Raw genomic sequence first — 288,358 nt, 5'->3', positions numbered from 1 at the left:
CTTATTTTATGCTTTTCTTTTCTCAATTTATTTTTATATTTATTACATGTCAACAAATAATTATATACTTATAGGTTTATTTTGAAATAAACGTTGTAATTTTCATGACAAGTTTCAGCAAAAATAAAATTTTGAACTATTAATTTATAGTAAATGTGTTATAACATGAAAAATTTCTTTTTCTAACAATCAATTAATAAAGCCCGACTATCTGCGATCTCATATGCCTGTTATCACAACCCAAGCTCACCATCTTTTGATCCGAAGAAACGCTCCGCCCGAAAGACCTCCTAGGAAAAATTCTGATTGTGATCGAATCCGAGCTTGAACCCTTTTGTAAAATAAAATGAAATAATATTCTTTCTTGTGAGAATTAAACTGAGAATATGAATATTAACTTTTGTGTGCACGGAATTCCCGATGTCATTTTCTCGTGTGGTCTGGTACACTTTTATGGTAATTGGATACGTTAGCGACACCCACCGTTTCTTCTGTAAGCCAGGTGCCGTCTTTCAACTGGTTGTGGGCCCCTCCATTCTTGAGTTAAGTGGAAGGTCAACTTGCGTTACTCAACCCCCCATTTCTATCTTTGTGTTGTTTTTAGTTTAATCATCTACCCTCCATGTGTACACCTTTCTGTTATATTCACTTCCATATAAAAACTATTCCTACTTTTTAAAATTACTAAAATTTTATACAACAATTGAATGCTTAAATTTTTTATTTTTATTTTTTTAAACGGCAACTTTCGTTAAACAAGTCAAACTAGCATGAGGCTAAGACCAACAATACAACACAACAAATTGTATACGTGTTAAATTTGTAAACCTTTTATCATTTTAATACAATAAATAATTAACAATCTGAGTGGAAAATTAAACAGTTCAAGCTATTCAAACAGAACAATTGTCTGTTGTTTTTCGATGCCATAGTTAACAAACTTCTATATTGATATATATATGTATGTATATATGTGTGTGCCTATATGTATATTTATATGTTGGGATATATGCCAAACCTCACCAACAAGGGATGTCCAGGCATGTTACATGTCTCTCTGGTTTCCATATTCATGTGTGTCCAAACTACCTTAGGTTAAAGTGTTAAAGGAACAAAGCATTTGGTAGATAGTTTGGTTTTTCCCTATGCTTTTATTTTATTTTATTAATGGTTTCTAGATAAAAAATAATTGTTCTCATTTTCAGTGGACCATGATTCTTGATTCTCTGTCATAATCATTGGAACCCCATACCAGACGCATGGAATTGTGGAATATAAATAAAGTAAAGATAACATTAAGATAATTTAAAGCAGGTTTAACAATATTTATTTAATTACTTTATAATTAATTATTGTTTGTTTCATTATGACTTTACATTCTAATCTAACCTAACTATTAAAAGCATGAAAATTAAGTTATTGCTACAATGACTTAGGCCACTGCAAGATACCATTTTTGATTTTTGATGCATGAGTCACAAGTGATTATAACTAACAAGCATGCATGCATGCATGATGAAACAAACATCTAAGAGAATTACAAAGTTGTCCATTGTTGTTACAGGAGAAAGTACCAATTGAAGAGGTGTTTCAACAGTTGAAATGTAACCGAGAAGGTTTAACCTCAGATGAAGGAGCCACAAGGCTGCAAATCTTTGGACCTAACAAATTGGAGGAGAAAAAGGTGTGATCAAATTGGAGGACCTAACGGTTTATGTTTTCTTTAAAATGTTTAATGATTTTTAATTGTTTTAATGAGAACAGGAAAGCAAAATACTCAAGTTTCTTGGGTTCATGTGGAATCCTCTGTCATGGGTGATGGAGGCTGCAGCCATTATGGCAATTGCATTGGCTAATGGAGGTGGAAAGCCACCAGATTGGCAGGACTTTGTTGGTATTGTTTGTCTTCTTGTTATCAACTCAACCATCAGTTTTATTGAAGAAAACAATGCTGGAAATGCTGCTGCTGCACTTATGGCTGGTCTTGCCCCTAAAACCAAGGTATTTCATAACTCAAATGACCAATATATAAAGGGAAAATCATGAAAATAGACATGTTGACCCAAATTTTTACCAAAATAAACATTGACTTTTAACCCTTTCAAAAGTATAGTGGGGTCCACAAAACTAACAAATCAAGTTAATACACGTGTAAGGTGTCGGCTGAATCAGTTCAGCTGCCACATAGACGTGCTATGCCATTATTGGCTTATTTTGTAGACCCTATTGTACTTTTCAAAGATTTTTTGTACCTGCTATATTCAAGCCTTCATAGTCGGCTCTGATTATGTGGCGTTCTTAATTGGTTGCTTTTGATATGTTTATTTTAAAAGGGTAAAAAGTTAATGGTAAATGTGATCAACATGTCTATTTTCATGATCTTCTCATATATAAACACCTCTCTGACTGTAAAGATTGACAAATCTAACCATTTTGCAGGTTCTGAGGGACGGTCGTTGGAGTGAGCAAGAAGCTTCCATCTTAGTTCCAGGAGACATAATCAGCATCAAACTTGGAGACATTGTTCCAGCTGATGCTCGTCTTCTAGAAGGTGACCCGTTAAAAATTGACCAATCTGCCCTTACCGGTGAATCTCTTCCAGTTAACAAGAACCCATATGATGAAGTATTCTCCGGTTCAACTTGCAAGCAAGGTGAAATCGAAGCAGTTGTCATTGCAACCGGTGTACACACCTTCTTTGGAAAAGCTGCACATCTTGTTGACAGCACAAACCAAGTTGGTCACTTCCAACAAGTTCTAACTGCAATTGGAAACTTCTGCATTTGTTCCATTGCTGTTGGAATGTTGGTTGAGATCATTGTCATGTACCCGATTCAGCGCAGGGAGTACAGAAGTGGGATTGACAATCTTTTGGTGTTGCTTATTGGTGGGATTCCAATTGCTATGCCTACTGTGCTATCAGTCACTATGGCTATTGGATCACATAGGCTTTCACAGCAGGGTGCTATTACTAAGAGAATGACTGCAATTGAGGAGATGGCCGGAATGGATGTGCTTTGCAGTGATAAGACGGGAACACTGACACTTAATAAGCTTTCGGTTGATAAGAATTTGATTGAGGTGTTTGCAAAAGGTGTGGATAAGGAGCAGGTGTTGCTTTTTGCTGCTAGAGCTTCTAGGACTGAGAACCAGGATGCCATTGATGCTGCCATTGTTGGAACCCTTGCTGATCCTAAAGAGGTATCTTTCTCTCCCTATGTTTCAGTTCCAGGTGGAAATTTTGATCCGTTTACTTTTGAACGGGTCAATTCAGGTATATTTGATCTCTAACAAGTCAAACGGATAACCTTAAAAAATGCTTTAAAGAAAATGAGTCATACGGGTTCAACTAGTTGAAACCTAATGTAATTTTTAAGTCATATTTGACACACATATAGATTGCAAATAATAATAATAGTTAATAAATAAAAAATAAATATTATAATAATAATAACGGCCCGGCACGTACACAAGAATTACCAGTGTTACTGAAATCGAAGTCTCTAAGTTCAGTGGTTACCTCAATTGATAAACTTAAAATGCTTTTCTTTTTAAATCTGGTTTCATACTCGTGTGTGACATATATGACTTTGCAGGCACGAGCTGGAATTAGAGAGGTCCATTTCTTTCCATTTAACCCTGTTGACAAGAGGACAGCTTTGACTTACATTGATGAACGAGGAAACTGGCATAGAACAAGCAAAGGTGCTCCAGAACAGGTAATTTCTAACTTTATTTACTTATCCATGTTATGATCCTCTTGAATCAGTTGGTTACTGAATCCAAACCTTTTTTTTTGTAACAATTGTATCAGATTTTGACTCTCTGTGGCTGCAAAGAAGATATGAAAAAGAAAGTTCACGCAATGATTGATAAATTTGCTGAACGTGGGCTACGTTCTTTGGCTGTTGCAAAACAGGTCTTCATTTTACATAAATTTTATGCACATACATCTATGTTTGATCATGATTACTTACTCTCTTCATTGTCATTATATTATAGGAAGTGCCTGAAAAGACAAAAGAAAGCCCAGGTGGCCCTTGGCAATTTGTTGGCTTGTTGTCTCTATTTGACCCGCCAAGGCATGACAGTGCTGAGACCATTCGCCGAGCTCTCAATCTTGGTGTAAATGTCAAAATGATTACTGGTAATTAATCATATTAACTAATTAGTTAAAAAACTACTTTCATCTTTAATTCTGGTTAATCTAAATATGCCTTATAGTGTAGGCGATCAACTTGCGATTGCTAAGGAGACTGGTAGACGGCTCGGTATGGGAACAAATATGTACCCGTCTTCTTCTTTGCTTGGTGGCCACAGGGATTCATCCATTGCAGCACTCCCAATTGAAGAGTTGATCGAGAAAGCCGATGGATTTGCAGGAGTTTTCCCAGGTGGGTATTCCTTTTATTAATGTTATGTGTAGGGGCGTGAATCATGTCGGGTTGGTGGGTTGAGTCGTTCAACCCGAACACGGCCCATATTGTCTTTAACCCATTTCAACCTAGCCTGCACATACTTAAAATCTTGTAACCCAAACACGATTGGTTTAACCCATTTCATGTCAAATGGGTTGGCGGGTGTTAACCAAGTCGTAAACGTGTTAATCTAGTTGATGGGTTGTAAAAAATGGGTTAATGGGTTATATTCGGGATTGTGGGCTGACCTATTTAACTAAGCAAGTTAAACATGTCAACCCAAACACGATCCGTTTTTTTAAACGGATTAGATATGCCAACCCAAAACTTGATTATATATATGTGATTTATTTTTAATAACTGAATCTTTTGATTTAAATATACAGAACACAAGTATGAGATTGTGAAGAAGTTACAAGAAAGAAAGCACATATGTGGGATGACTGGAGATGGTGTGAATGACGCACCCGCTTTGAAGAAAGCTGATATTGGTATTGCTGTTGCTGATGCCACAGATGCTGCAAGGAGTGCTTCTGATATTGTGCTTACCGAGCCCGGGCTTAGTGTTATTATCAGTGCAGTGCTTACCAGTCGCGCTATTTTCCAAAGAATGAAGAATTATACTGTTAGTTCCTCTTTCCATTCTTATTATTGCTATAGCTATTCCATCAAAACACTTTAAAGGTGTTAACATCTTTTATATTTGCAGATCTATGCTGTCTCTATCACCATCCGTATTGTGGTAAGTTTTATGTGACATTTGAATAATTTGGATCGGCCCATTAGATGTTTTGAGTTCCAAGTTTATTGCCTAACTTATTTACACCTTTTTTAGTTTGGATTCATGCTCATTGCTTTGATATGGAAGTTTGACTTCTCTCCCTTTATGGTTTTGATTATTGCAATCCTAAATGATGGTAAGTTTTCACTTATGTCACACCCGATATGACCATTTTTCGTGACTGCAATGTTACTAATTTTTTTACATTTTGTGTACTTGAAAGGCACCATCATGACCATATCAAAGGATAGAGTGAAACCGTCTCCATTACCTGACAGTTGGAAGTTAAAAGAGATCTTTGCCACTGGAGTTGTGCTTGGAGGATATTTAGCATTGATGACTGTCATATTCTTCTGGATCATGAAAGACACCGACTTCTTCTCAGTAAGTGAAGAATCAATTGTTCAATAACCAAATGTCAAAATGTCACCAGTTTACATCAAACTCACTTGTTTTTATGCTTGTGTCACACAGGACAAATTTGGTGTTAGATCTTTGAGAAACAGTGAAGTTGAGATGATGGCTGCTTTATATCTCCAAGTCAGCATAGTCAGCCAGGCTTTGATTTTCGTGACCCGTTCACGCAGCTGGTCTTTTATAGAACGCCCGGGTCTCTTATTATTGGGTGCTTTCTTAGCAGCACAACTGGTAAACAAACTGACCCATTTTTCGACACTAACTGAGTTCTGTTTTCTTACACATTTACATACTAACAACTGTTGCTGACATGTCAAACCACAGGTTGCGACTCTAATAGCAGTTTACGCAGAGTGGGGTTTTGCAAGAATCAAAGGTGTCGGGTGGGGATGGGCTGGTGTCATCTGGCTCTACAGCATCGTATTTTACTTCCCTCTCGATGTTATAAAATTCGCGATCCGATATATCCTTAGCGGGAAAGCCTGGCGCAACCTGCTTGAAAACAAGGTATTTTTTTAAATTATTATTATTATTTGAGAAATTGTTTTTCAGGTAGACTAATGTATGAACTTAACCGCGTGTTATGAAACAGACTGCTTTTACTACCAAGAAGGATTATGGAAGAGAAGAGAGAGAGGCCCAATGGGCTCTTGCACAGAGGACCTTGCATGGGCTGCAACAACCCGAAACCTCAAATATATTTAATGAAAAGAGTAGTTACAGAGAACTGTCTGAAATAGCAGAACAGGCTAAAAGGCGTGCTGAAGTTGCAAGGTATGTTATGTTTTTTTATCTTTAGTAGGTTAAACAGGTGTTTCGGATCAACCTGGCCCGTTAAGTTCAATTCACATGTTTATGATAAATTTGGTGGTGTATACAGGCTTCGGGAGGTACTTACACTTAAGGGGCATGTGGAGTCGGTGGTGAAGCTAAAGGGGTTGGATATTGATACGATCCAACAGCATTATACGGTGTGAGAGACAATGCGGGAAACGGGTCTCTTTTTTTAAGAAGTTAATTATGAGACTAGTAGAAGGTGATAATTTGAGTGGGGAAAGGTTATGCTGGGATTTAGCCCCATGAAACTGTTTACTTGTCCTGTTTTGTTACCGTCTCGTTTTTGAGTAATACTGCGCATGGTTGCCGCTTCTTATATGATGCTTTGTGTATGTTTAAGAAAGAATGAAAGGCATCTAAAACATTTCTCATAACGTAGTTTCATTCTCCTTGACCTTGGTTGTTGGTTGTGTTGTGAACTTGAGATTCATATGGATCGATGACATATTGACATGCATGCATAATTGGTTGAGCATTTCATCTTCTATTTATCAAATTGATAGTCGATACATGTTACATGGCGCACCTGAATACTAACTTATTATGCTAACATGATTTAGAATATAATTTTAACACTCAAGAATCATGTCTTGTAACTATGTGCTTGTGGTTTCGGTTTGTTTCCGTCATAGCTCCAAGCCATATGACAAATTCCAAACTTGATTTACATGTACAAAGGTTAGAATAGGCTCAGCATCTCTCTTTAACTTGTACTATTGATGAGAGGCCTATTGCTGTTAATGCACAGCTAGTGAATAGTAATAACCGCCTAGTTCTAGTTGATAGCATAAGTTATTTTTGATTATAGAACTGCCTTAAGACAAGTTACTACTGATGACATATACTACCTACAACATATTTGTGATTATCATATATAGTTGCTACTCATGGATTATAGTGATCATGAGTTATTAGATCAGACGCAAACTTTTACGGCTTTCAACATGGTAATTGAATTTTGGCTTGCCGGTGGCGCAACTTGCTGAACCTATCGTGGGACCCGCCTCTTGAATCCTGAGTTCTTTGGTGTCAAAATCAGAAGTCAAAAACAACAAACTTGCACTCCACACCTCCTAATTTTTACCATTGTTTACTTGGGTTAACCATTTGATATTTCAGTGAACCTCAACTAGCTTAAATGGCATAATGCACTAAAATCATCAACATTTAATATATAACATGCATACTACACGCTGTTAATAAATTGAGGTTTATTAAAACAGATGAACCATAACTACTAATTCAAAAACAATTGCTAGTACTCAAAACACTACTTAAGAACATAATGATATCAAACAGATGAAGATGGAGATAATAACATCATAACAACTAATTAAAAAACTATCGTTAGAACTCTACAAAATCCTAGTATCAAACTCAAAAACCTCAGCAACCACAACTGCAAACATCATCAAATCACCGACGATCAACAAGGGCTCCTCTAACCAAGCCAGTTCCAAAGCCAAACCCCATACTAGAATTTCCAAACCCAAACCCCATGCTAGAGCATCTGCTAGGTGGAACCACCGGCCGCGGCCGTCGTGGATAATAATAAACGCACTCCTGGTGTTGCATCTGGTAACCATAGCCAGCCGGTTGCTCCCCCATCCCACGAGGAATCGTCGTAAACTTCTCCCCAAACTCATACTTGAAACTTAAAACCCCATTCGGTTACCGGACGGCTTTCTAAGTACTTCATAACTAACAGTCTGAGCCGCATTCCCGTTACCCTTAAAACCTTCAAGAAGCTCCTTAACTGGAACATGAACCTCTCCTAAATTCTTCCCACCGAACATCCCCTCCGCCTTTATCTTAACAACCAGCGTCGAAACCGAGACTTCTTCATCAATAACAAACTTCATGGGAACGTTCCATGTCGGGTTGGAATCACCTTGCTTGTCCGTGCTGCTTCTTTGCTTCTGATCTTTGTCTCCGGAGATGAAAACCACCACGTAGACGTGCATGCTGCCTGTGAATCTTGATTTCTTGAGGTCGTTTGCCAAGACGAGAGTCAGGTTTAACTTTCGGTCCTCCATGTTGTTAACATCAGGATATCACGAACACAATATTAAAACAGTTTAACAAAGAAAGATAAGTAAACCACCTATTTATATTAAATAAATGCTTTGCATGCAAGCAACCTATCCTAATACGAATTATCTAAGAATTAATTTGAACTACTTTCAAATACAAACTCATTATATTATATTTGTTATATATTATATATATAAACTCATTATATTATATTTATTATATATTTTATATATAAGATAAAAACCAAAATGTCATTGTCAAATTCTCTCGATACTACTTATCAGTTTAAAAGAAGCAATAACAAAAAGCCCAACAAATCTAATACATTGCTCTGATGGTTTAATTTAGGTTGTTAAACACTTGCCATGCTCTTCTCCTCAAGTTCGAATCATGTTCTTGGTTTTTTTTTTCATCCATTTGTTTTGATGTTATATATATATTAGTGGACCTATGAACTAGCTCTCTGTTTTGATGTTATATATATATATAGGGAAGGATATTTTGAGTTGTAAGAACTTTTAGAACTCAATTTTGGACCACACATTTAATTAAATGAGTTAGAATATGTGGCTGGAAATAAATTTGATTAAAAAATAAATCAGGAGGGAGAATAAATATTTTTGTTGATTACACAAGTTTAAACTTTAGTTACACATGTGTAAAAAGTCGATTCGGTGTGTAAAAAATTACGATAATTTTTTGTACATTACTTACACTTACGTATTACACATGTGTAAAAAAAATTCAAAAAAAAAGTGTTACGTTGAGTTCTTTCGAGTTCTTAAAACTCAAAGCGGTTCTCAAAAGAAATCAATCATATATATATATATAAGGGTTTAAATAAAAATTAGTTATTTTCTAAGAATAGTAAGAACCAACAGAAAATTGACATTTGACATTATCTATAGTTTACATGAAAGGGTAGATAAGTAATTTTAACTTTGCAATTAATTAAATTAAAAATCAATTAAAACAATATAGCTTCTAAAATAAAGGGATTAACACCTGGGGTAGTTTGGAAACTGATTCATCTCTTTCAAGATAATTACAAAACAACAATGAATTCCATAATCTGCAACAGTAAATCATTTGATTTATTCCCCAACACATTTTAATGTGTTTTTAAGGAATTTTAATTTCAACGACATACAGCGTTAATGTAATCTCTTTTTAAGTATATTAAGTTGTTTTCGTTTTTTTCTAATGTTTTAGTTCATCCAAAATATCATACATAGTTTAGAAGATATTTGTCATGAATTTATGATTGAAAGTGTTTTTAGTTATTCATTTACGTTCTGTAATAGAAAATTGGTAAAACACTAAAATAATTAAATGATATCATTCAATGGGTTAATTTAATGGATTACAGTTTTCTCGTCGAATTATGTAAAACCAAAATTAAAAACCAATGGGTTAATTTAATGGATTATTGAACTATGCTTTTCTTTCCGGTCGATGACCTGAAAAGATTTAAAAAGTTAATTTTATGTGATTGATGACTTAAAGAGGTTTAAAAAGCCTACATAATAGCCAGGCGGTTCAATGTTATTGTAAGCTAAATAGACATAACTGCCCCTGATAACCTATACAGGAATGATAATCTTAAAAAACACCATGGTTTTTTCTTAACTTCTAATCTCAACCATTAGATTAGTTGATCTAATGGCCTATCTTTATTCCTATCATTCTCACAAAACAATGTGTTTTTACTATAACCTTACCCTATATATATATATATACTATATTAAAATACATATAGGATGGTTAAAAAGTAATTTAACAAAAACTGTTAAAAATAAGAGTTTTACAATTTTGAAAGCCTAAAGTACAACTCTTAAAGCACCTTAATGAAATCCTGCTCATTTCAGGTTGACTGGAACAACTTTACACACTTTCAAAATTTGAATTTCCTCTCTCTTTTCGTACACCATGAACACCATCCAGCAAAAGAAAATGGAGAGTTAACTCTAATGGCATCGTTTGAAAGAAGAAAACGAAAATCTCAATTCACACTGTCTCGTAAACCCTAGCACCTCCTCCACCTTTTCTCCGGTAAGAACAACATTGTCTCCGTTGAAGTTATCTAATCCAACATATATTCTTACTAAACCATCTATGCTGTCTGGCTAAACAGGTGACGACGGTTCCGGCAAAGGATTTTACAAAAAATTTGATATCGGTTTGCTTTTTTTGGGGTTTCGACTTTGTAGACCGGTATTTTGAGTTTACTTGGTTTATTAGTAATGAGTACATATGTTTTTTTTCTTCTTTTGTAGGTGGGAATGGCATATTTGTGTATCTGCATATGTAGACTGAAATGTTTGGTGGTGCTCATCTACTGCTCTATGAAATGCTTCAACCAAAATAGTTGATAAACTCGTTTAAAGGTAATTTCAGTTTTTTAACCAAAATGGTTTTGACTTTGTAAAGTAAAAAGTATAATTTGGGTGGATTAAACATAAACTTAAAGTGAATTGGTTGCTCAGTCTAAATTGTGATTTTGCCTAAGTATGATCTTAAATTTGAATCTGTTTGTATTAATTGATCTATGGAATCTGTAATTTTAGAATCTGGTTTTGTTTTAACTTTATTTTCTATGAGTTCTATTTTTGTTTATAGTCATCAAGTCAGAAAGTTAATCCTCAGATTGCAAAGGTACACACTTTTTATTATGTAATTCCTTGAATTTTAACATATTATATTCTAAGTTTTGCACTTCTATGAACAATCTACCAGAAAATAAATGATTTTAAAGATCTTTGTTGTCGAAATTTCGTTTTAAAGGTGGTAATGTCTTTTGGTGAAAGGCTGGTTGTAGAGGTAGGGTACCAAAAAGACCCAAATACCCTTAAGTACCACCCACGGGCCACAGAGAATCCTCTTATAAACCACTCGCGGGGCACATGGACCACCCGCATATCACGAATGAGGAGGAACGTCCTCACAATACGCGCGGAAGCATCCTGGCATCCTCAAAAGTCGTCCGCAGGACGAGATGTCTGTTCGCCTAAACATCCGGAAGACAATGCCAGCGGGACAGCTGTCATCACTCAAATACTCTCTAGAAGAAGGTTCATGATTCTTACTTGGGGAATACGTGACTGAGTGGCCAATAAGTAAAGGACACCTGGCCAGTTCGTTATAACCGTGCACATGGCTAGAGTGCAACCTATCCTATCATTAGGCGACGCGTGTCCAGGTTGTTATACCCATGCACATGGGACGTATAGCTCAACCTATCACAAGAAGACACGCGTCCAGGCAGTTATCAAAGATCTTCTAGAAGAGGACAGCTGGCCCAATCATCTTCCTACATCCTTCGGCTATAAATACCTTGTCAAACGGTATGAGGTATTCATTCACTCATCTACATTCTGACTACACTTAGTCTATTTACTTCAGTACTTTCTTCTTTACGAACGATACTGATTCTCACGCCGGAGGGTGGTTACAGGAAGACCCCCCCTCTTGTCCTTCCTGTAACGAGATTCACGGTGTTTGTTTTGCAGGTTCCGGTCATTGGACTTTGGGAAGTCATACTCATATCTTTGTTGTAATTATCGTACTTTACCCTGTAGACTCATTGGATCCAGGACTCATATCCGGGGATGGGATCCGTGTTTCTTCATTGGCGCCATCCGTTTTTGGTGTTAGAACAACAATAATTTCAGTTGGTTTTTTGGTTCGTTTGATATGAGTAACCTTCCTGAAGGGCCGACGGGAACCCCTGCACCAGATTCACGTGTAATTATCACAGAAGCACCTCCGGGTCTCAGTGTTTTTGCACGGATTACGACTCCAAGTGGCCGTACTCTTGAACGTGTCACAGCTCCGGGGTCACGAATCACCAATGTAACACCTGGGGAGTTTACTCTAGAAAATGTTACAGCACCGACCGGCCTTGCTCCCGCAGACATGGGACGTGCCTCGGCACCGGAAGGTTCCAATTTGGGTAACCTCAGACAAATTGCAGAGGAGACTCGCCGAAACCGGTCGATATTTGATCCGGAAAACAAATCGGGCGACTCAGATAGGGCGAGATCACAACAACGTAACTCTAGACCTAAAGGAACATTAACTCCTGAAGAGTGGCTTCACGCACAACAACAAAGTTTGGTGGTTGAGTCTGAACGCAGGAAACGTAATGAAAGGTTTCACATTCGTACTTTGGATTATGAGGAATCTCCCCGGAGATCTCTTTCTCCTCCACCAACAGTGAGAGGAAGTCAGATCCGTTACAGTCAGCAGGAGGAGCCAGAGTTTGGTGAAATACCAAGGTTACGCCCTCGTCCTCACATGGACATGCGGATGCCATCCTACTTGGAGGAATTTTATAGCTATGATTCAACTTATCAACCGGGTGAATACAGTACGTATACTGGAGATAGTAGGATGAGCTCCAGAGCAAGGAGTAGTCGTCCGCATGACGTAGTCCGCCACACCGAATACCACAGCAATGCTGAACGAGATTTCACTAAACCATACCGCCCCGCGACTTTCGCGGAAAAGTCAAAGTTCATAGCAAGTATTGCTACAACACCCTTTCCTGTTAATGCTAAGATACCTACATAGGTAGGTAAGTACAATGGTATGACTGATCCAAGTGATCATCTCCAAAACTTTGTGGCGATAGGCGGTGTTAGTGGTCGGACGCTTCCCTATTGGTGTCACATGTTCGCGTTGACACTAACAGGGGCAACAAGAGAATGTTTCGAAAAGTTACCTGACGGTGAAATTTCTAGCTGGGACGATTTGGTGAAGAAATTCTCTCAACAGTTCAGTCAACAGAAGAAACATACTCGAGACCAATCAGAAATTTTAGACGTCGTTCGTCGTGATAACGAGTCTATAGAAGATTTTATCACCAGGTTCGATGACGAGAGCCTGAACATCGGTGGAATAAGCAAAGACATGCATCGGGGTGCCTTCCGCAAAAACGTCAGATGTGATGATTTAGTCCGCACACTTACGGGCAGAGATGGAATGCCAAAAGAGTGGGACGATCTCATGACTGCAGCAAAAGTGTATGCGAACACCGAGAAAACGTTAAGAAGTGGTAACTCAAAACAAAAACTTAAAGTCGAGTTTCAAACCTCGAGACCAAATAGACAGGCGAAAGGCCCTATCTGGTCAAGACTTCAGCCAAGTACGGAAGCACCAAAACCATTTGATGCACGATCCCTTATAGGCAATAAAAACAAAACGGGACCCTCTAACCGAGGCCCCAATAGTTGGACTCCTCTTTCAAAAACTCCCACCGAAATTCTCACCACGGAGAATGTGAATTTTAAAAAGCCACAACCATTGACGAGAAGATCATTCCTTGACCCGAAAAAATGTGGTTCGTACCATGATGACATCGGTCATAATACGAATGAATGCAGAACATTAAAAAATGAAATTGAAGCACCTGTAAAGTCTGGAAAACTTGGACACTTAGTAAAAGGTGGAAAATCTGACAATGGTAAAGCTCCCGCACGGGATATCCAGGGTCCGAGTAAAAAGCAAGTCAGGGATTTAAACGTCCATATGATACAAGGCGGGTATGATACAAGAAAAAAGAGGAAGGAGTCTGATGATGAGGAATGGAAGAATGATCCAGTGATTTTTCCTCGAATTAAAGGGGTCCCGGATAACAAAAACCCCTTGATCATCACTGCGCAATTCGGACATTACCGTTCCCAATACGTCTTCTTCGACACCGGTAGTACTTCATACATTATGTATGAACAATGTTTTGAATAGCTGGACGAGGAAGATAAGGAAAGATTAAAACCCATCCACGCTCCAGTATCGGGATTCGGAGGGGAAATAATGCATCCGCGAGGGGTAATATCATTTCCAGTCACTTTAAATGATGGAATTCTTCTAGAACAGAAGAGGCCGAATTTCTGGTTTTACCAGCAACATCAAAGCATGACATTATTCTTGGATGAGAAGTGATTGGTGAATTCAATGCTCACCCGTCCACAGCACACGGTGCAGTAGGAGTCCCAACTCACACCGGCATAGCAATAATTTATGTTAATCGACAATGCTTTGCAACAGAAAGCTCAAAACCTAGCAAGATTCCAAAACAAACTATGAGGACGGAACCAGAGAAATGGGTTTTGAACAAACAATTTCCGGATCAAACTGTAACAATAGGGCCCGCTATTTCCGAGATAGTACGGACTTTCTTGAAACAGCTATTGTCGATAAATGTTGATGTTTTCTCATGGCAACCCGCGGATATGACCGGTGTTGTCACACCCGGCCCTGAGTGGCGGAAACAGCCGGGCGCGCGCGAGTGGGGATTGATAATTAAGCACGGGCCATTGCAAACATTTATAGTAAGATTTTCATTGCGCATGAAATGTTTAATACAAATACATTACATTGTTTAAAAATTACATAAAAACATCAAAGTATAAAACTGTTGAAGATTTCCACGCCCTATCCCCTTGCGCGGCGGGAACAACCACGCGCATCGAAGGGATAGAACTAAAATCTTCCAAAAAGCTAGTTTTAGATGTTCAGCGTGAGGTGCTCTAAGTGTGACTCCATGCGCTACCTAGTTATCTCCTGAAAGACACGTAAAAACATTTGAATCAGTATAAACTGAGTGAGTTCACAAGTTTTAGTAACTTTATAAATCGCATTGCATCATAATCTTGATAAAAATCATATTGAAACACATTTCTGATTTCATGTCTAAACATATACTTGATAATCCGTATGAAAACATAGATCTGACACATACTTCTGATAAAAGTCGTTCAGCGGCTACGCGCGATCATTACTGGAAGTGTGCTCGTCCATGCAAAGTGGCGCTGCCACTACGAGCTAAATAATATAATGCCGTCCCGCGGTTTACGCGTGGACATTTCTGAAAAACCGTGCTCGTCTATGCAAAGAGGCGCTGCCCCTACGAGCTAATCAATAATTCCGTCCCGCGGGTTACGCGCGGACGTTGTGCCGGAAAACAAGGCGCTCGTCCATGCAAAGAGGCGCGACCCCTACGAGCGGGCTCAAACCCATAGTACTGCCCCATGACCATACTAGGCACTCGTCCATGCAAAGAGGTGCGACCCCTACGAGTGGGTGGATCAAACCAGCAGTCCCTACCCTTAGAGTTCCAATGGTAAAGTGATCACTTACTCGAGTTCTAGCGCACATACATCGAAAACCTTAGATAACCGTTCGCATTGCTCATCATGAAATATAATTTAAACACATAATCGCTTGCATAGCTTGTAAGTATACCATGATAAAACATTATTTAAGTACGTGTCCCTCGCCCCGAAAACAGTTTAAAAACAGTGAAAACAGCGAGAATAGGGGCTGTGAGACTCACCTGTGGTTCTTGTTAAGGGATTAATCGAGATTCGGGTTTTCTTGGTGTTGGCCTCGGAATTGAAGGTCTAGAATGCGATTAAATAACAAGAAGTATATATATTAAGATCAAGAATTAGGAGAATATAAGGGTTGGAAAGCAGATCTCAAGGTTATATTCTTGGCTTACCTGGTAACAGGATCGGAAACGAAAACAACGGATGCTTGGGAGATGATTAGTGCAAGTTGCAGTTCTTAAGAGAGAAGTTTGAAGTGTGTTTTGGGTGATAATTTAGGTTACATATTTGTAGGCAAACTCAAGGGAACACAATCCCTTGCTTTAGGGGATTGTAATCTCTTCATATCTAGGTGTAATGATGATAAAGTATGGAAATTATTATTATTTATTTAAGAGTGGAGTAGTGGATAAAAGATTTTGATTTGATTTGGACAGGACATGCAGGTCTGTGGTTGGTGGGAGTAGGGTGGCTGACAGTTGACTTTTCATGTTACAGTGTGCTTTTTCAGGTACTTTGTCAGTGTACAGTAAAAAGTGGAAAATCTCTGAAACACGCTACCGTTTCTTTTTGGGCGGGAGTAATCTCCTTACAACTGGAGAATAGACTAAGTGTTCTGCGCGTATTACTTTGTGCGCATAGCTTTCTGCGTGAAGGACATTTCCTTGCTGCGGGTAGGTGCGTGACCTTCTCGCAGTCAGGGACATTGAGTTTCATTTGTAGATTCTCCAGGTGGTCTTGGTATTTCAACATAGTGATCAGTCATGTTGAAGTCAATTCCATCTTGGAGCTTCAGACAAACTAGTTCTCCATGTTCCCGCCATGCGGGAAGGTTAGTTCCCCTTCCGCACGCGCATAAACGATTTGGGATGCACCCGCCTTAGCATCATGCGAGACGGTCAACCCATTAGACAACATTAAGTTATAGAAACATAAAACCAATACACTCGCGCATGGCGCATATAACATATGCCCACGCAGGTTCTTAACATGGTGCGCTCGCGCAGGGTGCTCATAACAAATACCCGCGCCGATTCTAACATAGCGCGCTCGCGCAGGGCGCACATAACATGCCCGCGCTGACTAATATGGCGCGCTCGCGCAGGGCGCACATAACGTGCCCGCGCTGATTCTATCATAGCGCGCTTAATATTTACAACCACCTAATTATTAGGTTGATTACTTAGTTTATAGGTTTGAGAAATTTACCGGGTGTCACATTCTCCCCCTGTTAAGCGAATTTCGTCCCGAAATTTAGGAGACGTTGCTGGCAGAAGCCATGTTCTGAAAGAGGTGTGGGTATTTCTGGCGCATTTGATCTTCTCTTTCCCAAGTGAATTCAGGCCCACGCCTTGAGTTCCATTGAACCTTTACTAACTTGATTCGACTTCTGCGCAACTTTTGTTCTTTCCAATCGGTTACGGCTATAGGCTCTTCTACGAAGTGCAGTTGTTTGTCGATGTGAATCTCTTCCAACGGTAAAATCAACGTTTCATCAGATAAACACTTTTTGAGGTTGGACACATGAAACGTATCATGAACTCCACTGAGTTCGGCGGGTAAACGGAGTTTATAAGCAACCGGACCGATCCTTTCCAGGATCTCAAATGGTCCGATGTAGCGCGGATTCAACTTTCCTCGCTTGCCGAAACGGGGGACTCCTTTCCATGGAGAGACTTTCAAAAGTACTTTATCCCCTACTCGAAATTCCAATGGTTTCCTTCGCACATCTGCGTAGCTCTTCTGTCTATCGCGCGCTGTCTTAAGGCGATCCCTTATCTGAAAAATCTTGTCTGTTGTTTCTTGGATCAATTCTGGACCAGTCATTTGCTTGTCACCCACTTCAGCCCAGCACAGTGGGGATCTACACTTGCGCCCGTACAAAGCTTCGAACGGCGCAGCCTTGATGCTTGTGTGATAACTGTTGTTGTAAGAAAATTCAACCAATGGGAGATGAGTATCCCAGCTACCACCGAAATCGATTGCGCACGCGCGCAGCATATCTTCCAATGTCTGGATTGTTCGCTCGCTTTGCCCATCCGTTTGGGGATGATATGCCGTACTCATGTCAAGACGAGTACCTAAAGCCCCTTGTAACGATCTCCAAAACCTTGATGTGAACCGACTATCTCTATCAGAAATGATGGACACTGGGACTCCATGTTTTGAAACTACTTCTCGAATATACAATCTGGCTAACTTTTCCATCTTATCGGTTTCCTTGATCGGCAGGAAGTGCGCTGACTTAGTTAGCCGATCTACAATAACCCAGATCGTGTCATAACCCCCAGGTGTCCTTGGCAGTTTGGTGATGAAGTCCATAGAGATTTGTTCCCACTTCCACATGGGAATTTCTGGCTGCTGAAGTAACCCCGACGGCTTCTGATATTCAGCCTTTACTTTTGAACACGTCAGGCACTTACTGACATACGTCGCGATGGCGCCTTTAAGATTGGGCCACCAATACAGCGCTTTAACATCTTGGTACATCTTGTCTGCGCCAGGATGTACGGAATACCGCGTCTTGTGAGCCTCGTTTAATACTCGCTCACGCAATCCTCCCTTGAGAGGGACCCATATGCGGTTAGCGAAATATAGATTGCCGTTCTTAAGTTCCAAATTCTTAATCATACCCCCAAGGGATTCGTTTTTAGCAAACTCTGGTTTCAAAGCTTCTTGCTGAGCGTCTCGGATGCTGGTAAAGAGATCTGCGCGAATGGTCAGCCTTAGAGCCTTGACTCGTAGTGTTTTTATTCGCTCCTTCCTGCTTAGCGCGTCTGCCACCACATTCGCCTTTCCAGGGTGATACTTTATTTCACAATCATAATCGTTCAACAATTCAACCCATCTTCGTTGCCTCATGTTTAAATCCTTTTGATCAAATATATGTTGAAGGCTCTTGTGATCCGTAAAGATTATACACTTTGTACCATAGAGGTAATGGCGCCAAATCTTTAGCGCGAAGACAACCGCTCCAAGTTCCAGATCATGCGTTGTGTAGTTCTTTTCATTGGTCTTGAGTTGGCGCGAGGCATACGCTATGACTTTGTCTCGCTGCATAAGGACACATCCGAGTCCCTGATGTGAAGCGTCGCAGTAAACGACGATGTCGTCCGTCCCCTCGGGCAGAGACAAAATTGGCGCACTACATAACTTCTGTTTCAACATTTGAAACGCTGCTTCCTGGTTTTCGCCCCAAACAAACTTCTTGTCTTTCTGAGTTAGCGCGGTCAGAGGTAGAGCTATCTTGGAGAAGTTCTCAATGAAGCGTCGATAGTAGCCAGCTAGTCCTAGGAATTGCCTCACCTCAGTTGGGGTTTTTGGCGCTTCCCAGTTTTCGATGGCCTTGACTTTGGAAGGATCAACGTGTATTCCTTTCTCGTTTACAACGTGACCGAGAAAGTGAACTTCTCTAAGCCAAAACTCGCACTTGGAAAACTTCGCATACAACTTTTCTTTCCTCAACAATTCCAAAATCAATCTCAGGTGTTGCTGATGCTCGGCCTTGGTCCGAGAATAAATCAGAATATCATCTATAAATATAATCACAAACTTGTCCAAGTATGGTTTGCACAAGCGGTTCATCAGATCCATGAATACAGCCGGCGCATTAGTTAGCCCGAAAGGCATCACTAAGAACTCATAATGGCCGTATCTAGTTCGGAAGGCTGTTTTCGGCACATCTTCCTCATGGACCCTAAGTTGGTGGTATCCGGACCGTAGATCTATCTTCGAATAGTAACTGGATCCTTGCAACTGGTCAAATAAGTCGTCAATCCTCGGTAAGGGGTACCGATTTTTGACTGTCAGCTTATTCAGCTCCCTGTAGTCAATACACATTCTGAACGAACCATCCTTCTTCTTAACAAACAGTACTGGAGCTCCCCAAGGTGAAAAGCTTGGGCGTATGAAACCCTTATCCAATAGTTCCTGTAACTGATTGGATAGCTCTTGCATCTCAGATGGAGCTAGTCGATAAGGCGCTCGAGCTACTGGCGCAGCTCCTGGGACCAAATCAATACGAAACTCGACTTGTCGCGGCGGCGGTAATCCGGGCAAATCTTCAGGAAAAACTTCTGGAAATTCGCGCACTACTGGTAAGTTTTCAATTCTTCGCTCATCTCCTTTCTTCTCTACTACATGCGCCAGGAAGGCGTAGCACCCTTTCCTTAGGCACTTGCGCGCTTTTAGGCACGAAATTAGTTTCGTCGCAACTCCCCTTCTTTCCCCTTGAATCACCAAGGTTTCTCCGTTCAACAGTGGGACCCGAACCTGCTTCTCATGGCAAATAACTTCCGCGTGGTTCTCGACTAACCAATCCATACCTATCACAATGTCAAAACTTCCCAAGTCTATTGGCAACAAGTTAATATTGAACCCGTGACCTCCCATGACTATTACACATTGTTCAGTTCTTTCGTTTGCGCATAACTGCCTACCATTGGCTAGTTCTATAGTATAAGGTGTGTCTAGCCTACTGGTTGCTAGGCCTAGGGAGTCTTTAAACTCAGCGGATATAAAACTTAGGTCAGCGCCAGTATCAAATAAGACAGATGCAAAATGTCCGTTAAGCAAAAACGTACCGGTTACCACATTCGGCTCTTCTTTAGCTTCGCCTGCGCCGATCACAAAAGCTCTCCCGCGAGCTTGGTTTCCCTTTTGCGGGCAATCCCGACTAAAATGCCCTGGCTTCCCGCATGCGTAGCAGTTGTCGCTCGCTCCAGCTTCTCTGACACGACAATTCATCGTCTTGTGCCCTGGTCTGCCACATTTGGCACATTCGATTCTTGCGCATTCACCCTCGTGGTGATACTTGCATTTGTTGCACCATGGGCGAGGCCCGCTGTATCCTTTCCTTGATGGCTCCGCGGCTTGGATCGCGTAAGCCCTTGCGCTCTCCCGCTTCTTGAACGGTGGCTGCTTGGAGTCGGACCCTCGGTGGTGAGAGTTCCACTTCCTCTTGGGATCAGAGGTTCGCTGCTCGATTCCGCGCGTAGTTAACATACCCGCACGGACCGTATCCCTTGTAAGGGTGATGGCCCGCGCTACCGCCTCATCAAAGGTTGGAGGCGCTGCGGCGTTGAGCGGAACCCTAACAACAGGAGGTAACCCAAAGATATACCTCTCGATCTTCTTTTCCTCCGTGTTTGCCATGTCTGGCACCAACTGGCAAAGCTCGTTGAACCGGTTGTTGTAGGCGTCGATATCCGTTCCTACCATTGAGTGGTTCCAGAATTCCTGTTGTAGGTTCTGAATTTCTGCGCGAGAGCAGAACTTTCTCATCAACATTTCCTTCAGTTCCTCCCAGGTTTTGTGAAGAGCAACTTCTCGCCCCAAGGTTTTCACTTGAAGCTTCCACCAAGACGAAGCTGCTTCTTGGAACATGCAGGTCGCGTAAAGGACCTTCTGGTTCTCACTACATCCGCTAATGGAGAGAACTGTCTCCATCTTGTCAATCCAGTTGTAGAGCCCAATGGCCCCTTCGATACCCTTGAATGGCCAAGGCTTACAGGCCATGAATGTCTTGTAGGAGCATCCTTTGTCCAAGGCTCCTGATTCGGGTTCTGGGGTCTCATTCTGACGACCCTGACTTGATTCGGCCTTGCTGGCCTCATGTGTTGCGATTGCTTGCGCGATTATTTCCGCGAGTTCCTCGGGTGTCATGGTAATTCCCTTGGCTTTAGTTGGAGGCATTCTCGCTTTAAAAGAGTGAAAACATATCAACCTTAGCGCATGTATTCCGAGCACATAATATTATCATTATTTACTAGACACTGTGTGACCCGTGTTCCTAAGTGTGTGTATAGTTTCTTTTGAAAATATTTCATGCGATTTCCCCCAACGGTTATAGTCTAGGTTAAAACTTCTTTTCCTAGTTCGCTATAACCAGTGCTCTGATACCAATCTGTCACACCCGGCCCTGAGTGGCGGAAACAGCCGGGCGCGCGCGAGTGGGGATTGATAATTAAGCACGGGCCATTGCAAACATTTATAGTAAGATTTTCATTGCGCATGAAATGTTTAATACAAATACATTACATTGTTTAAAAATTACATAAAAACATCAAAGTATAAAACTGTTGAAGATTTCCACGCCCTATCCCCTTGCGCGGCGGGAACAACCACGCGCATCGAAGGGATAGAACTAAAATCTTCCAAAAAGCTAGTTTTAGATGTTCAGCGTGAGGTGCTCTAAGTGTGACTCCATGCGCTACCTAGTTATCTCCTGAAAGACACGTAAAAACATTTGAATCAGTATAAACTGAGTGAGTTCACAAGTTTTAGTAACTTTATAAATCGCATTGCATCATAATCTTGATAAAAATCATATTGAAACACATTTCTGATTTCATGTCTAAACATATACTTGATAATCCGTATGAAAACATAGATCTGACACATACTTCTGATAAAAGTCGTTCAGCGGCTACGCGCGATCATTACTGGAAGTGTGCTCGTCCATGCAAAGTGGCGCTGCCACTACGAGCTAAATAATATAATGCCGTCCCGCGGTTTACGCGTGGACATTTCTGAAAAACCGTGCTCGTCTATGCAAAGAGGCGCTGCCCCTACGAGCTAATCAATAATTCCGTCCCGCGGGTTACGCGCGGACGTTGTGCCGGAAAACAAGGCGCTCGTCCATGCAAAGAGGCGCGACCCCTACGAGCGGGCTCAAACCCATAGTACTGCCCCATGACCATACTAGGCACTCGTCCATGCAAAGAGGTGCGACCCCTACGAGTGGGTGGATCAAACCAGCAGTCCCTACCCTTAGAGTTCCAATGGTAAAGTGATCACTTACTCGAGTTCTAGCGCACATACATCGAAAACCTTAGATAACCGTTCGCATTGCTCATCATGAAATATAATTTAAACACATAATCGCTTGCATAGCTTGTAAGTATACCATGATAAAACATTATTTAAGTACGTGTCCCTCGCCCCGAAAACAGTTTAAAAACAGTGAAAACAGCGAGAATAGGGGCTGTGAGACTCACCTGTGGTTCTTGTTAAGGGATTAATCGAGATTCGGGTTTTCTTGGTGTTGGCCTCGGAATTGAAGGTCTAGAATGCGATTAAATAACAAGAAGTATATATATTAAGATCAAGAATTAGGAGAATATAAGGGTTGGAAAGCAGATCTCAAGGTTATATTCTTGGCTTACCTGGTAACAGGATCGGAAACGAAAACAACGGATGCTTGGGAGATGATTAGTGCAAGTTGCAGTTCTTAAGAGAGAAGTTTGAAGTGTGTTTTGGGTGATAATTTAGGTTACATATTTATAGGCAAACTCAAGGGAACACAATCCCTTGCTTTAGGGGATTGTAATCTCTTCATATCTAGGTGTAATGATGATAAAGTATGGAAATTATTATTATTTATTTAAGAGTGGAGTAGTGGATAAAAGATTTTGATTTGATTTGGACAGGACATGCAGGTCTGTGGTTGGTGGGAGTAGGGTGGCTGACAGTTGACTTTTCATGTTACAGTGTGCTTTTTCAGGTACTTTGTCAGTGTACAGTAAAAAGTGGAAAATCTCTGAAACACGCTACCGTTTCTTTTTGGGCGGGAGTAATCTCCTTACAACTGGAGAATAGACTAAGTGTTCTGCGCGTATTACTTTGTGCGCATAGCTTTCTGCGTGAAGGACATTTCCTTGCTGCGGGTAGGTGCGTGACCTTCTCGCAGTCAGGGACATTGAGTTTCATTTGTAGATTCTCCAGGTGGTCTTGGTATTTCAACATAGTGATCAGTCATGTTGAAGTCAATTCCATCTTGGAGCTTCAGACAAACTAGTTCTCCATGTTCCGCCATGCGGGAAGGTTAGTTCCCCTTCCGCACGCGCATAAACGATTTGGGATGCACCCGCCTTAGCATCATGCGAGACGATCAACCCATTAGACAACATTAAGTTATAGAAACATAAAACCAATACACTCGCGCATGGCGCATATAACATATGCCCACGCAGGTTCTTAACATGGTGCGCTCGCGCAGGGTGCTCATAACAAATACCCGCGCCGATTCTAACATAGCGCGCTCGCGCAGGGCGCACATAACATGCCCGCGCTGACTAATATGGCGCGCTCGCGCAGGGCGCACATAACGTGCCCGCGCTGATTCTATCATAGCGCGCTTAATATTTACAACCACCTAATTATTAGGTTGATTACTTAGTTTATAGGTTTGAGAAATTTACCGGGTGTCACAGGTGTCCTGAGGAATATTGCGGAACACAAGTTAAGGGTAAACCCGTTGTTTACGCCAATTGTTCAGAAACAACGTAAGATGGGTCCGGAACAAACAAAAGCAATGAACGACCAAGTCCAGGACCTCTTACAAGCTGGAATCATCCGCCCAATTCGTTATCAGACCTGGGTTGCCAATCCAGTTATTGTCCCCAAAAGCAATGGGTCATGGCGGATGTGTATCGATTTCAAAGATCTAAATGAAGCATGCCCCAAAGATTGTTATCCCTTACCCGAAATAGATCTCAAGGTTGATGCGGTGGCACCATTCAAATTCAAATGCTTCCTGGACGCCTACAAGGGCTACCATTAGATCCGCATGGCAGCAGGCGATGAGGACAAAACAACATTTCGCACTGACCATGGCACGTTTTGCTACAAAATGATGCCTTTCGGTCTAAAGAATGCGGGAGCCACATATCAACGATTAATGGACATAGCGTTCAAAGATCAAATTGGTCGAAATTTAGAAGTGTACATGGATGACCTTGTAATAAAAAGTGTTGAGGAAGACCAGATGTTGAGGGATATCGAAGAAACTTCCAAAACTCTGAGGAGCATCAACATGAAGTTGAATCCGGCCAAGTGTTCATTTGTAATGGAAGAGGAAAAGTTTCTGGGAGTAATTGTCACGGATGCGGGCTTCAAAGCTAATCCAGATAAAGTTCAAGCTATAGCCCGCATGCCTTCTCCATCTTCCCTCAAAGAAGTCCAGACATTAAATGGTCGACTGGTTGCTTTAAATCGTTTTCTGGCAAATCATGCAGCTAAGTCCCATCCTTTCATTTCAACTTTAAGAAATTGTCTCAAAAAAGCACAATTTAAGTGGACCGCAGAGGCCGAAAAAGCTTTTTTGGAGGTTAAAAAATGTTTGATGGAACTTCCCACGTTAACAGCACCCCACGCGGGAGAACCTTTAACGTTATACTTGTCAGGTTCAGACATTGCCATTGGGGCCGTCCTTCTGACCGATCGCAAGAATGTTCAAACACCGATCTACTATGTCAGCAGAACATTATCGGACCCAGAAACAAGATATTCCATGCTAGAAAAACTTGTTTTGGCACTAGTCTATGCTGCTCGACGCCTCCGCAGATACTTTCAGGGATACCCCATCAATGTCTTGACTGGGTACAAGCTCAAAAACGTTCTTAGCAAGCCTGAATTGTCTGGACGACTGGCCAAGTGGGCCATAAAGCTAGGTGAACACGCAATAGAGTACAAACCTAGGCCAGCAATCAAAGGGCAGGTATTGGCGGACTTCGTGACATAGGTCCCGCATCACAAAGAAAAAGAATGTTTGATTGAGCAACAACCCAAAGCACCCCCAGAATTAGGACAGATTTGGTCCTTATTTACAGACGGGGCTTCAAGCAGTGAGGGATGTGGCGCAGGCCTCAGGCTAGTCAATTCCGAAGGCCATGAGTTTACATATGCCATAAAGTTGGACTTCAAAAGTACCAACAATGAGGCAGAATATGAAGCTTTCTTGGCAGGCTTGAGGATAGCTAAAAAGCTTGGGGTTAAGTATTTGGAAGCCAGAGTGGATTCCATGTTGATTGCGGGACATATCAACGGCACATATGAAGCGAAAAATGATATCATGGCTTCACATGTGTCACAGGCGAAAGATCTGATGCTCCAATTCTCTTCTTGCAAAGTCATTCATATAAAGAGAAGTGAGAACAGATCAGCGGATGCCCTCAGTAAATTGGCTTCAACAAACTTCGAACACTTTGCCAAAGACATCCGCATCCAAATATTAGACCGCCCGTCTGTCCCGCAACATCAGGTCTTAGTGATTCAAACGGGAGTAGAATCCTGGATGACACCGATTACAGCATACCTGTCGTCCGAAGCACTTCCGGAAGGAAAAACAGCGGCCCGGAAGATAAAGCACAAAGCCTTGAACTATCAAATACTTGACGGTATCTTGTATCGACGTTCCTTCCTCGGACCACTACTACGATGTGTGGATGCTGAGGAAGCGAATTACCTAATCAGAGAGGTTCATGAAGGCATTTGTGGTCTTCACGCTGGCCTGCGAATGGTCGTGGCGAAGTTAATGAACGCCGTATATTATTGGCCGGGGATGCACTTGGATGTTGTAAATGAAATCATGTTGGTGCATAATGTCAGTAGTTCATAGTCTAGTGTCTGTAATCCAGTCTGTAATGTTAATTGTGTTTTGTTTATGTTTAAGCGAAGTTACTGACAAGTTCGCTTATCAGGCGAACTTGTTAGTCAAGCGAAGTTAGCAACAACTTCGCCTGAACATATCAGGCGAAGTTGTCGTGTATTTATACGCTAGGTCACGGCTTGTTTAGAGTTTTTTGAAGGTAATCGTATACAGACGTGTGTGAGTCGAGAGACGTGAGAACCAGAGAGTATTGAGTCTGTATTCAGTGATTATATCACGTGTTTCGGTTATAATATAACGTGTGTTCGTTTATTCGTATCGTGTGTTTGTTTGATTCGTGTTCTACGCTCGTAACAACCTATGCAGGGATTCCGCACCTGTGTAGATCGAGATATCCCGTGCAGATCCATCCAGGGAACCTACAATTGGTATCAGAGCCAGGTTCGGGAACCTTCATTTGGTATCAGAGCTATTGCTCAATTGTGTGGTTCGGGATATTCACGCGGGTGTAGAAATCGTCCCGTTTCGACTATTCGCGGGACGTGTTTTCTGTGTTTTTGTGTCATTCTTACCTCCTACCATCGTATTCAACCCTTTACACCGTCAAAAACCTCGAAAAACCCAGAAATCAGATCTGTAGAAACTTCGTGTTCATCAGGCGAAGTTGCCGTCACTGTTCGTAGGGTTTCGGCGAAGATATAAGGTTAAGCGAAGTTATCCACAACTTCGCCTACCTTCTCAAGTTCGCCTAACTCAAGCGAAGTTCTCTACAACTCCGCCTACCTCCTAAGTTCGCTTACCTCAAGCGAAGTTAAGAATCAGCGAAGTTCTTCAGCGAAGTTAAGACTTAAGCGAAGTTATCCGTAACTTCGCCTACAGTACTTTTCAGAAGAAATTTTTTTTTTGTTTTTCGGGTTTCTTAGTTTTTGAGAAAGATGTCGTCAATTAACATCTCAGAGTTAGTTAAGATGGAAGTAGAAGCAGGGTCAGCTACTAAGGCCCCAAAGTTGCTTAAAGGAACCGACTTCGTTGCTTGGAAGGATCGGTTCGAACAATATGTCAAGTACCAGGATGCGAAAATGTGGGTATGCATCCAGGATGGTTATATTCCACCAACTATGGAGTACGAAGGTCGTAATCAGATCAAAAAGTACAGCAAAATGGAAGAAGAAGAGAAAAAGATGTATGAGGCCGAGAGCAAGGCTCATGCTGCTATCACTATGGCTCTTCCACAAGAGATCCTTCATACTTTTAGAAAGTACAAGACAGCAAGAGAGCTTTGGGAAGCTCTTGAGAACCGGTTTGAAGGAAATGTGGGAATCCGTGCTTCGAAGATCAAATTGCTCAAAACTCAATTCTCGGTCTTCAAGTATCTGAAAAACGAATCACTTGATGATATCATCACCAGATATTATCATCTGATGACTGAACTCAGCAACTATTCAATTGCATACAAAGAAGATGAGATTGTTGAGAAGCTTCTTGATGCTCTCCCACCAAAATGGGAGATGTATACTGTGTTGACGAGAAGAAGATATTCTATATTCCTGCTTGGAAAGGCGAAGCGAGGAAATATCAGCGAGTAGTCACGGTCTGTGTAAGAGAGGGAGTGCATGCATGAAGATTACAAGACAAGTGCTTAAAGATAAAGATATGAAGCTACTGCCAAGGGGGAGTCTGTTGGTGCATAATGTCAGTAGTTCATAGTCTAGTGTCTGTAATCCAGTCTGTAATGTTAATTGTGTTTTGTTTATGTTTAAGCGAAGTTACTGACAAGTTCGCTTATCAGGCGAACTTGTTAGTCAAGCGAAGTTAGCAATGTCGTGTATTTATACGCTAGGTCACGGCTTGTTTAGAGTTTTTTGAAGGTAATCGTATACAGACGTGTGTGAGTCGAGAGACGTGAGAACCAGAGAGTATTGAGTCTGTATTAAGTGATTATATCACGTGTTTCGGTTATAATATAACGTGTGTTCGTTTATTCGTATCGTGTGTTTGTTTGATTCGTGTTCTACGCTCGTAACAACCTACGCAGGGATTCCGCACCTGTGTAGATCGAGATATCCCGTGCATATCCATCCAGGGAACCTACAAATCAGAAAGTGTGATTCTTGCCAAAGGCATGCCCCTAACACGCTACGACCAAAGAACGAGTTAGTTCCAGTCACTTCAGCCTGGACGTTCCAAAAATGGGCTATTGATATCATGGGACCTTTCCCTGAAGCCCCTGGACGGGTCAAATTCTTAATAGTAGCCATTGACTACTTTACAAAATGGGTGGAGACCAAACCAGTTGCTTCTATAACAGCAGCGAGTGTTAAAAAATTCTTATGGGAATTCATCATATGTCGTTTCGGTCTCCCCATAGAGCTCGTTAGTGACAACGGAACACAATTCGCAGACAGTGGGTTACATGAATGGCTAAAAGAATTACACATCTCTCAAACTTTCACCTCTGTAGCTCACCCGCAAGCGAATGGTCAAGTTGAATGAACTAATCGGACCATTAAAGAAGGAATCAAGGCCAGATTATGAACTAAAAGGACGGGTTGGGTGGACGAACTGCCCCATGTACTATGGGCTTTCCGCACTCAAAGGAATTCCAGTAATTCCGAAACCCCCTTTAGTTTAACTTATGGCACAGAGGCCATGATTCCGGCCGAAATCGGAATCGAAATCGGAGGCCAAACCAGTTGATCCTCCGTGTTAATATTGCTAGGAGGAGTCGAAGGCTTACCCTCCACATTCTTCCCTGGAGAAGGAGATGGTTGTTGTACAGTTTGAGGAGTTGGTGTAGGCAACTTCTCGGAAACATCTTCACTAAAGATCAGTGGGTCTACAAAAACAAAAGCTATCTTTAGTTACACATTTTATGAAGTATAACACTTAAAAGAACGAATATATATCTTCCACCGTGTCAATACGATCGGCAAGACTGTACTGTGGCTTCTTAGGACGTGGGTATTTCGTTTCTTCTTTGAAGATCCCGCCTCAGCATCAGCAGTCTTACCACCCGCTTGTCCTGCTTGGAAAGCCATAAAAGCTCTATTTTTCTCCAATTCTGCCAACAAACGGGAGACAGATGAAGGTTCAGATGTATCGTCATCAGATTCTCTCTCTCTTTGGGAGATCGAGAAATCAGAACTATCGCCATCATCATCACTCGACAATAAAGTGGTGACCGTCCCGTCAGAAGTAATAGAAAAAAGCGGACGAGGGTTCAAAACATACGCACCTGTTTCAAAGGTGGCATTCGAGACAGTCGGCTCAGCCCGCACCTTTTTTGGAAAAAGGAAGCGGGACTTGGTTTTCTCGAGAATAGGCGTGCCACTGGCATCTCGGATGCCATGTCGGACACACCCCCTGTCCTTAAAAAGGGCATCGAACATCGAACCCCGACCTGAGGAAATAAATTTTTTTTTATAGAATACATTACAAAAAAAAAAACAGTAAGAATAACTTACGTTCATATAAGTCAACAAAAATGGGCTCCATAAATTCTGAGGCCCATAAGCGACTCATGCCTGCCCACACCAGGGCTTCTTCTGGCAGCGCTCGCATTGGTGATGGTTCCATCGTAAGTACACGATACCATTCTTGACCTTCATGATTAGCAGTAACGAGGTCCGGAAGGGCAGAATTCACTGGACGGCGAACCATGTTTAACGGCACCACGTCCTCAGAAATCTAAAAGAATTTATTCCGCCAATCTTTAGATACCTTTTCAACCTCATATCCGATGCTTCAGTCAGAAAACCCCTGACACGTATACCAACCATCACGAATGGCTAGATGGTAAAAAGCTAGAAATCGATCAACATGTGGACCATGTCACGTGCTATATATACGAATTCATAATGACGAATTCGCATCATAGCACGAGGATGCAATTGAGATAAATGGATTCCGTAGGCAGTTAACACCTTCTGAAGGAATCTCGTTATGGGTAAACAGAAGTTCCCATGAACGAAATAATCGGCATATAAACCCATTTTCCTAGGCGGTGGGAAACTGGCTATAGAACCGATAGAAGGAAACTCCAGTTCCCACTCGGGGGGAATACCATACGTCTTCAGTAATTTCTCATATTCTGAGTAGTCCCCATGCAATCTCTATCTCGTCAACCTCTGTTTGAACGTTCGACATCTTAGGAAGATTCAAGGAGGACATATAAGAAAGTTTGATACTTTATCAGAGAAAAAAGCAAAAAGATGGCTAAAGAATAAAGACGATAAAACTTCAAATAGAAGATAACTCCCACTATTTATACCAATCGCAATTAATGCGATGGGATATGAACAGTGGAGAGAGAAAAACATCACCCAACCAGTGACTGCCACGTCACGCGGGAAATTCGAAAAAGAGAAAAAGTTGTACAGTCGGGTACAGTGGCAGCCGTAAAAAACGTCCCATCACCTGTTCACGCGCCTGCGAGTGGTCAACTTGTCTTTTTTCATGATTATCCATACCATCAGAAGATACAATAAAAATCCCCAAAACGCATTAAGTCCAGAATTTCACCCGCATAAAGATTTCACGTGGACTAAAACACTGGACTGGGGGGACTTGTAGAGGTAGGGTACCAAAAAGACCCAAATACCCTTAAGTACCACCCGCGGGCCACAGAGAATCCTCTTATAAACCACCCGCGGGGCACATGGACCACTCGCATATCACGAATGAGGAGGAACGTCCTCACAATTCGCGTAGAAGCATCCTGGCATCCTCAAAAGTCGTCCGCAGGACGGGATGTCTGTTCGCCTAAACATCCGGAAGACAATGCCAGCGGAACAGCTGTCATCACTCAAATACTCTCTAGAAGATGGTTCATGATTCTTACTTGGGGAATACGTGACTGAGTAGCCAATAAGTAAAGGACACCTGGCCAGTTCGTTATAACCGTGCACATGGCCAGAGTGCAACCTCTCCTATCATTAGGCGACGAGTGTCAAGGTTGTTATACCCATGCACATGGGACGTATAGCTCAACCTATCACAAGAAGACACACGTCCAGGAAGTTATCAAAGATCTTCTAGAAGAGGACAGTTGGCCCAATCATTTTCCTACATCCTTCGGCTATAAATACCTTGTTAAACGGTATGAGGTATTCATTCACTCATCTACATTCTGACTACACTTAGTCTATTTACTTCAGTACTTTCTTCTTTACAAACGATACTGATTCTCACGCCGGAGGGTGGTTACAGGAAGACCCCCCTCTTGTACTTCCTGTAACGAGACTCACGGTGTTTGTTTTGCAGGTTCCGGTCATTGGACTTTGGGAAGTCATACTCATATCTTTGTTGTAATTATCGTACTTTACCCTGTAGACTCATTGGATCCAGGACCCATACCTGGTGATTGGATCCGTGTTTCTTCACTTGTTAACATTTTTTTGTTTGGTTAATCAATTAGTTAAAAGATTTTTTTTACATTTTATAAAGAATAAATTACAATTAGGAACCCCATTATCTTCAAGGCTTTTGTCAAACTGTTACGCTTAAAGGTTATGAGGTTTATGATTATAGTATTATAGGGGTGTAAACGAGCTCAGTTGCTCAAGCCTAAAAATAATAGGTTCGCTAAAAGCTACTTGAAATTCATAATTAAAGTGTATAAAAAAATTAAATATAAATGTATTATAATTATTTATTATTAGGTCATTAATAAATAATAAAATAACCGAGCCCAAGCCAAACTCGAGTTTGAAAACTGGGGTGTAAATGACCCATGCCTGAGCTCGTGCTCGGTTTGTGAGTCATTTAATGAATTATATCACTTTAGAGTAACACAGATTAGAATGGCTAAGTTAGTTATAAAAATATGTCATATTACCTGAAAAATGACTTAAATCTGAATACCAAAAAGAATACTTTCTAAGTCGGCTTTTACACTATTTTTTTAATAAAATTTTTATTTTTTTTTGAAGTTTTTATAGCTGTGAATATAATATATATGTATATAGGGTGATAAAAAAATAAATGAGATTCGAAGTGATGATATGGAAACTGAACAAAACGCTATGGATAGACCCGGATGATTGGTCAACTGCCTTAACTTGAAAGCTTAAGGTTCGAAGTGATGAAAAACTGAATGATATTCAAAGTCAAAATGAAAGCTTGACCCGGATGATTGGTCAACTGCCTTAACTTGATCTTATTTGTAAGTATCTAAATATAGTCATTAAAGATAAGAATTATTTTTTATTTTGATCATTAGTTAAATAATGAAATTTTTGTGTATGTATAGCTGCAGAAGAAATATCAACAACTATTTGTAGTGATATATCCGACTGTTTGGAAATGTCCCCCTTAAAACATGTTAATTGACATTTTATGGTTTGTAAAATATGGTGACATGAATTTGCATATGTGATTCTTTTCTTTTGTCATCATGCTAAAGTGATTGCCAAATATTCAAAGAAGAAATTGATGTGCATAGAAATACACATCTTTTCGGCATCAAATAATCTCTAAAAACTGCAATTTATATCTAATAACATAGCATAAAAGACTACTTATCATAATAAAACATAATTTCAGGTAAAACCAAGCCTCAAACGAAGAAACAAGCAAAAAGGCGAAGAAAAACAGAAGAAAACACAAGAAAACAAAGAAACACGCCCCCATGCTTCTGATACAAGAAAAGACAAAATATGAGAACAAAGGCACGGGGCCGTGGACGGAAATGCAGAAAAGACAAAGAAGAATTTAGCACATGTCACTAAAAACCACGGGGCCGTTGCCACCTCACACAAAAGACAAAACAAATCTGGCACATGTCATAAAAAACACGGGGCCGTGCTCATCTTGCACGGGGCCGTGTCTCATCACCCAGATTGCCTATAAATAGTGGCTCATGTTGCATTCATCAAGTGTGCCTTGAAAAGAATTCTCTCCGGTTTTCACTTATAAAAACACACACTAACACTCACCTTGAAGATCTAGTGAAGAGTTTGAAGGCTTGGAGGTCATCATCAACCATCATTACCATCATTAAGAAGAAGGATTCATCTACATTTAGTTAGATTGTTTTAAGTTTAATCATGTATTTGTTGTTATCAATCATCTTAATGTTTATCACTATGCTCATTATGAGCTAAACTCCTTTTACCATCTAAAATTTATGAAGCTTTGTTTTACTTGATAATTAATCATGACATGTGATGTAGTCTAGTTAAGTACATGGTTATGTTACAATTATCTTTTGATGAGAAATGTTTCACCATCTTAAATCACTAAATCAAAGTTGGTGGTTGTCAATATCATTGGCAATCGTCATGATCTTAGATGGAGTGGATTCTTGATCTTAGATGGTAACCTTCGCATAATTGAACAACCCATTTAGAATCTCTTCTCTTGGTCACCTATATATTATATATAAGTATTTATATTTTATAAAAAGTTTAAAAATTAACCCCAAAAATGATTAAAACTTCCGATTAAAGTTAAGCAACGATTTATTATTAGAAACCTTTGTGTCCACGGATCGATACTTGGTTCTTACCAATACTATTCTACATATGCGATAGGTACACTTGCCTATTTTATATGTGTTTAGTCTTTGTAGAAATCACTTTTATAAATTTAAAACACGATCTTGTGTAAAAGCTAAATATCTAATCCATCATATTTTATAAGACGCGCAAGCACACATCAAAGTTTTTGGCGCCGTTGCCGGGGACACGGTACGTTTCTAAGAACGATCCAAGTTTTAATTTAATCATTGTCTTTAATTGTACAAATTTTTAACTTCTATTTTATTTTACCTTTAATTTTTTTTTACAAAATATTAAAATATATAATTTTACTGCTTGCCTAATTTTTACCTTTATTTAACTTACCTTACTTTAGCTTAATTAACTTAGACCTTAGATAGTTTAGAATAGCTTAGCCTAATTTGTAGTTTAACTTAGACTAACCTTTAGTTTAACTTTAGCCAACTTTTACTTTAGTGTAATTTTGATTTAGCCCCATGTATGTCCTCTACTTCCGAGCGTGAGCTTGTTTTCTCCAATTTCTGAACCGGAACGACTCTTTCGTCGACGAACTCGTAAACGGACCACAGAAACCGTAGAAACAATAAAAGACGAATCAGTAGACGCCACCACATCAGGAGAAAATCAAACCGAAGAAATGATGGCGGCCCAGAACAATGAGCTGAACATGAACCAGTATGCCAAGCCAACTCTCAAAGGCTACGGCAATGGAGTGGCTCCACCCGAAATCATCGAAAATTTCGAAATCAAATCTAGCACCATTCATATGGTGGAAAATTCAGTTCAATTTCATGGTCTCCTCGACGAAGACCCTCTTTCTCACATATCTCGATTCCTACGAATCTGTGGAACCTTTAAAATCCAAAACTGTTCAGAAGATCAAATCAAACTTAAACTCTTTCCTTTCTCTCTAAGGGACCAAGCCCTAGAATGGATAGAATCTCTTTCCTCTGGTTCCATTACCACTTGGGACCAGATGGTTGAACAGTTTCTCCTCAAATATTTTCCGCCCGACAAAACCTACAAATACCGAGCCAGCATTACCGGATTCCGGACCGATGATGATGAATCGTTACACGTAGCATGGGAAAGATACAAAAATCTTCTAATAAGATGCCCACATCATGGACTGAGTGTATGGTTACAAGTACAAACTTTCTTTGACGCACAATCCAGTCAAAACAAACAGGCCATCGATCCAAATCACCTAACGAAGCATTTGAAGTCTTGGAAAATGCTGCAAAGAAGAGTTTCGCTTACAACCCACCAAGATCTACACCTACCCATAAAGGAATACACCGCGTTGATTCCAACACTCTTGTCACAGCCCATCTTGAAGCCCTTTCTTAAAAATTCGAACAACTTCAAGCCGAACTATCAAAAACCAGACTCACCTGTGACACTTGTGGAGGAAATCATAAGACGAGTAACTGTAAACAAGTCATTATGGCCATGGAAGAAGTTGATTTCATCACTCGACAGAACAACGCTTTCAGTAATAACTACAATCCTGGATGGAGAAACCATCCAAACTTCAGTTGGAAAGACGGAGGTAACACTCAACCTTCGTCCGGGTTCGAGAAAAGACCGATGAATCAATCCTTCCAACCAAAACCTCAATACCAAGATCAAAGCTCGAGTAGCCATCAAAACCCAAGCTACTCTAAGATCGAAGAAATGTTAATCCAATTAATGACCAAAACAAATGAAGCCGAGAAGAAAGCCGACTTAAGAGCTGTTGATATCAGCGGAGTATTACTGAAGCACGAAGCCGATCTCAAAAGTCAACAAGCATCACTTCAGAACCTAGAAACCCAAATCGGGCAAATTGCTCGACAATTATCCGAAAGACCACCTGGCACTCTTCCAAGCAATACAATCACCAACCCGAATGCAACAGCTAACGCCGTTACACTCAGGAGTGGTACAACCACTGTTGTCTCACCAACTTTGGAGAAAAAGCCTCCTGATGAAACGCAGGAAGGGCTGACCCCAACAAGCACATCACTACCAAAGGAGCCAGTTCGAACCTATGTTCCACCTATTCCATACCCTGGAATATTGAAGCAGGAGCGATTGGAAGCCCAAAATGGGAAGTTTCTAGAATTCTTTAAACAACTCCATATCAACATCCCTTTTGTGTCGAAGCTATCGCTTAAATGCCGACATACGCCAAGTTTCTCAAAGAAGTACTGACAAACAAAAGGAAGCTGGAGGAGCTCTCGCATGTCACCTTAAGTGATTAATGTTCGTTTGTCCTCCAAAGCAAGCTACCAACAAAAATGACCGATCCAGGGAGCTTTATTATCCCTTGTCTCATAGGAAATTTATCTATTAGCAATGCCCTGGCTGACCTAGGAGCTAGTATTAATTTAATGCCTTATGCGGTTTTGCAAAACTAGGGATATGAGAACCAAAGCCCACCCGCATGAACATTCAGTTAGCTGACCGATCCGTTAAATATCCTAGGGGCATTGTTGAAAACATGCTTATCAAAATTGACAAGTTCGTTTTCCCAGTAGATTTTGTGATTCTAGACATGGAGGAAGACAAAAGTGTACCTCTAATTTTAGGAAGACCCTTTTTAGCCACTGCAAAGGCTATCATTGATGTTTGCACCGGCAAACTCACCCACAGGGTCAATGACGAGGCAATCACTTTTGATATAGGAAAATCTATGCAATATCCGCAACAACACGATGACACTTTATACTGTGTTGACATCTTAGACTCCATCGTAAGTTGCTATATGCAAGATTCCTCCACCAATACTCCCTTAGAAACACAAGTCTTAGACAAAACACTCAACAAACCCATCCTAGAGAATGAAAATTTAAATAACAACTACCACGAAGAATTAGAAACAGCATGCGAAATCATTGAAAACAATGAAAAATCAAAAACATCAATCGAAGAACCACTAGCCATGGAATTAACAGAACTACCAAAACATCTTGAATACGCCTTTCTGGAAAAAAACTCTCAACTCCTAGTAATTATTTCATCTCACCTTTCTAAATAAGAGAAAGACGAACTTCTTAAGGTTCTCAAAAACCATAAGAAGGCTATCGCATGGAAGATCATGGATATCAAGGGCATTAGTCCCTCCTTTTGTACTCACAAAATCCTCATGGAAGAAAAATACAAACCCGTGGTCCAACATCAAAGACGTCTCAATCCCAACATGCAAGATGTGGTAAAGAAGGAAGTAATCAAACTGCTTGATGCCGGATTAATCTACCCAATCTCAGATTCACCTTGGGTAAGTCCCGTTCAAGTAGTGCCCAAGAAGGGAGGAATGACAGCCGTAATGAACGAGAAGGACGAGTTGATACCAATGAGGACCATCGCAGGCTGACGAGTTTGCATTGATTACCGGAAACTTAATGATGCCACAAGAAAAGATCATTTTCCACTTCCTTTCATAGATCAAATGCTCGAACGATTATCTGGAAAAATGTTCTACTGTTTTCTTGATGGATTTTCCGGATACTTTAAGATTCCCATCGCTCCTGAAGATCAGGAGAAAACTACTTTTACATGTCCATACGGAACCTTCGCCTACAGAAGAATGCCATTTGGACTATGTAATGCTCCAGCCACCTTCCAGCGTTGCATGGTGGCCATCTTTCATGAAATGATCGAAAGCTCTATGGAAGTCTTCATGGACGACTTCTCAGTCTTTGGAGACTCCTTCGATCATTGCCTGAAAAATCTAGACAAAATGTTAGCTAGATGTGAAGAAGTAAATCTAGTGCTCAACTGGGAAAAATGCCACTTTATGGTAAAGGAAGGCATTGTACTAGGTCACAAGATTTCGCAAAACGGACTAGAAGTTGATAGGGCCAAGATAGAAACCAGATCCAAACTTCCGTCACCAACTTCAGTCAAAGCCATTAGAAGTTTTCTAGGTCACGCAGGTTTCTACCGACGTTTCATCAAAGACTTCTCAAAAATTTCAAGACCCATGACCAAACTTCTAGAGAAAGACGCACCATTCGTCTTCTCTGAGGAATGTATTGAGTCATTCAATATACTAAAAGACAAACTTGTCAACGCACCAATCATGACCACACCCGATTGGACCCTTCCATTCGAAATCATGTGCGATGCAAGTGACTTTGTAGTTGGAGTCGTACTCGGACAACGCAAAGAAAAACACTTTCACCCAATCTTCTACGCCAGTAAAACTCTTAACGATGCATAGGAAAATTATACCACAGCTGAAAAAGAATTACTAGTTGTAGTATTTGCCTTTGAAAAATTTAGTTCCTACTTAGTTCTTTCCAAAACCGTAGTTTACGATACCTATTCAACAAGCAAGATGCCAAACCTAGACTCATCCGGTGGATCCTACTACTCCAAGAATTTGACATTGAAGTTAAAGACAAAAAGAGAGCAGAAAATGTAGCCGCAGACCACCTCTCACATTTAGAATATCCAACTTCCAAAGAATTTCCCAAGGAAATTATCAATGATAATTTTCCACATGAAGTTCTTATGCACATTCAAGAGGTGATAGAAGAAAAAGACGAAAGTCCTTGGTATGCCGACTTCGATAATTATTTAGCCTGTAGGATCCTTAGGAAAGGGCTTACCCATCAACAGCGGAAGAAATTCTTCTCCGACCTTAAGTTTTACTTCTGGGAAGATCCATATGTGTTTAGGATATGTGCGGATCAAGTCATTCGTAGATGCGTAGCAGGTTAGGAGGCCTTAGACATTCTCAAACACTGCCATGAAGGACCAACAGGTGGACACCACGGTACTGCCACCACGGTCAGGAAAGTGTTTGATGCAGGATTTTTCTGGCCCACTATATACAAAGATACACATGCTTTGATTCAAGCATGCGATGCTTGTCAAAGAGCAGGAAACATCTCATCAAAAAATGAGATGCCTCAAAAAGGCATTCAAATTTGTGAAATCTTTGATGGATGGGGGATAGATTTCATGGGGCCATTTCCTAACTCATTCGGAAACAAATACATCCTTGTAGCAGTCGACTACGTGTCTAAATGGGTAAAAGCACAAGCTCTTCCCACCAACAATGCTCGAGTAGTCTTACGATTTCTGAAAAAGTTATTTTCAAGATTCGGAACGCCAAAAGCCCTCATCAGCGACAGAGGTACTCACTTCTGTAACACCCTGATGGACAAGGTCTTAGCACGATATGGGGTTCACCACCGCCTGACAACACCATATCACCCTCAGACCAGTGGACAGGTGGAAGTCTCGAATCGAGGAATTAAGAGGATTCTGGAGAGAAGTGTGGGGATGAATTACAAAAATTGGGCAGAAAAATTAGATGACGCATTGTGGGCCCTTAGGACGGCCTACAAAACTCCCATAGGAACGACACCCTTCAAGCTCGTTTACGGGAAGGCATGTCATCTACCAGTAGAATTAAAACACAAAGCCTACTGGGCCCTCAGAGCAGTGAATTTTGATCTAACGTCCGCCGGAGCAAACCGGGAAAATCAAATTCGGGAGCTCGAGGAACTGAGGACAATGGCCTATGAAAATTCCTGGTCATACAAAGAAAAGACTAGACGCATACACGACGCCCATATAAAAGGAAAGAAAATATTTAAAATTGGCGATCGTGTACTGTTATACAACGCTCGTTTACGTCTTTTCCCAGGAAAACTGAAATCCCGATGGTCAGGTCCATACATAGTTGAAACAATTTTTTTATTATGGAACCATCGAAATTTCAAATGCGAACGGCCAGAAGTTCAAGGTGAATGGACATCGATTGAAACCATATATCGACGGTCCACTTGAAGAAGTGTTGGAGGTATTAACCCTCAAAACTTCTTGATTAAGAACATAAGGAAACAAAGTCTGGCCAAGACCTTCGCAAAAATAGGCCTTGTAAATATACTTGAAAAAAAAAATCAGAAAAACCACGGGGGCGTGCTCCTTAAAGCACGGTCCCGTGCCTAAAAATGTGGGCCGGCATCTACGCTGTAAAAATCTCAGTCAGACTGGTTTGTAACTGAATTGTCAGACTAAAAACACGGGGGCGTGCTCCCATAAGCACTGTGCCGTGCTCGGTTTCCTGTTTGGTTATAAAAGGCACCTTGTGTCATTGCATTCCTTGCACAAACCAAAACCAAAACCAAAACCAAAAACCTCTGATAATTCAGCATGCCAACTGAAGTGAGTGATGCAATTCCCATTTCCCGACATCCGAGAAACGATGCCCGCCATGTTTCCAAAACCGAGCTTCTCTTGAAACTTCAAGAACTCGTGAGAGAACTCACCGAAATGAATGTCCTTGCGGAGATACGTCTCTTACAACTCACCGAATCAGTGGAAAACATGAAAATGGAACTCCGAGACATCAACGAACAACTCCAGTTTCAAGTTCTCGGTTTCACGTATTTTCCACCACCAGGACCATTCGGAGGAGGAGCGCCTTTCGGAGAGCTCTAGGAAACTAAGTTTTATGCTTTTATGTGTTAAAAAGTGCATTAAGCACAATGTGTTAGGACTTCGGGCTTAACCCGATTATTTTCTTTTCTTAGGAAACCCGGGCTTACCCCGAAATTGTTCTAGGATCTTTATTTAATGGAAGTAATTTTTAGATAATCAAACTTCCAAATGATCACAATAAACATAATTCTAAAAATTTCGGATCATGAATCATGTTGAAAATTAAAAGAAAAAAATCACTGTGACAAAAGCACGGGGCCGTGCTTTCCTAAACACGGTACCGTGGTCACCTTAGAATCTTCAGCATGATACGCACTGACTCCGTACAATTCTCTGACGTAGGAACATTTATTCTTCTAGCAGCACGGGGCCGTGTTTCCTAATACACGGTGCCGTGTTCAACTTTCCAGTCTCTATATAATGCATGCATAATTTCACTATTCCATTCTCACCAAACAAAAATTACCCAAATGGAAGGAAAACGAGTTGAATGGAAGCCAGTGAAAAAGGGGAAGCAACATGAATTTTCCTTTCTCGAGGAACAAGTCATGCGACTCCAATGCATCGTGAGAGATCAACTTGAAAGAAACATGCAAACCGAAGCTCGAGTAGTCGAGCTGATCAACAAAGTCGACCTGCTTAGGTTCGAGAACTTCCATGTTGTGGATGGCCACCACAAGGATGTGACTTCCAAACTTAAGTTTCTCAACCGAGAAATCGTCACGCTCAACAAGAAGCTTGACGAACTTTTGGAAGCCAAGCGAGCACCACCACACATCCAGGACTTGTTCGGGGGTGGTAGCCGTTGAAGTTCCTACCTCGTTTCGTGTTTAAGTTGTTTCCGCTAGTACTATGTGTTAGAAACCGAGAATTGTTGTTGTACTTTTCGTTTCATCTATCTTTAATTATGTTTTTAATTTTATGTTTTAATGAAATTTAGGATTTTTAATTACCATGTTAAAATAACCAGAAAATAAAAACCAGTTAAAAACGAACCAAGCTCGACAAATAAACAAAATAAACAAAACAGTACTGTCTGCACTTAGCAGCACGGTACCGTGCTTCCTACTGCACGGGGCCGTGTTTTTGGTCAAACAGCAGTTACGAGTTTTAACTTAACAAAATAACTTTCTCCAACCACCAACCCTATTTTTCACTGCATTCTGAACCAAAAACCGCCGACCGTCGACCATTTTACGAATTTCTTCATCAAATCTTCGATTCCAGACCTAAAGTATGTTAATTTAACAATTACATTACTCGAATTCATCATTCTAGGTTTAGATTAACCCTAAAATTGTTCAAAACGACCAAATCGGGTCAAACCCCGAAAAGGGTATGGGTTATTATGCTTGATTATGATGAATAAATTGTTGAATGATTGATGGCTAGGGATTAATTGAAAGAAACAATTCGGGTTTTGGGTGTTAGAATAAATACCCGACGAACCATTAAACCCAATTGATATAGCCGGTTATTAATGAGGGTTCGAGTCTAAGTAAGTTAGAAATCGGTATTACAAACACGAGCCGTGCCCAAAAACAACACGATTCGTGGTCAACAAAAAGTCAAACTTGAAAGAAAACTGAACCAGAAGTAGCAGCACGGGGCCGTGCTTCTGAAAGCACGCCGCCGTGCTTTGCTTCCTGTTTCAGCAAAATGTCAATTTTTCGTGAGTTTAGACTAATTTAAGTGTAATTTGCAGATGGCTGAGTATGGGGATGATTTTCATGCGTTCCTAGTCTTCGGAAACCGCAAGAAAAAGGACCAAGCGGCAAACGAAAGATTAACGTATCTTAACAGCGGATATCCAGAAGCTCACTTCCATGCATGTGAAAACACTCTAAGAAACGTAAACCAATGGGACCGATATCAAAGCATCGTGAAGGGACCCTGGAGACGAGTTTTTAACCAGACATGAGATTCAGTTACAGAACTCACAAAAGAATTCCTGGCTTCGTTCAACCTTAAGAAGAAAAAGTTTGACAAGTGGGATACTAAGGCAATCGAGTTTCGTTGTGGGGGTATTTGGCATACAACTTCTGTTACCCAACTGGGAATTGATTTGGGTATTTACACGTCCGAGGAAACTGACACGGACATTTGGTACGATGCTAAAACAACCTTTACAGATGAGGGTGAAGATGATGAAGCTGAAGCAGGTGCCATTAGGGACGAAGCTTGGGAACAGTTGAGTTATGGAACAGCAAGCTATAGGCCGAGCATTTCAAAGAGCACAGCACTGCGTGACCCGCTGATGAGGTACATCCACCGATTGCTGAGTCATACCGTCACAGCTCGAGGACAGAGCGAATGGGTTGTTAACCTAAAGGACCTTTGGGCATTGTATTGCATAAAAAACTAAATACCATGCAATATCACTATGCTATTCTGCAAGCTTTTCATGTCAAATGCCACTGCCTGAGGAAATACCCCGATCTTTGGAGGTCCCTGGATCTACAACCTCTACAGAGCCTATGGTGCAGATACAGAAGGAACCCCGAGCCCAGACTCGATAGCTCTCAACCTTGATTACTGTGAGAGCATGCAGATGGTTCAGCAAATCAGCCCGGGTGTATGGAGATTTTGTGACAAGTACAATCAAATTTGGGACCCTGAAGACCTGTTGGAGATGATGATACAGGATGTGCATGAGAGACGACAGTCACCGCCCAGACAACACCGCCGCCGAACCTACCATCAGACAGGAGGCCCATCTTCATCAGGGGCCGGCCCCAGTTCATCACATGATAGCCGATACTCTTTGGAGGGTATTTATGGACTGATCGATCAATTCTCAACTAACACTATCGCCTCGTTTGACAGGATCAACGAGCAAATGGCTGCCTCCGATGCACAGCGAGCAACCGAGTATGAAGCAACGAGGCGAGAGATTGAGCGATTGGGCTATCGCATGGACAGGCAGTGGGGACCGTTTGACCCGGACACGGGTAACCGATGACTGACTGCACAGGTAGTTGGGCATGGGCATGGGCACGGGCGTGGGTTGGTGTTACTTCATGAACTTATTATTATTTGTGTTTGAACAATTTACTTTCATCGTACTTGTTTATTTGTGTTATGTTGGTTTGGATATTATTATGGCCGTGGGTGCCAAAGACATTATGCTAGGTACTAATTTAGCCCGATAGGGCAAGGGATGGATGATTCCATACCCAATTTTCAGCAGTTTATGCTTGGTTGTTTGCAGTTTTACATTATTACAGGTACAAAAACAGGAAAACGGATGAAAAGTCGTGGCATCCTCAAAAGTCGTCCGCAGGACGGGATGTCTGTTCACCTAAACATCCGGAAGACAATGCCAGCGGGATAGCTGTCATCACTCAAATACTCTCTAGAAGATGGTTCATGATTCTTACTTAGGGAATACGTGACTGAGTAGCCAATAAGTAAAGGACACCTGGCCATTTCGTTATAACCGTGCACATGGCCAGAGTGCAACCTCTCCTATCATTAGGCGACGCGTGTCAAGGTTGTTATACCCATGCACATGGGACGTATAGCTCAACCTATCACAAGAACACACACGTCCAGGAAGTTATCAAAGATCTTCTAAAAGAGGACATCTGGCCCAATCATCTTCCTACATCCTTCGGCTATAAATACCTTGTCAAACGGTATGAGGTATTCATTCACTCATCTACATTCTGACTACACTTAGTCTATTTACTTCAGTACTTTCTTCTTTACGAACGATACTGATTCTCACGCCGGAGGGTGGTTACAGGAAGACCCCCATCTTGTCCTTCCTGTAACGAGACTCACGGTGTTTGTTTTGCAGGTTCCGGTCATTGGACTTTGGGAAGTCATACTCATATCTTTGTTGTAATTATCGTACTTTACCCTGTAGACTCATTGGATCCAGGACCCATACCTGGGGATTGGATCCGTGTTTCTTCACTGGTTAACATTTTTTTGTTTGGTTAATCAATTAGTTAAAAGATTTTTTACATTTTATAAAGAATAAATTACAATTAGGAACCCCATTATCTTCAAGGCTTTGGTCAAACTGTTACGCTTAAAGGTTATGTGGTTTATGATTATAATATTATAGGGGTGTAAACGAGCTCAGTTGCTCAAGCCTAAAAATAATAGGTTCGCTAAATGCTACTTGAAATTCATAATTAAAGTGTATAAAAAAATTAAATATAAATGTATTATAATTATTTATTATTAGGTCATTAATAAATAATAAAATAACCGAGCCCAAGCCAAACTCGAGTTTGAAAACTGGGGTGTAAATGACCCATGCCTGAGCTCGTGCTCGGTTTGTGAGTCATTTAATGAATTATATCACTTTAGAGTAACACAGATTAGAATGGCTAAGTTAGTTATAAAAATATGTCATATTACCTGAAAAATGACTTAAATCTGAATACCTAAAAGAATACTTTGTAAGTCAGCTTTTACACTTTTTTTTTAATAAAGTTTTTATTTTTTTGAAGTTTTTATAGCTGTGAATATAATATATATGTATATAGGGTGATAAAAAAAATAAATGAGATTCGAAGTGATGATATGGAAACTGAACAAAACGCTATGGAGAGACCCGGATGATTGGTCAACTGCCTTAACTTGAAAGCTTAAGGTTCGAAGTGATGAAAAACTGAATGATATTCAAAGTCAAAATGAAAGCTTGACCCGGATGATTGGTCAACTGCCTTAACTTGATCTTATTTGTAAGTATCTAAATATAGTCATTAAAGATAAGCATTATTTTTTATTTTGATCATTAGTTAAATAATGAAATTTTTGTGTATGTATAGCTGCAGAAGAAATATCAACAACTATATGTAGTGATATATCCGACTGTTTGGAAATGTCCTCCTTAAAACATGGTAATTGACATTTTATGGTTTGTAAAATATGGTGACATGAATTTGCATATGTGATTATTTTCTTTTGTCATCATGCTAAAGTGATTGCCAAATATTCAAAGAAGAAATTGATGTGCATAGAAATACACATCTTTTCGGCATCAAATAATCTCTAAAAACTGCAATTTATATCTAATAACATAGCATAAAAGACTACTTATCATAATAAAACATAATTTCAGGTAAAACCAAGCCTCAAACGAAGAAACAAGCAAAAAGGCGAAGAAAAACACAAGAAAACAAAGAAACACGCCCACATGCCTCAAGAAACATGCCCCCATGCTTCTGATACAAGAAAAGACAAAATCTGAGAACAAAGGCACGGGGCCGTGCTCAGCATGCACGGGGCCGTGGACGGAAATGCAGAAAAGACAAAGAAGAATTTAGCACATGTCACTAAAAACCACGGGGCCGTTGCCACCTCACACAAAAGACAAAACAAATCTGGCACATGTCATAAAAATACACGGGGCCGTGCTCATCTTGCACGGGGCCGTGTCTCATCACCCAGATTGCCTATAAATAGTGGCTCATGTTGCATTCATCAAGTGTGCCTTGAAAAGAATTCTCTCCGGTTTTCACTTATAAAAACACACACTAACACTCACCTTAAAGATCTAGTGAAGAGTTTGAAGGCTTGGAGGTCATCATCACTAATCATCATCATCAACCATCATTACCATCATTAAGAAGAAGGATTCATCTACATTTGGTTAGATTGTTCTAAGTTTAATCATGTATTTGTTGTTATCAATCATCTTAATGTTTATCACTATGCTCATTATGAGCTAAACTCCTTTTACCATCTAAAATCTATGAAGAAGCTTTGTTTTACTTGATTATTAATCAAGACATGTGATGTAGTCTAATTAAGTACATGGTTATGTTACAATTATCTTTTGATGAGAAATGTTTCACCATCTTAAATCACTAAATCAAAGTTGGTGGTTGTCAATATCATTGGCAATCGTTCATGATCGATTCATGTTCTTGAAAGATAGAAATACTTTGATACATTATCGAAACATGGATCCTTATATTGTACTTAGAAATGATAAGATATAAGTTATGGTGTATTTTTCTAAACCTTGGCAATCCGAAAATAGCTTTACTTAGGATATCATTAGCTAAAGAAACCATATGTTAACGGAATGTGTAATCATAACTTACTTAAATCAACCAAGGGGAGGTTGTGTGATGAACTACAACCACCCGAAGTTGTTAGAATTGGTATTCGAGAAATTGAAGTCAATCCTAATCTTTCTACTTAACGAAACTACTTGCCAACTTAAATTGACATCATTGAGATGGTATGACATTAGGAAAGGGTGGACTTTAAAATGCGCATATTATCTCCTTAGTGCCAAAGATGCTCACTTTGGGTTAAGGAGTTATCTATCATATATTGCTACGGTAAGTTTATCACATGTATACATATTAATTATCAATGCTAAAATGAAGTGGATTCTTGATCTTAGATGGTAACCTTCGCATAATTGAACAACCCGTTTAGAATCTTTTCTCTTGGTCACCTATATATTATATATAAGTATTTATATTTTATAAAAAGTTTGAAAATTAACCCCAAAAATGATTAAAACTTCCGATTAAAGTTAAGCAACGATTTATTATTAGAAACCTTTGTGTCCACGGATCGATACTTGGTTCTTACCAATATTATTCTACATATGCGATAGGTACACTTGCCTATTTTATGTGTGTTTAGTCTTTGTAGAAATCACTTTTATAAATTTAAAACACGATCTTGTGCAAAAGCTAAATATCTAATCCATCATATGTTATAAGACGCGCAAGCACACATCAGAAATTCATGTTGATTTCTTTAGCTCAAAACATATTTTTTTGGACTATTTTGACTTTTTTTGTAATTCTTTTATGAAGATTCAGTTCTGTTTCTTTTCTGACACGTCATCTTTATGTGTAAGGTAAATGAAATGTTGGTTCGAGATGCATATGAGTTACAAGCACTTCAAGAAGAGATAAAGGTTTGTCGGTTAATGCTATATAGGTTTGTTGTGTTCGTGTTTGTTCATTCAACTTTAACCGAACATGAACATGACCTATTAAACGGAAGATTTTTCCTGTTAAAAGGAAATGAACATGTTTGTGTTCGTTTATGTTTGTCCGTTAACATTCTAAATGGACAGCTCATTTACACAAACAAACATAAACCAACAAATAAAAATGACCATAAACAAGCAAACATAAACGAACAAATAAAAATGAACATAAACTAACATTAACGGGTTAGTGGTGGGTTGTTAACACGTTTAACTTTATTTAAAAATTATGAATTTTTTATAGTTAGTTTGGTTAAACGAACATAAACTGATGGACATAAAGAACGTATATAAACGAACATATATGAAAAACATAAACAAACGTTCACGAATGATGAACGAACATATGAAGTAGCCTGCTAATCAATATAGTGAAAATATTATTATCATAGACCAAATATCACATAATAATGCGAACTGCTACTTTGTTGCCATGTTATGAATAAAAAGTTAACTAATGCACACTGCTACTTTAATGCCATGCTATTAAAAATGAGTTAACTAGGATGGAACCATATGTTTTGTACTTCAAATTTGTTGTTTTTTTAAACACTATTAATGTATTGATTGTTTATAAGGAACTGATCAAAGCAAAAGCATATACAGTGAGCTATTTGAAGCATAAGAACCTGGTGAAGGAAACTCTAATATGATCGATTAGAAGCAGACTATACGACTGAGAGTAGGTGATAGTTACTCCTTTGATTTCTTGAATCAGCTAAAGTTAATTGAAGAAAACGATTGGTGTCATCTGTTTGATTATTATTAGCAGTCCCGTTGGGATAACATTTAGAACCTGGAGTTGCTTTGCTGTCTAAATTTTATTTTTGCTAAAAGTAATCTTCTTTTTCCATGTACATCTTTTCTAATGATTCTTGACATGAAAAAGTTGATTCATGTTTGGTTTATATGTATAGTAACATATGTAGTGGGATATATCAATTTAATCAACTTTAATATGTAGTGGAATATATCAAATTTTACCAACTTTTATCATACAATACAATATATCAATAATATTTGATGTTAATAGCCTAAGTATTGCACTATTGATGCAGTTATGCTCAGCAATTCGGATCATACATTTTACATATAATATTATTTTTATCTAAATGCTAGGTGTTGCTACAAAACATTACAATTCACTTGCTTTCAACCTCTAAAACTTAGGTTGGATTGTTATGGAAACTGTTACAGCTTAAATCTTATTGGTATATAACAAAACCCTAATCAAAATAGCTTCACAATTCAGCAACTATTCAGGATTAAGGCTTTAATAATAAGTGTTTAATTTTGGACTTGGAATTAATTAATAATGGAGATTTGGGAGTATGGTAGGTTGTTGAATTATAGTTAAGTACAGTTACAACATGATAGCCCCTTTATGTGAACATTGTTGGATAACATGATGGAAAACTGGTTCTTTGACTAGGATTTTTGCACCGTTTAGGAGAAACATGTTTTCACCTCTTCACTGTCAGGTGATCACATATTAGTATTGGTCGATGATGATGATAATGGTTTTGCATTTTGACTGATGTCTTTTTGGCTACTCAACTAATCATTCGGATGTGAATGTTGATGCGATAAGTTAAGATTATTTTAGTGTTGAAATATTGAAATTAAGTAAACTAGAATGTTAGAATCGATTTGAAGCTCACGAAAAAGGGTTTATATTATAAGAGGTTGGTCACTTGAGTATGATATAGAGAGCTTTATAGAATCTAGATTTGTTTGATCTTACCTCCAAAAGCATCAATCTTGAACCGAATTTGAACCAAATTGAATTTGTTTGATCTTACCCAATCTATAAAGGTACCAAATTTGAACCGAAATTGAATTACATGCTCTTCATGAGGATTGATAAACTAACAAAAATAAGTACCACGTCGCATATTTTCGTCGCCGCCGCATCGCGCGGGCACCTACTATATATATATATATATATATATATATATATATATATATATATTAGTGGACTTATGAACTAGCTCTTTTCCGATTATGAGTTTCCAAGGATGTTACAAGCATCTTAAGAAAAGTTTCATGTCGACTAGCTGTCGTGACACTTATGTTTTACCAACCCCAAGTTTTACCAGTACAAGCATTTAAGAAAAGTTTCGAGTCCACTCACTGTCGTGACGCTCAGGGTTTACCAACCCCTAGTTTTACCGAACGAATAAACGTTGTTTTAAATATTTTATTTTATTTGTATATTTTAATTTGACGAATTTATTTTTTGAGTTTAATTCGGGTACCATAATGAACGTAACCGACACCCTTTTTTTTTTGTTCGTTGCGAGTTGTGCTGCTAAGTTTATTTTTTTTGTTTAGTTTCGTTGTCATTAACCAGTACTGACGAAATTCATGTTGGTGCATCACCGAAACGCATAGTTTTTTATTAGACCGGCACCTTATAACCAATCATTAGATAAAAATAGTTGGGTGGTGCCTAAAAATGTTTAAGCTACCTTTTATTTCTCATATATATGAAATATGCATGGAACAAAAAGTCAATGGTGTACCTTGGTAAGTTGCCTCTGAAGCTTCCTATAAATTTTATTCTTATTTCTTGGTTTTTCCTGCTCAAGCTCGATCTTTGCTGATAGCTCTATTTTTTTTTTTTTTTTTGGCTTTTTCTGCTCATGCTCGGTCCTTAGCTAATAGCTCTATATATATATTTTTTTTTGTTAAACGAGCTTTTTCACTCCGCCAGACATCAAAGCCAAATGATTTTTTGGAATATTTTATTTGAATTATTTTTGTTTAAAATAAATTTTCTTTCAGTTTTTTTGGTATTAGAAAAATGTGAATTATTTTATGAATTTATTTCTTTTACTTTAGTTCTTATACTATAACGAACTTAACTAATATCAACAAAATTTGCGTCGACTAGGCGTAGGCGTCATAACGCCTGGGTTTAACCGATTTTTGTTTCTTTTGTTTTTTTAAATATGTTCATTTTACGATTTTATGTTTTGAGTTTAATGCTGGTATCATGACATACCTAATCAATACGACGAATTCTCATCAACCTGCCCCAACGCTTGGGTTTTACCATATTTTGTTTTAACTATGCTTTTTTTCTTATTGTTATCCTTTTGTATTATATATATATATACACACACACGCTAGTACGAAGCCTGCGCGATGCAGCGGGATCCGAACTCGACTTGGCGTTCAACAATGTAAGGAAAATATAAATATCCAATGTGTGTATATAAAAGTGTAATCATTTTAAAAAATCAATAGTTATAGTTCGTATTATATAAAACTGCCAACGGTGACCCGCTTCATTATGCATTAATCCTCGGTGTTATAAATTTTCTTGAACCGAAAGACAACCAGCTCAAGTTTTGAAGACTAAGTACGAACATGCTTTATGGTAAAGATCAATGGCTAGTGACATGAACTAACAACCTACAAACTGCATAATAGATAGAAAAGGCTCAACCATCTCAAGAAGGATTGTTGATTATACAATTGGAATAGATAGAAAATGCTCAACTAACATGGAGTTCAATCCTCTAAAACTGCATAATAAAGCAGACTATATTATTTTCTAGATACACATTTATTATTTCATTTCTATTTATAAAACTATTAAAAAATGATTTAAACAAAGAATATATAAACGTTCTGGTACCGGAAGCAACAACAATCTTTTTGTCTCAGAAAGTCAATCAATGGCTCTCATTGTGCTCTCACAACTCCAAAAAGGCCCAACAATTGTAACTCCACCTATTCACTGTAACGAAAAATATATATAAAAAAAAATTAACAGCTTGAATATGAAACCAAAACATGAACACTTTACAACTAAGTAAAAGAGTGAACCAAAAAACAAGGAAATGTTACTCATTTATTGTTATGTAGATGAGATGTTTGAACATACCTTAAATGATGCCATTTTAACCTTCTCAGCTGCTTTGGCAAATCTAGTAGCTTTTGCTCTCAATTTAAATGGTGTTAGTCAACGCAATACTAAGATAAATTAGCCAGCTCTGCTTGTTTGTAAACAACCCGAGCATGAACCCACACTTGACCGACATGTTTACAATCCTAGTTGGGCCAAAAGAGATACGTGCAAAAATAAAACTCTATAAAGTAAAAAAAAATAAAAATAAACATGAGCCGAGCTCGGCTCAAAGTTTAAGCTTATTAAGATAAACGAACTGGCTCAGTTGTGCCCGTATACATTCTTTTAAAAAACAATGGACAAAGATAATCGTATAAGATTAAAAGTTGTGACTAATTCTCTTTCCATATATTTTAGCACAATACGGACTGACACTGTAACAGAGTAACACATATTAAATTTACAACTTTACGGTATATATTCAATCAGCCGTATAAAACCAATCGAACCAAATAATAAACTTAACTTGTTTAAATATTTATCCACCTCTCTATTTTAATTGGATCCTGTTATTTAATATTTGAAAGTTTTTGTTATATATATATATATTTGTATTACATGTATATAACTATTTATTATTATGTTTAAATCGAGTTTAATTTGTCAAATATGTTATGCGTAGCACCTTAATTAATGTTTTAATATACTGGTTTTAATATAGTTAAACTGTACATGTATTTTGGGTATTAATGATTGTGCAGACTATTTTTCGAGTTTGGAATTTAAAAATTAAAACTACAGTATTAAAAAAATCACAAAACTCATATATGTTAATAGCAAATTAATACTAATAAGACCATTTTACCCTTGATTTACTTAGTAATTTCAGGTTTCGGTTTTGTTTGGTTTTGGTTAATACGGCTAACCAAGGGTAAAAAATCGCAACCATAACCAAACTTTCAATTACTTCAATTGCAGTTAACGTAGCCAAGTTTCAGTTAACTCTTTGGTTGCATAAGGTAGGGTGGGTTCAATGCACATCATGAGATCATTAAGATTGGTTTGCTCAATTACAACGTGTTCATTTAAAAGCTTATATGTTTAGTGTGTCGAAACAGGTCATGATTGGTTGAGTTACCCAAAACATTTTGTGTCCAACTTTTTATAAACAATTGATGTCGTTTATAATTAAAAATAAAAGTATTATTTGAATAACTATCATTTTTATAAAGTTATATGGTTTCATTTCTTAAAACAAATCCTTTTGACTAACCTTTAACCAGCTCAAGACATTTCAATTTTTATTAACGCTTTCGATGTAACGCGTTAATGATAAAACATAACCAAATTAGCCCAACTCACATTAAAACATGCCAAAATTGTTACCTCTAATCAAGAACCTTCACTTCCAATTAAATACAATAACTAAAAAGATAATTAGTACCTTGAATTACTTGAACCTGAATTGCTTATAACTTGGATCACCAAGGATAGTTGAAACCATCAGTGAACCGTAAACGGGTTGACTATTGTACATTAATCTTGTAGTAACGTGAGATACTTATCGGCTTACCTTGAGGGACCTTTAGTCAAAAACAAAAAAAAAAGATAAAAAATAGAATAGTTAGCATAAATTAATTATAAAATTTGAAAAAGAAATTAAACTAAATGACTGCATTTGAAAGGCATCACCTGCAATAGCTTCTCTCCATGTGGATCTAAGTCAACCAACTTGAAATATAGAAACATCACCGACATCTGCCAACTCATATAATCCATTTCAGCCTCCTAAAAATATTAACATGATATATATATATATATATAAGTATAAACAATTTGTGTAGAGATGTAAAAAAACTATATTTGAACAAAAAAAAAGCTTAGTACTTGCTTAGCTCATTCTTTAGCTTTCCTTTGTTTTTCCCTAAGTGTTTTCTTTTGTGAAGCGGGTAAATATGTGAATTCATCTTATTCGGTTGTTGACTTTGAAGAATAATCATATCACTTTTTGTAACATCTGTAATTAATAGTTAAACCATCATTTAGAAAGGAATTTTAAAAGAAGAAAAATGCCATAATATAAAATACTCATACTTTAAAACTCCACATACCTGCTGCTCCACTCAAATAGAGGTTATTGCAAACTCAACACACTATAGTGCAACACCACAATTTTGAAAAAAACCTGCTGCAAGATTGATGATCCCGTATGCTAGGAACAGCAAGGAGTACCATCGGTAGCTAGCATTTTTCTACACTAACAAAATTAATGAACATTAGTTACTATAAACATACTCCTTTTCGACAAAATAAACATGTAACAGAAAAGACAATTGATGAGGATACCACATAAACATACCTTAATTGGTTTTCAAATTGAACTACATTTTTAGAAGATTTGAAAAAGCAAAGCAGGTAAAAGAAAATAAGAGGTAACTTTATCTTAAAGGCAAAGTAGATTAAAGCAAATAAGAGGATATTGATGCGCCATTAAACATACAAATGTAAATAAAACAAGAGGAATCCATGGAGTATAGGAAGATGGGGGTTCCTAACATACGATTATGTTAGGAACTATCAAAACAATAATATAAGAAAAATAACTCAAATCAATATGCAAACAAAACCCAAACAAATCAATAATTAAGGGAAAATGTAACCTTACTCAAATAAAATACCTTGGATGATAGGCTGACCATGATTTTTCTTTATGATCTGAGGAACAATTATATAACAATACCGATACCTATGCAGCACCAATTATATAACAATATAATTCATAATAATACAATAAACAAATATAATAGAAAACTATAAATACAATTTATAACTTACTTATGAAGAAATTTGAGACCTCCTACGATTCTAGATTTCAGAACCCAAAAATTTAATTAATCAATCCCATTTCTACAAAAATAAAACAAATAACCAGTTATTCAATTTTTATGACTAATTAGGATAAAAAACATTAAATGTAAGCCTGAAACCTAAAGACCACGCATCTCCTTCTCTTCAAGCTTATTGTGCCCTAAAATATCTGATCTCTTAACAACATCATGTGATGTTAGCACTTCTTTGGTTCATGTAATTCAAATTTGATTTATTTAATCATAAAACAAGACAAGAACAAAAGTATACATGTACAAAATCATTCACAATACTTTACAAAAATAAAGTAACAATGTAGTAAAGATAAAATCCACCATTAACATCATAATTGACTAAGAAACCACTCATAGGTATACACGCACATATGTAGGTTACAATACCTTACCATAGGGGTGTTTCGGTTTCCTTATTTTACTTCCTTATAACTTTTCATAAAGTCTTTTCCTCTCACAACATAATCAATCCCAAACATCTTATTACTTCTCAAAAAGTTTATAAGTTATAAGTTGGTGAAAATAAGCAATCCCAAACACCCCCATATCAACTGTTGGCTTCTTCACATGTTCAATAATATCATCCGTCTCCTGCATTTCACAACAACTGTGAAGACAGTGGTGGCGCAGAGACGGAGAGAGACGGCGACGGAAATAGTATTGGAACCCGATTCATAATCAATGATGAAATAGAGTTCATCATCAAACAGGCTTTTTTTTTCTAATGGTAAAAGACACAAACTCAATGACTCTTCTACAAGGTGGAGAAAGAAAAAAAATGAGATGAGCCAATTAGGGTTTTAAAGTTACCTAAACTCGTGATGGTTGTGGTGTGGCGGGAGAGATGAGCTGCTTAAAGGACGATGTTGATGAAGATGACGAAAAATAACCCCTGGCTTCCAGTGGTGGAATGGTGAACGGCTACCATGTCAGATGAGAGAGAGAATTTGAGCGGAATTCAAAATTTGAAATGTACAAGGAGGATGAGAATTTGAGCGGGATCTTAAAAAACTTATCTTGGTAAGATTTTATGCAACAAATATTTGTACATTAAGCTTTAAAATATTGTACCTCATAATTTTAAGAGTTTTTTTGTTATACTTTTTTGTCCTTTCTATATGTATTATAATATAGTATATATATATATATATATAGGAGATGGTTCAAGAGAAAAATGAAATTATTGCAAGAAATGTGAGAAATTAATATGGACCACTAGTTTTGTTTAAGTTTTAAATGCTTAAAGCTAAATAAAGAAAATATTAATTATTCTCTTTCTTCAATTAATATAACTAATAAACCATAATACTTATCTATTTAATTAATATAACTAATTAAATTATTGTAATTAGAAAATATTAAGAACTCATTTATTTTTATAACTTTTTGTTTTTTGAATTTTTATCCTACACAAGTATAATTTATTCATACATTAAAATTTCTTTCTATCAAAAACTAATTTCTTCCAACTCAATATATTAATATCCACCAACACATACTTACATTATGATGAATAATACCAAAAAACTATTTTACATGTGTTTGCGTTAGATATCAACAAAAAACATGCAACCTACACAAAAACGTATAATCTACACTTATTCTAAGAATAAGACAGCATATAACCTACACACGAAAAAATATTTAACCTACACACAAAATTCATCATTAATAAAATACACACGCACACAAAAACATATAACCCCACACACAAAAAACATATAACCTACACACGAAAATTTTGTCTTACAAAAATACAATTTATTCATACATTAAAATCTTTTCAAAACCAATTTCTTCAGACTCAACATATCAATATCCATCAACACGTAGTTACATTGTGTTGAATAATACAAAAACTATCTTACACATGTTTGCATTAAATGTAAATAAAAAGTATAGAACCTACACAAAACATATAACCTACACTTGTTCTAAGAATAAGAAAACATATAGCTTACATACAAAAAACATATGACCTACACATGTGTAGGGTATGTGTATCTTTGTGAAGTTTATATAATTGTTGATGTCGAGTTACATATGTAAGTTATATGTTTTTTGTATGTTGTACGTTTTTGTTGCTCAAAACAAGTGTGGGTTATATAACTTTGTGTAGGTTGTATATTAATTGTTTACATTTAATGGACACATTTGTATGATATTCTTTTATTATTATTTGTGACAATAATTTTTATAGGCATACCAATTGAAAAAATATATATATTAGGTTTTGATATTTAGTGTTAAAAAATATGTTGATATATACTAATATATTGAGTGGACATTATTTTTTTAATATAGTATTATATGAATAAATTGTATTTATGTTGAACAAAAAAAAGAATGTGTAAATAAAAAATAAAACTAAAGTAGTGTTTTTTATCTTTTTATTATTATAGTTAAATTAGTTAGATATATTAGTTAGAGAGAGATTTATTATGTTTATATTAGTTGTATTAATTGGAGAGAGAGGGTGCATTTATTGTTGTATTTACATCTTTTTTATTTATATTTTAGCATTTAAAACTTAAAACAAAACTAGTGGTCCATATTCATTTCTCACATTTCTTGCAATAATATCATTTATATCTTGAACTTAAACCTATATATATATATATATATATTTATAATTCATATACAGATAAAATATAAAAATAACTAAAAATTATAATAATAACAAACTAAAATGTTTATTTATGTTTATATATTGTTTTTTATATATATTATATTATTTTTGTTTGATCAATAAAAACGTCAATGAAGGTTGGATAGTAGACTCATTGGGTATTTATTAATGCTTATATCTTGGTAATGACCCAAGTTCGAATCCCAACATGCACATTTCCTTTTGGATTTAATGAAAAAATGGGTTTTCACTGATCCGTATTGTGGTAAGTTTTATGTGACATTTTGGAATTCGAATTTCCATTTTTATAATTTTTATAGCTATTCCATCAAAACCCTTTAAAGGTGTTAACATCTTTCACTTTTGCAGATCTATGCTGCCTCTATCACCATCCGTATTATGGTAAGTTTTATGTGACATTTGAATCATTTGGATCAGCCCACTAGATGTTTTGAGTTCCAAGTTTATTGCCCAACTTATTTACACCTTTGTAGTTTGGATTCATGCTCATTGCTTTGATATGGAAGTTTGACTTCTCTCCCTTCATGGTTTTGATTATCGCAATCCTTAATGATGGTAAGTTTTTACTTATGTCACACCCAATATGACCACTTTTCGTGACTGTGACGTTACTAATTCTTTACACTTCGTGTACTTAAAAGGCACCATCATGACCATATCAAAGGATGAAACCGTCTCCATTACCTGACATTTGGATGTTAAAATAGATCTTTACCACTTGAGTTGTGCTTGGAGGATATTTAGCATTGATGATGTTATATTCTCCTGGATCATGAAAGACACTAACTTCTTCTCAGTAAGTGAAGAATCAGTTGTTCAATAATCGAATTGTCAAAATGTCACCAGTTTATATCAAACTCACTTGTTTTTATGCTTGTTACACAGGACAAATTTGGTGTTAGATCATTGATGGGTGAACCGTAGGGAAGCCGTTAAGCGAGCTAAAAGATATAAATGCATATGCTTAAGCCAATTAATTTCATAGAATTAGTTGACTACAGTTACTCATATAATCGCAGGTAGGAGGAGATAGAGGATGAAATCACGAGAATGTGCGCCAAAACGTCGAAGAGAACGGAGTTGAAACGAGAAAAGATATTAAGAAAACAAGAAAATGAGAAAGAGCTCCACTGTAGCCCACGCTGTTGATCATGGGCCACGGTTAAAATGGCACCAAAACGAAAGTATTCACCGTACCGTGGCCATTTTATGCAACGTGGCTGGACCGTAGCCCACGGTCTAGACCGTGGACCACGGTCCGACGCGTAACTGCAGTTTTTATTTTTTTTTAGGTCGTTTTTGGGTTTCTTTTGAGATACTTTTCACTTGGGAACGATTTTTGGCGATTATAGGAGTGCAAAACACTATCTTAGGTGATTGCAATCAATTGTTTAGTCTCTGATTCCTATGATCAATCCAACTGAAGTAATGATGATTAACCAAACCATGAGTGGCTAATTCTATTGGTGATCATCTTTGATGTAAGGTTTAATTGAAACACTTTGTTATGCTTGAATTTCTAGAATAATGACTTTGTGATATTTGTTTGTTTGTTATGGTGTTTGAATAATTGTTTGTAAATTGTTACTTGTGTTTGATCATAATCCAAATCAAATGTTCTTGGGGCCATTGGTAATCGGGATATCATGGGAGGAATTAGGGTTAAATATTAGTTAATTGATCATTGGGTAACAACTATTAATCCAAGTACTTAGTTACCTTTTATCACAAACAAGTAATCAAACATGAACTATGTGTATGCGGTTCTTTCTAGTAAACATGAACATTATGTTGATTTAAACCTGAAATCTAAGATGGTCGCTTGTTCTTAATCAGTTTATCAATCATAATCGTTGTTGCAAGTTATTTATATTCTTTCTAGTAATCAATTCAAATCAATCAAAATCAGAAATTACTTTTTATGCAATTTAGTTTAACCTAATTAGTTGTTTGTTAAAGCTACTAGTAAAAACACATTCCACAAACTCTCTGTGTTCGACACCCACTTACTGCTATCTATTTAGTTGTAATTGGCTAATTTTTTAGCGAGTCTTCGACCTCACGTCAAGTTTTGGCGCTGCTACAGGGGAGTAGTGCGCAACGTGTGCTAACTTTTGTAGTTTTTGTTTGATATTCTCGGGTTTACGATGGTTGTGTTAGTGTGCGTGTACTTACAGGTGTGTGCATACTAGAGGCTCTAACAGGTCATCACCACTAGGTTTAGATCCCAAGATTGAAGGAACTCTTAGACGAAACGGAGTTTTACTTCGAGAGTACAAACATCTTGGTTCACCGACTTCATCGAACATCACAATGGAATCACCAGCTCCCACTTCGGGTCAAACATTGCCAACCACACCTCAACCAAATCCACCTCCACCAATTACTACTAGCATACCTACTTCATCAAGTGAAGTAAAACCAACCTACACAGCCGAGCCTATAAACACTCAATTCAGTTACTCAATATCATCAACATTGCCACCTTGTGCCAATATTTTTCCTACTTTTGATCCATCATCATCCCAACAAAACCAACAACCAATGTTTCAACAACCATAATCAAGTTACCAATATCAACCACCACCATTTATGCAATATTCAAGAACACAAGGTGATGGTTATGGTGATGGGTTTTACGAGGAGTTTTAGGGGTATGAAGTGGAAGGTTACTACACCGGGTGGGTTGATGGAAGTCAAAGGGTAAATCAAGGGAACTTTGCCTATGCTAAAAGGAAACAAACGGAACCGGTGCAAGAATTCAATGAACAACCACCACCGGTTGTTCGACAACAACAAGTTCCACAAAAAGTTCATCCACAAAGGAAACAACAAATGCCCCAACCACAATTTCAACAATTTGCACCTTCAAGGCCCATGTATAGGCAAATGGGTCAACCAAGAGTACCAATGGGGATACCAAGAAGGCATGCAAGAGATATGGTAAGGGAATTGAAGCTCACTTTCGACCATTCATCACTAATAATCCATCTCTGGGGGTTATTCCTCAAAATCAACATGGAAGAACATTTGAGGTGAGAACCAATTCACTCCAAAGTATACCAAAGTATAAGGGTCTAGCAATGGAAGAACCTTACTTTCACTTGGAGGCGTACGGCTTCATTTGCAACATGATTAGGGGTCTAGGGTTTTCATCGGATGAGGTTAAGTTGGTTCTTTTTCAATTCTCTTTGGAAGATAAGGCGAAGAGATGGTTTTACACATTGCCTTCCGCATCCATTTATACTTGGGCCGAGATGCAACAAAGATTTTTAGAAGAATTTTACACAACACAAAAGACCAATGATGCAAGGCGAAGTTTGAGAACTTTCCAACAACAACCGGGTGATATGTTTCACGAAGCATTTGAATAGTTTAACATGATGATTAAGAATTGTCCTCGCCATGGTATTGCTCTTTGGAAATTGTTGAATGCTTTTGATGAGGGGTTGAGCACGGAAAATGAGCGGGATTTGAGGTCGATTACAAATAGTACATTTGGTACTAATTACGAACAAGATGATTGGGCATTTTTGGAGCATATGGCAGTCACATCAAAGAGAAAGGCCCAAACCGAAAGAAGAGCAAGGCCGGCAATTGCAAGACCACAGAGGTGAATTCACTTCAAGGTCAAGGGGGAGGTGGTCAAAACTATAACACGATTTCAAACACTTATCACCCCGGGTTGAGAAATCATCCAAACTTTTTCTTTGAGAATCCGGCTACTCAATCCAATCCGAATTTCCAAGTGAATCAAGGAAATTATGTTCCTCGCCAATAATATAATAATCAAGGTAATTTTCATGGCGGGAACAATCAAGGGTTTCAAGGTCAAGGGGGTGGTGGGCAAAGTGGGTCTTCGGGTCAAAGTTTTTCAAGTTGGAATGAAGTCATGGATATGCTTAGGATGATGCAACAAGACATATAAAGGATAAATCAACTTGATGAAGTGCGCATGCAAATTGATAAAGTCCGTGACAAAGCCATCCAATCGTTGACCACTCAAATGGGTCAACTTGCAACCGATATGACGAAATTGAAGAAAAAAGCTCGAGCTTAAAGAAAGGGAATAACGTGCATATAAACGCGGTAAGTCTTTTACCTAATTTTGGAATTTCTAGTGTTCTAAGTGATCCAACACCATAGTTTGTTGAGAGGGTGGTGGAAGATATTAGTGATGAGATTGAAAATGTGGGTAATTATGAAACAATTTTCAAAATTACTCTGAATTAAACCGAATGAAACATAATTTTGTGAAAATTGTTCTTGTGATAAATGTTTAAATGATAAATTAACCAAAATAAGGGATGAGAAGGTTGATAATAATATTATCCCAAGTAAACTACAAGACCAAGTAGTGCCCCTTTTATCAATCCAAATTGGTGAATTTAAAACTGATCGGGTACTGCTAGATCTTGAAGCTTGTGTTAATATCATGCTCGGTAGTTTATATGATCAGTATGAGTTAACAAAAAGTAAACACCATCGTGGTTTTAGCGGATCAAAACCATACACTTCCCCGAGGCATGATATATAATGTGATGGTACATGTGGAGGATTTCTGTTACCTAGTTGACTTTTTAGTACTTGATTATGCGAAAAATATAAAACTAACACGCAACCCACACTTCACTTCACTTGCCACTTCACTTGCAGTGATTGATTGTGCTAAGGGGACACTGGGAATAAAGTGTGGGGATCGGGATAAACAGTTATTATTATTTGAAAATACTATTGAACCTTTTGTTGACAAGGAAAGCCTGATGGCGGATTTTGTTAACAAGTGTGCATCATTGAGCAAGGATAATATGAAAGTGGAGTGTTTTGTGATTGACAGGTCAGTTGAGGAGAAAAAAGTTGAGCATCAACAGTTTGAGAAGGTGGCAGAAAAAGGTAGCCGACCAAGGAAGAAGAAAGTGAGACATCCACCTAACCTAAATGATCCAGGGTGGAGGATGAGGATGTTCCGCCTGACCTGGATGGCCGGAAGACTGGCAACAGTTGCTTGAAAAGGAGTGTGCTTTATATCAAGAAAGCTGCACGGGAGTGGGCCAGTCACCCACCTTGAATGTCATAAAAGTTTCAAAAAGGTGGTAATTGTACATTTTGTATAGTTTATTTTTTTTTATTTTGCATTATAATTTCTAGTTTGTTTGTTATTAGTGGTATTTTAAGTTAACATCTTAGCAAAAACCAAGTGTGGGGAAATTCTTATGGATTTCTCTTCGACACTGTGTTGGGAACAATACGGGTTTTTCATGGAAGGAAGTGAAGATGGGGAAATTTTCTTTTTTATTTTTTTTAAGAAAACCGGAAAGTGGTAAGATGATGGGGTAAGGTTTTGGTCCCTTTTCATGGTCACAGTTCCCTGATGGACAAGTTGGCCTAATTGTTTTAGAAACGAGGTTGTTTAGTATTCTAGTTAAGGTTAGCATGCTTTCGGTAAAATAACCTACATAACATGTCCGGATACATTTGTATATTGAGAAAGTGAATATTGGTGAGAGATTTGTTATTCCACACTAGAACTTGTGTGATCAATACATTTTGAGACCTTTGCTTGGCATGAGTGAAAAAGTGATAGAGGCAATTAGGTTAAAGCCTCGTCTGGTTGAGTACGAGTGTCGGTTTTGGGGGTTGGGCCTTATACATTACACATATGAGCGTGGTTAATGAGAGGGGCGGGGGGTTGGTTCCCTTAGAAAACATTATTGGACTTATTCTTAATTCAATCAACCCCGATGTTACATTTGCGAGACGATCCGGCTTAGTAGGTATTTCTTGTATCTGTATTTGTTTTAGTGCTAATCAATAGGAAGTATTGAATATTTGCAATGTTAGAAAAAAGTAAAAAAAAAAGAGAAGAGAAAAAAAAGTTGAGATTCACTGTTCAAAGTATTGAGTGACGGAAAGAGAAAAAAAAAAAGAGAAGTTAGTGGTGTATATAGTTGTTTATTTCATTGTTTACTTAGTTTATATATAATAAGGCGGATCGGATCGCCTGAGCTACTTTCAATATTCCCATTCCATACCCTTACACCTTGCCTCATTGTAACCCATTTTAAGTCATCTTGATTTGCATTTGTGTTAAAGCATTTATATGGTGAAGATTTGACGGTAGTACAAGCATATGCGAGGATAATTGGTTACGATTGAATATATGTGAACGATCACTGAAAAGAGCGTTAAATTGTGAAGGTGTGTTATGTGTGGGTAAAAACCGAAATCATGATAGGTTTGACTAGAATTCTATGGTTTATATATAATATCAGGTATACTAGTGCAAACCTATAGTAACGAGGGAATAGGGTATGACTTGGGACCTTGACTAAACCGGAATTGTTTGGTACGTATGGTGGTTGTAATTTAAAAATCAAAAAAAAATTGTTTGAGGTGTTGCTTGGAGGCAAGAAACGGTTAAGTGTGGGAATGTGACGGGTGAATCGTAGGGAAGCCGTTAAGCGAGCTAAAAGATATAAATGCATAGTCTTAAGCCAATTAATTTCATGGAATTAGTTGACTACGGTTACTCGTATAATTGCAGGTAGGAGGAGATAGAGAATGAAATCACGAGAACGTGGGCGAAAACGGCGAAGAGAACGGAGTTGAAACATAAGAAAGATATGAAGAAAACATGAAAATGAGAAAGAGCTCCACCATGGGCCACAGTAAAAATGGCGCCAAAACAACAGTATTCACCGTACCGTGGCCATTCTATGCACAGTGTCTGGACCATGGACCACGGTCCACCGCGTAACTGTAGTTTTTATTCTCCTTTTTAGGTCATTTTTGGATGTCCTTTGAGATACTTTTCACTTGGAAACCATTTTGGGCGATTTTGGGAGTGCAAAACACTATCTTAGGTGATTACAATCAACTGTTTGAGTCTTTGATCCCTATGATCAATCCAATTGAAGCAATGATGATTAACCTAACCATGAGTGACTAATTCCATTGGTGATCATCTTTGATGTAAGGTTTAATTGAAACACTTTGTTATGCTTGAATTTCGACTTTGAAATCGTTGTTTGGTTGTTATGGTGTTTGAATAATTGTTTGTAAATTGTTGCTTGTGTTTAATCATAATCCAAATCATACGTTCTTGGTGCCATTGGTAATCGGGATACCATGGGAGGAATTAAGGTTAAATATTAGTTAATTGATCATTGGGTAACAACCTTGCATTATATTAATCCAAGTACTTAGTTCCCTTTTATTACAACAAGTAATCAAACATGAACTAGTCTATGTGGTTCTTTCTAGTAAGCATGAACATTTTATTGATTTAAACCTGAAATATAAGATGGTCGCTTGTTCTTAATCAGTTTATCAATCCTAATCGTTGTTGCAAGTTATTTAATTTCTTTCTAGTAATTAATTCAAATCAATCAAAATCTGAAATTACTTTTTATGCAATTTAGTTTAATCTAATTAGTTGTTTGTTAAAGCTACTAGTAAACACACATTCCACAACACACCCACTTACTGCTATCTATTTAGTTGTAAATGGTTTATATTTGAGTGAGTCTTCGACCTCACATCAATCATTGAGAAACAGTGAAGTTGAGATGATGGTTGCTTTATATCTCCAAGTCAGCATACTTAGCCAGGCTTTGATTTTCGTGACCCGTTCATGCAGTTGGTGTTTTATAGAACGCCCAGGTTTCTTATTATTGGTGCTTTCTTAGCAGCACAACTGCTAAACAAACCGACCCATTTTTCTACATTAACTGACATTTGTTTTCTAACACACTTAGAGCATCCACAATGGTGGATGAGGAAAAACAAACTGAACACGCCACATCAGATTTCCATGCATTCACTTTCAAACATAAAAAACTTTTATTTTTCCTCCAACACTACATCCACTTTTAAACACCTCTATATTCCACATAATCACCTACTACTATATTTTCTTTTTGTAACTAAAATACTTTTATAAACTAAAATAATTTTATTTAAGTATCTTATTTTTTATTTCATATTATTTAAAAATAAAATAAGTTCTAGTAATTAAATTTATATAAATAATATAAGTCATATAAATACAAATTTAAAATTACATAAACAGTATTTAAAACAACCGCACGCAACATAAACTAAAAAAGTTATATAAACTAATGTTAAAAAACTCTACCTCACTCAAACCAAATATTGTTTAATAGACCATATATGCTCCACTAAATCATTTCGAAGCGCATGATGAGCTTGATTGTTATGTATAGGTGATGGTGTTGATGTAAATGACATTTGAGTGTCGCTAGGGGGTTTGAGTAGGTGTGAATGTTTGAAACTGTTGAAATGGTGGATAAGCGGGTTGTTGTGAATATGGTGGATAACCGGGTTGTTGTGAAAATGGTGGATAACCGGCTTGTTGAAATCCAAGGTTTGGATTCGGGAAGGGTAAGAATCCAAGTTGTTGAAAACCGAAGGTTGAATTTGGCATTGGATTAGTGTTTGGAGTCGGGATTGGGTTGGTATTTGGGGTATGTAGTGGGTTGGCATCGTTAAGCATTCATTGAGAGATATTGTTATCATTCATTTTATGAGAGAAATGTAGATGAAATTTTTGGGGATTGATAGAGTGTTTAGAGTATATATAGAAAGCATCATATATATTTATAGCACTTCTTCAAAAAAAAAATACTGTTGTATAAAGTTGAGAAAATAAAATAATATTATTTTATTAAAATATTACCGTTTGAAGTTTGAAAGTATAGAAAAAAAATATTTGTTAATTTAAAAATAAAGTAAAAGTAAATAGAAAAAAATTATTTTTTAATTTAAAAAGAAAAATAATTAAAGTGATGGTTGAATTGGTTTTAAAATTTAAATGAAAATTAATTACATTTGACCCATTTATCATGTTTAGTTTCATCCAGTTTTGTGAATATGGTCAAAATTGAACATCACCTCCAATGTGCAGTTATCCGGTTCAAAATTATGGACAATGCCACGTCAGAACTGAACACCCCTAGAGATGCTCTTACAAACTAACAACTGTTGCTGACTTGTCAAACCACAAGTTGCAACTCTAATAGCAATATACGCCGAGTGGGGTTTTCAAGAATCAAAGGTGTCTGGTGGGGATGGGATGGTGTCATCTGGCTCTACAGCATCGTATTTTACTTCCCTCTCGATATTATGAAATTCGCGATCCGCTATATCCTTAGTGGGAAAGCCTGACGCAACCTGCTTGAAAACAAGGTATTCTTCTAACTCATATTGTTATTTGAGAAATTGTAATCGGGTATACTAACGCATGCACTTAACCGCGTGTTATGAAACAGATTGCTTTTACTACCAAGAAGGATTATGGAAGAGAAAAGAGAGAGGCCCAATGGGCTCTTGCTCAGAGGACATTGCATGGCTTGCAACAACCCGAAACCTCAAATATATTTAATGAAAAGAGTAGTTACAGAGAACTGTCTGAAATAGCAGAACAGGCTAAAAGGCGTGCTGAAGTTGCAATGTATGTTATGTTTTTTTAACATAAATGGGTTAAACAGGTATTTCGGGTCAACATGGCCCGTTAAGTTCAATTCACATGTTTATGATAAATTTGGTGGTGTATACAGGCTTCGGGAGGTGCTTACACTAAAGGGGCATGTGCAGTCGGTGGTGAAGCCGAAGGGGTTGGATATAGATACGATCCAACAGCATTATACGGTGTGAGAGACAATGCGGGAAACGGGTCTCTTTTTTTAGAAGTTATTATGAGACTAGTAGAAGTTGATAATTTGAGTGGGGAAAGGTTATGCTGGGATTTTGTAACACCCTGCCCGCGCTAGGGCTGACGTGTCACATTTACAGCAGAATAGAATTCAATGCACCATTTTCATTAATGATAAAACATTACATTTTCAAAATAAATACAAAAAATTGTATGCAAACATCATTCAATTCTTCTTTTTATAAAACTCATCCTTAAGTTTTTCCCCTTGAGCCCTCGATCAGATCCTTCCAAATAGCCTTGTTACCTGACGTACATATAAAAGACATACGCACGCCTGAGTAAAAATACTCAGTGGGACAACAACTATAGATGATAATGCAACGTCCTATTAAAATAGCTATCAACCAATATATATATATATAGATGCACATTCAATAATTCACATTCACTTGATCAAACCGTCGCATTCACTTGGTAAAAATAAACAAATTCACTTTGTCAAATAAACACATTCACTTGGTCACTTGGTCACATACATTTTTTCAGCGCGTCACCTTTTGGTGCGTCGCAATCAATTGTTCAATGCGTCAATAATTCAATATATCTACATATACCATTTATATATACAATAAATACACTATGATCACATAAGTAGTTTAAATAACGAATTAAAATTCCCTATTACGAAGTAATGGAAATCACCATAAGTTGTTAAGAGGTCCAAACCTGAATTGACGAATAGCAATAACCAAATAAAGAATCCTTGAGCAAGACTTAGACGCTACGGAACCAGGTATGGAACATAATTAATAGGAATAATTGTCGGATTCCTGTTGATGTAACCAGGATGCTCGTTGGTGTCGAACCGGCCAGAATAGAAGGTGGCGAACAAACTCCGGTAGAGGAACATGCGTCGGACTCAAATGATGACAGTGAACATAGAAAATATGGAAGGAATTGTTTGTTGTGTTTGCCAAACAAAAGTCATCGGTTTATATAGGAAATTGAAACAAAATCATTAATTAAATATATTATATACCTATTTTTTGATTTAAGGCTTGGTGAGGAAATTACGTAATTGTCAAAAACAAAGTTTGTTTCTTCCCAAAAAAAAAACAAGATTTTCTTTTATGAAACAAATTTTGACCAAAACCACCATTAGTTTTGATATAGTAACAATCAATAAGTTTCACACTTATATATATATTAAAAGTAATTATTTTATAAATATGTAACTATTAGGTGTTAAGTCTTTTAAACAAGTAACATTTACTTGGTTTATAGATCTCTTTGTATAACACGTTTATTTATAGACATTACTATTCAATATTGTATTTATTACATAGTAAACTCCGACACATTAAATCGGTCTTTAATATTTTAGGGTTTCGAAAATCGGGATATTACAGATTTAGCCCCATGAAATTGTTTACTTGTCTTGTTTTGTTACCGTCTCGTTTTCGAGCAATACTAAGCAGCTTCTTATATGATTCTTTGTGTATGTTTAAGAAAGAATGAAAGGCATCGAAAACATTTCCCATAACGTAGTTAGTTTCTTTCTCCTTGACTTTGGTTGTTGGTTGTCTTGAGATTCATATGAACGATGACCTATTGACATGCATGCATAATTGGTTGAGTGTTTCATCTTCTATTTATCAAATTTATACTCAGTTTCATGTAACATGGCGCACTCGTAGTAACTTATTATGCTAACCTGATTTAGAATATAATTTTAACACTCCAGACCATGGTTCATGTAGCAAGATTTCAGTGAATCATGTCTTGTAATTATGTGCTTGCGGTTTCGGTTGGTTCCTCATAACTCCAAGCCATGCGACAAATTCCAAACATAATTTACATGTTCAAAGATTAGAACAGGCTCAACATCTCTCTTTTACTTGTATATGAATCACTCTCCAATAGAAGCAACCAACTAAAATTCCAAACATAATTAGTTATTTTTTATTATAAAACTACCTGCAAGACAAGTACTTACTACTGATGACATTTACTTCCCACAACATATTTGTGATGATCATAGTCGCTACTCATGGATTAGTTTATATTTTGATCATGAGTTACTAGCAAAGCTACTAGATCAGACGAAAATTTTTACGGTTTAACCGAACCCAAAGAAAAATCCCGTAGCTCCGCCATGGCAGACAAACGTTATGTCCTTGGTCGTCACCTTTGGTATTTCTTGTTTTGAAGAAAGGTTAATTTTGAGCTTTTAAATGTTTGGAATCTATGCTACGTACATTCATGAACTTAAGAACAAATGATATCACTAATAAAGTCCATAAAACCCATAACTTGTACGTTCGACCAAACATATGAAGATGGAGATAATAACATCATGACAACCCATAACACGCTATTGATATATTGAGATTCATTAAAACAGATCTAGATAATAACATCATGACTATACTAACTGATTCAAAAACAATTGTTAGTACTCAAACACTAGTTAAGAACAAAATAATATCAAATAGATGAAGATGGAGATATTAACATGATAACAATTAATTCAAAATTAACAATTGTAATCAAACACAAAAACCTCCGCATCCGCATCTGCAACCGCAAGACATCATGAAATCACCGATGAACAAAGACATCATGAAATCACCGATGAACAAGTGCTCCTCTAACCAAACCAGTTCCGAAGCCAAACCCCATACTAGAATTTCCAAACCCAAACCCCATGCTAGAGCATCTGCGAGGTGGAACAACCGGCTGCGGCCGTCTTGGATAATAAACGCACTCCGGGTGTTGGTTCACGTAACCATATCCAGCCGGTTGCTCCCCCATCCCACGAGGAGTCGTCGTAAACTTCTCCCCAAACTCATACTTGAAACATAAAACCCCATTCGGTTTACCGGACGGCCTTTTAAGTACTTGATAACTAACAGTATGAGCCGCATTCTCGTTACCCTTAAAACCTTCAAGAAGCTCCTTAACAGGAACATGAACCTCTCCTAAATTCTTCCCACCGAACATACCCTCCGCCTTTATCTTAACCGCCAACGTCGCAACCGAGACTTCTTCATCGATAACAAACTCCATGGGAACGTTCCATGTGGGGTTGGAATCACCGTGCTTGTCCATGCCGCTTCTTTGCTTCTGATCTTTGCCTCCGGAGATGAAAACCACCGCCGCGTAGACATGCATGCTGCAGGTGAATCTTGATTTATTAATGCCGTTTGCCGAGACGAGAGTCAGGTTTAACTTTCAGGTGGATTGGATATCACCAGCACAACCAAACAATCAATCTATCTGTTTGAAGAAACGAAACTAAAACCCTATTTATAATAATAAGATAGAAACCATATTAAATATTTGAATTTTGAATACGAATTATCTAAACTAATCTGAAGGATACTCTAATACAAACTCATTTTAATTAAAATAATTTAAATTTTAGTCCTCCATCTTTATATAACTTTTATGATCCTTTTCTAAACCACCCTTCAATCTATAACTTAGTCGGCTTTAGGGTCGGTGTTGATATGTTATCAAACATGCTTGATATTAGGGGTGTTATTCGGGTTGTACTTTTGGGTTTTGGGTTTCACGGGTTGGGTTCCTCGGGTTTGATAATTTTTTTCGAGTACCCATACCCGACCTTAATCTCCCCCGGGTTAATCGGGTTTCGAGTATTTGACCTAAAAAAACTAACAATATATATATATACCTATATATGTGTGTGTGTGTGTGCGCGCGCGCGCACGCGCTAAGTAAATATATCATCTTCAAGTTTTAACTTACATAAGCAAATAACAAACCACATAATCCAATCGAAAGAGTTTGAAGAGCGCTTCGATAGATGGAATGAATAACCTGTCGATTGATGAAATGAGCCTAAAAAATCGATCAATTGATTGAATAAATAGTCATATATAAATTAACTAATGTTGGGATAATAATCTATAGGTGGGTTTGGAATCACTATGGTATAGGTAACTTAACAAATGAATTGGGTAGGCAGCGATATCCATTGAATAGCATAAGGCATGTGATATTATAATTGAATAGAATATTTAGTCAAACGGGTTATACGGGTTTACCCGAAACCCAACAAAAAGTAATCGGTACTTGACTCGTATTAGTTTGGGTTATATTTGGGTTCGTTATAGATTCAGGTTCGGGTTTCATAAATATAAGTACTTTCGAGTTTCGGCTAATAGATATCCGGGTCATGTTAAAAATGTCAGCCCTATTTGATATTGAGATCTTGATGAATTAAGGTGAGAATTTAAATTTATAAGGAAACATGAACCAACTCTAGGGTATTAATGTATTTTGCATTTATTATAGTTTTGCTAATTCCTTCTACATTTTTGGGAGACAACCTGTAGTTATTTTCAGTTTTGTTTTTAAATTAAAAATTCAAAATTTTAATAATCCTAATCCTTTTTTTTTTCGAAATGTAAACTTTTATAAACAAACGAGAACACCAACAAAACGCTACCTCCACAGAAGGAGCGCAGCCACCAACAAAACAAAACAAGAAACTACATAATCAAAAATTTACACCACATGGACCAATCCATATATCTATTTTTTGGTCTATTTTTTTATCAAAGAAACCCATTTGACTTTATATCTCCAATTGTATCTTCGATCTTCACCTGTTTACCTTCAAACATATAATCATTTCTAGCTTTCCATAATCTCCAACAAGTAATTATAACAATACCATGAAACACCTCCTTCTCACGTTTGCTCAACTTAACCGATTTATGGAGATCTAACAAATCTCTAACCGTAAACCCATAAATAGGGGGAACTTTACACCAACGACTTATATGCTCCCACACAACTGTTGCGATTAAACAACCTGTGGTAATATGGTCTGCGGACTCATCACCTGACTCGCATAAAGGGCACCGAATATTCTCGACCGGGATATTCCTTCTTTCAAGGGCCACTTTCGTTAATAATCCTAATCCTAATCCTAATAAATAAAACATGATTCTCAAATAATTGTATTTTATCGATTTGGGTAAACTGCGTTTTTTGTCCTTGTGGTTTGACTAAATTTATGGTTTTAGTCCAATAGTTTTAAATTTATGATTTTGTCCATGTTGTTTCATTTCACTTTCAACTAAACCCGACCCCACTAACCCCGTTAAGTTTGGTCGTTAAACCCATCAATGTGTCACCGTGCCCCTCACGTAACTGAGGGACAATTTTGTCCTTTTTCTCCCCAAATAAACCCCAGCCCGAATTCAAAAGCCCCCTCACGTGAGGGGCTTGGTGTATTTGGCAGGGGGAAAAGACAAAATTGGCTTTCGAAATTGGGTTAGGGTTTATTGGGGGAGAAAAGGACAAAATTGCCCCTCACGCGAGGGGCACTCGGATGGGTTTAACGACCAGACTTAACGAGTTAGTGGGGTCGGGTTTATTTGCAAGTGAAATAAAACCATATTAACGAAATAGCAAATTTGAAACTATTTGACTAAAACCACAGATTTTGACAAACCACAAAAACAAAAACCGCAGTTCACTCTATCGGTTTTAATCATGCACTTGATACTCTTTTGCATTTTACTACATTAAAATCATTTTAAAGTGATGATATATTCCAGTTACATCTTTATTAAAAATGTAATCAACCTTTAGAAACTAACTAGGGGTTTGCCCTCGCACGCTGCGGCGAGGATGCGTATGGATCGCGTTGTTAACTATGCTCAAGTGTTTGTAACCGTAGCAAATACATTTATATTTTTTCACATACATGTAAAATGTACTATTGGGCAAACTCCATGGAATCGAAGGCTTATCGGTCAAATTTCATAGTAGGAATGGATGCAACCACAGTTGGTTTAAGGCCTACGGCCCTGGTGCTCTTGATGTCATTATGTTTCAAAATGGTTAGGTTAGAAAAAAATCTTAATAACACAAAGACAGTTACAATGGTTGTAACCGCCACAAATAGTCGGAGCCTCCGTAAACACACTTAAAATAGTTGTAACCCATACACAAAAAGTGGGAGAAATAGATGTTTATGAGTGGCCATGAACTTAACAATCAATACAGGACGCTCAATGATCAATAAATTATATAAAATCAGCAGAAAAAAGATTATTGTTGACGAAATCCATCACCTCTTCGACAAACCTAGGCTCATCGTCACCGAGTCATTATGGCTAAGGAGGCTTAGATATGTCCAAAAGTATCATCATAGCCAACATACAAAACTTAAAAAACTTGTAATCATCAACACACACATGGCAGCCACCACCACTGACGGCCAAAGCCGCCGACAGGCAACGGCTGAGTAACACCCAGTCAAATTCTCATCATCATCGGGTCATAGAAAATGGTTTAAGCAAGAAACGGAGAATAGAAGGAGTCTCCTTGTTTCTCTCTCTAGAATCCAATATAGTCTCAGATCCACTGACGCTAGTAATCATCCACGGTGGCCATGGAGTCACCGGAGTAGGAGTGCAAAGAAAACAACAGGTGCCACACATTCGCCGCTGCCACAGACAGCCGGAGCCGCCGGCAACGGTGGGGCCACTCCCGTCTCTTTGTTTCCCTCTCTAAAGCCCGCCCTTCGTCCCTCTTTCTCTTTCTAGATAAACAACCATAGATACGGCATCGTCAATAATTTAAACGACAACTATGGAGTCGTCGAAGAGAAGACACAGCTGCCAGGAATTGAAGATAGAGAGAGATAGGGGTTTAATTTTCACCGCCGCCGTAGACAACCGAGGCCGCCGCCAATGGCGGGGCAACACCCGTCCCTTTGTTTCTTTCTCTAAAACCCACCATTTATCACTCTTACTCTCTCCCTCTATCTCTCTACATAGACGGATATAAAGATTATCCACGACAGTCATGGAGTCGCCGGAAATTAATGAACAAAAGACAAAGAGTTTAGAAAGAGAAAGCTTCAAAATGCAAGTAAGAGAGATAAGAGATTGAATGACTTCACATCACTTGTTCAGTATGTTGTATAGAAGGAAGCTGCCAACATTATTATGCTTTAGATGATTGTAATATATGCATAAAAACCAGTAGAGAAAGAACAGTACTAAAATGTGAAAGGGAGCAACTTCCTAATTAATATATATATATAATGACACCCTAAGGCCCAAACCAACGGATTTTTTACCAAACTAGTTTATTTGGTAAAATTATTTACCAAAATAGGTATTTTTAATGGGATCCACCACCCAGTCACCCACTTCAATCTTCCCACTAAATCTCTAACCACATTTTCTCCCTCTATACACTTTTAGCTCCGATAAGGTTAAGGTGAACGTTGGCGGGATTACTCCGACGAGGTTGTTGTGGCTGAGATTTAAAGTATGGACGGTTTTGAGCTTCGATAATGACGCCGGAATAGTGCCGGCGAGGTGGTTGTTGGTGAGTGATTTGCAACGGGATGAATCCGGTGACGAGTACAGGGTAGAGAAGCCGAGTTAACTTGGTGAGTTGGTGGAGTCCGGTGACGGTGGTTTACGCCAGTGAGGATGTACTTGATATGGTGAAGTGGGTTGAGATCGATGACGTAGAGTGATTCTTGTGATTCGGGAGAGATGGAGAGATGTGTTAGCGGCAGAGGGAGACGCCGTAGGAGGAGGACTAGCGGTAGATGGTGACTAAACGGAGAGTTGACCGAGACCATTGACGAAGTGCGTTGATCGGTGGTGGAGCAAGAAGATGATGATGATGATGATGATGGATTGGGGTTAGGGTTTGTTATTTATTAATCTTTCCACCATGGCATCATGTATTTCCGGCGGAGGTATCGGTGGCTGCCGGATATTGGTAAGAACATTAAAGTTGGGGTGGTGGTCTAGATAGAAAGAGTGTACATTGAGATAAAGGTTGAATACAGTGAAGAAGATGAAGTGGGTCGAAGGGTGTGGGTCCCATTAAAATAACTAATTTGGTAAATAAGTTTATAACTACACTGTATTGATAAATAATTTTACCAAGTACACTAGGTTGGTAAAAAACTCCAAACCAACTACTGGACTGGTGCTTAGTCCGGATCTGCTACTCAACTGATGATTCATCCAGACCTACCATGTAACGAGCGGGTGTCCCGGGCTTACCGTTTGACAGATAACCGATCCTGACATATTGTTTGGGCTCATGTCCAGACACGGCCTGGCCCCTTGAGCCCAATAATACCCAAGACCCTCATGCATATACATACTACCCTATTGCTATGAACCTATGAACTCTCTGTGTATATACTATATATATACATACATGTTTCTCATACGTTGTCAGCTTGATCGTCAGATGGTGGTTCAAAGATCTCGGTCTATGGCCCCTTTTAACCTTTTAATGGGTTTCTTCTTGTAGGCTAGGCTAGGTAACAACCAGGAAAGGTAAGACCCCAGTCGAGTGGAACGGAGCCCGAACCCGACAACCTTCGCTTCAACATAAACATGTCACTTGAAGAACTGCTGACTTAATGGTAAGAGTTAAAAGGAAATATGCTTGAGAAGAATACTAAGTCCTTTCGTCAGTTCTAGATTGGTATACTATTGACTGGAAACTAATATTTGATTTATATAATATTTGTGGAACATTTTTCATATAATAAATCACATCAATCCTTTTATTAAAAAGTAGTAATTATCAATAAATAATAACCAGGTTACAATATATATTCTAGTAAAGCCACTCATACTTTTCTATAACTACAAAACCACGCAATTTATTATTGCTCCACTTGGTGAAACTTTTTATAAAATTTATAATTTTAAAATTAAGATATTTGATCCAGTTTGTTTACGTAATAATCATAACATTCCATTCCAACCACCAAGACAAACAATAAAGGGTATCGAAGAACCAACTTCTCATATAGAAAGCAGATCATCAAAGTACATTGTCATTATTGAAACCGCAAAACAGGTAATCTTTTTGACCAGTTTCACATTTGCATTACAATCAGTAAAATGCAATATTTTTGACAACTTTTCTGTTCAACCAATGTAACCAAAACTTTTACACAAGTCACAGAAGAGCTGGCACGAGCACAGACCTACATTAGATACGAGGTGAACGAGGGTGTCAATGCTCAATTACAAAAAAGATTCAAATATGCAGAATTTTAAAACCGATTGCTAGAAGTCAGAAAGCAGCATACCTGTAAATGGTATTGTAACCACATGAATCAGCTACTCTGGAGAACTTTGCTCGGGTCAAGTTGCCCGCTGCAATAGCTGGAAGAAACAGTCGAGAGTTCTTGCCTTACTTTCCATTCTTCACCAGGTTTCAGTGTAATCGGTTTCTCAATTGCTGCTGCCTCCACACAAAGCATGTGTTTGTACTCATCGTCTCCAAAATCAGCCATAGCTTTTGACTTCTTATCCCATGGATTCCACACCACTAATTAATACAACATTGTTTATTAAATGCTGTCAAGATAATAACGAGAAATATAAAACAGAAATACAAAATCTTACCAGCATCAGGAAGACCGTCTTTGCGGACGACAAATGTGCGTTTCTTTTCATGATCCAGGATTGCAATCTTTGATGGTGTGCTGAGATAAATCTTGTCCACCTAGATAAACATTTAACACAACATAAACCTTAACTGTGACAAAGTAATTAACAAGGTAACGAAATTACCTCGGATTCAAAGGTTATAGCATCTCCTTGTTCTGTATATCTTTCCCGGTTCTTCAAGTTGTCTAGATAATCAAACGTCTCCAATCCTTCAACTCGAACTTCACTGCAGACAAAATAAAAGGTTTAACACGATTTATATTAATAAAATATAAGTAATAAGTTAGTATGTCTTAATATATAAACTGAAAGGTGTAAAACCATTTTACCTGATATCTGAAACAGAAAAATATGTGTGATATGCAAATGTGAATGTGAATGGTTTTCCATCAGTGTTGGTATTTCGGATCCGAGAAGTCAACATTAGGTCTCCTCCGGGTCCCAGAGTAATCCTCAGTCGATACTCAAAGCTACAAATAAGAAATCAAAATAGAACCGATTATTTGTGAGTAATATAATAAGAGATTGTCTAGTATATAAAACCATATAAATTGTATAAGAAATACCTGTGAGGCCATATCTTCAAATCCTCTTCAGTAGGCTTAAGCAGCAAATCAACAAAAACTCCATTGGTGACATTGGGTTGAAGCGGAGGTGGGTCAGTGTCTATGGTCCAAAATCTGTTTCTAGCAAATCCATGTGCTTCAAGAGAGCCTAGGTTTGAGAACTGTATCAAGGAAACATGTATCAATTGACAAGAATAAATCCAAAGGCAGTGAAGTGAACAGCAGGAAGATAGAGACACATACTTGAGGAAAGCATATAGGAATACCACCACGTATTGGCTTAGGGGGCTTAAAGATTGCCTGCAAATACACATTGATTTATGGATGACTGAAGAAGACAAGGTTCAAAGAGTTGTTCAAAGTATAAACTTAAAACCAACAAAAGAATAAACACTCCCCGTCCCTGAATATATGATAAGTGAAATAAAGAAAGAGCAACCATTCTACAAAGAAATAAAATCTACTAGAGGTAAGTAAAAAATATTTACAACAGATTAACTCATTCTTAGAGGAGTGGTTTTGTACAGATATGAATTGATTCAGATATAAGCCGGTAATAGATAACCAAAAATTGGAAATATATAGTTCTGATGATAAATATTATTCAAACAATGTTGGGACTCCAATACTCTGGCATAATGCAGCTCGAACAAAACAAAAGGAAGATTGTACTACGACTTTTTCATGATAAGACTAAGTTCAGAGTATACATGGTCGTCTCCTGTTAACTAGTATATAAGAGGTATTAAAGCATTCATTAAAAAATAATTTACGGATAGTTTGTACCTTACTACTGACAAAAAGCAACTCTTCTCTTTGCTCATTTTTCCAAGACATCACATGAGCTCCATACAGATATACCTGCAAGAATGAAAAGGTCTGAGACCACTACGTATGCAAGATCCTTAGATATAAATGAACTTTAAAGTACATTTCTGGAAGGCAAATAGGCAATAATCCACCTAATTTATAGATGACTCAGCATGCATAATATACACTCAACATATTCATATAGAACTACATGTAGATAGAAGATGTACAGCACAGAGTTACTTGTCCTGTTTTTTCTTTTGTTGGTGTTTTATATTTTTGTTAGGAGCTGACCAACCATTGGAAGTATAGGACCATCCGACCAGAAAGAGTATGATCAGGAGACATCACAAACTGATAGATGTACACAACTAATAATAACACCAGAATAGTGGATACTCTATTTATTCGAAGCAAAGAGCTGGTGAGCTACACTGTGCGTTGAAATCAAAAGGGGAGCAAGTATGAATATTTGAGAAGTGTAGACTAGAAATTAATAATAGCACAACAATTTCAAAAGTAAGCACTTGATTTCATTTATTGGTTGGTATGTCGTATCACATACCAACCCCTATAACTCTTGGGAGGTTATACAAATTATCAAATTCCCATGGCTAGTCAAAACTAAACAGGTTGAAGACCCTATCCTGATAGAATTTTACATTATAGTGAGAATAACCTCATACATTCGGAAAAAGCCTCAAGTACACTATAACTTCCACCTGAATTAATATACCACCTCTATAAACATAATTCTGTTTCTTCAAGAAATTCTATTAATATACTGACTGGGACAGCTATCAATACTCATAGTGAACAGATATTATAACAAAATGCATAATACTGTATTAAACATTAAAAACAGGTCATACATAGTAATCAACAAATCAAAAGCCAAATCATTAGGTGATTGTATTTGTATATAACTAAAGCTTTGGCACTTGAGAATCTACCATATAGGAAAACAGAATTTCAAACAAATGTGCCATGATCGCCAAGATAACTCTGATAGTAAACTTGTAAATTGTAATAGTCCTGATGTTCCATAGACACAGGATAAACAAGGGGCAATAATAGGTATTGCTGTGGTTTCCCATTTGGTTTTGTAAAACTTAATTAAACCGTTGACATAGTTTGCATATTCAAATACTGACTATGAATATAATCCACTAATGAGTTTCCATTAATACACATATTTAAATAAACCGCTTATTCATCCTTGTAAGAAGTCCGTTCCATCTGCAATTCTATGATTTAAAGGCCACTCAACTGCCTAGCTCTGCATATTGGTTTTTGATTCACTGACTCATGTTAAATACGAATAATCGACTGTCAGTTATCGTGGACCTAAATGAAAATTATATTATATTTTGACATCCTCTTCATGGACTCAAGTGACTAAAGAATAGCTAGCCCACTGTAATTTCCAGCTAACAAACAACTACAAGTACGGATGAAGGAAAAATCAAACGAAGTCTTAAAATATATATACCAGATTACTAGTACGATAACAGTGTATATGCTCCTAAATAAGAGATCTGGCATAATCTACATGATCTGAATGTCAGCTACTATAAATCAAATACGCAGAAGCAGAAAACGAGTACTAATCAGTAACTAGGTCAAGGAGATGTTAAAAAATTGGACATAAAGTAATATGTTCACTTCAAGGCTATTCAATCATCCAAAATTGCAGGTCTGGTTCCAGATCACACTTGTATTAACATTTCTACAAATTCAGTATCCACATCAACGATACTTAGACCATAGTCTAAACAATTCCGTAGCCAAATGATATGATGAACATACTCATATCGATAGCAAAGAGCAAGAAACTGTAACCTAACGCAAATTCTAATCTACGTTACGAACAGATCGAATGAAATCCAGAAGCATTTGCAAGATATAATAGAGTACAATTAGGGAATTAGTGAGTGTGGATAGATACCTCGGCACTACTGCCGTGAAGTTGACGGAGAATGAGCTTGTCAAGGCCATTGAGGCCTTTAGTAATCGCAACTGATTTGTTGTTATCGGCTTCTGACATCTCATCAACCAATGGTTCAGTCATCAGCTCCTCTAACAAACTCACTCACTCACTCACTCACTCACTCACTCTGTGTGTAGAGTCTGCCTGGAGATGTGAAGGAAAAAGAAAGTTATTCGCCGCAACCAACGAATTGTGTATGTATGTAACTTCCCAGTACCTTCCTTCTCTGCCCCAATTAAAAAAAAAACTACATATTAATTCAGCCATTCTTTTTAGTTTTTTTAAATTTAATAATAATAACAACAATAATAATTATTCTAATAATACTAAATCGTGTTCTTTTATTTTATATATATTAAAAAACGCTTTTTAAGTTTTTATCCGTTTGTTTATTCACGTTTATATCATTTTTAATGGGCTTTCAGGTTTAATCCTCACAAATAACACTTTGAGGGGGTATAGGTGGCTCAATGAGTAAAGACTGAGATTTTTGTGATCTCTAGTTCAATCATAGCATTCGGGTTTAACCAACAGTGGGCTTTCGGGCAGGGTGAGTATTCCCTGAAACTGGAGATAACTTGGAGGCGCTTAAGTGCTTCGTACGGCTAGGTTGGGTCAGCTGGCGGTGACATTTTGCCATTGGGTCACCCCGTACCGAGTACCCTAGGCAATTCTCTGTTTGTTCATCGTTCAAAAAAAATATTTATTCACGCGCATACCACAATTGGGTAGTTGAAGTTCGTTGTAATTTGTTAGGCTAAGGGTAATGGGGCTTGGTTGAGCCCCAGGTGAGCCAAGCAAAATCTGACACGTAAGCGATGACATGGCTATGGATCAAGCCCCTCAACCAAGCCCCAGAGGGTGTAGTGGTCCAGGTGAGCATGGGCTTGATCCAGTTTTTTATTTATTTAATTATTTTAAATAATAATAGTATAAAACATTACATTAATAATAATAGTATAAAACATTACGTTGATACTAGTCTAATTATTTTAAATAATAATATAAAACATTACATTAATAATAATAGTATAAAACATTACGTTGATACTAGTCTAATACAAGATCATCGGGTCTTCTATCCCACAAATGCTCGACTAACTCATGCCGAACGTTGTCATGTAACTCACGGCTCTTGATGATATTTATGTTGGCGAGTCGTTGTTCATTAATAATAATATAAAACATTACGTTGATACTAGTCTAATACAAGATCATCGGGTCTTCTATCCCACAAATGCTCGACTAACTCATGCCGAACGTTGTCATGTAACTCACGGCTCTTGATGATATTTATGTTGGCGAGACGTTGTTCATTGGTGATCGTCGATTCTTGTCTTGGAATATCACCTTGGTAGTTTTGACAAATAGCTTTACCCTCGTCTTATAGTATCATGTTATGTAGGATTATACACATGATGACGACTTCCGTTATCTTCTCCCTTGTCCAAAATCTTATTGGATTCGCCAACATTGCCCATCTTTTCTTTAGGACTCCAAACGCCCTTTCAATATATTTCATTGCCGATTCTTGTTTCTTCGTGAAGTACTTTCGTTTGTCAGAAACTGGAGCCGCGTAAGCTTGAACAAGTATCCCCATTCGTTGTAAATACCATCAACGAGGTAGTACCCGTACTTGAAATGTTCTCCATTTGCAAAAAAAGCTTGAGGAGGTTCTACCCCGTCGATAAGGTCATCGATTATCGGTGACTGATCGATAACATTGAGGTCATTATTAGACCCGACAACCTCAAAGAACGCATGCCAAATCCAAAGATCCTGTGACGCCGCCGCCTCAAGTACGATAGTAGGGTCGGGGTGATCACCTCGATGGAATTGACCTCGCCAAGCAGTGGGACACATAGCCCAACCAACATGCATACAATCAAGGCTACCGAGCATCCCGAGGAAACCATGCTTTTCACCGTGCACCTCGTATATGCGTTGGATATCATACATTGTTGGTCTACGTAAGTATCTCCGCTTGTATAGCGATATGACCCTAAATATAATTATTAAAGTTATATAAGTTATGTAAATATTTGAAAAATATATAAACAAACGTAAAAAAATTATATACCTCTACAAAAGTGGTTAAGCGCATCGCGTCTGGTCTTTTTAGCCATTTTGTAGATACTCGTCCAACATGTCCGATCCAACACCATACGCTAGTTGTCGAAGAGCGGCGGTAATTTTTTGAGTAGCCGTGAAGCCGGGCTTACCTCTAGCGTCATCCCTTTGTTGAAAATACTCAAAGTGCTCTGGCAAGTCATTTGCTAGACGCATAAATAATCGTCTAGTCATTTGAAAACGGGTTCTAAAACTATCCTCACCATATGTGGGATTGGGACTAAAATAGTGACGTGTCAAAGTTTCGTTAGCGGTCTTTCGATCACGAATACGCGGTTGGCGGAACAATGGGGCTCGGGGGCGATTTTGATCTCTCAAAAAACTTATCGTCATTTGAACCGCTTGATAAATGAGTTCGTCTTCTTCGGTAGAATAGAAAGACGATGACGACGATGCCATTTATAAATATATAAATAGAAGTTTTGATAGAGAGAATGTATGGTTTGAGTTCTTATAGAAAGTGTGGATTTGTATTTATAGGTAAAAAAAATATTTAGACTGGCCAACGGTAAGGTTGACCAGTCAACTCACCTCCAACGACTATATTGCCCCGCGACCACAGCCACGCCGGCTGGCCACGCCCTCGCTCACCGGAGGGGTGTAGCGGTGTTTGCGAGCCACGTAGGCGGCCATGACCATCCCTCACCCCCCCCCCCCCCCCCCCCCGCACTACCCTCAGTCTTAGTAGTTCTTTTTATAACTCGAGTTAACTTCAACTTGAGTACCTAACAACTTGTTGGCTTGAGTTGGTATTGCCAACCAAGTTAAATTTGAAAACTACCCTTGCGTTTAGCTAGCCTCCTACTCATCTTTCTTAGATATTGTTTTTCTTAGTTCTAAGAAATAAATGAGGACCCTAGAGGTGTAAAATAGTAAAATATACTCAGTCACTCACGTGTGAACAATGAGCAATAGACGGAAAATATTGTGCTCAGTTTCATCTGTTGATATATAATTATATGTTTACTTAAGGCGCTCTCTTAGTTAAAATAGACTTACACAACAATTCTCTCAAATCAGACAAATAATTTTCAATGATGAAGAAGAATTTAATATTGTTATTTGTTTAATGTGCGATTATTAAACTTAATTAAAATAAAAAGAATTAAAAGGTTTTTTTTTTTTAAGATTTTATTCATTAATTTATTCACGTTTATGTCACAATTTGGTAGTTGAAGCCGGTTATAACTTGTAAGTACGTTTTTTATTAGCTGAGTTCAAGTCGAGTTAACTTTAACTTAGGTTACTAGCAATATGTGTTTAATTGGCTTGACTTGGTATTGCCAAGCGAATTAAAATTCAAATACTAAGCTTGTGTATAACTCGTTTTCATTGGATATTGTTTCTTTAACCATAAAAACAAGTGAGGGCTCTAGAGGTGCAAAACACGTTTAAAGCACAAAAAGTGACCAATGAATGGAATGTGCTGAGCTCAGTTTGAGCAGCTGAAACTTGAGTTACGTTTTTGTTTAATGTATAGATATTAAACTAAGGGGCCCTGAGGCTCTCTTCGTTGAAAGAGATTCGAAATACACAACAATTATCTTAAATCACACAAATCGTTTTCAACGGCCAAGAGTTTAATATTTTTATTTTGTTTCATTTGCGATTTCAACTACTTGAGTCCTTCGGGGGCAGTATACATTGTGGTAGTTAATGTACTAAAACGTGTGATTTCAATATTGTTATTTGTTTTATTACGTAACCTAAAGCATAAATTTCAAAAAATCAAAAAAATTATAGTAACTAACATTTTAAAATTTGACGGGTTACTCCATTTGAATGTTTAATATTCCATCAAGTGAAGGTTCTTGAATTCCAAAGATAGATGAAATTTGGTAAAATTTCTTATTATTCCTTTTAGTTTCTTCTTTAATCAACAAAACATAGATTTTGAAGTGAAGTTTTTCATTTCAAGTTTCAATTCGGTTAAATTTAACGAGCCAAACCAGGACTCGAAATTTGTTCAATGACGATATGACATGTACCTAAATATGTGTTATCTCTATACTTCACCAATATATTATGTCTAAATGATTATTTGATCTTATGAAGCCCGCTTGAAAGAAGCATCTCTCATGTCTTGAGTTGGCTCTCTTTCACCGTGTTATCAAATCTTGAACCGGGTTTCTTTCAACGCTTACATATTGTTATAAAATCTTGAGTCGGTCTCTTTAATCAATGGCGTTCAACGGTGAATGTAGTAACTATTAGAAGTCCAAAGGTAACTATATCTAAGAAGAATAAAAAGAGAATATGTGATGTAATGTAAAAGTTATGATTAAAATTTACAAATGATAAAAGGTAAATCACCTATTTATACTAACAGCTCCAACAATATAACTAACCAATTCTAACACATACTTTTCTTAAAATGCTATAAAAAAGAAAATTGGATCGAAATAGGTTGTGACTTGTAGGAAAATAATTGAACCATATAATGGAGCACTCTTTTGGTTTATTCTCTTAAAGGTTTCTACTATGGATGTAGCAACAATTCAATCAATGAAAACAACTTTTATCCTTTTGTTACATTTCTTAGGTAAAAGCAATTATTTCCGGATAACATTTTTTATTCTTATTTGTAACTATTTTCCCATCAAAGAAAGAAAAAATTAAAACTATTTATTTGAATGGAAAAATTAAGGTGTATAGCACATATTTGTGTTCAAAGAAAACCAATTTAAATAAAAAGTTAAATAAATGAGTAAGATAAACGTTTTTTTTAACAATTGTATATAGTATTTTATTAATAATTGTAAAATTACGTTTATCATCATGTTAGACTATCCACTATGGTGACCATTTCTCACAACCGGTTACAAGGTGGCACAAAATGACAAAAAACATTTTAATTAAATAATTGTAAATTCATTTTTTCCACAACCGGTTGCAACCTAGGTTGTTCTAGCAACCAAGTTTGCAACCAAACTTTTACATCTAACTTGGTTTTTTCATAAAAATTACAATTTTTAACATTTTTTAAAAAAATGTAACAGCTTGGTTTTATTTATAAAAAAATATTGAACATTTTGATATAAATTTGATAAAAAATGAAGCATATTTTTTTAATAAAATATTGGTTTAGGTTGGGTTGTGATAATGAATGAAATATTGAATTGGGTTGGGTCGTATAGATGGAAGAGAAAGAAATTAGTTTTTTAATAAATGATTGGGTTGGTTTGGGTTGTGATAGTGGATAGTCTTATAGCACACTTATAGCATTTTTGAGCGCTAAAAATGTTTTAAAGTACGCTCAATCAGTAGTCATATCATAAATTATTTATTAACATAAAATTATTAATCATATTATTTAATGTATATTATAATTCTATATAATTTAAATCATATAATTTAATGTTTATTACAATTTTATATAAATTTTAGTGAGTTACTTGATACTTAAGACAAGAAATGAGGAATCTAGGTAGAGTGATTAAGTTAAATGTTTTGGTGTAGAGGTGGACAACAAAACCGGTTCCTGGAACAGGTTCGGTGGAACCGAACCGGTTCCTACCCGTTTTTCGTAGGAACCGGTTCGGTTCCGTTTCAACCCGACGATCCGGGACCGGTTTGACATTTTTGGAGGTGGACCGGGTAGGAACCGGAACCGAACCGGAACCGGTTCTAGCCGTTGGAGTAGTTCTAGCCGTTGGGAAACGGTTTTATGGCCGTTTTTTGACCGTTGGGGTCAAAAATGGCCGTTTTTTGGCTCCCCAAACACCCCACTACTAGTATAAATAGGTATTTGGTGTAATGGGTTCATCACAACACTCAAAACGCAAACCCGAACGCAAAAAAATACAAAAAAACGCTATTACAACGTTCTGAGTTCTCTAATCTCTTGTTTTCTCTTCTTCTATATTCATATTTGTTGTTATGGCTGCCTCACAATCATCGGTTGGTCAAGGTTCCACCGCCGGACCAAGTTTCGTTCGTATTGTACCTCATAATCGTAATCAAGAGATTTGGTGCAATTGGGATTTGGTTGAATTGAGTGACCATTCATTGAAGGCTCGGTGCAAGTTTTGTGGGATTTATTTAAACCCACTTTCGAATTCAAATTTGAAGAAACACATCGAAAGACCGTATTGTAGGGCGTTGAAACAGAACGTCGAGTCGCAACAAACGCAAATGGATAGTGAAGGCGGAATATTTACATACCAAATTGATCGAGTTCAAGATCGTATGGCGAAGTTTGTGATTCAAGAAGCTTTGCCGTTTAGCCACTTCGACAACCCTCGCTTAACCGCCATGATTCGAGATACGCTTCAACCACAATACACTCACGTAAGTCGTCATACTCTTAAACGTTATTGTTTAAAATTGTGGAAGAAGGCCAAAGAGGTACTAATTGCATATTTTGAAAATATAAATACGGGAATAAACTTAACTAGTGATGTTTGGTCGGCTCCACATGGTCTACCCGAATCTTATCTTTGTGTCACCGCTCATTGGGTAGACCCGTCATCGTGGGAAATGATGAAACGCACCATTGCTTTCGAACTCTTTGAGTATCCACATACGGGAGATAATTTGTTTGAAATTTTAGATTATGTTATAAAAACTTATAAACTAGAAAATAAAATATTTTCAATTGCATTTGATAACGCGTCGAATAATACATCGGCGGTTGATAAATTAAAATTAAAATATACGCCGATTTGCAATGGTGTATTTTTTCACTCAAGGTGTGTTGCACATATCATTAATTTAATCGTGCAAGACGGACTTGCTTCGGATGAGGTTACATCGGTTATAAACGATTTTAGAGTAATGCTACATGAAGTTTTTAAGAAAAGTAAAAAAAGACAAATGGATTATAGAAAATTTTGTAAAGATACGGGAAGAAAAGCTTTGGGAGCTAATTGGATGTACCTCATCGATGGAATTCCACTTGCATAATGTTTCAAAGTGCTTTGAAACAAAGAGAAACTTTACAAATGTAATATCGGTGAGAAGAAAAAGACTGAATTCGGAGTCGGTGGAGATGTGCATTTGCTTGAAGGATCACTTGGACTCAATCGATCGTGTTCAACACGTAACCACTCTGGAAGACGAAACACCACTTGATGTTCGAGTGCACGACGAACAAGAAGGCGTTTCTACAAGTAATTCTGATGAATAAGTCGCCACTCAATAATTACGACGAACAAGAAGGCTTTTCTAGAAATAATATGTCACAACTTTATATTTATAAGTTTAATGTTTTGTTAATTTGTTTTTGAATACTTTAAAACATGTAACCTTTTTTTTTTGAACTTCTTAAAGTAAATAAAATGAATTTTATGTTAATTGTTTTTTTTATTTAACATGTTATACAAATACGAATCGTATAACACCGCTCTTGATTATAATTCAGCATTTGACTTGCGTAAGCCAAAAGACTATAATACATAGCAAACTCAACAAATGTAACACGATACAGATTTAAGTTCACCATTACACGATACACGATACAGACTAATCAATTCAAACACGCTGACACTCATAGCATTAAGTTCAATATGTTGTTTACCATTGCTCTGTGGGTGAACAACAAAAGTAGCATGAGCCTCTTCAGAAATCAGAAGAACACAAATAATCACCTACACAAGCAGCGGAAACGAAAAACGAAAAAAAAATAATATTTTACACTGTAACCGGTTGGAACCGGTTACAGTGTAAGAACCGGTTTAGGAACCGGTCAGAACCGGTTCCACCGGTTCCGGGTCCGAGGGTTGGGGAACCGGTTCGGTTCCCTAACCGGTTCGACCATGGAACCGGTTTAAACAGTGATGTTGACTAATGGAACCGGTTCTGAACCGGTTCCGGTTCCTTTGACCAACCCGATTTGATCACCTATATTTTGGTGTTACAAAAGCAAGAATTGCTATTAACAATGGTGACAATAATTTGATGTCACTAAACATGTTTTTTGTTTAGATTGGACTTTGGAGGTGAACTATCGTGGCCGGTATTATTCAAATGACGTTGGTGGTGGGTAGAGGTGCACAAATCGGTTAACCGGTTAACATATAACCGGTTTTTTTGATAACCGGTTTTTTTTTAAGGGTACTAACCGGTTATACCGGTTTTCGGTTAGGTTAATAACCGGTTTTGACCGGCTGGAGAAGCGGTTTTGACCGGTTAACCGGTTTATAACCGGTTTTGAAATCAAATATATAAACCGGTTACTAACCGGCGGTTAGGATCGGTTAGTAACCGGTTAGAGTTGGACCGGTTACTAACCGGTTAGGATGTGCACCTCTAGTGGTGGGTGATGTATAGAGCTACTTTAACACAACACAAACCTAACATAAAATTCATGACTTCGGGTTATTCTATACAAGATCGGGCAAAACTCGTAAACACGTTTAGTTAAACGCATCATGCTAGATTGCTAGGACAGCCTAGCAGGTTCATGGATTTGGCCCGATTAGCCCTCTTACTTTTATCTCTTTTAAAAAATTGTATATTTTAGGCCATTTTCCTCTTGATGTTGAAGTAAGAAAATACCCATAAAAAGACAATTGAGTTTGCAACTTGCAAGGGAATCACTCAACAACAGCATCACTTCACCTTTATTTCACACCACCAGCATTTAACAAGTTCGGGCAAAATTATCCTACACTCACGGTCCGTGTTTGACGGATGGTTTACCATTGACACTGTTCCAACACACGGGTTGCGTGACGTTAAATTCTTGGTCAACAAGTGCCACGATACTAGGTGCTTGTGATTGTTGATGGTGACAAATACAAAAGAAATAAAATACCATCATTCTAATTAAAAAGACAAAATAAAACCAAAATTATGCATATAAAGTAAAAAATCACACCATTTACTATTAACTTAAGACAGGTTTTACATTTGTTTGTCCTGTACACGCCTCTATCTCAGAGTAAATACAATCTAAAATAGGTCGGCTTCCGCAAACCCTATAACTCAACTAAATTCAAAATAATCAAATAATTGAAAGAAGAAAACAACCAAAAATGCAAGCTCACAACCAAAAACTGACCATGCAACTGACACTTAATAAAAACGTACCATAGAACACACAAATTTGTAATAAAAAACATACAAATTTGCAATTCAGGCAGAATAGAACTCAGAACAGCTTAAGTGCCATTTTCAGTTTATTTTGCTTCCATTTTGGCAGCTTGTAGAAGGCTTCTTTGGTCATTCCAAATTTCTCTCTGAACTCAGCCGAAGACACATATGTCTGCACAAAATTTTTAATTAAACTAATAATAAAACTATATATTTTATTTAATACAAAGCTTCCAAAAACATTACCTCTCGTTTGGTTACATCAATATCTGCAGCAGGGTCGGTGGATACTGTTGTAAGGCGTTCATACGGGTACAAAGTGAGCCCTTCCTCATCTTCAACTTCATTTTCTTTAACATCTTCTTGTATGGTCAAGGTTTCTATCTTACTGGTCAACATGTTTTCCTTGGAATTTGACTCGGACTTTGGTGGTGATTTGGGCCGAGCTGTATACATGTCAAGATAGTAACAAGTTTCATAAAACCAAACCCAATAACAGACAGTTTGGCAATATTATTTTGTAAAATAGAAATTTCAGTTTAGTTTCCAGCTTTAATGTAATCAAAACCGAAGAAATCGACCTGAGCCATATTTAAGGATTTTCATTTATATATTTAAATGTCAAAGTAATTTATCAGAATGTAATAGCGTAACCCATGTATTTTAGGCCCAAATGTGTAATAATCAATTAAATTAATTAACAGCAACATTTAGGCCATAATTCATTATTTCTGGCAATCTTTTTTTGGCCTGAAAACTTCAAGCCTAGATGGTAAAACCATAAAACCAAACAAAAAAAAAGAACGAACTAAACTAAACAGTTTTCAAAAACTCAAAAACCGACGGTAAGGTTTGTAAAAACCAAATTTCAGTTGTGTTTCGGTTTTGAATGTGATTAAAACCGAACCGAATGTTGGGAATTTTCATTTTTAATCGTGAATGTTGAGTAATTTATAAAACATGTAAGAAATAGTGTAACCCATATATTTTAGGCCAGAATGTAATTAATCCATTAATCATTAACTATCAAAAAATGATTTCGGAAATTTCAAGCCCAGATGATAAAACAAAAAAAAAAATTAAAAAAATAAAAAAACTGAACCAACCGAATTTATTGATTTTCATTTTTCATTTTGAATGTTAATATTTTAGGTCCAAATGTATACTCATCAATTAATCATTAACTAACTGTAAAGAAGATGGTTGTAGTGAAAGTAATGTTTATTACTTGAAGGTGTGAGAAATACATAAACAACTACATCTATTTATACACAAATAAACCCTAGCTATCAACCCATAAAAGGCCCATGGGCTTTAGCCAACTATATGGGCTAAAACCCTAATTATAACTAAATACAACTAACACTCCTCCTCAAGTTGGAGCATAGATGTTAATCATGCCCAACTTGTTACAAATAAAATCTATCTGAGCTTTCCGGAGCGGTTTAGTTAGAATGTCTGCTAGCTGAAAATTTGTCTTCACATGAACTGGTTGAATGGAAGGAGGATCAGTTTGTGTGCCTACTACTCGATCTCTGATAAGGTGGCAGTCGACCTCAATATGTTTTGTCCTCTCATGAAATACTTGATTCTTGGCTATGTGAATGGCTGACTGACTATCACAGTATAACCTCATCAAGTCATTAGAAACAACCCCGAGCTCTCTGAGAAGACGACGAACCCATGTCATCTCTGATGTTACATCTGCCATGGCTCTATACTCCGATTCGGCACTCGACCGGGAAACCGTGTGTTGCTTCTTACTCTTCCATGATACAAGATTTCCTCCAACAAACACACAATATCCGGTGGTAGATCGTCGAGAAATCGGACAACCTGCCCAATCTGCATCTGAGAACCCTGATATCCGACCATCTCCTTCTTCCGTGAAGGCACCTACACGACAATGACCCTGATCGGAGTATAATATACCCAAGCCAGGTGAGGTCTTAAGATATCTTAAGACACGAAGGGCAGCATCCCAGTGACCGGTGTATGGTGTAGCCATAAATTGGCTCAGAACACTGACAGTAAAGGAGATATCCGGTCGTGTGACGGTTAAATAATTAAGTTTACCAACCAACCGTCTGTATCGCTCAGGATCTTTCATTGGATCTCCTTCCTTTGGGAGGAGTTTCTTTGTAGGAAGCATTGGGGTATCAACAGGTTTACAACCCAGTAAGCCACATTCAGTTAACATATCAAGAACATACTTTCGTTGGGAGAGAAGTATTCCTTGTGGAGAGCGGGATACTTCTATGCCAAGGAAATACCTCAATCGACCTAAGTCGCTGACCTGAAACTGAGACTGAAGAAACTGCTTGAGTTCGATAATCCCGACCTCGTCATCACCTGTGATTATAATGTCATCCACATAAACAACTACGATAATCCTCTTTCCTTTATGGTGTCTAAAGAAGACAGAGTGATCGTAGGCACTCCGAGTCATCCCAAACTGTCCCATAACACTAGAGAATCGACCAAACCATGCCCTGGGAGACTGTTTAAGACCATATAGAGAACGACGTAGCCTGCAAACTTTCGAGGCCTCCTCCTCAACAACGAACCCTGGGGGCTGCTCCATATATACCTCCTCCTCAAGAACACCATTAAGAAAGGCGTTCTTGACATCAAGCTGGTGGAGCGGCCAATGATTAATGGCAGCAAGAGCGATACAAATACGGACAGATGGCATTTTAGCAACCGGAGAGAAGGTTTCATCGTAATCAATGCCATATGCCTGAGAATACCCTTTTGCAACCAACCGAGCCTTTAAGCGGTGTAAGGAGCCATCCGGGTGTAGTTTAACCGTAAACACCCAACGACAACCAACAATACGCTTCCCTTTAGGAAGTGTTTCAAGATCCCATGTATGATTGGACTTTAGAGCCCCAATTTCATCTTCCATAGCCTGTCTCCATCCTGGGTGAGCGAGAGCGCTCGTCACATTATTGGGAATCGGGTAGGAATCAAGGGTAGTGGTGTACGCATGAGATTCAGGAGATAGGTGGGTGTAGGCAACATAGTCCTGAATTGGGTAACGAGTACATTTCCGGGGTTCCTTGCGAAAGGAAATAGGTATATCGGGAAGTGGGGCACCAGGAGGATCATAAACGGGAGTATCAGAGGTTGTTGGATCGGGTAAGGATGTATTAGTGAGAGGTGTGGATTGCTCAGATGTAGACGGAGTATCAGAGGGTATTTCGGGGTCGTGGCCAGGGTGTGAATCAAGAGTCGCTGATGTTTGACCCCTACCCCGCCTAGCATATGTGAAAAGCAGTGGCGGAGATTCTGTCGGTGGGTCAGAATCAGTAGAGATTGGATCGGTAAAAGGAATTGACACAGGAATGGTGGGGATGAAGGGAGATGTGGGTATATCGAGGTCGGGAAACGGGTCAGAAACAGGAGTGGAACACTCGGGAAAGTAAGGAGACTCTTGAAAAGTGACATCGGCACTGGTAAAGTATCGGTGAAGTGATGGACTATAGCATCGATACCCTTTTTGAACCCGTGAGTAACCAAGAAAGACACAACGAATGGCTCGAGGATCAAGTTTGATGGTTTTTGGACTATGGTCATGAACATAGGCGACGCAACCAAATACTTTAGGTGCGAGAGGAAATGGATCATCGTTGGGAAATAGTACAGAAAACGGTGTTTTACCATGAAGAACGGTTGAGGGCATGCGGTTAATCAGATATGTGGCAGTGAGAACGGCATCTCCCCAAAAACGATGAGGAACACGTGATTGGATCATGATTGTGCGAGCAACATCCAATATGTGACGATTTTTGCGTTCGGACACACCATTTTGTTGAGATGTATAAGCACACGATGATTCATGAATAATGCCGTTGGTTTTTAAGTATGAAGAAAAGTCGGTGGAAAAATATTCTTTAGCATTATCAGATCGTAAAGTTTTAATGGTGGTGTTAAATTGGTTTTGAACATAAGCATTAAATTCTCGAAATATGGAAAATACCTCACTACGAGATTTCAACAAATAAACCCAAGTAGTGCGAGAATAGTCATCAATAAAGGTAATAAAATATTCAAAACCCAACGTAGATTTGATAGGGCAAGGACCCCATACATCAGAATGCAACAGTTCAAAACAAGAACTGACTCGATTGGGCACCCTAGGGGGATAGGGACGCCTGGTATGTTTACCAAGTTGACACGACTCACAATGAAAATTAAAAGACGAAAGTGGTAAATCTGGTCGCATTTGCCTCAGAACCGCTGTAGAGGGATGACCTAACCGACAGTGAGCCTCCCTGACAGCGGAATCACATAAGTTTGCTACAGGATGCGAAAACGGGGATATACGATAGAGACCTCCTGATTCAAAACCAGTACCAATTACCCGATTTGTTCCTAGTTCATGAAAAACGCAGTGAGTTGGGTAAAATGTCACAGAACAGTTGTTTTGTTTGGTAATCTGACTCACTGAACAAAGACTGGTAGGAAATTTAGGAACAAATAGGATAGAAGACAGTTTTAGGTTTTCCGAGTTACTGATGGATCCTATGCCGAGAACGGGACATGAAGATCCATCGGCAAGACGTACCGGTGCATGGGAAACATTTTGAAGACTAGAAAAAATACCCCGATTCCCAGTCATGTGATGTGTGGCTCCAGAATCAATCACCCATGAAAAAATACCCCGATTCCCAGTCATCCGGCGTGAACAGTAATTTCCGGCGTGAACAGTGTTTTCCGGCATGAACAGTGTTTCCCGCGATGAACAGTACCAGTGAACAGTGATTCCGTGTGAACAGTGCTCGTCAGTGAACAACAGTTTCATGGTCGAAAAGAGAAAAAAAAAAGAAAAGATTTCGTGACAGGACTGAACAACAAGGCAGGAGCTTGTTTCAGATCTGAAGGCTGCTGGTGACGGCTGGTCAGACTCAGGTTCGGGTCAGATCGCGGCTAGGGTTTGGATCGAGAGCCGTAGCTCTGATACCATGTAAAGAAGATGGTTGTAGTGAAAGTAATGTTTATTACTTGAAGGTGTGAGAAATACATAAACAACTACATCTATTTATACACAAATAAACCCTAGCTATCAACCCATAAAAGGCCCATGGGCTTTAGCCAACTATATGGGCTAAAACCCTAATTATAACTAAATACAACTAACACTAACAAAAAGAGTTAAGCCAAAATTCATTACTTTGGGCCAATTTCCTTTTTGGTCCAAAGTTTCAAGCCCAAATGGCAAAACCAAAAATACCATAACCGAACCGTACTCAAACCAACGGTTTTCAAAATCTCAAAAACCGAACTTTTGGTTATTGGTTCAGTTTGAAGCTTTGAGCCCAAAACCGACCAATGCACACCCCTAGTAATTTGTTGTTAGGACTTGAGTTTTGAAACTAATTAGATGTTATAATTGGTTTTTAATTTTTGGATAAAGAATAAATGCTTTCGATTTTTACAACTTCAAACAAAAGCACACCCAAAACAAAAAATAATAAACACAAAAATCTTACGTTTGATGGATCGGGGCATGAGGGGTTCTCGTGGAGGTTGTTCAAAAGTGGCGGATAATGATGCAATAGCAGTGGGCCGTGAAGCACCATTTGAGGAATCAGATTTTGGATAAGGCTTCCTGACTTGGGGCGGGGGTGTCGAAAGATTCCTTGCACTCGGATTCTCAAATGCGGAAACAAGAGCATTAAAGGCTGGTGATCTGCCTCTAACACGAACCCTTTCGGGGCTAAACGACACACTTCTTGCACGCTGCGGTTTTTCGGTTGTAACTGACCTTCCTACATGTGCTACCGGTGTTCGCCTTTTTGGTTTCTAATAATATAACAGGTGTTTTATTAGACTGCATGCTAGAGAAAGAAAACACTACGGAAAACGTGACTTACGTTACTCAAAGTTGGACGACCTCTGTTTTTTAGTATAGATAGTTTCCTTTGAAACGAGTTTCCATGCATCTGCAACCATATAACATATTAACATATCAAAACTATAATTAATAATTAAATTATATATTTAGCCTATAACTTTAAGTTGATTACTTACTGAAGATTTGGCTGCATCCCATGTGAAGAAATGTGTGAAGAACTCTGGCTCGCTTCCTTCTGATATGATATATATTGGAGTTTGAAGAGATAATTTCTCGAGAAGAAAATCGTGTTTTAGGAATTTCTGTTAAATTTGCAAGTATATTATTATATGGAGAAAAATGAAATAATGGATGTAAAGTAAAGGCACAAGCATATACCTCGCCAATAACTAATGCTTGTGTTTTCAGTTTCTGGTCAACCTGTTGACCTACCCAAACAAAGATGCTTGAGTGACAATCAAGAATAAATATATCTTCAGTCATCAAATCGTCTTGACTAAAGTTGTAAATCTCAGTGACCTACATAAAAAAGTAAAAAAAAACACATAAAATGTGATCAAAGAGGAAAATAAGAAATGAAGGGAAAAAGATTAGGTGATACACACCTTCAGATCTCCTGACAACGCCAGCAACAAGCAATGAAAGAGAAAAACAATTCAGTATGTTTCTTGCAAGTAAAAGGATTCGGCTTGAAATTGGCAAAAGTTAGTTGCTTTTACCTTTCAAAAATGTGCATGAGAACAAATGGGGATCACTCTCGGCAACTCTTGCAATCTTTTGACTCGGGTATTCAGATTTTCCGCCTAAAATTTCCCAAAATTGTTCAGATTCTGAACCCTCTTTTTGTAACTTGGACTGCATATTTGGCTGCAAGTATGGTGCATAACATGTAAATAATAGCAAATTTTGACCTGGTCAAACAAACAGCATCACTAAAGAGAAAAGTTCAAACCTTTATCACATCCAGTTGCCTCTCAACAAGTTCCTCTATTTCAGGAGTTCTAAGATTCCCAATCCATGTAAAGACTGAAGAACCATTGTGTAGTATGTAGCAGTAGGAGGAGTTCAAAGATGATGCCACCTAAGCCAATTAAAAGTTAACTAAAAATCTGCAGGTGTATAAGTAAACTTCATAATGAATAATCAAAAATAAACTTACGGGTTCGACTTGGATTGCTTGCATGTTATCAGGTCCGGAGCCTTGAACTCGAAATAATGCAATCCCGTCTTCTTTGTAAGTGCCATCAGGAAGATCCTTCTCTGATATAAAAGTCTTGTATCCATCACTATGACCACCCTGAAAATTTATATAGACTTAATTTTTTTTATGTTTTTGTTTATTATAGCATGTGAGTTGAAACACACCTTAAGAACCAGAAAGCTCTGAAAGATTGCAAAGAATAGGATGGGTTCACTTCCTTCATAAACTTGCAGCTAAAACCCATGAAACCAAATCATCAGTTCAAATACATGGTGAAGTTAAAAACAGACACGCGATACTACTAAATAACTAAAATCATGATTAAAGTAAACAACCTGAGAAGCCGTAAATTTGAGTGACTCAACCATTTTGTTTGCATGTGACGTAGCTGAATTCCGCTCTACCTGCAACTCAATGTAGATATAACTATAATATGAATCTAATTCTGTTATATACATAGAATCAGATAATGGGAGTAGTACCTCAACACTTTGCTTTCCAATCCATGTCCCAATAAGGCATTCTTCTTGATCTTCTCCGGAGTAATTATACTGGAAAATATAACATTCTCCACTGCAAAACTTTGACTGATCAGAAATGGGAAGAAGAGTCTTCTCTTGACCATTTACACGCCAAACCTGCAATTAAAACCGATCCGTTATGCACATTATTGTTCTTTTCTGGGATAAAAACAATAGTTAGATCACATATTTAGGCTTGTAAACGAATCCAAAGAACAAGAACAGAGAATGTTCATGTTCGTTCGTTTAACATTAACCGAACAAATGATCGAACACGAACAATTAAATGAACGGGGTTTTCTTTTTTTGTTTGTGTTTGTTCATTAAAAAAAACATGTTTGTGTTCGTTTATGTCCGTTAATAGTATAAACGGTTACAAGCGTAAACAAACAAACATAACTGGACATAGATGAATGACATACCCTGGCTAAAACCAGTTTAAAAGTAATGTGAAGAACAACATGTTGGGTCTAAAAAGTTATTACAAGTAAACAAACTTGTAATGGCCAAAAACATTTGAATGAATATATTAACTAACAATATTGAACATTCATTATGAATTCAAACGAACGAATGTTCACGAGTATAAATTAACGTAAACAAACGTTCATGAACATAAATGATAGACCGAGACATGTGTTCACGTTCGTTCGTTTAACTAAATGAACAAAAAGTTTTGTTCATGTTCGTCCGCTAATTAAATGAACGAACATCCTGCCAAATGGTTAATGAACAGTTCACTGAATGTTCGGTTCGTTTACAGACCTACACATACTACAAGATTACCTGTAAGTTTCCAGTGCAATCAATATATGGTTGAGGTTCCTCTTTTACTGGAGCAGCTTTAAGTAGACCCTTCACATTGACACCTTGGCGCTTTAAAAGTGCTAAAACAACCAACCAATGAGGGAAGTGATAATCACATATTTAACTTTCCATTAATACTATGTAAATAAAAATTGTAAAGCGTGTAATTACTAACCAGCCACCTTGCCTCTACCATCCTCAGAGACAGCCACCTCAGCAGATTGAGGCCAAGAGTCAAACTTTGACCGGAAAGTTACAGTTTCAAAATTTTCAATCAGTCGGATGATATGAGACTTTAGTCTGTCCTGGCTTCGCAGGTATTCCTACAAATTGAGGTAAACAATGATAGGTGAATATTATATTATGTAATATGTATATCAATGTAAGAAGTGTAAAAGAAAAAGGAATTATGCTATACTTCTGCAGCTCCACTTGCAGTTTTTCTTTCATCAAGAGATGTATTTCTCCCCATCCATACGTATATTTCAGCCCCACAATCCAAAAGATAGCACTTATTTGTATCCAGCAGGTTCTTTGTTAAGGAATCAGAAGAAACAGGTTCTGTTTGCCCCTTCTCGACACTTCAATATAACAAACAAATGTGAAACCATCATACATTCCATTTTAAAATATATATTTTATTTTAATTATTTATTTTGTTTTTGAAAGGCTCGTATATAAAGAAAACAAAGGGAACCTTCTAGCCAGAAGCTAGAAGCCGAACAAACAAGAAGAAAGAAAATACAAACCGGAACCAAAACAGAAAAAGAAAAATAAAACTCGAAACAAAAAACTACAACGGGAAATTTTCAAAGTTGAATTGACACCATCTGTCCCACTCTAAGCTGACCCGGTTGCTCCTATTTTTCGCTGTTCATAGCTTTGCTCAAAGAATGTGAGCATTAAATACTATATGCTGCAAAACTACTAAAGCATATATGAGCAAATTACCAGAATAGTTGAGTTGGAAGAGCATCAGCATGTTTGGCATCATCTGTTGCTGTTTTCCTTGGAAGTGGAGCAAAGCCACCAAAGGAACCCCAAAACTCACCGGTTTCAGCATCAGACATCAATTTTCCATCCTCTATCCAAACAAAAAACATAAGTAAAACTTCAATTGTAAAGATCATTCAGATCTTAACTATTTAAGTACCAACATAATATCCACTTACCAACAGTAGCTATGTCACACTTCCCATCATGATAAGTATCTTTAATATGCTGCACAACCTCTAGTGCTTTAGCCCTTTCTTGAATGCATGAATTGGAACCATTAAACTGGAATATCTTATTGGCGGTATCCAAGATAAAGATATCATCATGATTGAGTGAGGAACGAGCAAAAGGAACCTAAACCCAAATCCCAATAAACTAAAATTAAAATGCTGAAAATTCTAAACCGACAATTTGTGATGATGGATAGTTAAGAATACAAACTTGCCTCTTTTACATGAACTACATGTTTTCCTTGACAAGTAAACATGCAGATCTTATACTCCTCAGATTCAACATGTTTGAAACCAGATGCGGTCCCACCTTCTTTAGGTATGATGCATGGTTTAAAGTAAGATAAGAATCTCTCAGTTTCATGTCCTTGTACTTCACGATATTGAACTGCACGTCCTCCAAGAGCTGCATCAAGTTCAACTGTCTTCAGTGCTGCTGCTCCAGCTTCATCCTGTAACCAAATTCAATCAAGTTAAAACATTATGACATTCTGGAACTTAGGGCTGTAAACGAACCGAACTGTTCGTGGACTATTTGGCAGGAAGTTCATTTATGTCCGTTCGTTTTATAAATGAACGAACATGCACAAGGAATTTCGTTTGAATAACTAAATGAATGAACCAAACAGAGGCTATGTTCGTTCAACTTTGTCCCTGAACATTCTATAATGTGTTCGTTTACATTCGTTAATGTTCATTAACGCTCGTTGTTTATGTTCGTTCATTAATGGTTTTCAAGACTTTTTAGAGACTTTTCTAATCATATCATATAGATTTAAGCAGAATTAGTAATTAGTAACTATAAAACAAAAATATATATGAGTATTAAGTGAATATGAATATGAATGTTAAAAAAACACCAATACAAACTTGGTAGCCGGACCAAACCATTGTCACTGACCATTCTTGGTTAGCTAAATCAAATAAAACATTGTTTGTGTTCGTGAACCGTTCACGACCAAGTTTATTTTCTTAATGAACAAACATGAACAAGAAATTTCCTTCGTTAGCTGTTCGTGAACCATTTTCTTATCCGATAAAAGCTTAACTTAACGGATGAACATGAACAAGGCCTTGTCTAGTGGAACTCATGAATAAAGTTATTCAATTGGAAACACACCTGGCTTGTATCTTTACCTAGCCAATAATGAATGTCATGACGTAACGCACCGCTTTTCAAAGCAATAGTCTGAAAACAGAAATGAAAATGTGTGACTTAGTAACAATGATAAATGAGAAAAAAATAGAACATATGTTAGAAATATGATAAAATGAAATACAATACTATAATCACTTATGTTTATTGCTTCCTCTGTTTTTATATGCTTACTTCATTTCGGTACATTCTTGTGAGACTTTAACTCACAACAAAAAATAGTATTTATTGGCATCACTTATAACACGAGAATTCTTAAAGATGAGACTGTTCTAGTGGTCATGTGAGATTCTCAAATTCACTCAAATAACATGTTGATGATTACCCGCTAATGTAATTTTTTAAGTCAGGGCACTTCACAATAGATTGATACACAGTAATGCTCCAATAGGTGTTGATACAAAAGATCAAGTATTCAAGTGCAAAAAAGCTTTTTTAACATAATAAAACAATTATACAAAAGGAAGAAATAACAAACCTTCAAAATAACATAGGAGTCCCCTGTAAAAAACTTGCCATAAGAAGACTGTGGAACAGGCACCGGCTTAAAATTCTCAATGCGCCACACTTCGATTCCTCTATAAATAGTTTAAGAAAAAAACAAGAGAGAATATTCATGATAACTGAAATATAGATTTTAAATTATCAATTTGATATATGAAAGAACAGAGGATACGCTTTTTGTCCAGCTCCTTGGAAAGCTGGATCCAAATCTCTCATAGAAACAGACATACTGTTGTTTTAACTTCCCTGAAATGTGTATTAACATGTCAATGAAGATATATATATATATATATATATATATATATATATATATATATATATATATATATATATATATATATATATAAGGTTCACAACATAATCACAAGTGCGTAAATATTGGTCTATAGGCATTTAGCGAGGAGATGCAACATGAACTTGATGTTCACTCTCTCCAGTTAGACCGATATCGGTAATTTTAATATCATGCAGAATTAATATATATAGCAATTTGATACTAACAATTCAGTATAGTCTCCTACTATTAAGAACTTCACGTTTTGCAAAACACTAACAATTATAGCAAGAAGGAAGTGATTAGACTTAAAACACTAACAATTGACAATTAAGAGTTAAAACACTGATATCGGAAAAACCGGTGACATAGATTTTCACATGGGGAGAGACAACCGATATTGACTGCATAGTGTGTCAGTATGATGATAGAACATTAAAACAAAAAAAAAAGGAAAATAGAGAATATAAAAGTTAAAATGCAAATGAAATATTATAAGTGAAATATCTTCTTCCGAATCAGAAGCAAATTACTGAATATAATGTAAAAACGCAGAATTCAACGCATTAGCATCCAAAATCCACAATTAATCAGTCCAACATTCTCATAAACGCACACATTCTAACTAGACAGACAATTGGCTAATCAATTTCAGCAATTAAACATGTGAAGGGAAGCTTAAGCAAGTAAATGAGAGTTAGGTTAATTATACGGCACCTACCTACCTATAGTAATAGTAGCAGGAATTGATGACCGAAAAAGGGGCTGCCTTTTAGATCCAATGATTCCTTCCTGCAATAATAAAAGAAACATATGAATATGAATATGATGATGATGATGATGAAGCTTAAGTTAAAGAGGAATGATAAATGACAGCGTGCTTAAGTTAATGTAATGTAATGTAATGAAGAAGAAGCTCAAAATAAAATAAAATAAAATAAAGAAAGAAACAACTGTCAATATTAATTCATTTACGCCGTTTCTCCAACATTTTTACTACTTTCATGGACCAAATGCCTTTATTTCATTTATTTTAAAAATCTAATAAGTACTTCATTGTTTGGTTAATTATCATCTTTTACATACGAAATAATAATAGCCAATTAGAGTCACGGCCTATACACAAAAACAAAAGTTACCATACAGAATAATTAAAAATTAAATGGATTAACTTTTTGGTAAAATTAAATTATATAGTAAGAAAATGAGAGCATTATTAGTTTATTTTCTTTAATTTTTACCAAATTATCAACAACGTCTTCTAATTATACTCCATAATGTTGAGAATCTTATAAATGGGGCAGTTCGGTTATGGCGGGTTTGAAATTATCTATAACCAAAATCGACTCGTAAATGGCGGTTTTCAAAAATTCAATACACCGACCTACTGGTTATGTCGGTTGAAATCGGTTCGGTTATGTCGGTTATGGTTCGGTTAACGGTTATGACGGTTAATTTGCACACCTCTAGCCTGTGTTGCACACGGGTGGAAAAACATATCAACAAATCATATAAATATAGACAACATATTCAACCAACACAAATATGTTCCGAGCAAGATGATACTTTTCGGCTGACAAAATAATAAACTAATTATTAATATTAATACAATAGGTTATAAGAGATAAATAGGAAACTTTAAAAAATATAACCAGCAAATTACCAAGATTATTGTGCAAATCCCGCAAATATTATAGAAATATGTTGCTTTCAAAAACTCTTCATCAAGAGATGAAGACAACTTCAATGGAATTGGTCTGCGAATGTTCAAATAATTGTCATTTAGCAATCCAAACATACTATAAATGACAAATATTGCTATTAAATAAAAGTAACATATTACAAAATATTAATAAAAAAGATATAGAAAGAAAAAACATACAGTAATTGTTAATATCGTTACTTTATTTAAAATCAATTTCATTATATAATTCTTTTTTCAATTGTATACATTAATCTTGATATTTATGCGTAATGAAAAATTATTCAAATATTAATTAAATGATAATTGCATCATTTGAAATTAAAAGTACAATTCTAATACAATTAATATATTATAAACAAAATGGATTCATATATATGTTAAAAACAATTACAAAAGTTTAAATAAACATACATATCTACCTATACTATGATTTAGACAACAAAACCTTGTCAATTTTCATAATCTACATATATAATATGCAAGTAAAACATAAAAGTAACATTTATAAATTTATCTAACAGAACAACGTAATTGGTATATATTCATTCATTCCTACGTTTATATATATACATTATTGGTTATAAACTTGGTATTAAACTCTAATCTGTTTGATTACTTTTTTGCTATCACATGGAGCTAATGTTCACATATATTTATCAAATAATTTTATTTGTAAAACAAAGAAAGTGTTATGGTCAAAGACGTCATAACTAATAAATTAATTAGTGGTCAACATATATCGCAAACACATAAATTCAAACGATTTACATATATAAAAAGTATAAATTGTTTTGAAGTTGGCAAAATATAATATCATTAATTATGATTATATTATTTTTGTCAAATGATAGTTAGGCAAGTCAATATTTGAAATCATTCTTAAAATACAAAAATCTCTGTAACAATATTATTAGTGTAATTAAAATAAATTTTAGTTTAAATAATTAAATTTGATTTCCATAATCACTTGGGTTTTTTGGAAAACGTTAATAATTTAATTGACTTCTAAAATTAATTAATTACCTTAAATATCTTTAAACAAAAATCAACTGTAATAAATTGAATTAGAGGTAATTAATTTGCAATTATTTACGTGACTAAAATGTTGGTTATTACATTTTTAATTTAATAATGGTTACCATATCAAGAAACTAACCAAATAAAAATTAATACTTAATAAACAATTATATTAATAAAATACATTTAATATTAATCAGAAATAATATATAGATAGTATAAAATTGTAAAACACCAAAGGAACTTCACTTAATACAAGAAACTTTTGAATAAACTTTTAAATAAAACTTGACCAATAATGAAAATCATGGAAATATGAAAATAAGTGAAAATCATGGAAACTTTATTATTGTATTTATGTAATTAAAATCATGGAAATACATTAAATATAGAAAATATAATGTAAATGCTTATTTGCAATAAATTATTATATTGCAAATCTTGTAATTAAAATCATGGAAAGTTTATAACTTATTTATTGGGTTTTTTCATATATAACGTCATTGGTTATATATAGAAAATATAACGTATCTTACAATATAATAACAGAATAATGTTTTAAGTTAGAGATATTGAAATATAAAAATGGTAAGGTGTAAATGTTATTATTTCTGTCAAAATAAGATGTAACAACTAATTAGAAAAGGAAATAAATTAATAATAACAAAATTACTAAACTTATAATAATTATTATAAATTATAGAGATTATCATTAATAAATAGATAAATATAAGATACAAATAAATTTTTCTTTAATGCATCGCATCTGACTAAAATATATAAATGGACAAAACCAACAACTATATATGATTGATTATATAACAATCAAATAAATTATATGAATTGTGAAAAATACATAAATACATGAATAATAACCAAAATATACATCAATATTAAACAAAAAATAAGATATTAAATCAACAAATCTTCAACCTATGAAATTAGCTATATCAAGTTGGGAACATAACCTGAAATCAGAAAATTAAATATTAATATTCGTTTTGCAAATACTAAATTTTAACCGTGGTAATGTTACATGTTATGAAATGTTTGACCAGTAATTTATAAAATTCAACTTTAATTTAAATTTGGAAATTTATAAATTTTAAATTACATCGTTTTAGAAATAATAAATTTTAGTGATGGTAATTTTAGACATTATGAATGTTTGTTTAATCAGTCATTTAAAAGTTCAACTTAAACTCAACTTTAATGTTTGACCAGACAATTTTAAAATGTTTGACCAACTTAAACGTTTGACCAACAATTATATAAAAAAATTAACTTTAATTTAAATTTGGAAATTTAAACTTTTTAAATCAAATCGTTTTAGAAAATAATAAATTGTAATGATGGTAAGTTTAGACGTTATGGAATATTGATCAACCATTTACAAATTTCAACTTTAACTTAAATTTGGAATTTAAAATTCAAAATTATAGTCATTTTAGAAACAAAAAAAAATAGTCGTGGTAATGCTACATGTTATGTAATGTTAAACAACTGATTTACAAAATGTTCTAATTGATAACCGGAATATTTGAATCGCGCTACCGGAAAAACGAAATAGGGAAATCTCCATTGTATCTTCGATTTTGATATAGAACCTAAAAAGATTATAAGAAAATGTAACACCGCGTCTTTAACCCTATAAAGAATTTACCAAAATAACTAACTTATACAGTATAGGGACCAAAAATGTAAAAATCTAAAATCTTCAGCCATCGCGATACGCGATGGGCAGGTATGAAGCCCATCACATAGCGCTATGGACTGGCACAAAGACCCAATTTTGGGCGGCGTAGCGATACGCGATGACTCAACCCATAAGATCATCGCGTAGCGCGATAACGAGGCTCAGTAGCAAGGACACGTGTCCAACCATGTGTCAACACGTGGCACGATATGATAGGCCACGTGTCACCACCAGATAAGGCGGCGTCAAATTGTGGCGTCGCGATACGCGACGGGCTAAAAAGAAACCCATCGCGTATCGCGATAGGTACCAAAATTCGCCCATAAAAGGGGGTAACGGGCATAACCCATTTTCATCCCAAAACACACTCAATCTCACACACATAAGCATAGGGAATTGTGTCCAATAGCCGAGACGAGCCGACTTGCCATTTTCCCATTTTCTCGAAGTTTGTGCTAGAAACAAAGTCATAATCAAGTATCAATCACATAAGCGAGTAGATCCAGATCCTACCTTTTTCTTATTATCATTCTAAGTATCCATACTAAGGTAGGAGTTACGTTTAAGTTATTCAAATTATAGCTTAGTCAATTAATCGAGGCTATGGCCTTTAACCTTAAAAGTATTTTGTAAACATTCACATTCATAAACAAGTTTTTATAAACGTTACTTCATAACAAAGTAATGTTAACCAAAGATACATTTTGACGGGCATATAGTAACTGTAAGGGTAATATCACTAGTAGTAAGTTTCTTGCCTAAGGTAAAGTAATTCGTACAAATCCCAATCAACCGAGGGACCCGTTTACTTACCTGTAGAAAATTACCAACGTGTTATAACCTATTAAGCCAAAGCATGCTACATCAAACGTCAGATAAAAATAAAGTGTTTTCATTCACAATCAAAGATAAACGATTTCAAGGTTAAGCTTAGCAATCATAGCTTAATCAAAACACCATTCAGATATTTATACGAACCTATTATGTATAGGTTAAATATCATTCTCAATCAATCAGTCAAGGTTTCCAACACCGACGGTACATGTGAATACGTTAACCTTTTACAATCAGTCAAAACATATTTATACTCGATAAGATGAACGGGTGTTTGTCTTAACGAGTCTGTCAACGTTTACATGAGATTATGTGATCTCTAAAACATTATAATACAAAGTAGAGAATAAAATCAACTCATGCCGAATACACATTTGTCTGGATCCAAACATAACTGTTTAGCCTAATCAGTCAAAGGCTACGTGGCCGCAGGCTAACAGTCATAATTGGTTTCCCATTAAGGGCTACGTGGCTTGGGGATATTTGTGTGTGTAGGGCAGTGATACATATACCGGAAGTAGAAATGCTTCCGCTGAGCTTGTCGAGAAAACTATATTTGTATTGTAATGTCATTCAAATGTTTTATATTGTCATAACGTGTTCACCAGCATATAGCTGACGTATTTTTCCAACCCATTGCAGGTAATTAAGCATAAGTAGCAATAGCAAGGATTGGAGTCTTATGAAGATAGAAGCGCGTTACGAGATGGCTCCGTTTTTGATAAACTAAATCCTTGTAATATGAATACATACTTTGTAAACGAATACTTGGGTATTTAATTCTCAAGTAAATTTTCAATGTAAATTAATATTATATTCAAACAAAAAGTCTCCAGCTAAAATTAACCCATAAAATCTGATATATTTACAAAACATGTACCAACTTTTGGTCACATGCCTAGGCCCTAAGTCGGGGTGTGACTTAGGGATTATTACAAAATATCAATTCAATCTTGGATTTTGATATACAACCTAAAGAGATTATTAAAAAATCATATAACAATTAAAATCAATATAAAATCTTATCAGAAAACTTTACCGGAAAAAGATATAACCTTGCCGGAAAATCATATAACGTTGTTGGCCATTAGAGTATAATATATAACATTACCGGAAAACAATTAATCCCGATCTACATTACCGGAATATAGAAGATGGTGGAGTTAGTAAGACGAGAGAGAGAGATTAAAATGATTAGGGTGAAAAATCTTAAGGTTTAAATAAGTTTTTTTGGGTGTTTGGTGAACAGGACACGTGGCAGCATAATAGAGAGGACACGTGGCTGCATAATAGAGAATATGAGAATGGAAATTTGCTGACTGGATTGCTTATGTGGACAGCCTAGTAGAAAGGCATGTGGAGAAAATGTTTTGCTTTAATAGTATTTAAAGATGTCTTGCTCATTATTGGATCTACAATTATGTTAGATCATTCTCAACCCATCTTTTAAAATTATTATGTTAATGAGTTTTACAAATTATAGAATGTGGTTATGAGTGGTTATAAATGCAAATTTTAAGATAGAGAGAGAAAATGCATTAACTTTTTGTAAAGAGTAAAGTGCCATTTTCGTCCATGTGGTTTGGCAAATAATGCGAATTTAGTCCAAAAAGTTTATTTTTTTGCATATGGACCCTCCACGTTTCCCAGTTCTTGCCAATTACATTCAAGTTACTAACCACGTTAAATTTAATCGTTAAATCAGGGGTAGACATGTCTTTTCACCATTTCTTTATTATAATACTTATTTTAATGAACTGCGGATTTCGTCCCTCTAGTTTGTCCAAATTTGCAATTTTAGTCCAGTAATTTCAAATTCGCAATTTTCTTCCCTATGGCTTCATTTCACTTGCAATTAAACCCGAATTCCCTAATATCATTAAGTCTGGTCGATAAACCCATCAGTGTGCCCTTCACGTGAGGAGCAGTTTTGTTCCTTGTTTTTTTTCCCTTTTTTCCCAAATACACCCCAGCCCCTCACGTGGAGGGGCTTGCGAATTAGGACTGAAGTTTATTTAGGGAGAGAAACGACAAAACTGGTTGTCACGTGAGGAGCACACAAATGGATTAACGACCAAAATTAACGAGGTTAATAAATTCAGGTTTGATTGCAAGGGAAATGAGACAAGTACGAAAATTGCAAACTTGAAACTATTGGACTAAAACCGCAGATTTGGACAAACCACAAGGACGAAAATCGCAATTCACTAAAATAAGTATTATAATAAATAAATAGTGAAAATACATGTCTACCCCTGACTTAACGATTAAATTTAACAGAGTTAGTGATTTGGATGTAATTGGCAGGAACTGTGAAACATGGAGGGTCTATATGAAAAAAATAATTTTTTTTGATTAAATTCGCATTATTTGCCAAACCACAAGGACGAAAATGACACTTTACTCCTTTGTAAATTTGAAGAAACTTTGTTTGCCCCTATTTATCTTTTAATATTTGTTGGAGTGGTTGTGATTAGAAGAGAGATAAAACTGTTATGATAAAAGTATAAAAAAATTATTATTTAATTGAACAGGAGAGAAATGTAGTGTTTTTTAGTGTAATTATAGCTATGTATGGATGGGGGACTGGCTGCAAATGCTCTTACTAGGTAAAAGATAAAGTTGACCCGTCTTGTCCTAAGAGCATTTTACAGTGGAACAGTTGGGTTCCAATGAAGGTGAATACAATTGTTTGGCGGGCACTTCAGGACCGTCTACCAATAAGCGATAATTTGATAAAAAGAAAAATAGTTTTTGGTCTAGATATGTGTAGTAATTGTTTGGCGTCAGGGGATTCGGTGGACCATATTTTTACAACATGCTATTTCGCGAATGTGGTGTGGCAAAGAATTGGAAGGTGGTGCAATATTCAGCCATTCAATGTTAAAAAAAGTTCAAGAATTATTTTAAGCAGCTAAACAGATTTCGAAGGTGGGGCATAAAAGCAAAATGGTTCACTCCATTCTTATGGTGGCCATTTGGTATTTATGGAAGGTCCGAAATGAGTTCATTGTCGAAAACAAGCCGGTAAAGATCGCTAAAGTGCTTGGAGACATAAAGGGTTTGAGTATCTTGTTGATAAAAAATAGGACGAATTGAATCAATCTAGATTTGTGATAAGTGGAAATACTTGGTTGTGTAATTGTATCCGGTTTTGTGTTTGGTACCGGCCCTTGCTACCATCTTGGTAGGAAGGGTTTTGGTTTATGTTAATGAAATTTGCAGTTAAAAGATAGGTAAAAGATAAAGTTGTGTAAGTTACGAGATATTTATGTTGTCCTTACAAGAATTTACCAAGACAAGATTCATATTGCTGCGGTCGTGAAGAAGTAGATACATCAGTTCACACTTTATCTTATCTTTATGGTAATGAATATGGTGTTCAAAGTCAAAGTCTTGGGATCACCTTCTTACATTCAAGATCCATTCTAATTAAAATGTATCAACATTAATTATTATAATAGTGGTAGAGAATGTGAGAGTCAGTGATTTGCATGATGAAACGAAAGAGTGGTGACGGATAAGAAGTTTGAGCATGAAAACGAAAGAGAGGGATCAAAAAGTATACGTAAATGTGATATTCATACAATTCTTTTTTTTAATCATCCAATTTATGTTTCATCTTTCCCTTAATATTATAATCTGATTAGTTACTACAAAGCGATTACAACAAAGTAGCAGGCAAACGGGTAACAAGCTGCGCCGCAACCCCCTTTTGAATAGCAAAGCCAATCTACTAAAAACGAAGCTATGGGACCTAGGAGCTGAAGATGTTCCATGTACGACACACTGAATCCTACTCAAAAAATTCACAGCCTCTTGGGCCTGAAAAGTTCAATTTAAACGAAAGATGGGTCCTGATCAGATGAAGGCAATGAATGAGCAGGTACAAGATTTGTTAAACGCTGGGATTATCAGAGAAATTCGGTATCAAACATGGGTGGAAAATCCAGTTATTGTCCCCAAAAGCAATGGAACATGGCATATGTGTATTGACATTAAAGACTTGAACAATGCATGTCCAAAAGATTGTTATCCCTTACCTGAAATTAATTCAAGGTTGACGGGGTTGCACCGTTTAATTTCAAATGTTTTGTTGATGCATATAAGGAATATCTCCAGATACACATGGCGGCTGGAGAAGAGGATAAGACTGCATTTTGAATTGATCAAGGCACATTTTGTTACAAAATGATGCCCTTTGGGTTGAAAAATGCGGGTGCAACATATCAGCGGTTGATGGATGAAACCTTCAAGATTCAAATTGGGCATAATTTGGAAGTTTACATGGATGATTTGGTGATAAAAAGTGTTGAAGAAGATCAAATGCTGAGGGATATTGAAGAAACATTAAGCACTTTGAAGAAGATTAACATGAAACTGAATCCCGACAGGTGTTCTTTTGGGATGGAGGAAGGAAAATTTTGGGTGTCATAGTTACTGGCGTGGGTTTCAAAGCTAACCAAGAAAAAGTCCAAGCAATCACCCGCATGCCTTCACTGTCTTCTCTCAAGGAAGTACAATCGTTGAACGGAATATTGGTAGCCCTGAACAGGTTTCTAGCCAATCATGCGGCTAAATTTTTCCCCTTTGTGTCAACGTTACGAATTTTTTTTGAAAAAAACACACTTCAAGTGGACCGTGGAAGCTGAACAAGCGTTTATGCAGGTCAAGAAATTTTTAATGGAATTATCTATGCTGTCCGCGCCTCAGCTGGGAGAACTACTAACTTTGTATCTTTCAGCGTCAGACATCGCCATTGCAGCAGTGTTGCTAACAGATAGGAAGACTGTTCAAACACCCATTTATTAGGTTAGCAGAACATTGACAGACGCTGAAAGAATGTATTCTATGCTTGAGAAACTGGTCTTAGCTTTAGCTTACACAGCCAGACGCCTCTGCAGGTATTTTCAAAGCCATCCGATCAACGTTTTGACGGGTTATAAGTTGAAAAGTGTTTTAAGCAAACTTAAGTTATCTGGAAGGTTGGAAAAGTGGGCCACGAGTTGGGTGAACACATAATCGATTATTATCCAAGACCTGCAATTAAGAAACAAATATTAGCAGACTTTATTACAGAGGTCCCACAACACAAAGAAGTGGAATGTTTGATTGAATAACAAATTCCTACACCCCCAGAACAAGATCAAGTGTGGTCATTATTCACGTATGGTACGCCAAGTGGTGAGGGATCTGGTGCGGGTCTAAGCTTGGTCAATCCAAATATCACGAGTTTACTTATGCCATCAATTTAGATTTCAAATGCACCAAAAACGAAGCAGAGTATGAAGCGTTCCTGGAAGGATTGTGGATTGCTAAAAAACTTGGGCTTAACATTTGGAAGCACGTTTCAATTCAATGTTGATCGCGGGGCAAATTAATGGTTCTTGTGAAGCCAAAAATGAAGTGATGGCCTCATATTTATCTCAAGCAAAAGAACTCATACTTCAATTTACATCTTGTAAACTCATTTATATTAAAAGAAGTGAAAACAATTCTGCAGATGCCTTAAGTAAGTTGGCTTCAACGAACTTTGAGCATTTTGCTAAAGACATCCGCTTTAAAGTTCTTGATCACCCATCAGTCCCTCAACTTCAAGTATTAGTCATACATACGGGAGTTGAATCATGGATTACTCCAATTGTTGCATATTTGTCACCCGGAACACTCCTAGAAGGCAAATCAACATCTCAAATGATCAGACACAAGGCGCTAAATTTTCAATTGCAAAACGGGGTACTTTATCGCCGATCTTTCCTATGGCCACTCCTTATATGCGTTGATGTGGAAGACTCCAACTATATAATAAGACAGATTCATGTAACCTCCCGAAATTTCCTAGAATAATATTAATATATTAATTTCGTTGGAGGAATTAATTTGAGTTAGTGGAGATAGTAATCAAATAATAAGATAATAGGGATGGTGGGCATTAATTAATTATAGACTAAAAAGGAAATATGGGCCTAAAGTCCATGGGTTTAAGGAGTATAAATACCGCTTAAACCTTAATCCTTTCCATTTCCATCCATCTCTACACCATAGCCTACACCATCAAAAACACACACTTAAGCCAAATACTCTCTACACTAATCCTTTCAACGATTCAAGACTAACCAAAGGTAAGAAATCATTTATCTCAGCTGACCCTACATATTAGAACCCGAGACCGCATCCTCGTGATGCCGTATGAGCCATTTAGATCTAGATCTAGCTTTATTAGGGTGTTTAATCAACCAAAAAAGAGCTTAAGGGCCACCTTAGCTCAGATCTGGACACCCTGAAGCTACCTGGGTCATAAACGATCAAACCCTGACCAACCATGGTGGTTAACGGCGGCTGACGGCGCCAGAATCGAAAAAAACCCTAAAAACGCGGAAACGAGAGCTGAGCTACAGCGTATAAGTATGCGGTCGTATATGTATACGTAGCGCATAAGTTTGAATGTAGCGTATATGTATATGAGCAACGTGTATGTATGTAGCGCAAAAGTGTTACCAACGTGTAAGTATACACAACGTGTATGTAGGATCAACATGTAAGTATTTGTATCTGTGTAAATGCATATAACGTATATGTGTACACCACGTATATGTATATGGATTGTATGTATGCATGTGTGATGTATAAGTATGACTTATGCGCTGGAAGCACTTATACGCTGGTAAGACTTATACGTTAAGGACAACTTATACGCTGGATGACTTACACGTTGGAAAAGGAATTATGCGCCAAACTAACTTACATTCTAGCAAGACTTATACGATGAACTGATTTTATAAAACAAACGAAAGATAAACAACGTATACGAACGTAAACGATATATATGGACTTTTATGATGTATGAACTAAAGATAAGTAATTAATTAATTATGAAAGGTAACGTTTAAAATGAAGATTTCATTGGATTAAATAATTGAACTTCATCTTTCTGATGACGGTTTTAGTAAAGGCTTATTAACCCTAGCCAAGGGCTATGCCCATTGGACCCCGCTAGGGGCCGCCGCCCCTAGAACACTGTTACCAAGGGCTCTGCCCCCGGACCCTTATAGCTAGGGGTTGCAATAACCTAGAAATATGATATGGATAGGGCTAGTTAATTGAAACATGTAATTGTTATATAGTTATCCGTGCCCAATTAAGGAAAGGAGTTACCATTAACTCTGAAAGGAATCGGACCCAGGTGAGTTTCTAGCCCCATTTCCTTGTCATAAGGAAAAGAGTTACCATTAACTCTGAAAGGAATCGGACCCAGGTGAGTTTCTAGCCCCATTTCCTTGTTATGTTTTCGGGGCTGTATGCATACTCGATGTGAATAGTTAATACACTTACCTTAGGTGGTAAGTGTAAGCCATATATGATATGTGTGATAGTTATCGAGGTTATGAATGAATGCTTGTAGGTACGTGAACGATATTCGGATATTGCACGTATGTTGGTGCATGTTTTGTAACAGATGATCTTTAGTGTTTGTTAGAATTGAGAGCAACGGTCAAGGGGAAGTATGTTGGTGCATTTTGTGACAGTCGCTATGCAATTCCGACTAGTTGGGTGAAGTTGTTGAGGGAGCCAACTTCACGTGTTGGTGAAGTTAGAACAACTTCACGTGTTGGTAAAGTTAATACAACTTCACGTGTTGGTGAAGTTAGAAATAACTTCACCTGTTGGTGAAGTTAGGAATAACTTCACCTTGAGGCCCAAGCCCAAGCCCGCGAAGATATTATCTATATATATGTGTGTGTTATGTTTAGGATTAAGGTTGTTGATCTAGAAAAGAGAGAGTATGTTGTGTTCTGTTAAATTGTTTAGAGAGTAAGAGAGAGGGCAAGTCTAGTGGGCAGACCCGAGGTAGAGCTCACCTCGGGTCGGCCGTCATTTGTTTTCGTGTTCGGTATGTAATGTGTTATGATTATTATATGAAGGATCTGCAGATTCGTTTTATCCCATTCGTGTATTTGTTTGTGTGTAATCGTGTTCTTCGTCTACAACACCATAAACGAGTCTAGGAGGATTCCACACTCCTAGAAATCGTGCGGATCTCGTATCGATCACCAACGCCCTGGGGGGACTTACAAGTGGTATCAGAGCCTCAGGCTCTTAGGCTATGGTTCGAGATCTGCGTTTTGGTGTTTCTGGCCCGTTTCTGATATGTTTTTGGCCGAATAGCCGTTTTGGCGAAGTTGTCGCTAAAATTTTAGGGTTTTGGCGAAGTTAAGGTTTTGGCGAAGTTAAAGTTTGGCGAAGTTAAAGTTTGGCGAAGTTACAGGATGGTAAAGTTAATGAAGGGCGAAGTTATCTGATGGTGAAGTTATCTGATGGTGAAGTTATCAGGCGGTGAAGTTATCAGGTGGTGAAGTTTCAGATGGTGAAGTCAACGTGCGAAGTTATCAGGTGAAGTTAACGATATTGTTTTCCTTTTCCTTCGACGTTCAAGATATGGTATTTCCCAAAAAAAAGTATTTTTGGGAAATTTTCTTGAACGAAAATTTTCATATGTCATTCATATGAAGAGAGGACCACTTGGGAAAAAATTTGGTGATATTATTTTTGTTTGGAGTTTTCGTCCAAATGGCTAGGTTTACACGATTATTGTGAAACCGAAAACGTTGTTCCGACAAAGAGTGAAAATTGGTATCTCTTGGTCTTACATGTGAACAAATACGGGTCAACTATGGCTATGTAGTTGAAGTTGCGAATGAGATATTGATTGAAACTGGATATTGACACATATTTGGGTGTTTTTGGGCCAAGAAATAATTATTGTTCGAGGTTGACCAACTGAAGAAAGTCATATTTTGTTCGGGTTTTCGTCATTATTGGATCGTGGTCAAACCTTATTATGTATGTTATTTTCAAGGTGTTCGAGACTTGGATCCTGAAAACGTGGGATACGAGCATCCGGGATGCTTATTTATTAAGGTGAAAATTTTTGAACAAGTTGGATTTAATCGGAAATTAAATTGTTTAAGCTCTCAACCTGAAAATATGGGATACGAGTATCTGGGATACTTATTTATTAGGGGTGAGCTACTTAAAAATTTCATTTTCAGTAATAATAAGAAAGTCATTTGATCGTTATCCTTGGTGATTGAAGATGCTTCGGATTTATTAATGGTCATGTGTGTTAGATTCTGTCAAGGTGGTTTTGTGATGAAACTGATCACTTGATGTTGAGTAGTTGAAGATTGAACCCTATCTTACTAGCCGAATGGTTGAGATGATCGATTAGGCACCGGGATGCAGGTCAAAGATCTCGGTCGATATAGTTCGGAGGAGCTTACACTGAAGGGGAGATCTGATATGGAAGATGCCGGGTAATTGGTAGATTTGTGAAGCTACAAGATAATTTCAGACACTGCTGGTTGAAGACATGATTGATGTTGCATGCGTATGTGAAGTTCAAGTTTGAATATCATCAGTTAAGGGGGAGTCTGTTGGTGCATGTTTTGTAAGAAATGATCTTTAGTGTTTGTTAGAATTGAGAGCAACGGTCAAGGGGGAGTCTGTTGGTGCATTTTGTGACCGTCGCTATGCAATTCCGACTAGTTGGGTGAAGTTGTTGAGGGAGCCAACTTCACGTGTTGGTGAAGTTAGAACAACTTCACGTGTTGGTAAAGTTAATACAACTTCACGTGTTGGTGAAGTTAGAAATAACTTCACCTGTTGGTGAAGTTAGGAATAACTTCACCTTGAGGCCCAAGCCCAAGCCCGCGAAGATATTTATCTATATATATGTGTGTTATGTTTAGGGTTAAGGTTGTTGATCTAGAAAAGAAAGAGTATTTTGTGTTCTGTTAAATTGTTTAGAGAGAGTAAGAGAGAGGGCAAGTCTAGTGGGCAGACCCGAGGTAGAGCTCACCTCGGGTCGGCCGTTATTTGTTTTCGTGTTCGGTATGTAATGTGTTATGATTATTATATGAAGGATCTGCAGATTCGTTTTATCCCATTCGTGTATTTGTTTGTGTGTAATCGTGTTCTTCGTCTACAACACCATAAACGAGTCTAGGAGGATTCCGCACTCCTAGACATCGTGCAGATCTCGTATCGATCACCAACGCCCCGGGGGGACTTACAACGTATCTCCAAGGAAGGTAAGTGTTACAATATGTAATTGTGTATAAAGTATGTACGAATGATAAAAAAAGGTATGTATGAAATCGTATGAATGATAGTATGAAGGTACGGTTGTGTGAATGTAGGGAACAAACCCTAATTATATCTGCGAATGTAGGGAACAGACCCAATAATATATTCGAATGTTGGGAACATACACTAATAATATACGCGAATGAAGGGAACATACCCTAATAATATCTGCGAATGTAGGGAACCCTAATAATATCTGCGAATGTTATAGGACGAAATGCTCTTAAAATATATAAGAATGTAAGTGTGAAAGAAAGAATGAATAGGTTAAGTAAAAAACATGTATCTCTGGATACGTATAAGTAAGTATGCGGACGTATTATATGTTACATGTTTTAACTAGAACTCACTCAGTGTAGCTGACTTTTAGTATGCACGCAGGTAAATAGATTGTAGCAGCTAGGTTGATGGAGGCACATGGCAGGATCTGAAGGGACTGGCATCTAGAGAAGACTTGTTGTGATGTTTGAATAAACTATGTTATGTTTTATTTTAAAAGACAAGCTTGAATGTTTTGTAAAGAATGGTTGACTTTTAGATATTCCACGAAAGTTTTTAATTAACTCCGATATTTAGAACTGTATTTATGAGTAAATCCAACACAGAAGTAGGGCATCTGGATCGGGGCCTTATAAGTTGGTATCAGAGCATAAGTTCGAGAGAATTAAGCATTGTACATGTTTAGATTCGAACAGAGAATGAGACTTAAGTAATAAAAGAAAGAAGATGTCAGTTCAAGAAAGCCATGTGTCCCTCAAAAAAACTAGGTAAAGGTAAAATGTATGATTAATTTCATGTGTAATGTAAGAATGTTTAAAGAAGTTAGCTTAATTTCCAGGGATCGGAGTGTATGATTATATGAACTGTTTGATTGCCTAACTGTTTAGAAGTAGAACTAGCACAGATAGACTCACAAAGGGAAGTGTATAGGACACAGAAAGTAACGTGATCAGCTAATCACAACAGGCCACTGTTATAACCTATTAACCTTACTATCCTTATACTAACTAGTTCCGTGAGTGATGATATTTGTGTTTCCTTATAGAATACGAATGGCTGGAGAAAGAAAGGTTGTTGGTCAAAGAGGTCGTACTGGGCGCCTTGGCAGGAAACGTATTGTCTGAGAACCTTTTGTAGAACCAGTTACTAACGCGAGGGAGGAAAGAAGTGCAATTGTGCGAGATCAGGGCAACGACGAAGGGTATCAACTGGATCATGCTGTTCAAGCCACCATTGCTCAAGTTGTAGCTGTTGCAATGAATAATCTACATCCTAGCAAGTCTTTTGAAAGCCATGCATGGACAGCTGAGAGGACATGGGAGAATGGTAAGAAGGATGATGATATAGAGAAAGGTGACTCAAGTGAGGTTAGGTCTGTGAAGGTTGATGACAGTAAGAGAGGCCGAGGTGGGTGTAACTACAAGTTGTTCAAAGGTTGCGACCCGCCAAAGCTGACTGGTTTAGGGGATGCAATCGCTACTTTCCAGTGGATAACCGCAATGGACAGGGTTATCCGAATTAGCGAGTGCCATCTTGATCAAGCAATAGGTTATGCTACCCAGTCGTTTAGTGATGAGGCTTTGTACTGGTAGGAGACTGTGGAACAGAGGAAGACTCGAGAAGAGATTAAGGCGATGAGGTAGGATGACTTGAAGGAGTTGGATATGAAGCGATTTTGTACTGATGCTGAGGTTGAGAGGGCTGAGATGAAGTTTTTAAATCTGAAGGAAGAGAAGATGACACACCGTGAATACACTACTGAATTCAATCGCATGTCGAGGTTGGTGCCCGATATGGTGAATACTGAAGCAAAAAGGATCAAGTGCTATATCAGAGGGCTTCCACAGATTGTTCGCACCTTGGTCAGAGCTAGTAAACCTGCTACTTTTGATTCTGTTGTGGAACTCGTATAGATGGTTTACGACGATCTAGCTGTGGACGATGTGGTGGTGGTGGAAGAGAAGAAAGAGAAGAAATAGGTTGTTCCTACTAAGCGACCCGGTACCCAATCATGGAACCCAAGAGATAATTAGCAGAAAGTGTGGGAGAAGAAGTCATGTAGGATTTGAGGGAAGATGCACACTCGCGAGTGCAAGTGGGGTAGTGGTTCTGATGTGTGTCACAAGTTGGAAAGTCCCATGGCGGGGAATGTAGATTAGGGTCAAATTCATGTTACAAATGTCGAAAGATGGGACATTTTGCTCAGGATTTCCATGCAAAGCTCGTGTGTTATAGGTGCGGTCAGACAGGTCACCTCGAAAGGGCTTGCACGGGTGGTGAAGCTGGGTAATTGAGAAGAAAGATGCTGACCAGGCTAGGCCAAGGACTAGGGCCTACATGCTGACTCAGGAGCAGGCCAAACAAATGTAACATCGTGAAAGTTTCGGGTTTAAATTACCAAGTTTGAAAGATAAAGGACCAAAAATGACAAATTCTAAAATCAAGGACTTAAAATGAAAATTCTGATTTTCTGTCCCATAGCGATACGCGACGGGACTAGCCCTTCGCGTATCGTGAAGGGCTTGGTCAAAAAATCAAAAAGAGAGGTCAATGGCGATACGCGATCGGCAAAGAAACTACGCCATCGCGTATCGCGATGACGTGGTCTGACAAGCCAAGACACGTTCGCCACGTGTCATGCGGTGGCACTATGTGTCGCCACGTGGCACCACGTCCGCCACGTGGCAAGTCTAGAGGTGACTGCGCAATGCTACGTCGCGATACGTAACGGGTAACCAAGGGGCCAATGCGTATCACCACGGGTCCCAGAAAAATGTCTATAAATAGCAACTCCTGGTGTTCTCATTTCTCACACCTAAATCTGCATATATCTCCCTCTCTAACTTTTTATCTAAAGCCTCGTAAAGTATATCTTCAATCACTTCGTAAAGTATATCTTGAGCATGTGTTGCTGACGTAATTTCTAAACATTTTGCGGGTAATCAAGAATAGAGCTTGGAAGCTTGAAGTGCTCAAGATATCCGATGGCTCGGATCTTTTTGTTAAATATTAAAATATGAAATGGTGGTTTTGTAATTAAACAAGTAATCCTTTGTTAAACTTAAAACAGGTATTTTATAATCCCGTCTTTTGTTTGTAAATATAATAACTTAAATCCACATGTTTTAAAGACTCCCGATTTTAATACGTAACTCTGATATATTTACAAATGTGGTACCAACATAAGCGTCACACGCTTGGGCCAGGCCGTGGTCTGGGGTGTGACAAGTGTTGGTATCAGAGCCATCGATTTTAACGAAGTAGGTATTAAAAGATAATACCTAAGCTTCGATCCATGTATAAGAAAAATGTTTTATTACTTGTTTAAATTTAAATAGGTATAAGATAGACTGGTAAGCCTTTTTCTATCCCTCCCCAATCTAAACCACCAAACTTATAGATGTCGTTCAAGAAGATCATGAATGGATTTATGCGAGATGCACAAAGAGCTGGAATTCCCGAACCCTTACCAAAAGATAACCTGAGTGAAGATTATTATGAGTCTTTCTTCAACCAAGACCAATTCATTGACCGAACCAAACCAATATACTTTCCTGGAACCAAGCAATGTCCAATCAACCTACCCGATAGTCCACCAATGTAAAGGAACGATCCCCCAAGACACTCAAGCTACCACCAGTCAAGCATACCGATGTACCACCCATTCGAGATCCCAACTTATAACCCTTCCGAGATTCCAAATTCCAACCATCCGAAGTTCCAACATATCAACCGCCAAATCCTCATCCATCGTACGCCTTCCTCTCAAACAAACAAATCAAAGAGGAGCCCGAGTGTGACACGTCCGACTAGATGCAATGCCACTCTGATCAACGAAGATGGCACACCGGAACCTCTGCTTTTGACTATGTTTACTCTCACCCCAAAAACCATGAAGGACCTTCCTGAAAGCCAAGAATGAGAGTCATGATGCCATATGAAATTTTCCGTATGCCCTTGATAGTGAAGGAGACTGCCCAATTGATGGAGGAGGAGGATCCCGAAGAAGAAGAAGACCCAGAGGAAGAAGAGGACCCTGATGAGGAAAACCCCAATGAAATGACAACACCAATGGAAGAACCGTCCGACTGTGACTGCCTGCCTGGAAAAGGATGTGTGCAACCACTCCTCCACAAGAACTTGAGTTATGGCTCTGTTGATACCTATGTGCAATACCTCGAAGAACTCAAGAACAAAGCATCATCAAGTTTCCCACCATAACAAGGCACGATCCCGTCAATTGAAGAGCAAGAAAATGAGATCCGTGAGCAAAATGAAGCGGCCGAAGCTTTTTTCAACTATCCATCTGATGTGACATCCGCCGTACTAAAACCCAAAGAACCACTACGATATGGTCATGATGGGGTATCGCGATCCACCACCTCGATACGGATATCCAAACGATTTTCCACAATCGCAAGAGGAACATCTTGATAGGGCATTGCACGAAACTGATGACTTGAGGAAGAAGGTAGCCTTTGAAGAAGTTAAGAAGAAGAAGATAGGAGATAAGCTTCTTCGAAAGTGTAACAAAATGACAAAGATGGTGAAGAAGTACCTAAAAGACTGAAGAGAATCGAAAGGGTTGTTTGTAATGTTTGTTGTAATGTGTGTTATAATCATGTGTGTGATAAAGGACGTTGAACCGTCCCAGTAATAAGAATAGGTTTTATATATATATATATATATATATATATATATATATATATATATATATATATATATATAGGATAACGATATATATATAAGTATGTGTGTTGTAATAATATATATATCAATTTTGATATATATATATATATATGTTTTAATAATGAATAAAACGTGTGTTTTAAGAAAAGAATATCGTTTAAAATTTCAGCTAAAAAGAAAAAGTTGAAAAAGAAAAGAAAAATGTCGCAACAAAGTGATAATGCTGAAGCTTCTCGAAAAGAAGCTGATAAAAGAAAAGAAAAAGAGATAGAACAAGAAGAGAAAATTCCCTAAAATATATGAACCAAATCCAACAAATGATCAAAGAAGCCGTTTGGGCTGAATCTGAAGCTAGATCTCAATCTAGGAAATCCCATTCTGTTGAACCCTCTAATTAATCGGTCAAGTACCGACCTAAACCGTCCCATGTTGAAGAAAGTGTTCATGAGTCAAATGCTAATGGTGATGTGAAACAAATTTTAAGAAAATGAAAATCAATAGTTGTTCCTTTAAAGACCTCAAGTATTTTGGACTGAAGGAGTTCTATGGAGACAAAGGCGCCATTACGACCGTAAGATGGCTCAAAGAAATGGAGTCGATCGTGATTATAAGCAAGTGCTCCGATCAAAAAAAGATACAATACTCTGCCCAAATGTTCAAGGGCGAAGCATTAGAATGGGGGAATACGCTGATTTTGAGAAAAGGTCGACAAGTGTTGTACAACCTATCGCTCAAGGAGATAATGATGGCGGAATTCTATCCGATGCATGAAACCGACCAGATCCAAACGAAATTTCTTAATCATAAGGTTGTAGTAACTAACCTCCGCGAATATATACCAAATTTCACGAGTACTGCCGACTCATTCCTCAGTTGGTTAACCCTGAGTCCAGTAAAGTAACACGCTAAATATGGGGAATTCCGCGGGAAATCCGCGACATGGTGAGGTCACACCTCCCACAAACCACTGACTCTGCGATGGAGTTGGCTGGATATCTCATGGGCGGCCTTGTCCGCAACAAGGAGGAAGATAAGAAAGTCGTGCCAACCAACGACCAAAGGAGGACTGGTGGAAGCGCCCGATTCAAGGGCAAGGGCATAAACCAACACCGAACTGGATTCAATTCCAATTCCATGCTATGAAAGACGTGCAAAAAGCACCACAAAGGTCAATGCCGTTTTGCTCCATCTTCAACCGCAACTGTTTATGATTCATGTCACAAACCCGGCCATGCCGCTACTGATTGCTGGAAAAAGATGATGACTTTCTTCAATTGAAAGGATATGGGACACTTAAGCTTTGAATGTCCTAAAAACAAACCTGCGACTTGTGGTGCGGGCGGAGGTGGTCAAGCCAATAAATGCAATGCAAGAGTCTTCATGCTCGATGCCCGAAAAGCGGCCGACATACCGGAAACCATTACTGGTACGTTCTTAGGTAACGATACATATGCTAGGGTTTTATTCGATCCAGGTTGCAACTTAAGTTTTATAGATTATAACTTTTGTAGTCTATTAAACGAACCCTTAACAAAACTAAATAAAACTCTAAGCGTCGAGACCTCTAGTGGTGGAATTGGTAAAATCTCTGAAGCTTTTGAAAACGGAAAAATCTTGTTAGATGGTTATATTCTGCCTATTAAATTGCTACCAATGACTCTTGCTAGTTTTGACATTGTACTTGGTATGGATTGGTTATCCGACAACCATGCTGGTATCATTTGCAATACCTAAACTGTGAACTTCGAGCCCCTGATAAACGAACCATTCGAATTGAATGGGACAAAGACGCTGGCCAAGTTAGCATAATTTCCATGATTAGGGCTAACAAATGTTTGAATCAAGGATGCTTAGCATTCATGGCCGACGTCACCGATGAATCCAAACCGAAGGATATAAAGGACGTGCCTATTGTCTTCGATTTTGCCGATGTTTTTCCCGACGAACTTCCTGGAATCCCTCCCGATAGTGAAGTAGAGTTTAGGATTGATCTTATTCTCGCACCTGCTCCAATTGCAAAAGCTCCGTATCGTTTAGCTCCAACCGAAATGAAAGAGTTGAAGAAACAACTTGACGAACTGCTTGTGAAGTTGTTCATCCGACCAAGTTTATCACCGTAGGGAGCGACAATATTATTTGTCAAGAAGAAAGATGTATCTATGCGCATGTGTATCGAGTACCGAGCCCTAAACAAAGTCATAATCAAGAATCGTTATCCACTCCCTCGAATTGACGATCTTTTCGACCAACTCCAAGGTGCAAGCTATTTCTTGAAAATCGATCTTCGTTATGGTTATCATCAACTTAAGGTTCAATCCGAGGATATTTCGGAAACTGCATTCCGAACATGTCATGGACATTAAGAGTTCACAGTTATGCCGTTTGGACTCATTAATGCGCCAGCCGCGTTCATGGATATGATGAATCGAACCTATAACCCTTACTTGGATAAATTTGTTATTGTATTCATCGACTACATACTTATTTATTCTAAGTCTAAGGTTGACCATGAAAATCACCTCCGAATCTTACTTGAAATACTGAGAACCGAGAAGTTGTATGCAAAATTCTTGAAATGCGATTTCTGGCTGCACGACGTGCAATTTCTTGGTCACATCATAAATGTCAATGGTATTCAAGTGGACCCCACTAAAATTGAAGCTATCTCTAAGTGGGAGATCCCAAATTTTCCAACCGAGTTTCGAAGTTTCTTAGGTTTGGCCGGTTACTATCGTTGGTTTAGAGAAAACTTTTGTCGTATAGCTGTTCCCCTAACTTCTTTGACTCACAAAAATATCAAGTATGAATGGGAAATAAAACAATAAGAGGCGTTCGAGATACTTAAACAAAAACTCACCCAAGCACCTATACTGGCCTTGCCAGAAGGTACCGAGGATTTTTTAGTCTTTTGTGACACGTCCCATTATGGATTAGGATGCGTACTAATGCAACGAAAGAAAGTGATCGCTTATGCCTCTCGTCAACTCAAGGTACACGAAAAGAACTACACAACTCACGATCTAGAGTTAGGCGCCATAATATTTGCTTTGAAGATATGGAGGTACTATCTCTATGGAGTAAGATTTATCGTGTATACCGACCATAAGAGTTTGAAACATATTTTTGATCAAAAAGAACTCAACATGCGTCACAACGCTGGATGGAAACTCTGAATGATTACGACTGTGAGATAGTCTATCACGAAGGTAAGGCAAACGTTGTGTCCGACGCCCTTAGTCGTAAAGAACATGAAAAACCAAGAAGAGTCTGAGCATTAAGACTAGAACTTCGAGTTGATCTCATCACAAATCAGATCCGCTCAACTCCAAGCGATCAATGAAAATAAGATCTCCGACGAAAAACGTAACGGCACCGTTGACTCGCTAGTCAAAGGTGACGATGGTATACTTAGAATGGGAATCCGAATTTGGGTACCAATCGTTGGGGACTTGCGTGAGAAAATTAAGAATGAAGCTCATAAGTTCAAATACATGATGCACCCCGGTAGTGAAAAATGTACCAAAATCTCAAACCGAACTACTGGTGGAATGGGATGAAAAAGGACATCGCTTCGCATGTGGCGAAATGTTTAACTTGTTTGAAAGTCAAGGCTGAACACAAAAGCCATCGGGATTGCTTCAGCAACCTAAAATTCCCGTTTGGAAATGGGAGTTAATAACCATGGACTTCATCACTAAACTCCCGAAGACGACTCGTTAACATAATACCATTTGGGTTATAGTGGATAGGTTAGCAAAATCTGCACACTTCATACCAATCAACGAGTCATACTCAATGGATAGATTAGCGCGTATCTATGTGAACAACATCGTTGATTTGCATGAAGTACCGCTGTCTATTATTTCTCGTCGAGACAGTCATTTTACGTCTCACTTTTGGAAAAGCTTCCAACAAGCGTTAGGCACAAAGTTAAACCTTAGCACCGCCTATCATCCACAAACCGTTGGGCAAAGCGAAAGGAAAATTCAAACGTTGGAAGATATGCTCCGCGCTTGTCTGATAGACTTAGGTGGAAGCTGGGATAACCACTTACCCCCAATGGAATTCTCGTATAATAATAGCTATCACACGAGTATTCAAGCCGCACCGTTCGAGGCGTTATATAGTGGAAAATGTAGAACGCCCGTGTGTTGGTTTGAAACTGGAGATAATCAATTATCTAGACCCGAGATAGTCCAAGAAACAACCGACAAAATCATAAAAATCCGAGAACGAATTAAGACGGCCTGTTATTGCCAAAAGAGTTACGCCAATGTCTGTCGTAAGCCGTTAGAATTCAATGTCGGTGACAAAGTTCTTTTGAAAGTCTCACAATGGAAAGGCGTAGTTCGCTTCTGTAAGAAAGGAAAACTTAGCCCTCGATTCATAGGACCATTTGAAATACTCGAGCAAATTGGGACTGTTGCATATTGCTTGCGACTACCCAAAGAAATGAAAGGGATACACGATGTATTCCACGTCTCTAATCTGCGAAAATGTCTAGCTGAAGAATCTTTGTCTATGCCACTAAAAGACGTTGAAATTAACGAGAACTTAAAATTTGTTGAAAAACAAATTCAAATAGAAGATTCGAAAACCAAGAAATTACAGAGACGAACTCTAAAGATTGTAAAAGTAAAGTGGGACTCACGAAGAGGCCCCGAATACACTTGGGAACTCGAATCTGAAATGAAAAAGAAATAACCCCACTTGTTCAAATGAAACAATATCGAGGACGAGCTTTATTTCAAGGTGGGGAGGATGTAACATCGTGAAAGTTTCGGGTTTAAAATTCCAAGTTTGAAAGATAAAGGACCAAAAATGACAAATTCTAAACTCAAGGGCTTAAAATGAAAATTCTGATTTTCTGTCCCATAGCGATACGCGACGGGACAAAGGACTAGCCCATCGCGTATCGCGAAGGGCTTGGTCAAAAAATCAAAAAGAGAGGTCAACGGCAATACGCGATCGGCAAAGAACCTACGTCATCGCGTATCGCGATGACGTGGTCTGACAAGCCAAGACACGTGTCGGCCACGTGTCATGCGGCGGCACTATGCGTCTCCGCATGTCAGCACGTGGCATCGCGTCCGCCACATGGCAAGTCTAGAGGTGACTGCGCAATGCTACGTCGCGATAGGCGACGGGTAACCAAGGGGCCATCGTGTATCGCGATGGGTCCCAGAAAAATGTCTATAAATAGCAACTCTGGGTGTTCTAATTTCTCACACCCAAATCTGCATCTCTCTCTTTCTAACTTCTCTCTAAAGCCTCGTAAAGTATATCTTCGATCACCTCGATTTTCGTGCCCAAAATCCTCGATTTGCGTACCGATGTTTCCTCGATTTACGTGCCACACACACACCGACGACGTTCCAACAAAGAAGGAGGTATTACCATCCCGAAGTCCCAATGACTCGCCTCGTAAAACGTGCCGACGTATGTAGAAGTGTTGGTGTCTTGATTTGCGTGCGAATAAAAGGTGTCGAGGTTGATCAAGAAGATAAAGAAGTCAAAGCGGCGTTGAGGTGCTGCTCAATTGTGTAGGGTTTTCATAAGCCGACCAAGTTGGGCATGATACTTGAATAAAGTAATAATAAAAATATTAAAATGGCTTAAAACCCTAAGTCGAGGATATACTCGATACCTCGATAAAATAAAAGAAAATATAACAAAGAAAAGAAAGGAACATGAATATATATAATATCAATGTGATCGTTATATAGAATCTTTGTTACAGTTATTATTTAAGTTATGTTTAATCTTAGATAATAAAAGAAAGAAAGTATACGTTTCTTAGAGAAGAAGAAACGTAGGTTTTTAAGAAAATAAGATTTAACTAAATGTTATCTTATAAAAGAAAAGAAAAGAAAATAAATTAAAAAAAAGACTTTTAATTTATAAAAGAAATGGAAGAAAGAATACTTTTAACTAAAGGTTTTAAAGTAAAGAAAATATAATCAAGGTAACGATTATAAAAAAAAAGACTAAAGGTCTTAAGCCGGATTGTATATCCGACTAACAAAAAGTTATACCCGTACTATAGGTGCGAGATAGTAAGGGAAAGACCCTCGGACAGTGCATTGAAGCTGATGCAAATCAAAAAGGTGAATACGCCCCAAACTTTACAAACTTGTTTAAAACGAGTCTAATGTATTAAATGAAAAGGTTTACATGGGACTACGTGTCTCTAAAACATTATAAACAAAAGTAAAAGTGCTAGCCCTTAGGCTGTCGTGTACGTTTATCTGGATCCTTACATATGTGGTATACGCGGTGGGCACACCGCACCACACCTGGTCATATGACGCTTTCCTGCGGGGAGCATGACCATGTGTATACGAATGGTACTTAACTAAGTCGAACGTTACGGTGTTTGCTGGGGTATTTAGTGTAGTGACTTGAGTTTATAATTGTATTGTTTTAAGCTTGATTATTCCTAAGCCACGATGGGCCTAACATAACTATGTTCGAGGGGTGATCAAGTAAAAGAAAATATTTTAGTGTCAGCATATTCACCAGCATGTGTTACTGACGTAATTTCTAAACATTTTGCAGCTAATCAAGAATAGAGCTTGGAATCTCGAAGTGCTCAAGATATCCGATGGCTCGGATCTTTTTGTTAAATATTAAAATATGAAATGGTGGTTTTGTAAATAAACAAGTAATCCTTTGTTAAACTTAAAATGGGTATTTTATAATCCCGTCTTTTGTTTGTAAATACAATAACTTAAATCCACATGTTTTAAAGACTTCCACTTTTAATACGCAACTCTGATATATTTACAAATGTGGTACCCACATAAGCGTCACACGCCTGGGCCGTGGTTTGGGGTGTGACAAGAAATCCCTGATGTTGTGACATGTACGTTTTTAGTAAACGGTATTTCCGCTTCTGTGTTGTTTGATTCACGTTCAAATAAGAGTTTTTTAGCTATGAAATTTAGTAAGATAGCCAAGAGGAAATCTTGCCGTGTGCCTGAAACTTTTAAAGTAGAAACAACTAGTGAGACCTCGGTTAGGATAACGACAATGGTTAAGGATTGTAAGATAGAATTAGAGGGACGTGAGTTCTCTATTACCCTGTATGTTATGACCTTAGGAGGGTTTGATGTGGTTTTGGGAATGGACTGGCTATCTGAGTTTGATGCTCAGATAATGTGTAAGAGTAGGCTAATAAGGTTAAAATCCTTGAATTGTAGTACGGTGATGGTTTATGTGATAAAGAAAGTCCAGGCTTAATGTCATTTTGATGATAAAAGCTGAAGGATTATTAAGACGAGGGTGTGGTGCTTACCTGGCGTATGTTGTCAAAGCTACGGGCGGGACGAAAGAAGTGACAGAAGTTCCTGTTGTGCACGACTATCCAAAAGTTTTCCCTGAGTACCTTCCGGGGTTGCCACCGGAGCGAGAGATAGAAGGAGTCATACCCAGGTGAGTTTCTAGCCCCATTTCCTTGTTATGTTTTCGGGGCTGTTTGCATACTCGATGTGAATAGTTAATACGCTTACCTTAGGTGTTAAGTGTATGCCATATATGATATGTGTGATAGTTATCGAGGTTATGAATGAATGCTTGTCGGTACGTGAACGATCATCGAATATTGCTTGTATCGCCAAGGAAGGTAAGTGTTAAAATATGTAATTGTGTATAAAGTATGTACGAATGATAAAGCAGGGTATGTATGAAATAGTATGAATGATAGTATGAAGGTATGGTTGTGAGAATGTAGGGAACAAACCCTAATAATATCTGCGAATGTTGGGAACAAACCTTAATAATATATGCGAATGTTGGGAACAGACCTTAATAATATCTACGAATGTAGGGAACATACCCTAATAATATCTGCGAATGAAGGGAACATACCCTTAAGAATATCTGTGAATGTTATAGGATGAAATGCTCTTAAAGTATATAAGAATGTAAGTGTGAAGAAAGAATGAACAGGTTAAGTAAGAAATATGTATCTCCGGATACGTATAAGTACGTATGTGGAAGTATTGTATGTTACTTGTTTTAACTAGAACTCACTCAGCGTAGCTAACTTTTAGTATGCACGCAGGTAAATAGATTGAGGCAACTAGCTTGAGGGAGGTACATGGCAGGATCTGAAGGGACTAACATCCAGAGAAGACTTGTCGTGATGTTTGAATAAACTATGTTATGTTTTATTTTAAAAGAAAAGCTTAAATGTTTTGTAAAGAATGGTTGACTTTTAGTTATTTCGCGGAAGTTTCTAATTAACTCTGATATTTAGAACTGTATTTAATCCAACACAAAAGTAGGGAACCGGGATCAGTGACTTACAATTCATGAAGGAATATGCAGTTTGCATGTGGGCCCTAGGATGGTGGTGGCCAAATTAATGAACGCGGGATACTATTGGTCAAGGATGCATGCTGACACAGTTAATGAAATTAGAGGGTGTGATTCATGCCAACGACATGCACCAAACACATTGCAGCTAAAGAATGAGCTGGTGCCAGTGTCATCCATATGGCCATTCCAGAAGTGGGCAATCGATATTGTTGGGCCTAAATTAAGATGGTTTGTACTTTGTCTAGTTGGGGCGTAATGGGCTGATATGTAAACCGAGATCCCTTTAGGATCTCGGTGGGCTTTAGTTTAGTTTTGGGCTTGTGTTGTTGGATCCCTATATATATAGCATATTGTATAGGGTTAAGGGTTGTTCGTTCACTTGTAAGTTTGCCGTCTACGTGTTTACTAGACGAGGTTGTAATAGTGCTTAATCACCCGGCGTATATCAATAATACGTGTGTTTTGAAGCAATCCCCGTATTACGTATTTGTGTTTGTTTGTGTTCTTGAGTCACCAAGTGTTGGTATTCCGCACCAATACTTGTTTGTTGATATCATAATTGTAGTGATCCAGATTCGGGACTTACAATTGGTATCAGATTCTTAGACCTATTCAGGCTCGTTATTGTGATATCAACGGATTCAAGATATCAAGGTTTGGTGGTGTTGGAGATATCCGGTGAGTCACTGTTCGGATCAGAAGATGTTAACATTTTTGGTAAAGATTTGACCATTTTAGAAACAAAATTTGAATCCCTTGATTTACGGGATTCAGTTGGTACAAATCTCAATATAATCAATTAAGATCTCGGCTGAAAATAGTGGTTCTCAGCCATCAATCAAGAGTTCTCGTAGTTATCGGCCAAGATCTCTTCTCGGCTACTGTTGGTACTCGGCCAAGAGTAGTTCTCAGCCACTGTTAGTTCTTGGCTAAGCAATTCTCGGTTGACTTGGGTTTTCGGTCAACATTGGTTGTTTTCGGCCACACTTGGTTAGACGTTAAGTTCTCGGTCAAAGTTTTGTCAACATTAGTCGTTTCGGTCAAACTTGGTCAGACATTGAGTTCTCGGTCAAACTCGGTCAACCAGTGTGAACTTGTTCCCAGCCTAGTAAACTGTTTGGGCTTGTCTAATTTAAAATTGGGCTTATTACTTGGACAATTAGACATTTGGACCTTAGTTAACTATTGATATGGATCAGTTAACAGTTAGTAGTGGATCAAACAACAATTCACTCCATCAAGAACTTGACTCCATCATGGGGACTGCCACTCGCATACCCCGTCTCTTGTCTCATGAGGGGTTTAGTGAATGGAAGTTTCATTTTGAAAATATGTAAGATGAAAGATGCAAAAGTTTGGAGAAGTATCTTTATGGGACCTCAAAGAATCACCTATCAAAAGGATAACTCTACTGAAGTCCTTGTGAAACAAGTTTCACAGCATGACGATGATGATTTTGCTAAAGTTGAAGAATATGAGAAAGCTCTTTCCACTTTAACCATGGTACTCTCACCCAAGATTGCTCTTCAATTTAGAGAACTTCAGTCTGCTAAAGAGTTATAGGAGGCACTGATCGAAGTGTATGAGGGGAATGAAGATATGAAGAGAAGTCGCCAAGATTTGATGCGACAAAAGTTCAATATGTTTAATCATGTTCTGGGAGAAACGTTGGAAACCCAACTTCAAAGATTCATATCACTTGTGACTGAAATGAGATCAACAAGTATTTATCTGCAAACTTTAGAAATAAACAACAAGCTGCTGAACTCATTGCCAAAGAGTTGGGACATGAATGTTGCGGTTATCAAAAAGACTAAAGATCTCAACAGAATGGTTATGAGTGAAATGATAGCCACTATTAAGGCATGTGTTATGGATGATAAGCAACGTGCAATAAATCATGCAAGCTCTTACAGTGCGGCTGGATACAATGTTGCCTCCAACAGCTCTGTTATTTCTCAAGACAGTTTCTCATTGTTGAAGGCTACTCAACAACCACCTCAGGGTAATTTCCATATGTTCTCATCCATTCAATGTCAATCATCATCTATCCCATCCCAACCGGCTCTGGTATTCTTCACTAAGTCTGGACAGTCTTCAAATGATACTGGAAAAACTACTCACTCAGGGGCCACTCCCAGACAGAACTTCAGTCAGATCCCTACCATACCAAAAGAGACTCAGGAGAATATAGCTATAATGGCGGGATTCATGAATTGTTATAATGCATTTTTGGCTGGAGACTTAGTTCAACATGTGGTTGTTGCTGAACATGAGCAGATCCATCCTGATGATGTGAAGAAATGGACATCTCGTGGCAAATCGCCATGGCAGTATTTCGTGTGAAGAAGTTCACTAAGAGGATGGGTAGAAATAATTGGAACATGCCTAATAATCAAAAGGTAGGTTTTAACAAAGACACTCGTAGGTGCTACAACTGTCACGAGCCGGGTCATTTTGCTCGTGAATGTACTAACCCAGCGAAGGATGGAAACACGGAAAGGGCATTGGTTCCAGTTGGGAATTCCAGAGGTGAGGCTGGAGGTAGTTCAGGTAACGGTGAAAGAGGTATGGTTGCTCAACAGTTCTCTTGGTAAGGTCAGATGGCTGTGCACAACATTGGAAATCAGACCGCAAACTTTACCAATATTGAAGACACTGGAGAAGAAAATGCTACTGAGAAGAAGATCAAGGAACTTCAATTTGCGTATATGGCATTCACTTCTCCAAATTCATCTAAGATCAAGTAATTGATTGTTTGATAATAACTAAATCAAAGTCAAACAATCAATTACTTGCAAAACAATCCAAAGAAAAAGATCAATTCAACTAGTTAGGGTTCTTGAACAATAAACAAAGTTTAAAGATGATTACTTAAGGTTATAGGGCTGAGATTATGGATGTATTTGATGCCTAGCGGCTGCACAAGAGTCTCCTTGGTGTTCCTCTTCCTCTCCAGCCGTCACAGCCACCACAGCCGCCAAAGATTCTTCTTTTTCTTTCCCTTTTGCTGCTGTTCCGATCGCAAGGAGGCTGCCAAGTTAGGGTTTTTATTTTTTCGGGTTTCTTGGCTGGATAATGGTTGAAAACTCAATTAATTATCTTAATATAATATTATACAAGGCTTCTAACTTGTGGGCTTGGGTTGGGCCTTGAGTTGTAGCTTTAAAACTTGACCAACAAGGCCTCTAGAATCTTCCAAATTAACTCTTTTTTCACCATCTTTCATAAACCTACAATTAACATTTAAACTTTGTAAATTATTGCACTTAACCCCCAATACTTTCATAAAATAAACAATTAAGCATAAAAACCATGATAAAATCATAAGGAAAGTAAGTGTGTTTTACTACACATCATGTCTCATGCTCCAGAAACCCATGGTGAACCAAGTGCACCCACTGCTGAGTCACTGATTCAAGATCAAACGTTTGATGATTTTGTTCATGATTTTGATTTTGAGTAAGATATTCGATATACATATGAGACTGATGTACCGTTCAATGCTGCTCTCTCCAGCTCATCAGGCCCAGAAAATCAAGGTCAGTCAAGTTCAATGTTTCTGATAAAGTTGCCCAAATCCTTGCCATGCAAGAGAAATTTATGCAGAACAAAGGCAAGGGTATTGTATTAGAAGATGATCCGGTTGACGTACAAGCTATCCAACGTCGAGTCTTTGAGCTCGAAGAAGATTCTGTTGTCAAAGATGTACCTATTCAAGAACTGGAAGCAGGCAACTCTAATAAAGACACCAAGATTAAAGAACTACAGTCCAACATGGGAGAATTAACGGCTTTGTATCTTGACCTCCAACAAAAACTGTTTCAAAAGTTCGGAGATGAGGTTAAAGGAAGTGATGATGTGGCCTCTAAAACGCCCAACGTTGATCAAGGTGGCAGCTCTACTACTCGCCCTGTAGAGAAAATTGATGAGTCTGAGACATTGAAACAAAATATGGACGCGCAACCAATCTCCAAAGAAAAGTCCGATAGAATTCAGAAAAGGTTGCTCGTAATGAAGAACTCAAATCAAAATGTCCAATCATCAGATCATCCAAACAGACTCATTGTCACTTTCCCTAAAGGTTTCTCAGACAAATATGGTGATCGTTCGGGAGTTGTGTCATGGGGTTTTGACGCTAAAAAGAACATGTGGTGGATTAAGAGGAAGTCGGGGACAACTGAGTACTATAAGAAGATGAAATATTTTGGATCATTGACCAAAGTGGATCTTAGTGACCTGATAAATTCTCCCTTCACCAACCCAACAAATGACAAACGTGGTATAGATTTTTGGAATTTTCTGAGAAGTCAGGTCGATAGAGGCTTCCCAAATATGACAACTTCAGAATCCTTTCTAAAGAAAGCAAACGGAGTCAAGGATCTGAAGACTGGAAAAATAATGGTGAACGTCATGTGGCCGGTTACGAACAAGGCCACTCACATTCCCGTCCCTGAAGCGATTCCAGATGGCACATTGGACAACATGAGGATCTGGATGTATGACAGCGAAACTGCCACTGTTGTTGTGAAACTAGAGAAGGGAAAAAAGCAATACAGATTCGCTGATCCGAGGGATTTGTTAAATTTGGGAGAAAAAGATATCAAGACTCTCACCTCGTTCCAGATTATAGCTGACCCAATTTTTGAAGCGGCTGCGAAAGAATATACAAGCATGGTGGCCTCCATTACCAGATGCAAGTTTTGGGCTGGTGCGTTGAAAGATGCTGATATTGAGTACATGGAGCATGATTGAAGACCAAGCTACAAACCAAGAGGGATATTGTTGGGCCTAAATTAAGATGGTTTGTACTTAGTCTAGTTGGGGCGTAATGGGCTGATATGTAAACCGAGATCCCGATAGGATCTTGGTGGGCTTTAGTTTTGTTTTGGGCTTGTGTTGTTGGTTCCCTATATATATAGCATATTGTATAGGGTTAAATGTTGTTCGTTCACTTGTAAGTTTGCCGTTTACGTGTTTACTAGACGAGGTTGTAATAACGCTTAAGCACCCGACATATATCAATAATACGTGTGTTTTGAAGCAATCCCCATGTTACGTATTTGTGTTTGTTTGTGTTCTTGAGTCACCAAGTGTTGGTATTCTGCACCAATACTTGTTTGTTGATATCATAATTATAGTGATCCAGATTCGGGACTTACAGATATCATGGGACCGTTCCTAGAAGCTCCGGGGCGCGTCAAATTTTTAATAGTGGCAATCGATTATTTCACTAAATGGGTTGAAGCGAAGTCAGTTGCCTCTATTATTGCTGCAAGTGTGAAAAAAAATCTTATGAGAGTTTATTATTTGTCGCTATGGCCTTCCGCAAACACTACTCAGTGACAATAGAACTCAATTTGTGGATGGCGGATTACTAGCATGGTTGAAAGACCTTCAAATACACTAAGTGTTTACATCCGTGGCTCATCCATAAGCCAAGGGTTAAGTTGAAAGGGCTAACAGAAGCATCAAAGATGGGATCAAGTCAAGGCTTGGAACTAACGTACAAGGTGGGTTGATGAATTGCCTCATGTGCTATGGGCTTTCAGAACCCAAAAGAAAACAAGCAACTCCGAAACACCTTTCAGCTTGACATATGGCACGGAGGCCATGCTCCCAGCGGAGATCAGAGTTCCATCAACAATGAGGAAGAATTGCATTTGAACCTTAATCTCGTTGAAGAACGACGCAAATTAGCACTCATTCAAGAAAACAACTACAAACGTCAACTTCAAAAGTATTATGATTCAAAGGTCAAGGTTTGCAAGTTCCGTGCGGGAGATTTTGTCTTCCGCAACTATGAAGCGTCAGGACAAGAACATTCGGGCAAACTGGCCCCAACTTGGGAAGGACCGTATTGGGTCAAGGAGGTTTTAGCTAAGGGTGCTTATAAGTTGGAGACGTTGGATGGAACTGAGATTCCATGAACATGGAACATAGCACAACTAAAAAAATGTTATATGTGATGGCCCGCGTGCCGTTATTAAACGCCTGCATACCTATTTGGATTTATGTTAATGGCCCGCGTGCCACTATTAGACAGAAGAAATATGATTATTACTTATTGTTAAAAATAAAATTGTAAACAGGCTTGCATGCCACTTTTTTTAAAGAAATTGTTTTATTATGTTATGATTTGCATAGAAACTATACCTGGTGTGTGTGCCAGAAGTGACCCGCCTGTTATAAAAATTATTATACTTGGCGTGCGTGCCAGAAGTGACCCGCATGCCATAAAAATTATGCCTGGTGTGCGAAACAGAAGTGACCCGTGTGTCATAAAAGTTATACCCGGTGTGCGTGCCAAAAGTGACCCGCGCGCCATAAAAAATTTAATTCTTGGTGTCCGTATCACGAAGACTCACGTGTCTTTAAAATCTCATTGGATATGAAAATACAAAGTAATCCATTATTGAAACATATATGAATATCCTATATTACACTTATATTATTTAAGATAATAAAACAAAGTGAAATCGAAAAATTACTTCATATATACCATTCAAAATAGGATTACAAGATCTTATTACAAAAAATTCTTCCAAACCATCACTACAAAACAAGAAATAATTCAACTAGAGCCTATTCTATAAGAGGATCTTGGGTTTGCGGGTCTTCATGTCCTTGACTGCGCAAATTTTCTTGATCTTGAGGGGCTGGATGAGTTTGCGACTTGTCCTCTGAGGGTCCACACAAATAATCTCGGAGCAATTGAACTCCATTTTCATTTGCGGCAAATTCTGGTATCACGTCTTGTAGAGGGAAGTATAGATTATCAAAAATATGTAGCTTCTCACTCTACTCCACCTCTACTAGACGGTTGTGGAGAGAATTCTCTTCAAGGGGGCACTGGGTTTTCATATACTCAACACCTTCCACAAAACCAACCTTACGGCCGGCTTGAGAAGATGCGTTGAGTAAACCATCAAGACAATCTCCTAGTTCCTGCCCATCCTTGATGTGTTCAATCACCTGTTAGCAACAAAACATAATAAGTGCTCATGATAGAACTAATGAAAGAATTTAACTAAGGAAGACACATTACCAATGGCAGACCCTCAGATATAAGCCACTGTTTATCTGCCTCAGATTGCTTGGCTTTCTCATATAGTTTGTCAAAGGCCTTTACAAGCTTCTTGTTGTTAGCCTTCAAAGTAGCAGCACACCTCTCCATCTCCTCCACAGATTCTCCTCCTCTTCATCATATGTTTTGATCAGGTCACCTTGAACGGTAACCTGACTCTCCAAGGCTATGTTAGCTTCCAACGCCTTAGCAAGGTCAGTTTCTTTCTTGCGCGCCCCTTCACGGGCAGCCTCAAGAATAGCATTTGGGTTCACGCATGCTTGCTCCCAAGCTTTAGCTGCAGCTGCCTGCCGCTCTTTCTCAACCACCAACGCCGCCTCTGCATCTTTTAGATACCACTTTGCAGTGTTAGCTTCAAGGCGTTGCTCGTTAGCAACCTTCTGCACTTCCTCCACCTTATTAGTCATGATCCCCCACTTTTCTCCCATTTCCATCCATTCCCTAAATATCTCTTGCCCACTGGACACCGTGTTCGCTAAGTTGAAGTTAAACCCATGGGCAAGATCGTGGCGTGATCGCCCACGTTGGAAAGAACGCTCCGCAGGCAGGATTTCGTGGCTGAGAAATTCAGCATAGACGACATCCGCATCTAAGAAGCGTGATCCTTGGGCCAAGGTCCAACGCGGCATGTGAAGATGGCCATCCTCTCCTGGGTTGGCCATCCCATAATAACTAGATTCAGAAGGTCGATGAAACTGTTGCCCTTGAGGAGATTGTTGGGTATAGGAAGTTGTTCCATCGCTCGCATGGTGAATAGGGGAAGATTGGGAAAAATGTGGTGGAGAATGCGGTGAGTTGTGCGCGGCTTCTTCTGATTCCGATTTATCAACGTCTTGCACCGGATCATTCCCATTTAAGGACAAAGTGCCATCAGGAATGATGGTTGCCGGCGGAGAAGGTGGTAGTTCTTGAATAACTACACCCTGAGCAGGTGCAGCTGGATTCTCTGCCGATGTGTAAAGCACATATCTACTCAGGAAATCGACAAAATAAACCAAGAAAAATTCAACCAAAATTTAAGACGATTACCTTGGGATATTTGCATGGCAACGTTCTTGATACGGTCCTCAAGATGGATTTTCTTCACATTCTTTGGCCCAGCCACGTGTTTTTATCTATGGTGGGCCATCGTCAGTTTTACCCGCATCACTGGACTTGGAGGTCCGATGCTTTTTCTTGTGTTCAAGTTCTGTTAGAGCATACATAATATCCGATTGTTCAATAGTTTCGATAATAGGTTCCCTTTTTTGAAGGGTGATGATTCGTCACTCGAGGACAACAATAATATCACCCCATCAGAAGTAAGTGCATTCAAAGAACGAGGGTTGAGGAAGAACTCCTCTAATTCAAAAACCTCAACACCACCAACTCAGAGCGCAAGTTTTTGGGAAACAAAAAGTGGTCCCGTGTCCTATCAAGAATGGGTAGAGCTTTAGGATCACACGACTGTCTTGTCGAGAAGAGCATTCAGAATGGGTCCCTCGCCTATTAAACATCGAATAAGTTAAGACACAAAGAAAGAAACATAAAACAACAGAATTATATAAAAACTTACTCTCATCCGCATTTTGGGAAAAAAGGTTCAAGTTCTGGGTATGGCTACAGACGGCTCATACCAGCCCAAATTAGGGCTTCCTCAACAATGGCCCACATGGGCGTTGGTGTCGGACCAATGTTTTGAATCAGACTTGGTCCTCAAAAGGTTCAAACCGCATATTCGAAAGCTTCTGGTTATGTGAACGATGGACCATGGTTATAGGAACCACGTCCTCGCGGATCCAGAAAAATTTGGTTCTCCATTCATAGGCACTGAATGGTGGCCCATTCCTTATGATTCTCTTGGGGATCGAGGAACAGTTGAACCAAACACCACGACCATGCATCTTGTAAAAAATGGCAAACTGGTCCACCTTTGGCACAATATTGTTGGCTCTACAAACGAATTCAAAGTGACGAATTCGCATTAGACCAAGTGTATGAATTTGAGAAAGATGGATCCCATGGCTGGTAAGGATGTTGCCTAGGAACTTGGTTATCTGAAGCCGAATATTCCCACCTGAAAAATACTCGGCATACACGGCCATCGTACCAGCCGGAGGTTTATCAGCCATAAATCCGGCAGCCGGGCACTCCGGTTCCCATTCCGGTGCTATGACATACGTGGTTATGAGCTTTTCGAACTTCGGTTTCTTCCAATTGATTTCAATGAGTTCTACCGACAGTGAGGTTTTATTCTCGGCAACCATTATATCGTGAGGCAAAGGAAAACGCCGAGCTATGGTGGCTAGATAGTGATTGACAGTCGTTCTCGAAGAAAAGATTGAAAGTTGAAGAGAGAAAGTGAAGATGAACAGATGATAAAACTTTAACAGGACCTCGAAATGCCATATTTATACCCATCGCATAGGGACGGCGACAGTGGAGAGAGAAATTCTCTGGTCCAGTAATAACGTGACACGTCACGCGGGAAAAGCGAAAATGGAGGTACAGTATGGTACAGTTGACAGCCGGCACAGACGTCATACACTATACGGCGCCTGCAGATCTATCACATCAACCTCCCCTTGTGCTTATCTTCAAAGGACAGAAATATCTCCACAAGATCACGCAACAAATTCAAAATACCCCTAAAACATCTTAAGTCCAAAATTTCACCTGCATAACACATCAAACGGAAGAAACAATGGACTGGGGGTACGTATAGAGGTGGGGTAGTGAAAAGCTTCATCAAAAGTCACCCGCGGAACACCTTCATCACCCGCATAACTCAATTCATAGGAAGAATGATGAAAAGCTTCAAAGACCATCCGCGGAGGTCTACTTAAGACTCTCTCAGAAGTCATCCGCGAGATAACAGAAGAGTGACATCAGAAAATGAGTTGTAACCAACTTTCTTCTAGAAGATTTTAGTGAAGATCCTTTCTTGGAGGGCACGTGATATAATAACCAATTAAAGGAGGACAACTGACAAAGCTGTTATAACCGTGCAGATGGCCAGTTGTCTCAACCTATTAGGAGTGGACACGTGTCCAGTTTGTTACAAAGAGCATCTTCAAGAAGAGGACGGCTGTACGAATAATATTCCCTTATCCTTCGGCTATAAATACTCGCTTCATCATCATGAGTTATTCATTCACACTTCACATACTACATCAATCACTTAAGTACTTTTCTCTATACGATTGTACTTATTCTCACACCAGAGGGTGGTTATGGATATACGTCCTTCTCGTAACGAGCTCACGGTATTTAGTTTTGCAGGTTTCCATCAACGGACTTATTGAGATTATACTCGTATCGTCGTATTATTTGTTATGTTGGTGCATGATGCCAGTAGTTCATTTATCAAGTGTCTATTGTGTCTGTAATTGTTACATTGTTCTTATGTTTTGTTGAACGTGTTGGTTTGGTTTTTGGCTTTGGCGAACTTGTCTAATAGCGAAGTTAGGGACAACTTCGCCTAGGGTGTTAGGCGAAGTTTTTGCTTAATATAAACCTAACTTCGGCCATTTTATGATAGAACTTGATAGTTTGGTTTTGTAACGTGTGGTAATACTAGTTTGGTGTGTTTGGTTCTCTACATCGTAATATAACAAGTGTTCATTTGTGTTTACGTGTTCTTGTGTTATTTACTTATTACTTGTGTAAACACTCATATCGTATACGTAGGGGATTCCGCACCCTCGTGTTATGAGATACTCCTGTGTAGATCCGGCTGGTAACCAACAATTGGTATTAAAGCATTTGCTCGTGATTGTGTGGTTCGAGAATATCACACGAGTGTTATAGTTATTCCGTTAGACTTTTCACGGAATTGTTTCACGTTAAAATACCGTTCTTTTGTTCGTTTCTCAACAATACACTCCAAACCGCACTTCCTTGTTACTCCCACAACCTTCGAAATCAAAGAATCAGATTTTCAAATCAAAGCCGATCACCCAACAAAGTTGCCGTCATATGGAACTAGGGTTTCAGCGAAGATATAACATTAGGCGAAGTTAAGAAACTAGCGAAGTTGTTCTAGCGAAGTAGTTCCAGCGAAGTTGTTCTAGAAGTTATTAAATTAGCGAAGTTAGCAAAGTAGCGAAGTTAGCAAGTCAGCAAAGTTAGCTAAGTCAGCGAACTTATCTTAACCTCGCCATCTACTGCTCACAGAAAACATTTTGGTTGATTTGAGATCTCATTTTGGTTAAGTATGTCTTCGATAAACATCACAGAATTGGTAAAGATGGAAGTTGAAGCTGGATCAGCGACTAAAGCTCCAAAGCTACTTAAAGGAACTGATTTTGTTGCATGGAAAGATAGGTTTGAGGAGTATGTGAAGTATCAAGATGCAAAAATACGGGTCTGCATTCAAGATGGGTACATTCCACCGACAACTGAGTTCGAAGGTCGTGAGATACTTAAGAAGTATAATAAGATGGAGGATGGTGAGAAGAAAATGTACGAAGCAGAAAGTAAAGCACTAGCCGCCATAACCGTGGCACTACCTTAAGAGATTCTACATACTTTCAGAAAGTACAAGTCTGCTAGAGAATTATGGGAAGCATTAGAGAACCGCTATGAAGGTAATGTCGGGATTCGTAACTCCAAGACAAAGTTGCTGAAAACTCAATTCTTTGTATTCAAGTATCTTAAAAATGAATCTCTTGATGACTTCATCACACCACGATATTACTACTTAATGACTGAGTTGGATAATTACTCCATAGAGTACACGGAGAATGAGATTGTGGAAAAACTTCTTGATGCTCTCCCACCAAAATGGGAGTTGTACACAGTTCTGATGAGAGAAGATAAAGAATTTGATAGCTTTGACTTGGAGAAGGTGGGTAACAAGTTACGTAATTATGAGCTTAATATGGTACGAAAGGAGACGTCTACTGATCAGGTTCAGGATTCGGGAATGTATGGTGCAAAGGGCTTTCCAAACTCAAGTTCTAAAGCAGAATCGACTGCCTACTACTCAGGTGGAGAACCAAACTCCACTCAAGATGGTCATGTGGTGATGAATATGGATGGAGACGTATTCTTTGTAGCGGGTGGAAGTAGTTTTTCAAAACCTCAATCCTCAGTCGGTAACTCCTCCACCAATTCTTTTAGTATGAATTACTCTAAGATGCCAATGAGTGTGAAACCTGCTGAACAACGATTTGCTCTTTATACCTCTTTTATTGCCTCTTATGAGAATTACATCAAAGGAAAGATAGTAGACCCTGCAACCTTGGATGAGGACTATGATCAGATAGATGCTGATGACATGCAAGAAATGGATCTGCAGTGGCAAATGGCAATGATAGTAAGAAGGGTGAAAAGATTTATGAAGAAAACTGGAAGAAAGTTTGTTGAAGAGAGACCAGGATTTGATAAGTCAAAGGTTCGATGCTACAACTGACAAAAAAAATGGACACTTTGCAAGAGAGTGTACAAATGAAAGAGTTGAACGGAGTTAGAACATGCCTACTCAATAAAATGGGATTGGGAATGAAATAAAGGCCATGGTATCTCAATTGAACGGTGGGTACAATTGGAATGTACAAGTTGAGGAAGTGATTGAGCAAGCGAATCTGGTGAATATCGAGACTGGAAGATGTGACAAAGAACCTGTGGAGGATCAAGCGTACTTGGCATAAGTGAATGATCAGCTCTCATAGGAGCAGTCGAACAGGACTGTAAACAACATGTGGGTTGTAGACAGTGACTATTCCTGGCACATGACAAGTAACAAGAAATTTTTACGTGATTGGAAAACTGTTCAAGGAGGAAGGGTTAGCTTTGCAGGAGAAAGTGGAGGAAAATTACTGGAATTGGTACGGTTACCAATGGGAGAATCAAGTCGGAGAAGGTTAATTTCGTGGAAGATTTAAAGCACAATCTCTTGAGTGTCTCTAAAATATGTGACAAAGAGTACAATGTGCACTTTACAAAGGATGAGGCACTCGTGCTGCATCCTGGTTTCAAGATCCCTGAAACCTGGATTGTGATGAAAGCTCCAAGAGATAAGAACACATATGTAATGGACATGCGGTCAACCGTGATGGCTACGGAAGAATCATGTCTATTGTCAAAAGCAACGGCGTCTAAGTCGGAACTGTCGCACTGAAGAATGGGTCATATCCATCTTCTAAAGATGAACTATATTGTTAAGAATGGGCTGGTACTTGGGGTTCCTTTAAGAATTTCAACTTTGAAGATCAATTTGTCATGCAAGAAAGGAAAGTAGCACAAGAAACCACATCACTGAAAAAGGGTTAACTCAATTGTCACACCTTTGGATTTGCTTCATATGGATCTTTTTGGTCCCATAAATGTTAAAAGCCTGGGTGGAACGTCATATTGCTTGGTTGTGACTGATGATTACTCGCGTTACTCATGGGTTTATTTTTTGAAGGCAAAAGATGAAACAGTTCAGTTGGTAATTAACTTGATTACCAAAGTGGAAAATATTGTTAGGGGAAAGGTCAAGTTCATCAGAAGTGATAACGACACAGAGTTCAAGAACTATCAAATGGAGATGTTTTGTTTGTAAAAAGGGATTGAACATTAGTTTAGCGCACCATATACTCCGCAACAAAATGGGGTAGCTGAAAGGAAGAACATAACTCTAATCGAAGGCGCCAGGACTATGCTGGCAGACGCTAAACTTCCCGTGATGTTCTGGGCTGAGGCTGTTGCCACGTCCTGCTATATCCTTAATCGTGTTTTAATTGTTAAAAGATTAAATAAAACTTGTTATGAATTAATGCATGGTAGAAAGCCTAATCTAAAAGGTCTTGAACCTTTTGGGTCCCCGTGTTCGATTTTAAAGACTAACTCAAAATTTGGTGAGAAAGCTGACGAAGGTATTCTCATGGGCTACGTAGCTGGGTCACCCAACAGAAGAGTCTTTATTCTATCGAACAACAAGGTTGAGGTGGTTTGTAACACTGGCATTACAAGTTACAAATCACCAAAGCCTAGCATGGGACCAGCAGAGGCTTTCGACTATGATAAATTATTTAAATCTTTTAATTTGCCTTACTTGGATTTTGCAGACACAGATGAAATAATGGCCACTCAGATGCTATACGATGAAGAAGAGGCCATTATGCATCGTCCACAGTGTAGTGAAAAACAATCTACCACTCCTAGTGCTGTTGAAACTCCTGCTGTCTCAAGTGATGATGACTTTTTCAATCCGTTTCACACTCAACAAAACTCAGATGAAGTTTCTTTGAATCTTGAAGAAGACTTAGAAGTTGGTCCCGTTCAAACTACTAGAATCCACAAGAATCGTCCTTTGGAGAACGTGATCGGTAATCCTTCTGATGGTGTGCGAACCAGAAGAAGTTTGGAGGAAAACACATGTGTGTATGCAAGCATTAACGACACTGGTATTATGAATGAATGCTTGTATACCTGTTTCATCAGTCAGATTGAACCAAAGAACTATCATATGGCATTGAAGGATAGCTCGTGGGTAGAAGCCATGCAAGAAGAACTGGTTCAGTTTGACAAAATGGAAGTATGGCGTTTGGTTGAAAAGCCACGAGATGTGAATGCAATAGTGACTAAGTGGGTATTCAAATGCAAGAGAGATGAGAAAGGGATAATCATTCGTAACAAAGCAAGATTAGTTTTCAAAGGGTTTAATCAACAAGAAGGGATTGACTACAATGAAGTATTTGCTCCTGTGGCAAGATTGGAGGCAATTCAACTTTTCTTGGCCTTTGCTGCACATAAAGAGATGAAAGTGTTTCAGTTGGATGTTAAAAGTGCGTTTCTAAATGGCAAGTTGATGAAGTGGTATATTTCGAGCAACCTCTGGGTTTTCCTGATCCAGACTTCCATGATCATGTGTACAAGCTCAGTAAAGCATTATATGGCCTACATCAGGCACCACGAGCTTGGTACGCCACTATGTCAGATTATTTGCTGGAAAATGGGTTTGAGAGAGAAAAGATCGACAGTACATTGTTTGTGAAGAGGAATGGGAATGATTTTCTTCTCGTCCAGGTCTATGTGGACGATATCATCTTCGCTGCCTCAAAAATTTCTATGTGTCAGGAGTTTGAAGCGGTCATGAAGAAAAGGTTTGAGATGAACGCCATGGGTGAATTAACTTTCTTTTTGGGTTTACAGGTAGATCAGAAGAAGGATGGCATGTTCATTCATCAAACTAAATATGTTCACGATGTGCTTAAGCGTTTTAAGATGAACGATGGCACCTCGTTTGACATTCCAATCTGTGTCAACCACAAACTAGGTGCTGATTTCGAAAGTGATGAAGATGTGGATCCCACTCAGTATCGAGCTATTATAGGTTCTTTGATGTATATAACTGCCTCTAGACTTGACATTATGTTTGTAGTTTGTCTTTGTGCTCTTTTTCAGGCTAACCCAAAGGAATCACACATGAAGGGAGTGAAGAGGATTTTGCGGTATCCTAAAGGAAAGCCTAAGTTGGGTCTCTGGTATCCAAAAGGAGGAGAACTAGATCTGGTAGCATACACTGACTCTGACTATGGAGGATGCAATCAGAACAGGAAGTCAACAACCGGTGGCTGTTAGTTTCTTGGAGGAAGATTGGTGTCTTGGCAGTGCAAGAAGCATACCTCTGTAGCCATATCCACCTGCGAAGCAGAATACATGGCAGCATCGAACTGCTGCTCCCAGGTTTTATGGATACAACAACAAATGCGCGATTATGATCTGAATTTCACTCAAACCCCTATTTTCATTGATAACACTGCTGCTATCTCAGTAACTAACAATTTCGTTAAACATAATAAAACAAAACATATTGACATTCGTCATCATTTCATACGGGATTGTGCTGGGAAGAAATTAATCGTGCTTGAAAAGGTTGATTCACTGGATAACTTTGCCGATATTTTTACAAAAGCTTTTGACCGATCCCATTTTCAAAACCTTACTGAGCTTAATGGGATGATCAATCCCAAGTAATCGTGTTTACTTTGTGTTTTTATTATTAAAAAAAAACATCACTATCGCTGAAAATTATGTCGGTAGCTTAAGTTTGAAGGACATATTCTTTAATATGTTTGGTCCTTGCATCTACTTGTAGACTCAAAGGATAGCCATTAACCTAATAACTGAAAGCAACCAGGGCGGTTTATGATGAGTTTTTATTCCTTCACTGAAAATTATGTCGATTATACTTAGTCGGAGGGACACATATTCATATGTGGTTGGTCCTGCTAATCCACTGGATTTTTAGGATAGCCATTTACCTTAAGACTTAGAAATGATCGGGGCGTCTGAATATAATATTTTTTGGGAAATGATATATTTTTTCAGTCTATAGTTTCGCACGAAGTTTCAAAATTGGTGTTAAATTGAAAATTGATCCAACCTTTAGAAAGTGATAGATAAACTGTTTTTGTGTGCCTAATAGGTGAAGTTATTAGGCTTAAAAGACTTTAGAACAGTCATTGTCTGGTATGGTAGCTTTCTATGGTGCGTAAAAGTAGAAGTGATACAAATTAAACTTACTCGATTTACTGTGGAGAGTCATTTTGAAATGTGCATGTCTCCACATATATCTCTCCGAATGATAGGCAGAAAAGTGATTACCCAGTCATACACGAGCCCGTGAGTTTCTTGATCCCCGTGAAGATTGTGTTCTTTTTCTGCAGTGATCCAGATTCAGGACTTGCAGGTGTTTGTTATGATTATATTAAAAAAATGATTATTATTATGTCTTACGTCCATAGAAATTCTTCAAGTCACAAATACCAAGGATGAGGCACCAACTGAGTCTTGTGAAAGCTAGTTGAAAGGATTTTCAAGACGACTTATGTATAATGTTTGATCAGACACTAAGGGTCGAGGTCAAATCGGGGTGATCTGGGGAAAGCCAAATACGCCTTGAGAATAGATAGGAGGCATCACAATTCCTTAAGTGATGTCCATCTAAATTTTGAGCCTAATTGAACATAATCCGTATCACATAAGCAATGAAAACCATGCTAAGTTTTATACCTGCCTGCAACCTGTTTCTCTATGTCAAAATAACGCTGAACATGAATCCTTGTGACAGCCTCTTAATCAGTATGATTCCTATTCGGATCGTTTCTTAAACATGCAGGGTATTCTGAAAGACTGAAATTTGATCCAGTCCTTTTATTTTACTTTTGTTTTGTATTACGTTATATGGGTTATCTTCATTGTGTTTAAATTAAAATCTTGGTTACTCGTTTTTGATCGATTTATAAAATTAACCTCGCTGTGGCGAAGTTATCCACCAGGCGAAGTTAACTACCAGGGCAAAGTTACCATAACTTCGCCCCTGGGTTTTTCTCAACAGTATAAAAGGCTATATAGGTCAAGTTTAGTCAAACCACCGTTTCTTAAACCCTCGGCGAAGTTGTTCTCTGAATCTTCCTTCTTGTAATCTATTTTCGTTGACTAATAAGGTCCTTTCGCTTATGTCTATTCATAATTTACCTGTTTTGACTATTAATCTGATCCATAATGTTTGGCTTTAAATCGGTTTTCTAGTATAACCCTATAGCTCTTTAATACACTCATGTTTTTGAATGTGTGATGATATACGGACATTCGAGGCCTAAATCGCACATATCTATACCTTCTTTTGGTCTCTGATTGTCCATGTTTTCATCTAACAGGGTTTTGGAATTAGCACCGTCTATGGGGCGAAGTTATCTCAAAGCGGAGTTAACCCTAAATTCGCTTATATGATAACTTCGCCACATTACAAACTGTGGCGAAGGATTACATTATATGATAACTTCGCTGCATAGACTCTTATGTCCACATACTATAACTTTGCTTATGTGTTACAAACTATGTTTCAAACTGAGTAAAACCTTTGTTACCTTCAAACCATGCGAAGTTGCATACCAAGCGAAGTTACCAACTTCGTTGCAGCTCCAACTTCTCTACTTTCATTTCAGCAAAGTTACAAACTGTGTTCCACACTTGTCTCACTTAGCTCGTTTGTTGCAGATATGGCTGCTGTAGCAGGTGCGGGTGTACTGGTGGTGATGAAGGAGATGGTGATAAGAGAGAATTCTTTCCGGGTCACAACATGTATGTTACTTTGGATCCGGATAGTCGTGGAGTTGAAGGCTTTACTGAGATCATCTCGTTTCTCATTCGTTCACGCATTTTTCATGCTATCACCACTACTCGACCGATATCTCTTCCAAACATTGAAGAATTTTGGAGGACGGTGGAATATGACTGTCGTGTTGAACCTCCAGTTATGCGTGCTACGGTGAAAAATCAGGTGGTACAGTTCTCAGCTAATCAGATCAGGGAAGCTCTACAGTTCGGGGTTGAAACAACTTAGGATCCTACTGAGTTTTCAGATACTTTCAGAAACGGAGCTTTTCTTCGTATGGGATACTCGGGTCCGTTGGGGGATTCACAACGGACAAAGGGATTTCTGTTGGACCAGTGGCGCTTCTTAATGCATGTGTTGATTGTGTGCATGTCTGGTTGCAAGGCTGGATCTGATGGTATGGGTGCGACTATGCAATCGGCAATGACCGCGTTGACTTATAACAACCCGTATAGTTTCAGTCAGATGATATTCTATGAGATCGATCGTTAGCGGTGGGCTGTGGCACAGGAACGTTTCTTAATGTATCCCAAATTTTTACAGATGATTCTTAATCATGATGGCCCCAATCTGCCACAACGTCGCCCTATCTCTTATATGGAAAGTATAAACAAGAGGATTTTTGCACAATGTAAGTCATCCAGTGCATGAAGCAAGCCTGAACTTCGACCGAGGCACACTGCCTTATTTGGGTATCTTGTGAACCCTGCTTATGTTGCTCCACCAGAGGATGAGTTTAATAGTCAAGCTCCGTAACAAGTTGATATTCCTCAACCACCCCCTGTGGTTCAACCACCACAGGTGGCTCAAGAAATTCCTATTGTTGACCCAGTCGTAGCTCTCGCAGAACAAGTTGATCTTGAGGTTGCCTTTGGAGGGCAAGGTTACTTTGATATGGATAGGGTTGATCCTGCTGAAGTTCAAGCCTCAGTTGTTGATGTTTCTGGTGTGTATGCTTCTATGATTGATACATCTGTGGGTCCGTCTATTGCCTCAGTGGAGGATTCTGAGGAAACTTTGTCTGATTCTTCCACTGATGACACTGTTGAAGCACCAAAAGTTCTTGCTTCACAAGAAAGGATCCAGCGAAAACGGAAGAAGGATTCAGATGATAGTGAGTCAGATTATGAGGAAGAGTTGTATGCCTTGGTACATAGATCTAAGAAGGCTAAAGCTGGTGAAAGTTCAAGTGTTGTTCATTTTGCCCCACCATCATTATCTAGTATGTCTATGTTACCTCCATCTTCATCTGATCCGTTACCAGTGATCTCTAGTGTACCAATGGTGGCTCTGTCAGCACCATCTATTGCTCCCTCTACGATACATATGTATACACCAGAGATTTTTTCCTTATCACCTCCTTCTATTACTCCATCGGAGGTGGTTGCTAGGTTTGTTGAGTCCACACTGGTGGCCACTGCTGGGTTATCGGTCTCTATTTCACCCATAGTTACTACACCATCTACATCCGTTATTCCAGTAAGCTTGGGCATCCCACCGCCTTATGCTCATGATACTTCTCACATGTCTTTTGATTTTGATTCTACTATGTCGGATTCTGAGAGGATTGTGGCTCTTGAAAGGGTGGTTGTTGAGCCGTCGAGAGTGAATGTTATTCAAACTCAAGCTATTAATCGTCTGGTGGCCGAGAATCAACTTCAGACTGCACTTCTTGTTGAGCATGGTAAGCTGTTTGATAAGCTGAAACAGTTCTTAGCATCTCAGGGGGAGTCGAGTTGTAAAGGTGACGAGTTGAGAACAAAGAAGAGACAGGACAGAGATGATGATTCTAATGCATCGAAAGATGCAGGTGGTGAGCTGCCAAGAACTGAACAAACTCTTGGGGCTTCCACATTTCAGGGGGAGTCTACTATTCCTTCGGGTAGTGCTGGTGAGACTGTGGTGGTAGATGATGAGGATATGGGTGATGATTTGCTGTCTTTTAGTGAGATTGAGAAAATTGGTGAACAAATTGAGATCGATAGTGGTTTTGAGGAGGGTGAGATAGCTGATGATGATGTTGAGCATGACATTCCTAGTGCTGGTCAAGAAAGTTTGGGTCAAGGTGATAATGTGTCGGGTGATTCTGAATGGGAGGAACAGCCAAGATGGAAAGAAGGATGTGCTCAGTGGTTTTTCAAAACAAAGAAGCCAGTGGTACCTATAATGTTTAAGAAAAGTTATAATATCAAGGGTTATGCTGAATCGAAGAAGGGAATTATTTGTTGGTTATATGATGATCAGTTAAAGTTGTTTGTGGTGAAAAGATATGATGGGATCCAGTACTTTGCTATGAGATTGAAGTCTCTTAACACGTTGCCTGAGTGTGAAGTAAAGGATTTGGCTCGGTTAAGGTTGATTAATAGAAGTGATGATGATTTTGCGAGATGGGTTGGAAAGATTGTGTGGAAGGAAAGTGTTAAGGAGAAAAAGTTTGAGTTGTTGAAGCCTCAAAAGTGGAGGTTGATTGAAGATAAGGAACGGGGAATGCGGGCTGATGGCAAGCCCTCTATGGTAATGAAGTACAAGCCGATTCGTTGTTTGAAAGAGGTTCCAATGAAGATTATGCCTCAGGATGTGTTGAAGGATCTTAAGTGGTGGTATGTTGACTGCCAGACTGCCGAAGCCGTGATGGAAGATCAAGATGAATAGGAGATCTTGAGAGTTTATGATCCAATGCACTTGGTTAATTTGTCTCAAGTTGATTTGCATGTACTCAATGATAAGAAGATTTTTATATACCTGCTTGGAAATACGAAACGAAGAAATACCAAAGGGTGGTCTCAGTTTGTGTGAGACAGGGCGTTCATGCTTGAAGACGGAGGGTACGTGCTTTTTTGATTACTAGACATGGCAAAGGTGTTAGAGATATGAAGCTACTGCGAAGGGAGAGTCTGTTGGTGCATGATGCCAGTAGTTCATTTATCTCGTGTCTATTATGTCTGTAATTGTTACATTGTTCTTATGTTTTGTTGAACGTGTTGGTTTGGTTTTTGGCTTTGGCGAACTTGTCTAATAGCGAAGTTAGGGACAACTTCGCCTATGGTGTTAGACGAAGTTGTGATGTGTAGTAAAACACACTTACTTTCCTTATGATTTTATCATGGTTTTTATGTTTATTTGTTTATTTTATGAAAGTATTGGGGGCTAAGTGCAATAATTTACAAAGTTTAAATGTTAATTGTAGGTTTATGAAAGATGGTGAAAAAAGAGTCAATTTGGAAGATTCTAGAGGACTTGTTTTTCAAGTTTTAAAGCTACAACTCAAGGCCCAACCCAAGCCCACAAGTTAGAAGCCTTGTATAATATTATATGAAGATAATTAATTGATAATTCAGCCAAGAAACCCGAAAATAATAAAACCCTAACTTGGGCAGCCTGTCCGATCGGAACAACTGTAGCAGCAGCCAAAGAAGAAAGAAAAACAAAGAAGAAAAGGCGGCTGTGGAGGCTGTGGCGGCTGGAGAGGAAGGAGAACATCAAGGGGCATCTTGGCACAGCTGCTAGGCATCTTATACATCATAAATCTCAGCCATAAACCCTAAGTAATTGTCCTTAAACTTTGGTTATTGTTCAAGAACCCTAACTTTGTTGAATTAATCTTTTGTTTTGGATTGTTTTGCAAGTGATTGATAGTTTGACTTGTGATTGATTGTGTTTGAATCTTGAATGAAGTTGATCATGTTTAAGTTGATGTTTGTGATGCTTTTCTTAAGTATACATGGCTGTCCAAAATCTATGAGTAGCTAAACTTGCTTGTTCTGCCTAGGATAGATGATTGTTGAGTAGTTTAGACTTGTATAATGGATTGTTAATGTTCAAGACTTGAATTATTGATGTAAAGTTTAACTAAACAATAAATTAGATTGTGTGTGATGGCTGTGTTTTATGTGATATTACTTATAATCCTCTTGCATTAGTTAATTGAATTAGTTTTGATTAATTGATTGCTTGTTAGACTCTTGACTTGGTTTTTAGGGTTTATTTGCGGGGTGTACAACCATAGGGATAAGTGGGTAATATAAATCATCTAAAATCAGTTAAAATACACCTTCCTTGAGACCGAGAGGTGATAAGAAGTAATATTGTCTCGTTGTTTTTACAAGTTAGAATTAAGACCGCGCGAGAGCGGGTTTTTGTCTTGTCGAGTTTGAGTGTTTATGTGCAATTAGTTGGTTTAATTTGGGTTAAGTTAAATTGTTCCTCTATCCTTGGTGACATAGTATTTGTCTCCATTAGGATAGTGTGTCGATGAGACCGAGAGGAGAGTCGGCATTTGAACACGTTAATAATTGTTTTTCCGGTTTATTCTTTAAAATCAACTAAGATAAGTTAGAGATTGTTAGAGAGACTGAGAGGTAATTTGACTTTCTTAAACAAGTTTTAGTTGTGTCATCTTTTATAACCGGTGTCATGAATATTTTCAATTCGTTGTCTTGTTATTTCTATCAACATGATTCATTCCTAGGTAGACGTCTTTATATATTGAATTTAAACCAAAGTTTTCTAAAAGTGTTTTGTCAAAGGTTTTCATTTAATTAAGTTAAGTAGTTAAATTAAATCTAAAAATAAATCAATTAAATGTTTTGGTGAGTCTTGGTTAGAGTTTAGTAATTATAAACATTTTCACGTGTCTTCGAGTTCGATATCCGGACTTTCCTCATCTGTGCTCTACGCGACCGGTACACTTGCCGTTTGTGTGAACTAGGATAGATTGTTTGGTTTTTAAAGCTTAGTTGCGACTTGTGTTTTATTTATATACATATTTTCGCACATCAAGTTGTCGCTTAATATAAACCTAACTTCAGCCATTTTATGATAGAACTTGACAGTTTGGTTTTGTAACGTGTGGTAATACTTGTTTAGGGTGTTTGGTTCTCTACATCGTAATATAACAAGTGTTCATTTGTGTTTACGTGTTCTTGTGTTATTTACTTATTACTCGTGTAAACACTCGTATCGTATACGTAGGGGATTCTGTACCCTCGTGTTACGAGATACTCCTGTGTAGATCCGGCTGGGAACCTACATGTTACTTGAACCGTATCCTATGGAATCATCAGTCTAGCCTATTCGGGTTTAGATTTATGCTTCTCTAAACACCAAGATCACCTAGTCTAATTTAGGTTGATTGTGAATGTTATGTTTCACAAAAACCACTTTTACAACAAATTTTTCCAGAGATTTGAATTTGTTCTTGAGTATACAAAGTTACTAGATTAACTAAGTCCCTTTCAACAAACATTTTATTCATTTGATGGGTGTAGTGTAGACTTCTGTATATTGGATAACCATGTGTGTTCTTGTAATTTTTGCGAAGATCATCTCTTTGTAAGAGAGATGTTTTATTCTTCTAGAAACTTAGCGTTGTCTTTCCTACTCTTGGAAAGATGTTTGAAAACCCTTTTTTATTTAGATTGGCAAATAACAGTACTAATTAACGATATGGCCGATGCGGTTTCATATTTTAACTTATTTGTTTCCAACGGTCGACGACTAATAGAATCCTAACACCGTTAGTTGCAAGTCACCGGAAAAAACGTTTTTTGCCCAAAAAAGCTCATATTTTCGTTGGAAAACTCAACATGATCACCACCACTACCAACTTACCACCAAATAACCACCGCCACTTGAGCACCTCCAATTGACTCCATCGATGGTTCTAGGGTTCCGTCGACCTCAATATCTAGATCTTTTAATAGAAAAAAGTTCACGTTGGTGCGATCTAAGGTTACACAGAGGTTTAAGATGAAAATGTTGAGTTTCCCGGTAAAAAATGTGATTATTCTGGCTAAAAACGTCTATCCGGCAACCCATAACTAACGACGTTAAAATTATGTTACTCGTAAACAGGTGGGAATAAATGTTTTAAAAGATGGGACCGTCATCAGTCATGTCAGTAGTTGAGATTATTTAAAACTTATTTTTCTTAATATTATTTTACTCAAACTTTTTTTACCCATTTTAATTTAGTTTAGTTATTAATCTCTCTAAGATCACAACATTATATAATATTGTATTTCCATCTTGCAAAGCTCTTGTTATCTTCATATAAGCATTTGATGTGGCATTGTTGTTCTTGATCTTCATGTAAATACCATGTATTATCATTAACCATTTAAGGTATGTTTACTTGTTGTTACGACTTTTGATGATTAGTAAATGTTTAGGGACGTGTTTGTAAGAATAATTATTAATAATGAACAACGTACTAATACTCTGTTATTTTTAATCTAGATCACTATAAAAACCAAATAATTAATTTAGCATTTTAATCACTGTGCTCCCTAAAAAAAGATATACAACTCACTAATAATAGCTTACGTGAAAAAATTCATCCAATTCATCCGAAAGAATCAACGTGTCACTATTGGGGTAAACGAAACAATCCATTAATAAAGTATTCAAGACTGTCTTGTTAAAAACTCAAATTAAACGAAAATCAAGTTAGCTTGAGCAGATATACAACTAATAATTACTTGCATGGAAAAATTCACCGTATAGTAACAAAATTTACTATGTTCCACTACTAGAATAAACAAGATGAGGCGCTTGTGAGCTACTTAAAATCGTCTTACTAAAAGTTCAAACTGAGTCGAGTTTAGATGAGCTTGTGCTTGAATAATGTAACTAATAAATTACATTGAATATCTCATTCAATAGGGAACAAGTTTTACTGTATGTGTAAATTGTTTTAGATTGCATTACTAAAGCTTAAATCGACTAATAATTGAGTATGGGCCCAAACTTCACTTATCAAGTTGACTTTGTATATTTTAATTGGTAATTATATATACAATAATAAATTTGATATATGTATATAGGGGAGGAATATTTTGAGAACCATTGTTGAGTTTTAAAAACTTAAGAATTCAATTCTAGGCCACACATTTAATTAAATGGATTGGAATATATGGTTGAGATTAAATTTGGCAAAAAGTCAAAGTAGGATAGAGAATAAATATGTAAGTGGTTACACTAACTTTTACGTTCGTTACACAAGTGTAAAAAGTCGACTCGGTGCGTAAAAAATTCTGTAATTTTTTTACGTGTATGTAACTTACATATATTACGCATGTGTAAAAAAACTGAAAAAAAAAATCGTTACACTGAGTTCTTTCGAGTTCTTAAAACTCAAAGGGGTTCTTAATTGAAATCTCCCATATATATATATATATATATAATTACATTTACGGGAGAGTTTTTGTAGTGCTTGTTGTACCCTGCGCTTTTAATGGTTGTACCTTGCTTTCATCACTTTAGTTGTGCCTTTTTTTTTAAACGGTAAATTAGGATCACTCACAGACCACTGGAGTATCATCGTGTCCCCAGCAGAACCACGCAATCATATCCATCTCCACTAGACAATAATGCCTAACCACCAATTCAGATGTGCCTTATTAACAGGTGTTTGCTATGTGTATGTTTTAGTTAGCCCACAACTTCACCCACCCACAATTTCACATTCATATCTTATATCACATAAAAGATAAAACACATATCTATAAAAGTTGTCCCATCGTAAATGGTATTTTTCTCTGGTTCGTCTGATGTCTGGATATCACCATTTGCTTTTCCACCGCCCTTCGTCTTTCTTGTAGTCATCACTATTGTCGGGTTCGATTTTGGGACTTTTGGTGGCGTTGGTGTGGTGTTGGCAGACGGCGGTGACAGTAGCGATGGTTGCGGCGACGGTGACGGTTTCGTGCGATAAAGAACTACAAACTGGACATCCATTCGCTGTCAAGATTCTTGAAAAAAACGGTATCCGGAACCTTAATATGTCTGGTAAGGTATGCTGTTCTTCAACCTTTTCATCTAGGTTTGTTTATTTATTCATTTTCTTGGAACAAGTATTTGAGTTTTTGATAAAGTTTGTATTGTTAATTGTCTGATTGAAATTTGACTACATTTTGCTGTAGATAAAGAGGGAAATTGCAACATTAAATATCCTTAAACATCCTGTCTGTCACTGCTACTGGGTTCGATTTATGGACCATTGTCACAAAGCATGTACTGGATATAATTAGACTTAAGGACAGAAATTTGACAACTTACAGATTCAATCCGTATATGTGATTAATTTCCAAACTAATTCTTCACCAAAGCGATGAGATTATAATGAGTCAAAGAACTAAGAAATAATAACAAAACAATCTCTCATTCCAACATTTGGATTAAAAAACAAGATTCACCTAATAATCAAGAGACTTATATGTTTCGATGATTAAAAGAAACAACATTGAGAGGAAAAATAATCGCAATTAATATTCCACAACTCAATACGTTTAAACATTTTCATTTCTTCATGTATCGCATCTTAGCCCCTCATCATCTAGCGACTTCACTTTTTAGCCTCTCAACTTTACAACAACTTTCATATCCAGCCCTCCATCTTCAAGTATACCCTACAAACAATATTTCAAGTTATCAAACCAAACTCAAGTTTGCTAATGAATTGACTATATTTTTAACATCTCCCCACAATTAAACTAGCAAACAAATTTAACATTTCCAAATTGAATACAAGTTTATTACATTTAAACCCCTTTTTACTTGAAACATTAAAGAAGTGCGAGAAAACTTTTTTATTTTGAATCCTGCCAACAAACTATGAAAAGAGGATAAAGAAAACTAACTTTTTTTTCCAGTTTTGGTTTAAAACTTGAAATCATATGTTTATTTATAAAATAAAACAAAAAAAAAAGAAAAAAAAATGAACTTCATAATTGTCACACCCCAACTTAGGGCCTAGGAGTGTGACCAATAGTTGGTACATGGTTTGTAAATATATCAGAGTTTAAGGTTGTAAAGTGGAAGTTTTAATTAAAATATTAATATATTTCAAAAGTCGGGAATTAAGCACCCGATGATAGGTACAAAAGTGTTTGAAACATAAAACCGTAATTTACATTATTTTAATAGCAAAAACTTCATATGAGCCATCAGATCGTCTAATGGCTATTCTTCATCTCCAAACACCTATTCTTAATTACCTGTAAACTAGTTTATAAAATACGTCAACAACAAATGCTGGTGAACATGCTGACGCAAAACGATTATGAATACCTTTAGTTCATACTCGAAACCATCAGCGGCCCTCTTGGCCGGAGTATTAGTTATAACACATTAGTCCAGCCCTCACAGCCCTATAGACTGCCTCAATAAGACGGGGACTTAGTGCCACGTGTGGTGGGGTATGCCAACCCTCTACCCACATATGTAAGGATCCAAACACAAATATAACTAGCCCAATTGCCAGCAGATACTAAAGATTTAGGGATACATTATCCCATGTAAACTTTGGAGTCTGGGTAAATGACTCGATTAAAGAGTGTTATAGATATGAGCGTATTCACCTTTGTTTTGATCAGCGCTTTCACTGATTTTGTTTCGAAGTTACCTCGGACCTATAGTATGAGAATAACCAAGTATAAATACTAGATCAACGATCTAGCTTTAGACCTTTAGTCATTTGCATAATCCTTACATTGATAATTATTTCTGATGGGCCTATTTAGTTTGGTTTGTACTTTGCTTAGAGTTTGCTTTGTATTTTAGTTGGTTTGATATGTAAACCGAGATCACAATGATCTCGGTGGGCTTGGTCTTGTAATGGGCTAGGTTGTAGTTCCCCTATATATAGATATGTCATATGTAGGGTTTAGGTTGGCCGTTCACAAGTATAGTTGAACGGGTGTTTGTGTAAAGATTGCTTAAGCATCCGACGTTAATATACGTTTGTTTTGAAGCATCCTTTGTGTTCTTTGTTTGCTTAACCGTTTAACTTGAATCTTCTTATGTTATATTCTACGATAACATTAAGATTGTTGATATCACATTGAAAGATTCGTTCTTAAGGACATACAATTGGTAGAAGAGCCTATTCACCTATTCTAGGCTCGGTTGTGATATCAAAAGATTCAAGGATTTGATTTATTGGTTTTCTTGGTGATTTTGGTATTTGTTTTTCTGGTGAACAGTACATCGGAGAAGAAAGGTTTATTTTTTTGTCAAGGATTGAGTTAGTTTGGAAACAGTTTAAATCCCAAAATTCATGGGATTGAGTTGGTTGCCAATTTTAATCAGTCAAACTTGTTCTCGGACATTCTAGATTGATTTTGGGGTTATTTAAGGGTTCTCGGTCAAAGACTCTAGGTCCTTGGACAAATTTTCATCGTTTTCGGCTTGAGCTGTGTGTTCTCGGTTAAAATCTAGAGTTCTCGGTCATTTTGTTTGTTCTCGGTTGATTCTCAAGGTTTTCAGTCAACACTGTTTTTCGGTCTAAGCTTGTTCTCGGTCAACCAGTGTTCTCTGTTGACTTGATATGTTCTCGGTCAACATTGATAGTTCTCGACATAGACTATACTGGGCCTGATCTGTTGGGCTTTAAAAACTTTACATGGACTTTGTTTACTGGACCATTATCACTCCTTTTATTAAAATGGATCAAATCACTAATGGATCATCTAATGCCACATTGCATCAAGAGTTAGACTCTATAATGAGAACTACTACTCGTATACCTCGTTTATTGACTCATGAGGGGTTTAGCGAGTGGAAGTTCAGGTTTGAGAAATATGTTAAAATGAAAGATACTAAAGTTTTGAGAAGTATTGTTAGAGGTCCTCAAGTTATCACGTACCAACGTGAAAATTCTAAAGAAGTTGTTGTGAAACCCGTTGAGCTGTACGATGATGCTGATTTTGAAAAGGTTGAAGAGGATGAAAAGGCACTTTCTACTTTTACTATGGCCCTCTCACTTGAGATTGCCTTGGGATTTAGAGAACTAGGCCTGCTAAGGCACTATAGGAAGCCTTAATTGAAGTGTACGAAGGTAATGAAGACATGAGAAGAAGTCGTCAAGATCTCTTGCGGCAAAAGTTCAACATGTTTAATCACATACTGGGAGAATCACTGGAAACTCAGATGCATAGGTTCATAACTCTTGTGACTGAGATGAGGTCTGCAAATATCAGTCTGACAGCCGCTGAAACAAACAATAAACTGGTTAATTCCCTGCCTCAAAGCTGGGACATGAATGTTGCGGTGATTAAGAAGATGAAAGATCTCAGTAAGCTAACTCTGCCAGAGGTTATGGCAATCATCAAGGCTTGTGACATGGATGACAAGCAGCATGCCATAAACCATAAAAACTCTTACAATGCAGCTGGCTACAATGCTACTTCCAACAATGCACTCATTTCTCAATGTTCAAGGCTTCTCAAGGACAGTATACTCAGCACTATCAGCCTCATAACAAGTTCTCCATGTTTAAGTCCACTCAAGGTCAATTCTCTCAAGCTCCATTGCAACCAGCTCCAGTGTTCTTTCCAAAATCTGCTCAACCATCTACTGCTACTGTTAAACCTCAGACATCTACCGCTTCTTCTAGTCAAGGTTCCAGTCAGATTCCCTCCATTCCAACGGAAACCCAGGAAAACATTGCTTTGATGGCGGGGTTCATGAGTTGTTACAACGCCTTTCTTGCTAGAGATATGGTTCAACCAGTAGTAGCTGTTGAACTTGATCAAATTCATCCTGATGATGTAGAAGAAATGGATATCTCTTGGCAAATTGCCATGGCTGTGTTTCGTGCAAAGAAGTTTACTAAGAGAATAAGCAGAAACAACTGGAACGTGACAACTAATCAGAAGGTGGGTTTTAACAAGGATACTCTAAGGTTCTACAACTGTCACGAGCTGGGTCACTTTGCTCGTGAATGCACCAACCCAGCAAAGGAATGAAACATGGAAAGGGCGTTGGATCCAGTCGGAAATGCTAGGGGAGAAAATGGGACAAGTAATGTTGAAGGTGAACGAGGTATGGTAGGTCAACAATTCTCCTGGAATGATCAGATGGCAGCACTCAGCATAAATAATCAGACTGCCAAGTTTGCTCGTGTTGAAAGTGTTGAAGAAGAGAATGCAGCTGAGGAACCAGTTAAGGAGCTTCAATTTGCTTTCATGGCCTTCACCCCCCTCCAACTCATCCAAGGTAAGTTGTCAACTATGTTCTCAAGCTTGCATTAATAAAGTAGATCTCTACAAGTCCCATTATAGTAACTTACTTAGGGAAATGGAAGCAGTAAAATCCAAAAATTATAATCTCAAGAAAAATGAGAGAGCTTTCAAAGATAAAATTGAAGCATAGAAAAAGGATTTTTTGAAACTCCAACCAGATTTTAGTTTAAAATGTTGTCACCACCTAAATGCCAAATAGAAAATTACTGAATTAACTGCTGAACTGGAAGCCTCTAAGTTAGAAATTTTAAATCTAACTAATAAATTTAAAAGGGCTAAATTAGACTTTAGAAAATTTGATAGTTCAAGTAAAGTGGTCAGTTCCATGATTGAAAATAAATTATGGTGGAAAGAAAACGAGGGTGAGGGTATAGGATACAGTCTTCTACCCCACCATACAATGACAACTACACTAGTCTTCCTAATACCAAATAACATGAAGAAGAGATAAAAGGCATGAAGTATGGTAATCATGTGCAGATAAAGTAATCGTTGAGGATTGGACTGATGAGGATGATGATTCATGTGTTTCAATTAATAAAGACATTAATTCTGATGTTTCTTTAAAATTACCTGTCTTGAATTCTGTTATTTCAGCTATTTGTGTGGGCTCTGGTTTTAAGAGCAAAGAAAAATGTGTGGTTGATTCCGTTAAAACTTATAATTCTGGTGATGTGGTTTTTAATAAGTTTATAAATACGAAAAAGGCTAATAAATATTCATCGTCTAAGTTTGTTAGAGAGGGATGCTCAAATGATCAAAAGGATGATAAACCAAACAATGAGTCGGGTAGTAAACCCCAGGAAAAGCGAAATGGTCCACAAAACAGGTCCATACAAGGAGTTGACAGCAATGAATTTCATATAAAATGTCAAAAGTCTTTTAATTGTGGCACTCCTGGTCATATCTCTAGAAACAGTCCACACCGTCCATATGTCCAATATTATGGATTTTATCAGAGGAATATGCCTTGTAATACCTATCGACGAGACTACGGGTATCACAAGGCTAATCCCTCTGACGGTGATTGAAACATAAACAAATCTAGTAGGTTTAGTCCTCATCAGACCAAGCCTAACATGTCTTGTAAATGTGGTAGAAAATGTGCTTCGGTCTCAAAAACCAACTCGGTTTCTGGACCAAAACAAGCTAGGAAGACAAATTCATATGTGTCTCCCACTCGTAAACCAAAGACTAAGCCATCCATTCGTACAGATAACAGTAAATCTTATAAAGGTAGACACGAATGGTTGCCTAAGTCTACGGTGAAAGAGGCATCAAATCCCATATTAGATAATCGAGAAGACATGTCATAGCAACCAGTGACAAATGTAGATCAATCAGGCTTACCCAGTGTTACCATGGATTGGGTACCAAAATGTAACTAATCTCGCACATCGTGCAGGAACAATTATGGAGGAATATCATCAGAGCTTGGTATGTTGATAGTGGCTGTTCTAGGCACATGACATGAGACATTTCCCAACTACACGACATTCAAATCTTTAAAGGTGGGCATGTTTCCTTTGCCGGGGGGGGGGGGGGAGAAAGGGAAGATTACGCAGAAGGGTACTGTAAGTAACGGTGTTCTAAGGTTTGAACATTGTTATTTTTGTTCCTGAGTTGAAACACGGTTTGCTGAGCGCTTCTCAGATCTTTGATAAAGGCTTCTCAACTCATTTTACAAACAAAGAGTGTTTGATTTTGAATCCTGGTATCATTATACAAGAAGATTGGGTTCTTGTTCGATCAAAAAGAAAAGATAATGCTTATGTGATCGACATGAACAAAAATGTTCCTGATGAGATAACTTGTTTATTTTCAAAAGCGTCAGAACATATTGCCATGCTTTGGCATCGTCTTCTTGGTCACACAAATGTTAAAAATTTAAATCGTCTTGCTAAAAATGACTTGGTGCGTGGTTTACCCGTCAAAGATTTTGTTACTATTGAAAAGTGTGTGGCTTTTTCTCTAGGTAAACACAATCGCAAATCTCATAAGCCAAAACTGGTTAATACAATTTCATCAGTTTTTCAGTTATTGCATATGGACTTGTTCGGTTCAGTTCATGTTTTGAGTCTTTCTCGCCTTTTTTATTATCTCATTATTACTAATGACTACTATTGTTTTACTTGGGTGTTTTTCTTGCCAACTATGAGTGAAACTGCAGAATTGATCAAAGGATTCATGGTGCTTATGGAGAATCAGCTCAACTTAAAGATGAAGGGTATTCGATGTGACAACGGCATGGAATTCAAGAATTCTTCACTGAACTATTTTTGGGCCGAAAAGGGGGTGCTTCGATTGTATAGTTCAGCTCGGACACCACAACAAAATGGTGTTGCTGAACGGAGGAACAAAACTCTCATTGAGGCGGCAAAAACCATGTTGTGTGATTCAAAGCTGCCATTGTTTTTTTGGGCTGAAGCCGTTAACACAACACGTTATCTCCAAAATCGAGTACTTATCAACAAGGCTCAAATGAAGACTCCATATGAGATTGTTTACGGTCACAAGCCCACAGTTGCACACTTTCGGGCGTTTGGCTGTCCATGTACTCTTCTAAATCTTAAATCGACTCCAAAGTTTGGGGCCAAAGCTGATGATTGATATTTTGTTGGATATGCTGGTCGTATTACTTACAGAGTCTACAACAAGTCAACTAAGCAGATAGTAGAATCGTACGATGTGTGATGGTTGGAAGAGAATGAGACTGATTCTCGTGTTGGTCCCGACTGGTTGTTCGGTTATAACGAACTCTTTAAGCCTTTCAACGTATTTCCAGTTGTCAATACAGATATTTCGGGTGCCGGAGTCTCAAATTCTGCAGATGAGGAAGAAGACGTTCCTGCTGACAATCACATATCTCCAATTCTGGGTATTGATCCTTCAGAATCACTGGATACCACTCAACAAGTGTCAGACAATCACCTCCTACTCACACAGTACACCGACATGTGGATGGAAGAACCCTCTCACTGACATCCTTGAAGATCTATCAAACGTACCTCCCACCAGTTCTATTCCCGAGCATTCCATTCCATCAAGAATTCAACGAGATCATCCAGTTGACAATGTCATAGGTCCTCTTGAATCAGGTGTGTCCACCAGAAGCCATACTGGTCACATCAATAACTGCTTGTTCTCTTGTTTCATCTCTCAGATAGAGCCTAAGTCAGTGGGAATGGCACTACAAGAACCAAGTTAGGTGGATGATATGCATGAGGAATTGAATCAGTTTGACAAGCTAAAAGTTTGGAGACTGGTTGAGCTGCCCGTTGGAAAGAAAGCGTTAGATACAAGATGGTTTTTTCGCAACAAGCAAGATGATACGGGGGTTATAGTTCTAAAGAAAGCACAACTCGTCGTTCGTGGTTTTTGTCAGGTTGAGGGATTAGAATATACTGAAGTGTATGCTCCCGTGGCTCGACTTGAGGCCATTCGGACTTTTCTGGCATACGCCTCCTACATAGGATTCATAGTATATCAGATGGATGTCAAGGCAGCGTTCCGGTATGGATAAGTCAAGGAAGAGATTTATGTGGATCAGCCACCGGGATTTGTTGACTCAAAGAATCCAAATCGTGTCTACAAATTAGATAAAGCACTGCATGGTCTTCATCAAGCGCCTCGAGCATGGTATGAAACATTGACGGCTCATCTTCTACGGCATGGCTACAAGAGAGGAACCATCGATCAGACTCTGTTCATCAAAATCGTAGGGAAAGATTTGATTCTGGTTCAGATATATGTGGATGATATCATCTTCGGATCTACAAGTGCTGCTCCGTGCTATGAATTTGAAGAGGTGATGAAGAAGAGATTTGAAATGAGTTCAATAGGGGAGATGACAACGTTTTTGGGGTTACAGGTTCGTCAGAGTTCGACGGGAATTTTTCTGCATCAAGGAAAGTATGTTGAAGACATGTTAGCAAAGTTCGTGTTTCAAGATTCCAAGAGCGCATCAATGCTGACATCATGTTTGTTGTGTGCCAATGCGCTTGATTCCAGGCTAATCCAAAACTCTCTCATTTAACTGCTGATAAACGTATTTTGAAATATCTGAAAGGGCAACCGAAGTTAGGTCTTTGGTATCCCAAAAACTCAGAATTTGATTTATATGCTTTTGCTGATAGTAATTATGGTGGAGATGATATTGACAGGAAATCCACGTCTGCTGGTTGTCAATTCCTGGGCGATCGACTCATTTCATGGCATTGCAAGAAACAACAAACGGTGTCCACATCCACTGCTTAGGCTGAATATGTTGTTGCGTCAGCTTGCTGCTCACATGTTATCTGGATGCAGCATCAATTGCTGGATTACGGTTTGGAATTTCTTGACACCCCTATCTTTTGTGATAATGATGCTGCTATAGCTATTGTTAAAAATCATGTTCAGTATTCAAAAACCAAGCACATAGACATTAAAATTCATTTTATTCGTGATTGTTACGACCGAAAATTGATTCATATTGAGCAAGTTCACACTGATAATAATGTGGCGGACTTATTTTCAAAACCGGTCGGAACAGCCAGATTTAATGTGCTTGTTGGGTTTCTTAAAATGCTTCATTTCAATGATTGAGTCCTTTTGAGGTTAAATTTATACATATTTTCGAAATTTGCACAAATTTAGTGGGAGAAAAAAATTGAAAACATTAAAAAGTGTGTGTGTGTGTGTGTGTTTTTTCTATTAAAAAATAAAATAAAATAAAAAGAGTATGTGTGTGTTTTTTATTAAAAATAAAAAAAATTATTCACTTTCGCTTAAAATTATGTCGTTTCTCAAGTTTGAAGGACATATACTTGTATATGTTTGGTCCTGTCATCTACTTGTAGGCATACATGATAGCCATTCACCTAAAGACCGAAAGCATCTGGGGCAATTGTGATGTGTTTTGTTGACTCTTACGCTTAAAATCATGTCGGTTACTCTAAGTTTGAGGGACATGTATTTATATATATGTTTGGTCCTGTTAACTATCTTTAGACATACAGGATAGCCATTTACCTTAAAGCTAAAAGTGACTGGGGTGACTGAGTTTTAAAAATTGTCTTTTGTAATTCTCGGGAAGTGATATGATTGTTCAGTTATGAGTTTGTTAAAAGCTTTAAATATTTTCAAATGAAAATTGATCAAACCTTTGAAAAATGATATGAAAATTGATTTTGTGTGCCTAACGGGTAAAGTTACTAGGCTTAAAAGACTCTAGAACAGTCACTGATTTGCATGGTAGCTTTCCATGATGCGTAAAAGTTGATGTGAGATAAACTAAATATGTTAAACTTACTGTGGAGGGTCGTTTTGAAGAAATATACATGTCTCCATATACATCTCTCCGAATGAAAGGCAGAAAAGTTATTACCCAGTCATACACGAGCTCGTTAGTGTTTTGATCTCCAAAAATATTATGTCTTTGCTATATATATATATATATACATATATATATATATATATATATATACATATATATATATATAGGTTTAAGTTCAAGAGAGAAGTCATCTTATTGCGAGAAATCATTCTAACCAATCAGATTTTTTCTTTTGATTTTTTAATTTAATTAAATACAAGGGTATAATTGGTAAAGATTGTAATTTTTATAATAGGTAAGTATTAAAGTTATTGAAAGTTTCTTTTGCATTAATTTTTGAATTTATTAATTAAATATAAAAAACATTAATATCATTTTAGATTCACTCATTCTTAATCATCTGATTAGATTATGTTCTTTTTTTTTGTTTCAATTTATATTTATTTTTAGTATATTCAACTCCACATGCTCCATTATTCACACACATGGGAAGAAGTGTAACATAGTCATACACAAACGCTTAAGTTTTTGGCTTTATCAAACTATCCTACACTGTCATACACAACCAACATACTATTGTTGGCATACCTCCAACACTTACTTATTTCCCTACACTCACCTCCACAATTTGCATTTTGCCATACATAAGTGACGAATTTTTTTTTTCTGATATACACAAGCTATTAAGTTTATGGTTTCTCAAATTACCCTACACTACCATACATAAAACTATTGTCTGACATATAGCATTGTCAAACTACCCTACATCGCCATACACAAACATGTGTATGACATACATCTTTCTCAAACTTCCCTACACAAACTTTTGTTCTCGTATACCATTATGAAACAACAAAACCAATTAAGTTTGTGGAATTATTAGTCAACAACATACATTAATTACTATTTCTTCTCATTAACAAATAAAAGTTCATACATAAAATAAATAACATATATAAATAAACAAATAAGAAATCATTCTCGTTATATAAATGTTATATTACCTACACAACAAAACCATAACATATCCGATACACAGACACTACATAACGGTACATATCCTACACATAGAAAAAAAACTCATACAATGTTTCATAATATATACCTACACAAGTAGAGTATACAATACATCTACACAAATAAGTAAATATTTTTATTATTATTTTAGAACGTTAAATGAGTAAATAATTGTTAGTAAATAGCGACAAATAATTATTCTGATCACTAGAATATTAAAAATTAAAAAATTTAATACTTTTAGAGAATTATAAAACTCAGTATTGTTGGTATGAAAATTTGGAAGGTGGTATTTAAGAGAAACTTTAGGCATGAAAAGGGGTTAGCATTTACGTTTGGTTTAAATAAATTTGATCTCATAAGACAAGTATACCCTTTTAACTTAAAAATATGTCACAATAATATCTTATTAATTACAAAAATGCCATCTACATTTTGGACCATTGATTACACTTAATCAATGGCTAAGATCCATTTTCTCGCATTAATATCACTTCTCTCTTGAACCATCCCTTATATATATATATATATATATATATATATAATATTGAGTTGTAAAATTTTGTTTGTTTTAAAAAGCTTAAAGGGTCAAACTAGAACTACAAGGGTGGGGCATTCAAATAAGTCATAAACACTCTTAATGTAAGGCATGTAAGTCCGGATGGCTTGTAAGTCCAACGTTCAACCATAAAGCTTTAGTTTTACTCGTATAAAGAAAATGTTTTGATCAAACACTAGGGGTTGGAGTCAAATTGGGGTGATCTGGGGAAAGCCAGATACGCTTTGAGAAGAGATAAGAGGCATCAGAGATCCATGAGTGATGTCCATCTAAGATTCAAGCCAAACTGAACCTAATTCGTATCACTGATACAATGAAAATCATGCTAAGTCTGTTATACCTGCTATCAACCTGTTTCTTTATGTCATAATAACGCTGAATATGAATCTTTGTGAAAGCATCTTAATCAATGTGAGTCCATGTTCGGATCTTTTATTAAAGGCTGCGTTCTTATCGAAACTGAAATCTGATCCAAAAAATGTTAGTAAATTACAAGAAGACCGAGTGATTGATTTTGTTTTACTTACTTTTTATTCACTTTAAATTATTTTATTTTATTTTCACCTCTTAATTACTCTCGTCGAAATGGATGCTACAAGGAATCGCTTTTAAACGATGGCTCAAGCAAGTGTTGGGCTTGAAACCGTTTCATCCCATGTAGCCTTGGAAATTGGCTTAATCAAATTATCCTGGGCTTAGCTTCCTTGGTCCTCGGCCCATTTGTGTTCTCGGCCTATCTTAAAACCCTTGAGATATAAAAGGATTGTAAATGCATTATTGGTTTCACTTTTCAAAATATTTTACTCTCAATTTATCTTCGGCCAAAAACCTTTTGATCTTCCTCTCTAATAAAGACAATCAAGATATTATATTTCAAGTTACCTCGTGGTCTTTGATTATTTACAGGTAAATGAACAAGAAGAGAATCTTATTTCAGTTTATCGTGAACAATGTGTGGATGAGTTTGAGGGTTGATTGTCACTCCTGTGATGGATAATGATTAGGATAGAATTTGTTATGGTCGTGACTTATGTTGGCATGTATTAAGAGATTCATGAAGTTGTAGGTTTTGTTTACAATGGTGTTTTATTATTGGAGAAGATGACTCGTCTCTCGAGGAGAAGTTCAAAGGGTTTCCAGCCGAAATCACGTGATTTCTTAGATCCAGGGTTTGTGGGTTACTTTGACCGAAAACGTGTGGTCAAACAAGAGTTCTCGGTTGACTTGTTGGCCGATAACTCCCTTGAATGACAAAGAACCCAAATCTAGACCGAAAACTATGGACAGAGAACCATAACTTAGACCAAATCTCATTATGTAGACAGAAAACACTCCTCAGAACCGAAATCCAATATAAAACAATATTAATTTACATTAATGATTCATATAATCTGATATTATCATGTTTTGTCCCTGATGCCTTGTAATCTTAATATGTGTCCTCAAAAATATTAATTTGTTGATTAAATTAAGTGTTTATTAACTTGACTCGTTTGTTGCAATAACGGCTGATCAAGAACCCTTAAAGTTTGTGGATACTCATAATATAGCTGGATGCCTGTATGATCCACCCCTTTTGCATAAGGAACTCAAATCTATGATCATGGGGCTCAACACTTGCAGGATTTCTCATGTTATACGAGAAACTCCTATTATATGCAAGAAGATGATCACGGAGTTCTGGAATAATGCCTCTATTAATCAATGAGGTGCCGGGGGGGGGGGGCTTCCACCATTGACTCTACAGTTCAAAAGAAGCCAGTCATCATCTCAGAGGCCATTATACGAGAAGTGCTATTATTCGGCGTTCAACCAGACTACCCAACGGAATATTCAACTGATGCTAAAACTGAAGTTATAGTCAAGATGGGCTATGAAGGATCCTATCCTCCAGCTATCAAGAAACATTTCCATCCATACTGGAGGTTCCTGATTCACACGTTCTTTACATGTGTGTCGGGACGCAAAGGGGGATCAGACGAGATTAGCCACATTCAAATGTCGGTCGTGGTTGCTCTGATCATGAACTCGAACTATAATAACTCTAAGTTCGTGTTTAATGAAATGATGAGCAACTTGAAGGGAAAGAAGAAGGAAATATTTCTCATGTATCCAAGGTTTCTATAGATGATTTTTTACTCCCATTATCCAGATCTTGTCAAATATGTAGAAACGCTAGATCTGAAAGCCATGGTTCCCAATACTTTTGGGCTGATGAAGCAATCGAGAAAGGGATCGAAGGTTGTCTACAAAGGCCTTCACGAACTGGTAAATTCGGAAAATTTGATGAGACTGAGCCTGTTTCAGCCAGTTCTCAAGTTGCTGATAAGCACGTGATACCTGCTCAGAGGTTCACTGCTGCGTTTGAAACCATTTCGGACGATGATGAACCTGAAAGATCTCTTATACAACACATGGAGATAGAACACCAAGAAACAGAAACTACTCCTACTGCTAAACAATTAAAGGAGTTTGACAGATTTGAAGAACAACTCCAGTCGACTGCATTGAAACTTCCTCAATCAGTAACTAAGACACAAGATGAAGATATCCTTGAAGAACCAACCGCCGATCATATTTCAAGAAAACGAAGAAAGAAAGATCCAAGACCTGGCGTGCTGGTTACTATAACTACAACAACAACAAGCCAACAACCAGAGCGTGAGTCAGAAACTGCTGAAACTCACGTTGATGAAAGCTCACCCACTGCTGAACCTCCAACACAAGAGCAAATTTTTGATGACATAGCACATGAATTTAATTTTGAAGCTGATATTCCTTTATTTGGCGAGCCATCGGGATCCTCTAGCCCGATTGGTCAGTTAAGCTCAAGTGCTTATGAGAAAAAGGCTCACATTCTTGCTATGCAAGATAAATTTTTACAAGATAAGGGCAAGGGTATTACTCTTGATGCTGAACCCGTGGATATACAAGCCTTACAACGTCAAGTCTTTGAACTCGAACAAGACTCGGTTGTGAAGGATGTGCGCAAACAAGAAATTGAAACAAGCAACACCGATAAAGATTCAAAGATCAGACAGCTTCATTCTAACATGGGTGGTCTTACTGCTATGTATCTATGTATCTGGACCTCCAACAGAAACTCGTTCAAAAGTTTGGAGACGAATTTAAAATTAGTGAAGACATTGCTTCAAATATGCCCGTTGATGATCAAGGTGGCAGTTCTAGTGAACGCACTACTTCAAACATAGATGCATCTGACCCACTAGAACAGTATCTCTTTGCACGTGCAAGAATAGTTGAAAACTCTGACAGACTTCAGAAGAAGATTCTTATTATGAAGAAAACTAATTAGAATGTTGAATCTTCCGATCATCCAGACAAGTTCATTGTTACATTCAAGAAGGGTTTCTCCGACAAATACGGTGATCGATCTGGGGTTATGTCTTGGGGATTCGACGCTGATAAGGATATGTGGTGGATGAAACGAAGATCTGGGACTACCGAGTACTACAAGAAAATGAAGGATTTTGGATCCTGGACTAAGGTAGATCTCAGCGACCTTATCAATGCTCCGTTCCACAATCCAAATCATGACAAGAAAGCCACAGACTTCTGGAAGTTCTTAAGGAGACAAGTCGATCAGGGATTCCCGAACATGACAACAGCTGAGTCATTTTTGAAGAAATCTAAGGGAGTTCATGATCCGAAGACTGGAAAAACATTGATGAATGTGATGTGGCCCGCTACCAACAAAGCTACTCACATTCCTCTGTCCACTTAGATTCCAGAAGGATCACTTGATGAGATGACATTTTGGACATATGACAGTGAAATACTACCGTTTTCATTGGTCTACGTGAGGGGAAATATTGTTTTGTTGACCAGCGTGATCTACTAAAGTTTCATGAACGAGATATCAAAACTTTGAGAAAATTTCAGATTATTTCTGAACCACTATTTGAGGATGCTGCCATAGAATATATAGAGAAGGGGACTATGGGATGGAGGATATAGAGAAGCTGATGCTAACGTTTTGGAGCACGACTGAACACAGTTACAAACCAAGGGGGAGATTGTTGGGCCTATTTAGTTTGGTTTGTACTTTGGTTAGAGTTTGCTTTGTATTTTGGTTGGTTTGATATGTAAACAGAGATCACAATGATCTCGGTGGGCTTGGGCTTGTAATAGGCTATGTTGTAGTTCCCCTATATATAGATACGTCGTATGTAGGGTTTAGGTTGGCCGTTCACAAGTATTGTTGAATGGGTGTTTATGTAAAGATTGCTTAAGCATCCGACGTTAATATACGTATGATTTGAAGCATCCCGTGTGTTCTTTGTTTGCTTAACCGTTTGTCTTGAATCTTCTTGTGTTATAATCTGCGATAACATTAAGATTGTTGATATCACATTGAAAGATCCGTTCTTAAGGACTTACAATTTCTTTATACTTGGACCTTTAGTCCAAAACATTCATTAATAAAACACTACGTTTCTTCTTCATGAATAAATGTATATACTAAGTTTCTTCATTGTTAAGAAACATTATAAAATCTTTATAATGTGTCCATCGCCCGAGCCCGAGCCCGTGCGCGTCGGGTGCTTTGCACCTCCCGCTAGGACTACCGATGCATGCATGGCATATAAGAATATCAATATGAAAAATCAACTCACTATAAAGTGCTTTCAAATATTTCCTACTTTCCATGTGGAATGGAATTTATCTTCCTTATTTATACTCGTGTGAAAGTATTCCATTTTATTCCTTCTTTTCATGTGGGATGGATTTCTATTTCCTTAACATGGAATGCTTCCATATTTATTATATATATATATATATATCCTTATTTCTTTACCATATTTATTATTAAACTATTTTTGGGTCATTTTATTATCAAAGTTGACATTTTTAACCCGAAATAGATATGATATTTTTTTAGATGCTACAATAATATTTGTAAACAAATCAAGTAACAAGAGAACAATTATGACTATTAAAAAAACACTTCCCTTATTCCCAAGTAAGTTGGAGCAATGATTCCACCGACTATATCATGGAAGTAACAAGTAGATGCAGATCAACCTTAAGAATCTATGAGAATTTATCATGCCTGAACTTGCAGAGAATGTGAAATAATCGATAAATCAAAAACAAAATATAACATTTTCTTATTAAAAGAAAAATGCTTGATATGATGTTACCAATCATCCCCAAATTTAAGGTGTCAAACAATGTTAAAGGCACTTCTACAATAGTTAACACATAAAATACTTGTTAACCATAAAGATAATATACTCGTTTCAACGTGAACCTTTTGTATACTAAGAAGCATCTTCTATAAAACCATAAAATATAACACTTTCAATTTTTTTTATTTCATAACTCCTAAAAACCACATATATAATAACAATCATTTTCCCATTTAAGGTTAAAAACTAAAATTAGATAATAACTTGATGTTATACACAATTAGCAATTCCCTCATCAACTTAGATGAAGAAAATATATAAAGCATTTATGTAAAGAGACCAAAAATACCCATCCATTTAAAACACAATACAATTTTTTCTAAAGTCTTAATCACGAAGCGAACGTTAAATCCACCACCAATTAAAACAAGAACTTTGAAACAATCCATAAAGTAAACTAATCAAAAAACATGTTCTAATTTAACACTCATTTGATTTATAACTAAATCAGATTCAAACAACAAAGAATCACAAGATTCTTTAATAAGACTAGTAAACAAGTTCAACAAAAAAACACACAACTTAATTTTAGAACTCATAAAGAGCATACAAAACATGTCACGTGACATATACCAACATCCTATAACACTTAACACTACAGAAAGAAATCAGAAGAACAAGTTCTGATTAAGGCTAAAAAAAAAGAATCATATGATTCTATAAGATTATCAAGAAACATATCTATAAAAGAAACAACCACACGACTTTTAAAAATTTCAAAACCATGTTTGAAAGACAAAACTTATGAAGAACTTAATGACTAATTTGACTTAATCAAAAACTTTTACAACTTTACATGACATGTTAGGTTCATTTTGTGTTAGTCTTTCGTATTTGATTATAATTTGTCGTTTATGTACATTAGCTAGTTGGAATTTGTTTGTTTGTATGTTTAGGCCCAAGGCCATGTATGTTGTAGCCCAATGGGCTGCAAATAATGAATAGATAGTGCATGAGAACACACACTATAAATAAGTGTGTGTATCTCATGCACACATAACCTTTTACCAATTTTTCTTATCTTATCCACAAGGTTCTCTTTATTCTCTCTTCTCTCTACCCTCATGTTAATAAATATAACCAAAAAAGATCTGAGATCTCGGTCCTCACTAGTGATACATGCTAGCTAGTGCAGAGGTTGATCCTAGTAGACTAGCATTAGTGTTGTTTGATCCGTTCAAGGGACCTACAATTGGTATCAGAGCTTTTGGGCTCTACTAGTTGTAGATCTTGGGTCACAACATTGGATTTTCGTCTTGTTTGTGTTGAAGACGGATTTCAAGCTTTGTAGTGGGTTACGGGTGCCTTTAAGTGAAGAACAAGTGTTCATAAGTTCATAACTTTGTGTGTTCAAGCTTCGGGTTAAAGTTTTTGTAGTTGTTTGTAAAGATTGAAAGATTAAAAGCTTCAAAAATTCAAGATTTGGTGTTTGAAAAGTGATAAAATATGGATGTTTGTTAGATCCATAAAGTGTCATAGTTTGTTGAAGTGACAACCTTAAAAAGAAAATCCTGGAAAAAAGTGACAGAAAGTACAATCTGTACTTTCCACAAGTAAAGTCTATTCGAATTGAATACACTCAAATCAAATCGAATCACCTAGTCGAATCGAGTGTGATTTGCAATCTAATCGAGTTCAAAACTGATCCAATCAAGTCCGCTTAAGTCTAATCGAATTACAAAAGTGATTGAATCGAGTCAAGATTCAATTCTAAATGAATCACAACCTAATCTAATCGAATTATCATTCGATTAGATTAGACCATTCGATTAAAAATGACTTCTCCGGTTGGGGAACGCATTAAAAATTTACCTAAACCGGTAGGCCCTTGAGCGGATCCCACTTTAGCTCCAAGACGTTGGTCTCTAACTAGAAAAGTAAATGCTTGAGCTTGAGGAGCTTCTGGTCCAGTGGGTCCATAAAACTCACTAGGATAAGCCGTATTATTGAACCAGACAGAACAACAAGCAATGAAACCAAAGACAGATATAGCCGCTAAACTATAAGATAAGTAAGCCTCTCCAGACCATACAAGTGCACGTCGAGCCCATGCGAAGGGTTTGGTTAAGATATGCCAAATTCCACCAAGTATACAAATGGAACCTAACCATACATGTCCTCCGGTTATATCTTCCAAATTGTCTACACTAACAATCCATCCTCCCCCCCCCCCCCGCCCCAAAGGGCGATTTTAGTAAATAACCAAATGTGATACTTGGGCTAAGTGTAAAGTTGATCTTATTCGATTGGATCCACCATTTGATTATATTAGCTCGACATTCGATTACTTTATACTTGTTTATTTTCACAAAAGTTGCTCCCCATTCGACTACCTTGCATTCAATTACTCCCTACTCGATTGCTCTATACTTGTGTTTTTTAAGAATAATCTGTTGTGTTTGTGTTTGATATTGAGTTTGTTAAGAAATGGCTAATACAAGTGAAAATGTTAGAAATGAAGCTGTAAGAAGTTACTTGATCTTTGAGAACGAAGCCAGAACTACTAATAAGCCTCCAAAGTTGATGAATTGGGACAACAACTTTAAAGTTTAAATGGTTGTTTAAGAACTATATTAGAATTATTGATTATAATCTTCTTAAACCTCTTGAACAAGGTCCATACAATCCCATGACTACTACTGCTAATGGCCAAGTTCCTAAGCCCGTGACTGCTTAGATGATATTGATAGGAAAAATTTTAGTGAAGATCAAAAACCTTTCGGTGTTCTTAGTGTTTGCCTCTCACGTGAAATTGCTCAAACCTTGAGAGATTACACCACTTCCATGGGTCACTGGGATGCCTTGGTTAGCAAGTTTGAGGGAAATACTGAAATGAAGAATAGCAAAAAGGGAATACTCAAGGGTGAGTTCAACATGTTCAATCATGTAAAAGGAGAATCAGTTGCTAACCTTATTCATAGATTTGAAACGTTGATTACTAAGATCAAGAGTGCTGGAATTGACAATGACCAGATTGAAATCAATGACAAGTTACTTAACTCACTTCCATATGCCTAGAACAGTAGTGTGATCACCATCAAGAGAACAACAACCTTCAAATTACTACCCTTGCTGACTTAACTTCCATCATCAAGTCATTTGAGATGGATGACAAATTGAAGATGGGTAATCATATCAGTTCTCTCGATCAAGTTGGGGTATCTATTGGATCAGGAATAAGCACAACATTTCTGAATCAAGCACATCCTACTATTCACATTTCTAATTCTGCCTTCAAGACAACTGCTGCACTTCAAGCACCATCAAGTTCAAGCTCATTTCAAGATGTCGTTGATAAAGCCATTGCACAAGCCTTAAAAGCTCATAGGATCAAGAAATCAACAAGCAATCAAGCTCATTTTGCTCATAAAACCATTTCAGCTGATGACTCCAATGTGGCATCGTTCCATGCCTTTATGGCAAGCCATGAGGAGTTGTTACAAGGAAGTTTGCTTCCTCCTTCTTTTAAGCAAGGATACCTTCCCGAGATCAAAAAGAAGGATCTCAAGAAAATGGAAATCAAGTACCAGATGGCCATGGCTGTTCATCGAGCTTCTAACTTCATGAAAAAGTATGGGAAGAACAGTTTTAGAGATTCTGACGAGAAAAGAATTGGGTTTGAAAAAGAAAAGCTGCGTTGCTATAACTGCAATGAATCGGGTCACTTTGCAAGAGAATGCACCAATCCACCAATGGCTGTTAATGACATCAAGATCACTGAGATGTCTGACATTGAGGGTGCTAAATGACATGAAAAAAAAGCCCGTTCCAAGTTACTCCTCGAAGTCAATAGTCCTAAGAATTGGTCAAGGAAGCTCATCCAAGCGAAACTTCGAGTCGAGCTCAAAGGCTATTATTACAAGAACAGCTGAAGCAACTCAACCAGATTGGGAGGATGACCAATTTGAAGAGCTGAAGAATCATCTAACCTTTGCTGGAATGGCCTTCTCAAATGAATCAAGCACCTCATTAATCCCTACTGCTGGAACACCTACACCTACTTCTGTCATTCCCGAGGTACACAAAATTTGCTCACAAGCTTGTATTGATAAAGTTATAGACTATAGAACTCATAATGCTGCCCTTATAGATGAAAATCTTAGCATTAAATGCCAGAACAATGATCTTAGGAAAGCTGAAAAGATTTATACCACTAGTATTAAAACACATAATAATGATATGGCTAAGCTTAATGAAATACTTTTTCAAGCTGAAAAACTAGCTGAACATCACGAAAGACGTGTTGTTGAGCTAAATGCTAAAATTAATAAATTAGAGTTAGATTTAGCTCAAAGGAAAAAATAGTCGTTGAACGATTTGAGTTAGCTTATGATAAGCTTAATGGAATAATTGGGGCATAGATTGGGGTGAGACAAAAGACTGGAATAGGCTATGATAATACTACTATTCCACCTCTTTTTAATGAGAGTTATACTAGCCTTCCTCACTTTAGTTTCAATACCCCTTCTGAGGATGAAATGGCATATGGTATTGGTCACGTGCCAAAACCAAAGACATTTACTCATGCCGTCCCCAAGACCATTGATCCAATTCTTCCATTGATTAGTCCTAATGGTAGTTCATCTTCTTCGACAGGTTGTGTAGAAGAAATTGATACTGTGGAAACGAACAAGGGTTATGGAGATAAAAAGATTTTAAATTCACTTTTTGATTCAAGTGCGAATCTAAAAACATCTATTGTTAACCCGGTCTGTAATAATAATACTTTGAAAAACATTTTGAACAATCATGTACTTTATGAGTGTCTTGATGTTGGCACTTCTTTTAATGATGTGAATGAAAAAGATGTTTTCGCTTCTGATAGTTATTGTGAAACTGTTTTCAATGAGATTTTTAGTGACAGAAACATGCAAGAGAATTTGTTTGTAGAGACAAACATACCTAGTTGTTCATTAAATGATTGTAAAGTTAGGGAAGAAAAGGTTAAAGAACATTGTTTTGAAAAAGAAAATGCTAGCACTTCCAGTAAATATAAACCGCCACATAGAAACAATTTTTTCCAATCTACTAACAAATTTTATCAACCTCAACTCTACAATCAGTTTGATAATAGCTACTATGGCTGTCATCCACAAGATTATGTCAATTCATTCTATTCAAATGTTTTTTATGATCAGGGCTATAGATCTAATAACTTGCTTGTTCCTTTCCAAGCATCACCATATTCTCCACAACACATGTATTATAGTTCTGACGAGTTCTATATGGATAAAAGAAAAAGGCTTTGTTATGTATGTGGTAACCCTTCTCACCATGCAAGAACTGGCATAGGAAGTAGTGTGAAATGAACAGTCAATTTAATCAATTCCGTTCCAGGGCTAGACCAAGCTTAAGAACAAGTAATATTCCAGTGAAATGGATGTGAGATCCAAGAATAAGAAAACCAGTCAACCACCTTTTTGGATAACCAAAAAGGAAAGAGCAAAAAGGAACTCCAAGACTGAAAAGTCAAGGAATTTACCAAAAAGAAAGAAGAAAAGGAATCCAAAGATTGAGAAATCTGAGGATTTTGTTTTAAAACCAAGAAGAAGACAGTCAATAAAATCTTCCAAAACCAGGAAACCTGCACGTGCAGGATTCCTATGGATTTTACTTATGATTCTGACACATCTCAAAACTTCATAATTGATGACACAAAAATAAAAGATGGTGATTTTGTGGTTGATCTTCTCGAGACAACAAAGTCTCAGAAACCCATGTCTAATTAGTTTGCTAATGTGTGTAGGGTCAGTCACGAAGGACCGTCAACAGTATTTGGTACCTAGACAGTGGCTGCACCTGACACATGACAGGAGACGAGTCCTTGCTATTCGACATTAAACCGTTTAATGGTAGGCACGTTTCTTTCGCTGGAGACGTGGGAGGTAACATCACAAATTGTAGAAGAGTGTCAAATGGGATCTTGACTTTTGATGATGTCAATTTGGTGGAGTAATTGAATCATAATCTGCTTAGTGTCTCACAAATATGTGATCGACAGTATTCCACACTTTTCACTGAGAATGAATGCTTGATTCTCAAACCAGGTTTCAAATTCCCAGAAAAATGGATTTTGATGCATACTCTGAGGCTTAATGATGTTTGTATATTGGATATGAATAGCTCTAGCTCACGTAGGACCGCTTCATGTTTAATATCTAAGGCCTCGGACGCATCCCTATGGCATAAATGTTCTGGCCATGTAAATTTCAAAAAGTTAAAACAAATTGGTCAAAGGTGAGCCTGTGAGGGGATTGCCTATTAAATATTTCCCTTGTATTAAAAAATGTATTTAATGCTCTAAATGCAAGCAACACAAGCTCCCTCACAGGCCCAAGACGATTAACTCCATAGATTTTATTCTTCAGCTGTTACATATGGATTTATTTGGTCCTATCCATCCATTGGCGATCGGCTGAAAAGCCCATTGTCTTGTGATTACTGATGATTATTCTTGTTTAAGCTGGACTTTCCTTTTAGGGCACAAGGATGAAACCGCTTAGTTTTTGATCAAGTTCATTACACTTGTGGAGAAGCAGACATACAATAGGTAATATGTATAAGAAGCGACAACGAAACAGAGTTCTTCATCTGAACTGTGTATGACTTTTGCAGATCAAATGGGATAGATCGCCACTACAGTGCACCATACACTCCGCAACAAAATGGAGTAGCTGAACGTTGTAATCGAACACCGATTGAAGCTGCTAAAACAATGTTGTCAGATTCCAAACTTCCTTTGTTCTTTTGGGGAGAAGTAATCAATGCTACTTGTTTCATTCAAAACCGTGTGATCATCAATAAGAGTTTGAAGAAAACTCCATATGAAGTCTACTACAAGACAAAGCCACAAGTCAACTAATTCAAGACATTTGGATGTTCGTGCACCCTACTCCATACTGGTGCTCAACCTAATCCAAGTTTGCCTTAAAAGTCAGATGAGTGTTATTTTGTTGGTTATGATGCTAACAAACCCGCTTATCATGTCTACAATAAGAAGACCAAGCTGATCCTGGAATCATTCAATATTGACTGGCAAGAGTTTAACACTATTGATGCTCGCACGGGACCCGACTAGTTGTTTGACTATGACTACTTGTTTAAGCAGTTCTGTGGCATGCATACTCCACACCTGCAAATACTTAAGTTCCATCTTCGCTGCCCGAACCTCTGTTGATGCAATCCATTTTCAACAGTTTGTCTGAAGTGAGACTACCTGCTGAGCCTTCCAACAGATTAGTAACACCTGTTGCACCACCACCTAATCCCCTGTCAGAAAATAATCATGTTGTAAAAAAATCATACTCCTCAATCTGCTGATTCAGCTGATATGGTTGAAGTTGAAGATGTATCTGACACTGATTCATATGACTCATTCCAGTCTGCCGACAATATGGAACAACATCAGACTAAACATGTGGTAGACATTCAAGCAGCCTCAAGCGTGGTAGAATCCATTGCCACACCTCCCTCTCAAGAAGAAATAATTCAAGTTGCTGCTGCCATTGAAAAACATGTTGCTGATGATTCTGACAATACTGCATCAACTCCCATCGATGCAATTGCTGTTCCATATGGTGAACATCTCCGGGAAGAACAAATTGCTCAAGAACATCGATTTGATCAACCTGACTCCATTCAATTAGCCACTGATGTTCTTGTCAATGTTCCTCGCATTTTTCATCCCGTGGAGAATCTGACTGTAAATCTTCAAGCAGAGCCTGTCACCATTGTTGATGATATTCCTCAGTTGCCCATCCATCGAAGCCAACCCACAGAAAACATCATTGGCGATCCATATGTTATCATCCAAATAAGGAGCAAATCTGGTACCATTAAAAGATGTCTTTTTGTTTATTTTATTTTACCAGGTCGAACCGAAGGACTACAGAGTGGCCCTGAAGGAAAACTCGTGTGTTGAAGCTATGCAAGAAGAGATGCTGCAGCTCAAGAAGCTTCATGGTTATAGGCATGTCAAAATGCCAGAAAACAAGAGACCTATTGGGACAAAGTGGGTATTCAGAAACAAGAGAGATGATAAAGGGGTGATATCATAAACAAAGCAAGATTGGTTGTTCAAGGTTTCTCTAAACGTGAAGGTCTTGATTATGATGAAACCTATGCACCTGCGGCTAGGCTTGAGGCAATTCGTCTCTTTCTGGCCTATGCTTCATACATGAATTTTAAAGTATATCAAATGGATGTGAAGACCGCTTTCTTGTATGGTAAAGTAAAGGAAGAGATTTATGTCAGCAACCACCAGGTTTTGTGGACCTGATCGTCCAAATTATGTTTACCGTCTTGATAAAGCTCTCTATGGCCTTCACCATACACCTCGTGCTTGGTATGCTACCCTAGCAGAACATTTGTTAAAGAATGGCTATAGAAGATGTGTTATCGATCAAACACTCTTTATCAAGAAGGTCAAGAATGATCAGATTTTGGTCCAAGTGTATGTTGGCGATATTATCTTTGGTTCTAAATCTGATAAACTATGTAGAGAGTTTGCCAGTGTCATGCAAATTCGATTTGAGATGAGCTCATTGGGGGGGGGGGGAGATGACTTTCTTTCTAGGGCTTCAAGTTGAACAGAAGGCGGACGAGATTCTAATACATCAAGAAAAATACGTTCGTGACATTGTCCAGAAATTTGTTTTCAAGGATTCCACTCCCTTCCTCACTCAGATTGCTACCAGACCTGTGCTTGCTCCAGATCCATCAGGGACTCTGGTTAATCAACATATTTATCGATCCATGATCGGCTCCTTGATTTATCTCACTGCCAGCAGACCAAACATCATGTTTCCTGTTTGTCAGTGTGCCAGATATTAGTGTAACTCAAAAGAACCCCACCTAATTGCTGTAAAGCGTATCTTTCGATATCTAAATGGAAAGCCTTGCTTAGGTCTTTGTTATCCCAAAGACACCCCTATGGTATTGCATGCTTACACCAATAGTGATTATGGGAGATGCAATCTTTATCGAAAGTCAATATCGGGTGGATCTCAGTTCCTGGGTGATAGATTAATCTCTTGGCAATGCAAGAAGCAAGTCACCATTTCTACCCCCATTGCAGAAGCATAATACATTGTCGCCTCTACTTGCTGCTCAAAAGTGATATGGATTCAGCATCAGCTGCTGGATTACGGTTTGAATTTCTTTAACACCCCCATTAAGTGTGATAATGAGGCATCAGTTTGTATTGTTAAAAACCCGGTCCAACACTCAGACAAAACACATCGACATCCAAATGCATTTCATTCGTGATTGTTATGACTGGAAACTTGTCGCCATTGAAAGCTCCACACTGATTACAACTTTGCAGACCTGTTTACAAAAGCCTTCGATCATGCCCGATTTTTGTATCTTGTTGAGTCTTTAGGCATGATCTCGTTTGTTCAAAATTAAATTTTATCTTTATCTTTTTGTATATAAAATTGTAAATATTTTTCAAATATGTCACACTTTTAAAGGGAGAAAATGAGTTAAGTATAACTCACCAAAAAGATTTTTAGTTTATTTCAAGAAAAAAAAATGAGTAACTTGACTTGCCAAAATGATTTTTTACTCTCTTTAAGAAAATCAGAAAAAGTTGAAAGATATTATCCCATTTAGAGGGAGCTCCTGCTTAGAGGGAGTCGAATATTAAAGTTTGAGAAATTGATCCGACCTTTGGAAAATGAAAAGAAATTGTCTTTAATGACCCTAGCACATGAAAAGGTATATCAACAGCCAACAAGATCATTGCTTGATATGTAGATAGGCTTGACAAATAAGTAAGTGTCAAAGTAATATAAACCTAAACTCCCGCCTATGCTAGTGGTTACACTCTCATGAAGTGGTTGCTAACTCCAATATAAGCCATATCAATGAAGGCAACATAAAAATTTCTTTCTTAAGATTCAAGTATTGAAAATCAAAATTATTAAAGCAGAAAAACTGCAAAATGCTCAAAAGGATTTAAAATCAACAACAAAAATGTTGATATATTATAAAACAAAAAGAGGTATATTAGAACCACGTAACGTGGGACAAACAAGTAAGTCCTAAACACTTTACATGAAAGAATGTAAGTCTGTATGGCTAGTAAGTCCATGGTTCAACCATTAAAAATTGTTTCAAAGAAAGTTTGTAAAAATATCTAAATAAGCTTAAAATATTTTGATCCATCATTAGGGGGTCGGAGTCTATTCGGGGTGATACTGATAAACACAAACTATGTGCGAGGTATGATGGAGTGTCAGATTAACAGGTAACCACATAAGTATAGTGCCTAATTCATACCTTAACGTATCACAGTGACATCGAAATACTTGTTAAGTTTAAAGTGGAAAAAATATATCTACAATCGACTTTGGGTTCTTAGCATAATAATATCCAAATATAAGTGCGATCTAGGACATTATAAACAATGTGATTCCATGTCGAGATCTTTCACACCAAAAATAAAATGTATTTCTTATGTAAATTATTCGTCTTTAAAATTAATATAATTAGTATAATATTAATTTCATCTTTACTTCAAATTTATTTTAATTTTACTTTTAATTTTCTTTTGTTTTGTTTACATCTTAAAACTATGTTAAGTATGTATTAACTTTTAATTTTATTTTAAATTCTTACTTTATTTTTGTTTACTTATTTTTTTAAATTAATGTGTCTTTTGAAAAGATAAATGCTTTAAAACAAGGTCCTTATTGCAAAGATTATTAAGTGTCGGCCCAACAAAATATATCTTACATATACTTAAAGTGTTCGGATTTGGTGGGTAAATATTTTCCGGGTTTAAATTTGTAAATATTTTCAGAGTTCGGGGGTTGAGAGTGTAAAATCATTTAAAACTCGAGATGTTTTGACCCTATCGCGAGATATGATTATGGTGACGGAATTGACGGGGAACGAAGAACACGAGGCGCGGCTCTGTTTTGATCTTAAACGAGTATTGACGGCTTTGTTTACTGCATTTAGCATAGGTATTTAGGTCGAATGTAGTGAGGGTGGTGTGGGCAAGTTTAATCGAAATATGTTTACGTATTTATAGTGGTTTAGGGTCGATTTGGCCGCGGTTCGTTTTTAACGAATTAGCTGTCAATGATTGGTGTTTTCCACAATTAAACTGTCGGTTAAACGCGTTTAAGGTTGTTAGATGATTTGGTAAGGTCAATTTGCTTCATTTAGCCCGTAAATTATGGTTCAAGAAATGAGGGGGGATGGTCGACGGTGATGATGGGGAAAGAAGAAGGTGAATTAAAATAATATTTTAATAATTTTTAGAATGGTCCTTTGGATTTGGATGGCTAACAAATTGCACAAGTTGGATAGTTCTAATATTTTATTAAATAAATGAAACATTTGCAAGTGGTGTAATTTAAATAAATGATCAATGACCAACCAAACTAATAACTTATTGGTTTTAATAAATAAACAAACGTCCGATTAATAATAATAAAAATTCAAACGGGTCAAATTTCGGGCTTGAAAAATAAAGAATGTTACAACATTCGTCAATTTTGAATTTAAAATCCAGGCCGTTTTAATTTTGAATTTTTTATTTACTCTTTTGTATCTTCGCTATTTAATTAAAAAGAACGAACTATTATTTATTTTATGAGTTTTGTCTTTATTTCGTCTGTGCATCACTCAAATTCGTTTACTACTTGAATTAGTATAGTAACTTTCAGTCATGTACAGTTTTGACCCAAAACCATGTTTTACCCTACTTTATATAATCAGTTAAAGCTTAGGGATTAATTTGAAAAATATATTAAAAATATTTTTTTTCTTCTTTTTCTTTTCTTTACCTCCCACTGACGCAAGAACAACCCCCCCCCCACTCTCGTTAATTCCGACATCAATCAATTCCTTAGATCCCGGAATTTGATTTGGTAGCATATTTCTTGTCCATCACTAGATCAATGATATGTTATATACGGTTAATTAACAGCAAATTGATTTGAATATTCGTCCCTAACAAACTCGCGGCTGACTAGACCTTCGTAACCCTATAAATTCATGCCTATAAATCAACTGAATAATCCTACTTACTGCGCAACACATTACGAATCATAACCCTAAACCAATTGCAAGCTAGAAGCCGTGTAACATCAACTTCTGAACCCGTTCGTGACCGATAACCCTAACTCGCCGATATACTACAATTCGCACTCGTATAAGGTAATTGTTATTTGTCTCATAATCGGTTTTGGCTGAGTGTTAAAACCCCTCTGTCAATTTGAATCAATAGAGGGTGTATGCTCGTCAATTTAGGGTTTATCGATTTAGGGTTCTAAAGGGTTGGGAACTAATTGAGAAATCTTGTTATATAGTTTTGGTCCCATCCTTTAAACATGTTGTAGAACCAGCCCAGTTGGATGCTACGTGATTTGTGAGTTCACAGAGACCGGTCAGGGTGCAGGTTCGAACCCCCTAATCCGATTTTATTCCTTTTTTTATTATTTAATTGTTTTGATTAAAGAATATCTTTTATTTTGTTATAAAATAATAAAAAGTTTATAAACTAATGATAATTTCTCACCCGCTTAATGAACCAAACTTTTAGTTTTTCAAATAAAATTTTTCTTATAACTTTCCCATACATACATACATACATGCATGCATGCATGCATGCATACATACATACATAACTTTGTCATCAACTAATATTTATTTTATTTATTTGAAAATTTAAACCGAGATGCTAATAATAATAATAGTAAGAATAATAATAGACTAAACCTTAAAAGACTCCAAACCTTTCTTTTAAACCGTCTTGTATGTCACATTTCGTATTTTTTTTTTGTTTATATTCTTTAGTTTACCTATATCATTCACAAATCTTATTAACTAATAATATTTTAAATTGAAAACCCTATCTATCATAAGCTTTATAATTATTTCGTTATAATTAATTTATATTATCGTTAACAATTAGGGCCTTTCGTCGACATATCCCAATGACTCTATCTTAACTTCTTACGGTCGTCTCATCATTTATTTCCACTTGTTAATGTGAGTCTACATGCCCCTTTTATGTTTTACACATTTTGGGGGTAGCATGTATACCGTATATACATTACTTATATTTTTATTACTGTGTCTATTCATACACAATTCATTATATGTTTATGTGTGTGATTGCAATATCCATGACTTTACTCTATGTGCTTAAGTGTTTATTTTATGTTTGCTGGTTGGTATCTCATCCTCATCTATTCCCATCTAGTATGATCATACATTTACCCAAGTATATTGATTTTGAATCAATAAGGAACGGGTCCACATCTATTTAAATTGTTTACATTTTCATAGGAATTGTGATGCTAAACATTAACATATGAATTGTGGTTTTTATCAAATATATCTCAACTAAAACTTATGTATTCTCACCAACATTCGTGTCGACAAACTCTATTTTTATACATGCTACAGGTACAAGTAATTTATATTGTTCAAGATCGAAGAAATTAGTTTTGCGTTAGGATATTATTCAAAATACAAAAGCATGATGTAATTGTTTCTTATTATCAAATTTTGTGTACTTGTTTGATGTTAATGAAATTAAATAATTATTGTCACTTTAATTAGTGTCTTTTGAGCTACTGTCCAATCAATACGTTACGCCCCGATATGTTCCGTCGCCTTTGGTCGGGGTGTGACACGGCACAACAAAGAAAGAGAGAGTTGCTAAGACAAAAAATCAAGATGGTGAACAACAATGAATCATACATTAAACCAAAGACGCTAGTTATAACAGCTAATTGGATTCTTGTCACACCCTCAATATCCACTAACGGAGTTTTACCGTCAGAGGGTGTGAACTAACAGGATCGGAATCATTAGTTATAATCAAACCATAAAACAAAGTTTCAAAACCATGAAAAACGTTTACGAGTAATTTAATGCGGAAGCGTAAAAACCTTTAACCAAAAGTTGCGTCACGCAGGACGACTTAAAACCAATGATAACCGTTAAAAACAAGTTTGCATAATTAAAAGAGTTTCAAGCAATGCATGTTCCTAAACCGCGCGCCCGCCTCGGCTACCTGAGAATAACATACTAAAAGTGTCAACACAAGGTTGGTGAGTTCACAAGTTTATATAAAAGACAGCGTTTAGCGTTTGCGTTCAGCGTTTTGCGTTACAGCGTTTTGCGTTAAGCGTTTTGCGTTAAGCGTTACCAGATAGTGTTATGTCAATTATATATCTATAGGTAGCTAGCCTATAAAACAAGTATCACTAAGTGTTCGACACCGAAGCTGACTGTTTATCATTTGCCTTGCCACCAGGTCATCCAGACCATGGTATGTGTTTAGCCAAGATTACACCCGCTCGACTTCCAGTCGAGTTTAGCGTTGGGTGGGGTTTGTTAAACCCAGTAGTACTACTCAACAGTGACTCGCTATTATCCAAATATTAACCGGTTCGATGTTATGAAGGACTTTAGTTAACGCGTTTGCCACTTAGTCTTTACAAGTGATATATAATCTATATTAACAAAATCTTAAATGCGTTTCGGAGTATGTTATCTCCCCCAAGAGAAAGCGTTTAAAACAGTTTAAAAGGGGAAAGTGAAACTCACTGTTTGCGAAGATATTCCCAAATTAAATCACCAAGATGCGCGTCACAGAAAAACTCTCTCTAGCGTTCTAAAACAACAAAGAGATTTTTTCTAAGTGTCGGAATATTATCGAGTCTCTAGACCCGGCACATAATACCTATGCACATAACATGTTTCGTGTTTCGTTTGTGAATCGTGTGTGACTTTAACAAATCTATTTGTGATACGTTACATGTGTAAGCAATTATATACGTGTCATGTATTCATAAAGTACATCACTAGCAATTACTCCCTGTAAGGGCATTTTGGTCAACAAATAACAATTGACTAGCCATTATTCCCCATGAGGGCAATTTGGTCAAATCATGACAATCAATTAGCAATTATTCCCCGCAAGGGCATTTTGGTCAAAACATAACAATTATATAGCAAGTATCATGTTTCATGCATTTTCACACAATTCAGCAGCTAGTTTCACCGAGATAGAAATTCTACTTGAAAGATTGTACTATTCCACCGATCATAGCATCTCAATTAATTTACCAAAAATCATCACAGAAGCATATATGTCTTAGGTTTCCAGAAAATATTTTATTATATTTTTATTCCACATAGTTTTCTCACAATCATCAAATCATTACAGCAAACTCATAACAATCAAATTCATGCGCAACAGAATGTTATTTGAAATTCCCGTTAAACGAAAAATCCAATAAATACAAGACCACTTGGGTTAGGTTCCCAACTCAATGAGTCAACTTCCATAAGTGGAACCAACCCAATTGGTCTCGTAGTTCATGAGATATAACATTTACAAAACAACCTAACAGCAGGTCTAACAGCTCAGCTTTGCACAACGTTTTTGTAAAATCATAAAAGTTAACTTCTACACGTCCAAAAATTGCAAATTTATATTCTTTAGAAACTAGACTCAACCTAGTTTACTGTAGTATCAATAATCTCAACCAATTTTCACATTTACAACTCGTTACAGTCAATTAAACATCAGTAACACAATCTGTCCAGAAACTGTTTGCATCCAAACTCAACATATCAACTATCTATGGACCATCATGCATTCATATAACACTCTAGACTCCATAATCACTACCCATGCACATAAATTACACATTACATACATGATTAGGGTTTTTGTTTGAACTCAAATCAAAGACACAACAATCAACATGTAACAATATCAATTCTAGTTATCAAATCATCATCAATACATCATCCAATCAAACAAAATCATATGAACACACAACCATATAAAAATCGGCAGCTAGGGTTTGTAATTAACCCAATAAACATCAAAATCAAGTATAAAGGATGCATAGGATAGTCGTTTATACATTCCTAGCACCTTAATCTTCGATCAAAAGTTGATATTGATGGTTGTATGTGTGTGTATTGGTGACGGCAGCCAAGGGAGATGGAGGGGAGGGTCCGATCGGGATTGTGGGGGAAAGAAATAAGTTAGGGTTTAGTTATTAATATTATTTATAATAATAATAAGTTACACTCAAATCCCTCCACTTTCAATTGTTGTTTTTCTAACTTAAATAACTAGTTTACATCTTGAGTTAACGTTTATAACCATGTTATCACATAACACATAAGTCTAACATATAATTATCACATAATTACTGTTTTGACATTTTTCGTTTATTCATCAATCGTTTGCGTCAACTCGTTTGCGTTTCGGTGCAATTCCCGAAAGACTACACATGTAGTAAGTGTTAAGCGTCATTTAAACCCTAGTTTAAATGTAATGAGGTGTGCGTTATAGATTCAGTGATCTTAAGTTTGAATTGACGGAGTTGAGTTAACGGAGTTAACCTGAAATTGACGATTGTCACATCATTCCCATGTTAAAGAATTTTCGTCCCGAAAATTTGAGTCAGGTCGTGATGAGTGTCTGAAAAAGTAAGAAAAATTTCAGTTTGTCATAATTCTTTTATGAAAAAAACAGGTTTTCAATGTCAAAACAGAATACGACACATCCGAATTGCATTGTCAGCTAGACGGAAAACATGTTGTTGGTTGACAGAAAAAGTATGTGATCATATCATAGAGCTTAAATAACTTGTCTTGTTGAATGTAGACACGCAAATTATGAATGCAACTTATCAAAACACTCAGTGCTTTAAAAAAACAAAACAAAAGAATGACAATTATTCACAGGAAGTCAAAAAAAAAGAATCGAGTTGATTTACTAAAAATATTATTAAAAATTAAAAAACAAGACATCAAGATAGGAAACTAACAAGCCCTCTAGAACCAGAAAGGTTATGAACAGTGGTAATTGGTTATATATATATATATATATATATATATATAATAACAAATTTATCACAACAAACCTAATATTCAAGACCCCAAAACACATATTATCACAAAAATCTATGAAACTTAGATTGAAGTATTGTGATGCATAACTTCGAACTTATAGAACTGTGTTAATCAAATGATTTAAACCTTTAGACACACCATATGCTGCACTTTATAAACTAGGTTCTGTCATAAATTGCAGGGCATAAACACATTTGATATAAGCTTGACAACAAAAAAAACAATATTTTCCTGGCTTTTATCACTAGTGTTTCAATTAAATCAAGCGAAAAACCGCACCAGCAAAATTTGTTAAAACTTTGATTCACCGATTACAATCATTATTAATAGCCTCGCGGTTTCCCCAATTTAACACAAAGAAGAAACGGTTCTAGATTCTAGACTTCAAAAAACTAACATGAAATATGCTTTAATACTTTTCATACAAACTTGTCAATAAAACTTTTTTAATGTGCTAAAATAATCATAGATTCAATCAAGAACAAATAAGAACCAAACATATAAAATGCCCACAAACATATGCGACATGTAGCACATTACAGGTGGGGTCATGAATGTGAATCATAATTGACAAAACATACTTAATGAATACTTCAAATAAAGACAAATAAATACAAGTAAAGAAGACTTACAGTAAGTTTGAGAGATGAATATAGATTCTTGAGCCAACTTACCATATATCTAGGGTTTCATGAATCAAAACCAAATAGTTGAAGATGAACTTGATGCTACCAGCGAATCAACCATAAGAAAGGCAAACCTCTTTTAAAAAACCCCAAAAGTTTCTGACGGATAATATAATGAGATATAGGGTTTCGTTATCATATGAAAACTCTAAAAAAGACAAGAAAAATAAGACCTACAATCGATCTCTAACCACACAACGAGAGAAACCCTAACCAAACAATCTCAAATTTAATCAATATCTGCAGTGGAAAAAAACAACGATCCAAGAGCCCATGGCTCTGATACTATGTCACAAAGCATGAATTAGATATAGTTAGACTCAAGAACAGGAGTTTGACAGCTTACAGACTCAATCCAAATCTGTGATTAATTTCTAAACTAAATCTTCACCAAAGCGATAAGGTTACATTGAGCCAAAGAACAAAGAAACAATTACAAAACAATCTCTCAATTGAACACTCGGATTAAATACAAAATTCACCTAATAATCTTAAGACCTATATAAACAAACCCTAATTTCGGTTATTAAGAGAAACAAACTTGAGAGGAAAAATAATGGCAATCAATATTCCCCAGCTTAACCCGATTAAACATTTTCATTTCTTCATGTATCGCATTTTAGCCCCTCATTATCCAGCGACTTCACTTTTTAGCCTCTGAACTTTACAACAACTTTCATATCCAGCCCTCCATTTGTCAAGTATACTCTACAAACAATATTTCAAGTTATCAAACCAAACTCAAGTTTTCTAACGAATTGATTATCTTTTTAACAACCATTGATGGCGGTGGCCTAGCAGACGATGGTAATGTCATTTACCTTTTTCGGGTTCCAATTGGGTCCCTTAGTGGTGGTAGAGTAACCGTGTTGAACTGTCTTCGACGGTGTGTGGTGGTTTAGTGGTCATATGGGCAGATTTACCATTGTCGGGTTCCATTTAGGAATCCTATGCAACATTGGCTTTGTGGTGGCACCGTGGCTGAATGCTAGTTGGATAGGCCTATTGTAGGTCGACCGTCTCTATCTTTGTCGGGTGTCGATTCGAAACTCGGCATGGTGATTGAGTGGTGTTGGCTGTTTGTGGCCGGTGATTGTGGCAACTCAAATTTGTCCTGCTATTGTGTCGGTGGCTATACCATCTGTGGCGCCAGTGAACGGTGATTGTGATTCGGTTTGGTTGATAAAGGCTACAAAGATCACGTATCTGAGCCTATTTTTTATTCTGTTTCCTAACAACCTTTGATTGTTGGTTGGATTTTCTTCTGGTTGATTTATGCTTTAGCACATGAGGTTGTTTGAAAGGTGTTTAGGTGGTTTAATCTAAATTTGAAGAGTTTTTGTGGGGTTGTTGGGTCATCTTTGGTGGAGACACACGTTTGGATCGTATGTTGATAATGAAGGCTCTTATGATGGCGTATCTGAGCATGTATGTATGTGATTCTATCTCTTAATAGGCTTTCATTTTTTGTTAGTCTCTTTCGTTTATAGACAAAAGAAGAGAGAAAATTTACAGATGGAGATGATGGTGAAGTTGAGACGTGCTGGTCAAAAAAGGCGCATGTTTGTTGAGTTGCATCAACAGTTTGTTAATGTTGTTAACCAACTTTGAACTGATAGTAAGTGTTCTTTTACAAGTTGTGGTGCGTTTGTTTTTATTGAATGTTAAAGAAATTAATGTGGTTGTGTTGTGTGTTTTCAAATACTATATTGAAGAGGATTCTTGAATTGATGAATGTTTCAGGTTTGGCCCAGGAAGACTAAGCAAGTCATTTGCGGGTGTGTTTTGACTTCAAACTAATAAGAATAGTTGTAATTTTTTAAGGTATTATGTATGCTTGACAAAACGAGCAGGTTGGTATGGATTTGGGTCAAAACCTGTCGTTCTAGAAAAATGATCTTTTTCGTTTGGGTTAGAATGAGTTTCGACAAAATGGGTTATGCTAATAATGGGTCGTTCTAACCTCTAATAAATGATCATTTTGGTCCGGGTCAAAGTGGGTGTTAATACGGGCTGTCAATCATTTTTCTCTTCTAATAAAGCTTTTTAACTTACAACAACGAGTGCATACTCTCAAAAATTAACCTAAATGTTACATTTGCTAAACATTATGTTATTATGGGCTGTGGCCGGTGGTTTTGTGTAACACCCCGTAACCGCAGCGGAAACGTAAACGGGATGCAACATACACCTCTGATTTCAACCACATTGTTTATAAAGAAAACTGAATACATTAATATACTTCAAATTACATTATCTTGTATTTCATTACCGTCTAGGTGATACACACATCATACAATACGATACACAATTCTATTTGTTATAATGTATCCTAATATCCTGCACGCAAATCTTACACACATCAAGCACTTAGCACGTAAGCAATCACTTCATCTTAATTGTACCTGAAAAGCATGTGAGAAAACGGGTTAACTACGAATAGTTGGTGAGTTTCACAATTTGAGTAAACCATGATAAATCCATATCAAAATATAATATTATCTGGGGACACTGTTAACCCAGTACTGTACTCATTCCGGCGGCAATGTTAACCCAGAAACTCGATGTAATTATGCTGAGCCCACAAGTGAAACCTCTGACTATCACACACAATCCCCGTGGCATATCCCCCGCCCACGGACCCGTGGCATATCCCTCGCCCACGGAACTGCCCCAAACCGCTATGTCTAACATTACATAGCAAAATAAATAAAAACAAAATAGACATGTGCAACTGGCTGGGAAACATCAGCAAATCCATGCCGGACCAGTTGGGTTTGTCAGACCAATAGTACTATCCACACTCTAACGGCTTTCAGTTAATCACTCGTGTTCCGGGGCCTTAGAATGTTAGCAACTCAGACAATTACCATCTTAGTACATTTCCGTACGATTCCCGTACAATAAAATATATATAAATACAACCAAATCCATGCGTTCAGTATGTACTTAAACATTTCAGTAAAAACATGCTTCCGCCCCGAGAAAATATTCGAAAACAGTTCAGAAAAAGGGGCTAGTGAAACTCACCTTAGCACATGCAAGCAGGTAACAACAATCATTATCAGTTAACACGTCCAATCTGTAATATGATCCCTACGATCGTTACTATACACTCATTATTAATATAACTTTAACCAAGTTAACCGGTACATCTGGGGACACTGTTAACCCATTACTGTACCCGAAATACTTCTCCGGACTCAGATTGTGATATCGTTTAGAGTTCCATGGTCACAATTACTATTAGTCGTTTTTCTCGTTTTGCGTGCCTAGCACGGTTATCCGTTTTTATGTTTCAAAAATGGGTTTGGTCACACACGACCCGAAAATAGTTGTTGATTGATAATTTAGTTAGAGTTGTGAAATTTGAGCTCGGTTTAGACGCCCCGATTAGCCGCGGGACCCGTTTCCGTCTTTAGCGTACCGGAAACTGTTAAATCGGACAAAAATTACTCAAATCACCCGAATTATTTTCGGATGATTTATTTTTACTTGTTTAACTCATTTATATGAAAATAGTCTATTTTTAGGGTTTTTATACACCAGTCAGCTCGTTTAAGCGAGCTTTACCGGTTCACTCGTTTTAAGCTTTAAAAGTTTGTTTTTGCACAAATAATTATCCGTTTAATCTCGGATCTTGAAATTTTGCACAAAAGACTTTTTGACAGTGGGGAATTTAATAAAAATATTTCCAGAATTAATTTTTATATTTAAAATTTAGTTATGTATTTTTAAACACCATTTAAACACTAAATATGTCGTAAATACCAAACGATCTTAGAAAAATCCCAAATTTTTCCTGGATGTCCCCTGCCATCCACATATTCCCCTGTAATTTTTCCAGAACCGAAATCTTCCTTTACATGCCATTTTCACTAAAACCGAGCTAGAAAACCCTAGAACTCGTTTAACCGAAAAGCCTACTTAGACTTCTCCAACGGACCTCAAATTTTGTGTGTTACTTATACATGATATAAAAAGCTTATCTGCAATTTTCCAGAATTTTTCATGATATTTAACTATTTTTCACCATGTTTGGCCAAAACCGAGCATTAAATTCACCAAATATTCATCCTTTGTCCAAAAATTACCAAAAATTCACAGAACTCTTATTTTCATGTGTAGAACATCCCTGTAAAATTTCATGACCCAACTCTAAACCATCAACAATCTGTCCAAAAACTCCAAAACCAAACATAACCGAATATACCTTTCGTTTTCCGCCACTACAAGCTACAAACTCGTCTTTCCGCCTTATCTACCACTAAATACAGAACCTACAACCAACATACCACAATACCAAGCAAGTTACACTCACGATCAAGCCATTTCTTTCATGGTTTCGGTTATGATTCCAAAAACAAAGATTTAACCGTAAAAATTCGTTTTTGATTCGTTTAACTCCTTTCTTGGACCAAGATCCCTTGTATAACCCGTATGCATCACTTGATCATGCAAGAATCGGTTTTCATCTTTGAAACCTCATTTTCTTGCAAATAACTCGAGAAAGGAAGATGAAAACGTGAAATACTCAATCTTTACCTCGTTGTTCTTGCTACCAAGTCTCGGTTTTTGGATCATATGTGAAGAAGAGATGAAGATTTGTTGAATGCTTGTTGAGAAAAAAGAAAAAAAATAATAATAAGGGCAAGCCCTTGTCCGATCGGAATAAGGAGGTGGTGGGGTGGGACCCACCTCTCCATTCTTGGCCACTCATTTGGATTCTCGAAATCATCATAATGTTTTGGATAATCTGGTTTAGTTCGTTTTTTGGTTAAATGTTTAATTCGGCATAAAACGAGGCTAAATCGGTCGTTTTTCGGCTAAAAAATGAAATTTATACAAAACCGATTTAAAAACTTTAAAAACTTAAACCATGACTTTCATTAACTTAAAACATCATATTATTAATTATTGTGCATCTTTTTCGGTTTGATCGATCATCTCTTGCTCGGTTTGGTATTAAAGGTTTCGTTTAATGTACCGACGTACCATTAAATCGAAATTCTTTTTCTGTGCCGAACTTTACTTATCCCGAAGCATTAATGCTTCGTATAATCACTAAATATTATAGATATCGTCTATAATTGAACCCTCGATTCGTTCGGGTTTCAATAACTATCGATCGAATAATCGCATATTCAATACGATGAATTATATATTCACGTACAATCAATACAGTGAACCATGTATTCTCGTATAACTACTATGGTAATTCATGTACCCGACATTAAATATGACGTAACTATCGTCTACCGGTTAGGGTATACCGGGTTTCGTCGGAATCGTTACATTCTCCCCCCGTTAAGAAATTTCGTCCTCGAAATTTTACACGCTCACTATCCCTTTCCGAGAGAAAGGTGGGGGTTTTTCCTTCAAAATTCACCCTCGCGTTACCAGGTATAATCTGGTCCTCGCTGTGAATTCCACTTAATCTTAATCAATAACGCTTGGTGTGTCCAAACTGTTTAGTTTTCCCGTCTACTATCTCTACGGAATTATTTATGATATCAAGTATATCTTCTATGAGTACCTCCATTACTAGTACTCTCGTTGCCTCATTGCTTAGGTACTTTTCAATCCGTATACATGTCAAAACATCATGTATAGTACTTAGCCCCTGCCGTACTTTAATCGATAAACTAAATGACCAATCATGGAGATAGTCTCATGAGGTCCAATATATTAAGGAGCTATTTTCGGTTTTGCCAAACCTCATATCACCTCTCGAAGGTGATACCTTAAAAATGCCTTGTCACCTCTTTCCAGTGACAATGGTTTCCTTTGAAGGTTGGCATAAATCCTTTGCCAATCTCGCGCTGCTTTCAACTTATCTTAAATATTATAAATCCGATTGGTTGTTTCTCGAATCAATTCAAATCTTATGGCTTGAGTGACGCCCAATTTCAATTTAACAAATTGGTGATAATTACTTCACCCATAGAAAGCTTCAAGCTCTCGATGCTTTCTTCCCCGCCTTCCAATAATGGAAGTAGGATGACTATTTCGATCTGAGATCATTGAAAATGGTACTCCACGACGAGATACCATTCCACCATCAGGAATTTGGGCGAGAATTCATTGTGGTAATCGACATAGATTGGGATGAAATGCGAGGATTGGTTAATCGATCCGCGATTACCCAAATTGCACCGTGTCTTTGATATATCTTGGAAATTTGCGTCCCGAATCCATTGTAATTTATTCCCACTATCATTGGCGAATTTTCTGTCGTTGTGGCGTTACCTAGGGTTTTCGGTATGCAGCCTTATCTCTTGCATAATTTAGGTATTCACCAACATACGTAACCATATCTTTCTCCAAACTCGGCCATTAATAAAATCCTTTCAGATATTCGTATCATCAATAGTCTAATCCGATCCCCGATGTATGGAATATTTCGATCTATGCGCTTCGTCCATGATTAATTCACGAAGGTCATGGAGGGTCGGGATCCAAACCCAATTTTTGAAATAGAGAATTTCGTCCACGCGCTGTTCGAAATTCTTCTCGTTGCCGTAAAGTCCCTCCTTTTCCAATTATTCCTCTTTCAACGCCTCACGTTGAGCGACTCGTATCAGGTCTGAAAGGTTCGACTGGACTATCATCCCCAGTGCTCGCACTCGCAATGGCTTAACCCGATCTTTCCTACTCAAGGCATCGGCTACAACGTTAGCCTTGCCGGGGTGATAACGGATGTCACAGTCATAATCGCTTAACAACTCGACTCATCTTCGATGAATATGAGACTGCGGTCTCTTATCATCTATAAAATTTGTACATTTGCGTCGTACAAAGGATTATGAGTTGGGTAATGCTAAAATTTCTTTAATAAACCGCTGATAGTCTCCGGCTAGTCCTAAAAATTGGCGTGTTTCCTTTGGCGCCTTGGGTGACTGCCAATTTTAATGGTTTCTATCTTATTTGAATTTATGTGAAATCCTTGTTGCTTTACAACATGACCAAGGGATTATGCCTTCTTTCTTCAAAATCACATTTCGAAAACTTCGCGTACAACTCCTCTGGCTTTAACACTTTCACAATTTTCCTTAACCGTCGTTCGTGCTCTTCTTTACGTTGCGAATATATCAAAATATCATCAATGAACGTTATGACAAATTTGTCAAAATAAAGTTTACAGACTCGGTTCATGAGTTCCATGAACACTGCCGGCGCATTTGCTAGCCCGAACGGCATAAATAAGAATTCATAATGGCCGTAACGAGTCCGAAACGCTGTTGTTGCAACGTCCTCCTCTTGGACTTTTCATTTGGTGATAACTATATCTAAAACCAATTTTTTTTAAAAGTAAATCGCCCTTTGCAGTTGGTTAAACAGATCGTTCACTTCGAAGAAGTGAATACCTATTCTTGATCTTCACTTTATGCAATTCTCTCTAATCAATACATATCCTAACACCTCCGTCCTTCATTTCTCAAATAACACTGGTGCACCCCATGGTGACTAACTAGGTCGTATAAAACCTTTATCCAATAATTCTTGCATTTCAGATGGTGCAAGTCGGTAAGATGCTTTAGCAACAGGGCCAGCTTGAGGTATTAAATCGATTCTGAATTCGACCTGTCGGGTTGGCGGTAATCCAGGAAGTTCTTCTGGGAAAACTTTCGGATATTTACGTAACACCGGAATATCTTCTATATGTTTTCTTTTAAATACTTTGGCAATCACGTTTGTTGAATACACCACGTCTTCTTGTCGTAAATATTATAACATCTCAAGATGAGATTAGAGTGGTAACATAATACCGTACACTTTTCTCTGTATCTAATCGCCTTATCGTCCGAAAGAGAGCTTCTAATCATCTTCTTTTCATATTTGATTGCAGCTTCATGTTGAGTTAGCCAATCCATGTTAACTATTACGTCAAAACTTCTTAACTTTACTGGTCGTAGGTCAATAAGGAAAGGTTAATCGTTCAGAATAATAGGACAATTCCGAACAATTTAGTTAACCATTAGGGATTTACCGTTAGCGATTCTACAGTATAGGGTTCTATAGTTTCACTAATCGGTATCTTTCCAAATGATAGGAGGTTAATAGGAACTAACTTCTATCGACGACCGTAAAAATATCACTGAAGCCTATTGATTTAAAACTACAACATACTTAGTACCACCTTTGGATCATGACGTGCTTTATTCGGATTACTCACAAAAGCACGGCTCCTTGCTTGATCAGAGGTTGATGCTTGTCATGAGGTTCGTCTTCCAACGACACCTTGGTTCAACTTTGGGCAACTTCTCTTGAAACGTTCTGTACTGCCACATTCATAGCAAGTACAACTGTTTGGCATAATTTGATTTCTTTGGGTGGATTGTTATTGAAGTTGTTGGGCAACTTCTCTTCCAACGACATCGGTATCTTTATTCGGATTACTCACAAAAGCACGGCTCCTTGCTTGATCAGAGGTTGATGCTTGTCATGAGGTTCGTCTTCCAACGACACCTTGGTTCAACTTTGGGCAACTTCTCTTGAAACGTTCTGTACTGCCACATTCATAGCAAGTACAACTGTTTGGCATAATTTGATTTCTTTGGGTGGATTGTTATTGAAGTTGTTGGGTTCGGAGTGGTTGTACACGAATGGGTTGGGGTTGTCGGTTCACATGGCTTCAATTGGTTCTACAATTGGGGCATTACGTCCATCTTTACCACACCTGTGGCCTACTATCACTCGACATTCTTCTTCCTGCCGATAACCATATTTTCCACATTTCAGGAAGGACCCTTTATGCGGTTCATGTTATCACACCAGAACTAGTCTTAGTATAATTCTGGGTTGTAGGGCATACCTACTTAATCACAAGTCTATTTTGCACTATACCTTTATCATTTCTCTTCTTTAACACTCGACGTCTCACCTAACGTCCTTCCATTCCGCTTCCCATAAAGTCAAATATATCAATGCTGGCTTATGACCAACCCTTCCAAAGGTTGTATATTTTACAGGGTTGACTATACTCCTTATCGATGGAGTTAGTCCCCAATATAGCGCTCACTTCACTTAGTTTCAGGAGTAATTAGCCATGTTACCAGACATGACAATTCCTTCAAACGATTAGCGTGTTCTAAGTGATCAGCACACAACATTTCTATCTTTCATAGCTCAGTTTCCAATCTCTGAGTTTAATTACTCGAATAAAAGTGCTCTGGCACAATAATTTTAAATCCTGACCATATCATCTGAGCAAAAATTTTCTAATTATAATTTTGTACCATCGTGTTCCATCACGATACGACATAATCTACCAACATATCTGTAGCGTATTTCACTACACAATGTTCTAGACTCTTACCAATATCCTTAACCATTTCGATCTTTTCTATCCACTCGCTAATCTATTCCTCCCTTCACCATCAGTAAACTATTAATAATTTCCTTAACACAACCAACAAACATATCCCTCATACCGGATCTAATTCATTACGACTACTATTCATGTTTAGTTTACAACTAATACTTGTAGTCATAATAGTATTCGGTGGGACATTATCACTCTTAGTAATACCACTAAGAATTGAAATATTCATAATCGTGTGATTGCTCGATCTATAATTCTGCGATCACATTTGCATCAACACTAGCAGTGACCTGTGATACTACATTCGGTATCATCATCTGCTATTTTTGAGCAATCAACTGAATCATATCAATCTCCATCATTGGAGTTACTCTTTTTATGTCCTTCTGCCGTACTCATCCCGTACGCAGTAATCAATACTAATCCCACCTTATAACTCGTTACCAGCTCAATCATAACAGCAGGTACACATACACACCAAATATTATCATACATATTACACATACCAGTATCTAGTATATATGTCCCACAAATATAATAACATATGGACTTAACCTGACGTTGGTTAACGTTTAAATATATTTCATAACCCTTGTCACCAACTGACATATAGATCTTTCTCAACAAAGATTAATGTTTAATATACTTGATTTCAATATCCTTCTGCATGTCAGCATAACCGATACATGCTCACCGTGCGCACCAAACGATTACGTACCACGGAGTTATAATATCCGTGTTTATTCGTATATCCGGCATACACAGTATACCACCTACGAACGAATAACCAACTATGCTATAATGATTCCAACACCTCTTTGTGTATGGGTAATCATTCTATTCGAGTATACATGGGTATAGGAATCTAACGGATGTAAGGTTAACATAGGGAGTTGCAAGGTTCAAGGTAATCGCGCAACATGGGTTGCCTTCAATATTATTAACTACCATTATGGGAAACTCTATCACTTGCTCAGTCAATGTTCTCAGGCGTTCTAGGTTTGCTAAAATCAGTAATTCTCGATCTGGAGGTGGTATGTCTCATATGTTTGAGAGTGAGCAATACATATATATATTTCTATATATTATTTTTATCTGCTCATTTATTATCAAATTCATTATTATTATTATTTTATTTTATTTATTTATTTATTTATTTATCTTAATGGAATAAGAATGGGTTCAGGTACAGGTCCATCCGTACGTGAGGGTCGGCAGTTCGGGTGATCATAGGGAGTTATTAAGATATACGGTACCGGTGTTGGTAGGGTAAAGGATTTATCAATTTTGGTTGGGAGTGACGGTTACTAGATATTTCTGGTTAATATCAAACGGGAGATCTAACTTGGTACTACCATAACTATGGCCCGATAAGTCAGACTTATCATCAACCGATGCTCTAGAAATTTCAGCATCCTCGGTACTTTTATTATTTCATCCCCCGGTTCCTTATCCGGGTCCCATTTCTCAATACATGTACCCACAAGATATGTACATATATATATATATACACATTAGCACGTATAAATAATATTATATACTTTACACATATGTTGCCATTTTTACCTATTAATGTACCCAGTGACTTCCCTTGAATTTCCCTCGTGCAGACAAGTCTGTTATTATGTTCCGGACCATAATAACTCACTTGTCCATTCAAGTTCATCCAGATCCCGTCACTATATATTATTAGTTGATATTCAGATCCTATAATACTTGAGCTACTGGTTATATTTTAGATATCTTTTAAAGACATCCTAATTCTTTTATAACCAATGGCTCTGATACCAACTTCTGTAACACCCCGTAACCGCAGCGGAAACGTAAACGGGATGCAACAGACACCTCTGATATCAACCACATTGTTTATAAAGAAAACTGAATACATTAATATACTTCAAATTACATTATCTTGTATTTCATTACCGTCTAAGTGATACACACATCATACAATACGATACACAATTCTATTTGTTATAATGTATCCTAATATCCTGCACGCAAATCTTACACACATCAAGCACTTAGCACGTAAGCAATCACTTCATCTTAATTGTACCTGAAAAGCATGTGAGAAAACGGGTCAACTACGAATAGTTGGTGAGTTTCACAATTTGAGTAAACCATGATAAATCCATATCAAAATATAATATTATCTGGGGACTCTGTTAACCCAGTACTATACTCATTCCGGGGGCAATGTTAACCCAGAAACTCGATGTAATTATGCTGAGCCCACAAGTGAAACCTCTGACTATCACACACAATCCCCGTGGCATATCCCCCGCCCACGGAACTGCCCCAAACCGCTATGAATAACATTACATAGCAAAATAAATAACAACAAAATAGACATGTGCAACTGGCTGGGAAACATCAGCAAATCCATGCCGGACCAGTTGGGTTTGTCAGACCAATAGTACTATCCATACTCTACCGGCTTTCAGTTAATCACTCGTGTTCCGGGGCCTTAGAATGTTAGCAACTCAGACAATTACCATCTTAGTACATTCCCGTACGATTCCCGTACAATAAAATATATATAAATCCACGCAAATCCATGCGTTCAGTATGTACTTAAACATTTCAGTAAAAACATGCTTCCGCCCCGAGAAAATATTCGAAAACAGTTCAGAAAAAGGGGCTCGTGAAACTTACCTTAGCACATGCAAGCAGGTAACAACAATCATTATCAGTTAACACGTCCAATCTGTAATATGATCCCTACGATCGTTACTATACACTCATTATTAATATAACTTTAACCAAGTTAACCGGTACATCTGGGGACACTGTTAACCCAGTACTGTCCCGAAATACTTCTCCGGACTCAGATTGTGATATCGTTTAGAGTTCCATGGTCACAATTACTATTAGTCGTTTTTCTCGTTTTGCGTGCCTAGCACGGTTATCCGTTTTTATGTTTCAAAAATGGGTTTGGTCACACACGACCCGAAAATATTTGTTGACTGATAATTTAGTTAGAGTTGTGAAATTTGAGCTCGGTTTAGACGCCCCGATTAGCCGCGGGACCCGTTTCCGTTTTTAGCGTACCGGAAACTGTTAAATCGGACAAAAATTACTCAAATCACCCGAATTATTTTCGGATGATTTATTTTTACTTGTTTAACTCATTTATATGAAAATAGTCTATTTTTAGGGTTTTTATACACCAGTCAGCTCGTTTAAGCGAGCTTTACCGGTTCACTCGTTTTAAGCTTTAAAAGTTTGTTTTTGCACAAATAATTATCCGTTTAATCTCGGATCTTGAAATTTTGCACAAAAGACTTTTTGACAGTGGAGAATTTTATAAAAATATTTCCATAATTAATTTTTATATTTAAAATTTATTTATCTATTTTTAAACACCATTTAAACACTAAATATGTCGTAAATACCAAACGATCTTAGAAAAATCTCAAATTTTTCCTGGATATCCCCTGCCATCCACATAGTCCCCTGTAATTTTTTCAGAACCGAAATCTTCTTTTACATGCCATTTTCACTAAAACCGAGCTAGAAAACCCTAGAACTCGTTTAACCGAAAAGCCTACTTAGACTTTACCAACGGACCTCAAATTTTGTGTGTGACTTATACATGATATAAAAAGCTTATCTGCAATTTTCCAGAATTTTTCATGATATTTATCTATTTTTCACCATTTTTGGCCAAAACCGAGCATTAAATTCACCAAATATTCATCCTTTGTCCAAAAATTACCAAAAATTCACAGAACTCTTATTTTCATGTTTAGAACATCCCTGTAAAATTTCATGACCCAACTCTAAACCATCAACAATCTGTCCAAAAACTCCAAAACCGAACATAACCGAATATACCTTTCGTTTTCCGCCACTACAAGCTACAAACTCGTCTTTCCGCCTTATCTACCACTAAATACAGAACCTACAACCAACATACCACAATACCAAGCAAGTTACACTCACGATCAAGCCATTTCTTTCATGGTTTCGGTTATGATTCCAAAAACAAAGATTTAACCGTAAAAATTCGTTTTTGATTCGTTTAACTCCTTTCTTGGACCAAGATCCCTTGTATAACCCGTATGCATCACTTGATCATGCAAGAATCGGTTTTCATCTTTGAAACCTCATTTTCTTGCAAATAACTCGAGAAAGGAAGATGAAAACGTGAAATACTCAATCTTTACCTCGTTGTTCTTGCTACCAAGTCTCGGTTTTTGGATCATATGTGAAGAAGAGATGAAGATTTGTTGAATGCTTGTTGAGAAAAAAGAAAAAAAATAATAATAAGGGCAAGCCCTTGTCCGATCGGAATAAGGAGGTGTGGGGTGGGACCCACCTCTCCATTCTTGGCCACTCATTTGGATTCTCGAAATCCGGATAATGTTTTGGATAATCTGGTTCAGTTCGTTTTTTGGTTAAATGTTTAATTCGGCTTAAAACGAGGCTAAAACGGTCGTTTTTCGGCTAAAAATGAAATTTATACAAAACCGATTTAAAAATTTTAAAAACTTAAACCATGACTTTCATTAACTTAAAACATCATATTATTAATTATTGCGCATTTTTTTCGGCTTGATCGATCATCTCTTGCTCGGTTTGGTATTAAAGGTTTCGTTTAATGTACCGACGTACCATTAAATCGAAATTCTTTTTTTGTGCTGAACTTTACTTATCCCGAAGCATTAATGCTTCGTATAATCACTAAATATTATAGATATCGTCTATAATTGAACCCTCGATTCGTTCGGGTTTCAATAACTATCGATCGAATAATCGCATATTCAATACGATGAATTATATATTCACGTACAATCAATACAGTGAACCATGTATTCTCGTATAACTACTATGGTAATTCATGTACCCGACATTAAATATGACGTAACTATCGTCTACCGGTTAGGGTATACCGGGTTTCGTCTGAATCGTTACATTTTGAGGACAAGTATAGGCTGTGTGGGGTTTTATAGTTGAAAAGTTATTTGTTCGAGTTACAAGATTGGTACTAATTTCTTGATTTAATAATTAATCATTGGGTAATATAATAATGACGATATGAATAATTATTGGGTGTTACTAACCACACCCCATACCGGACCAGACGCCGCGTATAGCTCTTACCGTTGCATTTTATTTGACGCGACTAATTTGATCAACGACGTCGTTGTCGTCCGACAATTTGATTGAAGCAAACTTTCGTTGACCACTTATACGCCACGTTTAGCGCTTAACATGGCGTATATGCACATATCAATTATTCAGCCAGAAAGCCTTGTAGTATATATTAGCATGCAAACATGCATATACAAGGTGTCCAAAACCCCAACTCAAAAAATGTTATGGCTGTTCGATGGTTATACTCCGGGCCCGCTGAGGACAAACGGGGAGTCAAGTATTCCGGATTTGAATCAGGCACCAACGGGGTTTGTAGATTATGACGGGGAGGCGGCGTTACCAAATTTGAACCAGGTATTGTCACATGTTTATTTGGTTTACCCGTCGTCAATCATTTTTGAAATTAGATTTGTTAACAATATATTGTGTTAGGAATATTTTGTGCACGACCATCCGCATTGGGATGTGGCGCCTAGCAGCAGTTCGTATTAGTCACAGCCTCAACATGATTATGGTCAGCCGTCATACCATTTATCAGAAGATCCGCATTACGTTGCCCAGCCTTCGTACTAGTTTAATACTGTTGCCTAGCCTTCTTATCAGTTTAATACCGAGGAGCTGTATTTCTGTAGTGAACGTTCATACCCATTACCAGTAGGGGACTCGTATCAGTCACAACCAGAACCGGACCATATTCTTGAAACCCCTCAAGAGACTAGTGACGAAGATTACGGCATACATAATTCTGGTAACAAAGATGATGACGACGACGATGGTGATAATTACATTCGCGAGACAAGGGTGTCATATAAAACGGATAACGTACGAGACCATACGTTTTGTTCAATTAAAATATTTTGTAATTAGTAGTTTGAACGTGTTTTAAATCTGGCGTTATAACTATTTCAGTTATTTTCTTCCCGTGAGGAGCTTGAGCAGTGGGCGAAGAAAAGAGGTCGGGAGCATGGGTGTGTTTTTGTTGTCCAGCGGTCTAGGCCAAATGCCGTGGATCTTGGATGCAATCGTAGCGGCGAACCAAAACTCACCACCACAATCAGGCATACCGGCAGTATAAAGAATGGATGTCCATTTAAGCTAAACGGAAGGCACGACCGTGTTGGTGATAATTGGAAGCTTCAGGTCGTAAACGATACGCACAACCACGAGTCGTTCGTCTTTAATGAGGGTCACGCGTATCTAAGGAGAATTTCCGACGAGGAGGTTGATATGGTTGCGAGGTTACACACGGATGGCTTGAAGACGCAAAAAATTGTTTCACTCTTACGCAAATGGTTTCCCGGAACCTACGTTATTGACAAGGACGTACACAATCTTATATAGAAGTTGAAAAAAGAAAATAGAGTTGGCGATACCCAATGCAGGTTCACGTTTTTGAATTTGACTTGTTGCAACGGATGTTTAAAAATATTTATTAACGTCATATAAAACTGGTTGGAGGTATTTGAAAACTTCCTAAATGATAACCATTTCGTTTATTACACACGGGAGAACTCTTCCATAAACCGCGTGGAGGATGTATTCTTTTGTCATGACACGTCGTTTAGAATGTGGCGTGCGTTCCCCCATTTGTTGTTGAATGACACGACGTACAACACAAACATGTACAAGTGTCCGTTTGTGCAGTATATTGGTGTGACGTCGATGTCGAAGTCGTTCTGTAGCGCGCACGAGGTTCTACTTAGGGAACGCCAAACGGATTTCACATAGGCCCTCGAGCACCTCAAATTTATGCTCGATGATTCTATTGAACCGTGCGTCGTAGTCACGGACAGAGACTCCGCCCTGATGAATGCTTGTAAACAAGTATTCCCGAATGCTACCAGAAACCTATGCAGGTGGCACATACGGGAGAATATAAAGAAAAAGTGGAAGGGTATCTATGATAGCGAGGCAAGAGAAGATTTCGCTCTATTGTGGACGGTTTTGTGTGAGTCTCCCACGTTCGATGATTACGAATATAACTGCCTAAAGTTGCAAGAAATGTTATGCAATATTGGGAAAGAAAGTAAGTCCTTCGAATTATAAATATACAGTTAGTGTTAATCTAGTAGTACATTTCATAAGTTTGTTTTTGTTTCCTTTTCAGAGGTATGGGACTATATCCATCATAGCTGGCTGGACCGAGACAAGGAAAAGTTTGTATCTTGCTGGATGGCCGATCGGTTAAACTTCGACGAGACTACAACAAACCGAGTCGAGAGTCAGCACGAGAACCTGAAAAGGCACCTTAACGGGGCCAACAACACCCTCCACGCGCTTGCGGCTTATGCCCTTGAGGTTAGAGAAGCCCAGAAGGTTGCAATTGGCGCAACATTTGAACACTCCAGGATTAAGTTGAAGAAAGACCATAACATTCAGGTTTTTACATGCTACATTATAAAGTGCTGATTAAGGCTCTTACGCTACTTGAAAAGGAGAATGGAAAGCCTGAAAAGATGACCGAGTCTGGATATACGTGCCGACACCAGTTGCGAACGTCTATGGGGTTGTCGTGTGCGTGTGAGCTGGAGCAACACCTTAATAAAGGTGTTCCTATTCCATTAAAATCGATAGACTCGTTCTGGAGGAAGCTAGACTTCGATCCAGTGGTTGCACTGGAAGAAGAACAAGACTTCGAGGCAAAAATGGAAGAGCTTAAACAGACTATTTTGATACGTAAAGATCCAAAACAAAAAAGAAGTCTTTTATCGAAGATTTGGTTCGTTCTTCCCGGCAACTCAAATAAAAAAGAGCCAGAGAAACGGGAGGACCATCGTGGGTGTTCAAACATAAACCAGCTATCAAAAAAATCGAGGTCGCGAGGCACAGCTCGTATATCCCTTCCTCGTACACCCCTTCGTCATCACAGAACATTGAGCAAACCCCTCGTTCTTGGAGCGTTCGCGGTCGCAGTCCCATTCAAATCTTAAAAATCCCCCTCCTAAACCATCAAAACGGTCGTCTAAGAAATAGGAGACAGGAGTGCCATAGGTTTTCCTTTAGTGGTTGATCCGAAAGACATCGCAGCGGTGAAAAGGTATAAGGACCTTATTCCCAGCTGGAGTTACCCGTACATCGCAAGGATCATAGACGTAAAGCCTGACGGTAACTGCGGTTTTCGGGCAATTGCTGAGGGCTTAGGAATGGGTCAAAAGAGTTGGAGCAAGGTTAGGGTTGCCATGAAGAATGAGATGGATAGGAACCCAGATTGGTGGAGGGCAAGATTAAATACGGAGCAGCCGGAGTTTTTTGAGAGGGCCCGTAACCATTTAGAATTTTACGAAACAGTTAAAGATGCGCCTAGAAACCGTTGGTTTCAGTTACCCGCCCACGGATACATGGTTGCTCAAGCATTTAATTGTGTTCTAATACTTCTCGAGCCACATAGCAGCCAAAATTTTTTCCCGATGAGAGAGGGTCTAGAGCAATTTCGTAACCATCCGGTCCTGGCCATTGCTAATGTTACAGATACTCATTGAATATATATATAACTTGAAGGAGATTTCCCAGTGCCGTTGCCGGTATATACTTGGGCGAGATTTTCAAATGAAGAGGCTTACGGATGGAGGGCCTTGTATGAAAATCGTATAAACGAGTATGTTAGAATCATGTCAAGTTGGCGAGTCGAATGTGCTACTGTTGATTTAACCAATTGACTGTATATTTAAATCAATGTCTCACAGACATATATGTTATGCACGTTGCGTTTAAATTAAAAATCAATATGTCATTATTTTTTACTAATGTAACACCAATTGAAAATCAAATAAACAAAATGTTGGTTTACAAGTATCACTGAGAGGGACTATATACATAAATACAAACGGAGCCAACTACTGTGACGGATATGAACCCTGTCCCTCCCTGATGACCATTGAATCTGAAGAACAATAGAAGACGATCACAGAGTTGACCAAAATAGCATCTACACAGCCACCGTTAGCTCTTTTCCCACCCGTCTTTGATTGTTCGACGGGTTTAATTTTCTTCTAAATAACATCCACACAGAGTTTATTTTGATGAAATATGGTGTATGAGTTTGGGAGAGTGGAGGGGGGTTGAGACGATGATTTAAACTGAGTGGTTGTGGCTGGCACAAATATCTCTAACTGTCACGTTAAGTACTAAACGTGGCGGTTTTGTACATTATTTTCCCACATGAATATTTCAGTACCCAAAGCCTGTCGGTGTACCAATAGAGTCACAGTAATTGTTGTACGTGGCGTTTATGTCCCTTATTTTTCAACATGTGAGGACTCGGGCAAATTGCAATCCGTAAATACGCGACGTTAAGTTTTCTATGTTCTGTTGTAAGAGAATCGTATAAGCCAGTACGTTACAATCATGTCAAGTTGGCGAGTCATATAAACTTAAAAATCAATATGCAATTATTTTTTATTAATGTAACACCTATAATGGAGCTATTACATTCAGATATTTTCACCGTGTTGACAATGATATAAAAAAATGGTTGGGTATACAACCATCGTTGAGAGGGATTATATACGCAAATATAAAAACAACCAACTAAACAAACTGAAATAAACCCTGTCAGACGAGCAGAGAGTTGTCCAAAATAGCATCTACACAGCCACCGTTAGCTCTTTTCCCACCTGACTTATAGTGTTCGATAGGTTGTATCTTCTTCAAAATAATATCTACATAGATTTTGTTTGAAACGTATGGTAGTTGTTTTGGTGAAATTTGGGGAATGAATGCGTTTGGGAGAGAGGTGACATACCCTGTCTGGGGTTTGGGAAGGTTGAGTTGATGATTTAAATTGAGTTACAAATATCTCTAACCTCCCCGTTAAGCCCTTAACGCCACGGTTATGGTCCATTAGTGTCCGACATGTCAGGAATCTCGTAGTACTTAAAGCCTGTCTGGTGTACGTGAAACGTTACGTTAAGTGTTATACGCGGCATTTAGAATGTTACCATAATTTCAACACCCCGACTATTATAACATATAAACCAACATGACCTCCAACACATCAAAAAATCATGAAATATGGAGAACAATAACGACGGGTTTTTCTGTTCTCAACCGGCTCCAAAATCTGCAAAAATGACGGACAAACTTTGGAGGCGTGTAAGGAGGCCGTCTATGTTAGACGTTTCTTGCACGTCGTCAAGTACTCATTCGGGAGGTCCAGAAGAAGTAGATCCTGTCGAACACCACGAACAAACAAAGAAATGCGGTTGAAGTCGAAGAGTCTAGGAGTTGGTCGAAGGATGCTGTTGATTTTTATAACAAAGGGGATGCACCGTTTTGCCATACTCGTTTCATTACCAAACCGTTAGATCGTAACTTTTGGGGTGCGTTGCTTGGTTTCGAGTCCAACGGGTGTTTGTCATCTCTTGTGAGTGATTATTTTTATTTAAATTAAATTACAACAAATTATGTACACCATGTACTATTGCTACATAATATTTGTATATCACGAAATTGTACAGCACGTTGAAGCGTGGACCGTAAGAATGATGCGTGTTAGACAGTCAAGGCTATTAAAATATCCAAGCGAAGAACAAAGTTGGACGGTGTTGCGTCCTGATTTCTACGATCATATGAAAGATGCGAACTCGTTAGCTGCTAGGGAGATGGCCGGTGAAAAAGAACCATACCCTCCATTTTGGGAGGTTGATTACGTTTATCTCCCCTTATGGATTCAAGAATCGGACTGGCTCCTGGTCTATATTGATATGCAGACCATGGTAATTACCCAATATTGGACCGACACGAGATGGAGGAATGAAAAACGACGTTATGTTGCGTACTACATTGAGATGATAAGTTTGTTTTTCGGGTGGTTTCTTGATGCTATTCACTATTGGAGCAAGTCCAGTCATCACATCAAGTATGACATGTCTGTTGGTTATCAAGTATGACATGTCTGTTGGTTTGGTTGAGGTAGATGTTCCTCAGGATAACGGTAATGTTTCAAATGTCGGGGTTCTTGTTTGCATGATTATGGAAAACCTTATTCGATACAAATCTCTGTTGATAGAAGGTGACGTTGAGGCGGCCTGTGTTAGATACCGTTGTCACATGGCAGACCAGCTGTATAGATGGCGTTGTATGTGAATGTAGTATAATGTTAACAATTTATTGAGTTATTTTAAAGTTTGTTGTGATGTTCTTAACATAACATGCCACTACGGGTGGTCTTACCAATCCAACATTCTCTATTTTTTATTATTAAATATAATTTTTAATTCTTGTATTTTTATTAAAAATGACTATAAATATAAAAAATAATTTCTTTATGGAAAAAATCCTATTAACTAATAGAAAGTTGATAAGTGTCGGATAATAGGGATGAATAATTATTAATATTTATTTTATATTAAAAATTATATATATATATATATTTTATAAACTTTATTTTTATTAAAATTTATACTGTTGTGTTCATAAAAAAAACTGAACAACATTGTATTTTTAGATTTTTTTAAAACCTTAATTTTTAAAACCTACTAGAGAAAAACAAAATTAGACTTAAAACTAATTAGTGTGGAATAAAAAAGAAAAATAAAAAAATTGACCATAAACCGCCCCTAATAGGACTATAAGCGGCGTATAATGGTAATGCAATCACACTAAAATCTACCATATGGGCAAATATACCGCGTCTTTAACCGCCACGTTAAGACATAACCTGGGCGATTAGGACATGCAGATTTTGTATACAAAAACCCACTCCGGTTCACCATTTTTTCTAACAAAATAGTTTATCATCAAACACACCCCTCCTCCATGTTTATCATAAACCCTCCACCACGTTTCCTCTTGACAATGTTTGTCTCACGACCCCCACATTGCTCAAAACACCTACATGCTTTACTCATGGAGCTAGTCACTATTAAAACCAAATGTTGGTTGTAGACGCTATTTTGGAGTGACATGCAGGCATTGTAAACTCCATTGAATGATGGAGGGAAGAGTTGAGGCTATTGACTACATCATAAAAATTTGATGAAAAACTGGGAACCTAAAATGCTACCAACGGAGGAGGAACTGGTGCGAATTACACCACTTTATTCTGACCAAGCCGATAAGCCCTGCTTTCGACAGACGGGTTCCAAACGACATACAAAAGAACCACCCGAGAAGCCCCATAAAGATGAATTCCTTCATAACAACATTTTGTAGATGCCAACAACACTTTAAAATGTAATATTTGATGTGTGAATCCTAAATTTTGAACGTAGTATTGTTATTGTGTTCTAAGTAATTTTAAATTTCAAACCCATCACTGTTATGCATTCAAAGCCGATCATCACGTGTTCTTGTGTAATGTATTATAATCATAACTAGTAAACGTCACCGCGCGTTGCGGCGGGAACGTTGATACACATTAGCCCACGTGTTGCGGTGGGGACATTGATTAGACATATAGTTATTAAAGATTTTTCGCGTGTTACCGGACGTTGTTTTAATAAAATTTAAATTTATCGAAACTTAGGCAGAAATAAAGTTTTCTTTAGGTATTCATAAAGAAAACAAAAATATATTATAACTGAGACGTGTTTTGGCTGCGCATTGTATGAACTCGGTATTGAATTAAATTTATATCGAGACGTAAGTAGAAACATTGTCGTTCATATTTAAATTTAGAGTAACGTTACATTGCGAATAGAAAACTTAATGCATAATATTTTCTTCTCTTAGAAATAGTAGTAATATAAAAGTAAGAAATGAAATATTGTAAATTTGTAACTGTCAAATGAAAAGTGAAATGTTCGTCTTAACCGCCGCGGTATGTCCATTACCCTGCGTATATAGGTAACGTTGAAATCCGCAAACTCTAAAAAACCTATGTACACTGAAAAACCTATTCACTCTGCAAAACATGCAAATAGTAATGACGCCCATACCCGTCGCGTATAGTACATTATGTTGCGTATATAGGTCACGTGGAAATCCGCAACCTCTGAAAAATCTGCATACACTGCAAAGCATGCAAATAGTAATGTCGCCCATAACCTCCGTGTATAGTCGTTAACGGCACATATAATTCACAAACATTATTCACTCTGTTAGGCTGCCAAAATAAGTCGCCCAAGAACAGCCGCGTTAAGCTCTATACCTAGCGTATAATGTGTTCCAAAAAAATAACGTGTATAAAACCCTAAACCCCCTAAATTCACCATCAAAACAAACCAAACACTTCTAACATGTTTTTATTCATAACTCTCAAGCAAAGAAACTATCCAAATAAAGATGAGTATTTCATCAAAATTATCTCACCAATCAATTTATCATCGTCGGTCATTCTCAATTGTGGTGGGTGTGTAGATGCTATTTTCAAGTTCATTGTTATCAATGCAGATGTATAAAATGTAGATAGCCCTCTACCTCTGTACATCAGATTTGATGACAGTGAAGATGAGGACGGTTGTCGTGAGCTGTCTTTCAAAATATGTACAACAACATCCTATTACAAGTGGGATATATGTTGGGTGATTTGTATTATAAAACACCCATCGTTGAGATGTTCAATCAGTTGGGTGCGGAGTCATGACCGTACCGAAATGCTATCAGCGAAGGATTACAATGTTATGACCTAATGGTATTTTAAAAAAAAACTATATAAATGTGTCAAATAGTTGTTGTGTATATGCTATTTTGTAATGTAATATTTATATTAGAAATTCAAAAGTTAAGCGAGTACTATAATATCGTCTCATTTTTGATATCGTTCAATGTTAATAAAATATATATATACATTGTATACTAATATTAAATGGCGATGAATATGAAATTGTTTCAAACTTTACGTCTGTTACGTAATATATAATGATAATGTAATCTTTAAAATGTGAAATATAATAATAGTGTTATAATTTACGATTACATTAGAACGAACAAGCGAGTACTTACAAACTAGTCCTAAGATTTTAAAACAAATTAAACAGTGACATAGAGTATTAGTATAACAATTCCAAAATAACATCTACACAACACGGACATTAACGACAATTGCTTCAATTTCGAAATACGTCTGCAACCTTTTGTTCAACAATTAATAGTAATGGCAGACACCAGTCGTTACTCCTCGCTGACCGAATTCCAAAATCCCTCAAACCTTTTGGGGATTTTCGGGACTGTTGGGATATATGAAGGGGGCCCTCTAGGCACGTTCATCCCCCTTGTTTTATATTGATTTTAATAAAGACTCCAAAATAGCATCTACACAGCCACCAATATCCACTGGACCAACCACGTTAAATTGTTCGACGAGACCGTATTCTATATTAATAATAATGGACTCCAAAATAGCATTCACACAGCCACAATTATCTTCTTAATTTCAGACCGAATTTATCGTGGCTGTGTAGATGCTATTTTCGGGCTCCATCGTTATTATTTCAGGGTAATATATTGAGGAGAAGGACTTAAATCCTAGACCGACGAGACCGTTTTCTATATTAATAATAATGGGCTTCAAAATAGCATTCACACAGCCACAATTATCTTGTTTATTTCAGACCGAAATTTTAGTGGCTGTGTAGATGCTATTTTCGGGCTCCATTGTTATTATTTTGCAAGGTATTACCGTGCTGTATGGGTGGAGTGGTGTGGGGGATTAACGATTTTTTGTTGTATGGAGCCTATAGATATCGCATGTTATATAGTGGTTTCTGGGATCCCCTATACGCCACGGTAAGACCTATACGGTGCTTTTAAAGGTAACTCGAAATCACAAAAGGCTGTAAAAGGCTTTCAAAGACAACAGCAGGAGCGTGTTTACCATCCCGGTAAGCACTTACCGTGGCTTATAAGGGTCACGCGCATATCTAGAAAATCTGAATAAGCATGCGAAGATCTAGAAAATCTGATAAAGCATGCATGTTAAACTCCGCCGCGTAAAGTGCATTATATGGCGGATGGTGTGGAGATTTTTATTTTCTCATTATGATAAAGCATGCATGATGATATGAATCTGGAATTGTGCAAATTCAACCCGTCTATAAACGCGGCGTTAATCACTAGACTCGTCGTATGGTTACACCCAAATTTTGTCTACAAAAACCCACTACGATTCACCATTTTTTCTAAAGACAATAATTTTGTCTACAAAAACACCCTCCGATTCACTATTTTTTCTAACACAATACTTTATCATAAAACACACCCCTCCTCCATTTTTATCATAAAACTCTTCTCCATGTTTCCTCTAGACGACGTTTCTCTCAGCACCCCAAAATTGCTCAAAAAACCTTTCTGTTTTACTCATGGAGTCGGTTACTATTAAAACGAAATGTTGCCTGTGTAGACGCTATTTTGGATTGACATGCGGGGGTGGGGGTTGTCGTGACCCAATGTAGCAGCCAAATTGAGGTCGTCGTAAATCTCAACAGTGCCGATTGCAGGTACTGTAGACTCCATTGAATGATTGAGGGAAGAGCCGAGGTTATTAACCACCTCAAAAAAATTAAAATCATGGATGACGGACCAACATGGGATTCATAAATTTACATCGTGATTTTTGATGAAAAATTGGGAACCTGAAATGCTACCAACAGAGAAGACCTGTCTATCGTACTTCTCCTCCTTGGTCATGCCAGCTGTCATCTACCGGTTAATAGTTTGTCATTCAATAGACGGGTTCCACACGACATTCAAAAGAACCACCCGAGAAGCGGCATAAAGATGAATCCTTTTAGAAGAACATTTCGTAGATGTCAACAACAATTTTAGATAACTTTTAAATGTATTTGAAATTTGGGAGAATTTTGGTTGTGTAAATGCTAATTTTTGAATGTAATATTGTTAGGGTGTTATCAGTAATTTAAAATTACCATTACGCATTCGAAAACCGATCATCATGTGCTAGTGTGTAAGAAGTTAGACCAAACCGTTTGTGGTAGCAAACCATATTGCAAACTATTCTCCATAGTTTCCATGCCAAATATCAAGACATCTATGGTTTTCTTTTATAATTTCTCTTTCTTTTTTCTCTCAACTAATTAGTTTTAACACTAATATTGTTTTTCTCTAATAACTTTTAATAAATAAGTTTTTAAAATTATCTAAAAAATAGCCTTGTTCAGTTTTTTTCTTGTGAACATACCGGTATAAATTTTATTAAGAACATAGTTTGAAAAAAATATATATATAATATAATATATAATTAATATTAATTATTATGATCTATATTATCCGATACTTGTCAACTTTCTATTGGTTTATAAAATTTTTAAAACTATTTTCAAATATATATATACACAAAATCAGGAGGAGTTAGGAAATATAGGTTGTACTTACAGCATAGTGAATTGTACTTTTCATCAGCTATGTGATGACCCTACACGTGTTCGTTTCCTTTTACACGTCACAAAAAAAATTGTCTCCATTACAAAATCACATATTGCAATCCTGATTTTCCTTCATACAGGTCTCTCCTTCTTCATCCTTCTTTTATCCGTTTGCGTCACTTAATTTTAAGTTGTGACCTATGTTTTGTAGGTTGTGATTATGGATTTTACTTTGTTGTTCTGTTTCCTTCAATTAACGGTATTGTTCTACACTGACTGCTGTTGATTTACTTACATTTACATTAGGTTTTTGGGTTTCTTCTTCATTTTATACTTAGCATTGGCTGTTTTGATTGAATTCCTTAATTGTTTGACATGCATGCCAGCTATTTGATTAAATGCCTCATAGGGTCATAGATATATGTTTCATGTCGAATGGTTTCTGAAGAGGTAGGTCCCAGCAGAGCCCAGTTGGACCCGCAAGACTCACCTTGAAGAGGGACGTCTGCGCAGAAACCAACTGGATCCGCAGGACCAACCATGCTCAGAGACGTGACGTCCTTACGCGCAGTACGCAAGCTGGTCCCGCAGGAAATGCCTCCCGATGGTGAAGGACTCCGCCTGTCCCCGCAGCCTCGGATACAAGCCATCAGGGAAGGCCACCCGCGCAGCAAGGCTACACGCACAAGGCACTTAGCTCTCAATCACTCAGTGTCACCTGAAGGAATGAGCGAAGCCAGGAACAATCCCGCACAAGGGCGGGAGGGGGAATACTCCCGCCCAAATAAGCCAGTCCGTACGATACGGGAAGATCTTCTGTACTGTACCTGACGAGGTATGGGAAAAAGATCTGACTAAAGATACGACAGCTTATTGACAACAGTATGGTGAGCAGCATGCTCCAGTACTGTGTCACTATTAGCCGCTGCCTACTCACCAACTCCTGTCATACCACGTGCATAGCCGGCAGTTGGTGGAAAAGGAATGGTATACAGCAGGCCTGGTCATTATCAGCCGCTGCCTACCCACCAACTACCAGCAGGGCACGTGCATAGGATACTGTTGGTGGAACAGGAACACTGTTGCAGCCGGCCATACCTCCTTGGAAACCTACTTTCGGCTATAAATATCACAAATGGTATGACCATCTCATCTTATCATATTATCATCTTATATCATCATATTATACCTGATATCTGCTCTAGTAATCTCTTAATATACATTTATATTTAAAGAGCAATCTAGTCTGATTCTCACGCCGGAGGGTGGTCACAAGGAGGAACCCCCCCCCCCCCTTCTCAGTGACAAGCTCACGGTGTCTGTTTTGCAGGTTATCAGAAGAACCATCTTCTCAGGGTCTAACCCCTCGTGGGAAACATCTATCTAACCCCCAGGTTACCAGTAATCTGCCCGGGGTCAGGTTAGTGTTTCTTCATTGGCGCCATCCGTGCATAAAGCTAGAACTACATTTTTCTCCAGTTTTTCAAACTTCTATAAAGATGGTTAGAGAAATTCCGGTAACCACAACCCCAGCTACTGGGGGAAATACCGACAACACAGTTTTTACAAACACTACCCCGGTTATCCAAGCCGGGGCAAGTGAAGTAAATTTTACGAACACTACCCCAGTTACTCAAGCTGGGGCAAGTGCAGTAAATGATCGCCTACTGGGATCCACCGATACCCAGTTTGAGAAACGAAGACTCCCCCGCCAAACTCTCGATGAAGTTAAGGCATGGGCGGAGGAACAACAAAAGGAATTCCAGGCTGAGTTGGACGAACGCTTGCGTTCCGTACAACAGGCCGACGAATTCGAATACTTGGAGGATGACTCGGAGGAATCCGACTCCGACGCGAACCCTCGCCATAGGGCAAAAGGGAAACGTAAGGAAACGGAATCCCAACCGAAAAGGCATTTTGGACAAGCCTTTAAACCAAAAAGCACAGGTGGAAGTCCACGAGACTTCTCCAAAACGTTCAGACCAAACGTTGCAAATGCGGGAACGTCCAAATTTGCAAGGGACATTGCGGAAGCAATCGCCCCAAAAAGTGCCAAACAAATGTCAAGCATAGGCACATATGATGGTATATCTGACCCCGATGATCATTTGAACAGATTCATAGCGGGGGCAACCGTCAGTAGTTGGACGGAACCTACGTGGTGTTACATGTTCCAAATGACGCTCGTGGGGGCTGCTAGAGCATGGTTCGACTGTCTACCGGTCAACCACATCTACGACTGGGCTGACTTCCAACAGAAGTTTAGCCAACACTTCAGTCAGCAACGGAAGTATACCGAGGAGCAATGGACAATCCTCAAATGCATACGAGAAGAAGATGAATCTCTGCCAAACTTCATCACTCGCTTCAACTCAAAGAAGCTAAGTTTGGGCAATATCAGCGAAGATCTTGTTCGCGCTGCCTTCATCCAGGGCGCGCATGACCCAGAGCTCATCCGCACCCTAACGGGTAAAGATGGCATGCCGTCCACATGGGATGCCATCATGACAGCAGCAAAACGCTATGCGGAAACGGAGAAGCAACTGGGTAGAGATCTCCCACAGAGCACAAACCTCTACACTCAGAAGACGAGAGAAGACAACGTCCTCACCGCCCGACTAAATAAAAAGCGGAAGCTAGGCATTTGGCAGTCAAGGGTAAACTTTGACACCTCATCCGGCTTGCAACATCGATTGGGCGGAAGGGATAATGTACATCCGCACCGGAACTCCAGATGGACGCCACTCACCAAAAGCGTCACTGAGATATTCGCTACTGAAGAGCTCCCGTGGCCAAAGCCTCCAATAATCCGACATCGTCATGATGCTGATCGGAGCAAATACTGTGACTTTCACAAGACAAAAGGCCACAACACTGAAGAATGCATAGACGTAAAAGACATGGTCGAAGCATTTGTCAGAGATGGGACGCTCGCGCACCTCGTGGCGCAATAAAGGCTGAGCAGGCGGGTGCGTGTAGATCCTCAGCTGGGGAAAACACGAATAAAAGTTCCAGCTTCAATGTCGAGACTACATGCTGCGTAAAGAACGAGATCACGAACCAGGTGCGTATCGGCTCGATGGCACTCTCATCCCAACATGGAAGGGAGCTCATTTACACAATTTGCATGTAAATCAATTCCAATTTGTAAAGAAAAGGCCAAGAGCCACTTCTAATGGAAATGATTCTCTTTAGAACATCGAAGCTGATGATTTTACTTTTCTGAACACTAATATGCCGGCTTTCACCGCATAATTACGTGAAGTCGTTGCGTGGGAAGGCGGTCCTACCCGCACAAACCCAATAACAGAACAAAACCTTCACGCAGGTCAGTTGAAGGAGAAGTTCAGCACCCAAAAATGAAAGTGCCGGTCTATCCGCACGAATCATAATGAGGAAACTGAATAATAACCTATCAATAACCGCGCGTCGAACGGTTAAACTATGCAACACTGGTGACGGCATTCACATTACGAGAAGTCGTTGCGTGGGAAGGCGGTCCTACCCGCACAAACCCAATAACGTGGCAAACCTTCACGCAGGTCAGTTGAAGGGGAAGAGTTCAATTATCCCATTAAATGAAAGTGCCGGTCTATCCGCATGAATCATGAAAGGAAACTGAACACTAACCTATCGACAACCGCGCGTCGAACGGTTCAAAACAAAATTCTTAAAAGGATGAGGAAAACCTACACGCAGGTCAGATAAGGGTAAAGTTTTGCCATCCTACTAAGTGCAAGTGACGGTTCTACCCGCACAATCACGAAAGAGGAAGCAAAACTTCACACCTATTATCAACCTCGTTCAAAGGATAACTTATCCTCAAAGGATGAGGAAAACCTACACGCAGGTCAGATAAGGGTAAAGTTTTGCCATCCTACTAAGTGCAAGTGACGGTTCCACCCGCACAATCACGAAAGAGGAAGCAAAACTTCACACCTATTATCAACCACGTTCAAAGGTTAACTTATCCTCAAAAGATAAGGAAAACCTACACGCAGGTCAGATAAGGGTAAAGTTTTGCCATCCTACTAAGTGCAAGTGACGGTTCCACCCGCACAATCACGAAAGAGGAAGCAAAACTTCACACCTATTATCAACCACGTTCAAAGGTTAACTTATCCTCAAAAGATGAGGAAAACCTACACGCAGGTCAGATGAAAGTTAAAGTTTAGCCATCCTATTAAGTGCAAGTGACGGTTCTACCCGCACAATCACGAAAGAGGAAGCAAAACTTTAACCCATTATCAACCACGTTCAACAGGGTAACTTATTCTAAACACTTAGAAAATTGCTAATTTAAACTAAGTATGCAAGTCATAAGTTTATAAAGCAAGGAACCCAGAGAAGGAAATAACAATCTTATACGCAAAAAGATTTGTATTTCACAAAGATATATTACAAAGAATGGCTGGGTAACTACCCGCCTACAAAACAAAATCTAGTCTATCCTAGCAGCGGGAGGGGATCTTCAGAATCAAGCTTCAGGACCACTTCCACTTGGACCCGCCCCATCAGAAGAGCGTGGCGGTTCAAGGAAAGCCTTGAGGATAGCAAGTCCATCATCAGCAGCAGCGATTTCCTTCACCTTCTCCACCACCGGATGCGGGAAGGCGGCATATTGGTTCACCGCTTGGTCATATGCAGCTTCGGTGTCCACATCGAACAAAGGGAAGTTGGAAGGCGGGACGCCTTTCTCAACGAACCCTAGACCAAGCAGGAAGCCGGCCTTTTCCCCATCCTCATGAGAAGCGTTGAGGGCTGCGCTCATGGCATCATCATAAGTAGTCTCTGAGAAGACCCGATGCACAACCTACAAAAAAAATACAAGTGTCAAACACCCTTTCTATGTACAAAGGAAAGCGTGAAGACGTAAAGCTAAACATACCTGAGACAACGCTTCTCGAAGAAGTCATTCATTGGCAACCAGAGCTTCTTGAAGGGCGGCTTGAGCTTGGGTGCAGGCGCGTAGCACTTCCTTTGCGGCAGCCTCTTCGACACCCTTAAGCTTCCGCTAGGTATGGTCAAGCACGCCCCTCTGGTCTAAGATCTCCTGGAGCTTCTTGGCATCTTCCATCGCCAAGGCATCATGAGCACGTTGGAGAGCCTCTAATTTGGCCTTGAGCTCCTCGTTCTCCACGCGTAAAGGCTCAGCAACGGCTTCAGACTTGGTGGCCCTCTCGGTTGCGTTCCTCGCAGTCTCCTTAGCCAGCCGAAGCTGTTCGTTAACAGCTTGGGCAGCCTTGGAGCGGGCCTCGAGTCGCGCTTGAACCTCAACCTCGAGGGCCTTGAAGGCCTTCTCCTTCTCCGCAGCAGCTGCGGCCAACTTTTGGTTCTCCTCCCGAAGAGCCCGCGCTTGAGATACTTCCTTGGCGCGAGCTGCTTTCAACTTGTCGTTTTCACGACAAAGCAGCTCGACGCGCGGCTGCATCCGGGCCTGGAGAACCCGAAGCTCATTGGTTAGCCTACCCTCCTGGTAGCTAGCCATGGCTTCCCCCAACGCACCATGGGGAGCAGCGTGGCGAGCCCATTCCACGCACTCCACAGGGGTACGAAGGGTTGTTCCTCGGCGGATGTTCCATCGCGGAACATACACTTCATTGGAATCCGACACTGCAAAAGAAACAAAGCAGTTAGGAAAAGATGAAGAAAAATATGAAGGCCAAAAGAACCCTACGCACCTGTAGGGTCGATTACAGGCCGATAGCCACCGAACCCATCACCTGAACCTAAGGGAAATCCATCCAAAAGGTCAGGCAGATGGGAAGGTAACAAAGATTGGCGAGAAGCCCCGCGCGTACCTGAAGGTTCGGCCGTCGAGGCCGATGGCGGAGGCGGCATGGTTTCCGCCGCAGTCGATGGCGGAGGCATGGTGTCCGCCGCGGTCGCCGCCGCGGAGTCAGCAGCAACAGTAACCGCCGGCTCGGTTAAGGATGCTGTAAATATCGCACTCACCGCCGGCGGTGACGTCATCTCGGCTGGAACAGTCGGCTCAAAGGAGTGAGCAACTAGACCAGCGGAAGCAGGCGCAGGCGCCTGGGTCGACGCCTCAGGTAGGCTGACCGAGCCTACCGTCATTGGCGGAGAGGTACTCCTCTGCGCTCCACCTTGGAATGCGTCAACATCCACGCCTGCACAAAGGAGACAAGTGTTTTAACAATAAATTTATAAAGTGATAAATCTACAAAGATAAGGATGTTTGTACTTACGGGTTTTCTTGAGCTTGAACGTACGGACGGGCGGGGACGAACCCTATGGAGCCGGTCTCTCGATGCCGGTCACCGTCATCGTCATTGGTTCTCCGGAGGTAACAGTCGTAGCCTCCGGAGCAGTGGTCTTCTCACCACCGGGGTTCCCCGCCACCTCTTCACTATCTGACTCGGTGTCAGATAGAAGCACCAGATCAGCTGTGGAGGCCACCTTCTCCTTCCCTTTCCCGCCGGCAGCCCTCTTCTTCCGCACCAACGGAGGACCATCTGCGGATTCCTCAGAAGAAGACAGGATGTCAGGAATTCCAGCAGCGGGTACAGCATTGAGGGGTGGAGGATAGAATAACGCCTTACCTGGCCGCCGGTGGCTCAGGATCTCGTGGCCCAGCGGATAGACCTCCACAAACCGATCCGCCGTTTGTTCCAGGATGGGTAGCTCGTTCTCGTCTAGAGCACGAGTACCCATCCGCGCGGGACCATCAGCTTCCCGCGGGTACAGGAGCGACTCCAAATCGTTCCCCTCTGAAAGAAAAGAAACAGTTAGAAGACAAACTCGTATCAACAAGAAAAACAAGACATACCATAAGGAGTAGAGTTCAAACCGTATTCGAGAAGGATGGGAACCTGAGACGCCTCCTTCCATACCCGGCTCATCCCCAGCATCACCATCCCGGACTCCGCAAACCGGTAAACCGGAGATTGGACCCGGGATATCTTCGCGAACCATTCCGCCTCCTGGTAGTTGGTGGCGTGGTGGCTCAGATTTGCTTGGCCATTTTTAAACTTCATGGCAATGGGGACGGCGCGGGCAGAAATGTAGAAGAACTCCCGCTTCCACGATCGGAGACTGCGCTCGGTCGCGCAAATCTTCAAACCCTTGATCCGGGTTGTCAGGGTGTACCACCCCTGGATGCACCTCCAAGTATAGAAGGTCATCAGGCGGTCCACATAGGGCTCAATACCCAGAATCCGGCACACCCACTCGAAGTGCCGAATCTTGGCAATCGCCATCGGATGCACCTCGGTCAGGTGCACACCGTGCCTCTCCAGGACACGGTACACAAATTTTGTCAATGGGAACCTAAGGTTCCCATAAACAAAGAATGAGCATATACCCCGATCTTGCCACTGGGGGCATCGTACACGGTCTGATGGGGTTCAGGAAACTCAGGCTCGAGAGGATCGAGCATGAACTTCCTAACAACATACCTGTACTGATCGCCGGGCAGAGCACACTGGCATTCGCCAGCAGTACTCTTATCATCGACTACAGCTTCAGCATCATGTGAAGACATATTGCAGAGGAAGAAGAAACGATTTCGGAGGAATGCTCAACTGATTAAGAGAGTATTCACCAGAAATCGCCTTAGAGATGAAAGAGAAGAAGTGAAGATGTGAATTACAAAGGACCCTCTTCCCCTTTATATAGTGATCTCAATTAATGCGGTGAATTTAATGCGAAGGAGAGAGAAATTGAAGGTGCAATGAAACCATGACATGTGGCACCGAGCAAGCTGGCAACAGCTGTTGACAGGACGCGTACCATTAATTTCGCGGCCACGCGCCCGAAAAATCGCGCCCACGCGCCTGAAAAAGCGTCTGGAATGACCATGTACTGTCACGTCACCATAACTTCCTGCACGATCTGACACAGTCAGAAGAAACCGTCGCACGACGTTTCAGAGTTTTAGACTGTTCTTATCTTTCCACCAACTCTTCGAATTTCAAAATTCAAAATCAAAAAGTAGGCGGGAAAATACCCCTTACCTTGGCAAACAAGTAACCGTAAGACGGATGCGGGTACAGTGTTAAGGCAAAACCCTTCACATACCTAGCACCCGCAGGGAATTGAAGCCAAGAAAACCTTGGCGAACAAGTAACCGTAAGACAGATGCGGGTACAGTGTTAAGGCAAAACCCTTCGCATACCTAGCACCCGCAGGGAATTGAAGCCAAGAAAACCTTGGCGAACAAGTAACCGTAAGACGGATGCGGGTACAGTGTTAAGGCAAAAGCCTTCACATACCTAGCACCCGCAGGGAATTGAAGCCAAGTACCTCGGCAACCAAGTAACTATAAGACGGGTGCGGGTACAGTGTTAAGGCAAAACCCTTCACATACCTAGCACCCGCAGGGAATTGACGCCAGGAATACCTTGGAAGTAAAGTAACCGTAAGACGAGCGCAGGTACAGTGTTAAGGCAAAACCCTTCACATACCTAGCGCTCCGCTGGGAATTGAAACCAAGAAGGATCTTCTGGGCAATGCTTGCGGAAACGGAAATAACATCCCCGCATAGCGGGAACGTCGAGAACTACGTTGTTTGAAGCTCCAGGATGGAATTGGTGGTCTTAACATAATTGATCACTATGTTCAAAACTACCAAAACCTCATGGAGAATCCACACAAGTGGGACTCAACGCTCCTGACTTGCGAGGAGGTTACAGCCTACCCGCATCATACCCAAAGACCAAGCAGGAAACTCGGGCATTTCTGCAAGTGATAAGGACTTCCGCGGGAGGAATCCCCATGGAAAACCTTAAAAAACCCTTTTCAAAACCCTCTGCTTAAGTCCAAAAGTTCACCTCAATTTATTAAACACTCATGAGAAGAACATTGGACCGGGGGGACTTGAAGAGGTAGGTCCCAGCAGAGCCCAGTTGGACCCGCAAGACTCACCTTGAAGAGGGACGTCTGCGCAGAAACCAACTGGATCCGCAGGACCAACCATGCTCAGAGACGTGACGTCCTTACGCGCAGTACGCAAGCTGGTCCCGCAGGAAATGCCTCCCGATGGTGAAGGACTCCGCCTGTCCCCGCAGCCTCGGATACAAGCCATCAGGGAAGGCCACCCGCGCAGCAAGGCTACACGCACAAGGCACTTAGCTCTCAATCACTCAGTGTCACCTGAAGGAATGAGCGAAGCCAGGAACAATCCCGCACAAGGGCGGGAGGGGGAATACTCCCGCCCAAATAAGCCAGTCCGTACGATACGGGAAGATCTTCTGTACTGTACCTGACGAGGTATGGGAAAAAGATCTGACTAAAGATACGACAGCTTATTGACAACAGTATGGTGAGCAGCATGCTCCTGTACTGTGTCACTATTAGCCGCTGCCTACTCACCAACTCCTGTCATACCACGTGCGTAGCCGGCAGTTGGTGGAAAAGGAATGGTATACAGCAGGCCTGGTCATTATCAGCCGCTGCCTACCCACCAACTACCAGCAGGGCACGTGCATAGGATACTGTTGGTGGAACAGGAACACTGTTGCAGCCGGCCATACCTCCTTGGAAACCTACTTTCGGCTATAAATACCACAAATGGTATGACCATCTCATCTTATCATATTATCATCTTATATCATCATATTATACCTGATATCTGCTCTAGTAATCTCTTAATATACATTTATATTTAAAGAGCAATCTAGTCTGATTCTCACGCCGGAGGGTGGTCACAAGGAGGAACCCCCCCCCCCCCCTTCTCAGTGACAAGCTCACGGTGTCTGTTTTGCAGGTTATCAGAAGAACCATCTTCTCAGGGTCTAACCCCTCGTGGGAAACATCTATCTAACCCCCAGGTTACCAGTAATCTGCCCGGGGTCAGGTTAGTGTTTCTTCAGTTTCGGTCACCGAATAGGATAATAAACGGCAACGAGGTAAAATAAAAAAAGAAATAAGAAGCTCTACCAAAACCGACGCAAACTACCCGATTAAACAACCAACTTAGAGAAAATAATCCGTCCCAAAGCAGACCGGTACCTCATTAAACTCCCGACTTAGACACCCCGATTAAACATATAAAACATACACAAACTGAAACGCGATTAAGCAACACCCGACACCTAATTAAACAACATCCGACTTGGAGAACCCAGTTAAACCTTAAAAAAAATAGCGAAACTCACACGAAACTACCCAGCCCAAGCCTGCTTAAACCCCATACTCATCCTTCGTGTTGCATGGTTTCGCGTTGGTTTTGGTAATCGAATAGGATAAAAAAGCGACACTGGTCCTTCGCGATGGTTTCATTTTTGTTTTGGTGATCGAATTAGGAAAAACAAACTCACCTAACGAAACGACAACCATGAACAAAACTGAGTTTCATTTTTTTCTTTTTAATATTTTGTACACAATAATTTTGTAATCACCTGTTACAGGTATAAATTGAATTATAGTTTCAATTGGATGTTTAATAAGTGTAACTGTTTCACAATACAATGTTTGTTTTGACCCGTATGTTGTCTTTCTTTTATTGCATTCAGATTAGCGTCAAGATTCAACTTAATAAGTGATTTCACTTTCCTTCTGTTCATTTGCAGATCTTCTAATCGAGCTAAGGATCACGGGAGGGCGGTCGTTTGCTGTCACTCATAGTAAGTCGATTCGATTTTATAAACATCAAGTTAATTTTCATGCAAGATTTCTATTATCCCAAACTTTTATAAAATAAAAAAAAGAACATAAACATAATACAATATAAGTTGAGAGTTATCAAATAGGAGCGAAAGGCTAAAAGATTTCTAATCACATAGATTCATTTGAACTATGCAATTTGATCATCATCTGAACTTATCAAAACTATAATTCAAAATATAAACATGACCATGAAATCAATGAAAACATAACAAACCTCAGAAGGAAGGCAGTAGAATTAATGTAATCATGATTAGTCATATATAACGTAGATTTATATCTAATCATAATTGGTTTATATATTAAAAGATATATAAAAACTATACAAAAAATGAAACAAAAGTTAGGAAAAGAGAGAGAATTCAGTGACCTCATAGAGAAGATAAACTTATGAAAATTAAGTTCAAAGAATATGTATATTCCAAACCAAAAGAAAACGTCGAGAGCTTGGAATCCAAAACACTAAAAATCAAACGAAAATGAAGATGTAGATTTCATTTAATATTTTTTTAATAAAATAGCCAACACCTCATATTATACACTAAAATCACCTTACGACCTCTAACAAAGTGAGAACTATATTGTTTCTATAAAAAAAACTTAATAACTAAAAGACATAAAAATCAAAATCCTATAATTAAAAACTTTAATAAAAAATCCTATAAAAATATTTAAATAAAAACATCAAACAACATACTTTTTAGATAGAAATTTAAATATGTTATAATAATTTACAAAATAAAAATCAAAAATACTAATTAAAATTTGTAATAAAAAATCCTACAAAAATATTTATAAAAGTAACACTAAACCGCCACTGTAAGTCCTTTACGTGGTGGTTTATGACACTGATTGATCGATTAGATTGTCGCATGTTACGTTGACCATCATTTGATTGATTGGGATGGTATACGTGACGGTCAGCACTAACCGCAACGTCTGCTCCGGTTTTTTAACCACACCGGCAAAAGCTGTAATTATTTGTGTTTGGTTTGCTCTTGAATAAACAGAACATTTAGAATTGTTTGTATGAGTGTGGCGTTAATGAACTCGAAAGGAATAAGGAACAAGGAATAGTCATTCTGCTTCTACAAAATACAAGAAGATAAAGAATCACTATATAGGAAGCCTAGTAATGACCCGTCACTCGCTCAGTCAATACTGGCCTTTCAGCAGACAAACACTCCCTGCTTGAGTTCATGGAGACTATAGTATGATCCAATGATTTCCAGGGGGGACGTAGGGTCCGACTTTCATGTCATGGGTGTTCCTTTACGTAATTTTTTTATGAAATTGTTGTTAATTTGCCTCTTACCGCTGAACATGTTTTAATGGGATTTATGTAATTTGCGTTTTAATGGGATGTTGGTGGTGCCGGTAAAAATTGAAAGAAAGAAAGAAAGAGTGTTAGTGCTGTGTTATTATTAAGTAGAGAGTGTCTCTAGTTTAGGTCAACCTTCTTTTTGACAAAAAAATACTATTATGTTAAATGTTATATTTATGGTATTCTTTATTGGTTTCCTATTTAAAGTCTTCAAATTAAATATAATTAGATTTAAAGAGAGGCTACTTTATTGAGTTTAGTAGGTGTTATGGGCTCATTGATAATCTCCAATGTTACAAACGAATGGTAATCAATGATCGATTTCATAGTGGACATCATTAGCCTTCGTGTGGTTTGACACCCCACCGCCCGCAACGCGGGGGTACAAGAAAGTAGTATATATAATTATGAAAAAAATAATTAATTAGATGCACTGTTATAAATAAAAGTGAAAATTCCAATTTGCCTCTCTGAAATATATCGTCGGGACACGGAATAGTCACTGAAAATGAAATTGCGCATTTTGGACGTCTGTGATATTTGGGTGGGGCAATCTGTGCCCTTCCATCATATTGACCGTTAGTTGACTGACAAAAACGACCCGTTTTTTAGCAAACTTTAAACCCGAAACAACCAAAACGGCCCGTATTTTAGCGGACTTTTAACCCGAAACAACAAAAACGGCCCGTTTTTTAGCGAACTTTTAACCCGAAAACAAACAAGCGAACCGTTTTTTAGTAAACTTTAAACCCGAAAACAACCAAAACGGACCATTTTTATTAAACTTATAACCCGAAATCAACCAAAACGAACCGTTTTTTAGTAAAATTTTCACCCGCAACAACCAAAACGGCCCGTTTTTTAGCGGACTTCTAACCCGAAACAACCAAAACGGGCTGTTTTTTAGCGGACTTTTAACCCGAAACAGCCAAGACGACCCGTTTTTTTAGCGAACTTTAAACCCGAAACAGCTAAAACGAACCATTTTTTAGCAAAATTTTAACCCGAAAACAACCAAACGAACCGTTTTTTAGCGAACTTTAAACCTGAAACAACCAAAACGGCCCGTTTTTTTAGCAAACTTTTAACCCGAAACAACTAAAACGGCCCGTTTTTAGCAAAATTTTAACCCGAAACCACCAAAACGGCCCGTTTTTTAGCAAAATTTTAACCCAAAAACCACCAAAACGAACCATTTTTTTGTAAACTTTTCACCCGAACAGACCCCGAAAACAACCCAATGAACCATTTTTTGGTAAAATTTTCACCCGAAAACAACCAAACGAACCATTTTTTTGTAAACTTTTTACCCGACAACAACCAAACAAACCATTTTTTTGTAAACTTTTCACCCGAAAACAACCAAACGAACCATTTTTTTGTAAACTTTTCACCCGAACCAACCTCGAAAACAACCAAACGAACCAGTTTTAGTAAACTTTTCACCCGATAACAACCAAACGAACCAATTTTTTTGTAAACTTTTCACCCGAACCGACCCCGAAAACAACTCAACGAACCATTTTTTAGTAAACTTTTCACCCGACAACAACCAAACGAACCATTTTTTTGTTAACTTTTCACCCGAACCGAACGACCGATCAAACGACCCTGCCTCCGGCGTTCATTCCAAAGACAGATGGCGTCGTGCCGTGGCGGTGGCTATCGTGGCGCTGATGACCGGAAAAACGAGATGGCCGGAATCCATGGCGGCGGTGGTTGCCGTGGCGGCGACGTGGTGCCGGAGGTTAGGGGTTTTGGTAGGAATGATTTATGGGTTTGAGGATTTGAGAGATTGGATTACTTGTTATGAAACTGATGATGAAGATGATGAGATTATGAGGGATTACTTGGTGGTAGGTTTAAGGATTTGAGGTTGATTTTGATGAAAAACATCAAGTATGTTTGAGTATGATGATGACGAAGATGACTTGATGATGATGATGATGATGATGATGATGGATTGTAATGAAATTCTATTACTTGTTATATGGTGTTTAAGGTTGATGATGATGAATATGAGCTGAGGATGAGCTGATGATTGTGATTATTATTATTATTATTATTGTTATATTTATTATTTATTAGAAAAGGATTACTAAAATACCCTTAATATGTTGGGATTATTACTAAAATACCAACAGTCAACTGACAGTAGGAGTCAGAAGAACCCGTCGGAGAAATACAGGTGCGCAACATGCACAAATTAGTTTTCAGTGGCTATTCCGTGTCCCGATGATATATTTCAGGGAGGCAAATTAGAATTTTCTCATATATAAAATTAACACACATATATAATAATCAAGCCAAACACAAGTTTGAACTCAAAAAACCACTAACGAATCGAGCTCAATCTTTTCAAATAGAGCTCAAAACGTGTCAAGTTTTTTTTTTTATAAAAAAAAATACTTGCAATTCAAGTTAACTTTTTAGTTTTTATATATACTTTCATTTATTTAAACGCAAATAACATTGAAATACTTCATATTATATATATATATATTAAAAACATATACCATAAATTAATTATTCTTTGTATTTAATTTGAGTATAGCATGGTTTTATATTTTTAAACGATTTTTAATTGTTAATGTATATATTGCACGTAGCTATAGTAGTCCATTGGTAAAAGGCAAATCTTTTTTTCACTTGAATATATGAGAGGAAAATCTTGGGTTCAAGCTTTACAAATTATAAGAATTATAAGAAATTTTACATTAAAAAAATAATTAAACGTTATTATTTACATTTAATGCTAGTTTATCAATTTTTTAAGTAACTAAGATCAAAGGTAAAATAGAAAATTACATTTAATACTAGTTTATGAATATTTTTTAAACTAGTATTAAGTGTATTTCATTTTATTAAAAAATTGATTAAACTAGTTAACATTAATCTCTACTATATATAATACAGGAATTATGGGTAAAAGTAAGATCAAGAGTTAGTGCATGGTTATTTTAAGAGATTTACAATTTGCAAAGCACATGGTACAAGTTTAAAGAGGGTCAAAAGAGTCATTGTAACTTCAAATATCACGTGTCTTTAGATTTTAATTATAATAGTTACAATTTTTACCTTTTAACTTTATTTACTTTTTGTTGATATTCAAACTTTTTACATGATTACCCCTCTCATCTTTAATCTTCAATTTGACAACTTTATTTACCGTTTTATCTTCTTCTATGTTTTTAAACATATTATGTCATAAAAAAACCAGGTTATCATTGCGGTGAGCTCATTTTTGTCTACGTTCCAATATAAAAAAAATTGCAAAACCGATGGGTAGATTTTAATGTACAAGTCAATGATGCATTAAAGTACAACTTAACGAAACATATTTTATTTTGGGTGAAATTTAGACCGCTGGACTTTTATTCTACCGATCCATGATGATACTTGTTCTCTCTAAAGTCCAAATACCCACGTCGCTGGTAACTTCCATTAAGGGCTGTCGTTTTGATTTTTGAATCAAATAACACCCCCCCCCCCCACCCGCCCACAACTCCCAACATCCGTCACGGCGAAATCATCAAGAGAATCGCCATATTATACCCCCGAAGTTAAATTGCGGTCGTGGCTAGCTAGTTTCCCAATTCGATCCATGTCCCTGATTTTGAATGTACCTCTCCTAGCATTTTACATTCGCATTTGCGTACATAACCTGGTCACAATTTCTCAGGAGAAAATCCAAGCTGCCACCACCATCGCCAATGATTTTCGACTCAAAGTCACGATTATCGCTCCCAAGGTTGTCACTTTCACACCTTGTTCTTCGTATTTTGTTCGTGTTTCATATTATGTATTAAGTAATTTATCAATATGCAAGAGAATTACAGTCTACAAAGTAATAATAATCTGTGTCTTAATGTGGTTCTTTATTACTATTGGTTTGTTTAATTGAGATTGATGATGTATAACTTTATGAACTTTGATATCTTATACCAGGAGTTCGGATGTGTGCTTACTAAATATAGAGATTTTGTTATTTGAGGATTCTCAATATCACCATACATTTATTTTAACAATCTGTTTTCTACTTCTACAAATCTGATTACTTTTTTTAAAGTACTCAAAAAGTAGTTAAATTGAAAGTTCATATATATGTTTGTTAGTTTGGATATTTTTTATACCCATAATTGGTTGTGTATTTTCTTAATTTGTCAACATATGTATAATCTTTTTCTTAATGTTCAAATTGAATTCTGGATATTATCTTCGAGTTTAGGATTGAATGTGGCTTGAAACTAACAGTGTTTACAGAAATGAAAGTACAACCATATATGAATGCATTATACATAATCACAATTGGTAATAAATAATGTAAGAATATTGAATAAAATTGGTGGTGATGTTGCAGCTAGAAGAATATAATGCAGGAAAACTAGGAGGACTATCATGGGCAGGAGGCGTGAAAATGGTAACAATTTTTACATCTGTATAAATTTTAAAAATTCTTTTTCTTTTTAAGGGTAAAATTTTAAAATTTCTTTAGCTTGACTAACTTAATAAAAAGTAAATTGTCTAAAGCTATAATATTAGAAAATTATAATTAGATTCAGCTTGGAAACACTAATTTGACTAATAAGCATTCAAGTTAATCGAACATTGAAGTATTCTAATCATGGTAGCTATGAGAGCTATTACGTCAATGTTTCCTGTATCTTCCCCCAAAACCTCATTATTGGGCCAAGACATCTAATGAGTTTTATTCACACATGTGCAACAAATAAGGTTTTTATGAGTTACATAATTATTTTTTTTATCTTTCGTGTGTCCATATAATATTTACTAATGTAATATTATTTCACCAAGCTGCTGCCATAATTGTCATGGATGCAGATGCCACCTCAGCACGGCAAAAGAGAGGGTCACAATAGGCACTTCTAATTATGAAACTTAACTGTATGGATGACCGGGGGTGTTTGTATGTGCTTGTGCATATTGACTGACTATTGGGACTTCAAATAGTAATTTTATCATATTATAAAGTGGTTATGTGAAGTTGTTTATGAAACAATAGTAAGTTTTTTGGAAGAAAAAATTTTATTTATTATTTTCTTTTGTGGGGGCGACGTGTTCTGGGGGTGTTTGGATGCATGTGTGCATATGAAACAATAGCAATTTTATCAATTTTAAGATGTTGACTAAGTGTTTATGATCTTTATTTATATTGTCATTATGCAGGGCCAAAACACACGTGACATATATGCTCAAGTTTTGTCATTGACTTTATATATCAGTGAACCGTTGATCCGGTTGGGAGCGAACATGCCAGCAAGAGCCGAATGGATATTTGGTGATTGTAGTTTGATATCTGGCTTTTTGACATTTATATCCCTGGCTAATTCAGCAATTTTACACCTTCAAGAAGTGGTGAAACGTAAGAAGTAGTTCTATACTTTTGGGACTTTTGAGATATTTGGTGATTGTAGTTTGATATATGGCTTTAGTTTGCTTCAAGGGTATTTTTACAACTTTTAAATCACTACCACATTGCAAATTGTCCACGCCGTAGCATTGCGCAGGTCTTCTATTAGTCATTTAATATATACCTGTTTTGTCATTTTTAAAAACTGAAATAATATTTACATACTTTGTCATCTATACTATATATAAAGCATGAGTTAGAGACCTCTTAATTTTTAAGAGGTAAACAAAACCATACACTAGATACAACACACAATGCATAAATTTATGACATTTTAGGGGTAATGTAGTCTTTTGTCACCTCTTCCTCTTCTACGGTTAGCAATATTTGATTCAATTATATTTACAAATATAGTCCTTTAACTTCAATCACATTTTGTCAATTTATATAATATTTACACGTTTACCCCTTATTCTAAATTAACTACTCTTACGACTTTTAAACGACCATAACTTTTTCACATATTAATATTTTTTCAAAAACAATTACATCATAAAAACGAGGATTTTATTCTCTTTAATTTGAGTATGGTATTACTATATTTTTTTTAATTTTAAAAAAGTGCCGTGTTACGTGATTACCAGTTAGGGCCGGCAAACGGGTCGGGTGGATTCGGGTCATGTATAAGATATGGTTACTGTCAAAACACGTGATACAAAAAAAGTTAATTTTGTCCCGGTCTGGTTAGACCGGTCACGCATGTACCGACACTGGATTGCAAACGTACAACCGTTGTGTGACGCGTTTACCGATACCGGTTACACGTCCGATGTCGCGTTACGCGAACACTATTGTTGGGTTACACGCATGTCGACGTGACACCGGTCGCGTACTAACACCGGTTACGCGTTCGATATCGTGTTTGCATGCATATCCCGTTGCATCTCACGGGGATATGACTAGTTTTTAAATAAGTGATGGTGTCATTAAGAATGTTATCTCCTTAATATAATTATAATAAAAATAGAAAAAAGATTTTTTAAAAGTGTAGAACAGTGAACGACGGCCAATTAATATAACTTTGTTGTTATGATACTTTTTACGGTGCAATTATCTCATTTTAAAAAGTACGGGCATATGCCCAATGAATTTACACAGTTCAGTTATGAGCCCAGGTTTAAAATCGTATTTTGATTGCGAAACGAGGATGCGATTCACATTGTGCATGCTGATCAGGTGCACAATATATTGGATTTTGATTGCTAGAAACCTTAGAACGCAATTAGTCAAATAACACTCCCACAAGTCAAATAACACTCCCACAAAATAGAGTTTTTATGATTGGAGTGAAACTTACACAAAAGATCATGAAAACTTTTTATTTAACTAGATCTAGCCTCTTGATCATTTCATTTCGATGCATATACAAATCTTTACTCCCCCTTTCATAACCGTGTGTATAATTAGGGTTACCCAACACCCTACAGCAACCCTACTTATTAAAAACAATCAAAGCCGTTTTTATTAATTGCCATCATCATTCATCTGGCCCATGACCGTTTTCTTATCTTCCTCGATCGGGTACCGGATGTAGAAAGGCAGCAATGGTGGTGTCTTCGGCTGATTTAGTGAAGAGCATCGAACCTTTTGTAACTCTTTCTTCAGTCTACGGTTCTCGTCGGTTAAGGTTTCACAACATTTTTTTAACAGCTCACATTCTTGTTCTATCTGCTTCAGCTTTGTCCTGATATAATCATCAATCAAGTTCATCATGAGCAGTGGTTTGACAGTTATAAACTGAAAAGTCAAATGTAAAGATGTGATGGATTTCTCAACGTGGGGCTAGTTCACTTGGTAAAGACCCTTGACTCTTAGTGGGAGGCCATGGGTTCTAACCTAGACAAAGATTTAAGGCTCTTAGGGGATTTTATGCATTCAAAAAGATCTGTTTTAGATCGTTTCGCAAAGATTCATGTTTGATTTAAGTTGCTTTGGCGGTATAATGTTTTTACTTAATTTAATGAACGTGTGTGTGTGTGTGACGGTGTGCAGACGCATGATAGTGAAGAACGAAACCTTGCTCGTCTGTTTTGGAACCAAACTTCGATTTGCCGAGGAAGAAGATTCAACTTGTTTGCTAGTTCTTGTTTCTGGCCCTGCAATCACACACTACATTTAATAAACCTTCATGTGTCATATGCTTTCCAAGGGAGTATATGCAATTTTCCCTAACATTTAACACTTTGAATGAATGATACATACATACTAAATGAACAATAAAGAGAAAACAAACCATGTTAAGTGTGCTTCGGATTTTGAAACTATCTTCAAGCAGATTAATTTGCTCCGTTGTGAGTTTTAACTTCTTTCTTGATCCGTCGTTGTTATTACACGTGTTGCTAATTCTATTTTCAGTCACTCTCTCTTCTTCATCGTCATCAACAGTTTTAGAACCAAACGAGCTGTGATCATCTTTCTCGTCATCATAACGAGAATGATGATCACTGACTTCAGTATTTGGATGAAGTGGCAATGAAAGATCCAACCAAAACCCCCTCTTCTTATAATTCTTTGATTGCTTCTCCCTTTTGTACCATACTCCATTCCCAAGACCAAGTGTTGTATTGCATCTCTCTTCTTCATTCATAATCAACAAAGGGAACAATAATTCCTTTAATTACTGAAAAGGGATGTGTTGAAGAAAATATGGAAAGATGGAGATATGATTTAGAGATCAATACCAAAAAAACCATAATTAATGATGTATTAATTTGTTTGGACCCTTAAATGTCAAATAAGACTACAACAATAATTAATTGCAATAATATGAAAATGAGTTTAAACTTGTTTGGCGTTACAATATCATTATGATGCTATGAGAGGAAACCAAAACATAAACACATAAGTACATAATTACATATGCTTTGACACCATCCTACATTTTTGACTTTTCCTTTAAAAAAGTCAAAGTTTAATTAAAGAATACTTAGTAGTCATAACTTTTGTTCGTTCTAGTTAATACTACAAGAATTGATTCATAATGTACTATAATTAATGGTAGTTAAATTACTTCAATGGAATGTTACACAAGCCTACTGCCAATGATATCAACAAACGACTCTTTCTTTTTTTTTCTTTTATAATTTGGGTTATATTTATTTTCTTTGTATCTGATATGAGTAATAAAACCAGTTTTATTCAAACTATATTCAAGAGATAGTCTAATACGATACTAGTATTAAAATCCACGTGTTGCGACAAGTTAATGTTGGATTTTATAGTCGGTTCGGGTCAAGTCAACGCGGATCAACCCGAATATGACCCGGTATGAGTTACACCGAGGGTAGCAAACTTTAAGCTCACTTAAACGTTAACTGGGCCGACTCAATCAATTAGAACAATAAGATGGTGGATTAAGTTTTGATTTGGTAATTGGGCTTAAAGCCCAGTTGGTTTAAATTGTTTAAACCCTAATTATTTATCTATATATAGTATAATCATATTATATTATATAAGCAGATAAGATATCCAAAAATAAACCCTAGTCCACCACCTTTTTCGGCGCCGTTTTCCGGTGACATTTTCCAGCCAACACTTCCGGCCACCGGAATCTCGTTCCACCTTACTTCTCCGGCCATTGGACGTCTCACACCACCACCACAGCTTCAACAAACCGTTGGTCTTGCTCTCCACTGGTGTCCGCTGTTCTTTCCTCGTACTCCGGTGACCCACGTTTTTCCGGCGACCCTATTCCGGCCGCCAAGTTATAGACGAGGTGTTGCTGCTGCTGTGACAAGAGTGTTGGAATCGACGTGGTGTATTCCTTTATGGGTTGGTGTAGATCTTGGTGGGTTGTAAGAAAAACTCTTCTTTGCTGCCTTATCTCTCCCATGCTGCGTGTAACGAATCATCATCATCGGTCCGGAATCCGGTAATGCTGGCTCGGTATTTGGCAGTTTTATCAAGCGGAAAGTATTTGAGGGGAAACTGTTCAACCATCTGGTCCCAAGTGGTGATGGAGCCAGAGGTAAGAGATTCCATCCATTCTAAGGCTTGACCCCTTAGAGAGAAAGGAAAGAGTTTGAGTTTGATTTGATCTTCTGAACAGTTCTGGATTTTAAAGGTTCCGCAGATTCTTAGGAATCGAGATATATGAGAAAGAGGGTCTTCATCAAGGAGACCATGAAATTGAACTAAATTTTCCACCATATGAATGGTGCTTGATTTGATTTCGAAAGGTTCGGTGATATCGGGTGGAGCCACTCCATTACCGTAGCCTTCGACAGTTGGCTTGGCATATTGGCTCATGTTCGTCTCATTGTTTTGGGCCGCTATCATTTCTTCGGGTTGATTTTCTCCTGATGTGGTGGCGTCTACTGACTCGTCTTTGATTGTTTCGGCGGTTTCTGAAGTCCGTTTAAGCGTTCGTCGACGAAAGAGTCGTTCCGGTTCAGAAATTGGAGAAACAAACTCAGGTCCGAATGTAGAGGACATACATGGGGTTAAATCAAAATTTAAACTATTTAAACTAAAGATTAGGCTAAAGTTAAACTACGAGTTATGCTAAGGTATCCTAAACTAAACTAAGGTCTAAATTAAATAAGCTAAGGCAAAAGTTAGGTAAATAAAGGTTAAAATTAGGCGTAAAATTATATAGTTTAATAGTTAGTAAAAAGTAAATAAAAGAAAAATTAAAAATTTATACAATTATAAACAATGATTAAATTAAAACTTAGATCGTTCTTAGAAACGTACCGTGTCCCCGGTAATTGCGCCAAAAACTTTGATGCGTGCGCGCGGTGTTGGTAAAGTGTAACTGGATTAGATATTCAGCTTTTGCACAAGATCGTGTTTTAAATTTATAAAAGTGATTTCTACTAATCCTAAAAAAACACAAAATAGGCAAGTGTACCTATCGTATATGTATGATAGTATTGGTAAGAAACAAGTATCAATTCGTGGACACAAATGTTTCTAATAATGAATCGTCGTTTTACTTTAATCGGAGGTTTTAATCATATTGGGGTTTATTTTTGAACTTTTTATAAAATATAAATACTTATATATAATATATAGGTGACCGAGACGAGAGATTCTAAACAAGTAGTTCAATTATACGAAGGTTACCATCTAATATCAAGAATCCACTCCATTTATCCTTGATGATTATAAAGTAGACATGTGATAAATTTGCCGTAATAATATATGATAGAATAACCCCTCATTTCTAAGTGGGCATATCCTATGACATAAAATAAAGTAGCATGCGCATTTTAAAGTCGACCCTTTCCTAATGTCATGCTACCACGAGAATGTCAATTTGAGTTGGCAAGTAGATTAGTAAAATAGAAAGATTAGGATTGACTTCGATTTCTCAAATACCAATTCTAACAACTTCGGGTGGTTATAGTTTAGTCACACAACCTCCCCTTGGTTGATTTAAGTAGGTTATAATTACACATTCCGTTAACATATGATTTCTTTAACTAGCATAATAACCTAAGCAATCATGTTAAAAATGTTATTTCAGAATTACCAAAACTAGACAAATAGATCATAACTTATATCTCATCATTTCTAAGTACAATATAAGAATCCATGTTTCGATAAATTATCAAAGTATTCTATCTTTCAAGAACATGAATCGATCATGAATGATTGTCAATATGATTTCCAATCACCAACTTTGTATTGTTGAATTAAGATGGTGAAACATTTCTCATCAAAAGATAATTGCAAAATAACCATGTACTTTACTAAACTAAATCACATGTTTTATATAATCATCAATTAAAATAAAGCTTCTTCATAGATTTTAGATTGTAAATGGAGTTTAGCTCATAATGAGCATGGTTATGAACATTATAATGGATGATGATAACAAACACATGATTAAATAGAACAATCTAACCAAATGTGGATGAATCTTCATTTTTAATGATGATGATGGTTGTTGATGATGACCTCCAATCCTTCAAACTCTTCACTAGATCTTCAATATGAGTGTTAGTAGGTGTTTTTATAAGTGAAAACCGTATAGAACTCTCTTCAAGGCACACTTCTCAAATGACACAAGAGCCTCTATTTATAGGTTGTCTGAAGATAGAAGCACGACCCCGTGCTTTATTAAGCACGGCCCCGTGTCTACGTGTCCCAGTTGCATGTTGTCAGATTGTACATGATGACTCACCACGTCCCCCGTGCTTCCAGAGGCACGACCCCGTGCTTTTTAGTGACATGTGCTAATTCTTTTTGTCGTTTCTGAAAGGTGACCACGGCCCTGTGTCCATTGAAGCACGGCCCCGTGTCTAGTTGTCCACTATTTTATCTTTTCTTGTAGATTTTTGTCTTTTCTGATAGGTGAGCACGGCTCTGTGTTTCCAGAAGCACGGCCCTGTGCTTCCAGAAGCATAATCCCGTGTTTTCAGAAGCGCAGCCCCATATTTTGCTGTTTTCTTGGGTTTTCTTTGGTTTTTCTTTGGCTTTTCATTTGTTTCTTCGTTTGAGGCTTGGATTCACCTGAAAATACATTTTAACATGATAAGTAGTTATTTTAACTATATTATACGATAGAAGTTTTAGTGTTTAGAGATTATTTGATGCTAAAAGATGTATATTTTTATATACATCAGTTGATAAGACTGATCGTAAAAACGTCTATCTAGATTTTGTAAGCAAATATAAAGGATTTGGGATCAAACTAGTTCTAAAGTGACACTGAGTCGAATATGTTTAGATTAGGTTGCTTTAGGGTTATGTTACTTTCGACTTTTGGGTCTATATGGTTCCAACTAGATGTTCATCCTTGAGATACATCAAGGCTCCTCAAGAAAACTTTACTACCATAGCTATAAAAGTAATGAGTAGAATATATTGAAAAAGGCTATGACATAACCCCAAAGCTATTGCCTTTATCGGTACATATTTTGACATACATAATCTCAAAATCAAGTCAACCAGATCCACCAGTGGTACATGTTATACTAATGCAATGATTGTTGATGCCTGGTCTCGTTAGGAGGTTACAAGCAAAAAAGCAAAATGATTGAAGTGGCGAACAAGGACCTTGCAGGTGGAACAAAATGATTAGGAAGAAGAATGTTTTCTTGTACACCAAGCTTCAACAGTGGTACATCTATGTTAATCCTTTTCACAAATAACATAATAAGTATATACGACTATGTAGTGAGTTGGTGTCCCATTACACACCCACCCACTGCACTACACGTTGCTCCTCTTCATTGACCCAAAACCTTTGCAGTTTTTTTTATCTGCGCCAACACCTTTTTATACACTCACATGCTGACCCTTAATGCCCAAGACACCTCCTATACAATGGTGTTTAACGCTCCTTATATTTTGATTAAATGACCTTACAAGCTTACATGTTATACCACTACATGTAGTCTAATACGTAAAACACTAGATTAGCTTGTCGCCCTTTGCCGCCCTAATCAATTAATTTTTAATTATACACATTATAAATAGATTTTAGCTTATCTCCCTAAAAATTATAAAAAACGTTTTGACCATATTTAAGATTTTTGTTTTTATATCTTAGTTAAACTATGATTCATCATGCATGTATTCAAATTTCAAAAGCTAGATTTTCTGATTAATAATAATCCTATATATCCTAAACATATGAATAACACCCAAAAGCCCCAAACTTGAATGCAAAATCCTAACCAATTACCACCATGGCGTACAGCTTCTCAATCTCAGACGAAGACCTCATGACGGACTCTGATTTCACCTACAACCTGCCTCCGCTGAAGGAGATCGGTCTCGCCGCCGGGGTTTTATTATACGCTCATTGCTTTTTATGCTTACAAGGGTTACAAAGGGTTTTCCTTCTCCAATATACCCCCTGTTTAGGGTTTCTCATATTAGGGACAATGTACATTCTTTTCCCTTTTTTTTTAAATGTTTTGTGTGAGATAAGAACATGAATTGGTGAAGAGTCTGCATGCTTTGGATGGGTAAGTGAAGTTGTTGTTTTTTTGTTTGTTTGTTTTATGATGAATTGATGATTGCCGCCCCACTACGCATAGTTTTATTGTAATCAAGATAGATTTAGTCCGATTTGGGTAGAGCGCGTAAAGCAATGGGATGCTATTTTGTATTGCGCTTTCTGCACATGGTAAAAATTCATCTGGATTGTAAGGGAAGATAGGCCTGTAAATGAACCGAACGTTCAGTGAACCGTTCGGCGGGAAGTTCGTTTATGTTCGTTTATTTATTAAACGAACGAACACGAACAAAAAATTTGTGTTCATTTAATTAAACGAACGAACATGAACACATGTTCCGTTCGTTCATTTATGTTCATGAACGTTCGTTTATGTTCGTTTATTTATGTTTGTTTATTTATATTCGTATATATATTAATATAAAATAATTAATTATTATCTGGATAAGTCATCTAATTAAATGTTTTATATTTTTTTAATTTGTGTTCATTGAAGTGTTTTCATTTATGTTCGTTTATGTTTGTTGTGTTCACTTACATTTGTTCATCTATATTCATTTATTTTCGTTTATCTTTGTTCAGTTATGTTCCCTTAGATTAGATTATAAACAGAATATAAGCGAACACAAATGTTCTTTTTTTAAATAAACGAAAAGGAACATAAATATTTGTTCGATTAAGTGTTTGTATTCGTTTAAAGTTAAATGAACGAACACGAATATGTCCTTATTTGTGTTTGTTCGATTCGTTTACATGCTTTCATTATTCACATTGATGAATATGCCGGTCTCAGTCTCTAGGCTCTGTTGTTTTTATTTGTGTTCGCTTGTGTTCGCGAACCGTTCGTGAACACATTCATTTCCTTAATGAACGAACACGAACATAAAATCTCGTTCGGTAAGAGTTCGTGAACACATTATTTCCTTAACGAACGAACACGAACAAGGCCTTGTTCGTGTTCGTTCGGTTCGTTTACAGCACTAGGAAGAGTTATACTAGGTTGAAGTGAGGGCAAGTGAGAATAAACCGAACGAGAAAGAAAACCAAAAAAAATGCTAGATTCGATATATCTCACAAAAGAAGGTTGAGTACGCTTGGAGATTGAATTATGTTTGCATAAAGTATTCCTTGAATCTACTAGTGTCTTCACTGGTGAATTTAATAATTTAGAATCAACCTGTGGTGTATTCATTGATGAATAAACTTAGATAAGGATTCGGAAATAGTATATTAACAGGCGAATGCATTAATCTTCTCAGAATCTAGGTAGCGTATTCAAGGGTATACTTAGTAAATAAAGCATAATCTACATTTAGTGTATTTATAGGTGAATACATTAATATGTACTACATATCTACAAATACTATATCTATCCGCGAATAGACTAAATGATGCTCAAAGTCTATATAGTGTATGTAACTAATACACTAAAATTGTGGTGCTTCACTTATATTATGATTTTGCCATCGATGGAAATGTTTGTTTTAAAACCAAACATCGCACTTGATGTTCTGCTTAATTACAATTAGGGGTGAGCATTAAGGTCCTACTTGCTATAAAACACTAATACTTTGTAGTGGTAATATCAAAAAATAAGTGAAACTATTTTAATGATATATCGTAAATATTAACGATTACATTTGGTGGTATAGAAATTTTATGTTGTGGAAATACCAAATATCAGTGAAACTCTGATAAATATATTGTATGCATCTATTATTGCATCTTCATATAATGCACGTGTTAACGATATAGTGTCGCATTGGCAATCACACCAGAAATCTTAGGGAGGGAGGGGTGCGCCACTCAAGTACATTAATCCCCTTCAATTCTACATTGTCATGTCATTTACACCATCTACTACCCTAAAACCACTTGAACAACAGACCACTCTTGTTTGCTACCCCAAAACCTTTAGTAAACACACAATATTCCTTCAAGTTTCATCGGGTAGTAGTACCCCAAAATGGGTACGCTAATTGTACTCAAACAAATTGAGGCGGTGTTCACTACTTGGATACGCTATCCACAAACCGGGTACCCATGGGCGCCCCTTTCCTCTTATCATATGTTATAACTTGTGTTGGTTTGTGTGCATGTATGGAAGAACATTTTTTTTTTTTTGGAATAAAAGGAAAGTGTTTTTTGTGTATACACTAGTGATTTTTGTTTTGAAAACGTTTGGTAGTATCCTTAACGAGCTTGGTTTTACTTTCGCCTTGGCCTTGTCGTTTGCCTTATTCCTTAACATTATACAAGTCATTTCATCAACATTAATCAGTCATTCTTAAAATCAACAAGGATTCCATAATCCTCAATTGGCAGATTATATTATCGTTACAAAACATTGTAATTAATCCTAGCCTAGCCTGCCTATTATATAAACAGCCAGCTTTAGGTAGCTGTAAACAATGTACCGAAATCAATATCATTATATCCTTTTATGGGAATGGCAAACATTTATTATCATCAAATCTGTTTGCAACAAATGTTGAATTAACACATCAATTAGTAAAACATCAAAGCTTTTGAAAACTAAACAATAGAGAAGAAGACCAATCTGTTCACATGAAATATATTAACACCCAAAGTTTTCTACGACCCAGTTCAAGTCGAACTAAAACCAACCAACCATGAACACCAGCCAACTAGCCATATCTAAGCAAATCAATTTACATGGCTCATCTTACCAACATCCTACAACTATCTAAAACATAAAAAAGCAGTTGCAAACAAATGAATCCAAACAATCAAGGTCATCAACTCCTTTCCTAGTATCTGCACGCGCTCATTAAACCTTCTCATCTCCACGGCCAGCATGATCATGCATATCCCCATTTTCTTTTCCAAGCTTAGACTTCGGTAAAGATGATTGTCTAATTGACGCCTTTAACGACTGCGGCTGTGGCCTCAAGTTCAGGTGTGTGTAGAACGACATCCCAACTAGAGCCGTGACTGCACCACATATGCTTGTTGACCCTGGGTTAGAACCAAACATAAAAAAACCTCCAAGAAGAATCACACATGTTTTGAACTGTCCGAGAACAACATGAGTTGTTGCTGATGTTTCCCTGTAAACATTAAAAAGTTAATTAGTTTATTACATTATAATACTAAGTGTATAATAATCCGTATGACTTACCCGAGTGCTAGAGCCCCCGACCACTGAAGTAAGAAACCGAGGACCGCAGAAGCCCCAATAATGGAAGTATTGTAGAAGCTCCAGTCAAAAGAAAGTACACCGGGTGGGTCCAGTGATGGCATCATCGCCACTAGAAAAAACACAGTGATTGGTGTAGTCTTCCACATTAAACTGCACACAAATAAAAGAATAACCTGATTAAAAAACGGGTCGGGCTCGGGTTGACTTGTTTACTAAAATGGGCTGTGGTTAACCCGTTTAGTTATATAGGTTGACACGCTAACCCGTTTTTGGCTCATTTGACCAATATTTTTACAACCTGCCAACTTAATTAGCACATTTACAACTTGGTTATCACCCACCAACCCATTTAGATAAATGAGTTAAACAGGTCGGGTTCGGGCTGGCAAATGGGCCGTGTTCAGGTTGACCTATTTAACACATTTAGTTAAACAAGTCGACCCCCATTTATGGCACCTTTAACCAACTTTTTACAGCCCACCAGCTCGATTAACACATTTACTGCTTGGTTATCACCCGCTAGCCCGTTTAGATAAATCGGTTAAATAGGTCATGTTCAGGTTAAATGATTTTGAGTGTGTGCGGTTTACGGTTGATGCTTCTCACACGAATAAAAATACGAGTCGTGTTTGGGTTGAACAATTACATCCGCCAACCCGTTTAACACATTTTGGTAAATTGGCTAAACGGGTCGTTGATGTTTTTTTATACAAATAAAAATGTGGGCCGTGTTTGGGTTGAACAATTCAATTTTCAACCCGCCAACCCGCAATCCAACACGGATGACATATGACACCCCCTAACTAAAAGTCAACTGCGCATAATCAAATCAAGCAACATACGCCAATGCATTCCAGCTCTCCTGTTGTTGAAGGTTTGACCATAATATCTTATTGGTTGCACTCGGTATAATCCATGCGACCGCTACACATGCACCAAAAAAGTGAAACTGCAAATCGGTCACCGTAGCAACCGCAACACCAAATGACACTACCGTAAGTGCAAGCACCTGAAACATTCAAGTGTTAACAAAATATTTTAATATTTATAGTTTTACCAAATCCAAACAAACATTTATTACTTTTGACTTTACCTTCCGAAAGGAGATTCTTTTGCGGTAGAGCATGAACTCTGCTAAAACAATAGCCGGGGTTACCGCGATCTTAGCCATCTGATAAAATCCGACACTAGAGGAATACATTTTTTAGTTAGAAAAATACACAAGTATAACAATAGAATCAACATTCACTTAGTTTGACTTACCTATTAAACTTCAAACTAACATTAGCCAGACCGGTTGAGAGTGACATGACAATGCCCAAACCGAGCAACGAAGAAAACCGCGTTGACTTTGAAGAAGGGGGTGCGGGAAGGAGAGAACAAGCTTTCAACAGACCCATTATGAACCAGCTAATAATGTAGTGGATGAAAGTGAGAAAGATTGGATAATTGAACCCGACTTTAACAAGCACCTGAAACAAACAAAAGCGTTATCCTCTAATAAATGGCACCAACGTCGTGTATGAAAAAGAGGAAACTGATACGTAAACTTACCAATTTGTTCATTAAAATGATACTAACAGATACAATAAAGTTGAAAGTTAGAGCGAAAGTGGGCCCTAAGAGGGATTGATGCTGTCGGCGAAACTTGCTAAATAAAGAAGCGCGAAGTTCATCCATTGCTCTTCCTGAACATTAAAAACTCATTAAAGATCGTATGAAATATAATCTAATCTATGAAATTTATTAGTAAGTAGATATAAATGGTTAATTAAAACTAACAACAAAACATCATAAACGATTAAACGGTAACATTAACCAAGTAAAGCGTATCACCATCGACCACAAACTCAAGAACCAACACAAATAATAAAATTTCTCCAAAAAACACTTTGTTAACAGATAATCAAAATCACTCTGACCTAACCAATTAATTAATCAATATCATATAACCGAAACACATCAACAATCAGACCTAAAACACTAAATACCACCATTAATTAATCAACAATATAACCCAAAACCCATCTATTAATTAATCCCCAATTTGCCCTAAAGCATTGCATTACTTAATTATTATTCATCAAACCCACTTAAAAAAAACCCTAAACCAACCAAAATCCCAAATTTAACCAACCAAAAATTAAAAACCCTAATCCTGATTCTTGTATAAACAACAGCATTACAAACAAATGTTAATAATAATAATGATAGTTACCTCTTTCACCAGCATCACTGTCTTTACGCTTGAGGATTCGTCTGACGTCTTTTCTAGTTAAGAAAGTGAACAAAGCTTTAGTACCCAGCATTGTTTGCTTATTTACGGCCCAAACCCTGAATAGAATTGGAGTGAGTATGTATGTATGTATGTATGTATAATAAGCCTAATTGGAATGATTAGAATGGGAATGAGAATTGGGTGATTGAAGAAAGAAAGCGTCAGTTTCATGAATAAAGTGCTGCTTGCTGGCTGAATTTATTTCAAGTACAAATCATGTGTGGATTAATATTATTATTTTTATTAATTAATAAAAAGTTAAAAAAGAAGAAGAGGAAATCACGCTCACCCACCGACAAAAACGGTGTTGAATGTGTGAATTTGAACTATGGTGTGACTGTGACCCTACGTTCTTTTCTATAGAATAGAATAGATTGATGCAACTTGGACTCTTGGATGCATATTTGATATTCTCAATTTTAACGGTATCTATATATCCATATTGTTTTTTATTAAAAATTTTATAGAACTCGGTTGTCACTTGACATTCGTTGTGCCACCACAAGAACATAATTGTTTGGCATAATACACGGTAAGACGAAAACCCGGGTGGGCTCGGAATTCGAACTAACAACTTTGTACAAGGCTTATCTCAAATCAGTCATTGTCAATATCCACCCAAAATGACAAAGGTAGGGTCAAACTTGGGTATCATCGGAGAACCCAAATCATCTTACCATTATTGGATGAAGTTTTTTTCAATGATAAAAGAAACAATTTTAGGGAAAACTACAAACTAAGTTGGTTGAGTTAGGCAGTTTTTATTATTTAATGGTTCAATTTTGATGGTTTAAATTGATGTTTCTTATTTATCTTTTATTTAATCCCCTTTATAACTTATATATATCTTTACTATATATGGACAAATTAAGACGTTTGTTTTAAGGAATTTATAATTTATAATATATAAGGTACAAGTGTAACAAAAGACAAAGTGGTCTTTTAAACACAATTTACATACGTTCATTTCATTTCAACAACTATAATTATAAGTTTATTACCTCAACTTTAATCAGATTTTGTTAATTTAAGAAATAATTACAATTTTCATCAATCATGTTTATCCAATTTTTACTCTAACTTTATTTCTTTTGATTTTCTTGTTATATCTTTTACAAAAATATGATTAAAACTAAATCTGAACATACCCATTTAACGAGCTTACTTTTATTGACGTGCCAATAAATTTTTTTTGTAAAACAGATAAACGGTTTAAATTGTACAAGTCATTAATGCATGGATATATGCATGAATGTACAAGTTAGTATTACAACTAAAAATTAATTACAAGAATAGTACATCAACTTTAATCAAATTTTGTTAGTTCAAGAATTACTTAAAACTTTGACCCCTTATGTTTATATAAATATTATTTTTTTATATGTTTTACAAAAATATGATTAAAGGTACTCAAATCATATAAATAGATATCAAAATAATCAAGGCGAACTTGTGTTTAAGATTTTATCTTTAATTTCGAGTTGAGCTGAGTCAGCTCGGTATGATGTTCGACTCGAGCTAGACTTGGCTCGCTAACAACCTTTTAAATGTTGTTTCCCGCTACATCGTGCAGACATCTGACTAGTACACTATTAATTACTCAATCTTCTTTATGTAAGCATCTTTTTATAAAACACATTATCAATCTTTTCTACCATTTCTACAATTCCTATGAAAAAATAGCCACAAACAATTCGAATAATATCTAATAATAGTATTAGAACATAAAAAGCCTTTGATTACCCGTGTATTTAAGGAAGATAAAAAAAAGTAGCTTCTTATGAATAAAACATAAAAAACAAGGCCAATTGAATTACTTATAGTTTCGTTTCTATTGTTTTGTTCTTTGGTGGATATCTTTTTTCATTGCGAATTTGAGGCAATAGGCAAGTAGCGGGTGAGAAAGATACTTTTAAATGAAAGAAAAAGATAATAGGCATACTTTTTAAGTATGCAATTCTATAAGATGCTTTATAAGAAAATTGTATTTCATGTATCAGCATATATGAAAGAAGAAAAAGAAAAGCATAAACAAATATTTGGGATATTATATGTTGGTAAACGTGTCGTTTTCTTCTTCAAAACAATTGTCTATCACTTCAAAGCTAAGGTGACCATTCATTCTTTAAAGGTATAGATGCCTCATCTTTTATGCAATTCAAGTTGTGTACATCCAAATTCATTTAGCACTTCTTACTCGTTTACATTTAAATGTTGAGTTCTCGTCTCTTTCGTAGTTAATGCATACAAAACACGTTGGTGATATTGAGACTAGACATTTCTTATGAACACGTGTCTATATGGCCCATAATTGATGTGGAATTTGTCTATGGTGTTTCAGACACCCCTTTTTTTATTCATCGTTCTTATTAGGTTTGTCACGCTATCTCAAACTTCGATGTGGGATTCACCTCAAGGGGTCCCAAACACCCCCGGGGACACATAGCCCTTAATAACATTCGTACATCATCACGAAAAATATGAGATTAGCTCTTATACCAGTTGTGACTTTTGACTATTATTAACCAATATTATTTATTTTGCCCTTGAATAGCTCACAGACTTGTTTAGTTGTCTGAATGAAAACTTCCCAGCATGCCAACTATCATGGATTGCTTCCACCAAATGCCCGATAACACATAACTAAAGAATTCTCCCCTCATTCACAAATCACTACCAATGAGCTTAAAGCGCACCAGTGATATTTGATGTCTGGTGTTTTCTATGAGCCCATTTTTTTCCTATACATGACTAGTGTAAGACAAGTTTAGACTATTAGATCCTGGTCGTGGTCTTGAATAAAAGAAATGTACAATACTCAATATGAGAGTATAAGAAGACAGACAACATTCATGAAGCCCCGGATCCCAACTGACACATGATATCTAAAAGGATCCTTCAATCCATGGATGTAAGTGTGACTAATAGTTTCACTGGCTTGTAAAACTTCATCTAAAATTTTGTGATCGATGATAAAAGCTGATTATTTGGGTGATCAATGTCATTCTTAATGGTCCCTTTTGAGTTTATTTTTTAGAATATATAATTATTAACTGAACCCCTAAAACAATAACTACATTTGACCAATATATGAGTCAAATATCAAATGATTGCCCAAACATTACTCAAAAGAAACGTACACCCTCCAAAGATGCTCCAATAAAGAGCAATAAGTGATTGTACCGACACATCTGGTGAACAATCTATGAATTTGACTTGAAAGGACACTTGGAATATTGTCAGTTTTCCAATCAATGAAGAGAATATTTTTATGGTGTTTGGTGAAATCTTGGATGCATTGTAACAAATAATATTATCAACTTGCGAGCACCAACAATGGTCTAAATGGCCATTTTGTCTGCAGTTCGCCTCTCTCTCATTTGTCCAAAAGTCCAAAACTAACTTTAAAACGTGTAATCTCTCTCCTCCCCTCACACATAACGTGCTTCTGGTGTTCTAACACAAAAATGCACATCAACGTTCTTTTCTCCACATCATACCTCTCACCTAAAATTCACAAACTTAGAACCGTAGTAAATGCTCTCATAGTTTAAAGATTATTTGATTAATGTCTTAAGTGATATTTGTGTTGTTTGAAATTAGTACGTCTCTATTTAAATACAACATTTTGAAAGTAGTCAATTTTTAAAAGGGGGTATATAATTATTTCACTTTGAAAATTAAGAAATTAATTTAGCACCAACATAAACTACAGTATAAATGATGTTAATCAACAATTAAATCATTTAAAATAATTTATAATAAGATGCAATCTAAAAAAATTAAATCGTGATAAGTTAAATTTTTTTTTTAACGGCCAATTTTATTTGTGACCATAAAAAACCTTTGACTACTCGCATTGTTGGGGAGATAAGTATCCTTTTAGCTGGTCAATTTGGATTACTTAGACAAGGAAAGGTGGATGAGATTTATGTGTTTTTTGTGTTAGAAGCTTAGCTCCTTACTATGCTCGGTTTTAATCGAAGTTTACATTTTGAAAAAAGAAAGAAGATATTTTTGTACCACACGCCCATTTTAACACAACCAAATTGCCAATATGAGGCAATAGGCGAGTGAAGGTGTGAGAAAGATACTAATTTTACAAAAAAAGAGAAAGATAATATGCATATTATTCAAGGATGCAATTCACAAAATGCTTTCTACAAAACGCTGAGTTAAAAACTTGTATGTCATGCATTAACATATATGAAAGAAGAAGAAGAAATTAATATTATAGTTAACTAGTGGAAGACTCAATGGGGAAATTGGTTGGTAGGGGGTTGGTTTGTTATGGTACATTAAGGGGGGTGCATTTTTTATATATGTTGGAATTTGTATCGATGTTTTTTTCCGTACATGTAAAAAGCATAAGATCCATAATTAGTATTTTTATTATTTAATAAACGACGGCCATGTATATGTAGTTAATAATCATTAGCCTATAAAAGCAAAACTTAAATACACTCGATTGAAAAAAAAGGAGGGGGGGGGGTGTAATGGTTGGGTCATTCGAAAATAATAGAGGAAATGAACTATAATTGGTTCAAGTTTATGGCTTTATGAATATAATATATAAGATTAAATAAAAGATAAACAAGAAGTATTAACATCAAGACAATAAATGCCAAATGTTCTTGAAAAGCTTGTGTACGTCATTGCGCCTTTGCTTGCAATGTTCCTTTCATTAAAGTCTGAATCTTTAACAAAGTTAACCCAAAATAAGTTCACCATTATCTTGATACATTTAACACTAACTAATACTCCGTATCATTTAACATGACAACAAAGTTAACTTTGTTTTCATGTTAAATGGTATTGCTTGTGATGTTCCTTTCATTTTATGTATAGACAACTTTCTTGGGCCAAAGTCAATCATCAATAAAAGCATTATGTATCTTCGCCTTATAAACACATATGCACATATATAAGCTCGACCCAAACCAACCCATTTCAACAAGTTACTCAACTCGACCTAACCCAAACTAATCCGACAAGTTATTCCCATGTTTTGACATGTTACCTAGTGTGGCCCGACCTGTTTTAACCGGTTGTCCATCAGCGACTTTGTAGTTGAATACGACGCCAAACTATAAAGGCACGCCTTTCGTTAGCATGAAGCTCTTTGACTGTCATGTTGGCATTCCATGGTGTGGTATGGAAAAACATAATGAAAATGAACCGGAAATGCCTTTAAAACCATCAAATGTGAACAATAACAAAAGACACTTAAGACTGCTAGGTTTGACATCTTTAAGTATATTTGTTATAATACATTAGAATAATTCTAATGCTCAGTGGCTCAGATGATGGAGACCAAAGCTTATGATAAGGGCGCCATATGAGGCCAACATCTTTAGAGATTCTAGTAGATCATCACGGCCTTGTACACATAATTCACTCCAGCCAACAACCGATTAATGAGGCTCGGATTTGTGATAAAGTGAACAAAGAAAGATAAATGGCTGCAAATGTAATGGGCGTAATATGAAAGATTATTATTTGTTTCACATGAACAACCCAAGTGCCAAATTAAACCAAATTTTGTTCCAATCAATATAACAAATTCAGTGTCAAGTCTATAACCATACTGTTCAGTCAGTAGGCGAACTGCGCGCGCAGTCTTGAATTTTATATCATGACCTCAAATATCAAAGCATCAAGACTATCATGACTAAAAATTGACATAATTTACAGAGATTAAAGAACATGCAAACCTTGACCTTGTTTGTGGAACAAATCTGATTTTGTGTGGTAACTTCATAGAAGCCATTACTCATTTTTGCCATCACCCTACTGCAATGTATATGAAGTTATGAACCCGCCAGCTGTAAATCCATACAATTCTCAACCAAAAACAGTACCGCGAGTTAACTCAAGTCTATAAAAACTACATGACACTAATAAACAGTACAAAAACATCATCAAAATGGCTGAAATAAGGAAACCAGAAAACAAACAGTACTTTTGAAAAATTAAATTCTTACACCTTGCTAAGAAGGCGAAATAGATGTTATAGCAGGCTCATTAAAGCAGTCATTAAGATGGATTTGCTGGATTTTCATACGATGTAATATTTTCATCACCACAGAGTCAACCTCCGCACAAAGACGAGAAAAACATGCCTGCAACTCATCTCTCTTTGAAGTAGGGAGGTTCTTCAGTAGTAGCACTTCAATGTCATGCAACCGAGAGATAATGTAACAAGTCCTACTTCCCCCTCGATCACTCTGTACGCCAACATCTTCCCAATAACTCTTCATCTGTTCCATTTTCCTCTCAAACTGCAGTTGCACTTTCTCCACCGGTGACTTCCCTTGATCATGTGCATCAGCCTCCACCGGATGATTCATATTAGTCTCAATGTTATCTTTTTCCTTTTCTAACAACACCTGTAAATCTGTCATAAGCTTTTGCGCTGCTGCAGCATTCGCTGAAGCTCGAGCCTTTTGCATCTTTTCCTTAATTTCCTAGAATTTATTGAAAGTGTTAGAAACTCCACAAAACCATTCACGGGTTGTAAAATGAAAATATCGTGTAAAAACAAATATGACATTATACCTCATATGAGATCAATGTGAAGGTTGCACCTGGAGAACCATCAAGCAGAAAGTTTATAACTTGAGTAGACAAAATTATTTTCTCATGTGGTTTATCATCCAAGGTTACGTAAACTGGATAAACCTTTAAGCTCTTTAAGTTAGAAAACAGAGAAGGTTGAGGTGAAATTTCCCCCAGGCATGAAATAAGAGGCTGCGCGCACAAATGACAATTTTATATACAAAACAGAAACATGCTGTTAAAATTCAGAAAACAACATATTCTATTTTTCCAAGTCTTTTGTTACCGTCATAAAAAAATTTAAAACCAACAACAAAATATATACCTCAAGGAACTCCAGATTAAGCTTAAGAAATTTGACATTGAGAAGCTGATGAAGCAGACAAGCAATTCTATAAGGCCCCCATATGTCTCGGGAACAAATGCAAAGATCCACCTTCTCCAAAGAAGGCAAATCAGTAGAGAACCGCAAACGACACTCACTGTGGAAGAGCAAGGATGCAAGGTTAGGCGCGTCAATCACATGCTTGCCATAACACCTTCTTATCGTAAGACTCTTGAGTTGAGGTGCAACCACATTGAGGCGTTGTGCGGTCCAATGTCTGTTTTTAAGTGTGAGATTTGCCAGTTTAGGATGAGAAAGAGTAGGATTACGCGATTCCAGTATTTTGAAGTTAATTAAGGTGAGATTCTCTAAGTTTGCACACTTTGAGAAAATACCAATGCCGGTGCCATCATCTTCATGAAAACCGACGTAATCAAGATGCAACATTGTAAGAGCCGGGAGGTCCCAAGTCGACGCAAGAGCAATGGAATACTTATCGACAAACCTAAGTGAGGATCCGGTCGAGCTGAGATATTTAAGGGAGGGGGAACGAAAGAGAGAAGGCGGAAACTCAATCTTCTTATCATTTGAGGGTGTGTGTGTAGTACTTAGAGTTAGCTGTTGGACATTGTGGGAGAACGCATAGTCAAGAATCAGCAAGATGTCGCTATAGGTCCATCGACAAAAACTGAGGTTGAGTGAATAGACGTCTATTCGATCGTTGCGGGACGACAGAACATGGTTGACAAATTCTGACAAGTGATCAGGGAGCTGATGAGTGCCTGAGATGTTGAGATAGGGCATTGAAGTCCAGAGAAACCTCCATCTGGAAGACAAAGCAGTGGTTTGGATGGCATGCTTAGTGCCAAGAAAAGAGAGTAATAATATACTTATGGTTTGATGAGACCATGACCCGTTTATTTTTTTACTATAAAATTGATTTTTTTAATATAAATAATATATATATCTTTTTTAAAATAAATAAGATATTAATTTTTAGTATATCCTATTTTATAGGATATTTACATCAATAATTTGGCGAGAATATACTTTTATTTATTTAATGAGATGTTATAACCCGTTTAAGAAATATATGGGTTTGGTAAGACTTATACCCATGAATTTCGGTCAAATGCATGGTGACTCCAAAAATAGTATGCTTAGCCTGTCACTCATAATTAATCTAGGTTTACTATGCTCAGATTCCATTCTCTTGATCCTCTAGTGAAGCAGGTAAATAGTTAATCGGTAATTCCGTAGATAGAAGAAACAAACCTAAAAATGAGAAATGCATTCAAGTACATTGCTTTAGTTCGGAATCGGAAGTAAGCCGCTTGCGGACTGGGCGGCAGTCAGAGACGACCTTTAGGGCATCCAAGCTATTTGTGACCCTTTGATGATGCAAGTTAACTATGTATGTTTTTTTTTCATTGATGAAGAGTTTTAAATAATATAAAAGAAACTTATCTTTATTTGATTTTAGCTAAAGTTATGGGCCGAAGGTGTGAACAATAATCGAATCGTTAATCAAAACCGAACCGAAAATCAACAAAACCGAACTGATATTACCGAAAATCGAATTAACCAAAATTAAACGAACCGAACTCTTCATTTTTTTTTAATATTTTCAAGCTTTTTCCCCTCTATTTCATGTATTATGTATATATATTAATAGTTTAATACTATCATTTTTATGTTTTTATATCTCCATTTCATGTACTAATATCTCAATTTCATATATTTATACATTTATTTCATGTATTTAAACATTCATTTCTTGTATTTTTAAGCAAAATTTTAGCTCAAGTTTGATACTGTTTATTAACCGAACCGTGCACCCCCTAGGCTGAACCGTTAAGTACAGTTTTGGAAAAATGAATATGTTTCTTTAGTTGTTACTCAATCTCCTATTTATAAAGTTAGGGTAAAGTTGAAATACAAAATGAGATAAAAATGAAAAGTGTGAGAAGGATTTGTGGTCACACAAAAATTTTCTAAAAAAAGTTTGAAAAATATAATTAAAAAAATCATAACTTAAGATATAAATAAAAACAACATAATGATAAACAAAAATGACACAATAGATTGCAAAATATAACACATTGTTGAGTAGTATAACGCAATATCAAGAATAAAAAGACACAATCAATTACGAAAATAAACATAAAACAAACAATGATAAATAAAAAGAAACAATGATATTTTCAATCAACATTGTCTCTTTTTCGAAATTTTTTTTGGTTTTTTCTCTTTTAAGAAAAAAGGAAGACGGTAGAAACATTTTTATGTTTTTACATTTTTCATTTTTTTTATTAAAATTTGAGCTATGATTTTTTTTTTAATTAATTTTTCACTATTTTTTATTGAGTGATTTTGTTTGTGGCTAAAAATCTTTTTCGTCAGTCTCATTTGTGTTCCCCTTTGTAGAATAACTTGATATGGATTAAAGATAGAATACGATAATCCTTAGAGTACCTTAACGTACAAAAATACCTGTATTCACGAAATTGATCCTTGAAATCATATCACAAGATCTTGGAATCATCAATACATACCCAATTAATCGTCGATTCACCGAAAAAAAAACAGATTTAGATCATTCATCGATCAACTTTTTTTACTTTTCTTCATGAAACCATTTTTGAGTGTATTATGATTTTCTTGAGCGTTTTTGTATTTTGGCTTTGAGCGTTTTTGTATTTCTGGCTTTGAGTGTAATTCACGTAAGTTTTAGTATGTTAAGAATTATTGTACGTTAACCTAACTCTATATATACAGCCTTTTATAAAACATAAAAACATATTCGATCATCTCTACCATTTTAATTCCTACAAAAGGAAATGGTCACAGACAATCTAAATAATATATATTATTAGACCATAAAAAGCCTTCAATTACCCGCATGACCGCATCTTCGACGAGATAAAAATATCTAGCTTCTTTTGGATAAAAAATTGGGGGGCCAATTTGGATTACTTACACAAGGAGTAGATATGAAAAGTAAGAATTAGTAGTTTTATTGAGATTAGAACTCATAAGAAAACAAATCAATTTATGGATGGAATTAGGTGTGCAATATTTATATATATTTGATATTTTAAAAGAAATCCCAAAGCATGGTAAACCTAAATGGTAGATTTCTTTTTCAAGGAATGTTTTATAAATTCCTTTCTTATTGTATCTCTTAAAATAAGTTCAATATCAATTTTTACGTCACTTATCTCATAGATTCCAGTCAAAGACTCAAAGAATCGAAATTCCATCATTGCTAGATAGAGATGTACAAAAAAACTGATTATGTAACTGAAATCGGAAAAAAAAAACCGAAACCGGTTAGGATGGAAAACCGGTTTTTTTATAACCGGTTCCGTTAGACCGGTTTTGAGTATTTTCTGCTGGTTCGGTTATATAACCGGTTTTTTCTTAAACCAGTTAAAAAATCAGTTTAAGAAAAAACCGGTTAACCAATAATGGATAGAAAAAAACGGTTTTTTTAACCGGTTAAAACCGGTTTTATGCAGCAGCGGACAACATGTCATATATGACTGTTGGGACTGGATTTATAGCCGTTTTTTTGTTGTTTTTTGCCAATAATTCATCTCCAAATATGTATAAAAGGGTGGTGGGTGTTTGGGTTCAACCACACCATCCTCTAATCTCCAAAACTCTTAAAATCGCCGACTTTCTTATTCGATATTTCGTAAGAAAGCATGGCAAGCTCTAGTCGTCAAGATTCGGTCAACGTTGGCGAGTCCACAATCGACACGGTGGTTCGTGTTATTCCAACAAAGCGCAACCGCGAAGTTTGGTCACATTTTGATATGTGCGAGATGGCGAACGGGTCAAGAAAAGCGCGTTGTCACCATTGTAATGGTTTTTACGCCATTGGGGTAAACTCCACATTGAGATATCACTTCGAAAAACCATATTGTAAAGTGTTGAAACAACAAGCCGAAGCGAAGATGTCGCTATAGGTCCACCGACAAAAACTGAGGTTGAGTGAATAGACGTCTATTCGATCGTTGCGGGACGACAGAACATGGTTGACAAATTCTGACAAGTGATCAGGGAGCTGATGAGTGCCTGAGATGTTGAGATAGGGCATTGAAGTCCAGAGAAACCTCCATCTGGAAGACAAAGCAGTGGTTTGGATGGCATGCTTAGTGCTAGGAAAAGAGAGTAATAATATACTTATGGTTTGATGAGACCAAGACCCGTTTATTTTTTTACTATAAAATTGATTTTTTAATATAAATAATATATATATCTTTTTTAAAATAAATAAGATATTAATTTTTAGTATATCCTATTTTATAGGATATTTAATGAGATGTTATAACCCGTTTAAGAAATATATGGGTTTGGTAAGACTTATACCCATGAATTTCGGTCAAATGCATGGTGACTCCAAAAATAGTATGCTTAGCCTGTCACTCATAATTAATCTAGGTTTACTATGCTCAGATTCCATTCTCTTGATCCTCTAGTGAAGCAGGTAAATAGTTAATCGGTAATTCCGTAGATAGAAGAAACAAACCTAAAAATGAGAAATGCGTTCAAGTACATTGCTTTAGTTCGGAATCGGAAGTAAGCCGCTTGCGGACTGGGCGGCAGTCAGAGACGACCTTTAGGGCATCCAAGCTATTTGTGACCCTTTGATGATGCAAGTTAACTATGTATGTTTTTTTTTCATTGATGAAGAGTTTTAAATAATATAAAAGAAACTTATCTTTATTTGATTTTAGCTAAAGTTATGGGCCGAAGGTGTGAACAATAATCGAATCGTTAATCAAAACCGAACCGAAAATCAACAAAACCGAACTGATATTACCGAAAATCGAATTAACCAAAATTAAACGAACCGAACTCTTCATTTTTTTTTAATATTTTCAAGCTTTTTCCCCTCTATTTCATGTATTATGTATATATATTAATAGTTTAATACTATCATTTTTATGTTTTTATATCTCCATTTCATGTACTAATATCTCAATTTCATATATTTATACATTTATTTCATGTATTTAAACATTCATTTCTTGTATTTTTAAGCAAAATTTTAGCTCAAGTTTGATACTGTTTATTAACCGAACCGTGCACCCCCTAGGCTGAACCGTTAAGTACAGTTTTGGAAAAATGAATATGTTTCTTTAGTTGTTACTCAATCTCCTATTTATAAAGTTAGGGTAAAGTTGAAATACAAAATGAGATAAAAATGAAAAGTGTGAGAAGGATTTGTGGTCACACAAAAATTTTCTAAAAAAAGTTTGAAAAATATAATTAAAAAAATCATAACTTAAGATATAAATAAAAACAACATAATGATAAACAAAAATGACACAATAGATTGCAAAATATAACACATTGTTGAGTAGTATAACGCAATATCAAGAATAAAAAGACACAATCAATTACGAAAATAAACATAAAACAAACAATGATAAATAAAAAGAAACAATGATATTTTCAATCAACATTGTCTCTTTTTCGAAATTTTTTATGGTTTTTTCTCTTTTAAGAAAAAAGGAAGACGGTAGAAACATTTTTATGTTTTTACATTTTTCATTTTTTTTATTAAATTTGAGCTATGATTTTTTTTTAATTAATTTTTCACTATTTTTTATTGAGTGATTTTGTTTGTGGCTAAAAATCTTTTTCGTCAGTCTCATTTGTGTTCCCCTTTGTAGAATAACTTGATATGGATTAAAGATAGAATACGATAATCCTTAGAGTACCTTAACGTACAAAAATACCTGTATTCACGAAATTGATCCTTGAAATCATATCACAAGATCTTGGAATCATCAATACATACCCAATTAATCGTCGATTCACCGAAAAAAAAACAGATTTAGATCATTCATCGATCAACTTTTTTTACTTTTCTTCATGAAACCATTTTTGAGTGTATTATGATTTTCTTGAGCGTTTTTGTATTTTGGCTTTGAGCGTTTTTGTATTTCTGGCTTTGAGTGTAATTCACGTAAGTTTTAGTATGTTAAGAATTATTGTACGTTAACCTAACTCTATATATACAGCCTTTTATAAAACATAAAAACATATTCGATCATCTCTACCATTTTAATTCCTACAAAAGGAAATGGTCACAGACAATCTAAATAATATATATTATTAGACCATAAAAAGCCTTCAATTACCCGCATGACCGCATCTTCGACGAGATAAAAATATCTAGCTTCTTTTGGATAAAAAATTGGGGGGCCAATTTGGATTACTTACACAAGGAGTAGATATGAAAAGTAAGAATTAGTAGTTTTATTGAGATTAGAACTCATAAGAAAACAAATCAATTTATGGATGGAATTAGGTGTGCAATATTTATATATATTTGATATTTTAAAAGAAATCCCAAAGCATGGTAAACCTAAATGGTAGATTTCTTTTTCAAGGAATGTTTTATAAATTCCTTTCTTATTGTATCTCTTAAAATAAGTTCAATATCAATTTTTACGTCGCTTATCTCATAGATTCCAGTCAAAGACTCAAAGAATCGAAATTCCATCATTGCTAGATAGAGATGTACAAAAAAACTGATTATGTAACTGAAATGGGAAAAAAAAAACCGAAACCGGTTAGGATGGAAAACCGGTTTTTTTATAACCGGTTCGGTTAGACCGGTTTTGAGTATTTTCTGCTGGTTCGGTTATATAACCGGTTTTTTCTTAAACCAGTTAAAAAATCAGTTTAAGAAAAAACCGGTTAACCAATAATGGATAGAAAAAAACGGTTTTTTTAACCGGTTAAAACCGGTTTTATGCAGCAGCGGACAACATGTCATATATGACTGTTGGGACTGGATTTATAGCCGTTTTTTTGTTGTTTTTTGCCAAAAATTCATCTCCAAATATGTATAAAAGGGTGGTGGGTGTTTGGGTTCAACCACACCATCCTCTAATCTCCTAAAACTCTTAAAATCGCCCACTTTCTTATTCGATATTTCGTAAGAAAGCATGGCAAGCTCTAGTCGTCAAGATTCGGTCAACGTTGGCGATCCACAATCGACACGGTGGTTCGTGTTATTCCAACAAAGCGCAACCGCGAAGTTTGGTCACATTTTGATATGTGCGAGATGGCGAACGGGTCAAGAAAAGCGCGTTGTCACCATTGTAATGGTTTTTACGCCATTGGGGTAAACTCCACATTGAGATATCACTTCGAAAAACCATATTGTATAGTGTTGAAACAACAAGCCGAAGCGAAGGCGCTTCTCTTTTCGCCTACAATTACGATATGGCAAGGGAGGAAATGGCGAAGTTTGTAATCCAAGAAAGTTTGTCGTTCAACCATTTCAACAACCAACGATACACAAAGATGGTTGAAAAAACGCTCCAACCACGATATACCCATGTAAAACGTGCTACTCTTAGGAGGGATTGTTTATTAATTTCTTATTTTGAAAAACTAGAAACCGGTGTTAACTTGACTAGCGACGTTTGGTCCGCACCGCACGGTTCACCCGACTCATATCTTCGTGTCACCGCCCATTGGATTGAACCGGCGATGTGGCAAATGATGAAATGCACAATTTTGTTTAAACTTTTTGATTACCCTCACACTGGTGAAGCAATATATAAAGCAATCGACAAATGTATTGCAACGTACAAATTAAAAGAAAAGATATTTTCAACATCTTTCGATAATGCCTCAAACAATAAGCTTGCGTTGTCGCATTTAAGATTAAAGTACAAACTGATTTGTGAGGGTATTTTTTCCATAGTCGATGTGTTGGACACATTATAAATTTGGCCGTTCAAGATGGTTTAATGGTTGTTGAACAACAAAAATAGGCTTTCAAAAGAATGTTGCGCCATATATATAGTCATGAGCATAGACATTCAAAATATATTAATATGTGTAAGGAAGCGGGTCGAGTATGCTACGGACCCAATTGGGACGTTGCTCATAGATGGAACTCGACTTGCACCATGTTTGAAAAAGCTATTATGCAAAAAGAAAGTTTAATAGAATTTCATAACATTTTGTCGAGTCGTGGAAAGGTTTCTTCTTACCACCCATCGAGTTGAAATCTTATTGAATCGGTTACGCAATTGCTTCAAGTTTTCAAAACGTCAACAAAGACTTTATCGGGGGTTTACTACCCGGCAAGTTCATTGGTACCTCACAATTTGTTTACAATGTGTTTAAAATTAAATGAGTTGGCGGGTAGAGGTAGACCATATTGTGATATGGCAGATACGAAGAAGGAAAAATTAAGAAAATATTTTAAAGAACTACCCGCGGTTTTCACTTCTACCGCCGCTTTAAACCCTTGTTTTAATATTTTTTTGGAGCCGGGTCTCTGATTGAAAAAACTGCAAATGCGTTGGATTTAAACACCCCCGAAGAACTAAACTTTGGACTAGTCGCAAGTGCCAAATTCAATACTCAACCAAATGTTTTGATGTTTATGTATCAAAATATGGTTCTTGCACGTCACACATTCGCGAGTCAATGAGAAATGCCGCTTTCGGCGAATGTTCATCATATATGGAAGATCAAGATTTGTATGTTTATAACCAATTGTTTGATGAGTCGAGTCAAATGCAACATGGTAACACTAATAGTAGCGAACTCGGTCGGTATGGTGGGTCGAACTTTCTACGATCGATGACTTCACAAGAATTTAAAAACTTTGATTTGTTGGTTTGGTGGAAAAGTAAGGAAGATCAATTTCCGATCTTAGCCACCATGGCCCGAGATTTACTAATGGTCCAAGCTTCCACAGTAGCTTCGGGAAGTGCTTTTTCTATAAGTGGTAGGGTGATTTCGATAAGGAGGACTCGACTAACACCAAAGGCGGTTGAGATGTCGATTTGCTTGAAAGATTACTTGGATGCAGAAAAGAGATGTCAACACATACGCTCACTCGAGGGAGAATTAGATTACGAAGCCGAAGTGGACGAGGACGAGGTTGAAGCCGGATTGACTACCCCAATGACCGAAGAAGAAGCCGAACTAGATGAACTCCTACGCGATAGTTCTAGTTCCGGTTCGGGCGAAGAAGATTAAACACGGCTCATCAAGACATATATTAGTCCCACTAAAAATAATATAACCAGTTATGTTTGTAACCGTTTGTTCCAAGACTTTATCGTATGATGTTTTTACTTTTTACATTTTCATTTTTATGATTTATAAAAAAAACTACATTTTCTTAAAAAAAAAAGCAAAAGGGTTAAAAAAACAACAGCTGCAGCTGAAGTGCAGCCTAAAAAATACAACACCTCAGACTGGTTTTTTAACCGGTTTCTGCGGACCGGTTTTTAGACCGGTTTTTGTAGACCGGTTTTAAATAACCGATTTTTAAAAACCAGTTACAAACCGGTTCTAACCGGTTAGTATCGGTTAAGGTTTTTATGCTTCTATAACTTGTTTAAACCGGTCACGATTAAAAAAAATTGGTTTTTTTTCGACAAAAAAACCGATTCAGTTAAAAACCGAAACCGGTTTTCAAAAAAAAAACCGATTTGTACACCTCTATTGCTAGATATTTAGGATTTTATTTAATATTTGATGGATAATAAGCCAGCTTTGGAAGAAGCTTGTACAATTTGAGAAGGGGTTTTTATTGATAAAAAAAATCTACTTCAACTGATATGCCCTTAGGCACGACCATACATAACATAGAAATCACATGTGGAAAGTGTGGACAATTAGCTAGGACAGTGGGTGCTGTGGCGAAATTGATTGCAAAAGAAGGGATTAGGTCTAGTCGTTTTCGGTAATAGCCTAGATTCTTTTATGTTGTTTTGTTCTTTGGTGGATTGTGGTGTGTTTTTTTGTTTTGTTTGGGCTTAGCTCCTTGCTAGTTTCGATTTTAATCGAAGTTTGTCTTTAAAAAAAAATTATATCACACGCCCATTTATACACATTTAAATTACCAATATAAGAGCATTCACAGCTTATTATCTACCGTATATCCATATATATCATACTAGTTTTTATCCCCCGTATTACGGGGGTTGTTTTATATTGTTTGTTCTAATATTTATTTATTTTTTGAATTTATATTTTTTTTATTGTACGGAATATTTGATGGTAAATTGTTTCACAAATAAATGAGATGTTATAACCCAGTTTAAAAGCTATATGGTTTTGATTAGACCAAAGATCTATTTATTTTTTAACTATAAAATTGGTTTTTTTAATTATAAATAATATTTATCAAAGTTAATAATATACTTATGGTTTGATGAGACCCAAGACCCGTTTATTTTTTTACTAAAAAATTGGTTTTTTAATATAAATAATATATATATCTTTTTTAAAATAAATAAGATATTAATTTTTAGTATATCCTATTTTATAGGATATTTACATCAATAATTTGGCGAGAATATACTTTTATTTAATGAGATGTTATAACCCGTTTAAGGAATATATGGGTTTGGTAAGACTCATACCCATGAATTTGGGTCAAATGCATGAGAAGTCTCCATTTAAAAATCAAGCAAATCTGGTGACTCCAAAAAAAGGGGGAGCGACCACATCGCAGCACGTAGGATTTTTATATTTTCGTTTATATATATTATAGATAATTACACTAAAATCACTAAATTTTCTCTCTCATGTTTAATTAAATAATACATTATATACTTTTATCATTATATTTTATCTCTCTTTTACTCATAAACACTTTCAAAAAATATTAAAAAATTATACGGTATGTACAGTGAATCCCCAAATTTAATTTTCTCATATATAACATTTTCTCTCTCATCTACTCACAACCACTCATAATCATAACATATAATTTACAAATCTCTCTTACATTATTTTAGGAAACGGATTGATAATACTCTTAAGCTGAGTTCCCGAGTATCACTTGAAGAAAGAAAGGAAAGGAAAGGGATGGAAAGAACAAAAGAGGCGCGTTCCTGAGTTTTTTTCGAAGGAAATAACAAAGAAAGTGTTTTAGAGATACATTAAAGGAAAGAAAGGAGGATGTTTGAAGAGTAAAATGGAAGGAAAATGTTTCTTTTCAAATTGGAAGGAAAGTGAAAGGGAAAGGAAAAGAAAAGAGTAGAATGGAAAGAAAAAAAACTTTCCTTTCCTTTCATTTTCATTCTTTCCGTAAATGAACTCGGGAACACAGCGTAAGGCAAGAGGCGAGTAAAAGGTGAGAAAGACACTTTTAAAAGAAAGAAAAAATAATAGGCATATTTTTATTATAAGGATGCAATTCTACAAAATGCTTTATTGAAAATGTGTATGTCATGTATTATTAGCATATGTGAAAGAAGGAAATGTAAAGCATACACAAATGTTTGAGATATTATAGTAAATGTGTCGTTTTCATTTTCAAAACAATTGTAACTTCAAGCTAAGGTATCCGTTCATTCTTTAAATGTATAGATACCTCATCTCTATGCAATTCTAGCTGTGTACATTCAAATTCTTCAAATTGTACTTACTAGATACATTTAGATGTGTAGTTCTCTTCTCATTGATAGTTAATACATACAAAACACATTGGTGATTTGAGGTTGGACATGACTTATGAATCCCGTGTCTTCACGGCTCACGATCGATGTGGAACTTGTCTATGTTTTTACAAATACCCCTTTTGTAACTCATCGTTTCATTAGGTTTGTCCCGCTATCTAAGACACAAACGTGTGATTCGCTTAAGGTGTCCAATCACCCTCGAGGACTCATATCCCTCAATAACATTTGTCCCACCATCATGAACAACATAGGATTAGCTCGTATACCACTTGTGACAAATGGCCATTCATATTAACCAATATCGTTAACTTTGACCAGGAATAGCTCATGTATTTGTTTTAGTTGCTTGAGTGAAAACTTCCCAGCATGTCACCCATCATGGATTGCTTTAACTCAAGAACACCTAACTGAAGGGTTCTCCTCTAATCTACAACCAATGAACCTAAAGCGCGTCAATGATATTTGATGTCGGGTGTTTCTTATGAGCCCAATGTATGCCCTATACATGACCTACGTAAGGTTTGTTTATAATATTAGATGTTGGTGCTGGTCTCGAGTAAAAGAAATGTGTAAAACTCGCATTCCTTTTGATAGACAATACGATATTATGATTTTATCCATTAGTACATTTTGAGAACATTAAGTTGATGAAGTGGGAGTTTGTAAAAGATGACCATCTGATTATTTTGAGAACATAATTGACTTACCTTGGACCATTCCTTTTTAACAAACTTTTAATTACATTCTTAGAATGTAATATCATATGATCATTTAATTGGATGGAAGGTTTTAACTATGTTAGCAACTATAATACAATGTCTTTTCTTATATAGAAATGGAATATTTTATACATATTCACAGATTAGGTTGTTTACGTCGAACCTTATTAGTTTCAGTGTTTACACAGTTACATATAAAAAGATCCTCCAAGTGTAACTTGAATCTAATACCTCATCAATAGTGTCTTGTAAGAACCTAGCTAGGGGGTGGGAGGTGAGTTCCTTTTTATGACTCTCTTTTAGAACTATTCACTTGTTAAGAAAACACTTCCTGACTCCTGACTACTACTAAGTAGTAAGTACTAAGTACTAGCACAAAAACATGGAAGAAAAGGTCCAATATGATTCTATCAAATGGTTCAATGTGGATTAGACGAACCAAGGCCCAAAACATGATATCAGGGCCACGGCCTCCTAAAAGCTACCTGAAATTTTAAAACAACACCTAATCTTACTAATCTATTAAAACAAAACCAATTCTCCACATGTCTTTCTACAAGCATGTTCACGTATACATCCAAGTCACCAAATTTCCATTCTCATATTTTCTATTATACTGTCATGTGTCCTGTTCACCAAACATCCAAAATACTTATTTAAACCTTAAAATTTTCCGCTCTAATCATTTTAATCGTTCTCTCTCTCTCTCTCTGCTTACTAACTCCACCGTCCACCATCTTCTATATTCCGGTAATGTAGATCTGGATTAATCGTTTTCCGGTAAGGTTATATATTATACTCTAATGGCTAACAATGTTATATGATTTTCCGACAATGTTATTTCTTTTTCCGGTAAGGTTTTCCGATATGGTTTTATATTTATTTTAATTGTTATATGATTTTGTAATAATATCTTTAGGTTGTATATCAAAATCCAAGATTGAATTGATATTTTGAAGTTATTACGGTTTTCCGGTAAGGTTTTCAGTAAAGTTTCCGGTAAGATTTTTGGTTTCTGTTTTTGTTTGTATTTATATTAATTTGTATATGTTTTTCTTATAATCTCGTAAGTATCTATATCAAAATCAAAGATACAATGGAGATTTTTCCTATTTCGTTTTACAGGTAACGTGATTCAAATATTCCAGTTATCAATTAGAATATTTGTTTACATAAATCAAATCTTCTATAATTGGTAATTTATTTATTATGTGATATTAAAATTAATATTTAATTTTCTCATTTCAGGTTACGTCTTCAACTTGATATAGTTAATTTAATGGATTGAGGATTTGTTGATAAGATTTATTATTTTTTGTTTAGTATTGATGTATATTTTTGTTATTATTTATAAATTTATGTAATTTTGTTTAATATTGATGTATATTTTTGTTATTATTTATGTATTTATGTATATTTTTTGCACTTCTAAAAGATATTTCTCAACTGCCAATATTATTGTCAATCTCCATTAGTAATATTAAGTTTTTAGTAGTTCCTAATTTTCACATACTTTCAATCTTTTTTGTTTGACCAATGTATAATGATGCACAAATGTCACAATTAATGCTAATGAGTGTTATCATTTGGTTATGGAAATTGTAACAATTAGTGCACTATAAAAATTTGAAATATTATTTGAATTTGAATTTTACAAAAAGATATATTACAGTTGGTTATGGAAAATTTTGGTTTCCATTGTTAATATTATAATGTTTATTATTTTCCAATCTCCACAATTTTCCAATCTTAGACATTGAGTAGTCATAAAGATTCACCTCCAGGTAGTATGCGTCACGTGGCGCCCAGTCAGAGTTATAGCTTTATACAAAAACAGGGTGTAGTCATAAAGCCCCAACCCTAGGCATTATGCGCCACGTGGCGCCCCGTTACTTTTACACTTTTTGTTTTTTATAATTTTTTATTAAGAATAATCAAATAACAATAATATTTTATTAAATAAATATTACTTTAAAATAAAAAAAACTACTCGTCGTCGTTGTCGTCCTCGTCGTCTTCGTCTCTTCGTCCTCGTCGTCTTCGCACTCTTCGTCCTCATCCTCGTCGTCTTCATCATCGTCTTCATTGTTGCCCTCGTTTTCACCAGGAAAAGGCCGATTCATCCAAAGATGTTGGACCAAATCCTAATTTAGTGCGTTATGTATCTATTTTGACCGCATAAAATCCGAGTTTTCCAGTCTTTGCTCCATACTTGCTGGAGTCCGTAGTGGATCCGGGTCCGGTATGAAAGTTGGACATATTGCTCTTCCCTCGTCCTCGATGATCATGTTATGCATTATGATACACACATACATAGCACATTTCATTCTTTCTAAAGACCATAGACGACAAAGATTTTTAACAAAACGTCATCGTCGTTGAAGAATGATGTGTTGTAAAACACACCTATTTTCCGCACCTTTTTATCATCCTCTAAGTGCTTAATTATATAATAATTGATGGTTTTAACTCGTTTTAACATGATCTTACAAAGCTTAATACTTGGTGTAGGTTATGAGTTTTACAAGAGAAAAAGTATGAGTTTTGGAAGAGAAAAGAGGCCTTTTTGATTTGAAGACTAAAACTCAAGGCCCGGCTCAACCCCACAAGATCAAAGCCTTACATGATATTATATAAGATTATTAACAAAAAAAAAATAACAAACCCTAACCAGCCCTAAATCCCTAAATCCTTCACCAAGAAAATTCATTTTTTGCAATTGGCAACCAAGAAAGAAAGAAAAAAGTTGTGTGGAAGCTTTGTGGCGGCTAGAGGAAGAAGAAGAGGGTTAATGGAGACTTTTGATAGCAACTAGGGTTGTTATTAATCAATAAACTCAGCCCTATATTGGTAGTAAACATCCATAAACTTTATGTTCTTGTTCAAGGTTCATACATGTTGAATTGATTTTTAAACTTGAGTTGTATTGCAATTGAATTGAAGATTGAGTTGTTATTGATCTTGATAGATTGTTGAATGTTTAATATGATGTTTATGATGATTAACATGGTGTTTATACTAATGTATACCTGCTGTCCAAAATTCATGCTAGGCTAAACTCGTTAGTTCTACCTAGGTTTGATGAATATTGTTAGGTTTTAGTAAGTAATATGGATTGTTTGATCATCATGACTTGATTTGTTAATGAAAGTTTGGTTTAATATCGAATTAGGTTGTGTTTATTGGCTGTGATTTTGTTAATTATACTCATATACTCCATGCCCTGATTGATTGAATTAGTTTTGATTGATTGTTGCTTGTTTGACTCTTTACTTTGTGTTTAGAGATTGTTTGCGGGAAGTACAACCGTAGGGTTTAAATGGGTGTGTTAATTGATTAGATTCAGCGGGTAGGCACCTTCTTAGAGACCGAGAGGTGATAGAAAGTAAGGTCGTCTCATAGCTTTTACTTGTTAGGATTAGGATCACGCGAGAGCGGGTTCGGTTCTTGTTGGGTTTGGGTTTGTGAGCGATTAGTTGATCTAGTTTAAGTTAAACCAAATTGTTTCTCTATCCTTGGCTACGTAGGATTCCTTTCCATTAGGGTCGTGTGTCGGTGAAACCGAGAGGTGATTCGACATTAGAAATACTTTAGCAATTCGTTTCCCGGTTTGTTCGTAAAATCAACTAAGTGTAAGTTTAGGTTTGTTAGTGAGCCCGAGAGGTGATCTAGCTTTCTTGAGCGAACCTTAGTTGTGTCATCCTTAGATACCGGTGTCGTGAGATTATTCATTCCATTAACTTATTCGACCTTCAATAGGATTCTTACCTAGGTAGACGTTTTATCCAATTGCAATTAACGTTTCGCTAAGTCATATTAAGTTTAGTCTTTTAATTTGGTTAAAGTAAGTTAGGTTAAGTAGTTTAATAATTAAAAATCATTTAAAAAATATTATTCTTAGGAAAGTCTTTTCTAGGGTTAGTGATCATAGACGTTTTCACGCGTCCTCGTGTTCGATACTCGGACTTCCTTAGTTCTATATTACTTACGATCGGTACACTTGCCGGTTGTGTGTTCTTTTATTAGGAAAATCCATTTTATAAATTTAAAGCTTAGTTGTGAGTTCCGTAGAAAGAAACACCCTTTAGACACACATCAAGTTTTTGGCTCCGTTGCCGGGGACACGGTTGAGGCGTATTGAGAACAACTCAAGTTAGGGAATTGCCTATTGTATTTCGTATTTATATTTAGATTTGATTATTAATTAGTTTAGTTTAGTGTAGTTTAAGTTTAGTTTTTTTATTATTATTATAATTATTATTGTTATTCTTAACTATTTTATCTATTTTTATCAGGGCCCGTGATCCGTTTCTTTTGCATGTTCTTTATAGGAAAAATGTCCAAATTACAAGTTGGTGAACCATGGTACAAAGTTTGTGGCGGAAATCACTGGGTGCATGATGCTTATGAGAGAAGAAATATAGATTCGAGGCACGGAAAGCTCCATGGGAATCACTTTTGGCAAAGCCTCCTCCATACCGATTTGCATATGATCAAGCAGGGAACTTCTCAGGCTATATAGATTTGTCAGGGAATATATTAGAGCCCACCCCAGAAGCGGAGGCAATAAAGGATGATGTATTTTTTGCTATTAGAAATGATTTGGAATATATTCCACATTTGAATCCACCTTTGTTTGAAACCCTAAGTGAGACTGAATATACCGGAATGGAGGAATAGAGAGTAGAGGAGTATGTTCCCTCTTGGGAGGAAAACTTTAAGGATGAGTTTGGTGAAGAGTTGATGGACTTCGCTATTATGGATGAAGGCGAGTTTGATCTACTTGGTGATCTAAAGCTGCTTGAAGAATTAATATATAACGAGCCAAGTGTGTGGATCGAGAAGGAGGTTTGTAAGGAGAGCCATGAAGTAGTTAGTGATTCGGTCCTTCTGACACTTCACCTCGATTGTGAAAAACCAAAACACGAACCGTACTCAATCTCCATTCGGGATGTGTTAAGGTTTAAAAATTTGGTTAAAAGAATTAGGAGGATTTATGGGCAAAGAAATCGTAGTGTGATGAAGAGATTAAGTTCCCCTTTTCACTTCATTGAACCATTTTTTGGGGAATTCAAGAGTTGGTGGGCCGAGTTTAATTCATATGGTCGGGCCCATGAGAGTTGTGCAATTGGTTTCTTCCTGACCAATTGTAAAAGGAGAGTGTTAAGGAGCATCGATGGGAAGAGGATAAAGGAGAAGCCTCCTGATTGAGGTTTCGGGAGCGAGTCCGGCTGAAGACTATTCAATAAACTTAGCGCTTCCCGGGAGGCAACCCGGTAATATCTTTCCTTATTATTTATTTTTATTTTTATATATATTTCTGAGTTTTGCCGGGTGTTTCTTCTCTTACTTGTAGGTTATTCCTTGATTGGTTGATGGAGGTTGATGAGCTGGAGTTTTAAACAAGTGTAGGGATGCAATTTTCTTAAGGATTGCCGCTTTCGTTCGTTAGTGATAACTTGATAGAGAGCACTGGAGTTTTAAGCTTGCGTTCGAATAGGAGAGCGAGGAACATGATTCACCGCACACTTGATCACATATACCAGGGGAGTCTGTTCCACTTTGTTTTTCTTTATGTTTAGCGTTGTCTTTTCCTTGTCTCACATTGAGGATAATGTGAAATTTAAGTGTGGGGATGGGGAACTGACGTATTCATTTTTAAGAAAAATAAAAGAATATTGAAAATATTGGGAGTTAATATTTTAAAAATAATATTCTTTCACTGAAAATTATGTCGGTTACTCAAGTTTGAGGGACATATACTTGTATGTGTTTGGTCATGTTATCTGCTTGTTGATGTACGGGATAATTATTTACCTGAAAATTGAAAGTGGCTGATGTGCTTGAAGTAGTCAAATAAAAATACGCTAAAACTAGACAATAAGTAATACTCTAGACTCTTAAACTACTAACCGGAAAGTGTACCGGTCGACTCTAGTATAGCTAAGTAAGTCCGGATATCGAACCCACGGGACTCTTTAAATTACGAAACTAGCAAATAAGACTCAACTACAAGACACGACTATTTATTAATAATATTTGATGGGGATATTAAAACTAATTAATTAAAACTCTAATAATAATTAACTAATGATTACTTTCATTTAACTATTAATAAACTATTTAATATAATAATAAAACAAACCCTAATTATTATAATAATAATAAAACATAATCATTACTTATTAATTAATTAATAAAACTTAAACCTTAATTAGTTTTAACTAATAAACAATTTAGAAAACTTGGATTAATTCAGATGATTAAAATAACTACCCAGGCCGGAATCCCCAAAGTTACGGTTATTATTAAAATGGAAAAACGCAAGTTATGGAACCGGGATCATAAGATAGACCCTTGACAGAAAACCCGAACAGGACCCTTGAACTTCAAGAAGACGCCTATGGATTTCTAACAAGTTTTAAGACTCACCAGTTTTATATTAAACTTCCTTACGGTTATTTAATTGCTTATGTCTAAGTATCTTTTATGCCTAAAACCTACCTTACAGCGCGGAATTCAAAAGATAGCAAAGCAAACCCAATTAATTTAATAGACTAAGTTGACAATCAAATCTAGACGGACTCCTTACGAAGAACTAAATCTAGCAATCCCGAAAAGCAAAGATCTATTAATAGCCTATCACTTTACAGCTTTTTAGACTAGCAGCTCACTTTTTTTTGTTTAATTGATTTTATTGTTTCTATGATCTTAATCGATATCAATCATAAACTAGTCAAGAACACACAGTAAATGACCTAACAAAATCCTATCCTATGTAACATCCCAAAATTTCAATTATGATATATTAAATATTATATTATGGAAAAGTTTACTTGGATTATTAAATAAAATAATAAAAGAGGAAAGAGGAATGGGCTAATTAAATGGATTAATCATGGACTAAAAAGGAAAGATGGGCCTTAGGTCCATGGGCTTAAGGGAGTATAAATACCCCCTTAAACCCTAAATCTTTCCATTTTCATCCTATTATCCATAATATTCCCTACACACCTCCAAAACACACACACTCCTTTCCATTTTCGGCCGCCACCTAGAGTGAGAAACCAAGATCAAAACCAAACTTTTTATTAATAGATCTTTGGGATACAAGCTAGATACACGATTCAAGATCATAAACAAGCTAACCCGAGGCCTAAATACGATTAAAGGTATGTGCTTTAACCTTAAAGTTTATGCTTTTGTGATTGATTTGCCATGAAACTTGACCCTAGAGTAGATCGGGTCTAGATGTTTCATAAAGTTGCAAACTTGATGATTTAAAATGAACCTAATGGTCTTATGACAACATACGGTTCATCAAATGAACCCTAGATCTAGCCTATAACGTTTTAAATGTATAAAGGTCCAAGCTTTATGCTTAAAACGAATTAGATCTAGATATTGGAATACTAATGAATGTAAAACGGATATGATGATGATGATAAAGGATTAAAGGTTCATGATTTGAACAGTAATTTGGGCAAGGCAGAATCATAAGATAGAAAAATGAGTTGAACTGGGTGTTCTCGGCCACAATGTGAACTCGGTCATCAAGTGTTCTTGGTGACCAAGGGTTCTCGGCCATTATGGGAACTCGGTCAACACGAGTTCTCGGTCAACCCAAGTTCTCGACCAAGAAAGGTTCTCGGCCAAGGAGGGTTCCCGGCCAAGGAGGGTTCTCGGCCAAGAGGGTTCTCCGTCAAGAACCAAGGTTCTCGGTCAACGGACGAGTTCTCGGTCATCCCAGTCCTCTGTTGGGCCCAGATAGTGAACGTAACCGCATTCAGGTGAGTTTCTAGCCCCATTTTCCTTGTTATGTTTTCGGGGCTGTGTGCATACTCGATGTGATAGTTAATATACTTACCTTAAAGGGTAAGTGTATGCATGTATGATTTATGTGATAGATATTATATTATGATTGTGAATGAAAGCTTGTCGATACGTGAAAGATCTTCGGATATTGCACGTATTGACAAGGGAGGTATGTATATGAAAGATGAATGTGTATGATATAAATATAAATATATGAACGATATATGAGTATGTAATAATGATTAAAGAAAGTATATGTATGAGTATGTAAAGATAGTATGAACGAAGAAGAAGAAGAAAGAGGGATCAGACCCTAATAATATCTGAGATAGAGAAGACGGGATCAGACCCTTATAATATCTGAGATAGAGAAGTAAAAAGGGATCAGACCCTAATAATATCTGAGATAGACAAGAAAGGGATCAGACCCTAAATAATATCTGAGATAGACAAAGGAAAGATGGATCAGACCCAAATAATATCTGAGATAGAAAAGGAAGGGATCAGACCCTAATAATATCTGAGATAGAATAGACAGTAAATATAAAGTATAAAATTAATAAAGTACGTACGTATGTATGAAGTATGAAATAAAAGTAAATTAGTAAAGTAATTATTATGTATCTTCGGATGCATGATTGAAGGTAAGTGAATGTATTGTATGATGTATGATTAACTAGAACTCACTCAGCGTAGCTGACTTTTAGTATGCACGCAGGTGAGTAGGATGCGACAGCTGGCGTGAGCGTGACACATGGCAGAAGAATAAAAGCCTGGCATCTGAAGATCTGCTATGTTTTATAAGTTATGTTTTGATTTTGAAAAGACAAGAAGAATGTTTTAAGACATGTTTATGATTTAATATGTAATGTTTATGAAAGTTTTATGTTCCGCGTAAGTTTTAAATTAACTCTGATTTTAGAACTGCGTTTATGAGTAAATCCAACACCAAAGTAGGGCTACCGGTAACGGGGCCTTACATCCTATGAAACAATCAACAAGGGCAATGTGAAACAATAAATTTAAGTAAACAAAACCAAGCAATCATACGCATCAACTAAATCAAACTCAACCGTTTACTTAGAACATAATATCCATAACGAAGCGAAAATCCAAATAAAATCAAACCGAACTAAGGTTCATCACGACCTAGGCAGTCTATGGAATTTAGCCTAGCATATTAAAATCTAAATCAAACAAAACAAATAATAACGAAAACATGGTGAAAGTATAAGAAACGGGGAATCGAAGATGATAAAACTCGTAAACTCGAACGTGAACGTGTAGCTCTTCACCGGATGTCCTCTTGCCTTCAAAATCACCAACAAACTCGTAAAATAGCTCCAAGAACTCTCCAAAATCGGCCAAGGGTTTAAGGTTTTTTCAGGTTTAAGTTAAATGTGTTTAAATAACCAAAACAAGGCCCGACATTAAGCGAAAACGAAATTAATTAAGCCCAGTTTTGCCTAGGCGCCGCGCGGAGGGCATTTGGCCTCCCCCCCCCTTCGCGCGGCGCGGCGTACTTCTCCATGGGGGCCGGTCAGACCGGCCCGGTCTGACCGGTTCTATGTTCTGGTTCTTCCTGACGCGTTCCGGATCTCCGTTTCGGCTCGTTTTAGCTCGTTTTTCGCCCTTTTTAATCACGATCAAATCCCGGAACCTACGAAACATAGAAATGTTAGTAGTATACAAATCTCTACTAAAAACGAACTAAAACTATTAAAATATTAATTAAAATGAACAAGGGAAACATATATATTTAGCATTATATCAAATATCCCTACACTTATTCTTTTTTCGTCCCTGAAAAAGTTTGATGCAGTTGGATCAGAATCGGAAAATTAAAGTCTAACAAACATATAGGTTAATTTTTAAAGCTCAGAAAAACGCAAAAACCGATCACCGATATTGTTGTCCACTTAAACTCATGCCTTAATCTTTACCGGGACAAATATGATTCGACAATTTTTTTACTCAGTGGTTTACACAATTAAGACCCGCTTATTTTCAGCTTTTACCGGACCAGACCACTCCAACTTGACTTAAACCACAAAATTAGCAGAATTAAACTTTTGTTGCTCTAATTTTTTTCATGAATAGTTAAGACGATCAAGGGTATTGTTTATCCACCTAAGCTTAAGCATCAAAGTCTACCAAGCAGCCATTTGATATGATTAAGGTTCAATTAATTTATAGCTAGTGTTCCCCACAACATGACATACCCCCATTATCAAGCAACACCCCGAATCCATCACCATAGGTGAGTATGCAAAATTTAATATGTAGGGCTTACATGTAGCGTGTCCCTTGTGTTCCGTTTCTTAATGGTAATGAGGCGCGAGCAAGGGGACCCCACATGGCTAACAGCGTGGATGATCAAGTTTGTAGTGTAGTTATACTTTTGTACTTTTGTGATCATGTTTATAGACTTATAAGGGTTTGTTCTTTTTGGCTTAATTTTAAATATTCACAACCCCATTTGGAATTGTGAATACCCAAATGAATAGTCGGCATACAGACCCATGGTCTCCGGACCTGAAGCATCCCATCAATACAGGATTTGAGGTTATAAAACCATACGCCAATGAGGTGTAAAACACTAAACTAGCAGTTTTAAGTTTATATCACAGGCTACACGGCATACTCTAACGTTAAACCTACCCAAGCATCATATGATAACGTATTCAGATTTTTAAAATTTATGATATTTTCACTTTTTCATACCAAAGTTTGAGGCTTGAGTATGGCCCGACCTTTCATTACTTATTTTCCACGAACAAAACACTTTACCCACAAAAGATTTCCGTTTTAACCATTTTATCAAATTTGCCCTTTCATTTTCAAGGCTGAGCCTACCGACACATCCCAAGTTAAGTGCACTTTCTTTTATTTATCTCATATTATTAGTAGTTTGAAAAACCAATTTCCGATAAAATCAACATCTCCCACTTTAACGCAACAAAAACTAGACTCAAGGGACATTTTTAAAACATTTTTTTTATCATTTTTTTATTTTTTTTATTTTTTTTATTTTTTTAACCAAATACGAAAACGAAAACAAAACTAAAATTAGTTAAAACAATTGTGTCCCATCCCCACACTTAAATTTTGCATTGTCCTCAATGCGGGCACGGAAAAACACAACTCGAAAATTTAAAACAAAACTAAAAATATAAAAATAAAAAGCAAAAAAACCTAAAAAAAATAAAAACAAAGACATAAAAATAAAAACATAAAAACAAAGTACAATGGAAAAGACTTAGCTGGTAATATGCAAGACTGTCAACGTGCCAGTCTATTTCCATGGGTGCTCTCCTCACCGACCACTCAAAATGAATTGGTAACTCATTCCCTCTTTCTAAATGGACATTGCCTCTCCTCTCGACAAACCTAAGTAGCATCAAACATAGAAACTAAAACATAAAGGTTACTTATAAAGTTCAAGAATCCACCAACTTCCAACCCGCAAACCCAACCAAAAAGTCTAAAATAATATCCGTACAGACCAAATAAAAACAAAAACATCATACAACATAAACTCCCATGTCAGTTCGTCAACTCAATCCTCATATTCTTCCACCTCCGACTTCGACTCCTGCTCAAGAATACGGTATGGCTCAGCATTATCAATTTCTGGGTAACCCGTCCTATAAAAAGGTACTCCATGACCAAATCCCGAACCACCCGGGGCGCTCGACCCCGCTCGGTCCCGCATCGGCCGGCTGTCGAAGAGAAGCAGGCAAATCAATACGCAGTACACTCATCATATGCCTCATGTGCTCATCCTGCCTCCGCTAGTTCGCCTCTATCATCTGTCTCAACTCTTCTCGACTCTCGGTCACATAATCTCTGATCTGATCAAAACCGGACTCCATTAGGTCATATAACGAATCCAAAGTAATATCCTCGGGGCAAGGCTCTCTGACCGGGAACTGAACACCCGGTCTCTCTGACCTGTGAAGTGGCCTTTGGTGACGTGTCGGCAAGCCGACTTCATAGCCGCAGCAGCCGCGGTCCTCGCCGGTGGATGAATCTGTGGGCCCGTCTTGACATCCTCCCACTCTAATGGATCGGACCCCTTCAAAATTCCAGCATTCCTCAAATCCTTAACCTCCAAAAACACTCTAACGGGTCCCTTTGTCAAAATATCCGGTTTAAACCTTTCAAACAAACCCAAATATCTAGCAATCCGTGTAACGTACGGGCCCATATCCAACCTTGACCTATTTTTTGTCCCCCCACGTCTCTTCCGATGAAACGACCACGCCAAAAGACTCGCGTAGTTTATCGGAACCTTCTCAACCATCGCCATCAAACAGAAAATATCCAACCAATTTACCTTATTGTCGCCCGAACCGCGACCAATCAAAGTATTAACCAAAACCCAGTGGATAAACCGAAGCACGGGATCTCGAATATCCGATGCCACATTCGCTCCTGAAAACGAACAAATAGAAATTTTGTTCCAAAAAGTGGCCAACTCGTCCGAACCGATACTCACATCATGCTTATTCGAAAATGCACCCCGTAGACCCGTCACAAACCTCGGTTCTCTCACCTCCGTATCCGTATAAAAACCACTTGCTATCGCGAACTGTGCGATAGTCATATTGTGCAATTGTCTTCCCAAAGAAAACGATACCGCATTCGATTGAGCAAAATTACCATCTTTATATTGAAATGTGCTCAAGAACTCAAGTGTCAGCTCGTTGTACTGTGGTTCGTTTAAATCTAACATCGCCCTAAACTTTGAGCCCAATAACTCTTCAATGCGCACTTTTTGACCAATCAAACCCACTAATTCCCAATTTATCGTTTTGAATGTGAGGAGATCCGAGTTAACTAACTTACATAATTGATCGTACTCGGGCGAATTAACATCAAACTTAAGTAATGAAGTTTTCTTAAGGTTGGCAACTTTTCTAAACACAATCTGTCCGGGTTGATACTCGATCACCCGAGCCCTCGGGTCCATGAAAATAACCGGTTCCGGCTCGCCTCGTGGTTGCGCGGTCGGACCTTGTTTCCTTTTTCCCGCCTCTTTAGACATCTAAACACATTTAAACAAACAAACAAACATGGGAGTAAGTAAATAAAAACTAAAAAGAAAAGACAAATTTTTTTTTTATTTTCGGATTTTTTTAATTTTTTTTAATATAAAAACTGAAAAAAAATAAACTTTGGAAGTTCGGGTTACAAAACATTTTAAACCGACTCATTTAGATGAAAAACAAGTAGGTGCGAGTGGTTTAAATATTTGCTTAAAAGCTAACGGATAACCAACTTGTTAAGACTTTTACTAGTTTATAAATCCGAAAATAATCACGCCGACTTAACAAACATCACATCCTCTCGGCACTTTAATTGTCCCAATTAAACCCAAGTGCCAAAAACCCGAAAAATTTAGTCGAAAACGAGCGAAAAACCACAATTTTAGTAAAATATATATTGCTTAAAACTTGTTTTCCGGCTCGTTTTTAACCACTAAAACAACAAAATTGAACATCTCAAACCAAAATCCAACGCTAGATACACTCGTTTAAACCCCAAACCGACAACCCGACCGCAACCGAAAACAAAGTTTCAACATATTCCAACCTAACAACCGCACCCAAAAATCGCAACGAAACTGCCAGCCCTTCAACCCACACCAAATAAGCTAACTTAAACAACTAACTTAAACAAAACCCGACAACAAAGTTAGTAAAACCTAAACTAAAACTAACATTAAATTATACAAAGATTACAAAAATTACAAGAAGTCATACCTTGGATGGTGAAAACCCGGATGAGCTTGCAAAAATTTAGAATTAAAGTGTGTGCAAGTGAGAGATTTAGTGAGTTTCTAGGTGAAATTAATAGTGGGTTATGGTGTTATGGTGATAAGGAAGTGATTAAGAGGTTGAATTTGGTGCATAATAGTGAAAAAATTGATGAACTATAGTGGAGAGAGAGGGTGGGTCGGCTAGGGTGAGGAGGAAGAAGAATGTGGGATTTGAAAAAAAATATGAGAATTTGACATAAAATGGTTCAAAAATTAAAAAAAATCGGATGTATGTGGGTCTAGAACGCCGCGCCGCGCGAAGCCTGAGGGCCTTTCCGGACGCGGGCCGCCTAGGCGACGCTGCAACTTATATTTTTGTTTGTTGTCTTCGCGGGCCGCCGAGGCAAACAAAGACCCCCGTCGCGCGCGGGACGGGGTGTTTTAACAGAAAGTTTCTAAGTTTTAGGACCTCTTTTTGCCTTAGAAAAAAATTTAGAAAAATACCTACTCATTCTTATGCCCATTTTATGTTACTTTTACATGCAAAACTTTCCTGGCATCTTTTGAATCTTCTTAAAACCTCTCGTTTTGTTTGATGATGATCTCTTGCAATGACTCGACGACGCAATTAAACTACAAAAACTAAAGTTAGTGACCCGACGAAACGAAAATAAAGTAAAAGAATTATACAAATTCTACACTTGAATTGTCACTCAAGAACCCTTCGTGATGATTCGGTTCGATGGATTGAGGGGAGTTTCCTCCACCTCGGTTGACTCATCCGACCCTCCAAGATAATGCTTTAGACGATGACCGTTCACTTTTCACGAAGTTCCATTGTCCGGATTCTCTAACTCCACCGCTCCATACGGGAATACTTCTTTCACCAAATACGGTCCCGCCCACTTGGATCTCAGCTTACCTGCAAATAACTTCAAACGAGAATTATATAACAATACTTTATCACCTTTCTTGAAGTCTTTACCTCCCTTTAAACGTCGATCGTGCAACACTTTCGTCTTTTCCTTAATATACAACGATCGAGAATACGCCGCATCACAAAGCTCCTCTAACTCATGAATTTGAAAGTACCTCTTCCTTGCGGCTTCAGCAAGATCAACATTTACCGTCTTTAACACCCAAAACGCTCGATGTTCCAACTCAACGGGTAGATGACAAGCTTTACCGTAAACCAACATAAACGGTGTAGTACCCAATGGTGTCTTGTAAGCGGTTCTGAATTCCCATAGCGTGTCATCCAATTTCTCCGACCAATCTTTCCGACTAATCCCAACCGTCTTCTCCAAAATTCTCTTCACCCCTCTATTAGCATTCTCGACTTGACCATTCGTTTGAGGATGGTAAGCGGTAGAGGTGCAATGAGTAACTCCATAACGAGCTAATGCTTTCTCTATGAATGAATTACAAAAATGGGTATCTCGATCACTAATAATCGCCCGTGGAGTTCCGAACCGAGTAAATAACTTCTTTAAAAACTTCACAACAACTCTAGCATCATTTGTGGCTAATGCTTGGGCTTCAACCCACTTAGAAACGTAATCTATCGCCACTAAAACATACTTGTGACCACCGGAAACGGGAAACGGCCCCATAAAATCGATGCCCCAAACATCAAAAATTTCAAGAGTTTGTATGGGGTTTTGAGGCATCTCGTTTTTCGACGAAATATTTCCGGTGCGCTGACAAGCGTCACAAGTCTTAACAAATACCACCGCATCTTTTACAACCGACGGCCAATAAAAACCACTATCAAATATCTTTTGAGCCGTGGCATGCGCTCCATGATGACCTCCCATTAGACCTTCATAAACATGCTTTAGAATATTCAAACCTTCTTCTTTCGACACACATCTTCTAAGAATTCGGTCACCGCCAATCTTGAACAAATAAGGATCGTCCCAAACATACCGATTAACATCCCGGAAAAACTTCTTCTTATGTTGAGTAGTCATCCCTTTCAACACAAGGCCCGTAGATAAAAAATTAGCAAAATCGGTGAACCATGGCAAACCTTGCTTTTCTGTCGTAACAAAATCAATCGACTCGTGCGGGAATCTATCACCAATTTCTTCTTCGCGAATCTCTTCTCTCTTCGGATCTTCTAAACGAGAAAGATGATCCGTCGCAACATTTTCCGCCCCTTTTTGTCTTTAATCTCTATATCAAACTCGGAAAGTAAAAGAATCCACCGTATGAGACGGGGCTTCGCGTGTTTCTTGTGAAAGAGAAAACGCAATGCCGCATGATCGGTAAAAACGATGGTCTTAGAAAGTACGAGATAAGACCGGAACTTGTCAAATGCAAACACAACGGCTAAAAGTTTCTTTTCGGTGGTCGTGTAGTTTTCTTGGGCATCATTTAAAGTATTGCTCACATAATAAATAGGGTGAAAATGTTTATCACGCATTTGCCCCAAAACCGCTCCAACCGCATAATCGCTCGCATCACACATGAGCTCAAAAGGTAAATTCCAATCCGGTGACACGAGAATAGGAGCACTTACAAGTTGATCTTTCAGAAACTTGAACGCCTTCAAACAATCTTCATCGAACACAAAAGGGACATCTTTCTCTAATAACCGGGTCATCGGGCGGGTAATCTTTGAAAAGTCTTTAATAAACCGCCGGTAGAAACCCGCATGACCAAGAAAACTTCTTATAACTTTATATTTGTCGGTGGAGGAAGCGTACTAATCTTGTCAATCTTCGCCCAATCCACCTCTATACCATCTCTTGAAATTTTATGACCTAAAAATATCCCTTCCGTCACCATAAAGTGACACTTTTCCCAATTCAAACATCAACTTTGTCTCAATACACCTCTTCAACGTTTTCTCAAGGTTAACTAAACAATGATCGAAAGAATTACCGTACACCGAAAAATCATCTATAAAAACCTTCATGGACGTCTTTATCATGTCTTGAAAAATTGCCACCATACAACGCTGAAAGGTAGCCGGAGCATTACACAACCCAAACGGCATGCGACGATACGCATATGTACCATACGAACACGTAAAAGTCGTCTTCTCTTGGTCTTCCGGTGCGATAGGAATCTAAAAATAACCTGAAAAACCGTCAAGAAAACAATAAAACTGTTGACCCGCGAGACGCTCCAACATTTGATCAATAAACGGCAACGGGAAGTGGTCTTTGCGAGTGGCATCATTTAAACTCCGGTAATCAATACAAACCTTCCAACCGGTAACCGTACGCGAAGGGATAAGTTCATTTTTCTCGTTCATGACTACTGTCATCCCCCTTTCTTTGGAACAACTTGAGTCGGACTTACCCTTGGAGAGTCCAAAATCAGATAAATCACCCCGGCATCCAACAAGTTAAGTACCTCTCTCTTGACAACTTCTTGCATATTTGGATTCAAACGCCTTTGGGGTTGAATAACCGGTTTATACTCATCTTTCATCAAAATCTGGTGGGTACAATAAGCGGGGCTAATACCTTGAATATCTGAAAGTCTCCATGCAATCGCCCCTTTATTCATCTTCAACACTTCTATCAACTTTGACTTTTCTTCCTCACTCAACTTAGACGAAACAATATCGGGAAAATCCGAGCCCTCTTCAAGATACGCATACTCTAAATGTGACGGAAGAACCTTTTATTCCAACTGAGCGGGTTTTTCAACCTCTTTTTTCATAAATAATCTCACTAACCTCCATAATCTCCGCCGAACAAGAATCATCATCTACCACGTCTTGGCCATTCTTCTCCATAATTTCCGTCAACTCGTCATCCAACTCCATCCCAACCAAATCGGTTCCACAAATATAATCAAGACACTTATCAAAACCCAGAATAAAAGAGTTTAGAAAATATACCGAATGGCATGGACCACTAACATCGTCACTATCATCCCGGTGCTTCATCGACTTTGAAATATCATAAGTAACATTCTCGTTGCCAACCCGAAGTGTAATTCGCCCCTCATACACATCAATAAGAGCCTTAGCCATTCTCAAAAACAGCCGACCGAGAATAATGGGGACTTTCTCGTCGGCCTCCATGTCAAGTACCACAAAATCAACCGGAAATACAAACTTGTTAACTTTTACTAATAAATTTTTAATAATACCTCGTGGATACTTAACCGAACGATCCGCCAACGACAACGACATACGAGTCGGTGCAAGCTCACCCAACTCCAACTTCTCAAACAATGAATACGACATAAGATTAATACTCGCACCCAAATCCGCCAACGCTTGACTCATCATATCACTTCCGAACGTGCACGGGATTGTAAACACACCCGGATCCGACAAATTTTCCAGAACCCGGTTTTACACAACCGCCGAACAATCCCCGCTAAGTGGAATGGATGAAATCTCTCCCAACCGATCTTTTCTCTTGAGTAAATCTTTCAAAAATTTCGCATACTTTGGCATGTGTTGGAGAGATTCAACAAATGGAAGATTAATCTTTAATTGTCGGAACATATCTAGAAAGTGCCCGTATTCCCGCGTTTACTTTTGATTCTTGAGACGAGCGGGATAAGGAACATGGGCAATATTAATTTCGGGTGGTGGCCGAAATACGACCGGCTCTCTCTCAACTTGTGGCTCGATAATTGGTGTTTTAATTTGTGACTTACCCGGAGCCTCCAACTCGATCTCTTCATCCACCGCTTCCTCTTCTTCAACTCCACCCATTTCTTTAACTACCTCGGGACCCAAAACCCTTCCGCTACGAGTAGTTATTGCTTTCAGTTGAGCAACCGGATTCGTCTGAATAGAACCCGAAAACTGTCCTTGAGGCCTTTCATCGAGACGACGAGCAATGTCACCAACGGTCCTTTGAAGGTCAAGCAAAGAAGATTATTGATTCTTTAAGAGCATATCATGTTCGGCAAACTTTTTCTGTGTAACTTGATCCCTCTCTAAGATTGGCTTCAACATCTCTTCTAGACGTCCCATAACTCCATTAGAATCCTGCACATTATTTTGAACATTAGTACCATTGTTATTATTAGTATTATTATACTGACCTTGTCCTTGATTGTAAGAACTTTGGTAGCCGGGTGGTGCGCCTGTTGGACGCCAGTTGGAGTTATTCTGATTCGGATTCTTGTAGGTGTTCCAATTCTGATTATTGTTGAAGTTGTTGTTGGGAAACCTATTCTGAGCACCAACATAATCGACTTGCTGATTCATCACCGGGCACTCCAAGGTGCCATGTCCACCTCTACAAAACTCACACTTGTCCACCTTAGTCTTGAGTTCCTTCACCTCTCGGGTTAGTGATTCCAAAGCAGAAGCCACAGTAATATCTAGATTAACCTGATGTACACCTCGAGAAGATGAGGATGTACTGCTAACGGGAGTGGAATTCTCGCGTCGTGGCCCTTTGGCGAGGTCTGATTGAGCGAAGCTCTCAAACATCTCGTTACATTCGGCGACATTCTTCCAAGCCAGTAGACTTCCTCCTACGGCCGTGTCAAACCGAACTTGGGTTTCGTAGTTCAACCCATTGTAGAATTTCTCTACGAGAGCCCATGGTGTGAGACCATTCTGTGATCATCGAGATGACAAGCTCTGAAAACGCTCCCAAGCATTACAATATTGCTCATCCGGATCCATGTTTAACGAGTGAATTTGATCGCGAAGAACAACCGCTTTAGCCGGTGGGAAGTACCTCTTGTTAAATGCGGAACGTAGTGCTTCCCAAGTGGTGAACATGCCAAGTGGCTGCGTGTCAAGCCAAATAGCTGCTTTACCTGTAAGTGAAAAAGGAAAAGAAATATAAGAAAGTTTCATCTTCAGTAGCACCTTGCAATTTAAAAGTTTTCAAAACGCGGTAAAGTCGGTTAATATGAGCCGGCGCATCCTCGTCATCGTTCCCATGAAACTGGTTAGTTTGAACGATGTTGTACATGACGTATGATGAAATCTGCCACGAGTTGGGGTTGTCGATCGCAGGGACAACGATGCATGACTGGTTTTCGGTTAAGCCATCGAAGACTTGAGCATCAATTGTCCTATCGTCGGCCATTTGAACGTCTGGTTGAATTCTCAGACTAACTGGTAGTGAACTGTGTGGTGACGATTTTTGTGAAGAAGTAGCGTCTGACGGTGGTTTCTCTGCTGACGAGCTGGTCTCGGTCTTAAAAGGAGAAAAATCCAGATTTACCAGCGGTGGCCCTTGCGAACGAAGATGTAACATAAACCTGAAATCGCAATAGACCAAGTGAGCAGACTAAAAAAAATAAAATTTAAAGCTTAAAACGAGAATAAACTAAATTAACTTAGACTCCTACGACTCAAACGGAAATAAAATAAAAATACACTAAAACTAGACACTAAGTAATACTCTAGACTCTTAAACTTAACTTAAACTACTAACCGGCAAGTGTTTAGGTCGACTCTAGTACAGCTAAGTAAGTCCGGATATCGAACCCACGAGACTCTTTAAATTACGAAACTAGCAAATAAGACTCAACTACAAGACACGACTATTTATTAATAATATTTGATGGGGATATTAAAACTAATTAATTAAAACTCTAATAATAATTAACTAATGATTACTTTCATTTAACTATTAATAAACTAATTAATATAATAATAAAACAAACCCTAATTATTATAATAATAATAAAACATAATCATTACTTATTAATTAATTAATAAAACTTAAACCTTAATTAGTTTTAACTAATAAACAATTTAGAAAACTTGGATTAATTCAGATGATTAAAATAACTACCCAGGCCGGAATCCCCAAAGTTACGGTTATTATTAAAATGGAAAAACGCAAGTTATGGAACCGGGATCATAAGATAGACCCTTGACAGAAAACCCGAACAGGACCCTTGAACTTCAAGAAGACGCCTATGGATTTCTAACAAGTTTTAAGACTCACCAGTTTTATATTAAACTTCCTTATGGTTATTTAATTGCTTATGTCTAAGTATCTTTTATGCCTAAAACCTACCTTACAGCGCGGAATTCAAAAGATAGCAAAGCAAACCCAATTAATTTAATAGACTAAGCTGACAATCAAATCTAGACGGACTCCTTACTTCATTGAAGTGTGTAGTGTGATGAAGAGATTAACTTCCCCTTTTCACTTCATTGAACCATTTTTGGGGGAATTCAAGAGTTGGTGGGCCGAGTTTAATTCATATGGTCGCGCCCATGAGAGTTGTGCAATTGGTTTCTTCCTGACCAATTGTAAAAGGAGAGTGTTATGGAGCATCGATGGGAAGAGGATAAAGGAGAAGCCTCCTGATTGAGGTTTCGGGAGCGAGTCCGGCTGAAGACTATTCAATAAACTTAGCGCTTCCCGGGAGGCAACCCGGTAATATCTTTCTTTATTATTTTATTTTTCATTTTATATATATTTCTGAGTTTTGCCGGGTGTTTCTTCTCTTACTTGTAGGTTATTCCTTGATTGGTTGATGGAGGTTGATGAGCTGGAGTTTTAAACAAGTGTGGGGATGCAATTTTCTTAAGGATTGCCGCTTTCGTTCGTTAGTGATAACTTGATAGAGAGCATTGGAGTTTTAAGCTTGCGTTCGAATAGGAGAGCGAGGAACATGATTCACCGCACACTTGATCACATATACCAGGGGAGTCTGTTCCACTTTGTTTTTCTTTATGTTTAGCGTTGTCTTTTCCTTGTCTCACATTGAGGATAATGTGAAATTTAAGTGTGGGGATGGGGAAATGACGTATTCATTTTTAAGAAAAATAAAAGAATATTGAAAATATTAGGAGTTAATATTTTAAAAATAATATTCTTTCACTGAAAATTATGTCGGTTACTCAAGTTTGAGGGACATATACTTGTATGTGTTTGGTCATGTTATCTGCTTGTTGATGTACGGGATAATATTTACCTGAAAATTGAAAGTGGCTAATGTGCTTGAAGTAGTCAAATAAAAATACGCTAAAACTAGACAATAAGTAATACTCTAGACTCTTAAACTACTAACCGGAAAGTGTACCGGTCGACTCTAGTATAGCTAAGTAAGTCCGGATATCGAACCCACGAGACTCTTTAAATTACGAAACTAGCAAATAAGACTCAACTACAAGACACGACTATTTATTAATAATATTTGATGGGGATATTAAAACTAATTAATTAAAACTCAATAATAATTAACTAATGATTACTTTCATTTAACTATTAATAAACTATTTAACATAATAATAAAACAAACCCTAATTATTATAATAATAATAAAACATAATCATTACTTATTAATTAATTAATAAAACTTAAACCCTAATTAGTTTTAACTAGTAAATAATTTAGAAAACTTGGATTAATTCAGATGATTAAAATAAGTACCCAGTCCGGAATCCCCAAAGTTACGGTTATTAATTTAAATGGAAAAACGCAAGTTATGGAACCGAGATCATAAGATAGACCCTTGACAGAAAACCCGAACAGGACCCTTGAACTTCAAGAAGACGCCTATGGATTTCTAACAAGTTTTAAGACTCACCAGTTTTATATTAAACTTCCTACGGTTATTTAATTGCTTATGTCTAAGTATCTTTTATGAGGAAAACCTACCTTACAGCGCGAAATTCAAAAGATAGCAAAGCAAACCCAATTAATTTAATAGACTAAGCTGACAATCAAATCTAGATGGACTCCTTACGAAGAACTAACTTTGATAGCCCTCTTTAGCAGAATATATATATAATAATTTGAAAAACGGTGAAACCAAATTTCGATGCTTAGAGAGGATTACCATAATCTAAAAACTTTGGGATGGTAAGACTTAGATGCACTCAAACCAGCACACCACCACATGTCCATCTTTTTACGAGCTTAGAAAATAGTTATATAATTTAGGGTGATACAAAAAAAAGAAAAAAAAGAACAAAAAAAATAAGTATGTTATGAAAGTTATGTGTACTCTGAAAAGTTAATATGAAAATTAAATGCTTGTGAGAAGGTTTTGTATTGTAAAATGCCAAAGAAGCATTCGTTAAAGTTAGTAAAAGAGGTCAAAGATGCACATACTAGACGGGACTTAGAGTTTACGTGTTACCAAGGGGATGGTGACTCTGAGGATACACTATTGGGGCTCGAAGGTTCTTAATCAATAAATATCAAATTAGGAATTTATAGGACAAAGTCCAATAATATTTAGGAATAGCTCGCACGACCTCCACAGGACCATTAATCCATCAAATTTCACCTAGTGCATCTAATTAGTACCATCAATGAGTCCTTGGCTTATGGTGATTTGTCAAACCAGTTTTCTTCGAATCTAGTTCTTCTAGCTCTCTTTGTCTGAGATGGGGTAGGTGTAGCCTTGATTTTTGGATAAACGCTTAATGCAATTGGGGACTTGATTGGCTGGGTTTAAGTGAATAACAATATCGGCAATCGCGGTTAATATGTCGAGCTGTTTCTTGTGCTTTAATAATGATAAATAATCTAGGAGTTTGTTGTTTTTCACTTGGTTATGATCCTGTGTAGATTTCTTTTTCAAGGACGAACAAGTCTTAAGTGTGGGGATGTTTGATTTGTTGTAAAACACACCTATTTTCCGCACCTTTTTATCATCTTCTAAGTGCTTAAGTATATAATAATTGATTATTTTAACTCGTTTTAACATGATCATACAAAGCTTAATACTTGGTCTAGGTTATGAGTTTTACAAGATAAAAAGTATGGGTTTTGGAAGAGAAAAGAGGTCTTTTTGATCAATTTTGAAGACTAAAACTCAAGGCCCGACCCAAGCCCACAACATCAAAGCCTTACATGATATTATATAAGATTACTAACAAAAAAACAAACCCTAACCAGCCCTAAATCCCGAAATCAACACCCCCTTCACCAAGAAAATTCTTTTTTTGCAATTGGCAGCCAAGAAAGAAAGAAAAAAAGTTGTGTGGAAGCTTTGTGGCGGCTAGAGGAAGAAGAAGAAGGGGGGAGACTTTGGACAGCAGCTAGGGTTGTTATTAATCAATAAACTCAGCCCTATATTTGTAGTAAACATCCATAAACTTTATGTTCTTGTTCAAGGTTCATACTTGTTGAATTGATCTTTGAACTTGAGTTGTTTTGCAATTGAATTGAAGATTGAGTTGTTATTGATCTTGATAGATTATTGAATGTTTAATATGATGTTTATGATGATTAACATGGTGTTTATACTAATGTATACCTGCTGTCCAAAATTCATGTTAGGCTAAACTCGTTAGTTCTACCTAGGTTTGATGAATATTGTTAGGTTTTAGTAAGTAATATGGATTGTTTGATAATCATGACTTGATTTGTTAATGAAACTTTGGTTTATTATCGAATTAGGTTGTGTTTATTGGCTGTGATTTTGTTAATTATACTCATATACTCCTTGCTCTGATTGATTGAATTAGTTTTGATTGATTGTTGCTTGTTTGACTCTTTACTTTGTGTTTAGAGATTGTTTGCGGGAAGTACAACCGTAGGGTTTAAATGGGTGTGTTAATTGATTAGATTCAGCGGGTTGGCACCTTCTTAGAGACCGAAAGGTGATAGGAAGTAAGGTCGTCTCATAGCTTTTACTTGTTAGGATTAGGATCACGCGAGAGCGGGTTCAGTTCTTGTCGGGTTTGGGTTTGTGAGCGATTAGTTGATCTAGTTTAAGTTAAACCAAATTGTTCCTCTATCCTTGGCTGCGTAGTATTCGTTTCCATTAGGGTCGTGTGTCGGTGAGACCGAGAGGTGATTCGACATTAGAACACTTTAGCAATTCGTTTCCCGGTTTGTTCGTAAAATCAACTAAGTGTAAGTTAGGGTTTGTTAGTGAGACCGAGAGGTGATCTAGCTTTCTTGAGCGAACCTTAGTTGTGTCATCCTTAGATACCGGTGTCGTGAGATTATTCATTCCATTAACTTATTAGACCTTCAACAGAATTCTTACCTAGGTAGACGTTTTCTCTAATTGCATTTAAGTCTCAAAGTTTCGCTAATTCTTTTTAAGTTTAGTCTTTTAATTTGGTTAAAGTAAGTTAGGTCAAGTAGTTTAATAATTAAAAATTATTTAAAAAAATATTATTCTTAGGAAAGTCTTTTCTAGGGTTAGTGATCATAGACGTTTTCACGTGTCCTCGTGTTCGATACTCGGACTTCCTTAGTTCTATATTACTTACGATCGGTACACTTGCCGGTTGTGTGTAGTTTTATTAGGAAAATCCGTTTTATAAATTTAAAGCTTAGTTGTGAGTT

At 37.3% G+C, this 288,358-nt stretch overlaps 8 protein-coding genes, 2 long non-coding RNA genes, 1 other non-coding gene and 2 pseudogenes across 11 annotated transcripts in view; 5 read left to right on the top strand and 8 right to left on the bottom strand.

The window, feature by feature from the left end:
* Window positions 1–6,620, top strand: part of LOC143628654 (plasma membrane ATPase 4) — a 7,929-nt gene extending 1,309 nt beyond the window's left edge. The window contains exons 2-16 of the mRNA XM_077098186.1: window positions 1,565–1,684; window positions 1,765–2,001; window positions 2,440–3,201; window positions 3,597–3,719; window positions 3,815–3,919; window positions 4,003–4,147; window positions 4,230–4,394; window positions 4,805–5,043; window positions 5,128–5,160; window positions 5,254–5,335; window positions 5,423–5,583; window positions 5,674–5,847; window positions 5,941–6,123; window positions 6,209–6,390; window positions 6,497–6,620. Of these exons, the coding sequence (XP_076954301.1) occupies window positions 1,565–1,684; window positions 1,765–2,001; window positions 2,440–3,201; window positions 3,597–3,719; window positions 3,815–3,919; window positions 4,003–4,147; window positions 4,230–4,394; window positions 4,805–5,043; window positions 5,128–5,160; window positions 5,254–5,335; window positions 5,423–5,583; window positions 5,674–5,847; window positions 5,941–6,123; window positions 6,209–6,390; window positions 6,497–6,593 (2,808 nt within the window). The 3' untranslated portion in view covers window positions 6,594–6,620. The remainder of the gene's footprint in view (window positions 1–1,564; window positions 1,685–1,764; window positions 2,002–2,439; window positions 3,202–3,596; window positions 3,720–3,814; window positions 3,920–4,002; window positions 4,148–4,229; window positions 4,395–4,804; window positions 5,044–5,127; window positions 5,161–5,253; window positions 5,336–5,422; window positions 5,584–5,673; window positions 5,848–5,940; window positions 6,124–6,208; window positions 6,391–6,496) is intronic.
* Window positions 6,621–8,108: 1,488 nt separating this feature from the next.
* LOC143628630 (protein SRC2 homolog) lies at window positions 8,109–8,489 on the bottom strand. The gene has a single exon (XM_077098168.1). It carries the CDS (start codon window positions 8,487–8,489, stop codon window positions 8,109–8,111), a length of 381 nt encoding a protein of 126 aa, XP_076954283.1.
* Window positions 8,490–56,881: 48,392 nt separating this feature from the next.
* On the top strand, window positions 56,882–57,206 carry LOC143628656 (uncharacterized). Its single transcript, XR_013152793.1, has 3 exons — window positions 56,882–56,899; window positions 56,992–57,073; window positions 57,160–57,206. It is a non-coding gene; the product is annotated as an uncharacterized LOC143628656 (long non-coding RNA).
* Window positions 57,207–61,094: 3,888 nt separating this feature from the next.
* Window positions 61,095–252,025, bottom strand: LOC143628655 (uncharacterized). The gene is made up of 4 exons (XM_077098187.1): window positions 251,377–252,025; window positions 251,052–251,243; window positions 250,456–250,960; window positions 61,095–61,104 (listed from the first exon to the last, which is right to left on the bottom strand). The coding sequence occupies exons 1-3, from the start codon at window positions 251,821–251,823 to the stop codon at window positions 250,484–250,486; spliced, it is 1,116 nt and encodes a 371-aa protein (XP_076954302.1). The 5' UTR covers window positions 251,824–252,025; the 3' UTR covers window positions 61,095–61,104; window positions 250,456–250,483.
* On the top strand, window positions 65,575–66,220 carry LOC143628648 (uncharacterized). Its single transcript, XR_013152791.1, has 3 exons — window positions 65,575–65,725; window positions 65,809–65,990; window positions 66,097–66,220. It is a non-coding gene; the product is annotated as an uncharacterized LOC143628648 (long non-coding RNA).
* On the bottom strand, window positions 68,823–69,368 carry LOC143628629 (protein SRC2-like). Its single transcript, XM_077098166.1, has one exon. It carries the CDS (start codon window positions 69,366–69,368, stop codon window positions 68,823–68,825), a length of 546 nt encoding a protein of 181 aa, XP_076954281.1.
* LOC143628647 (putative glucose-6-phosphate 1-epimerase) lies at window positions 75,341–79,108 on the bottom strand. The gene is made up of 8 exons (XM_077098180.1): window positions 79,007–79,108; window positions 77,035–77,109; window positions 76,492–76,548; window positions 76,249–76,409; window positions 76,012–76,152; window positions 75,806–75,908; window positions 75,638–75,737; window positions 75,341–75,560 (listed from the first exon to the last, which is right to left on the bottom strand). Exons 1-8 carry the CDS (start codon window positions 79,103–79,105, stop codon window positions 75,346–75,348), a joined length of 951 nt encoding a protein of 316 aa, XP_076954295.1. The 5' UTR covers window positions 79,106–79,108; the 3' UTR covers window positions 75,341–75,345.
* LOC143628653 (villin-4-like) lies at window positions 88,066–99,730 on the bottom strand. Its single transcript, XM_077098185.1, has 22 exons — window positions 99,661–99,730; window positions 99,463–99,562; window positions 98,949–99,017; window positions 98,044–98,280; window positions 97,775–97,952; window positions 97,554–97,686; window positions 97,021–97,183; window positions 96,778–96,925; window positions 96,582–96,682; window positions 95,757–95,912; window positions 95,610–95,678; window positions 95,439–95,507; window positions 95,233–95,370; window positions 95,026–95,154; window positions 94,793–94,940; window positions 94,679–94,689; window positions 94,452–94,592; window positions 94,250–94,375; window positions 94,093–94,161; window positions 93,709–94,021; window positions 88,460–88,659; window positions 88,066–88,385 (listed from the first exon to the last, which is right to left on the bottom strand). Exons 1-22 carry the CDS (start codon window positions 99,714–99,716, stop codon window positions 88,272–88,274), a joined length of 2,868 nt encoding a protein of 955 aa, XP_076954300.1. The 5' UTR covers window positions 99,717–99,730; the 3' UTR covers window positions 88,066–88,271.
* LOC143628628 (uncharacterized) lies at window positions 204,305–205,977 on the top strand. The gene is made up of 4 exons (XM_077098165.1): window positions 204,305–204,524; window positions 204,606–204,877; window positions 204,934–205,174; window positions 205,502–205,977. The coding sequence occupies exons 1-4, from the start codon at window positions 204,305–204,307 to the stop codon at window positions 205,975–205,977; spliced, it is 1,209 nt and encodes a 402-aa protein (XP_076954280.1).
* LOC143628657 (small nucleolar RNA snR60/Z15/Z230/Z193/J17) lies at window positions 224,456–224,545 on the bottom strand. Its single transcript, XR_013152794.1, has one exon. It is a non-coding gene; the product is annotated as a small nucleolar RNA snR60/Z15/Z230/Z193/J17 (small nucleolar RNA).
* Window positions 232,605–233,727, bottom strand: LOC143628627 (homeobox-leucine zipper protein HAT9 pseudogene; annotated as a pseudogene).
* On the top strand, window positions 238,781–238,998 carry LOC143628645 (uncharacterized; annotated as a pseudogene).
* LOC143628644 (nucleotide-sugar uncharacterized transporter 1-like) lies at window positions 241,590–244,539 on the bottom strand. Its single transcript, XM_077098179.1, has 7 exons — window positions 244,434–244,539; window positions 243,770–243,903; window positions 243,479–243,687; window positions 243,309–243,402; window positions 243,058–243,224; window positions 242,195–242,365; window positions 241,590–242,123 (listed from the first exon to the last, which is right to left on the bottom strand). Exons 1-7 carry the CDS (start codon window positions 244,522–244,524, stop codon window positions 241,844–241,846), a joined length of 1,146 nt encoding a protein of 381 aa, XP_076954294.1. The 5' UTR covers window positions 244,525–244,539; the 3' UTR covers window positions 241,590–241,843.
* Window positions 252,026–288,358: the final 36,333 nt, after the last annotated feature.

The sequence above is a fragment of the Bidens hawaiensis genome, unplaced genomic scaffold, assembly GCF_021521415.1.
Source record: "Bidens hawaiensis isolate Kalapana, Puna unplaced genomic scaffold, B.hawaiensis_p1.1 tig00005035_1, whole genome shotgun sequence".
Lineage (NCBI taxonomy): Eukaryota > Viridiplantae > Streptophyta > Magnoliopsida > Asterales > Asteraceae > Bidens > Bidens hawaiensis.
Note: the sequence above shows the minus strand (reverse complement) of the source record. Positions and strands in the feature narration are given on the sequence as shown.

Coding starts and splice junctions, on each gene's coding strand:
- LOC143628653 (XM_077098185.1), bottom strand. CDS start 99,716: ATGTCTGTTTCTATGAGAGATTTGGATCCAGCTTTCCAAGGAGCTGGA. Junction 95,371..95,438: donor AGAGCTTTCTGGTTCTTAAG/GTGTGTTTCAAC, acceptor ATAAATTTTCAG/GGTGGTCATAGTGATGGATA. Junction 94,941..95,025: donor GGCAACTGGATGTGATAAAG/GTTTGAACTTTT, acceptor CCATACTTGCAG/CCAAATATGCAGTCCAAGTT.
- LOC143628629 (XM_077098166.1), bottom strand. CDS start 69,368: ATGCATGTCTACGCGGCGGTGGTTTTCATCTCCGGAGGCAAAGATCAG.
- LOC143628655 (XM_077098187.1), bottom strand. CDS start 251,823: ATGTTGCATCTTGATTACGTCGGTTTTCATGAAGATGATGGCACCGGC. Junction 251,244..251,376: donor TTAATCTGGAGTTCCTTGAG/GTATATATTTTG, acceptor TTGTGCGCGCAG/CCTCTTATTTCATGCCTGGG. Junction 250,961..251,051: donor TCACATTGATCTCATATGAG/GTATAATGTCAT, acceptor AATAAATTCTAG/GAAATTAAGGAAAAGATGCA.
- LOC143628630 (XM_077098168.1), bottom strand. CDS start 8,489: ATGGAGGACCGAAAGTTAAACCTGACTCTCGTCTTGGCAAACGACCTC.
- LOC143628647 (XM_077098180.1), bottom strand. CDS start 79,105: ATGTCAGAAGCCGATAACAACAAATCAGTTGCGATTACTAAAGGCCTC. Junction 76,549..77,034: donor TGCTTTTTGTCAGTAGTAAG/GTACAAACTATC, acceptor GTGTATTTGCAG/GCAATCTTTAAGCCCCCTAA. Junction 76,153..76,248: donor TTGAAGATATGGCCTCACAG/GTATTTCTTATA, acceptor TCTTATTTGTAG/CTTTGAGTATCGACTGAGGA.
- LOC143628644 (XM_077098179.1), bottom strand. CDS start 244,524: ATGCTGGGTACTAAAGCTTTGTTCACTTTCTTAACTAGAAAAGACGTC. Junction 243,688..243,769: donor TCATTTTAATGAACAAATTG/GTAAGTTTACGT, acceptor TGTTTGTTTCAG/GTGCTTGTTAAAGTCGGGTT. Junction 242,366..243,057: donor GAGAGCTGGAATGCATTGGC/GTATGTTGCTTG, acceptor ATTTGTGTGCAG/TTTAATGTGGAAGACTACAC.
- LOC143628628 (XM_077098165.1), top strand. CDS start 204,305: ATGAATGCTTGTAAACAAGTATTCCCGAATGCTACCAGAAACCTATGC. Junction 204,878..204,933: donor AGAAAGACCATAACATTCAG/GTTTTTACATGC, acceptor CTACTTGAAAAG/GAGAATGGAAAGCCTGAAAA. Junction 205,175..205,501: donor TAAACAGACTATTTTGATAC/GTAAAGATCCAA, acceptor GTTTTCCTTTAG/TGGTTGATCCGAAAGACATC.